This window comes from Argopecten irradians, chromosome 7 (assembly GCF_041381155.1).
Source record: "Argopecten irradians isolate NY chromosome 7, Ai_NY, whole genome shotgun sequence".
In the NCBI taxonomy this organism is placed as follows: domain Eukaryota; kingdom Metazoa; phylum Mollusca; class Bivalvia; order Pectinida; family Pectinidae; genus Argopecten; species Argopecten irradians.
In genome coordinates, this window is record NC_091140.1 from 22503917 (window position 1) to 22764773 (window position 260857).

Sequence of the window (260857 nt, forward strand, 5' to 3'; positions counted from 1 at the left end):
GCTGAACAGAGCTTGATAATAATCCAATTGTTTCATACTGTACATATCCCCTAAAAATATTTTGATGCAGCATTTCGCAGAATCAAAGTTTTTATCTCTACATATGGCAAATCTCCTTATGCTCTTTTTGATGGATAATGACAAACTGATGTATTAACATTGAGCAAAGAACCTCTAATACTGAAAAGTACTCACAAGCATAATAGGTACAGGTAAATCAAAACAGAGAACAATAAGAGGGTTGGGGTGTAGGGATGAAAAAGGTAGGTGCATGAATTCTCGTCATCTCTCACGGGACATTATTACCCCCCTCGCTTTGCTCGGGAGTAATAAATCCCTTATTACTCGAAAGCCATGCAATAACCTTTACTAGTTGCCTATTAAAGTGTCAGCAATAAAGGAGTATGTGAAAAGATCTCAAAACAGTCTTTAAATGTATGGGTTATTGTATGGTACCAAGACACCCAAGTGATTGGGCAGGAGCCAGAGTGCCTCACTTGTTCACAATGAAAAATAAAGACGATGAAAAACAAAATCGCAATTTTAGGGTTTTATTACATCATATCCTCATTTGTGATGTTTGTACAGATCGGGACGCGATGATTCCTGAAAGTAAATCATAAATGTTAATTGTGTTTTAGTTGAGGTCCCAGTAGATCGACCTGTCAGATAGACTCACCTATATAGGTGTAGTAATGTCTAACCTAGTAAAACAATAAACAGGACCTCCAATCACTTCTCTTCTCTCTTTGTTCTCTTACTGTGTCTAAACAAACTATCTAACTGATGCAGTGGAAATTAAAAACATAGTCATTAGGTGAAGAGGTCACAGTTTCCTCATGTCTATTACTTATTACTTGCCTAGACATGGTAACTTGTTGAGTTCTCCAGTTAGTTTCCGTGGTAATTCCATAGTAAGTTTTATCTATCTGCCAGCATTAGAACACTACAGATTAACTTCTCCGGCACCTGTTCTGATATGATCATTTGTAAAGGTATGTTTGCATGTTTTTAACTTTTTTTGTTGTTGAAACAATCATATTGTATACCCTCGTATTGAAATATGTACAAATGGCATGTTTTTCGTCTGTTGCAAAGAAGATTTTTATAAAGGATCTAAGGGCCGGTGAGCTTATGTCATGGCGCGGCGTCCGTCGTCCGTCCGTCCGTCCGTCTGTCGTCCGTCTCCGTCAACATTTCCTTTTAAATCGCTACAAGTCATAGAGTTCTGGATGGATTATAACCAAATTTGGCCAGAAATATCCTTGGGGGAAGGGGAACAGAACTTCTATAAATTTTGGTTCTGACCCCCAGGGGGCAGGAGGGGCGGGGCCCAATAGGGGTAATAGAGGTAAATCCTATAAATCGCTACTTGTCCTAGAGTTCTGCATGGATTGTAACCAAATTTGGCCAGAAACATCCTTGGGGAAAGGGGAACCGAACTTGTATAAATTTTGGCTCTGACCCCCTTGGGGCAGGAGGAGCGGGGCCCAATAGGGGTAATAGAGGTAAATCCTATAAATCGCTACTTGTCCTAGAGTTCTGCATGGATTGTAACCAAATTTGGCTAGAAACATCCTTGGGGGAAGGGGAACAGAACTTGTATAAATTTTGGCTCTGACCCCCAGGGGGCAGGAGGGGCGGGGCCCAATAGGGGTAATAGAGGTAAATCGTATAAATCGCTACTTGTCCTAGAGTTCTGCATGGATTGTAACCAAATTTGGCCACAAACATCCTTGAGGGAAGGGGAACAGAACTTGTATAAATTTTGGCTCTGACCCCCTGGGGGCAGGAGGGGCAGGGCCCAATAGGGGTAATAGAGGTAAATCCTATAAATCTCTACTTGTCCTAGAGTTCTGCATGGATAGTAACCAAATTTGGCCAGAAACATCCTTGGGGGAAGGGGAACAGAACTTGTATAAATTTTGGCTCTGACCCCCAGGGGGCAGGAGGGGCGGGGCCCAATAGGGGTAATAGAGGTAAATCCTATAAATCGCTACTTGTCCTAGAGTTCTGCATGGATTGTAACCAAATTTGGCCAGAAACATCCTTGGGGGAAGGGGAACAGAACTTGTATAAATTTTGGCTCTGACCCCCTGGGGGCAGGAGGGGCGGGGCCCAATAGGGGTAATAGAGGTAAATCCTATAAATTGCTACTTGTCCTAGAGTTCAGCATGGATTGTAACCAAATTTGGCCACAAACATCCTTGGGGGAAGGGGAACAGAACTTGTATAAATTTTGGCTCTGACCCCCTGGGGGCAGGAGGGGCGGGGCCCAATAGGGGTAATAGAGGTAAATCCTATAAATCGCTACTTGTCCTAGAGTTCTGCATGGATTGTAACCAAATTTGGCCAGAAACATCCTTTGGGGAAGGGGAACAGAACTTGTATAAATTTTGGCTCTGACCCCCAGGGGGCAGGAGGGGCGGGGCCTAATAGGGGTAATAGAGGTAAATCGTATAAATCGCTACTTGTCCTAGAGTTCTGCATGGATTGTAACCAAATTTGGCCAGAAACATCCTTGGGGGAAGGGGAACAGAACTTGTATAAATTTTAGCTCTGACTCCCTGGGGGCAGGAGGGGCGGGGCCCAATAGGGGTAATAGAGGTAAATCGTATAAATTGCTACTTGTCCTAGAGTTCTGCATGGATTGTAACCAAATTTGGCCAGAAAACATCCTTGGGGGAAGGGGAACAGAACTTGTATAAATTTTAGCTCTGACCCCCTGGGGGCAGGAGGGGCGGGGCCCAATAGGGGTAATAGAGGTAAATCGTATATAAATCGCTACTTGTCCTAGAGTTCTGCATGGATTTTAACCAAATTTGGCCACAAACATCCTTGAGGGAAGGGGAACAGAACTTGTATAAATTTTGGCTCTGACCCCCAGGGGCAGGAGGGGCGGGGCCCAATAGGGGAAATAGAGGTAAATCGTATAAATCGCTACTTGTCCTAGAGTTCTACATGGATTGTAACAAAATTTGGCCACAAACATCCTTGGGAGAAGGGGAAAAGTACTTGTATAAATTTTGGCTCTGACCCCCTGGGGGCAGGAGGGATGGGGCCCAATTGGGGAAATAGAGGTAAATCCTATAAATTGCTACTTGTCCTAGAGTTCTGCATGGATTGTAACCAACTTTGGCCAGAAACATCCTTGGGGTTAACAGAATTCGTATAAATTTTGGCTTTGACCCCCCTGGAGGAGAAAGAGTGGGTCCCAATAGGGGAATAAGAGGTAAATATCCAAATTTCTTCAGTAAAGAAACAATGAACTTATATTCAGAACATTTCTTGGCATTACAAACCAGGGATGTACAGCATATTGTATACCCTCGTATTGAAATATGTACAAATGGCATGTTTTTCGTCTGTTGCAAAGAAAATTTTTATAAAGGATCTATTGAGGTTGTTTAATATATAAAAATAAATTGTTTAATTTTTCATATGATCTGCACTGTTTGTCTGATCATTGTGTTTTTGTTTGTTTGAGTTTTACGGCCCATCGACAACTAAGGTCATTTAGGGCCATGATCATAGTGTAAAAGAGCTCTTGAAGTTAAAGTATCAGTGAAAATGAAATAAGAAGTAAGGACTTACCAGTATAGACAAATATTATGCAAACGCAAATTTCACTGGAGAAATGAAACTTAGAAATGATGACTTGTGTACTAAAATATAATGGAATAATCCAGTTATGCTTGTTGTATTTGTACCAATGCTGTGCAGCATGTACATGTCTAGAATTGATCAGGTAGCACTGTGTTTGATTTTAACTTTTAACACTTGATTGGTTATAATAAATTGAAAATTTGATTGGGTGTCGGTGTAATAAATAGGAATTCTGATTGGGTGAAACAGATAGAAATTCTGATTGGCTAAAATAAATAGAAATTCTGATTGTGTGTAATAAATAGAAATTCTGATTGGGTGTAACAGATAGAAATTCTGATTGGCTAAATAGAAATTCTGTTTAGGAATTGTGATTGGCTACAATAAAAAGAACTTCTGATTGGCTACAATAAATAAAAATTCTGATTGGCTGTAATGAAACTAGTATCAAATTGCTATACAGCAGGAACAGGATATGGCTTTGTTAGTATGGACAGTTAATTAGCCCTGAAATGGTTACTGCTAATGGATCTAATAGGTGAAAATCTGTCCACTTCCTTAATGATAGATACAAAGTGTCAATAAAAGAAGTTTCGATTGCCCTGACATACTTACCCTATTAGAAACCTCTGCTGTGCTAACTGGTCGGCTTTATTGGTATATATAGATTCAATGTTTACTTTCTAAAAAAGCAACTATCTGATTAGTTAATAAGTAGATACCGGTATGCCTTATTGGCTATTCAAGATATTTGATTGACTAATCAATAAACAGAATTATTTCAAATTTTTTAAACGAAACATCTGATCGGTGGATTAGTAAACACATGTCTGATTGGCTAATATAAGTATAACAATTTGATTGACGAATAATGAATTGAATAGAAGTTTTAATGATTGCTTTGTTAAAAAGGAAACATCTGATTGGTTGATGAGTAAACATGTTTTGGCTATAGAGTTCAAATGAGTCTTCAGGGATGAATGAGTTATAGTTGTGATTGAATAACAGATAGAAATACTCAAGTGGTTAATCGTTAAATTATTATATTTTATGACGGAGAGAAATATTTTTATTATTTAATTTTTGTAATGAATAGAAATGTCCAATTATTATATACCATGTCCTATTGATGATGGGACATTTCTAAAACAATTACCAAATAAATATGAAAATTGAATGAAAAGTAATAAGGTGCCTGGAGTGTAATGGTTTTTGATCATCCAGATGTTATGGGCGAAGTAAAATCCTTCATAAGGAAGTTCTTTATATTTGTGATCTTAAACAGGTCAAATGAAACACTTCATTAGAGTCCATGCTTCATACACAGCCGTCCACCTAATCTGACGATGTATCGGTCAAACAACCTAATGTTATGGTCATTTGTGGCTGTTCCCTAGTCAAGTTTGATGGATGATGGTCAGTTATGGCAGCTGAGCCTAATCTCAGAAAGCAGGGTAGATGAAATTGGCTATATATTGGGAGAATACTGCTCTAGATCATCTCAACTCTTGAAAGGTCAAAGCACATAAGATCTGGATCATTGGAGTGCTTGTTTAGAGTAGAATGTGGTACGATATTGCAGATGTCTGGCGTTACGATTGAATTAGTTTACTTTGTCAATACAATCAGTACGGATCCTTTACCATTTCGGGATCCGAGTCCTTGAGTTTCCAAAGTGTGGTAGTGTCGCAATCGGCTTAAGCTAGATTTTTTGGCCATGAGGCATGTAAATGTCACAAATAATATATGCTGACGTTAATGTATCGTATATTGACATCCATTTGATTAGAGTTCAGTTTTAGGGAATCTTTCATGATCAAATCTGAGAACTAGTAAATGTCACCAGCAGTATTACATGTATTGAATTAAAATAAAATGTCAATGACCGATTGCGAGCTGTCACCCAATGATTTGCTGCTTGTCGGCCATCTTATATACATGGTTGCTGGTGATTGGTAGTCCGTCTTCCTAAGATGAAATTCTAAAACACCTCAGAACTGACATATCGTGTGCATGAAGATGCAATTTGAACTCCTCCGATATAAATGTCTCACATTGACCTCGGATGTGACAGTCTGTGACACAATCTTTTTTCGTTGCTAGTCATTTGGACTAGTAAACCTCTAAATTTAACTTGTTCGACTATTTAATCACTAGTCCAAATTAAATATACAGCCATTTTGCTTCAGCACTTCAAATTCAGTCATGGTAAGTTTACATTTTTTTAACCAAATTGCAGTCTGGATGCTTTTATGAACACAAATTCTCACAAAATGATGCACCCGGACTGAAATAAAAATATCAAAATAAAAATAAATAAAGAATGCAATTGACCACCGCTCTTGTAAATGTAGTATTTAATAATATTAATCGAATGGGGAGCCACAAGTCCAATCGGACTAGTTCATTACAATCGTCACTAGTCCAGCTATAAAATTACTAGTCATGGGCATCGGACTAGTGCTTAAAGTCGCAGACTGATGCAAGAGCATCAATTTTGAAACTAAGGGACTACTTTCATAACCACATGTTTACCTGCAGGGTTATTATCCCTTGAAAAGATCAGTTAATCTATGCTGTATGTTGTTTATCTCGAAGGAGAAAAGGTTACATTCGATTTCTTACAATAAGGCTATATAGTAGTACAACATTTTAGTAACTGTTTATTTTCTTATGCTGACTTAGAGTGTAATGTAAGGTTTAACAGCAAAAATTTTTGTTTTAGGTCACCTGACTCTCAGGTGACCTATTCTAATCGCCTTTTGTTAGTCGTCGTGCGTCGTACGTTGTCCATCGTGCGTCGTCCGTCGTATGTCCGTAAACAATTTACATTTTTGACTTCTTCTCCAAAACTGCTGAAGCAATTTCAATTAAATTTTGCACAAACCTTCTATGGCATAAGGCCAATCAAAATTGTGAATTATATGGTCCCCACCCCCCAGGGAGCTATGGAAGGGGCCAAAAGGGGTAAAATTGATTATTTTTCATAGGAAATTAGTCAAACTGGGTTAGAATTATTAGTCTGAAATAGCATTTTAACATCATGTCCATATTGGTCATGGCCGACCCCCAGGGGCCAGATAATCTTTATAGATTGGAAGGTCTTAAGGCCCTTTACAAAAATTTGTGAATTTCATGACCCTGGGATCTAAGATTTTCCCCTGGGGAGGGGGTCAAATTTACTATAGTTTATATAGGATAAACACATTTAGGAACATTATTTGCTTAGTTTTCATAGGAAATTAGTCAATCTTGGTTAAAATTATTAGCCTGAGATAGCATTTTAACATCATATCCATATTGGTCCTGGCCGACCCCCAGGGGCCAGAGGGTTGGGGCCAAAAGGGGTCAAAATGGATAACATTTCAAAAATCTTTCTTCTGAATTCACAGATTTGATGGAACCAAATACATGTAATATTCATAGATTAAAAAGTCAAATTTATAAAATCACTGACTGACTTCAAGGGCCTGATGGGCAAATATATAGTGTTAATATGCATGTCTTTGTTTCATTCTGTATCTGAACTCAGATGACCGTTAAGGCCCATGGGCCTCTTGTTTTACATATTTTTACACCTATTGCATCCAAGGTCATGTTATACATCAGAGAAGTTCCGATTGCATGAAGAAAGAGAGAACTTTTTTGGTTGTGTCAGGATGGTTTAAACATCACTGGCATTACATGTATTTATATGTGTGAAACTGGACTTGGGGTCAAACACCAGAAACCAAGCAGCTCAATCAGTAGACCATCGGACTGTTGTTAGGAGGTCCTGGGGGTTCAAACCCCGATCTGGTGGTGTAAGGGTGGTGGTGGTGGTGGTGTAAGGGTCTTGTACGTTGGCTGATTTATGCCATTTCGTCTCAAATATCTTAATTCTTGTCTTTTCGCCCCAAAAAGACGAAAATTAACAAATTTAAACTTCGTCTTTTCGCGGCGAAAAGACGAAAAGTCAAACACGAAAAGACAAAAGTGAAGCATGCTATTTAGCACCTTTAATTTTCGTATTTTCGCCTTCAAAAATCTCATCTTTTTGGGCAGAAAAGGCCAAAAAATTAACAAACCTTAATTTCCGTCTTTTCGTCTTTTCGCCCCGAAAAGACAAAAATTAACAAACCTTAAATTTCGTCTTTTTGTTTTTTCGCCCCGAAAAATTACATATTACAGATAGACTTTGTTATCTTTCATATACGACGGAGATTATAATGTAATTTCTAATGTACAATTATGATGAAGACCATGTCATGTATGTAGTCAAAATGTCTTTTCAAATAATACACAGTACATTGTACCTACTGATTGATTGTTATAATTAACTGTATTTGAGCAATTTCTTAGTACAAGTCCTTCCTTTAAACTCAAAGTCTTCACGAGTTGTCTTTCATTAATTATTTTGTTAACAAGTTGATCTGTGGTTCAAACGCTTTCAGATATTATCCGCCGACAACTTTTTTTTTCAAGTTGTGTAGGGGAGGCAAATACGGTAATTGCTATGCTTAGCATCTTAAGTTCATTATGTGCCGAACATATACACGGCAATGTTTTGATAAGCGTCATTGCTAAATAGGGCGATTAGAACACAAAGAATAAGATATTAATGAATTTAAAAAAATGTATCAATCAAGCTAAAAGATTAGCGGAATGACGAATCTGTTAGTGGCACGTGGCACATGCCACGTGTGAGAAATCTACGTTTCTGCTGTAAACATACATGTTGACTTCTGTTTTAAAACTTCTAATCTTAGTTATTGATGAAGACACTTGTAATACTATCAATTTAATAAATCGATTGTTATAATAAACTACTTTGATGCTTCCATATGAACAATTAAGTCACTATTAAGATAAAAAGATTTCAAAATGACTTCCACACCGGACCGGAAGACGAAACGACGAAAATTAAGGTTTGTTAAATTTCGTCTTTACGGGGAGAAAAGACAAAAGATGAAATTTAAGGTTTGCTAAGACGAAAAGACAAGATTTTTGAAGGCGAAAAGACAAAAATTAAAGGTGCTAATTAACGTGCTTTACTTTTGTCTTTTCGTGCATAACTTTTTGTCTTTTCATACTATTATGCAGGTGGTATATTTTATGCGTGACACCGGGTAGTGTTGAGAGGGGTTAGGATTAAGGGAGGGGGTTGGGACAAATATAAGGCAGTGCTACTTAAACCTATCCGATCTTGTCTTAACTTCACATGAAGGTGGTTGGGGGAACTTTATTGTAGACATAACTTTTTTTTTATTATTTTTGTAGCTATAATGCTATATACAGTAAAACATGTTTATAACAAAATATAATTATAACAAACTATGCTTATAACAAAATAACTTTGTTGGTCCTTAGAGGTTCTCTTCTATAACCATGTTTTACTGTACACAACCAACATTTCTCTTAAAAAATTCGTTAAAAAAAGTTAAGCATTTCTGTGGATTACGTTGATATTTTGCTGGATGTGTCTAACAGATTAATCCAGGCTGATGGTGTCCTCATCAATATCATTAGAAGCATTATCAGCAGACATCATCTTGTGAGGTATATATTTCACCATCATGAGGATCTACTCCACCCACCTATAACCACAAACACAGGCCGAGTGTAAAAACATTAACCATACACTAACACAGGCCGAGTGTAAAAACATTTACCATACACTAACACAGGCTGCATACCACATCAGACAAATCAATCTCAACATAGTCCACATAGTGACAGTATCATTGTTATTATGAGAGATTTTTAAAATCAATGGATTTATGGGATTTTACATATGCAGTATAGATGTAATATACCAGGTATGTTCCCATACTGTAAAGATGTGAGATGTGTCCTCTACAGAAGAGATCTGAGGTTTGTCCTCTACAGTAGAGATATTTGATGTGTCCTCTACAGTAGAGATATTTGATGTGTCCTCTACAGTAGAGATATTTTATGTGTCCTCTACAGTAGAGATATTAGATGTGTTCTCTGCAGTAGAGATGTGAGATGTGTCCTCTACAATAGAGATATTAGATGTGTCCTCTACAATAGAGATATTAGATGTGTCCTCTACAATAGAGATATTAGATGTGTCCTCTACAGTAGAGATATTAGATGTGTCCTCTACAGTAGAGATATTAAATGTGTCCTCTACAGTAGACACGTTAGATGTCTTCTCTACAGTAGATATATTAGATGTCTTCTCTACAGTAGATATATTAGATGTGTTCTCTATAGTAGAGATATTAGATGTGTCCTTTACAGAAGAGATGTGAGATGTGTCCTCTACAGTAGAGATATTGGATGTTTTCTCAACAGTAGAGATATTAGATGTGTTCTCTACAGTAGAGGTGTTAGATGTGTCCTCTTCAAGAGAGATTTTAGATGTGTCCTTTACAGAAGAGATGTCAGATGTGTCCTCTACAGTAGAGATATTGGATGTGTTCTCTATAGTAGAGATGTGAGATGTGTCCTCTTCAACAGTAGAGATGTTAGATGTGTCCTCTACAGTAGAGATGTTAGATGTGTCCTCTACAATAGAGATATTAGATGTGTCCTCTACAATAGAGATATTAGATGTGTCCTCTACAGTAGAGATATTAGATGTGTCCTCTACAGTAGAGATATTAGATGTGTCCTCTACAGTAGAGATATTAGATGTGTCTCTACAGAAAGATGATAGATGTGTTCTCTATAGTAGAGATGTTAGATGTGTCCTCTACAGTAGAGATATTAGATGTTCCTCTACAGTAAAATGTTAGTGTCTTCTCTACAGTAGATATATAGATGTGTTCTCTATAAGAGATGTAGATGTGTTCTCTATAGTAGAGATATTAGATGTGTCCTTTACAGAAGAGATGTGAGATGTGTTCCTCTACAGTAGAGATATTGGATGTTTTCTCAACAGTAGAGATATTAGATGTGTTCTCTACAGTAGAGATGTTAGATGTGTCCTCTACAATAGAGATATTAGATGTGTCCTCTACAATAGAGATATTAGATGTGTCCTCTACAATAGAGATATTAGATGTGTCCTCTACAGTAGAGATATTAGATGTGTCCTCTACAGAAGAGATGTGAGATGTGTCTCTACAGTAGAGATATTAGATGTGTCCTCTACAGTAGATATATTAGATGTGTTCTCTACAGTAGAGATATTAGATGTGTTCTCTACAGAAGAGATGTGAGATGTGTTCTCTATAGTAGAGATATTAGATGTGTCCTCTACAGTAGACATGTTAGATGTCTTCTCTACAGTAGAGATATTAGATGTGTTCTCTACAGAAGAGATGTGAAATGTGTTCTCTATAGTAGAGATATTAGATGTGTTCTCTATAGTAGAGATATTAGATGTGTCCTTCACAGAAGAGATATTAGATGTGTCCTTTACAGAAGAGATGACAGATGTTTCCTCTACAGTAGAGATATTGGATGTTTTCTCAACATTAGAGATATTAGATGTGTCCTCTACAGTAACGATATTAGATGTGTCCTCTACAGTAGAGGTGTTAGATGTGTCCTCTACAGTAAAGATATTAGATGTGTCCTCTACAGTAGAGATATTAGATGTGTCCTCTACAATAAAGATATTAGGTGTGTCCTCTACAGTAAAGATATTAGATGTGTCCTCTACAGTAGAGATATTGGATGTTTTCTCAACATTAGAGATATTAGATGTGTCCTCTACAGTAAAGATGATAGATGTGTCCTCTACAGTAGAGATATTAGATATGTCCTCTACAGTAGAGATGTTAGATGTGTCCTCTACAGTAGAGATGCGAGATGTTCCAGCATGTATACAGTAGAGATGTGAGATGTGTCCTTTACAATAGAGATATTAGATGTGTTCTCTACAGTAGAGATATTAAATGTGTCCTCTACAGTAGATATGTTAGATGTGTCCTCTACAGTAGAGATGTGAGATGTGTCCTCTACAGTAGAGATGTTAGATGTGTCCTCTACAGTAGAGGTGTGAGATGTGTCCTCTACAGTAGTGATGTGAGATGTGTCCTCTACAGTAGAAATGGAAGATTTGTCCTCTACAGTAGAGATATTAGATGTGTCTTCTAAAGTAGAAATGGGAGATTTGTGAGATGTGATCTAAAATACCCAGTAGATACATCATTATGCTTGCATGCAGAAGTTAAGATGCGATATGTGGTCCTTTAAACAACACAGAGGTGATATTTTGGTTGTCTTTCTCCATGTGATAGTGATTATGTTTTAAAAATTTTGTTTTGGCTTTGCTACAATTCCAAATAAGATAAAATTAAGGTGTCTCTATTTTGATTTGATAGAGACCGAATTCCGACCATTTTTGGTTTGAGAATGACTTGATCCGACACAAGTCACTTTCGATGTGCAGCACGATTTCTTGCGAAATAGAATGCATTGATTAAGTAATATAGTTTCACAGCACCATTTTATGTGGCATTGATTCTCTTGGTTAAGTCGCCTCATTGTTTTGCCGTGTCGCGTGGCAGCACGGCCACGGCTGCACCGTGAGAGACAATGATGTTTTAGAGGTCAGCTATGCCAACATGGGTGTAAAGCCAGAATTGATCAAATTTCATAATCTGCTTCAGCAGTAAATCACACGAAAAAAAATGTGAAGAAGGAGAAAAGGCTAATAGATTTCTATTTCTCCAATAAAGTCAGGAAAATTGAGGGCTATGGATTGTGATTAGTTCACTATGACTACTAGTACAACACTCTGTTTGGAGCAAGGAGCGACAATGCATCAAACTAAATATGCTATACTCGTAGATGCATTAGAGCAAAAATTGCCAGCGAATGAAGCATATTGTGTAATATTCGTACATGTATACATTGTGTAAAAGGATCTTACATCAGTTTGAATTTATTAAGAGTTTTTATAACAGGTCTAAGAAGTAGAAGAAGGGTAGTTTTATTGGTTGGAGGGGTTCCTCAGGGTCCCTAGGTCTAAGAAGTTTTATATTTGTGGTTTATCTTAGTATCAAATCCATGGAAACTTGTGATATTTATCCCCCGCCCAACGAAGTTATATACAAATGGGTTCCGTCCGTCCGTCAGTCCGTCTGTCCGTCTGTCGTCCGTCCGTCCGAATGGTTTCCGGAGCATAACTCTAAAACCAGTAGAGATATTTCCACGAAACTTCATACACACATTGGTCTACAGATACAGATTTTGAGGCTGATCGGAAAAACAAGATGGCCGCCAGGCAGCCATCTTTGATTTTGGCAGTTGAAGTTTGTTATCGATATTTCTTGAGAACTACTAAAGGGATTTTGTTCAAACTTCACATGGAGGGTTCCCTTGGTCCCTAGTTGTGCAATACATATTTTGAGGCTGATCGGAAAAACAAGATGGCCACCAGGCAGCCATCTTTGATTTTGGCAGTTGAAGTTTGTTATCGATATTTCTTGAGAACTACTGAAGGGATTTTGTTCAAACTTCACATGGAGGGTACCCTTGGTCCCTAGTTGTCCCTTAGAGATTTTGAGGCTAATCGGAAAAACAAGATGGCCGCCAGGCAGCCATCTTTGATTTTGGCAGTTGAAGTTTGTTATCGATATTTCTTGAGAACTACTGAAGGGATTTTGTTCAAACCTCACATGGAGGTTACCCTTGGTCCCTTTTTGTGCCATACATATTTTGAGGCTGATCGGAAAAACAAGATGGCCGCCAAGCGGCCATCTTCGATTTTGATAGTTAAGGTTTGATATCCCTATTTCTCAAAATGTGCTGAAGGGATCTTTCTCAAATTTAATATGTAGGTTCCCCTAGGGCCCTTGTTGTGCATATTGCATTTTTGGACCAATCGATGAACAAGATGGCCGCCAGGCCGCCATCTTGGATTTTGATAGTTAAAGTTTGTTATGGCTATTTCTCAGATAGTACTGAAGGGATCTGTCTCAAATTCCATATGTAGGTTCCCCTAGGGACCTAGTTGTGCATATTGCATTTTGGGACCGATAGGTCAACAAGATGGCCGCCAGGCAGCCATCTTGGATTTTGTCATTCAAAGTTTGTTATCGCTATTTCTCAGAAAGTATGAATTGATCTTTCTCAAATTTCACATGTATGTTCCCCTAGGGCCCTAGTTGTGCATATTGTGATTTGGGACCGATTGATCAACAAGATGGCCGCCAAGGAGTCATCTTGGATTTTGATAGTTGAAGTTTGTTACCGCTATTTCTCAAAAGGTACTGAAGCGATCTGTCTCAAATTTTATATGTAGTGTGTTTGAAAAAGTTTAAAAAGTAGAGAAAAGATCCATCTTTCCTTTGTCAGATATAGATCATTCTTTGGTGGGTGCCAAGATCCCTCTGGGATCTCTTGTTTCTGTAACCATAGAAACATTGCTGAAAATATCATATTTTTGTAGCAGGTTCATTTCCGGAGCATAACTCTAAAACCAGCAGAAATATTTCCACTTCATAGACACATTCATTTTATGGTCTAGTAGTACCTTTTGCTATTTTTAGGTTTTTATTTTTTGCACTTTTTCCTGTTTTTATTTTCATACACAAGTCTCCACAATCTAACTTACTTCAGCTTTGATATCTCCATTGGCGGGGGATCTGAATGACTATGTCCTTGTTTATATCTGAATTAATATTTGGCCCACTATTATCAGATGATGCACTATTCAAATTGCCCATCATTCCTCTGTTTGTAAGCCATTCTTGTTACTGCTATTTCTCAAAAAGTACCCCATACTAAAGGAATCACTTTCAAATTTCATAGATAGACTTACCGTATTTGACCGCAAATAAGACCCCTCCCGCAAATAAGACCCCCCACCTATTTTGACACATTTTCAGACTTAGGGGGGATGTCTGCAAATAAGACCCCCCACCACTTTTTCAGTTTACTGGATGATGGAATTGAGCAATGAAGTAATTAAAAATATCAACAAAAAAGATTTTGTATCGGGACTTATTTTTGTTTGTTTTATCGTCATAAAAAGATCACGTAGTAAACAACTGTTTGTGTGCTTGTTATTTTTGTCATTTAATTCAAGTTAATTCACTGGTGATTTTATTTAACTACCAATAACTTCGAATTGTGGACAGTGCTAATATCTAATTTGAGGTTATTTTCAACAAAATACGCCGATATATGTTTCCATGAACACTTCATATCGGCATGGTCAACAACGTTTTATTGTTCGTACGGCTTGTCATTTTTTACATGAATCGGCAAAGATATTCGTCATTGATGCGAATCGTTTCTGCAGTCGTGGATTCTAACTCAATACAATCATTACCTTAAATATCTACTTAAGGCATTTACAGTTTCAAATATGTTTATTTGTGAACGTAACGTACCTGTAGTTCACGACCAGTTGGAGAAACCATGCTTTACTTTTCGGCCGCCATGTTTTGTTTACGCAGTCAGTATAATATGATTAGCCGCAAAGTTTCGTATTTTACTCTGGATACAAAAATACTTGCTACGATGTTTTAATGCAGTTAATACTTGGATTAAGTTCTGAAATATTATCAAACTATCGTCGTATCAATAACAATACCTATCAAATTCCCAAAACACGACCCGGTGTGAAAATGTGAAAGTATGGCTTCAACCCGGCGCCATTTTCCTACACATGTGTGTACGATGTTACAAACAACTGCATAAGTGCATGTCGGCACGTTGAAGTTAAATCACGATCGTTTGCTTATTTGGCTGAGACAAATGTACGTAAATTCTTCTGTTTATGAAAGAATTTGGTATGTAAACGTTTGCAGCGAATTTTAAGTAGACCTGAGCCTGAACGGCGATCGTCCTTCCGATTGACGGCGATTGATTCACGTGTTTACTAAGACGGAGATGTAGTTGTGATCGTAAACAATAACCGAATTTGAATATCTTAATATAACTATACGAATTCCTATACGGATTATTAAAACTTCTGGATTAAAATGACATTGCTTATGATGCTGTTTCTTCGTTTTGATTCATTGGTGAATGTCCGCGTGACTCATGCAAAATGTGCGTTTCCCTTTCAGACTTGCGTTACAACTGCCCTAGTTTAGTTTATATTTTAATTTGTCATAACATTTGATTTAATTTTACTCATACGTCTTCATAATTATTATAAATATTTGAACATCTTGCTATCACCCATCTGTCATACGACTGTTACAACAATGACAGGACATTAAAAAATCCAAGATGGCGACCTCATTGATCGATGTTATCAGGCGGGTTGTCCGCAAATAAGACCCCCAACCACTTTTGACCTTTATTTCTTCTCTGGGAGGGGGGTCTTATTTGCGGTGAAATACGGTATATTTGACATAAATATGCATATTGCATTTTGGGACGGATTCATCAAAAAAAAAATCCGAAAGGCAGCATTCTTTGATTTTGAAGAAATTACTGACGCGATCTGTCTGAATTTTCATATGTAGATTCCCCTTGGTGCCTGTTGATATTGCTGAATGGATACAAGATGGCTAACGGGCGTATAAAATTGGTCTTTTTTCATCTGTAATTCTTGTTTGCTTTGTATTTGTTTTACTTTTGTTTACCAGTGGAGGTCTTCAAAGGATATGCTAGATTTTGTTTGTACCCGGTATATCACCACAAGCCTTTCACCTTTGGGTTGCGAGTTCAAAACTGGTGTGAGGCTGTTGCCAGGTACTGCCATAGGTTGGTGGTTTTTCTCTGGGTACTCCTATTTTCCTCCACCTCCTAAGCTTGCCACATCCTTAAATTACCCTGGCTATTATTAGGAAGTAAGCAGCTGTTAATTAATCAGGCTTTGTTGATTCCTGATGAAATGTGCCATCATAATTAATTACAAATGAATTTTCAAAAATATAACACTATTGCTTGTCTATAAAACATCAATAGGTAATCCATTATTGATTAATTTTCACTAACCCGGGTGTTAATCTGAACTGTTCACCCTACTATCACAGTTGAAGGTATTGATAACAGCACTTCCGAGTGTAATAATTACTTGTTAATTAACACCTGAATGAACAGGTAGGTGTAGTGGTGGTGATGAAGTTGTCTAACAGGATTATGTCCTAGCTGCTTCAGTAACCTATAGTTGGCCTGGACTTCATTGAGAGATTATGGCTACCTATACAAGAGAGTATGACTTGATGGCAGTGTACAACTTGATGACAGAGTATGAATTTCTGGTTGAGAGTATGACTTGCTGAGAGGGTATAGCTTACTTACAAGTATCACTTAATCATGACAAAATAAAGCTCAATGACAGAATATGGCTCGTTAACAGAGTATGGCTTTATGACAGAGAATGGCTTCATGACAGAGTATGGCTTTATGACAGAGTATGAATTTCTGATTGAGAGTATGACTTGATGGCAGTGTACAACTTGATGACAGAGTATGAATTTCTGATTGAGAGTATGACTTGCTGAGAGGGTATAGCTTACTTACAAGTATCACTTAATCATGACAAAATAAAGCTCAATGACAGAATATGGCTCGTTAACAGAGTATGGCTTTATGACAGAGTATGGCTTCATGACAGAGTATGGCTTTATGACAGAGTATGAATTTCTGATTGAGAGTATGACTTGATGGCAGTGTACAACTTGATGACAGAGTATGAATTTCTGATTGAGAGTATGACTTGATGGCAGTGTACAACTTGATGACAGAGTATGAATTTCTGATTGAGAGTATGACTTGCTGAGAGGGTATAGCTTACTTACAAGTATCACTTAATCATGACAAAATAAAGCTCAATGACAGAATATGGCTCGTTAACAGAGTATGGCTTTATGACAGAGTATGGCTTCATGACAGAGTATGAATTTCTGGTTGAGAGTATGACTTGCTGAGAGGGTATAGCTTACTTACAAGTATCACTTAATCATGACAAAATAAAGCTCAATGACAGAATATGGCTCGTTAACAGAGTATGGCTTTATGACAGAGTATGGCTTCATGACAGAGTATGAATTTCTGGTTGAGAGTATGACTTGCTGAGAGGGTATAGCTTACTTACAAGTATCACTTAATCATGACAAAATAAAGCTCAATGACAGAATATGGCTCGTTAACAGAGTATGGCTTTATGACAGAGTATGGCTTCATGACAGAGTATGAATTTCTGGTTGAGAGTATGACTTGCTGAGAGGGTATAGCTTACTTACAAGTATCACTTAATCATGACAAAATAAAGCTCAATGACAGAATATGGCTCGTTAACAGAGTATGGCTTTATGACAGAGTATGGCTTCATGACAGAGTATGAATTTCTGGTTGAGAGTATGACTTGCTGAGAGGGTATAGCTTACTTACAAGTATCACTTAATCATGACAAAATAAAGCTCAATGAATATGGCTCGTTAACAGAGTATGGCTTTATGACAGAGTATGGCTTTATGACAGAGTATGAATTTCTGATTGAGAAGATGACTTGCTGTGTCGGTTTTGCTTACCGACAGGAGATGACTTACTGACAGAGTATATGGCTTGTTGATTGAGATATGACTTGCTGATACAGCATAACTAATAGTATTGCTGATAGTATGACTTGCTAACTCAGTACACCACATTCGACCCTATAAGCGCCCATGTCCCTATAAGCGCCCCTTCCCCTTTTTGATGCCTCAATTTCAATTGCCCAAGCATAAATAAAGACCAAAACTGCACAAAACAGTATAGATTTGCAGTAATAGTGTCTTATTAGCAACTTTTCATTTGTTCAAGTTTTTAAACGCACTGGGCGCTTATTGGGATTGAATACGGTATATAGTGCTTAGAGTATATAAGTAATGCTGATTGAGAGCATGTCTTACTGTCACAGAGCATGATTTATTGACATAGTTAGTATAAAATATTGCTGACAGATATATTGCTTACTGACAGGGAATGGCATCCAGACAGGTGAGTATGACTTACTGAATAGTATTGCTTGCTGTCATAAGTGTGACTTAATGCTGACAGAGTATGTCTTGTTGACAGAGTATGTCTTGTTGACAAAGTATGTCTTGTTGACAGAGTATGTCTTGTTGACAGAGTATGTCTTGTTGACAGAGTATGTCTTGTTGACAGAGTATGTCTTGTTGACAGAGTATGTCTTGTTGACAGAGTATGTCTTGTTGACAGAGTATGTCTTGTCAGCATATGGTTTACAGACATTGTATGTCTTTAACTGACAGTGTATGTCTTACTGACATTGTATGTCTTGCTGACAGCGTATTGTTTACTGACAGTGTATGACTGGTAGACAGTGTATGTCTTGCTGACAGCGTATGGCTTACTGACAGTGTATGACTGGTAGACAGTGTATGTCTTGCTGACAGCGTATGGCTTACTGACAGTGTATGACTGGTAGACAGTGTATGTCTTGTTGACAGTGTATGGCTTACTGACAGTGTATGACTGGTAGACAGTGAAATGAGTTTATATATTAGTTGGTTGATAGAGTCTGATTGATTAGGACTTGTACACTGCTCCAATCCAAAGTAATCATTAAGTATAGTTAGCTATGGCCTGAACCGCCATGATGAATGGGCTGTCAAATCTTCAATTAGTACCACACACAGATTCTCAATACTCCAATGAAAAATGTACACTTGATTCCAAATAGTCATCCATCAATTCCTATATATACAAGATACAATTTTAGTTTTTCATATCAATTAAATCTAGATGTAGGGTGTTTAGTTCTAAATATACGTGGATACCTTATGGTATCATTTGTATGTGTTGGTGAAGTTGATTTCTTCGTTATCATACCTGACAATATGTCCTCCATCTTTCACCTGTCTCTATAGTAACAGTCTGCCTTAAGTACAACTACTCAAGTTAGCTGCTCAATGCTTTGGACAGAACCTTGGAGTTGTGTGCTGTATAAAACCTCTTAGATTTTGACAATAAATTTTTACAAATATTTCTAAGAAAGTTCTGAAGGGATCTTTTTCAAGTTTCATAATTAGGTTTCATGTAGTATCAGAAAATAACATGTTAGACTAGATTTTGACAACTGATGTTTGTTACTGCTATTTCTGTGGCACTATAGTGATGTTTGTTACTGCTATTTCTGTAGCACAATAGTGATGTTTGTTACTGCTATTTCTGTAGCACTATACTAATGTTTGTTACTGCTATTTCTGTAGCACTATAGTGATGTTTGTTACTGCTATTTCTGTAGCACTATAGTGATGTATGTTACTGCTATTTCTGTGGCACTATAGTGAAGTTTGTTACTGCTATTTCTGTAGCACTATAGTGATGTTTGTTACTGCTATTTCTGTAGCACTATAGTGAAGTTTGTTACTGCTATTTCTGTAGCACTATAGTGATGTTTGTTACTGCTATTTCTGTGGCACTATAGTGATGTTTGCAGCACTATAGTGATGTTTGTTACAGCTATTTCTGTAGCACTATAGGGATGTTTGTTACTGCTATTTCTGTAGCACTATAGTGCAGTTTGTTATTGCTATTTCTGTAGCACTACAGTGATGTTTTTTACTGCTATTTCTGTAGCACTATAGTGATGTTTGTTACTGCTATTTCTGTGGCACTATAGTGATGTTTGTTACTGCTATTTTTGTAGCACTAAAGTGATGTTTGTTATTGCTATTTCTGCAGCACTATAGTGAAGTTTGTTACTGCTATTTCTGTAGCACTATAGTGATGTTTGTTAATGCTATTTCTGTGGCACTATAGTGAAGTTTGTTATTGCTATTTCTGTAGCACTACAGTGATGTTTGTTACTGCTATTTCTGTAGCACTATAGTGATGTTTGTTACTGCTATTTCTGTAGCACTATAGTGATGTTTGTTACTGCTATTTCTGTAGCACTATAGTGATGTTTGTTACTGCTATTTCTGTAGCACTATAGTGAAGTTTGTTACTGCTATTTCTGTAGCACTATAGTGATGTTTGTTACTGCTATTTCTGTGGCACTATAGTGATGTTTGTTACTGCTATTTCTGTAGCACTATAGTGATGTTTGTTACTGCTATTTCTGTAGCACTATAGTGATGTTTGTTACTGCTATTTCTGTGGCACTATAGTGATGTTTGTTACTGCTATTTTTGTAGCACTAAAGTGATGTTTGTTATTGCTATTTCTGCGGCACTATAGTGATGTTTGTTACTGCTATTTCTGTAGCACTATAGTGATGTTTGTTACTGCTATTTCTGTAGCACTATAGTGATGTTTGTTACTGCTATTTCTGTAGCACTATAGTGATGTTTGTTACTGCTATTTCTGTAGCACTATAGTGATGTTTGTTACTGCTATTTCTGTGGCACTATAGTGATGTTTGTTTCTGCTATTTCTTTAGCACTATAGTGAAGTTTGTTATTGCTATTTCTTTAGCACTATAGTGATGTTTGTTACTGCTATTTCTTTAGCACTATAGTGATGTTTGTTACTGCTATATCTGCCTCCGCTGGATATTCGGAATACATTTTGATGTGAAATTCTTTTAGTTGGGCTTTGTAGTTATGTGATAAAAAGTATCTTAAATTTGTGTTCATTTTATGAGATTTTATGAAACTCATCTCAAAGTTTTAAGTTTTGCTTGCCAAGGCTCACAAAAATAAAAACTTCCTAGACTCATTTCATAAAATCTCATATGAAATGAACACTCATGTAAGATCCTTTATATATCAATACTGTATAAGACATCAGAAAGCTGTTGGTTGTTTTGGGGAACTTAACATGGTACTTTATGTATAAAAATACAAAATAAAGTTTTGAAAAATCATATGGCCTCTGCCTATATTGGTATACAAAATGTATTCTCTTTCACTTTTACATATCATGCACACTGGAATTAAGATTTAGTAAAATTCAAAGACAACAGAAATACTGTATTCGACCTAATAGGCACCCAGCTTGCTTAAAAATTTGAAAAAAATTGTGGGGGTACCCAATGAACCATGAATCAATTTGCAAAAGAAATGAATTGAAAAAAACCCTGCATATGATATTCATATTCTAGTCAATAATTGATCAAGATTTAAATTGAAGAAGGTAAAGTTGAGACCTAAACAGGAGACTCTTATAAAGAGGCCGGGGGACTTTTGGGTAGAATATGGTAATTGTTAAGTCACTAAAAACGTGATTGATGTAAATACCCATGACCCTTTTGTATAACCAATCCATTGACATAGATGTGGGATTACCAATCTAAGGTGTTGTCATTATTAGTGTTAACTAGCTGTAGGTTGGTTATTTTATCTGAATATCAAGAGTCTGGGCTGGCAAATTTTGATCTAGTGTATTGGAAACATTTCATACAATGTCAATAGATGTCTGGTGCCAAAGTGAGACAGCCATTTTTTCTGCCAATACGAGTGCTTGATTGGTCTATAGGGCCAAGGCTATAGGGCTAGACTATAATCTGCTGTTTCTAACATTTTTTTTTTCAACTTATTATTCCATGAACTGTAGGAATCAATCAATTGTAGGAATAATTTATTGGAACTGTTCCTTGCTCATATAAATTCAAGAGAACACATTTCATTTTCAGGGTTTTATTGAATAAAGTCAATATGAATTTTCTGTAATCTTAAACAAAAAAATTGATAATTCAGTTTAAAAATTCTTGCTGTTGTAGTGAATCATAAAACAAAGTAATTTCCCTGCATAAGAAAAATTACTTCAGAGAGTGAATTGGTAATTGAAGTACTTAAAGTTTATCAAATATTCTAAAACCAACACGGTTATTTGTTTCAGCTTCATTTTAATGCATTAGCTTTCTGCAGTGTCTGCTAAAGGTGTTTGTGATATTGGAGATTCTGAAGTATTTGAATTTGTTCGGGAGAAACAACATGCCTCCTTTACACGCTTTATAATAGTTGCGACTGTTGTTACAAACAACAGGCTAGAAGTTGGCAGGAGAAAAAGATTGCATGCCTGATATTTCACTTTTCAAAAGAAGCCATTTTTAAAATGATAATAGAAAAAAAAATCATTTTCAATTATTATTGCAAATTCAATCAAGAAAAGAAATCTTTGCTATCTGCGTTTGTAGGTTTCAGAGACTAAGATAAAAATGTTGTTTTGCAGAAATGTATGAAGAATAGCATTAATTGACATTCATAGATAGGGACATATAATCAATGGAACTGAATATGTGGTGAACATGGAATTGACAAGACGGTGCCACTCTGGGGAGGCGAGTAAAGACTATAGTGCTGCCTATCAATAGAGACGATCTTGTTCCTACAGACAAACATGTAGTGGTTAAGGTATATCTTTGATTCTGTCCCTTCACTGACCCTCTCCTCTGAGATTTTGTGCTACTTTTCCTCCAGTTTGGTCAATCTGTATTAATCTGGTCCTGATCACTCCTCAGTACCTCTTTCTGGACATGGTCAGAAAAAGAGATGACCACTCGGACATTACAAAGCAGAATGAATGAATGATACTGATCCAATGGGTCTATGGTAAATATTGAGTCTATTCACACTACTAGATTATTGAATATGAGCTACACAATAAACCTTTGTTAGTAGTAGATGTACTAATGTATCCATGATAGTCTTTTTAATGTTTAGCCCATTGGATCTCTTGTTTATTATAAGAATTTGAGCAATGAAATACAAGCAAATGTGATATCAATAAGACTAGACCTGCTGTACCACAGGAAGGGAAGATAAACAATAATTGACAAAACAGATTTTAAGGAAAATTAAGCATGTTACATACAGGTCTTTGACAATGAAAAAAGTACAAGGCCTTAAACCTTTTGTAAAGAACAAAAAAATAGTTCATTTGCATAACAGTATCAAGTCAAAGATAAGCTATACAGGCCTAATAAACCTTTTGTTTGTACTGAAACTTTGAATTCAAGATATAATCAAACTACACAGGCCCAATAAGCCTTTTGTCTGGACCATAGCATTAAGTAAAGATGAACTTTGCAGGCCCAGTAGACCTTTTGTCTGTACTGTAGCATTAAGTAAAGGTGAGCTTATAGAGCATAGTTATAAACGATAACGATGTATTGATGATTCTCATCTTCTGATAGGATATTGATGCCTATTTTTCGAAATCAATACAAGGACCGAAATTGTACTTGATGACCTTCCCATGACCTAGTAAAGTTGGAATTTCAAATACAAATGAAATGTGTATTAGTTTTTACATTATACCAACTGTATATATATTGTAAGGTTCCTGATAATTTAACTCCATGAATTTTTTGTTCACCTGAGACAAAGTCTCAAGTGACCTAATCTATTCGCCTTTTGTCTGTTGTCGTGCGTCATGTGTCCATAAACAATTCACATTTCCAACTTCTTCTCCAAAACGTATGAAGCGATTTCAATGAAATTTTGCACTAACCTTTTAAGGCATAAGGCCAATCAAAATTGTGAATTATATGACCCCCCACCCCCCTAGGGCCTGTGGGAGGGGCCAAAAGGGGTAAAATTGACTAAAATTTCAAAAATATTCTACTCCACTCACAGATGTGGTAGAATCAAATACTCTTCATAGATAGAAAGGTCTCAATGCCCTCTACAAAAATTGTGAATTATATGACCCAGGGATCTCAGGTTTCCCCCTGGGGAGGGGGTTTAGTTTACTATAGTTTATATAAGGAAAACACATTTTTAAGCTTTATTTGATCATTTATAATAAAAAATTAGTCAAATGTTGTCAGAATTATCCCTATGAGATGACCATTGAATCTTATTTTCAAATTTTTCCATGAATGACCCCCAGGGGCCTTAGGGGCAGGGCCAAAAGGGGTCAAATAGGCTAAAACTTCTAAAATCTTCTTCTGAAATTCTAGAACTGATAGAATCGAATACTCTTCATAAATGGAAAGGACTTAAGGTACAAAAATTGTGAATTATATGACCCTGGGGTCTGAGTCGTGTTTCCCCTGGGGAGGGGGTTAAGTTTACTATAGTTTATATAAGGAAAACACATTTTTGAGCATTGTTTGGTCATTTATAATAGAAAACTAATCCAAATGTTTTCAGAATTATCCCTATAAAATGGCCATTGAGAATCATATTAACAAATATTCCATGACTGATCCACAGGGGCCTTGGGGGCGGGGCCAAAAGAGGTCAAAATTGTTAGAATTTCAAAAATATTCTTCTGAATTCACAGATTATATGAAACCAGATACTCTTCATAGATTGGAAGGTCTTAAGAGCCTTTACAACAATTGTGAATTTCATGGCCCTGGGATCTCAGATTTTCCCCTGGGAGGGGGTCAAATTTACTATAGTTTATATAGGAAAAACACATTTATGAACATGATTTGCTTAGTTTTCATAGGAAATTAGTCAATCTGGGTTAGAATTATTAGCCTGAGATAGCGTTTTAAGGTCATATCCATATTGGTCCTGGGCGACCCCCATGGGCCATAGGGGCAGGGCCAAAAGGGGTTAGATGGATAACATTTCAAAAATCTTTCTTCTGAATTCACAGATTTGATGGAACCAAATACTCTTCATAGATTAAAAAGTATAATTTATAAAATCACTGACTGACTTCAAGGGCCTGATGGGCAAATATATAGTGTTTATATGTCTTTGTTTCATTCTGTATCAGAACTCAGGTGACGTTAAGGCCCATGGGCCTCTTGTTCACAATTACCACAAATTATATATAAAATACTCAGCAATAGTTCTCGAGTGACATGCGTTGTTTTTGTTTATATAACCGATTATGTAGTACACAAAACGACCTTTCTGGATTTCGTCTTTTTCTCAACAACGCCTTTGTTTTGATATATATCGATACATCGTGATATTTTCCTTCTGATATATCGATACTTAACATTTATATCAATAACAGCTGTATGAGCTACAAAGCCCAATATACCTTTTTGTCTGTACTGTATAGCATTAAGTAAGGATGAGCTACACAGGCCCAATAGACCTTTTGTCTGCACTATAGTATGATACCAAGATTAGCTACACAGAACTTATGTCTGTACTATAGCATGATTACACAGGCCCAATAGAACTTCTTTCTGTACTATAGCATGACTACACAGACCCTATAGACCTTTTGTCTATATTATAGTATGACTACACAGGTCCCGTAGACATTTTGTCTGTACTATAACATGACTACACAGGCCCAATAGACCTTTTTCTGTACTATAGCATGATTACACAGGCCCAATAGACCTTATTCTGTACTATAGCATGGCTACACTGGCCCTATAGACCTTTTGTCTGTGCTATAGCATGACAACACAGGCCTTATAAACCTTTTGTCTGTACTGTAGCATGACTACACAGGCCCTATAGACCTTTTCTGTACTGTACCATGACTACACAAGCCTTATAAACCTTTTGTCTGCACTGTAGCATGACTACACAGGCCTTATAAACCTTTTGTCTGTACTGTAGCATGACTACACAGGCCCTATAGACCTTTTGTCTATATTATAGTATGACTACACAGGTCCCGTAGACATTTTGTCTGTACTATAACATGACTACACAGGCCCAATAGACCTTTTTCTGTACTATAGCATGATTACACAGGCCCAATAGACCTTATTCTGTACTATAGCATGGCTACACTGGCCCTATAGACCTTTTGTCTGTGCTATAGCATGACAACACAGGCCTTATAAACCTTTTGTCTGTACTGTAGCATGACTACACAGGCCCTATAGACCTTTTCTGTACTGTACCATGACTACACAAGCCTTATAAACCTTTTGTCTGCACTGTAGCATGACTACACAGGCCTTATAAACCTTTTGTCTGTACTGTAGCATGACTACACTGGCCCTATAGACCTTTTGTCTGTACTGTAGCATGACTACACTGGCCCTATAGACCTTTTGTCTGCACTGTAGCATGACTACACTGGCCCTATAGACCTTTTGTCTGTACTGTAGCATGACTACACTGGCCCTATAGACCTTTTGTCTGCACTGTAGCATGACTACACTGGCCCTATAGACCTTTTGTCTGTACTGTAGCATGACTACACAGGCCTTATAAACCTTTTGTCTGTACTGTAGCATGACAACACAGGCCCTATAGACCTTTTCAGTACTGTACCATGACTACACAGGCCCTATAGACCTTTTGTCTGTACTGTAGCATTAAGTAAATGATTTTAACAGATTAGTGATTAGTAGATTCCTAAGTGGTCTGTGTCTCTCGTACATCTGTTTGTGATTTCCTCTCTCTTTGAGCTCTAGTCAACAAGTTAAAGCTTCCTCAGGAAATACAATTAAGGCATCTCATTATATAATATTTACTTTACAGTAATGTCTTAAGCTGTAGTGTTACTAAGTAAAAAATATTCAATGTTAATTACAAGTTCAGTCTGCATTATTTTATGTCGAACTTCAAAGTCTTTTATTTGTTCATGTTCATCTTCAGACATTAGACTTTTTTAGACAATAAACCATATCCTCAATTATGTCTTCTCAATTATGACAGCACTACGATTGAATTAGAATGACTAGGATGTGTTGACCTTCAGTTTACTGGTACAGGCGTTCTGGCTCAATTGACTGAATGCCATGTGCACATGCAATAGCACAGTGGTAAAACTTCCAAAACCTGAAAAACTACATTTTGTTCTGCATCACTAGAAAATGGCTCATCAAATCACTTGTAATTCTATTATCTGTCATCATTCATTTGCAGACCTTTTTAAAACGTCAGATAAAAGTTAATAAAATGGCTGATAGGCTGCCTTCTTTCTAAGAATTTTCTTTGGAAATTGAAGGGCTTTTATTAGCCCACCATCATCAGATGGTGGGCTATTCAAATCGCCTTTCGTCCGTGGTCCGTCGTCCGTCCGTCCGTCCTTCCGTCCGTCCGTCCTTCCGTCCGTCCGTCCGTTAACAATTCTTGTTACCGCTATTTCTCACAAAGTACTGAAGGAATCTTTCTCAAATTTCACATGTAGGTTCCCCTAGGGCCCTAGTTGTGCATATTGCATTTTGGGACCAATCGGTCAACAAGATGGCCGACTGGCGGCCATCTTGGATTTTGATAGTTAAAGTTTGTTACCGCTATTTCTCAGAAAGTTGTGAAGGGATCTTTCTCAAATTTCACATGTAGGTTCCCCTAGGGCCCTAGTTGTGCATATTGCATTTTGGGACCAATCTGTCAACAAGATGGCCGACTGGCGGCCATCTTGGATTTTGATAGTTAAAGTTTGTTACCGCTATTTCTCAGAAAGTTGTGAAGGGATCTTTCTCAAATTTCACATGTACGTTCCCCTAGGGCCCTAGTTGTGCATATTGCATTTTGGGACCAATCGGTCAACAAGATGGCCGACTGGCGGCCATCTTGGATTTTGATAGTTAAAGATTGTTACCGCTATTTTTCAGAAAGTTGTGAAGGAATCTTTCTCAAATTTCACATGTAGGTTCCCCTAGGGCCCTAGTTGTGCATATTGCATTTTGGGACCAATCGGTCAACAAGATGGCCAACTGGCGGCCATCTTGGATTTTGATAGTTAAAGTTTGTTACCGCTATTTCTCAGAAAGTTGTGAAGGGATCTTTCTCAAATTTCACATGTAGGTTCCCCTAGGGCCCTAGTTGTGCATATTGCATTTTGGGACCAATCTGTCAACAAGATGGCCGACTGGCGGCCATCTTGGATTTTGATAGTTTAAGTTTGTTACCGCTATTTTTCAGAAAGTTGTGAAGGGATCTTTCTCAAATTTCACATGTACGTTCCCCTAGGGCCCTAGTTGTGCATATTGCATTTTGGGACCAATCAGTCAACAAGATGGCCGACTGGCGGCCATCTTGGATTTTGATAGTTAAAGTTTGTTACCGCTATTTTTCAGAAAGCTGTGAAGGGATCTTTCTCAAATTTCACATGTAGGTTCCCCTAGGGCCTTAGTTGTGCATATTGCATTTTGGGACCATTTGGCAAACAAGATGGCCGACTGGCGGCCATCTTGGATTTTGATAGTTAAAGTTTGTTACCGCTATTTCCCAGAAAGTACTGAAGGGATCTTTCTCAAATTTCACATGTAGGTTCCCCTAGGGCCCTAGTTGTGCATATTGCATTTTGGGACCAATCGGTCAACAAGATGGCCGACTGGCGGCCATCTTGGATTTTGATAGTTAAAGTTTGTTAACGCTATTTCCCAGAAAGTACTGAAGGAATTTTTCTCAAATTTCATATGTAGGTTCCCCTAGGACCCTAGTTGTGCATATTGCATTTTGGGACAGATCGGTCAACAAGATGGCCGAAGGGCGGCCATCTTGGATGTTGATAGTTAAAGTTTGTTACCGCTATTTCTCAGAAAGTAATGAAGGTTTTTTTCTCAAATTTCATGTGCAGGTTCCTGAAGGGGTCTAGTGCATTTTCGGACTTATCGGTCAGCAAGATGATCGACAGGTAGCCATCTTGGATTTTGATAATTGAAGTTTGTTTCTGCTATATATGTCAGAAAGTACTGAAAGGATCTTTCTCAAGTTTAATATATAGTATGTAGTAAAAGTTTGAAAAGCAGGGAAAAGATCCCTCTTTCTGTTGTCAGACATAGATCATTCTTTGGTGGGCGCCAAGATCCCTCTGGGATCTCTTGTTTGTTTTCGCCATGGCATGTCTAAACTGAATTTTCATACTAATTTGAAATTGAATCAGTCAGTCGCAGAATGACAGCTGGGTTATTTAATGACACCCCATGTTTAGTAGGTGGATGAAAGACTGAATACACAGAGAAAAACCATCAACCTGCAGTCAAAACCTGGTAACTACCAGTAATGTATTTTGTACTAGATATCCAGATGTGGTAATATGTCATGACACATTAACCATCCTGCCATCATGGCCTCCTGATCTAATTGGAATCCTGACATTTGAAGTTTATTATCAATTTCTTATATGGAAGGTGCAGTTCCTGATAAAAGAGTTCGTTAAATTCTTATAGGTCTTTGACCCATGGAATGTTCCCAGTGTTATCAAATGAGTAAGTCAAATGAACTAAAGGAAAAGGAGAGAAAAATCAGACTTTCATTTACATTTAGCTTAGGGATTTCATTGGGATATCTGATGTGCTTTTTCTCATATACTTAGGATAAATGTAAATGACTTTCTGTATACAACTTGCGAATCACAGAAAGTAAAGTAACAGGTGTGCTATATCTGCCAATGTTTAAACAATTATGTAGATATATATACACAAGGGTATTGTGGTAATGTTTATCAGATAATTGCATCTATAATATAATTTTAATCATTCGGATTCATGGAGGTGAACTGAATCAGATACCTGGTGCATTTGAAACAAGTGACAGATGCCAGCAGGAAACATTGTGATAATAACTATCATGGGACTTATATCAATACGTATTTATTGAACAGAGTACGCAACCAATAGTACTCTTGTTGTCTGCCCCACCTGCTCAACAAGATGTTGAACTAGTTGTCATGGTGACTGACCTAAATACATTGCCCTGTATGATCTTCTGTGTTTATTTTCGTGTCATATGAGTTATCCCCCTTGAATGGTTTTCACTTTTATCCTGATCCCTATGGTGTTTGTGTATTGTGATCTAGGTCTTTCTGATGTTTGTTCACCAGTGATCTGAATCCTAACAGTGTTTATACATGAGTGATAAAGGGATCAACACATTAAACATATGTACAGAGTTTGAACATTTAGACAGCTCGGACCAAAGGTAAATAAACGATTCCACTGTAGCAATGGCATCCCAACACAGAATCCTCGGGTAACATATCACAACCTCTCTCTATTATTGGTTAGGTGGGACAGATATCTCTGCATGGACTACCACATTAGTTACAAATAAGAGAAATAAGTAAACATCAGTCTATTAATATACTGATTGTATTTGTGTAATCACACATTATTACAAAACAAATGTTACAGAACATGTAAAGAACACATGTGGAAAACGTCCTTGTATGCCGAACCCTGACCCTTGTCTGTGTAGTAAAGAATTTTTTGTCTAGAACTACTCTTACAGTTGCGTTAACATTATAAGATGCATGTTCTTGTCTAAAAATAATTTCATCAACTCCTCAGTGGTTATGTATTGCATTTGTTTAACGTGCGTGAATTTGACTCGGGTAAGGGTACAGCCTACATGTTGTACCTGTTTAATCGTATTGATCAATGATTTGGAATTTCAATAGTATTAATCAAAATACTTAACCATGTTGTGGAATTTGTCACTATTTCTTGTCATATGTTTCATAAGGAATGTAGAACAATACATTTATGCCATATTTTGCTTCTTTGTTATGTAAAAGAATTAACCTGAGTGAATTGTCCCTTTAAGATTAACTTTTGGAAATGCCACCAATCTTTCCAAGTTTACTAAATACAAAATTATAGAGTTTTACCGTTTTGATAAATAGGTAAACTTTACTGAAGCTTTTAACGTGGTTAAGCATATACATATATTTACACTTGCTAGGCTTGGTCACTATACGCTAATACTAGCCGATTTTGTTTACCATAACTGCATGGTAACATTGAACTTTGAACTTGCGTAAGGAAATGTTCTGTGCAACGTAAAAGGACTACTTTTTTTAAAAAGAAACACATGGCTTTGTTTACATTTTGACGCAACATTACGTGTATATTGTTGTTTTTCATAGAATTTTGGGAAAATGTAAACAATATATACATGTTTTATATTTATATATGATTCAAACAATTTTTAAACTAACAATTGTATAAAGAAACGGAAAAATATCCCGACCGGGGCGACGTGCTTTCATTTTTGTTAAAAATGATGGGTGTCAAATGTAAACATTACCTCTGTGCCTATGTTCGTCCTACGATCGAGCCTTTGGGGTGGACGGGTGTGAGACACTCTGATAGAGGTCAGTTATAAACATATCCTCTTGTCTTTGTTCTTTGAGTATTTAATCATGTGTATTATAAAACATGCACCGCTAATAATCCACGTGTTGACAGTTCCGCATCACCACAAATACATTGTATCCATCGAACACAAATGATTTTGTTTCATTTATCAATGGCGATATGGATCTAAGCGTAGATTATATAATCACATGGCTCCCAAGGATGTAATACCGTCAAGTCAGACGACATCTCAAACACATTGAGCTACTTGAAAATCGGTGTTTTGCCAACTTCGGCAAACTAAAGTGTGTAAGCGTGCGTCAGCTTGGCCTCGCTGCACAATAACGGTCACCGAGTTCACACATGTGGCCGTGTACAAATTCTTTATGTTATTACACTATATATTAACTTTTAGCAAAATTGAATATATATTTAAAGTTCTGATCTGATTAAATAAAATTATCTCTGAAATTTACTTTGTTTGTCATGTTTATTTCACACTAAAATATTGAACTTTTTTGTCGTCGCGGATGAATAATTCTACCTTACGTGAAGCGTCACCATTCGCTGTTCAAATGAGTAAGCTCCTCCCACTTTTGACCGACTTTTATTGAATAATTACGTCACTTTCAAATGACGATTTTATTGCATAAAATATAAATAAAAAGTCGTGTGAGTGTAAATATAGGGATTGGATTTCGTTTTTATGTTAACCATGCTTGTATGGAGCAATTCCTCTAAGAATATATTCAATATGGGGCGCTAACGCGCCCCATAGAATATATTCTTAGAGGAATTGCTTCATACAAGCATGGTTAACACAAAAACGAAATCCAATCCCTATATAGAGGATCAGTGTACTAAGTATGTATTAACCTAAGTGTGTATCACTAACCTAAACGAAAGAAACCACAAAAATCAGGCTAAGTAATTGCACACTCAGCCTGCATTACATGCAACATTTGCATGGATGATGTCTTAAAGTATCTTAAATGTATCGGTTTAATTCCTTGTGATTGGTTATTTGCACTTGACCTGTTTCGGTGAAGGACAACTTACATCGATACTCCATGTAGCATACTTCTGACTTACAATAAAATGTTGTTACCTCAGGGTTATTAATAAAAACTTAACTCACTTCATGTATCTCATGTTTTAAAATATAAGAAAGAAGAGTTAGAATATTTTCAAGATTATAAGTTGCACCTGAGTATATTGGAAAGACCTATTTTGTGATTTTTTTCTTCAAATTTTTGTTCACATTAGCCATATTAGAAAAAAGTAGCAGCTTATAATCCAGAAAATTGGCAGCTAGGTCATTTGTTTTGAATTTTCCAGGTAATTGTCATCTAATTTGAACTTGTGCATTTGAAGAGATCCTTCTTGGTACTGTGCCAATTTGAATGTTGCTATTGTTAGTACCCAGAATGTACTGTGCAGATCCTATGAAGGCTCATTTTATTGGTTCCCTATAGCACATATATTTCATTTTTTTACCAAACAAATTAAAGTTGACAACCGCTATTTCTTAGAAAATACTAAATGAATATTGCCAAGGTTCACATTGGCCTCTTATTATACATGGTATAATTGGCCATCAAGTTCTCAGGTTTCTGAATTAAAGTGAAGAATTTTGACATTATTGCTATATCTGTTACAAAAGGAGGCTACAGGAAGCAAGGTGACCTTGACAAAGAGTACCGCTGTCTGAAATATTCAGACAGAATACCTGATGACCAGGAACATAATCACATGAGTCTGATAAAGATTGTGATGGTACCTTTTATCACAGTGTTCAGTAAGCAAGGCCAGTGACACAGGAAATATATAGTGAAAACATAACCTAGATTGGTCTTCAACCAAGTCTAGACAGTGTCAGCGTCATGTGCTGAGCTGAATATGTAGTAATAAGTATTCATCTTCAGCTTAAATTACAGGAATCAGAATTTAGAATCAGCTGGTTCTCTGTTTATTAATTGGTCACTTAAGGTGTCTCTTTTGATGAATTAATAATAAATTGTTTGATGATTTTTCTAAACTTCCTGAATTGAAACTAAATTTTGTTAGATTCTTGAATGGTGAAATGGAACTGGTATTGTGATCACTGTGAACATGTCACAACTATGGTGAACCAATATAGAAAACAAGTATTGGCTATTTTCCATGAAACATGTATAAGGACGAATTGTGAGGATCCCAAAAGGTCCAAATGGGCGAATGTTGATTTCATTTTGAGAATGTTGAAGTGATTAATCTTGACCAAAATGTAAATGTACTTCATCAGAAATCTCTTGCTAGAAATGTTTTGTTTTCGTTTTACTTTCACCAGCTTCTAGAACTTCAAGGTTGGATAGAAACAGATCCCTAATTAGGTGAAATATCAACAAGTTTGTTTTTAAACCTGTGTAAAAGGAGCGGGATGGTGTTGCTTGTACGTAATGTTAAATACGGTCTCTGTCACTCCGCTGACGGAGCATGCTTCTTTGGCTCAGTCGGTAGAGCCCTAGTTTTTTACACCGCAGACCTGGGTTCAATTTCTGGTTTGGGCACTCGACAAGAATGTGTGTTTTCCCTGTTCTTCTATACCTGTGTATGTAACGCTAAATAGCCATGACTAATGAAAACAGAGTCTGTTGAGACAGATATGTAGTAGCTCATAAATCTGATACCTTTTCAGATAAAGATTAAACATACTCCATGAACAATATCAATCTTTATTGGTGTCCAAGGTAATTAATACAACAAGGTACCCTTACAATTGATAATTGCAATTTACAGAGATTTACAAGATTCAGCATGACCTTCTTTGAATGTTTTAGCTTTATTTGTCTTTAAATGTTGTGAGCTTGCTGTTCTTCACAGCATGTTTAATTGGAGTAATTACACAGTTAAATTTAATGATATTGGCTGATGTTGTGCTAATTATACCAGCTTTACATGGTGGATGCCCTTTCCCAATACCTCTATATACAGATTGGTAGGGTGTGTTGTTTATTCAGCAGCCAGTCAAGATAAGAATCAATTCCAGACAAGGCAATGTGGAGAAAATGTATTGACTCAATCAGAAAACTAAATAGATAATTAATGCAAACTCAAATGTTTTATCAGTTTCTATACATTACTATACAGGAAATAAAGCTAGCATGGAGGAGCAAATCATTCAGTGATATATATCAATGAATCAAAGGCTTGAAGTGTTCCTCTATTTACAGCAAAAAGATGAATGATAATAGCTGTAAGGCAGACTGGCCATCAGACCTGAAGTTATTGATAAGAAGTGCTCAGCTGAATTCTGTTACTGAATTATCTCCCCTAGTTTGAAACTTTGGATCAGAAATGTCTTGAGAAGCAAAACTTCAGAGACAATTTTGATATTCTAGACACTGGTGAAGAGAGTTGGAGGGAAATATGACAAAACACTACAAGTGCTATGTGCATGATTAGCAACAGGGTACAATATATGAACTGTAGACTACATGTACAAGGTTCTGTAGACTACAAGGTTCTGTAGACTACAAGGTTTCAGAATATGTATATACATACAATAGACTAGAATTAGACAGCAGATTAAAAAGGTTACAGAACATTGGTGTATCAGACTATAGAGTTAACTTGTTAACTTTCCTCCGCCATCTAAACCTTAGGTACATCCTTAAATGACACTGGCTGTTAATAGTGTTAAATTAATCAAACAGCTTATACTAGGGTAAACATTGGGTAGACTACAGGGTTACAGGACATATACCCTCTATACAGTAGGGCTACATGGTATATACTGTAAACTAGAGGGTTACAGGGTATCTACCCTTTAGACAGTAGGATTACAGGGTATATACTGTAGACTAGAGGGTTACAGGGTATCTACCCTTTAGACAGTAGGATTACAGGGTATATATTGTAGACTAGAGGGTTAAAGGGTATCTACCCTTAAGACAGTAGGATAACAGGGTATATACTGTAAACTAGAGGGTTACAGGGTATCTACCCTCTAGACAGTTAGGGTTACAGGGTATATATTGTAGACTAGAGGGTTACAGGGTATCTACCCTTTAGACAGTTAGGGTTACAGGGTATATACTGTAGACTAGAGGGTTACAGGGTATCTACCCTTTAGACAGTAGGATTACAGGGTATATATTGTAGACTAGAGGGTTACAGGGTATCTACCCTCTAGACAGTTAGGGTTACAGGGTATATACTGTAAACTAGAGGGTTACAGGGTATCTACCCTCTAGACAGTTAGGGTTACAGGGTATATACTGTAAACTAGAGGGTTACAGGGTATCTACCCTCTAGACAGTTAGGGTTACAGGGTATATACTGTAAACTAGAGGGTTACAGGGTATCTACCCTTTAGACAGTAGGATTACAGGGTATATACTGTAGACTAGAGGGTTACAGGGTATCTACCCTTTAGACAGTAGGATTACAGGGTATATACTGTAGACTAGAGGGTTACAGGGTATCTACCCTCTAGACAGTTAGGGTTACAGGGTATATACTGTAAACTAGAGGGTTACAGGGTATCTACCCTCTAGACAGTTAGGGTTACAGGGTATATACTGTAGACTAGAGGGTTACAGGGTATCCACCCTTTAGACAGTAGGATTACAGGGTATATATTGTAGACTAGAGGGTTACAGGGTATCTACCCTTTAGACAGTAGGATAACAGGGTATATACTGTAGACTAGAGGGTTACAGGGTATCTACCCTCTAGACAGTTAGGGTTACAGGGTATATATTGTAGACTAGAGGGTTACAGGGTATCTACCCTTTAGACAGTTAGGGTTACAGGGTATATACTGTAGACTAGAGGGTTACAGGGTATCTACCCTTTAGACAGTAGGATTACAGGGTATATATTGTAGACTAGAGGGTTACAGGGTATCTACCCTCTAGACAGTTAGGGTTACAGGGTATATACTGTAAACTAGAGGGTTACAGGGTATCTACCCTCTAGACAGTTAGGGTTACAGGGTATATACTGTAAACTAGAGGGTTACAGGGTATCTACCCTTTAGACAGTAGGATTACAGGGTATATACTGTAGACTAGAGGGTTACAGGGTATCTACCCTTTAGACAGTAGGATTACAGGGTATATATTGTAGACTAGAGGGTTACAGGGTATCTACCCTTTAGTCAGTAGGATAACAGGGTATATACTGTAGACTAGAGGGTTACAGGGTATCTACCCTCTAGACAGTTAGGGTTACAGGGTATATACTGTAGACTAGAGGGTTACAGGGTATCTACCCTTTATAGACAGTAGGATTACAGGGTATATACTGTAGACTAGAGGGTTACAGGGTATCTACCCTTTAGACAGTAGGATTACAGGGTATATATTGTAGACTAGAGGGTTACAGGGTATCTACCCTTTAGACAGTAGGATAACAGGGTATATACTGTAGACTAGAGGGTTACAGGGTATCTACCCTCTAGACAGTTAGGGTTACAGGGTATATATTGTAGACTAGAGGGTTACAGGGTATCTACCCTTTAGACAGTTAGGGTTACAGGGTATATACTGTAGACTAGAGGGTTACAGGGTATCTACCCTTTAGACAGTAGGATTACAGGGTATATATTGTAGACTAGAGGGTTACAGGGTATCTACCCTTTAGACAGTAGGATTACAGGGTATATCCTGTAGAATACAGAGTATACTCTCTACACAGTAGGATTACAGGGTATATACCCTGTAGACAGAAGGGTTACAGGGTATATACCCTCTAGACAGTATGGTTACAGGGTATATACTGTAGAATACAGAGTATACCCTCTAGACAGTAGGATTACAGGGTATATACCCTGTAGACAGAAGGGTTACAGGGTATATACCCTCTAGACAGTAGGGTTACAGGGTATATACTGTAGACTAGGGTATCTACCCTCTAGACAGTAGGATAACAGGGTATATACTGTAGACTACAGGGTAATAGATAATATACTGTAGACTACATGGTAACAGAGTGTATAAACTATAGACTACATGGAAACAGAGTGTATAAACTATAGACTACATGGTAACAGAGTGTATAAACTATAGACTACATGGTAACAGAGTGTATAAACTATAGACTACAGGGCAACAGGGTATATACATTCTAGACAGTAGGGTTACAGAGTATATACTATAGATACTATAGGGTTACAGAGTATATACTATAGACATTATAGGGTTACAGAGTATATACTATAGACATTATAGGGTTACAGGGTATATACAATAGACATTATAGGGTTACAGGGTATATACAATAGACATTATAGGGTTACAGGGTATATACTATAGATATTATAGGGTTACAGGGTATATACTATAGATATTATAGGGTTACAGGGTATATACAATAGACATTATAGGGTTACAGAGAATATACTATAGACATTATAGGGTTACAGAGTATATACTATAGACATTATAGGGTTACAGGGTATATACAATAGACATTATAGGGTTACAGGGTATATACAATAGACATTATAGGGTTACAGGGTATATACTATAGATATTACAGGGTTACAGAGTATATACTGTAAACTAGAGGGTTACAGGGTATCTACCCTCTAGACAGTTAGGGTTACAGGGTATATACTGTAGACTAGAGGGTTACAGGGTATCTACCCTCTAGACAGTTAGGGTTACAGGGTATATACTGTAGACTAGAGGGTTACAGGGTATCTACCCTTTAGACAGTAGGATTACAGGGTATATACTGTAGACTAGAGGGTTACAGGGTATCTACCCTTTAGACAGTAGGATTACAGGGTATATATTGTAGACTAGAGGGTTAAAGGGTATCTACCCTTAAGACAGTAGGATAACAGGGTATATACTGTAAACTAGAGGGTTACAGGGTATCTACCCTCTAGACAGTTAGGGTTACAGGGTATATATTGTAGACTAGAGGGTTACAGGGTATCTACCCTTTAGACAGTTAGGGTTACAGGGTATATACTGTAGACTAGAGGGTTACAGGGTATCTACCCTTTAGACAGTAGGATTACAGGGTATATATTGTAGACTAGAGGGTTACAGGGTATCTACCCTCTAGACAGTTAGGGTTACAGGGTATATACTGTAAACTAGAGGGTTACAGGGTATCTACCCTCTAGACAGTTAGGGTTACAGGGTATATACTGTAAACTAGAGGGTTACAGGGTATCTACCCTTTAGACAGTAGGATTATAGGGTATATACTGTAGACTAGAGGGTTACAGGGTATCTACCCTTTAGACAGTAGGATTACAGGGTATATATTGTAGACTAGAGGGTTACAGGGTATCTACCCTTTAGACAGTAGGATAACAGGGTATATACTGTAGACTAGAGGGTTACAGGGTATCTACCCTCTAGACAGTTAGGGTTACAGGGTATATACTGTAGACTAGAGGGTTACAGGGTATCTACCCTTTAGACAGTAGGATTACAGGGTATATACTGTAGACTAGAGGGTTACAGGGTATCTACCCTTTAGACAGTAGGATTACAGGGTATATATTGTAGACTAGAGGGTTACAGGGTATCTACCCTTTAGACAGTAGGATAACAGGGTATATACTGTAGACTAGAGGGTTACAGGGTATCTACCCTCTAGACAGTTAGGGTTACAGGGTATATATTGTAGACTAGAGGGTTACAGGGTATCTACCCTTTAGACAGTTAGGGTTACAGGGTATATACTGTAGACTAGAGGGTTACAGGGTATCTACCCTTTAGACAGTAGGATTACAGGGTATATATTGTAGACTAGAGGGTTACAGGGTATCTACCCTTTAGACAGTAGGATTACAGGGTATATCCTGTAGAATACAGAGTATACTCTCTACACAGTAGGATTACAGGGTATATACCCTGTAGACAGAAGGGTTACAGGGTATATACCCTCTAGACAGTATGGTTACAGGGTATATACTGTAGAATACAGAGTATACCCTCTAGACAGTAGGATTACAGGGTATATACCCTGTAGACAGAAGGGTTACAGGGTATATACCCTCTAGACAGTAGGGTTACAGGGTATATACTGTAGACTAGGGTATCTACCCTCTAGACAGTAGGATAACAGGGTATATACTGTAGACTACAGGGTAATAGATAATATACTGTAGACTACATGGTAACAGAGTGGATAAACTATAGACTACATGGAAACAGAGTGTATAAACTATAGACTACATGGTAACAGAGTGTATAAACTATAGACTACATGGTAACAGAGTGTATAAACTATAGACTACAGGGCTACAGGGTATATACATTCTAGACAGTAAGGTTACAGAGTATATACTATAGATACTATAGGGTTACAGAGTATATACTATAGACATTATAGGGTTACAGAGTATATACTATAGACATTATAGGGTTACAGGGTATATACAATAGACATTATAGGGTTACAGAGTATATACTATAGACATTATAGGGTTACAGGGTATATACATTCTAGACAGTAGGGTTACAGAGTATATACTATAGATATTATAGGGTTACAGAGTATATACTATAGACATTATAGGGTTACAGAGTATATACTATAGACATTATAGGGTTACAGGGTATATACAATAGACATTATAGGGTTACAGGGTATATACAATAGACATTATAGGGTTACAGGGTATATACAATAGACATTATAGGGTTACAGAGTATATACTATAGATACTATAGGGTTACAGAGTATATACTATAGACATTATAGGGTTACAGGGTATATACAATAGACATTATAGGGTTACAGGGTATATACTATAGATATTATAGGGTTACAGGGTATATACAATAGACATTATAGGGTTACAGAGTATATACTATAGACATTATAGGGTTACAGAGTATATACTATAGACATTATAGGGTTACAGGGTATATACAATAGACATTATAGGGTTGTAGGTTGTAAGAAAACTGCTGTAAGTCACAGATAACAGGATACAGTTGAAGGTTATGTCTACCTTATGGCAATAATCATAAATAGTTGTTGTCCAGCAGCATTGTATTATCTTCAGACTGTAGCCCCTTATCATCAGATGGAGGTTATTTGTGGGCTGATGTACGTAGCATTACCTTGAGGATCACTAGGGTATTGGATGACGTAACTCCAATCTTAGGCTCCAGGCAATGACTTCACCAGAGGCTCTCTGCCGCAGCTACACCAACTCAGGTCTTACACTGACAAATCATATCTCTCATCAATGGAGTTTATGTGATTTCCACGAATTGCTCTTTTGACAAAATGTTATATAGGTGATATTGAATGGTTAATAAGTTTGGACATTGGATTAACTGTTGTGATAATTATAATCATTAGTCGGTGAGAATTGATTAGTTTTGTTTGAGAATGTCTGCTGGCTGTTTTAGCCTGATAAATGACCAATACAACACTGATTGGAGGGATCTATATTGTAAGGTACTGCCGGAGGAGAGATCGTGAGTACTACTGTAGTCCTGACCTGGGAGAGAGAACAGATGTGGCTGCTGGACATTACAGCACCAGCATTAGGACCGTTCTTAGACAGGTTAAGGTAAAAACTGCAGTAACCTGTACAACCTTGGAATCTTACATTTCTGGATTGTAAAAAGTTCTTCTTCTGTGCGTAACGCATACTTCAATTTTTTACATAATTGAGTTTTGTTTGACAGAGAATTTTTTTTAAGTGGGTGTTGAGCAAATTGTTTGTCTGAGGAAAGATACGATGATACTGATGATAAGATTTATGATGAAGATGTTTCCATGATCTGCATAGATGTGTGAAACAAACAGTGGTTAAGGAAAAACTCACAGGACCTTCATCACCCGTCTCCAGGTAGGTCAACCATTTTGTTGGAATCACAATTAGAAGTTACAGGTGTAAAAGACTCAGGTGTGGTACTTTGGATTCAGAGCAGGATGCTACAACCTGTTTAATCAAAGCAACAGTAAATTTGAATGTTGACAAAACTTGGAATCTCAGTGAATACTACTGATTCTTCAATGCTACAAAGTATGCCTTTTGAAAAATCTGGAATTGCAATTTTCTATTTCAACTAAAAAATCACATAAAAAGGACACTTTGAAAAGGATTTCCATTCAAAGACATTAGTGAACTAACAGTTATAAAAAATTAATTGTTGTGGATAAAGTAATAATAAAAGCATATTGCCAAGTTCATCATATTCATGAAGTACGTTTTCATTTTAAATTATTCTTTACCCTAACAAAACTTAATGTTAATATTTCCAATTAAAAAATTAAAACCATTCTTAAATTCTTAATATATTTCTTGAAACCTAATGGTTTACATATCAGTCTACAACTTGATGCTGTTTTCAACAATGAACATGTAGCATTAATTAAGATAATTAATCAGCCACTAATTCTACCAAAGTGTACTAATTAAGAAACAAAGACCGTTTTAGTATAGACCAAAGAAAAAGATTTATTAGCTTTGACTTTGTAGATGACATTTTCATAGTTTGTTTGTATTTTCGTTCATCAAAGAAACACAAAAGTACAAAATTAAAAAAAAAATATTCCTCTACGAAATATATCAAGCTAATAAAGCTTAATTTCCTTTGGTCGGTTACAAAGAGGTCCCTATGTTTTAATTAGGTGTAGAATCAGTGGCTTGTCAACTTAACGTGATAGGTTCATTGTGAACAGCGACAGGTAATCATGACATGGGATGAAATGTTCGTTAGGATGACGAATCACCTGATGTAGAATTAGCGTGCGTTATTTGTTTGTAGCCTGGCAGAATCAAATTATCAAAGGTAAGTTCCTGTCTCGGATTTCACCATGGGGTTCCTATTGTAAGCTGAATCTCAATGGTTTGGCCCCGGAGCTTTGATGTTTTATTTCTATTTCAACCTATTTACATCAAGTCTAATGATTAGATTAAATACTGCTTTGTGTAGCATAAGGAATATTGACATAATGTAATTTATTATCGAAACAAAAACCTGTTGCCCCAAAGGAATCCCTAAATCTAGCAATTACATGAAAATAATATTAAACCAATGAATATACTATATCCAATATTGTTATTATTTTGAAAGCAGAAACTTTTAGAGAAGAAAGGATGTTAGACTATTGTTACAAGGAAAGAGTTATCAAATATCAAGTAACAGTGGTCTTGTTGGATGTAATATGTGTTGAATGTAGAAGGAAGATGCCGTCATTGTAACAGGCTCGATCCTGAAGTTGAATCAGTAAGGAGCTTATAAAGACATTACAGATAAAAAGCTCTGTAACAGGTAATTAACTACCACGTGTATAATGTTAGGCAAGTTTTGCTGATCAAAATGTAGATTAGAAAAATGAATTCATATATATATATATAAAAAAAACATACATTAATTTTTGTTGAGATTTTATAAATAGAAAAGATGGAATGCCTTAATAAATAGGATACCACATTTTCTTTTCTATACCTGTAATATGTAACCAATAAGGGATGTAGGTGCATGGCTGAGGAGTTAATTATAGGTTTTTCGACATTCTACTTTTTGTCCTCTTTATATACCTCGATAATTTGAAATATTTGTGGTACCCATTCAGGTCCTGACTATGTATTATTGGTCTACTCTTAGTTCTAGTGATAAAAAACCTTAGTTGACATGTGGTTAAGATGTCCCGATATATTTTCACCACCTGGCCACCTTTGGTTCGCAAGTAAGAATCTCAGGCTCTGATTGTAGGCCAGTGGTTTTTCTCTGGGTACTCTGGCTTTTCCCCCACCTTCTAACCAAGGTTAGAACTATGTAGATGTTGAACTAATCAAACCAAACCTTATGGTTGTTAAGCTTTCTACTACCTCCACATTACCACATGTCCTTACATGACCCTTACAGGATTCTGAAAAAGACTTGAAGCAAAATAAACAAAATAAAAGTAAGTATGTATAAAAATTAAGAAATAATCTGAAATGTTGCAATTAATTTACTCAATTGTAATGTTATCTTAATCTTTTGTGTGCTATATAAATTTGCAGTAGCTTGAAATAAATAAAATGCAACTTGATATTCCTAATGTAGCATATTCAAATTGTTGTAATACTAAACTTTAAAAGCTGCAGCCTTAAAGATTAAAAGCAGAGTAACTCTACCAAAGGGAGGTAATCCAACCTACAGTTGTGATAGTGAGCAGTGTTTCAGTAATGTGTAAAAGTGCTAGGTGATTCCAACACATTCTGGAAATTATAAACAAACATTTTACATGATAACGGTAAAAGTTTGATTGTCATAGGTTTAATTATCAGAAAAAATGAATTATTGATGAAAAGAAAACAAATAAATCCATTAACTAATAGTGTTAAATTCAGAACTAGTGGTGAGTAATGATGTGTGATGAGAAACGTCACCAGAGACTTGATTATAGTTATTTTATTAAAGGGGTGATTGATTTTCTGATACTCGGTAAACTGGTAACACATGCCAGTGTGCCTGGGACATGGAAAATCACTCACACCGGGTACAGTTGTGGCATTTAGTCTTCATTAGATGACAATAATTCTCCCCCTGGGTCAGGGGGTGTCGCCCCAAAATTAGGAATCTGACTTTTTAAGATTCAAATATCTTTTGTTGATTTTTAATGATTTTTGTTTGTGAATATGAAATTTTTCCATCAGAATTAATTAAACCGTGGCCCTCAATGAGATGCTTGCACATCAAAGATGAATTATTTACATGTACAAGTACTTCAAAAATGTTGAAAAAAATAATATTGACCAATAATTTAAATGAAGTCCATTAGATCGCTTTATGATATATATATATGGGATATTTAAGGGTCCGTTTGTACGTAATCTTTTGATAAAACATAATAAGTGTAATCTTAAACTCTTTTTTATGACTTTTTCACTCAAAATGATAAATAAAGATCCTTGATGTAGTAAAACCTGTCTATAAAGGACAGCAAAGGGACAAAGTATAATGTCCTTTATATATTTAGACACATGTCCTTAATATAGAGGTGTCTGTATAACAGGTATTTACTGCATGCTGAGCAATATTGACTGTTTGACTCCACTATTAAGATTGATATAGTGACCTTGTGCAGTATGTGATGACTTTTATTATCTGTTATTCCCATCTTGTGCTGTATTACCTATCGAAACTTCTAAAAAAAAAAAAAAAGAAAAAATGGGACTTGATATTGGAGCTAGTAGCATAATAACTTCAAAAATAGTTAAAATGAAATAGTCCAGGATTAATGGCAGAATTGTTATCAAAGAGATCATTCAGTATGACAGCATATCAATAACAATGAATTCCCGACTGCCCTTGGTAATATGGTACTTAGAGGACTGTAAACTTTATTCAAAGAATTGCCTTGACCTGAGTTTACCTTATTCAATATCAAATGTGCAAAGAGTATGTTCAGATTTATTTGCATTCATTCTTCTCAATAGCTGAGGGTAATCTCATGATGCTCCAAGATAAGGAAAATGAAGTGGAGGAAAGCCAGATTACCATGAGAAAAACCATGACCTTCAATCATACCTGGCAACTGCCTATATGGTTTTTACACTTGCAACCAATTAGCGGTGAAGGATTATCAGTAAACAGACTAAAGACCAACCAGTCATTGACTATCGGTAATTTGTCGAACATCTTAACCACTTTGCCTTGGAGACTCTAATTTTACTGACTCCTCTTGATTGTGAAGAGACGTAAAGAAGGCCCATTGGGCCTGTTGTAGCAAGGATGCTACAGTTTTGAAAAGTAACTTTCGTATCGAAGACTAATATATGGTAATATACAGTAAGACAGACTGTCTACATTACTGAAACCTGTGGCCTAAATTCCATCTCTCACTGACGTTGTTTGACTCTATCCTAGTCTTGTTGGCCTCTCTAACTATAGCGACGTTTTCTAAAATGCTGTCCTAGTCTTGTCTACGTGGTGATGAATTGTGTGAGTGACTCCCTTTTCCAAGAGATAAAATCGCACACATCGTCAGAATTCTGTTCACAAGACGTGCTTTAATTCCATCTCATGGGCAGTGCCCTATATCTCTACATCCTGTCGAACGTGTCAGCTTCCCCAGTCGTGGCTCTCTACAACAGGGCTTTTAACATTACATCATATAGCTACAAGTCATCAACACTGTCTTCACAAGTTCATTACAGTCTCCGAGTGTGATTAACTGAAGAAATAATTAGACGGGCTGATGGTATTTGTTCAAGCATCGCCTTATGTTAAGCTTGTATGGTGCAATGTAGCTTTGGTCTGTATTTTAAATTGATATCGTTCACCATATTTAAATACGTTCTGTATTGAATAGAAGCCTTGTCATAAAATCAATACCTTCATGCCCATACTTGACGTCTTTGAGTTCCCAATTCTAAAAGTCTAATGCATGTTTATGGAATCTAATAGATAGGTTATGGAGTATATCTAGTCTATGGAGATAATTGTTTTATATTCTAATAAAATGCTCAAAATTTTACGACACAAATCAAACTTTATAATGAAATATAGTTAGGCCCTGACACATGAAAGCATCGTAGCGCCATTATCCACGGAGTAACTAAATACAAGTGGTAACTGTTAATGGCAGAGCCTGGTTTTCATACCACCCATGGAAGAATTTCCTGGATTTGAACTGATATATGTTTTTTTCCTTTTATCGCTTGTCACCCATACATCAATCTGCCTTTGTCTACAAAATGACGTCCCTTATCTATACTTGTATGGTGGCAAAGTTTTCTTTTTTTACTTCAGAATGACATGTTTTTTTATGTTCACATTCACCTCAGAAGGAATGTGTCATTTCATTGTGATAAAGTGGTTGATTGGTTACCATTAACCTTTAACCTCTGGGTAGCTAGCTAGTTCAAAACCCAGGTGGGGCAGTTGCCAGATACTGACTGTTTGACAGTTGGGTTTTTTTCTGGATTCTTAGTTTTCCTCCACATCTAAAACTTGGCACAGCCTTAAAGTAAGAACAATTACAAACGTTAACCTGTGGATATATGATTTTAACTCATTTACCCCTGAAAACTCGCAATGAACTGTTCCAATCTTTGAATAAGGGGAGTTCAAATGTGTCTTCAGGGGTGAATAAGTCAACTGTATATTCTCTCAACCCTCAAAGACATTTAACTCTTGGCATCTAAAGGTTGGTGCATTTCGTTATGAGAAGACTGCTTTTTTGGAGTCCAAATAAACGCATTTAAAAACAATTTGACAATACATGTATAAAGACCACTTGGCTGTAAAGACCATATTTCCTTTGTCCCTTGGGTGGTCTTTATTGACAGGTTTCCCTGTATGTATATTTTTGTAGGAGTTACTCCCCTTATATTGACACATAAAGACCATATTTCCTTTGTCCCTTGGGTGGTCTTTATTGACAGGTTTCCCTGTATGTATATTTTTGTAGGAGTTACTCCCCTTATATTGACACATAAAGACCATATTTCCTTTGTCCCTTGGGTGGTCTTTATTGACAGGTTTCCCTGTATGTATATTTTTGTAGGAGTTACTCCCCTTATATTGACACATAAAGACCATATTTCCTTTGTCCCTTGGGTGGTCTTTATTGACAGGTTTCCCTGTAGGTATATTTTTGTAGGAGTTACTCCCCTTATATTGACACATAAAGACCATATTTCCTTTGTTCCCTTGGGTGGTCTTTATTTAGGTTTTGATTTGTAGGTTACTCCCCTTGTATGTAAAGACCATATTCTTTGTCTGGGTGTCTTTATTGCAGTTCCTGTAGTTATTTTTGTAGGAGTTACTCCCCTTATATTGACACATAAAGACCATATTTCCTTTGTCCCTTGGGTGGTCTTTATTGACAGGTTTCCCTGTAGGTATATTTTTGTAGGAGTTACTCCCCTTATATTGACACATAAAGACCATATTTCCTTTGTCCCTTGGGTGGTCTTTATTGACAGGTTTCCCTGTAGGTATATTTTTGTAGGAGTTACTCCCCTTATATTGACACATAAAGACCATATTTCCTTTGTCCCTTGGGTGGTCTTTATTGACAGGTTTCCCTGTATGTATATTTTTGTAGGAGTTACTCCCCTTATATTGACACATAAAGACCATATTTCCTTTGTCCCTTGGGTGGTCTTTATTGACAGGTTTCCCTGTATGTATATTTTTGTAGGAGTTACTCCCCTTATATTGACACATAAAGACCATATTTCCTTTGTCCCTTGGGTGGTCTTTATTGGCAGGTTTCCCTGTATGTATATTTTTGTAGGAGTTACTCCCCTTATATTGACACATAAAGACCATATTTCCTTTGTCCCTTGGGTGGTCTTTATTGACAGGTTTCCCTGTATGTATATTTTTGTAGGAGTTACTCCCCTTATATTGACACATAAAGACCATATTTCCTTTGTCCCTTGGGTGGTCTTTATTGACAGGTTTCCCTGTAGGTATATTTTTTGTAGGAGTTACTCCCCTTATATTGACACATAAAGACCATATTTCCTTTGTCCCTTGGGTGGTCTTTATTGGCAGGTTTCCCTGTATGTATATTTTTGTAGGAGTTACTCCCCTTATATTGACACATAAAGACCATATTTCCTTTGTCCCTTGGGTGGTCTTTATTGGCAGGTTTCCCTGTATGTATATTTTTGTAGGAGTTACTCCCCTTATATTGACACATAAAGTTGAGGGGTGGTATGGTTTTAAGTTTACGACTGACAAGCTGGCATCACTACTCTACAGTGCGTTGATATTAGATGGCTGTGGATATCAGACCTGATGCTTTAATTAATAAACATAAGATGTATAGCTACAACCCTAAAGCACCTGTTCTTTAACTTCCATCCATGAAAATGAAATCTTTATCCTCCCTAGCTATCTCCTATGTTTAGTTGTGAGCAGGATCTGTTGATAAGCCCAGTGAAGCTTCTGTCTATCAATTTAATGTTGATGCGTTTTGAAAAGTTGTTGGTTTATTGGCAGTAAAATACGGATGTATTATGTAGAGCCACCAGCTAATTAATTTTAATCTGATATATTTTGTACATATTTAAAAAAATTGGTAGTGAAATACAGTATAGTTATGTTATGCGTCTGCAGCGATAAATTAATTTGTTAAAAAACATCAATTTGTCGCTAATTAAGGTTCCATGGATTGATGTATTATACAAATTCATCTAACGTTGCAAAGTGGTTTATGAAAGCCATATGTTTTTGATATCCTTTAACTTCTTTAAGAATATTAAAAAATATCATAGATCTATTGATTTAAATTAGCCCTATTTTCGTTTTCCACCTGTCTGTTTTTTGTCTGTCCTTCTGTCTGTTTTACCACATTTATAAACTATAATTGTGTATTTTCACATTAGTTTTGAAAAAAGTTATGCAACTTATGAAAATCACTTTAATGTGCCAAAATTCAAGTGCATGAGGGGTCTTGGAATGGGAGGAAACCAGAGTGCCTGTAGAAAATCCACATGATCGAGCAAGTGAACCGTGACATTTTCATTTCCGTTTTTGGTTTCAAACCTTGGTCTGCAGCAGGTGAAATGTAAATGACACCAACAAAGCATCCTACTTTTCTGATTCAATTGGCAATTATATGGGTTGATGTGAAATTCATTTGAAAAGGGCTGAACATTCATCAAGTCAAGTTTGTAAATTAGAATATCACCAGCTAGCTACACTTCATACTCAAAGCCCCTTGTTGAAAATCTGCGTCATGGTGGTATAAATTCTCTCCACTATTGAGTGATGTATTTGTTTTTCTTTTAAATTCAACATTGAATTCACTACCACAAATCATTTCTTTTTTAACATTCAAACTGCAACAGCTCTCCTGAAAACTTTAAGTTAGAAAGTGGCGTTGGTATAGGTTTCTGCAAGAGCTTCCCATCACGGAACTTTAATAGTATCACTGGTAGTGATCCTGTCTGTATCCACACTCTAATACTTCCCTCGATATCCCAGCGAGATCAGCTGACACTTCAGTTATCTTAACATCCAAACCCATGTAGCTTTATCCCCTGAGAAAATTAAGAAAATTACTTATTGCCAGAATCAATTTCGTGAAACTACCCAATACAAATGCACAAACTTGTTTAGTTGCTATGGCAACAATGTGGTATGTAAATTTAATTTTTCTTTCATGGAAATCTCCCTGATTGGCGTATAAGGTCTTTTTTCCTGCGAGTTGTTAGCAAGTGTGATTTTGTCACCAAACAAGCCCTTAACATACAAATGGATATTCTGTTGATTACCATAAGTTTGAAATTCAATTTCTGTAAATGCTGGGATCTTTCCAGTAGCGGGTATACGAAATGTGGTTTCCAGTCATTGCTGTTTAACATGGAATGGGATTAATTTTGCTTTTTCTTTTGGTTTAAATAATTTGGAAAAATAATCACCATTCACCACGATATAAAATATAATTGCTGTAAAAAAAATTAAAATATATTTATGTCATCTGTTCATCTACTCAAGGCAGTTAGATCTCATCTACATTGTCATCTATTCCTCTACAGGTGGCAGTCAGATCTCATTTACATTGTCATCTGTTCATCTACTCAAGGCAGTTAGATCTCATCTACATTGTCATCTATTCCTCTACAGGTGGCAGTCAGATCTCATCTACATTGTCATCTGTTCATCTATTCCTCTACAGGTGGCAGTCAGATCTCATCTACATTGTCATCTGTTCATCTACTCAAGGCAGTTAGATCTCATCTACATTGTCATCTGTTCATCTACTCAAGGCAGTTAGATCTCATCTACATTGTCACCTATTCCTCTACACATGGCAGTCAGATCTCATCTACATTGTCATCTGTTCATCTACTCATGGCAGTTAGATCTCATCTACATTGTCATCTGTTCATCTACTCATGGCAGTTATATCTCATCTACATAGTCATCTGTTCATCTTCTCAAGGCAGTCAGATCTCATCTACATTGTCATCTATTCGTCAATTGGTGGCAGTTACATTCCATCTACATTGTCATCCGTTCATCTATTGGTGGCAGTTAGATCTCATATACATTGTCATCTATTCATCTATTGGTGGCAGTTACATTCCATCTACATTGTCATCCGTTCATCTATTGGTGGCAGTTAGATCTCATCTACATTGTCATCTATTCATCTATTGGTGGCAGTCAGATCTCATCTACATTGTCACATATTCTCTCTACACATCTCTGCAGGTGGCAGTTAAATCTCATCTATATTGTCATCTATTCCTCTACAGATGGCAGTTGTATCTCATCTACATTGTCATCTATTCATCTATTGGTGGCAGTTAGATTTCATCTACATTGTCATCCGTTCATCTATTGGTGGCAGTTAGATGTCATCTACATTGTCATCTATTCATCTATTGGTGGCAGTTAGATTTCATCTACATTGTCATCCGTTCATCTATTGGTGGCAGTTAGATCTCATCTACATTGTCATCTATTCATCTATTGGTGGCAGTCAGATCTCATCTACATTGTCACATACTCCTCTGCAGGTGGCAGTTAAATCACATCTATATTGTCATCTATTCTACAGATGGCAGTTGTATCTCATCTACATTGTCATCTATTCATCTATTGGTTGCAGTAATTCATCTATGTTTTCATCTATTCTCATCTATTGGTGGCAGATACATCTCATCTAATTGTCATCTTTCTTCTACAGGTGACAGTTAGATTCCATCTACATTGTCATCTATTCCTCTACAGGTGGCAGTTAGATCTCATCTACATTGTCATCTATTTTCTATTGGTGGCAGTTAGATCTCATCTACATTGTCATCTATTCCTCTACAGGTGCAGTAATCTCATCTATATTGTCATCTATTCCTCTACAGGTGGCAGTTAGATCTCATCTACATTGTCATCTATTTTTCTATTGGTGGCAGTTAGATCTCATCTATATTGTCATCTATTCCATACAGGTGGCAGTTATATCTCATTTCTACATTGTCATCTTTTCCTCTACAGGTGGCAGTTAGATCTCATCTACATTGTCATCTATTTTCTATACAGGTGGCAGTTAGATCTCATCTATATTGTCATCTATTTTTCATACAGGTGGCAGTTAGATCTCATCTATATTGTCATCTATTCCATCTACATGGTGACAGTCAGATCTCATCTACATTGTCATCTATTCATCTACGTGGCAGTTAGATCTCATCTAATTGTCATCTTTCATCAATTGGTGGCAGTTAGATCTCATCTATATTGTCATCTATTCCCATACAGGTGTCAGTTATATCTCATTTATATTGTCATCTATTCCTCTACAGGTGGCAGTTAGATCTCATCTACATTGTCATCTATTCCTCTACAGGTGGCAGTCAGATCTCATCTATATTGTCATCTATTCCTCTACAGGTGACAGTTGTATTACATCGACATTGTCATTTATCCTCATTTATTTGGTGGCAGTTAGATGTCATCCAAATTGTCATCTATTCCTCTATTGGTGGCAGTCAGATCTCATCTACATTGTCATCTATTCCTCTACAGGTGGCAGTTAGATCTCATCTACATTGTCATCTATTCCTCTACAGGTGGCAGTCAGATCTCATCTATATTGTCATCTATTCCTCTACAGGTGACAGTTGTATTACATCGACATTGTCATTTATTCATTTATTTGGTGGCAGTTAGATGTCATCCAATTGTCATCTATTCCTCTATTGGTGGCAGTCAGATCTCATTACATTGTCATCTTATCATCTACATATAGCAGTTAGATCTCATCTATATTGTCATCTGTTCATCTATTGGTGGCAGTTAGATCTCATATCAATATTGTCATCAATTCCTATTGGTGGCAGTCAGATCTCATTTACAGGTCATCTTATCATCTACATCAGTCAGTTAGATCTCATTCTATATTGTCATCTATTCATCTACTGGTGGCAGTTAGATCTCATCTATATTGTCATCTATTCCATCTACAGGTGTCAGTCATATCTCATTTACATTGTCATCTATTCATCTACTGGTGACAGTCAGATCTCATCTACATTGTCATCTGTTCATCTATTGGTGGCAGTTAGATCCCATCTACATTGTCATCTATTCCTCTACAGGTGGCAGTTAGATCTCATCTACATTGTCATCTGTTTATCTACAGGTGGCAGTCAGGATCTCATCTACATAATCATCTGTTTACTTACAGTTAGATTAAAATCTTCATTTCATCCATTTGTCCACTGTGGGTCAATAGAAGATCTTGTATACTTTCTCATTCAGTCATCTTCAATGTGGGGTTTCATTTACATCTTATCATCCATTGTTATCTATTCTACTTTCTCATCCATTTTTCTACTTTTTGAAATAATATACTTGGGGCATTTTATCTTCCTTCTCCTTCATTTATCTTTTATTTCTCAGGAAAATTCTCATCTACTCTCATCTGCCTGTTGGAAGTCCAATCTCATTTGATATAGTAAAATATGTTAAAAATGACCATGCTTACAACGAATTCATGGTTAAAAGGTTTCTTGTAATTGTCATTCCTCGTTAGAGATCCTATCTGTAATATCTGTATAACAACCTTGCTCAACAAATTTTCGTTGGTCCCCAGAGGTTTGTTATAAACTCTTATTGATTAATCTGATTTTCGGAGCCCAAAATCCACATAAATGGTTTGGTATCGACAGTGTGGGTATACCCCTCAATCTCATCATTGTTCTCATCCACGTTATTAGACATCTATTCATCTAGTTGTCAATGGCAGAATTTAAGTGCATGCATTCTCATTTATTTTTTGTTTACAATAAAAACCTAGTTCTCATGCTATTTTACATTATCCCAAACCTCTGACACCATTATTGAAATGGTGCGTAATAGCTCTGACTCTACTAATCTATCAACAGTAATGTGAAATAAACCCATGTATTAAATGTCGTCTTTTTTGACGATGCAAGAAATTGTTGTGGTCACGGAAACTGAGAACTTGACATTTCCATCCAATGAGAAGACGGTGATCAATACAGTATTACATCCGGAATGTGGACATTCTGGTGTCGTGCGTGCTGGTGTGACGAGTAAAGATAACGATATTAGTAGGGTGATGTCTAATAGAACCAACATCTCACTAAATATGACAGTTGGCAGGTCTTTGTGAGAGGAAGATTTGCCGTCCAACACAGCACAGTGTACCCTTTATAAATTGAACAGCAACATATTTTTGTCCCGATAATTGGGGTTACATTCCCATTGGTTTATACGCAAGCTATTTTCACTAATAATTTCTCGAGTGAATATTATTGAATAAAGGGAGTCAGTGTTTAGAAGGAGTTTTAGGTACCCTGAGTTCCGGTATAACAACAAATGTATTTTCCCCTGTATAGATATGCCATAAACTTGTGTTCGAGTGTTACTGAGTGCATGAATTGAATCCTGTATTACGTGTACTGATTTGGTCTCAAATCTTTTATTGCCCTGCATCAACCAAGGTATATAAATCAAACGACCAACATCGTATTCAGTAAAAAATGACAAACGATTAGACAACAGCTAAAGCATAAAATAATAACTGCAGCCCTGGGGCTCCCAAAACGACCCTTTTCAAGGAAGACAATTAGTCGTGTTCTGTTACGGTTATTAGGATAAGTAGGAGAAAGAGCTTATACCGGAGAGACTTGAAGCCACAGTAAAGCAGTATACCTCCCCAGCCCTATAACATGTACAGCTCTAGTGCTGCTCATAAAACAGGTGGTTAAGCTGGGCTCTGATCACCAGGGACTCATTGAATACCAGAATATTTCATTTTTATGCTTTAATAAGATTGCTGTAACTAAACATTTCTATAACATTTTTCCATCTCTGTTCTTTCCCCTCTCCCCCCACCGTCATACAGACCATGAGGAAGCAATGTCAGCTTTGTACGTTTTGTTTTCGGGTCTGTTGGCAGATCTAGAAGCTTCCGGCTGACCAAGACTGTTGGAGTGATAAGAGCGTTTTAAGTTAGCCACAGTGATTAAGTTAACGTGGAGTAATGATAGGCAATCAGAGACTAACGAGGAACTTAAAAGCACTTCAATCATTAGCACGGAAAGATTTTCTCTGAGTTTTTATACAACGGTACATTGTAGAAGCTCAAAAGGATCTCACCATAATAAACCCATTACATAAACTATAATTGTTATATGTGTGACAGCTTCAATCATTCTGAGTTGCTGTTACACCAGAACTAAAGACTTGGTACAGCTGCCACATTGTAATTAAACACTGACAACAAGGGTAAACCAGTAAGAAAATTTAACATGTATGAGTCTTAGAAATCTAGTACAAGGCCTTCATGGTGAATCTTAGTTTGATTGCATCTAATTCTTCTGGATTAACTTGATTTAAAATACAAAAATTAGAAATGTGCATTGCATTTTGTTATATGAAAGTTCTGTGTTAAAATTGTGGAACATAACAGAAAAGTCTGCAAATAATCCTGAGCATACCATAGATTGCGTCCCCTATAGCCATTTTAAACATGTTCGTAAGTAAAGAAATCTTATCAATTTTGTTATATTAGTTATGTTATTTTTCAGTTTTTCTTTGTGAATTCTTTTTATCGAGCAGTGAAATTTTTTCAATTGTGATTTAATTTACCTTTCCTTGTCATCCTTAGTCCAATGTATCTTGGTTTAATCCAACTAACGATACAATTGGCATAAAAGTCCATAATTATCTCTTCTTTTCAAAACCCCTGATCCAGAACTGTAGTCACCAAATGCATGTAATTATGCATAATACATATTTTTATATACGCCAGCACATGAGGCTTGATGAATGCTGAAGCAACCATAATATTACCTTGTAAGATGTAAAGACATCTCTGTCACAGAACCATGAAATATTCTAATTAGTCGTCCTCCATAACAACTATGGAATTATGGGCCAAATCTTGAAGATCTTTATATAACAATCGTAGCAAAATAGGAGGCTTTGCTTGGGTGTAATAAATCCCTTATTACTTATTCCACATATTGTGTGTGAGTTGTACCCCTTTAAACAGTTTTGTACTTACTGCAGAACTCCTAGGAACCATGATCCTAGAAAAACAGGATGTAATCCTTTACTGTATATCCACCAGAAGGACGCTTTTCAATGGTCAAAAAGTTCAACTCCCCAGCAACTATGGAATAACCCATTCACCTACTCTTTTCATGTAAAATATGTAAATTATGTTTGGCTTTCAGCTATAAGGAATTCTCTAAGGTTGAATATCTTGAATTTACTTCATTTCAGTATGTTTTCTATTGATAGTATGCCTAAATAAAGTTTAAAAACATTTTTTAATATATTAATTTCCATTGAATTGAAACTGATGAGATGGTATTCCATGATTTAAGATGCATGTAATTAAAACACCAGAAAATTTCTGGATGAATGAATTTTCAATGAACGTCAAGCTAACAGGTCTATCCGGTAGTTCTGGTTTTATTGAATTTTCTTTCCCCTTTAAATATAGATTGGTGATTTAGACAAACAGAAGAGGAATAATGTAATTAGTGTTTATGCTCTGAGGGTCTGGCGCGGGCTATCATAGCATAGTATGGTGCCATTACATCCCGGTGGGATTTCCCCAGGAAAAGTTAGAAGGCACTTTTGATATAAACTGCAGCTTAATTTACAGTTCAACAGATTTTATGCATGCTTTTACTCCAGAAAGCTAGATCACAAACGATGTACCTAATCGGAGTAAAGAGTAAAATAAGCTCTATATCCCGACAGTGTATCATATCAATGGCCTTAAATGTGGCCACTGGGGCATATCTCTATTATACTTCTACCACATTTTGTGTCACTTTGACTTCAACTCTCTTGATATTTAAGAGATCTAGGAGAATATTTCTATCACATCTAGCTCCAGTTTGAGATGATTGGTAGATTCACCTACATTCCAATAAACTTCCCCAGAAGTCCACTGTACACATACTCACAGACATTTTGACGCCATGTTATTGTTCCTGCTATTTCTTCCCTAATCCTTCTGAGAATGCTTCATCCCAAACGTCTGATTAAAAGATCATTTGTGCCTACAACTGTATTGAATTGGTAGATAGTTTAATAGAAACCTACAAAATCATTTCAAAGTCCTTGGGATGGAACAATCATGTTTACATTACTGAAAAAATTGTAGGAGTATTGTAAATGTGGCTTGCATTTTAAGCGTCATGGATGCCACAGTGTGAGTAAAACTACAAACAGTCCATACTTTATTGATGGATCCAAATATACTTGTTGGAATCAAGTCAGAGATTATATTTAAAGGTCCTTATTCTGCGGATGGCTCTCTCAACATGTATTCGGTGTTGTGCAATAGTTTGAGTGATGTCTGACATTAGATGAAGTTAACTGACATCCTGATGAAACAAATGGAGGAATGTTAAGGTTTAAACCAAGATTATTAAGTTCCTCAGTAATAGTAAATCCCTTATCTGCCATAATGGCATCACCCTTTTCAATAAAGTTTGCATCAAGAAGTTGTTGCAGTAGTGGCATAAAATCCACTCTTTGCAGTTATTTCCTTGTCCGACATGGATCCAGTGAAAAGTTCACTTACAAAAATCAAGTTGCCCATTGGGTCACATGCTACAAGAGCTTTCAGTTGTAGTATGAAGATTTATAATCCGAATACATTTGTGACTGTAGTTTTAGAAGAAGATGGTTTCTGAGTTTTCAACTCTGTACAATCAATAATTGCAATAGACCTTGGAAATTCTTCCTTGTATTTAGACGGCATGTTCGTAACAATGTCATTCCGATGAGGCCAGATAGGAATAGAGCCAAGGCTAACATACATATGATCAATCCATGTTAGAAATAGTTCACTCACAGCCTGCACTGAGATGGAAAATCTGTATGCAAGGTCTTTTAGACCAAAATTGTGACGAAGTCTCATCAATGTTAACAGAAGTTGATTATCAAGTCCCATATTCACTATCTCTTTTCTATTATTTTGATGTTGTGGACCTTGGGTAGTTAAAAAACTGAAGCAGATTTTGAAATGTAGAATGTTTAAAGCCTGTATAGTATTCGAGTAAACCTTCAACACGAGACTCCTCATTAATAATACTGTTCACAGTTAGTGGTGTCCTACAAGAAGTTTCACAGCTATCAGGTATAGAACACGCAGTTGCAGTAGTAAAACTCTGTTGCTGTTCCACGATGGAGCGGTGTTGGCACAGGACCTCATACTGGTGTAGCTGTTCTTTAAGTCTTTTAATTTCAGCTGCGGCAGACAGAAGCTGCAAAGACGTATCTGAAATTGAGAGAAAACAAAATTAAAACAGAATTTGTAGTTATTGATTAAGACTTTTCTATGTTTGTTTTCAGTCTCAGAAGAATGTCCAATCTTTAAATACCAGTCAGTCAATGTCTTGTGGAGATCCTGTTTTCCCTAAAGCTTCCAAAGTCCCATTACCACCTTGGTATCATGATTTAAAAGAGCCATCAAGGGTAGATAACCCTCCCTACATCGAGAAAGAAACCCGTCCCCAGAGTGCCAGCTTCCTTTGGAACCGTCTTAGAGAAAAAAGAATAACAGCATCTCAAATGCACAAAATCACGCAAAGGAAAAAAGGTCCCACTGAAGCTATGCTAAAAGACTTGTTTCAGACCAAATCATTTAGTTCTGTGGCAACTGATTATGGTAGTAGTAGGGAACAAATGGCAAGGGAAAGGTATGTAAGCATGGGGTCAGCCAATAACCTGCATGTTCATGAATGTGGATTAGTCATCAACAATGAATTTCCTTATCTTGCAGCCACACCTGATGGTAAGGTTTGTGATAAAGGGGAGAGTGGCATACTGGAAATTAAATGTCCCTTTGTTGCAAGACAGATGACAATCATTGAAGCATGCAACAAAGTGAAAAAATTTGTACTTGTTCATGATAACAATGTTATAAAAATGAACAGGGAACATCAGTATTATGTACAAATACAGGGACAACTTCTTGTAACAGGTGCTCCATGGTGTGATCTTGTAGTGTATACCACCAAAGATTTGTATATTGAGAGAATTCCAGCTGATGTTCCATTCATGACATCACTCTTACTTCAACTTTCATTGTTCTACAAATATCATGCTTTACCATATCTTAGAAAATAAAGCTCACCATATTTAGACACTAGCTATATGAAGCGTTACATATACATGCAAGTTCATAGTTCAAATTTATAGGTAAATCTAATCAGTAGATCCTGTCTATATATGGATATACAGATTTATTTGTGAGATGAGTTGATTTTTTCTTGCTACACATCATTTCAAATAGTATTTTAGTAATTTGTAATGTGTCTTACTGTGGTATTATACAATGGACCTGTACATACCTGAACCTATATCTTGTTCATGAGGTTTTTGCAATGGTGATGGTAATGGAACATCCTGATCAGCAGCCATATGCATGTCGACCTCTTCATCCTTATGATCAGGGTTGTCAGGGTTGTTTCTAAAAAAGATAGGTATCATTAGCTACCAGGTAAATCATCAACCGTTTTTTTTTTATTTAAATCAGACAAACTATGTATTTAATCCAAAAGAGTATAACTGAATCACATAGATAAATAAATGATATGATTTGTTATAATAGGTTGTATATATTAAGAACTGATAAAGCTTTTTCACCTCAGTTATGACTTAAATACTTCACCTCGCACCAGTTAATTAGAATAACATTATTAACTTGCAGTCTTGCAAGGTGGTGCAAATAGAAATATGTACGTATTTTTACTCAACGACTAATCATTCATAATTTTGATGTGTATGTCAAACTATATAATTTATAAAACAAAATCACTGAGTAATAATATAAAAATCACTGATGTAATAATATAATAATTGGTGTCAATGCATGGTTCTGTATAATTTTATTGCTTCACCTGCCTCTATGGTAAAAATGTACATCGAGCTAAAAGAGAAGATTCTCTCTCCAGCTATAAATTGGTGACCAGGGTAAACAATGAAGTTTACCAGGGGGTCACAAACGATTCTTCGCAGTATCGTGATAGTATCATTCCCGAGGCAACCAATGTTCAGGGTGCCAGGATATAAATAATTAATCCTGCCTTTATATGTGTAACAGAAGTTCTCTCTAGACTGAGCGGATATATTGCGGCTAGTATGACCAGGGTTACATGTTGTAACAGTCTCTCAAAGTTCAATTAAGAATGGTCTGGGTAATTTTAAAGAAATGCTGAAATAATTATGAGAGAGATACAGAATAAATTTCTTGAAAAACCATGTTACTCCTGACTCTGTCTATCTATAATGGTGTAAAAGGAATGGGATAGTGTTAATCAAAATAATATTGGCACAATCTACCATGGCTTACATGTACTGGCGACCCTGGTTCAATTCCTAGTCTGGTCACTTCTACATATTACAGCTCTGTAAGTTAGGCTTACATTAACATTAACATTCAGTGCAAATTACTAACCTACTCTCTGCTGACGTTGTCGCCAATGTGATCTGCTTCTTTGTACAGAGCTTCCATCTGCAGACAGAGGATCAGGAAAATCCAGTGATGGACCATCACCACCTTCAAAATGCTATAATAAAAAAGACAGATTAACATTAGAGTGAAACTGGAAAATAGGTTTACATTACAGAACTCTATCTACTGTAAAGTAGCTATTTGAGTATTAAGATAGAAGCAAATTCTAGATATACTTGATATAATGTACCCGTATGTGCATATATATATATGTGTGTGTATGATGTTCACACATACATGACATACACAGTCAGACGTTTTACACAGCTTGTAATTACATATCAGGGTACAGCAATGTAAATCTTGTACATTTCTTGATGGTGTGTGTGCACATATCGTATGTGTGTGTGTGTGTGTGTGTGGGGGGGGGCATATTCAGTAAATGTGTTTCAAATGGGTACAGTATATCCCGAATATGTAGTGCACAATATAGGCCCGGCTTATCGGTATTACAGCAGTATTAATTAACCTGTTAGCATTAATATTGGGTGTAGCCTAGAACGTTTTGTCGTTCTGTCTACATTAAATTGTAAAATTGCTTTGCTGAATAGTGATCTTTTTATTACCCCCATCCACCCCTTTATCGTTTTATACACAGGGCCTAATAGACGCCTAAGACGTGACCTATCTTATATATCTCTAGTCCGCTAAACCTGCCTATATTATTAGGCTTTTTTAAAAAAATTTTGCCTATATAGACCTATTTATTAGGCAAAATAAATTTAAAAAAAAAAAAAAAAAAAAGACTAGAGATCTAATAATATAGGCAGGTTTAGCGGACTAATATATCTCATCATTAGTAACGAGGCCCTGTGGTTCTACAGGGACAGTCACAACAAATGAGTATAACGTTACTGAAATACCCATTCAGCATTCACTGGAAGTACTGTACATAACGGTATTTCCGTAGACTGACATTGAAATATAACTATTAAACAACGTTACGTGAACTGAAAACTTTCATCTTAAATAAACCATTATTGTTCTTACCTTTGAACATACAAACTTGTGACGATCAATTTTCGACACGTTTAGTTGGTTATGGGGCCGTCCACAAGCCTTAATCCATCGCAAACACTTCGCTGAATTTGTCTTTGGTTTGGGAAATGGGATAAAACGGACATTCTCCACCCTCTCCGGATACCTGGTATCGTTGTTACATGTCCCCCATGCACACGTCTTCACCATTCTTACCAATAGTCAAGATATTTCGTTATTGTTTACGTTATGCAGCGTGAAGCAGGAAGTACAGTGTACGACAAGTTGTCGGAGGTAATGGCGGACAATCGAACACGCGCTCTGATTGGCTAGATTTTCATAACAACCGCGTTGCTAGCAACGACCTGGAAGGGTGAATTGACAGGTTTCCCTGTAGGTATATATTTTGTAGGAGTTACTACCCTTATATGACAAATAAAGACATATTCATTTGTCCCTTGGGTGGTCTTTATTGTCAGGTTTCCCTGCATGTAATATTTGTTAGGAGTTACTCCACCTTATATTGACACATTAAAGACCAAATTCACTTTGTCCCTTGGGTGGTCTTTATTGGACAGGTTTTCCCTGTTATGTATATTTTTTGTAGGAGTTACTCCCCCTTATATTGACACATAAAGACCATATTTTCTTTGTCCCTTGGGTGGTCTTTATTGACAGGTTTCCCTGTAGGTATATTTTTGTAGGAGTTACTCCCCTTATATTGACACATAAAGACCATATTTCCTTTGTCCCTTGGGTGGTCTTTATTGAACAGGTTTTCCCTGTATGTATATTTTTGTAGGAGTTTACTCCCCTTATAATGACACACTATAAAGACCAAAATTCCTTTGTCCCTTGGGTGGTCTTTATTGAGCAGGTTTCCCTGTATGTATATTTTTGTAGGAGTTACTCCCCTTATATTGACACATAAAGACCATATTTCCTTTGTCCCTTGGGTGGTCTTTATTGACAGGTTTCCCTGTAGTGTATATTTTTGTAGGAGTTACTCCCCTTATATTGACACATAAAGACCATATTTCCTTTGTCCCTTGGGTGGTCTTTATTGGCAGGTTTCCCTGTATGTATATTTTTGTAGGAGTTACTCCCCTTATATTGACACATAAAGACCATATTTCCTTTGTCCCTTGGGGTGGTCTTTATTGGCAGGTTTCCCTGTATGTATAATTTTTGTAGAGTTACTCCCCTTATATTGACACATAAAGACCATATTTCCTTTGTCCCTTGGGTGGTCTTTATTGACAGGTTTCCCTGTATGTATATTTTTGTAGGAGTTACTCCCCTTATATTGACACATAAAGACCATATTTCCTTTGTCCCTTGGGTGGTCTTTATTGACAGGTTTCCCTGTATGTATATTTTTGTAGGAGTTACTCCCCTTATATTGACACAATAAAGACCATATTTCCTTTGTCCCTTGGTGGTCTTTATTGACAGGTTTCCCCTGTATGTATATTTTTGTAGGAGTTACTCCCCTTATATTGACACATAAAGACCATATTTTCCTTTGTCCCTTGGGTGGTCTTTATTGACAGGTTTCCCTGTATGTATATTTTTGTAGGAGTTACTCCCCTTATATTGACACATAAAGACCATATTTCCTTTGTCCCTTGGGTGGTCTTTATTGACAGGTTTCCCTGTATGTATATTTTTGTAGGAGTTTACTCCCCTTATATTGACACATAAAGACCATATTTCCTTTGTCCCTTGGGTGGTCTTTATTGACAGGTTTCCCTGTATGTATATTTTTGTAGGAGTTACTCCCCTTATATTGACACATAAAGACCATATTTCCTTTGTCCCTTGGGTGGTCTTTATTGACAGGTTTCCCTGTATGTATATTTTTGTAGGAGTTACTCCCCTTATATTGACACATAAAGACCATATTTCCTTTGTCCCTTGGGTGGTCTTTATTGGCAGGTTTCCCTGTATGTATATTTTTGTAGGAGTTACTCCCCTTATATTGACACATAAAGACCATATTTCCTTTGTCCCTTGGGTGGTCTTTATTGGCAGGTTTCCCTGTATGTATATTTTTGTAGGAGTTACTCCCCTTATATTGACACATAAAGACCATATTTCCTTTGTCCCTTGGGTGGTCTTTATTGGCAGGTTTCCCTGTATGTATATTTTTGTAGGAGTTACTCCCCTTATATTGACACATAAAGACCATATTTCCTTTGTCCCTTGGGTGGTCTTTATTGACAGGTTTCCCTGTAGGTATATTTTTGTAGGAGTTACTCCCCTTATATTGACACATAAAGACCATATTTCCTTTGTCCCTTGGGTGGTCTTTATTGACAGGTTTCCCTGTAGGTATATTTTTGTAGGAGTTACTCCCCTTATATTGACACATAAAGACCCATATTTCCTTTGTCCCTTGGGTGGTCTTTATTGACAGGTTTCCCTGTATGTATATTTTTGTAGGAGTTACTCCCCTTATATTGACACATAAAGACCATATTTCCTTTGTCCCTTGGGTGGTCTTTATTGACAGGTTTCCCTGTATGTATATTTTTGTAGGAGTTACTCCCCTTATATTGAACATAAAGACCATATTTCCTTTGATTTCCCTTGGGTGGTCTTTATTGACAGGTTTCCCTGTATGTATATATTTTTGTAGGAGTTACTCCCCTTATTGACACATAAAGACCATATTTCCTTTGTCCCTTGGGTGGTCTTTATTGACAGGGTTTCCCTGTATGTGTATTTTTTTGTAGGAGTTACTCCCCTTATATTGACACATAAAGACCATATTTCCTTGTCCCTTGGGTGGTGCCTTTATTGGCAGGTTTTCCCTGTATGTATATTTTTGTAGGAGTTACTCCCTTATATTGACAACATAAAGACCATAATTTCCTTTGTCCCTTGGGTGGTCTTTTATTGGCAGGTTTCCCTGTAGGATGTATATTTTTTTGTAGGAGTTACTCCCCTTATATTTGACACATAAAGACCATATTTCCTTTGTCCCTTGGGTGGTCTTTATTGACAGGTTTCCCTGTATGTATATTTTTGTAGGAGTTACTCCCCTTATATTGACTGAAACAATAAAGACCATTATTTCCTTTGTCCCTTGGGTGGTCTTTATTGAAAATATTCAACAGGTTTCCCCTTTGTATATGTATAGTAGTATTACTCTTTGTATGAGACCATCAATTACTCCTTTGTCCCATGGGTGGTCTTTATTGAGGATGTTTCTTATATTGGTTTGACCATATTTCTTTTAAATGAATTGGTCTTTTTGACAGGTTTCCCCTGTAAATTTTTGTAGGAGCTGGTTATATTGAACAGTTAAAGACATATTGCCATGTGGGTTTGGTTCACAGGTATGATATTCCTGGAAGTTTGATTTTAGAGTTATTATATTGAAAAAAATCACTATTTTTTGACTCCACTTTAATATACATGTATATGTAAAATTAATCCTTAATAACATCATTTTGTATTTGAAACCATCCAAACCCAGTAGCTTTTCCCCTTGGGTGGTCTTTAGAAAGGTTTCCTTAGGTATATTTTTTGTAGTGAGTTTCCACCTGTATTTGCAAAGACTTTTTTTTTGTCCCTATGTGGCAATTTTATATCTCCCTTTAATATTTTTTTTTAATCTGAACACATGTCCCATTTCCTGTCCCGAGTCTTTATTTGACAGGTTTCCCTTTGGTAATTTTGTCCCTTGATCTTTACAAATTTATTCCCTTATATTGACCATAAAGACAATTTCCTTTGTACCAATTGGAGTTTATCTTTCATTGACATTTTTGTTTGGTATTTTTTTAGTCATTGTTATGTTTGTCATATCATATATGACAATAAAAGACCATTAATTTTTTTTGTCCTTGGGTGGAAATTTTATTGGAAACAGGTTTCCCTGTATGTATATTTTTTACTCGAAGTTATGTAAAGTAGCTACACTTTATTTAAATTAAAATGACCATCATTGTTTTTTTCATCTGGTTAGATTCTCCATATTACTTAACAGTCATTTTTTCCTGTAGTCATCAGTACTGTTTTACTCCCCTTAATTCACATTAATTGTAACCATATTTCCTTTGTCATTATTGGTGGCAGTTAGAATTCATCTATTTGTCACATATTCCTACTGTCAGTTAGTCCCAAATCTTATCATTAACATGACCATCTATTTCCTTTTGTCCCTGGGTGGCAAGACATCTCATCTACATTGTCATCTATTACTTTTGTGGCAGAGAATTTCACATAAGGACCATATTTTTTTGATCTCATGGTCTTCATTCATATTTTTCCACTGTAATATAGGAGTTATCTTGTATTGCAAGAGTGGCAGTCATTTCAGTTCCCTTGGGTGGTCATTTAACATTGGCAATCAGATCTCATCTACATTTTCATCTATTTATCACTCATGGCAGTTATCTCATCTACATTGTCGTATAGGACTTCATATTTCAAGGGTCTCTGATCTCATCAACATTGTCATCTATTTTTTGTAGGCAGTTAATCTTACATTGATCACATGTACATGGCAGTCCATATTTCCTTTAATTCCTGGTCATCTATATTGGCAGTTAGATCTCATTTGCTGTATGTATCTATTTTTTAAGTTATTCCCCTTATATTGACTACATATTCACTTTTCCTCTGGTGTCCCTTTGGTCTATTACATTCTAGCTACAACCCTAAAGCACCTGTTCTTTAACTTCCATCCATGAAAATGAAATCTTTATCCTCCCTTGCTATCTCCTATGTTTAGTCGTGAGCAGGATCTGTTGATAAGCCCAGTGAAGCTTCTGTCTATCAATTTTATGTTGATGCGTTTTGAAAGTTGTTGGTTTATTGGCAGTAAAAATACGGATGTATTATGTAGTCGAGCCACCAGCTAATTAATTTTAACCTGATATATTTTGTACATATTTAAAAAAATTGGTAGTGAAATACAGTATAGTTATGTTATGCGTCTGCAGCGATAAATTAATTTGTTAAAAAACATCAATTTGTCGCTAATTAAGGTTCCATGGATTGATGTATTATACAAATTCATCTAACGTTGCAAAGTGGTTTATGAAAGCCATATGTTTTTGATATCCTTTAACTTCTTTAAGAATATTAAAAAATATCATAGATCTATTGATTTAAATTAGCCCTATTTTCGTTTTCCACCTGTCTGTTTTTTGTCTGTCCTTCTGTCTGTTTTACCACATTTATAAACTATAATCGTGTATTTTCACATTAGTTTTGAAAAAAGTTATGCAACTTATGAAAATCACTTTAATGTGCCAAAATTCAAGTGCATGAGGGGTCTTGGAATGGGAGGAAACCAGAGTGCCTGTAGAAAATCCACATGATCGAGCAAGTGAACCGTGACATTTTCATTTCCGTTTTTGGTTTCAAACCTTGGTCTGCAGCAGGTGAAATGTAAATGACACCAACAAAGCATCCTACTTTTCTGATTCAATTGGCAATTATATGGGTTGATGTGAAATTCATTTGAAAAGGGCTGAACATTCATCAAGTCAAGTTTGTAAATTAGAATATCACCAGCTAGCTACACTTCATACTCAAAGCCCCTTGTTGAAAATCTGCGTCATGGTGGTATAAATTCTCTCCACTATTGAGTGATGTATTTGTTTTTCTTTTAAATTCAACATTGAATTCACTACCACAAATCATTTCTTTTTTAACATTCAAACTGCAACAGCTCTCCTGAAAAGTTTAAGTTAGAAAGTGGCGTTGGTATAGGTTTCTGCAAAGAGCTTCCCATCACGGAACTTTAATTAGTATCACTGGTAGTGATCCTGTCTGTATCCACACTCTAATACTTCCCTCGATATCCCAGCGAGATCAGCTGACACTTCAGTTATCTTAACATCCAAACCCATGTAGCTTGATCCCCTGAGAAAATTAAGAAAATTTACTTATTGCCAGAATCAATTTCGTGTGAAACTACCCAATACAAATGCACAAATCTTGTTTAGTTGCTATGGCAACAATGTGGTATGTAAATTTAATTTTTCTTTCATGGAAATCTCCCTGATTGGCGTATAAGGTCTTTTTTCCTGCGAGTTGTTAGCAAGTGTGATTTTGTCACCAAACAAGCCCTTAACATACAAATGGATATTCTGTTGATTACCATAAGTTTGAAATTCAATTTCTGTAAATGCTGGGATCTTTCCAGTAGCGGGTATACGAAATGTGGTTTCCAGTCATTGCTGTTTAACATGGAATGGGTTTAATTTTGCTTTTTCTTTTGGTTTAAATAATTTGGAAAAATAATCACCATTCACCACGATATAAAAAATAATTGCTGTAAAAAAATTTAAAATATATTTATGTCATCTGTTCATCTACTCAAGGCAGTTAGATCTCATCTACATTGTCATCTATTCCTCTACAGGTGGCAGTCAGATCTCATCTACATTGTCATCATCTGTTCATCTACTCAAGGCAGTCAGATCTCATCTACATTGTCATCTGTTCCTCTACAGGTGGCAGTCAGATCTAGATCTTCATCTACTACATTGGTCATTTGATTCACTACATCTATCTATTCCAAGTGGCAGTCAGATCTCATTTACATTGTCATCTGTTCATCTACTCAAGGCAGTTAGATCTCATCTACATTGTCATCTATTCCATCTACTCAGGTGGCAGTCAGATCTCATTTACATTGTCATCTGTTCATCTACTCAAGGCAGTTAGATCTCATCTACATTGTCATCTATTCCTCTACTCAGGTGGCAGTTAGATCTCATCTACATTGTCATCTATTCCTCTACAGGTGGCAGTCAGATCTCATCTACATTGTCATCTGTTCTTCTACTCAAGGCAGTTAGATCTCATCTACATTGTCATCTGTTCCATCTACTCAAGGCAGTTAGATCTCATCTACATTGTCACCTATTCCTCTACACAAGGCAGTCAGATCTCATCTACATTGTCATCTGTTCATCTACTCAAGGCAGTTAGATCTCATCTACATTGTCACCTAGGTTCTCTACACATGGCAGTCAGATCTCATCTACATTGTCATCTGTTCATCTACTCATGGCAGTTAGATCTCATCTACATTGTCATCTGTTCATCTACTCATGGCAGTTATATCTCATCTACATAGTCATCTGTTCATCTTCTCAAAGGCAGTCAGATCTCATCTACATTGTCATCTATTCGTCAATTGGTGGCAGTTAGATATCATCTACATTATCAATTTATTCATCTACTGGTGGCAGTAAGATGTGTCATCGAAATTTTCATCTATTGATGGCAGTCAGATCTCATATACATTTGTCATCTATTCATCTATTGGTGGCAGTTACATTCTCCATCTACATTGTCATCCGTTCATCTATTGGTGGCAGTTAGATGTCATCTACATTGTCATCTATTCATCTATTGGTGGCAGTCAGATCTCATCTACATTGTCACATACGTTCCTCTGCAGGTGGCAGTTAAATCACATCTATATTGTCATCTATTCCTCTACAGATGGCAGTTGTATCTCATCTACATTGTCATCTATTCATCTATTGGTGGCAGTTAGATTTCATCTACATTGTCATCTATTTCATTTATTGGCAGATACATCTCATCTACATTGTCATTCTATTTCTTCTACAGGTGACAGTTAGATTCCATCTCATGTCATCTATTCATCTATTGATGGGCAGTTAGATCTCATATACATTGTCATCTATTTTTCTATTAGTGGCAGTTACATACATCTACATTGTCATCTATTTCCTCTACATGGTGGCAGTTAAATCTCATCTACATTGTCATCTATTCCTCTACAGGTGGCAGTCAGTATCTCATCTACATTGTCTATCTCTCTACAGGTGGCAGTTAGATTCATCTATATTTTCATCTATTCCTTCTATTAGTGGCAGTTACATCTCATCTACATTGTCATCTTTTCTTCTACAGGTGACAGTTAGATTCTCATCTACATTGTCATCTATTCCTCTACAGGTGGCAGTTAGATCTCATCTACATTGTCATCTATTCCTCTACAGGTGACAGTTAGATCTCATCTACATTGTCATCTGTTCATCTACTCAAGGCAGTCAGATCTCATCTACATTGTCATCTATTTTTCTAAGGTGGCAGTCAGATCTCATCTACATTGTCATCTATTCTCTACAGGTGACAGTGTATTACATCGACATTGTCATTTATTCATTTATTTGGTGGCAGTTAGATGTCATCCACATTGTCATCTATTCCTCTATTGGTGGACAGTCAGATCTCATTTACATTGTCATCTTATCATCTACATATAGCAGTTAGATCACATCTATATTGTCATCTGTTCATCTATTGGTGGCAGTTAGATCTCATCTATATTGTCATCAATTCCCATACAGGTGTCAGTCATATCTCATTTATATTGTCATCTATTCATCTACTGGTGGCAGTCAGATCTTATCTATATTGTCATCTATTCATCTACTGGTGACAGTCAGATCTCATCTACATTGTCATCTGTTCATCTATTGGTGGCAGTTAGATCTCATCTATATTGTCATCTATTCCTCTACAGGTGTCAGTCATATCTTATCTATATTGTCATCTATTCACCAACTGGTGGCAGTTAGATCTCATCTACATTGTCATCTATTCATCTACTGGTGACAGTCAGATCTCATCTACATAATCATCTGTTTACTTACAGTTAGATTAAAATCTTCATTTCATCCATTTGTCCACTGTGGGTCAATAGAAAGATCTTGTATACTTTCTCATTCAGTCATCTTCAATGTGGGGTTTCATTTACATCTTATCATCCATTGTTATCTATTCTACTTTCTCATCCATTTTTCTACTTTTTGAAATAATATACTTGGGGCATTTTATCTTCCTTCTCCTTCATTTATCTTTTATTGGGAGCAAGGAGATCTCAGGAAAATTCTCATCTACTCTCATCTGCCTGTTGGAAGTCCAATCTCATTTGATATAGTAAAATATGTTAAAAATGACCATGCTTACAACGAATTCATGGTTAAAAGGTTTCTGGAAGTAATTGTCATTCCTCGTTAGAGATCCTATAAAGATGTCTGTATATCTGTATAACAACCTATGCTTACAACAAATTTTCGTTGGTCCCCAGAGGTTTGTTATAAACTCTTATTGATTAATCTGATTTTCGGAGCCCAAAATCCACATAAATGGTTGGTATCGACAGTGTGGGTATACCCCTCAATCTCATCATTGTTCTCATCCACGTTATTAAACATCTATTCATCTAGTTGTCAATGGCAGAATTTAAGTGCATGCATTCTCATTTATTTTTGTTTACAATAAAAACCTAGTTCTCATGCTATTTTACATTATCCCAAACCTCTGACCCATTATTGAAATGGTGCGTAATAGCTCTGACTCTACTAATCTATCAACAGTATGTGAAATAAACCCATGTATTAAATGTCGTCTTTTTTGACGATGCAAGAAATTGTTGTGGTCACGGAAACTGAGAACTTGACATTTCCATCCAATGAGAAGACGGTGATCAATACAGTATTACATCCGGAATGTGGACATTCTGGTGTCGTGCTGGTGTGACGAGTAAAGATAACGATATTAGTAGGGTGATGTCTAATAGAACCAACATCTCACTAATATGACAGTTGGCAGGTCTTTGTGAGAGGAAGATTGCCGTCCAACACAGCACAGTGTCTTAAATGTCAGCAACAGATTTTTCTCCCGATATGGGGTTACATTCCATTGGTTATAGAAGTTATCAAGCTATTTTATGTATAAGGGAGCAGTGTCACTATAGAATTTCTCGACAATTTCTCGAATGATTTTATTGTATAAGGGAGCAGTGTTTGAAGGAGTTTAGGTACCTGAGTTCGGTATAACACAAATTTGTTCCCGTATAATATGACATAAATTTGTTCGTGTGTTACTGTGCATGAATTGATTCCTGTATGACTGTTCTGATTTGGTCTCAATCTTTTATTGCCCTGCATCACCATAGTGATAAATCACGACCAACATCGTTTCAGTAAATATGACAACGATTAGACAACGCTAAGCAAAATACGCTGCCCCTGGGGCCCCATAACGACCCTTTCAAGGAAGACAATTAGTCGTGTTCTGTTACGGTTATAGGATAAGTAGGAGAAAGAGCTTATACCGGAGAGACTTGAAGCCACAGTAAAGCAGTATACCTCCCCAGCCCTATACATGTACAGCTCTAGTGCTGCTCATAAAACAGGTGGTTAAGCTGGGCTCTGATCACCAGGGACTCATTGAATACCAGAATATTTCATTTTTATGCTTTAATAAGATTGCTGTAACTAAACATTTCTATAACATTTTTCCATCTCTGTTCTTTCCCCTCTCCCCCCCCACCGTCATACAGACCATGAGGAAGCAATGTCAGCTTTGTACGTTTTGTTTTCGGGTCTGTTGGCAGATCTAGAAGCTTCCGGCTGACCAAGACTGTTGGAGTGATAAGAGCGTTTTAAGTAGCCACAGTGATAAGTAACTGGAGTAATGATAGGCAATCAGAGACTAACGAGGAACTTAAAAGCACTTCAATCATTAGCACAGAAAGATTTTCTCTGATTTATACACGGTACATTGTAGAAGCTATAAAGGATCTCACCATATACCCATTACATAACTATAATTGTTTATGTGTGACAGCTTCATCATTCTGAGTTCTGTAACACCAGAACATAGACTTGGTACAGCTGCCACATGTAAAAACACTGACAACATGGGTTAACCAGGAGAAAATTTAACATGTAGAGCTTAGAAATCTATACAGGCTTCATGGTGAATCTGTTGATGCATCTAATTCTGGATTAACTTGATTTAAAATACAAAAAGTAGAAATGTGCATTGCATTTTGTTGATGAAAGTTCTATGTTAAAATTGTGAACATAAAGAAAATCTGCAAATAAACCTGTGAATTCCATATATGGCGCACCTATTGCCATTTTAAACATGTTAGTAAGTATGAAATCTTATCAATTTGTTATATTATTTTTGTTATTTTTCAGTTTCTTTGTGAATTCTTTCAGATGCAGTATATTTTCAGAATGGATTTATTTACTTTCCTTGCATCTTAGTCAATGTTATTGGTTAAGCATACTAATGATACTATGGCATAAAAGTCCATAATTATCCTTCTTTTCAAAACCCTGATCCAGAACAGTAGGCACCAAATGCTGTATAGCATAATACATAGTTTTATACGCCAGCATGAGGCTTGATGAATGCTGAACAACCGAAATATTTCTTGTAAGTGTAAAGACATCTCTGTCACAGAACCATGAAATATATTCTATTTAGTCGTCTCCATAACAACTATGGAATTATGGCCAAATCTTGAAGATCTTTATATAACAATCGTAGCAAAATAGGAGGCTTTGCTTGGGTGTAATAAATCCCTTATTACTTATTCCACATATTGTGTGTGAGTTGTACCCCTTTAAACAGTTTTGTACTTACTGCAGAACTCCTAGGGACCATGATCCTAGAAAAACAGGATGTAATCCTTTACTGTATATCCACCAGAAGGACGCTTTTCAATGGTCAAAAAGTTCAACTCCCCAGCAACTATGGAATAACCCATTCACCTACTCTTTTCATGTAAAATATGTAAATTATGTTTGGCTTTCAGCTATAAGGAATTCTCTAAGGTTGAATATCTTGAATTTACTTCATTTCAGTATGTTTTCTATTGATAGTATGCCTAAATAAAGTTTAAAACATTTTTTAATATATTAATTTCCATTGAATTGAAACTGATGAGATGGTATTCCATGATTTAAGATGCATGTAATTAAAACACCAGAAAATTTCTGGATGAGTGAATTTTCAATGAACGTCAAGCTAACAGGTCTATCCGGTAGTTCTGGTTTTATTGAATTTTCCTTCCCCTTTAAATATAGATTGGTGATTTAGACAAACAGAAGAGGAATAATGTAATTAGTGTTTATGCTCTGAGGGTCTGGCGCGGGCTATCATAGCATAGTATGGTGCCATTACATCCCGGTGGGATTTCCCCAGGAAAAGTTAGAAGGCACTTTTGATATAAACTGCAGCTTAATTTACAGTTCAATAGATTTTATGCATGCTTTTACTCCAGAAAGCTAGATCACAAACGATGTACCTAATCGGAGTAAAGAGTAAAATAAGCTCTATATCCCGACAGTGTATCATATCAATGGCCTTAAATGTGGCCACTGGGGCATATCTGTATTATACTTCTACCACATTTTGTGTCACTTTGACTTCAACTCTCTCGATATTTAAGAGATCTAGGAGAATATTTCTATCACATCTAGCTCCAGTTTGAGATGATTGGTAGATTCACCTACATTCCAATAAACTTCCCCAGAAGTCCACTGTACACATACTCACAGACATTTTGACGCCATGTTATTGTTCCTGCTATTTCTTCCCTAATCCTTCTGAGAATGCTTCATCCCATACGTCTGATTAAAAGATCATTTGTGCCTACAACTGTATTGAATTGGTAGATAGTTTAATAGAAACCTACAAAATCATTTCAAAGTCCTTGGGATGGAACAATCATGTTTACATTACTGAAAAAATTGTAGGAGTATTATAAATGTGGCTTGCATTTTAAGCGTCATGGATTTCAAAATTGTGTTTCAAAAAACTGTTGCAACCCTAGCAGGTTTAACATTTGTAGTAAGGGCTAGAGAATTGCTATTATTTAAAGGTCATGAGAATTACTTTCATCAAGCTTAGGAATTTGAAATGTAAAAGTGATATATTTCAGCATGAGATTTATTTCTGTGCTTTTTTTTTTTTTTGCGCTAGGAAACATTAAAAAATATTTGTGCTCAGAGGAATTTCTGTATTTAATTAACATAACAGTTGCAGAGATTGGTCCAATTTTCTTTAATGTTCAAAAAAAGTTTTTGGCTAAAATTCTATGACTGCATTCACCACAATTAGCACCCTTCCCCCGATAAGTGCCCCTCCTCTGTTCTGGAGAAGGAATTGAAGATGTATAAACACCTCCATTCCATGAATTTAACAATGTTTTACAACTGTATGATGCTTATAACATTGGCATTGTAACCAATATTACATGAACTTGCGAGTCTTTCACATGTGAAACATGATGTAATGATGCGTTTCAAAAGAAAGAAGGCATGAGCAATTTTAATGTACAGATTAATGTGCCATGAGTACTGAAAGTTAAAATATGGCTGACATTTTTTTAGAAGTTTTTCGTCCATAACCTACATTTTGGTTCCCTAATAAGCCCCATTCTTTGTTAAAATTTATCAACGCTAATTATGGCGAATACGGTGTATGTTAAACACTACCACATAGTTATGTTGATTTCTTTGAGAATCCTGCATTGAAGGCATTGTCATGCAAAATGTATATATTTCTTCAAAATATAAAAAGACTCTTTCCTATGCTATTGTCAAAAAATGGAATACTACCCAATCAGAGGTCAACATTTAGGTTTCTAAGCATGTAAAAGCCTGATTTGTCCTTTTGACTCCTGGATCAAGTGTCAGATTGTAATACTGTCATATATTAATAATGCTTAATACATTTACATTCAATCTTATTTAAGTTTGATGGTGGGGGTGGGGAGTAGGCATTTCATGTATAGGGGAGTGACCATTATTGCTACAAAGCACCAATATCTGTAGCCAATTAGCAGCTGTCACATATTGTACTTAATTATTTTAGCCAATCTAAGCTTACGAATGTATGATCGTAAAATTATACATATTACCAATCATGACCATTAGGTTGTTTGTCAAACACAATGATGTACTTCATTGTTTTGGGCAAACTAAGCTTGCCAATATAACATTATCATTATGATTGTAAAATTTTTTGCAATTGTGACCATCAGGTTCTGTGTCAAACATGATGATAACGTTTATCAAATCCTTTAATTCTGTATTCTATATGATATCGTCCCTGTAATTATATTTATACAGAATACCCTGATCCCCTTGTCTGGGGACCATTTGTTTTATTATGGTTACCTAATATGATGTAGAAATCAGGGTTGATTACAATAGATTTAATGACACAGACATGAACCTCGCCTCTTCAGAGGCTGTGTATAAAATCATTTATAACAATAGCATCTGTAACTGTAATGAGAATTTTATTGTATTTACTATTTACTAGACGCAGTATAATGGTGTTTACTTACGACAGTTCTGGTCTAGTGACCCCGGGAGTTGGTATGAGACTTGATTGGGGCGTCTGTTGTCACTGGACCTGTGTAATTAGTGACAACCTTGTAATTACTGTCATGTCTAATTAGCGTGTGGCCGTACCGCGATCAATTGTCTCCTGTCCAGTACGCTCGAAAATTCTATGGGACATTCTGGACAGTTGTATTGTAGACTGGCTGTGATTGGACGGGCTTGCAAGTGTTCTGTTATGCAGGCTGTGATTAGTCATCTCTCAGGGGAATTTTAACGAATCAGTGACAGGTACAACGTGTGATTGCTAGGTATTTCTTTGATTGTCTCTTAATTAATGTGGTCAGCTTGACATTAAGGTGTTTCATATTTATTGACTTGTTATCTTAATATGTGTGAAAAGGATTTTAGATGTTGAAATGGTCTCTGGGATATGTACTGATGTCAAGGAGATATTACTGTCGTGTCGGTCTAACCGTTGGCGATGACAGTGATGTACTCGCCGCGCAACTTGCGCAATACTATAATGCTAAACGCGCAATACTATAATGCTAAACGCGAGTTGATTGGGTGGTGGGCGTGGCTTATATCATGTGATATGTGTGACCCACATGTGATAGATCTATCCTGAACTCATTGGGTATTACCGTATTCATAAGAACTAGATCTATCCTGAACTCATCGGGCATTACCGTATTCATAAGAACTAGATCTATCCTGAACTCATCGGGCATTACCGTATTCATAAGAACTGCAGGATGTGTCCATACTTTCTATTACCCGCAGTTTTTACAACGTTTCTTCAAAGAAAGCTCTGGCATTAAATGCAATAAGCAGTTTTCATGAGCTACTGTCCATGTTTCAGCCGGGATAGACTGTATAACTTTTCGCGTCATCGCTAGCATAATTCACGGTAGGGAATGTGCGCCACAAACGTTAGGCTACTTTGAGAACAACGTAATGGCTGCCGTGAGGCCCGCCTCGCGGTAAGTTTACCTCTGTTTGTTTCTTTATCAATCTACTTCTTAAATATCAATGCCGTCTAAAGTAATTTTAATTCACTCCAGATTTATCGGCTTATAATGTTACAGAATGTGCCGTTTTTCAAACATTCACGGACAAACATCGTACGCTCATAGATCTAACGCTGTTATCGTTAGGACTAACGTGGAAATGCAGCAAATTGCCTCTAAATTCTAAAATGGCCGATGGAACCAACATTCCTCTCCAATAAACGGGTCATTATTTCATGACTGTTTATTCGATAAACTTAAGACTTCGTTGATAATTTTGCCTGGGTTCCGATGAACAGGTGACTGGGTCAAATGTCCCCCGTGCAGTCACATTCTTTATAATCTTTTGACAAACTCCTCACATAACATCAGGATTTTTTTTACTATTCTCATGAAAAAAGATAATCCTTAAGTTTATAATGAAGATCAAGTATTTCACGACAAAGTTTACCGTCCGTCAGTACTACCCCGTTAACATAAGATCTTCCACACACGTTTTTCTTATCAGGCACAGCCATGACATTGTTGGATAAACTCCGCCCACTCGTTCTATCGCCTGACGTCGGGTAGGCTATCTAAACTCCGCCCATCCAGACAATTGAAAGAACCACTCGACCAGTTGATAATACTGTTGCTCAACAAACCGAGGTATTACATCATTTATTTTGTCAACGGTTAGACCGACATGACAGTAATTTAGGTATTGATGAAGTGAATCTTCATGACAAAGCGTAATGTTGAAATTGCTATTTTAAGTCTGTAGTGTAATATCTGTCTACTCATCTTCTTTCTTTAAAGAGCCATTGCTTAGCTCTGTCTTCCTGAGTAATGAATGCATCTTTCTTCAATTTTATGATTAGAATTTGCTTGTTTCTGCAGGACTTATATTTCCAGTGATAATGGAATGTAGCTATTTGCAATCATCCCGCTGAAATGATGTTAACGCAGGAAATCTTCTTTTGACGTCATTCCATCACCAATAGCAAAACTAGTCCTGTACAAACTGTGTCGGGTATCACATGGTACATTAATGATTTCCTTTGTCCATCTGTTCTTCACTCCTTTATTCCATAAATCATTCTGGCTTCTGCTATTGTCCGGAGTGTGCTGAATGGATCTTTATGAAATTTCATATGTAAGTTTCGTTTCATCATACGTTGTTCCCTGATGGCAAATTCTTTTATTTTGATAGTTGACTGTATAAGAATTACATAAGAATTATCTTAAAACCATTCCATCACATGACCTGCGATACAAGACACCATTTCCACACCTGTACACTAGGTAGATGTCCTATTGACTGGCGGCCACTATTATACAACTTTGATGTCCCAATGATGAGGTCAGTTGCTGGTCATCAGATTGTTAATATTGTATAATTGACCACTCATTCTCTCAGGACTTGTAATCACATTCACATGGTTCATCAAACTCGGTCTTTTACCTCTGGGAGCCAATCAACTTCATGATGTGAATGTTATGCTTCCTGATCTGTGTGGCTTTAAATAGACTTAAGTCATGACCATTAATGATACATTGTCTCTCGTCATCAAAGTTTGGGTTAAGGTTTACTCATTCACCCCTGAAGACACATATAGGCTCTTCTAAATAAGAAAATAGACCAGTCCAATATTAAATTTTAGGGGTGATTGATTTAAATGGTATCATTATTGTGGGGAATATAAACAAAATTATATCTTTGTACAATCCATTATTAAATTTTAGGGGTGATTGATTTAAATGGTATCATTATTGTGGGGAATATAAACAAAATTATATCTTTGGGGAATATAAACAAAATTATATCTTTGTACAAGTTGATTATGCTACGACTCATTAAGACCATTTATCAGCAAACCGGCAAGTCAGTAGGACTATGGAAAAACTCTTAGGTAAGTTTTCTTGTATATTTGTTGTAAAGTGTGATAGGGACCATAAAAAACTTTAAATATTAATCTGGTGTTTGAGCTGTAGTTAAAAGTTCAATTGTACACGTAGTAGACGACTCGATTATGGTGATCAATAATACCATATACGTATGGAACTTCAGGGGAATGAGATAAAAAAAAACAGCTTATTTGTAGTTGCTTAAAAGGTTGTGAAATTTTTTTTTAAAAAAAGGGGGCTGAAACAGTCTTTATACCACTTTTTATCTAAAAATAAAAGTGCTGATTTTAAGACATTTAAGAAATGTTAATAGAACTTTTATTGTTAAATTCTTTTACAAGACAGATCTCTAATGTTTGTTTGGTCCCACATTATTAAACACAAACATGTTTGGCTGTAATTAACAGGTCAACTATTCCCTCGACTTTCCTAGGTTAAAACATGTGAAAAAATCTGAACTTTGTGGAACATGATCTCCACCTCATCTGTTCTGATGAACATTTCATCATTGGTCATGATCCCTGTATCCATAGCTACCAATGACCAAGTCTGACCTTTTAAAATATAACATCTTGTCTCAATATCTCATCCACATTGAGTTCGTTCTGAGGACCAAGTACTTGTTTCATCCCATCATCCACATTGAGTTCTCAGGACCAAGTACTTGTTTCATCCCATCATCCACATTGAGTTCTCAGGACCAAGTACTTGTTTCATTCCATCATCCACATTGAGTTCCAGGACCAAATACTTGTTTCATTCCATCATCCACATTGAGTTCTGAGGAACAGTAGTACTTGTTTTCATCCACATTGAGTTCTAAGGATCAAGTACTTGTTTCATTCTCATCATCCATATTAAGTTTTCAGGACCAAGTACTTGTTTCTCTCCCATAATCCACATTGAGTTTTGAGGACCAAGTACTTGTTTCATCCTCTCATCCACATTGAGTTCTCAGGACCAAGTACTTGTTTCATCCACATTGAGTTCTGAGGACCAAGTACTTTTTTCATCCACATTGAGTTCTCAGGACCAAGTACTTGTTTCATCCTCTCATCCACATTGAGTTCTCAGGACCAAGTACTTGTTTCATCCTCTCATCCGCATTGAGTTCTCAGGACCAAGTACTTTTTTCATCCATCATCCACATTGAGATCTCAGGGCCATATTCTTGTTTCATCCCATCATCCACATTGAGTTCTCAGGGACCAAGTACTTTTTTCATCCCATCATCCACATTGAGTTCTCAGGACCAAGTACTTGTTTCATCCCATCATCCACATTGAGTTCTCAGGACCAAGTACTTGTTTCATCCTATCATCCACATTGAGTTCTGAGGAACAAGTACTTGTTTCATCCTCATTAAGTTCTCAGGACCAAGTACTTGTTTTATCCTCTCATCCACATTGAGTTCTCAGGACCAAGTACTTGTTTCATCCTCTCATCCACATTGAGTTCTCAGGACCAAGTACTTGTTTCATCCTCTCATCCACATTGAGTTCTCAGGACCAAGTACTTGTTTCATCCTCTCATCCACATTGAGTTCTCAGGACCAAGTACTTGTTTCATCCCATCATCCACATTGAGTTCTCAGGACCAAGTACTTGTTTCATCCTCTCATCCACATTGAGTTCTCAGGACCAAGTACTTGTTTCATCCTCTCATCCACATTGAGTTCTCAGGACCAAGTACTTGTTTCATCCTCTCATCCACATTGAGTTCTGAGGACCAAGTACTTGTTTCGTCCTCTCATCCACATTGAGTTCTCAGGACAAGTACTTGTTTCATCCTCATCATCCACATTGAGTTCTCAGGACCAAATACTTGTTTCATTCCATCATCCACATTGAGTTCTGAGGAACAAGTAGTTTCATCCACATTGAGTTCTGAGGACCAAGTACATTTTTCATCCTCTCATCCATATTAAGTTCTCAGGACCAAGTACTTGTTTCTTTCCCATCATCCACATTGAGTTCTCAGGACCAAGTACTTTGATTGTTTCATCCTCTCATCCACATTGAGTTCTCTGAGGACCAAGTACTTGTTTCATCCTCTCATCCACATTGAGTTCTCAGGACCAAGTACTTGTTTCATCCTCTCATCATCCACATTGAGTTCTCAGGGACACATCCACATTGAGTTCTATTCTTGTTTCATCCCATCATCCACATTGAGTTCTCAGGACCATAGCAGTTGAGTTCTCGGCCATCATTCTTTTTTCTTGTTTCATCCCATCATCCACTTTTGAGTTCTCATACTTGTTTCATCCCTCTCATCCACATTGGGTTCTCAGGACCAAGTACTTGTTTTCATCCTTCTCATCCACATTGAGTTCTCAGGACCAAGTACTTGTTTCATCCTCTCATCCACATTGAGTTCTCAGGACCAAGTACTTGTTTCATCCCATCATCCACATTGAGTTCTCAGGACCAAGTACTTGTTTCATCCCATCATCCACATTGAGTTCTCAGGACCAAGTACTTGTTTCATCCTCTCATCCACATTGAGTTCTCAGGACCAAGTACTTGTTTCATCCTCTCATCCACATTGAGTTCTCAGGACCAAGTACTTGTTTCATCCTCTCATTCACATTGAGTTCTGAGGAACAAGTACTTGTTTCATTCCCATATCCATACCAAGTACTTTCTTCCATTGAGTTCTCAAGTACTTGTTTCATCCCTATCCTTACCAAGTACTTGTCTCTTCTGTTTTTGTGAACAATTGTACATTTACTTGTCTCAATCCATTCATCTGAATTGATCTAAGATCCCCAACCATGCTCTGATGACCATGACAACTACGTCTGACGTAAACAAACCTTTCATGGACTGTCAGTACAGTTAGCTGAGTACCTGTATATGTTGTAATGCTTCGTTAAGTCCCCAGGAAGCTGTACTCATTAGGTATAAGGTATTGCGTTTTTTACCTGAGCAATTGAGAAGTGATTAAGTTACATCAGTAGCTGTGTCTCGGGATAGGGAAGCCTCTTACCTTCCTCAGGTACGCTTCATTTAATACTACTTCACTTCACATCATACGCTAGTGTGAATTAGAAATTGCATCTCATCAGTAGTCTGTGCCGTTCTGACATCCTCTTAGTGAACTGGTCCCAGTAGAGGTTTTAATCACAACCGATATGACCATCATCACAACTCACCTGTGGTATGGAACAGATAAATCTGCCACAGAAAGGTGCACATACACTCCTTTCTATTTATTTTCTGCAAGGTGGTTGTTGATTTTTGACAGATAGGATATTTCCTAAGGGAAATCTTGCCTTGTTGGTAAATGGTTTCTGTGTTAAATCCTGTTATAGACAAACATATACCTCTCTCCTTTCCACCCTACACACTGGGGTTTTCATGTTGACGTTTTGTATTATTGCTAATCATTTCCTGTGATAAAAATATCCTGTTTTAATGGAACCAGTAGATAAAACAGATTTCCTTCCTTTCTGATGTATCTACATAGCAACGGGTTGTTGAGTAAATTCAGTAAATAATCATCCAGCCTTTTAAATACCAGGCATTGTTACGTTATAAATGTAATTGTTTATTTCATTTCAGACTTATTTGCCAGGACAAGGGTTAGGGAATAGTGACAGCTTAATTTTTATAATTGCTACCTGTAAAGCATGTCAGCATACTGAAAGAGTTCAACATGACATCAAAGGAGTTATATTGAATGATTTTTTTATTCACTCAAAAGGAATTTACAGTTTAATGATGTTACCTAAAATCATATATGCTGAATTGTCTCCCCTTGGTATGATATTTTCCATTTTGTTACTGTTATGTTTTTGTTTGATTTTGATGTCTGTTATAAGTAACCACTGGCTTCAGTTGTTGGTCTTTTTGGAAATTTAGTGAATCTACTTCATCCTTTAGTTATGTGTTCATTTGTTCAAATTTTATGGTTAAATACAAAGACTTTCTTTGATACCATATGCATGCATTTTAATACCTCTATTTTCTGTCATTATTTTTCTTAATAACTATGTGATCAAGCCTATTAATTCCATTTCATTATTTTTCTCAGGTTAATAAATTCTTAGATCAACCTTATCAAAAGTCTATAATTGTATAAATAAATGGTTGATATAGATTTAGTATGAGAACATGGATATTATGTTTCCTTTTATTGAAATAATAATTGACAGCGCTGCCAAGAAGGAACTGTATCATTGTAGCTCTTTCAGAGCTATAGTTTCTGATGATGGAATATATTGCTTTTTTCAAAATTAGATGAGCATGGTATTTTACTAATGACTGCATGTTTTATTGTCACCAGCTAACCCAATACCATTTACAAATACCATGGAAACCTTATCAAAGACAATAGGATTCCTGATCAATACGAGATATCGCCACAGATGAAATATATTGTTCACAATGACATGGTTTTTCTGTAACGAGATTCTCACTGATTAGTCTCAATTTCATTCAACAGCTTTGTTAAAATAAAATCCATACTTCATTAGAAATGAGAATGCTATTCATTATAGAACCCTATTGTGACCTGTATTTATACACAATTCTCATAAGCTTATCCTTCCTCTTTCGACCCACACAAAACTTCTCTGATCGATTTCCAGATAACAAACCTGGTTTTGATTTTTTTACCCAACCAAATCGTTTAAGCTTGCAGATAAATGTATAGATTGTGTTATTGGATCACAATCTAGAAAATAAACAATGAATTAGACCAGGTACATGTTTTTAGGTCCGTAGTATTAGCTATCTTTGACCACCAACTGACCAGTACATACAGCTTCCTCTGACCACTTATTGACCAGTATGTACCTATACACTATTTTCATATCTTGCTTGAAAAATAAGTAATAAAGTTCATTTCTCTGGATGACCTTGAGTTGCTTTGAAGGTCATTAGGACCAAATTTACATGGAATCTTAAGCACATTAATCACAGTTAAACCTGCCTTAGTGACCACCTTTGTATAATGACCACCTGCTTAATAAAACAAGTTTTTGGGGTCTGAAAAGGCCAGTTTCTACATGATTTCATCTATGTATTAAGACCATTTTTCTGTGTCCTTTGGTCTTCATAGGCAGGTATTGCTGTATTAGCATATCTGTTTACAGTGAAACCTGTGTTAGAGACCACTTAAATGGCCTTAGTTGTCGATTGGCTGTAAAACTCAAACAAACAAAATGACCACTTGCTTATTTAGACCACTTTCTTACAGTCCCAAATGGCTCTTTATAACACAATTTGACCTGTATATAAAGACCACTTGGCTATAGAGGCCACTTTCTCCTTGTCCATTTGATACCATAGTCTTTATAGACAGGTTTGACAGTAACTCATCTATCCCTGATAATTACATTATGAGTTCAAATGACAATAATTCAGGAATGGATGAGTAAAAGAATTGTACCATGGTCCTGAGTATAAATCTTGGGACTGTATTTACGTACAGTTCACCAATAGCTTACAAACCAATATACCAATACATGAAGTGACTGTACATAGTTATAGAATGATGTCCAGACTTGTGGGTCTATAGATATAAAGATACCTTCTACCAGTGAAGGGAAGATGTGATGTGTTTTTATCTATGAGGCAGCTGAAGGCCTTATTTTCCATTAGTATCAATAAATGTATTTCACTGGCCACTAACCCCACATAAACATAGTGGTCAGTTCTGCCCTCCAATCACTCAGCCCAGTTGACCCCCAACAGCAGGAAATTAGCTCTATATGTGTCAATCTAAATGGTGACAATTTTCAAGTTATTAGTCGTTGGCCACTGGAGGCCATTCCCCTACTCCTGGGATACATACCTACATGTGTACCAAGTTATGTAATATTTAATATATGTGTACACTAAATTCATGCATTGTACATACAATTCACATACAGTTACATATAGGGATTGAATGTATTTTTTCTAATTTTCATAGCAGCTATGAATAGCAGAAGCTATCTACATATCCCGTGGAGGGCGTTAGCACTCCTATGAAGATATATAGATAGCTTCTGCTATTCATAGCCGCTATGAAAATAAGAAAAATACATTCAATCCATACATTTACATTAGAATAATTTATGAAAATAAAAATGATTGAAAGGTTATTATATCATATTTAAGATTATGACACCAATATACGACAAGAAACGAGATTAATGGAACAGTTGGATGACGACGTCGTTCCACAATGTCGCGTTTTCAAGCGTCCGCCTTCCGGTCGACCTTTTTTTGCAAATGACAAACGATAAACAAGCAATATAGTTAAAATAAGATTTGATTGGCTTTTTACAGTACACCTTAGTTGATTCTACATCAAGAAACAACACATTAAAGATTGTACATTAAAATATTGTGGGGGACTATTTTTATTGATATGAAACTGGCGTAATGTTTGAAATCAGCTGATCGATGCACGAGAATCGTTGTATTCATAGTGTATTCATAGTGTTTTCATAGGTAAATGTTTGTTTTCGTTGGTTGATTGATTCACATAGTGACGAAACACACAGAATGTAAATATAAACTCATACAGATTTTCACTGAGTCATAAACATTGATTTTCAAGTCATGCCTAAGAACTGTAAGACATAAACATTCACACAAATTGTAAGTCATTCACTTTAAGACATGTGTATTTTTGCACTTCACTGAAAGTCATACACATATTTAAGTCATTTGATTTAAACAATTGAAAGGCAGAGGTATCTGATATTTTAACAATATTTGCCTGAGATTAGGGGAAGCAAGTTTGTTCAAATGAATAACCTTGACCTTTATTCATGGTCAAAGAAGTTAAATAGGCAGAAATCTTTTAATTACTTATTCTAATTAGTAAGGAGCCCATCAGAGATCTGATATGGGGTCAGCAGCATGCTGTTATGATTAAGGATTACTAAGTTTGTTCACTAAAGTGACCTTGACCTTTATCCAAGGTCTACATTTTACACATTTACACCAATTCAAGTCATGCACTTAAAATTATGCCATGCACTTTAAATCATATACATTTAGTAAGCATATGCAAAGAAATAACTATTTACAAAGTCAAATTTTTTTGTACACTAGTCAATTACATTATATACACCACCATATGTTAACAGAACCAGCTGACAAACAGAACATGCCTGATGGTTTTAATGAATTCCAGGGAGCCAGGTTTAACAGACTGTTGACTACCAGCTTTGGTATTTCTAAAATCCTGATATTTATTTATGTCTGTGTGTGGTATGACCTCTGTGGAATCTCTGGCTTTCTCACCAATTAAGATCTGATGCAGACAGTAAAATGGCTTCACTCTTTCCTTACTGGAAAGAAATTCTTGGTATTCATTTCGTCTTTTTACCCAAATTTGGATTAGAAATGTTTAGACTCAATAGAATGTATTGATCTGTGGTAATCAGTTAGTTTCAGCTGAATGGTAATAACACATTGAAGCATGATAATCAGGGTGTTGTCTGCTCGTGATCAGTGCAAGTCACAATAAAAGGTTTCCAATGTCTGGTTTAGCTGCTAATAGAAATGGTAAATACCACTAGGGCAGACTTGGATTTCAACATGCAAAGACATTTTTAAAGATATAGTAAGAATTTATCCAGCTTTCTCCCTTAGCCCCAACTCATATCCTTAGACTTAAACCACAACCCATCTTCAACGCTGAAAACCTTATTTGTGACCCCAACCTGGAAACCACAATCCAGACTGACATCCCTAAGTTCTGAGCTAGCAATCACACTCAAAGTTCTGAGCTCAAACTTATATGACCTTAGTCATACATCTCACCAATGCTACTAGACTGGCCACCAGACCCTATAAATTGTTGATCAGATTTTCTCAGCAGATTTCTAATACTAGATTATCTCCCCCTAGTTTGAAACTTAGAATCAGACATGTAGAAGAGACAAAATTAATCAGCCATCTTTAAGATTTAAGTGATTTTTTCAATATTTTAAAGACAGATGGCCAGTCTACAGTGTTATTACCCCTATTCTTGTTGAAACCTCAAGCCCCAATCCCATGCCCCACCTGTTGAACCACCTATAACCATTGACACCTTGTCTTAAACCACAGGTTTACGACGTGCAAAAAAATAAATACTGAAAATACTAAAAATACTGAAAGTATACTTTAAAGGTTGTTTACTTAGCCCTGTATCCCATTTCCAGAAAATGGGGTAATTAATTTCAAAATGCTCTGAACACCACAAAAATCATCCGATCTAAAACTGTTGTAGCTTACATTGAAGACAATGCCTTACTGGTCACTAAGGTATATGATATGATGGGATTATGGGCGAATTTTATTTCATATCGAAAGTTGAATTACGAGGATTCGTGTAAAAATTAGAATATAAATTTTAAATTAAAAATAGAAGGTTCAATACGATGTACTCTATTGCCCCTGCAGCCCCTTCCAACCATTCTCAATAGTATTTGTATCTATACATTGTTACTGTGTGGTAGGACAATAGAGAACACCATGATCTCTGTGTTGTTGCTTTCAGGCATACCATCTGTTAACATTAGTTTGAATTCATTAATATACAAATAATATTTCAAATTAGAATTAAGGTATGAGTAGCTGATTGCTACAGCTGTACAGAATATGTATCATTTATTTCGCGCCTGAGTTAACATCAATTTTAATGGGAATGTTTTATGATGTTTAAAGCTGTTACTTTTTGCCGTTTTGAAGTTTATTGATTTAACGTGAATAAACAGCTATTCTGAGTGTGTCACCAGTCTTCATGTTTGTTCAAAACAAATCTGCAGTATAAAAATAAGAACTGTAAATGTATTGCATTATCCTATGTAATAGATGGTTTAGTGTTCTGATGAGGGGAAAATATAGGCACATACATTGACAGATTTCGGTTAGATTTACACAGCCAGAACTTATTAAGCAGGGAAGTATGATGGCCTTGACGAGTATGGTTTAGAACAATATGTGGTGTTGTCCATGATTGAAAAAAGAAAAACCTGATACTTGCCAATAAAAGAAAGGCAAGTGAAAACAAATTCTATGTTTTACGTGATAAGTTAGTATATCCAGGTGGTAAAAAGTAAGGAAACTTTAGGAGGTATTAATTAGTATATTATTCCCAGAGGACAGTCACAGTAATAAAGACTGTGTCATTGTTGTTCCTTACCTTTTATACCTTAGACAACTTTACCAGTGATAAATAAAAAGATTCGCAATGTATAAATAGTTTGTGTCTTGCAAACATAATTATTGAATTAATTATTATCTAGCAGCAGGTGTGTATTTCTTGGGTTCTGCTAGCCATTTACCTCTGGGTCGCAGGTTTGAATCTCATGTATGGTTATTTCCAGTACTGATGTTGGTCAATGGTTTTTCTCCAAGTACTCTGCCTTTCTCCACCATCTTAAACTGGCACATCCTCAAATGACCCTAACTGTACATGATAACAAAGAATGTATTCCTAAATATTTCTAATTACAAGACATGGACGGTAAGTGGAGAGGCTCTCTAATATAAGGATTTGAGAGTTTTGGGAGGGGAATACATTCTAACACATGTATAAAATGATGGTACACTACCTACCACTGGTTGGTTACTACCTCTACACGAGACCTTTCCCTCCTCCTTTCTTAACACGGGCTTGGGACCAGCTACCCCGGGGAGTTGACTAGCTACCACTGACCTGTTACTACATATAACCAGTATAGGCTGCTAATCCTCACAGCTAGATACTCAATAGGACAGCTCCCTCAGGACTACTTAGGCCAGTATGTGATCAGTTGGTGATTTCAGCCTGATCATCAGCAGCTCTTTTAGAATCATTCCAACTGAGGCTGCCTTTCACTTTTCAGTACAGTTGTGTGATGGTGATTAATGAATTCATGAGTATAGTTAAAATCGTGTTTGATCGGAGGTAGTGACAGCCAATCACTAGGATAGTTAAAATCGTGTTTGATCGGAGGTGGTGACAGACAATCACTAGGATAGTTAAAATCGTGTTTGATAGCACAGTGGTGACAGACAATCACTAGGATAGTTAAAATCGTGTTTGATAGCACAGTAGTGACAGACAATCACTAGGATAGTTAAAATCGTGTTTGATCGGAGGTGGTGACAGACAATCACTAGGATAGTTAAAATCGTGTTTGATCGGAGGTGGTGACAGACAATCACTAGGATAGTTAAAATCGTGTTTGATAGCACAGTAGTGACAGCCAATCATAAGGATAGTTAAAATCGTGTTTGATCGGAGGTAGTGACAGCCAATCACAAGGATAATTAAAATCGTGTTTGATAGCACAGTAGTGACAGACAATCATTAGGATAGCTAAAATCGTGTTTGATAGCACAGTAGTGACAGACAATCATTAGGATAGCTAAAATTGTGTTTGATAGCACAGTAGTGACAGCCAATCATTAGGATAGTTAAAATTGTGTTTGATCGGAGGTAGTGACAGCCAATCACAAGGACAGTTAAAATCGTGTTTGATCGGAGATGACAGACATTCATTAGGATAGTAAAAGTGTTTGATAGCACAGTAGTGACAGACAATCATTAGGATAGCTAAAATTGTGTTTGATAGCACAGTAGTGACAGCCAATCATTAGGATAGTTAAAATCGTGTTTGATAGCACAGTATTGACTGACAATCATTTTGATAGTTAAAATTGTGTTTGATCGGAGGTAGTGACAGCCAATCACTAGGATAGTTAAAATCGTGTTTGATCGGAGGTGGTGACAGACATTCATTAGGATAGTTAAAATCGTGTTTGATACCACAGTAGTGACAGCCAATCACTAGGATAGTTAAAATCATGTTTGATAGCACAGTAGTGACAGACAATCATTAGGATAGTTAAAATCGTGTTTGATAGCACAGTAGTGACAGACAATCATTAGGATAGTTAAAATCGTGTTTGATAGCACAGTATTGACAGACAATCACTAGGATAGTTAAAATCATGTTTGATCAGAAGTGACAGACATTCATTAGGATAGCTAAAATTGTGTTTGATAGCACAGTAGTGACAGACAATCATTAGGATAGCTAAAATCGTGTTTGATAGCACAGTAGTGACAGACAATCATTAGGATAGTTAAAATCGTGTTTGATAGCACAGTAGTGACAGACAATCACTAGGATAGCTAAAATTGTGTTTGATAGCACAGTAGTGACAGCCAATCATTAGGATAGTTAAAATTGTGTTTGATAGCACAGTAGTGACAGACAATCATTAGGATAGCTAAAATCGTGTTTGATAGCACAGTAGTGACAGACAATCATTAGGATAGTTAAAATCGTGTTTGATAGCACAGTAGTGACAGACAATCATTAGGATAGCTAAAATTGTGTTTGATAGCACAGTAGTGACAGACAATCATTAGGATAGCTAAAATCGTGTTTGATAGCACAGTAGTGACAGACAATCATTAGGATAGCTAAAATCATGTTTGATAGCACAGTAGTGACAGACAATCATTAGGATAGTTAAAATCGTGTTTGATAGCACAGTAGTGACAGACAATCATTAGGATAGCTAAAATTGTGTTTGATAGCACAGTAGTGACAGCCAATCACTAGGATAGTTAAAATCGTGTTTGATAGCACAGTATTGACAGACAATCACTAGGATAGCTAAAATCGTGTTTGATAGCACAGTATTGACAGACAATCACTAGGATAGCTAAAATCGTGTTTGATAGCACAGTATTGACTGACAATCACTAGGATAGTTAAAATCGTGTTTGATAGCACAGTATTGACAGACAATCACTAGCATAGCTAAAATTGTGTTTGATAGCACAGTAGTGACAGACAATCACTAGGATAGCTAAAATCGTGTTTGATAGCACAGTAGTGACAGACAATCACTAGGATAGCTAAAATTGTGTTTGATAGCACAGTAGTGACAGACAATCACTAGGATAGCTAAAATTGTGTTTGATAGCACAGTAGTGACAGACAATCACTAGGATAGCTAAAATTGTGTTTGATAGCACAGTAGTGACAGACAATCACTAGGATAGCTAAAATCGTGTTTGATAGCACAGTAGTGACAGACAATCATTAGGATAGCTAAAATTGTGTTTGATAGCACAGTAGTGACAGACAATCATTAGGATAGTTAAAATCGTGTTTGATAGCACAGTATTGACTGACAATCACTAGGATAGTTAATATTGTGTTTGATAGCACAGTAGTGACAGACAATCATTAGGATAGCTAAAATTGTGTTTGATAGCACAGTAGTGACAGACAATCATTAGGATAGTTAAAATTGTGTTTGATAGCACAGTAGTGACAGACAATCACTAGGATAGTTAATATTGTGTTTGATAGCACAGTAGTGACAGACAATCACTAGGATAGCTAAAATTGTGTTTGATAGCACAGTAGTGACAGACAATCATTAGGATAGTTAAAATCGTGTTTGATAGTACAGTAGTGACAGACAATCATTAGGATAGCTAAAATCGTGTTTGATAGCACAGTAGTGACAGACAATCATTAGGATAGCTAAAATCGTGTTTGATAGCACAGTAGTGACAGACAATCATTAGGATAGCTAAAATTGTGTTTGATAGCACAGTAGTGACAGACAATCACTAGGATAGTTAATATTGTGTTTGATAGCACAGTAGTGACAGACAATCACTAGGATAGCTAAAATCGTGTTTGATACCACAGAAGTGACAGACAATCATTAGGATAGCTAAAATCGTGTTTGATAGCACAGTAGTGACAGACAATCATTAGGATATTAGTTAAAATCTTGTTTTGATAGCACAGTAGTGACAGACAATCATTAGGATAGTTAAAATCGTGTTTGATAGCACAGTAGTGACAGCCAATCACTAGGATAGTTAAAATTGTGTTTGATAGCACAGTAGTGACAGACAATCATTAGGATAGCTAAAATCGTGTTTGATAGCACAGTAGTGACAGACAATCATTAGGATAGCTAAAATCGTGTTTGATAGCACGGTAGTGACAGACAATCATTAGGATAGTTAAAATCTTGTTTTGATAGCACAGTAGTGACAGACAATTATTAGGATAGTTAAAATCGTGTTTGATAGCACAGTAGTGACAGACAATCATTAGGATAGCTAAAATTGTGTTTGATAGCACAGTAGTGACAGACAATCATTAGGATAGTTAAAATTGTGTTTGATAGCACAGTAGTGACAGACAATCATTAGGATAGCTAAAATCGTGTTTGATAGCACAGTAGTGACAGACAATCATTAGGATAGCTAAAATCGTGTTTGATAGCACGGTAGTGACAGACAATCACTAGGATAGTTAATATTTGTTTGATAGCACAGTAGTGACAGACAATCATTAGGATAGTTAAAATCGTGTTTGATAGCACAGTAGTGACAGACAATCATTAGGATAGCTAAAATTGTGTTTGATAGCACAGTAGTGACAGACAATCATTAGGATAGCTAAAATCGTGTTTGATAGCACAGTAGTGACAGACAATCATTAGGATAGTTAAAATCATGTTTTGATAGCACAGTAGTGACAGACAATCATTAGGATAGCTAAAATTGTGTTTGATAGCACAGTAGTGACAGACAATCATTAGGATAGCTAAAATCGTGTTTGATAGCACAGTAGTGACAGACAATCATTAGGATAGTTAAAATCGTGTTTGATAGCACAGTAGTGACAGACAATCATTAGGATAGCTAAAATCATGTTTGATAGTACAGTAGTGACAGACAATCATTAGGATAGCTAAAATCGTGTTTGATAGCACAGTAGTGACAGACAATCATTAGGATAGCTAAAATCATGTTTGATAGCACAGTAGTGACAGACAATCATTAGGATAGCTAAAATCGTGTTTGATAGCACAGTAGTGACAGACAATCATTAGGATAGCTAAAATCGTGTTTGATAGACAGTAGTGACAGACAATCATTAGGATAGTTAAAATCGTGTTTGATAGCACAGAAGTGACAGACAATCATTAGGATAGTTAAAATCTTGTTTGATAGCACAGTAGTGACAGACAATCATTGGGATAGCTAAAAATTGTGTTTGATAGCACAGTAGTGACAGACAATCATTAGGATAGCTAAAATCGTGTTTGATAGCACAGTAGTGACAGACAATCATTAGGATAGCTAAAATCGTGTTTTATAGTACAGTAGTGACAGACAATCAATGGGATAGCTAAAATCGTGTTTGATACCACAGAAGTGACAGACAACCATTAGGGATAGTTAAAATCTTGTTTTGATAGTACAGTATTGACTGACAATCATTGGGATAGCTAAAATCGTGTTTGTTAGCACATTAGTGACAGACAATTATTAGGATATTAGCTAAAATCATGTTTGTTAGTACAGTAGTGACAGACAATTATTAGGATAGCTAAAATCATGTTTGTTAGTACAGTAGTGACAGACAATTATTAGGATAGCTAAAATCATGTTTGGTAGTACAGTAGTGACAGACAATTATGAGGATAGCTAAAATTGTGTTTGATAGCACAGTATTGACTGACAATCACTAGGATAGTTAAAATCGTGTTTGATAGAACAGTAGTGACAGACAATCATTAGGATAGCTAAAATCGTGTTTTATAGAACAGTATTGACAGACAATCATTAGGATAGCTAAAATCGTATTTTATAGTACAGTAGTGACAGACAATCACTAGGATAGCTAAAATCGTGTTTGATAGAACAGTAGTGACAGACAATCATTAGGATAGCTAAAATCGTGTTTTATAGAACAGTAGTGACAGACAATCATTAGGATAGCTAAAATCATGTTTGATAGAACAGTAGTGACAGACAATCATTAGGATAGTTAAAATCGTGTTTGATAGAACAGTAGTGACAGACAATCATTAGGATAGCTAAAATCGTGTTTTATAGTACAGTAGTGACAGACAATCATTAGGATAGTTGAAATCGTGTTTGATAGAACAGTAGTGACAGACAATCATTAGGATAGCTAAAATCATGTTTGATAGCACAGAAGTGACAGAAATTATTAGGATAGTTAAAATCTTGTTTTGATAGCACAGTAGTAACAGACAGACATTCATTTTCAAAAAATCTTCTTCTCCACTCACAGATGTGATGGAATTAAATACTCTTCATAGATAGAAAGGTCATAAGGTCATTTACAAAAATTTGTGAATTATATGACCTGGGGTCTCGGGTTTCCCCCTGGGGAGGGGGTTAAGTTTACTATAGTTTATATAGGGAAAACACATTTTTTGAGTATTATTTGATCATTTGTAATAGGAAATGAGTCAAATATTGTCAGAATTATCAGTATGAGATTGCCATTGAAATCCTATTAACCAATTTTCCATGACTGAACCCCAGGGGCCTTAGGGGCGGGGTCAAAGGGGTCAAATAGGCTATATCTTCAAAAATCTTCTTCTGAAATTCTGGAAATGTTAGAATCACATACTCTTCATAGATTAAAAGGTCTTGAGGTCCTTTACCCAAAATTGTGAATTATATGACCCTGGGTCTCAAGTTTCCCCCTGGGCATTAGGGGATATGCTAAAATTGTGTTTGATAGCACAGTAGTGACAGACAATCATTAGGAGCTAAAATTGTGTTTGATAGCAGTAGTGACAGACAATTCATTAGGATAGCTAAAATTGTGTTTTATAGTACAGTAGTGACAGACAATCAATGGGGATAGCTTAAATAGTGTTTGATAGCACAGTAGTGACAGACAATTATTAGGATATTAGCTAAAATCATGTTTGGTAGTACAGTAGTGACTAGGACCAATTATGATGCTAGCTAAAAATCGTGTTTGATAGCACAGTAGTGACAGACAATCACTAGGATAGTTAAAAATGTGTTTTATAGTACAGTAGTGACAGACAATCTTTAGGATAGCTAAAATCGTGTTTATAGTACAGTATTGACAGACAATTATTAGGATATTAGCTTAAATCATGTTTGGTAGTACAGTAGTGACAGACAATTATGACCCTTAGCTAAAATCATGTTTGGTAGTACAGTATAAGACTGACAATTATTAAGATTTTAGCTAAAATCATGTTTGGTAGTACAGTTTGTGACTGACATTATTAGGATATTATAAAATCATGTTTTGTAGTACAGTATTGACTGACAATTATTAGGATATTAGCTAAAATCATGTTTGGTAGTAAAGTGACAGACAATCATTAGGATAGCTAAAATCATGTTTGGTAGCACAGTAGTGACAGACAATCACTAGCATAGCTAAAATTGAGTGTGATAGCACAGTAGAACTGACAGACAACCATGAGATGATAGTTAAATCATGTTTGATCGTATTGGTGGTGACAGACAATCATTAGGATAGTTAAAATCGTGTTTGATCGTAGGTGGTGACAGACAATCAAGGATAGTTAAAAATCGTGTTTGATCGTAGTTGGTGACAGACAATCATTTTGATAGTTAAAATTCACTGTTTGATCGTAGTTGGTGACAGACAATCATTTTGATAGTTAATTAAAATCGTGTTTGATCGTAGGTGGTGACAGACAATCATTTTGATAGTTAAAATCGAGTTTGATCGTAGGTGGTGACAGATGCTGTCTATATTGGGTTTATGGTACAGGAGGGATATAACACCTGTTGTTTTTTGTTTACACAATTGTCAATTGTATTTTTAACAAAGAGGTTGACACATCCATATAAGAGGACTATGTATACCACGGATGACCTAACTTCATCTGTGACTGTACATTGGTACTGAGGGCTTGTCTCAGAATGATAACTGCCATTGGTTATGAGGTCTTAGCTTTCTATGTCTGGAAGAACAAACATGATAGCTAGGCTGAACTACAAATACAGACTCATTCAGTTAGGACAGATTTTGAAGTTTGGCAAGGCAACACTTTGGAGAAAGGAGGGATTTATATCCTATAAGAAAACAAATACTGCACCCCTATACATACAACCCTGCAGAGTTGTGGTGTACTGAAGGATAGATTAATCATCTTCAGGATTCGATGACCACCAGCTGGACTGACATACCACCTGTATTATTGTAGAGCTGGCTCAGCTCACAGCAGTATCTCCATGTGTGGCCACTGCAGTCAAGTCTTGTGTAATATCTCAAATGTGTAAAATTTTAATTAGTACATGTCATGGGTCAGTGACTGGAACTATACTCCTGACATTCAGGGGATCGGTGTGGTAAAAACCCAGTACTAGAAGGGTAGTAGCACTCAGGTTTGGTGCTAACAGGTATAGTGCTCACGACTGGGGATATTTAGCTCTCTAAACAGAATCCATTGCAGTGCTGTGATATTGCTCCCAGCCTAGTATAGTGCTATACATCTTGAGGATTGGACGATTAACTAAGGATTCCGTAGAAATAATGATTATATCAATGGCTATGTGTTGATGATGATGATGGTGGTGATGATAATTATGGTTAGACAGTGAGATTGTTCTGACAGCTAGACAGTGGAATGTTTACACAGGTCTAAACACAATCCATTAGATGTCCTGTGGTGCCTGTGTAACCTGTTACATTCCCAGTTCACTGATCTGTGTGTATGGGCATTATATTGGTAAATCCTGATTCAGATGCTGAAATCCTGTGTTTGAACAGACCTATAGTGCGATTTAACATTGGTTAAAGCATCTGTTTAACTGTCCAAGTGTCGGTACTACTGGTGTGTTCCACTGGATGACAACTGCCACACAGACTGCCACCGTGGACACCACAACAGACTTGTCCTGCCACACACGAGAGCTGTAAGTCCAATGTTGATTGCTATGTAGCGATTGTCCTGTCACATTGGAAAGTCTGGATCAAGCCTACACAAAATTGTCAGGTCTACACGGCATACTAAAACATTATAGGGCAGCAGACCAGGGATGTACAACTCTCACTGTCATTATTACTCTACCATATGTCGGAATGGGGATGTAGACTACGCAATGTGATTGACGTTTGTGATGTAATATACGTCGTGTGACAATGACGTACCTAACACGCCGTGTTTATGACTGCCGTGATTATATTTGTGGTGTCCATATGAAAAGGACATGTATGCGTTACCGACATGAGGGATGAATTAATGGAAGCTCAGAATTAATGCATGCTTTGGATCAGTGATAGTTTTGTTTTATTGGTAAAATCTGCTCTATAATGAAGATGAAGCGCCAGGATACTAACTCCAGCAATGCATCTAAGGTATGTAGGGCTGTAAAAATCCTTATTAGCTTGGAGACTTTGATTTGATACCTACAATTTATATGATATCTATAATCATTAAATCCAGAAAGTGATATACCAAAGTTAGGGATCTCTGTAACAGTAGCTTGGCGACCTGTAGCTTTACTTGAGGCTATTGTGCCTCGGCATTTTACGCATACCTGTTTGTTAGTGTTGGGAATCAGTTGAAATTTTATGGTCGATCATCAGTTTTATTTAACCAATCAATGATCGATTAAAATTTATTATGTTTTTCCTTGATGTATAAACAAGTCTCATATAAAAAATTCCTTCAAAGGCTATAATTATGATCGCGAGGCCGCTCTGTGCTATCATGTTTTCATGTCACTTATTTTCTTTACAAATCATGCTCACCTGAACGTTTACATTACTAAGTATGCGCTTTCCAATTTGTCTATACGTTTAAATTTGAAATGATATGAGTTACAACCACACATAAGGGAATGATTTTAACAAGTTGGCTATGATTTTTTGCATGTTTTACTGATCAGGTAACTTTATACTTTCGTTTATCATGGTGTGGGAAAATTCTGACAAACTCGATTACAGATTTCTTACTCGATTAATTGATCAAACACCTCAAACCAACGATACTCGACGAACTCGATTAATCGAACCAACACTACTGTTTGTTTTAACACATTTAAAATTTAACCTGTGAACTAAATCAATGTTTTAACTTAATAACTACACTAGATTATGGATTAGGCCAAAAAAAAATATGCATGTTTCAGGTTACATGACTGAAAAAAATATGGTAGGTTGGTTGGGATTTTTTTTAATTTTTATTTTTTTTATTTTATTTTTTAGAAAGGGTGGGGGGAGCTGTCGAGTGGCTTTATAACTACATTAAAAAGTAATTTAATAAAACATGTAAGTTGTCTTTCAGGCTTTAGGCTGGCTTGAAGTCTTTTATTTCTCTTACCGTATCCGTATTCATAATTGAACTTTATCTGGATAAACTTAAAGCATGCGTAAAAATAATTTAAGTTGAAAACTTCGTACACAACATTTTTGTTTTGAAAAAGTGTGATAAAATAGCTAGGGTCGGAAGTAAAAACTAGGGTTGGTAGGGGTACCTGAAACATACATATTTTTACCAAAAGCTTAATCTAAGTATTTACATGTTATAATTTTACCTTAGATATTTTACATGCTTACAGCTATTTGTTGCCTTATCACAGGTACATTAAAATATATACCTGTTGGTTATTGGTTTAAGTTATTTGTAGCTTCATTAGTTATTCCTGGACATAAATATGGGTCTATTGTACTTATTATTTTATAAAGTATACCTTTTCTGTACCCTTACCTCAGTACAGGTAGATTTACCTTTTGATTGGTAGATGTACCTTTTGTTTTAGATATACATGTTGCTTTGTCCTCACCAGTGTATACAGGTAGATGTATCTGTTGTGTTATGTACCAATTGGTTTGTTCTATACCCTTGTATGAGTACAGTTAGATGTACCTGTTGCTTTGTTCTTAACCCTTGGAGTACAGATAGATGTACCTGTTGCTTTGTTCTGTACTCTTGTATAAGTACAGATAGATGTACCTGTTGCTTTGTTCTGTACTCTTGTATAAGTACAGGTAGATGTACCTGTTGCTTTGTTCGATACCTTGTATGAGTAAAGATAGATGTACCTGTTGCTTTGTTCTGTACCCTTGTCTGAGTACAGGTAGATGCACCTGTTGCTTTGTTCTGTACTCTTGTCTGAGTACAGGTAGATGTACCTGTTGCTTTGGTCAGTACCCTTGTCTGAGTACAGGTAGATGTACCTGTTGCTTTGTTCTTTGTACCCTTGTCTGAGTACAGGTAGATGCACCTGTTGCTTTGTTCTGTACTTGTCTGAGTACAGGTAGATGTACCTGTTGCTTTGGTCAGTACCCTTGTCTGAGTACAGGTAGATGTACCTGTTGCTTTGTTCAATACCTTGTATGAGTACAGTTAGATGTACCTGTTGCTTTGTTCTTAACCCTTGATGGAGTACAGTTAGATGTACTTGTTGCTTTGTTCTTAACCCTTGATGGAGTACAGTTAGATGTACCTGTTGCTTTGTTCTTAACTCTTGATTGAGTACAGTTAAATGTACCTGTTGCTTTGTTCTTAACCCTTGATGGAGTACAGTTAAATGTACCTGTTGCTTTGGTCAGTACCCTCGTATAAATACAGGTAGATGTACCTGTTGCGTTGGTCAGTACCCTTGTCTGAGTACAGGTAGATGTACCTGTTGCTTTTCAATACCCTTGTATGAGTACAGTTAGATGTACCAGTTACTTTGTTCTTAACCCTTGATGGAGTACAGTTAGATGTACTTGTTGCTTTGTTCTTAACCCTTGATGGAGTACAGTTAAATGTACCTGTTGTTTTGTTCTTAACCCTTGATGGAATACAGTTAGATGTACCTGTTGCTTTGGTCAGTACCCTTGTATTAGTACAGGTAGATGTACCTGTTGCTTTGTTCTGTACCCTTGTCTGAGTACAGGTAGATGTACCTGTTGCGTTGGTCAGTACCCTTGTCTGAGTACAGGTAGATGTACCTGTTGCTTTGTTCAATACCCTTGTATGAGTACAGTTAGATGTACCAGTTACTTTGTTCTTAACCCTTGATGGAGTACAGTTAGATGTACTTGTTGCTTTGTTCTTAACCCTTGATGGAGTACAGTTAAATGTACCTGTTGTTTTGTTCTTAACCCTTGATGGAATACAGTTAGATGTACCTGTTGCTTTGGTCAGTACCCTTGTATTAGTACAGGTAGATGTACCTGTTGCTTTGTTCTGTACCCTTGTCTGAGTACAGGTAGATGTACCTATTACGTTGGTCAGTACCCTTGTCTGAGTACAGGTAGATGTACCTGTTGCTTTGTTCAATACCCTTGTATGAGTACAGTTAGATGTACCTGTTACTTTGTTCTTAACCCTTGATGGAGTACAGATAGATGTACCTGTTGCTTTGTTCTTAACCCTTGATGGAGTACAGTTAGATGTACCTGTTGCTTTGTTCTTAACCCTTGATGGAGTACAGTTAGATGTACCTGTTGCTTTGTTCTTAACCCTTGTATAAGTACAGGTAGATGTACCTGATGCTTTGGTCATTACCTTTGTCTGAGAACAGGTAGATGTACCTGTTGCTTTGTTCAGTACACTTATCGGAGAACAGGTAGATGTTCCTGTATCTTTGTCCTCACCTGAGTTCAGGTAGATCTATATGAGTGGTTTGCTTTCCTGTGGACAGTTTATCATCTGTTGCTTCTGATGTTATCACCAGAATCAATACCTTTCCACTGTCTTTACACAGGAGACAGTTTACTGTGGGTCAAGGCAGACGTACAATTCACATCAAAATCAATACAAATAAAATTTAAAAATTCAGTTGTACTGTGGATTGCCCAGCTGTTGATGGTGCTGTAGATCTTGGTATCCGAGAGTTACGAGGCCTCTGACTTATTTAATGATGAAAGAGTCAGGTGACATTTCTCATTTCGTGGCTAACCATCCATCAGGGATCGGCCATGTTTACTCACTGAGATCCATAGCTGTAGAGTCGGGGACTGTAACACACACCTCTATCATGGTGATAGATTGACTCCATCATTTATCTACCACTGCTCTCATCACTAGTCCACATGGTCAATTTCAGAGCTGATGCAGCTAGGATCCTGTGTGTAATCACAGGGACCTGTCTCCATGTGATGCACAGGTGATGCGGTACTATTGTATTTTAGACTATTTATGGCTCAAGATGAACTTGACTACTGCTATCCTGATGGTTTTGAAATGATCATGTGTCCAGGTGAATTACTTGGTTTTTTGTCCAAGTGGCATGTGTCAAGTGACTTGAGATCTGATCATCAGTCATTTAACTCTGAAGATACTTTGAAACTCTCCTGATTCAAAGGCTGAAATAGTTCATTATTAATTTTCAGGGGGGTAATGAGATTAATAGAATCTTTCACCCCGCTTGGGGTGAGACAGGAAAATCTCAACCCGTAGGGTAAGATTCTTAAGTTGTCAAACACGAGGCTTTGAATCTTATCCCGAGGGTTGAGATCTCCTGTCTCACCCCAAAGAGGGTGAATGATTCTTTTTCTCTTACCCTGTGCACCACTTGATGTCTCTAATAAACGTGTCACTTATGCAAGCGAGGATGAGGTGACCTCAATGAAACGCTGTCTTTGTGACGTCATTTCATTGTTGTCGTGACGTTTTAGTACTATTACCACGGCGTCATGATACTGTTGTCGTGACGTCATGCCATTGTTGAGCATGTGCAAAGATCTTGTGTGATAATCTCACACCGGTGATATCCCTGTCTGGGGTAAGAGAAAAACATCTTCCTGTCACAAGGTGTCTGTCCATATGGTGTATATGTCTAGGAACTCGAGACTTGATGGGTTAAGTTGGCTTCAGACATTTTTAGCCCACCATCATCAGATGGTGGGCTATTCAAATTGCGTTTGTCTGTGGTCTGTCCATCCTTCCATACATTTCCCTGTCGATTTGTCCTTCCATCCGTTAATAATTCTTGCTACGGCTATTTCTCAGAAGTACTGAAGAGATCTGTCTCAAATTTCATATACAAGTTTCCCTAGAGCCCTTGTTGTGCATATTGCATTTTGAAACCAATTGGTGTACAAGATGGCTGACAGGCTGCCATCTTGAATTTTGATAATTGAAGATTGTTACTGATACTTCTCAGAAAGTACAGGAGGGATCCCTCTCAAATTTCATATATAGGTTCCCCTAGGAGCTTAGACATGTATGTTACATTTTGAGACCGAGTGGAGAACAAGATGGCCGACAGGTAGCCATGTTGGATTTTGATAAATGAATTTTGTTACTGCTATATCTCCAAAAGTACTGAAGGTTCATATGTATGTTCCCCTAGTTCTTTAATTGTGCATATTGCATTTTGGGATCGGTCGATGGACAAAATGGCTGACAGGTCAACATCTTGGCTTTTGATATTTGAAGTTTGTTACCATTATTTCGCAGAAGGGATCTGTTTCAGAGGACCCTCCTGTTATCATTCCAAATAACTTCAATTTCAAGGTTATTTAAGATTTGGTCATGTTTCCAAATGACTAATACTGCTTTCCATGTGGACTTTGGACTTTGTCTGCTTTCAACTAATTGGTCTGCTGCCCATGTGGACTTTAGACATGGCTGCTGCCCATGTGGACTTTGGATTTAGTCTGCTTTCCTGATATGGACTTGATCATAGAACATCAAGTGTCTTAGTGAACACAATCTAGAAGCCAGGATTACCAAGTGGTTAAGGAATCAGACTTTTTATCACTAGACTTCTGTTTTTAGGGTAGTCAGTACGAACTTTTGCTCAACTGACAGAATCTCTCATATCTTTGCATGATGAAAAGGACACTCGTCAAGTGATAAGAAATAACAAGTTTTGATTGAATATTGTTGGCGTTCTCAGAGGTGGAAGGTTATTTTAGAGCATAATTAAGTTGATGTTGAAATTTTGTTTTCTTTGTATTTTTATAAAAAGAGAAATTGTATAAAAGATTTCGCAAACAAAGGAACATAATACATATTGTCTTTTAGCCTCAGGTTGGGGTTAGTTTCCAGCTCAATAAGGCTATCATTATGACCATCAAACCAGTAATGACAAAGACTGTATCTCCCTTGTAACCAAGGCAATGAACAAAGATTTTATAAGTGATGTTATCATGCAAATTTATTTCTTTGTACTTGTAAATTGGAAGTCAAGAACTGGTAAAGTAATGAAACATCTGTTCATATTATCAAACTTTGTCTGTAATAAGCAATAAAAAAAACCTCGAGAACAGTGAAAAACAACAAACAAAAAAGAGATAACTGGGAGGAAACAGGATGGAACGAAGCAGGAAACAATAAATAGATCCGCCACAAGACAAAATACAACAAAATTTAGACTGAACACAGGTAAAGCCAGGCTATGTATTCCACTTTCTGTGGGGGGCTTTCCTCTCGTACGTGCAATTAATTTCCTTTGCTGTTGTAAATCCGGAGTAATTGTCAGCACTTTTAATCTAAAGCAGCTTCCTGATCTACGCAACAACAAAATTTATTTTCATTTCTATGGAGTGATTCCAGCTGAAAAAATGTAAGAAATCTGACTGAAAATTGGCAGGAAAATCTGTTAGGAATATGTGGCTTTAAGACTAGTCGAGATATTAAAAAAAAAATCTAATAGAGAAATTGAAGTGAAAATAAGTGTACTAAAGCAAAATAAATGTAATGATAAGAAGTGACATATTTTATTTATTTAACACCAATTGTGAAACAAGTAATTTAACTTATACAAATCACTTTTGATAGTCCTGATTAATGTGAAGGGTCTTAGAGTGGGTGGAAACTGAGTTCCCTGAGAAAACCTACACATACTGGCATTTGACCGTTGACCGTTTCACATCCATGCTGGGGATCAAACTCTTGTCGGCTAGTTGATAAGGGAGTGGTTAACCATTACACTACCTAACTACCCTATTTATTAGCTCACCTGGTCAGAAGGACCAAGGTGAGCTTATGCAATACTGTAGTGTCAAGTGGTCAATAACCAACTTCTCCATAACCACTGGTTGGAATTCAACAAAATTTGACTGGTAGCATCATTATGGGGTACTGAATGAAAATTATACAAATAATCGGGCTGACCCCTTTGGGCCTGAGGGGTAGGGTCAAAAGGGGTCAATTTGGCTATTTCCATATAAACGACTTCTTCTCTGAAACTAAGCATGAGATAGCACTCATAATGCAATGGTAGTATGCTTATGGGGCGGGGATTCAAAATTATACAAAAAATGGACTGCACCCCTAGGGATCTGAGAGGAGGGGCCAAAAGTGTCAATTTGACTATTTCCATATACATGTAAACGACTTCTCTGAAACTAAGCATGGGATATAGCACCAATAATGCAATGGTAGTATGCTTAAAGGGTGGGGATTCAAAATTATACAAAAATGGACTGAACCCCTGGGGATCTGAGAGGAGGGGCCAAAAGTGTCAATTTTACTACTTTCATACAAACGACTTCTTCTCTGAAACTGAGCATGGGATAGCACTCATTCATAATGCAGTGGTAGTATCCTTATGGGATGGGGATTCAAAATTATACAAATAATGGGACTGACCCAAAAGGCCGGGTCAATTAGGCTACTATTTCCATATAAATTACTTCCTCTCTGAAACTATTCATTGGATACCACTCATAGTTGTATGGTATCTATAGCATCGTTATATGGTTGGGAATCAAAATTTAACAAATCAAGGGGTCAATTTTACTAAACAAATTTGATTGTAAGAGAGTCTTTGTGATACAGGCCCTCTGGGCCTCATGTATATATACAGACCAAGTAGGGATAGAAAGAAAGGACAGGATAAAGAATAATAAATTACAGATAAAATGAAGTCAGAATAAAAACAATACGATGTAATAGGGATAAAAAAAAATAAAGTAGAGATAGATAGAATGAAGTACCATAAATGAAGATATACAGTAAATAAGCATAGAAAAGATGTATTTATAGACAAAATAAAGGAAGGAATGAAAGAATGGATAAGAAATATAGACAGAATGTATAGACAAAGCAGGGGGAGATAGATTAAAGTAGAAAAAGTTGAAGAAAAAAAATGCAAAATAAGGATAGACTATAGCAATGATATTTTGGTGATGTTTATAGAGAGTGACAGTTACATATGAAAGCGTCTCTGATATTAACTGATCTATGATTGATTGGGAAGATAATCAGGACATTTCCATAGACACACCAATCTAAGAGAACACCAGACTGTTGGTATTTAGGTGTGTTTTTTTGGCCATATCAGAGTCCAATGTACATATTTATCATAGTGTGTGGGTGTATTGGTGTTGGGGAGTGTGTGTTTAGGGGCAGGGGGTGGAGTGCCACCCAATGTAAATCGCATCCCATTTCATCCTGATATGTTTGGCACATATCTTGTTTTACCCTTCAATTTTGTCAAGGTCAAATACTGTACTCAAGGTCAAATATTGTAGAGTTATTACATTTTAGTCTGTTTATCATGGTATATTATTGTGCAGGCCACTTTACAGTCAAACCTGTCTATAAAGACCGCCCAAGGGACCAAGCAAAAATGGTCTTTATAGCCAGGTGGTGTTTATACACAGGTCAAATTGTATTGAATTGACTCATTTGGTGTCCTGAAAAAGTGGTGTTATTTAGCAGGTGGTCTTTATACAGAGGTGTTATGTGGCTATGGCAGGATTTAAGTACTGTAAAAAAAAATTTAATCACAGTTATGCTATGTACCATATTTACGTTATCGTGCCACGGTCAATATTGAAGGTCAAATCTTGATGGTATTGCTCCTCCACATTATGTAGATGGTCTTCATCAAAGAGGCATTATCGTGATTTCTCAAGTGTTATTGTACTGAATTCTACAATAATTGAATTATGATGGTTTCACATCAAAGTCAAGTTTCACGGCCAAGCTGCTGTAATGGGTAAATTACTCATATGATCATGTCGAACTGTTTCTGTTTTTATATGATTGACTTTGAAAATCATTTTTTCTATGGTAATGAAGCTTTACAAAATCACAAGGGCTGATTGTGTGACGTGGAAGCTTGTAAAAACAAAATGGTTCATTTTCTGAAGTGGAAGCTTTATAAAGTCATACTTGTAAATGACATGAAATCTTCACAGACTAAACATGTATATATTGCACTATAGAAACAACACATGTTTTATATATCAAAAAGCTGTGTATATCTGTGCCTGCCTCAAGATTTTTGCTGTCCCTTCTAATTACAACTTAAAATGAATCTGGAGTTGCTTGTTGATTTGTTTTGAGTGAATTGACAATGTTCCAATGGTCATTGAAACTGTCCGACATTTGCTCTGACATTTTAAGGTATCTGTACAGCAAGAATCATGGCTAGAATAGATATGGTCTAGCAATTGGTCATTATCTAGGATGACGAATTACTGGAAACTAAATTAAATTTTATAATTGGACATCATTTCACTAAATTTCTTAAATTAAAGGGAACGGTATCTTCACCTTAAGAAACCATACTTTTACCTTCATCTGAGTCTGGAATGTTGGGTCTGGAAAGGATGCATCTGAGTAACATAGCATGGTTGTCGTGGCGATAGGTCTCAGCTGCTCACTCTGGGTTTAAAAAAAGCTTGGGTTTATCTTGGTGCATTAAACCAGAAGTTATTTTCTCCTGTTATAAGATATATCATAGCCATATTGAATTCCTATATGGTGTCATTCATATAAGTATAATTTTTTTGGTATTAATCACCAGTGAGCACACATCTTTTCTACAGCCAGATTACCCACGGAAAAACCACTAACCAGTTACCACCTGACAGCTGTTCCACTTAGCTTTTGAACTGGTGATCAACGTTTAAGGATTAAAGTCTCTTTCTGGTGGTTTTATCGAAGGATAAAGTTGAGTAGGATATCCATATTTGGAATGGGCTGCGAAGCGGTCCATGAAACAAATATCGATACCCTACTCAACTTTATCCTTCGATAGAACCACCAGAAAGAGACTTTAATCCTTATATTTACAGTCTTAACTATTATTTTCATAGCTCAAAATTTACCCTTAATGGTGTTTGTGGCATTTATAAGACTAAAATTGGATTATAACGTTTGGATCAGACAGGCATTTTGAACAGCCACTCTAAGTGGCGGAAATTCCCACCAATTTATCAATGAACATACAAGTAAAATGAGTTCCGTCTGATGAAGCATATATCTGGGGGGTTTTCGGTATGAAACTATAAATCGTTTTATTTATCTGTTGTTAAAAACACCATGGTGCAAAGCAGTTTGGTTTTAATCTTTTGCTTCGTATGATTACACATGCTTACACAACATTCATAACGTGGCAGGATATTTAACGTAGTTGTGACGCGGCGTCCGTTTCAAACCGCCTGTGTCAAGGAGGTGTGACAAACAGAGAGTTTCTTCAATTTTGTGATCACTTGAGTTCTACTTAAGCAGTTCACGTTTGAAATTACTTGAATACACAGATGTTTACATAGTTCCATGTCATTATTTCCGGATTTTGAAGATTTTCAAATGTATCGGACGTCGTTTCGAGGAACATGTACAAACACAGGTAGGCCCACTACTGTAAATGTTTACCACTCTCAAAATATTAGCTTATATTTATATTGTTGTTTCAAACACTTCAATGAATATTAGAGATATCTATTACAAGTATTGTAAAGCTACAAGCTACACGTACATTGTGTATATAAGGCCTACTCTCGCCGATTCACAGTAGATAATGTACAGGACTTGTCTGTCCCCCGAGGTTAACAAAAATGCATTGTTGCGAGGTCGTTTGGTTAAACTTATCCAACTCAAAGACTGATGTTGTCCTGACATATCTTATCCATTTGCGTACAACCAAATACATATGTTAAAAATACAAATAGGATGTAGATGTACATGTTGTAGCGAACAACACAGACTCACCGACACACAACATGTAAACATTGCGACGTCATCGGAATGTGCAAAACTGTACATTGTACAACATTGTTTATTTATCATACGCACGGAAGCATTGCTCAAAGAGGTACGGTAGTAACATAAACAATGTAACTTTTCTACATTTGTATTTACAGACGTACATGTATATATGTTGAAACCTATTTTGATACCTACATGTTCATCGAACGTACGTTCGGTACTGAAAACACCAAAAGTTTCTGATTTTGACCATCATAAATTCATCCGCGCGGCTCCAAATTGAGCGTGACATACTCAATCTATCGAGAAATAAAGTTGAGTAGCCTTTGGTTGAAATCAACGGGGTTTATACTATCAATTCACCACTGACTGTAAATATTTAACTTTATTGGTATAATTTCTTTACAAAGAATTTTGTAAATATACAGCGCGATAGGGAGGACACATTATAAGACTTTTAAATATCACTTTTATAACCTTACATAAATTTCTCTAGATTTTCACATTTGCAGTATTTATTAGATTAGAAAACTTCATAACTAGAGAGATGAGGGACTAGTATCAGATTGTCAAAGGCCTCAACAACTAACTCTGCTACATACCTATTAAAACTTCTATACTCATAGAATGTTAAAGCATAATTTGAGGATTTGCTAGTTGTATTTGCAAAAAAACTTAATTTGTTGCATTAACATGTTTATTCTTTTCCTAATAGATAATATTTTATTTTCCAAGAATTTGTATTTTATTTGGTGATGAAGCCATATTGCTGACACTTTACAATGTAACAAACACATCAGATGAAACATTTAAGGTCTTTAATTGCCTCAGAAATTAATTCAGTGTCAGTGAAATCCCTATGATAATAAAACCATGAATATTCGGCAGAATTTAGTTGGGAGTTTTTGGTGTTTTAATCTTGTTAGACCGTAAATATACTAGACAACTCGACTGAAGTCTTGCTCCAGGAATTCCCTATGGAATAGGTTTATGCACACACACACATATATCTATAATTCCACATGTTAGTGGTAAAACTGCAGTGAAAAGTGACTTAATTTGTCAGCTAATCAGTTTCATAGATCCTCACCCGACTCAGAGATAATTAGAAAGAATAATTATTTGTGTTGTACATTAATTTTACAAGAATTAAACTGCATTTATCTGGCAACAATTTTACAGTAATCAGAATGAATAAATTCAAAATGCTAAACATTTAGTTGTTCTCGCTCATCTTGAAGGAGCATGACCATTTTGGGTATAAAATGGCATTTCTTTGTTTATATAACTAGCTAATTGCAAAGAAGTAGTGTTAATATATTACATTTATGAACAATTCAGAAATAATGGGTTTTTTTTCATGATGTTTTCTTTTGAAATGTTGTTAAAATCATTTCAAATGATAAGCTGCATCAGAAACACATTCAATGTCTCCAAAATGACTGTATCTTTAAAAAAAATGTCCTTTTGATTGTGGAAAAAAAATTAAAAAAAAACAAAATCTTGAATTCTGGTGTTTCTGGACTGTTTAAAAAAAGAAACAGGTAATGTAATTACATAATGTACAGAAAAAATCCAGCTCCAGCAACCATCTCTGTATTAAGACCACCTGAATATAATGACTACTTCACTCTCAATATCATTGTTAGGTTTTTATAGACAGGTTCGACAGTGTTTCTGCTTTGTAACAGGTTATGGTAGCCAAACAATAACAGTATCCTGACTTTCTACCACTATCAAAAAATCTTTCACCTCTGCACCTACTGGGACATGTGTTCAAAATCAACTTTTTTCACATTTGTCAATTACTAATCGTAGGTTGGTGGATTCATTAGGGAACTCTGGCTTTCCTACATCTCCATAAATTTGTTGTTCTTAACTCATTCACACCTAAAGACACATTTAGGCTATTCCAAATCAAAGACAAGAACAGTCTATTGTGAATATTTAGGGGTGAATGAGTAAAATGTCTATGGAGGTATTAGGACATTAAACAAATTAACCGAACACCAATTTGGTTGTTTCTCATACACATCTCCAAAACCAATTCTATATATATGTTACTATGGAAACAAATCTGAAATCTCCAACATTTCTGTTTCTTTACTATAGTACAATGTCCCAACAATAGCAACATCTACCCAGGCCTGGGGACCCATCAATCATATCTCTGTATAGATATTGTGTATATTCATTGATTAATCCTTTGTTGGAGAGAATAACTGCATTTCCATATGATATCAAGTAAACAGCAAAGAGGAAAGAAAGTGTTGGATTAGATATTGTTGCTCTTGCGCCTTTTCTGGTGGAAGCAAGGCATTTATTGGTAAGGTAATTGATTGGACGTTAACTGACAGTGAAGAGGGCTCCAGTGTGTAATCTTGTCGCTGTGGTGATTATTACATCGTAAACTTGTGTTTTATGTGGGGATTGCAGCACCATAGTTATACACATGATGATTGGGGCGAGAAGTTTATCACCATCTTTAAACGGGTCACTACCGTGGAGTAATTACCCAAATCAGAATGTAACATTGTTTTTGTGTGGGGTAATGAGAATTTTGGCTGAACCGACAATTACTAGTAATTAATTCCTACAAAACTTTGGGGTAATGGTATATGCTGGAGATGATTTGGATGGGCAGGTGTAAGACTAGATCATCAGCCAGCAATAAAACACTACACATCCTCACCTGGTACGGCCTTAAACAATCATGCCTTTTAACAGCTCCAATTAATTGGCAATATTCACTTGTTATTAGAACTCGATAATTAATTATAATTCATGATAGTGAAATTTTGTTAACTCCTTGAATGAATTACATACACTACACATGTACATGGTAATGTTATAAACTATTGCTTCTTAAAGCATTAACAAGATTACTATATAGCTGGCTATTTTCATGGGAATGATATTTCTGCATTTTTGCAGGACATTGGAGTGGTCAGGGCAAATCCATCTGCATATAAATTAGTAATATATATATTATGTGTATATACTGTTAAAGCTCTATCATGAAAATTTCATTCATTAAAATTTAATTTTTTGGATTAAAGCCAAAATCGTGAAAATGTTAACCCACAAAAACCGGCTGTACAGTATTTCTCGTGTTGGTATGGAGACCATTCACCACTTAATTGTTGTTCATTAACGAGTTTTATACCATTCATTATCTTTACCTCCACCTTTTGGCAATGCAGGATGATTTGGGCGTATAACATAGATGTTGTACTAGATAGAATCAAATGTTGATGGAGTATAACAAAAACAATATATTCTTGCACTTCTTTTTAATTGAAGAATGGCCATGAATAATCATGCATCAAAAACACAAATCAAGCTACAGTTAGCATGTACCTCTTTTAACATGCATGCTACATCACATCAATTGAAAATATAGAAACAATGGGAATTCCATCACCAGAACATTAAAGAGTTCCACATGTCAGAAACATATATGCATAGAGATTGGCAACTCCTCCATTTTTACGATCGGCAGATGTACCTCTGTATGTGCTCAGGGGTTTTTAGATAAACTCTTAAAAAGATGAATATAGAAGAATAACTTTGATATGTTGTAAAAGTTCAGTAATTTTCACATGGTTTGAGTACGATTTTAGAAAGAAAAAATAATATTTGAACTTATTTATTAAAAAAACAAATCACACTTCCGGTTTTGAATGCCTGATTTTGGAAAAACCAGGTAAAATTGCTTATTTTCATGCTTTCAAAATCATATTAAATATCATCAATCGGGAAAACTGATCACATCAAACCATGATATAATGTTTAAACCTTGTGTTTAATGCAAAAGTATTATGTTTAAAAGAATACACTTAAAAACAGTTCGCCAAGGCAAAATGCCTATAAACCGGAGGTCCCTCTACCTGTAAACAAAGACAAGGAAAGAGTTTCCAATCTCTTTGTATTTATGTTCTGCACATGTGCATTGACGAACTTGATAACATTGGGTAACTTAAAACCTTTGTTAATCATCTGGTAGGTAAATTATGACATCCAACTGTTCTAGAGAAAGTTACATCTTATGGCTTCAGTTTGTATATGCAGTTGTGGTGATTTGGTGGCTGCAATTATTAGATCAAGGGAGTAGTGTAAAACGTAGTTAAGCTACATTCTCTTTTCAAATAAAGCCATATGAGTGCACTAACTTAGACTGTCAAACCATCTCTTTGTCCATGTGTTTGTCCTTTTTTCTGTCATTGCTATCTATATCCAGACATCTCAGATTCCCAAAATCTGAGTTACACAGTGACTTATACAAGGGTTTAACAGAAGTGCCACTCATAGTTCCTATTGACCATTTCAACCCAAAGGTCTTGTTATCTTCTTTACAAACAGAGCTTGCCTGAGATTGTAGTTTTTCAGATCCAAACTTCAAAGGTCAAGGTGACTTAAGCAAAAAGTTGAAAGTCAATTTTTCATGAAATAACTTTCATTCTCTTTAAGGTACTTAAATTCTCTGATGGTAATGAAGCTCAAATTTCTTACCGATCCTCTTTACCAATACTAGTTATCAGTTATGGCTTTCCAGTTCCAAAAGTCAAAACTCGAGGTCACTCTTACTATAAATAGACCATTTTCCTTTCATATGGTAACCAAAGTTACAGGTAACACACTCGCTTCCACAGAATTCTTGTTTGTGCACTAGAAATGCTTGAGTACAAGATACAAGTTAAAAACTTCATAAGCCAAGCAATATGTATTGAGTTCTTGATAGTTTTCATATTTTTGTGTCAGAAGATATATAAACATTAGGACAGTTTGAGTGATGGACATGTCACCGCTATCTATAGTCAAGTACTGCCTATCATCACCTTGAGTAACCCTATATAATTAGCTGCCTCTGTGTGACACCCTCTTCACCACCCCAGGGTTATCCATTGATCATTATCACACTATTCTTTATCACCTTACAACTTAAGTAACCTTCCCTTAGCTGTGAACTCTATTCCACACTCTCCCTCACAACTAGTGCTGTCCATTTCTCTACTGTACTTGATGCTCAGTTCATTGGTCAAGCCGCTTCCTGCCAAATTAATTTGGGCACTGCCCTGTGACATTAAGCTGGTCATCAGGAAAAGCTGTCTTGACTAATGTGATGGCCCACTGGTGTGTATCGCTGGCTGGTTGTTATGCCTAGCTTCCTCCGGCTAATTTGTCTCTCTAAACAGACATTGATTCTCGCCCGAGACACTATGTGTCATTGTTACTCGGCTAAAGTCTTCTGTAACAAAATACTTCGAGTCTATCAGGAGGAAAAACGTGATTGTCTCCTGGCCAAACAAAAAAATCTTGTGGCAGGAGGAGCGAGGGACTATCTAAACCTCTGTGAATTAATGGGATTTATCGAGTGATGTAGTTATTATAGCAATATTTATGAGATATTGATTAAATCATAGAAATGGGAGAGGGAAAGAACATGGCTGAGGTTACATACAAATAGAAAGCAATGATGTGTGAAAAATATGAAAAATTGCATAAAGATCAAAGAGATTGGCGGGAGGGAGATAGAACGGAAACTAGAAACATGTGATAGATAGAAGGGTTCGAAGGCAAGGAAACTAGAAACATGTGAGAGATAGAAGGGTTGAAGGCAAGGAAACTAGAAACATGTGAGAGATAGAAGGGTTGAAGGCAAGGAAACTAGAAACATGTGAGAGATCAAAGGCTTAGAGCTAAGGGAACTAGAAATATGTGAGAGATAGAAGGGTTGGATGCAAGGAAGCTAGAAACATGTGAGAGATAACAGGGCTGAAGGCAAGGGAAACATGTGAGAATAGAAGGGCTGATGCATGTGAGAGATAGAAGGGTGAGGCAAGGAAACTAGAAATATGAGAGATCAAGGGTTGGAGGCAAGGAAACTAGAAAATGTGACAGATAGAAGGGTTGGATGCAAGGAAACTAGAAACATGTGAGAGATAGCAGGACTAAAGGCAAGGAAACTAGAAACATGTGAGAGATAGAAGGGTTGAAGGCAAGGAAACTAGAAACATGTGAGAGATAGAAGGGCTGATGGCAAGGAAACTAGAAACATGTGAGAGATAGAAGGGCTGATGGCAAGGAAACTAGAAACATGTGAGAGATAGAAGGGCTGATGGCAAGGAAACTAGAAACATGTGAGAGATAGAAGGGCTGATGGCAAGGAAACTAGAAATATGTGAGAGATAGAAGGGCTGATGGCAAGGAAACTAGAAATATGCGAGAGATCAAAGGGTTGGAGGCAAGGAAACTAGAAACATGTGAGAGATAGAAGGGTTGGAGGCAAGGAAACTAGAAACATGTGAGAGATAGAAGGGCTGATGGCAAGGAAACTAGAAACATGTGAGAGATAGAAGGGCTGATGGCAAGGAAACTAGAAACATGTGAGAGATAGAAGGGCTGATGGCAAGGAAACTAGAAATATGTGAGAGATAGCAGGGCTGAAGGCAAAGAAACTAGAAACATGCGAGAGATCAAAGGGTTGGAGGTAAGGAAACTAGAAACACATGAGAGATAGAAGAGTTGAAGGCAAGGAAACTAGAAACATGTGAGAAATAGAAGGGTTGAAGGCAAAGAAAGTAGAAACATATGACAGATCAAAGGGTTGGAGGCAAGGAAACTAGAAACATGTGAGAGATAGAAGGGTTGAAGGCAAGGAAACTAGAAACATGTGAGAGATAGCAGGGCTGAAGGCAAAGAAACTAGAAACATGCGAGAGATCAAAGGGTTGGAGGTAAGGAAACTAGAAACACATGAGAGATAGAAGAGTTGAAGGCAAGGAAACTAGAAACATGTGAGAAATAGAAGGGTTGAAGGCAAAGAAAGTAGAAACATATGACAGATAGAAGGGTTGAAAATATTACATTACAATCACAAAAGAATATTGAAGAATATAAAAAAATAAAATGGGATCAAGATGAGGGATATTGAAGGCTGAGAGATAGAAGGGCTGAAGGCAAGAAAATTAGAAATAGGAATAAATCAGGAAGAAAGATTTTTTTTATGTGAGCAATATAAGTTTTAAAGAACTGAGAATAAAAATTGAAAGAAACAGGGAACATATGGAAAAAATATACAAAAGGCAAATAAGTTAGAAACAAATTGTCATGTTTAAGTGGTACTAAATTGCCACAATGTTATAAGTTCTATGAATCTAATGTTACATTAGATCATTACAGTAGATGAGTGAACTCATTCACCACTGAAAATTAATAATGAACTATTTCAGTCTTTGAATCAGAGGAGTTCAAATGTATTTTCAGGGGCGAATGAGGTAAAATAAATATTGCTCTTTACCAAGGTGAATATCAATCAATTGAACAAATTGTTTGTTAGCTAAACAGAACAAATTAATTAGTAAAGAAAAATATTTGTTTTATGAATGGGAATTTAGATGTGATTTTACAGATGGATTAAAAATACACTAACAGTATCGGTGCATTTGTACTGTATCTGATTTAATTTACTGGACACTTACTGTCAAACACTTGTTATTAAACTACATTTATTTAGTATGGCCCAATCTTAGATTCCTTGTGGTATGTTGCAATTTCTTTTCTGTTATCTATATGTAAATCTGCTCTGCTGTGTGCCAGGCGTTCTAAATAGTATTGATTTAGATGTGATTTCTAATGTCTCCATGTCCATACAGGTTTATAGGAATCTCACAGCCTGGCCTACTTAGTCTCCACCGAGAACTACACACATCCATGATCAAGGCCTTAATGTGATAAAAAAGTCACCTGTTGGTATACCTTAACCACAGACATACATGATCAGGGACTTGGTACCTTCACAACAAATATATATGATCAGGGCCTACTGGTAGTCACCTTCACAGCAAACATACATGATCAGGGCTTAGTCACTTCACAACATATACTTGATCAGGGCCTAGTCACTTCACAACATATACTTGATCAGGGCCTAGTCACTTCACAACATATACTTGATCAGTCTCCGAGCTTAGTCACCTTCAAAATATATGCTTGATCAGGGCCTAGTCAACTTTGCATACTTAATTAGGGCATTAATTGTCACTACACAACATATACTTCATCAGGGCCTAGTCACTTCACAACATATACTTGATCAGAGCTTAGTCACCTTGACAACAAACATATATGATATGAACCTATGTTTAACTTCACAACAAACATTTGCTCTTAATAAACACACATGATCTAAATAAACACACAAGATCAGAGCCTGCAGTAACCTTTTAACCAAATGAGCTGAGTCTCCACTTTAAAGTAATTGCTAAATCTTTCCCAAGAAATTCCTCTTCGAAGGACATTTTCACAGTCAGCTGTACTAGAAAAAAATAAAAGTGTGTGTTGTTCAGCATTGGTTGGGGGCAATTCTTCTTGGTGACAGAATTTCTGATAACGATTTACATAAGATATTCAATTAACTTCAATCTGGAACAGTAGCTTGAATATATTTTACTGATTTCTGACAAACAGTAGAACCCCTTCCATGTAAGTGGGTCATAGAATTGTATTATTACAGCCCTTTTAAATGGAAAATTCCATTAGTTTAAAAATGATGATGCAAGGATGATTCTAACAAGATACCTCGTGGGCGGACTTAACACTGTACGACTTCAGCAAACACTTAGAAATTAAATCATTATGTAAACAGGTTGGTATTGATTCCTCATTATAGGCCATGCTGGTCTAATTTGAAGAAAGCTAGTATTTGTTTTATGAACTTTCTATTAACATGTATATGTGAAATAGTCCTGGTTTTAGGTTTGGAATGGGAGAGTTACCAGAGGTGTTGATTGATCATTAACAAATATAGGCAGCTGAATGTTCAGATTCCTTTAGAGGTCATTAACTTTTAACTTATTCATGCATCCCTGTAGACTCATTTGGAATATCTCAAGACTAAAGCTGGAACAGTTCATTATAAAATTTCAGGGGTGAATGACTGAACATTAGTTTAGCCTTGAGATCTGCTCTTCCTTTCAAAAAAATTGATTACCTTTATCTAACTGGATCTATAGTCATGATGACTGTGATGGACGAGCTAGTTAATTTCTGTTCACAATGAATAATACCTAGAAAAAAACTTTTGGACATATGTGTTGAAATGAAAGAGAGAAATTATTAAAATTAGAAAATTAATTTGAATTTGTTTCCATAACATTTATGTACAAAAAAGAAATCTGAATAGATTGAAATGTTTAAAGTAAGGTTAATTCTCATTCTCTGCTTTTTTGTTAGCTCACCTGGCCCGAAGGGCCGGTGAGCTTATGCCATGGCGCGGCGTCCGTCGTCCGTCCGTCCGTCCGTCCGTCCGTCCGTCTGTCCGTCAACATTTCCTTTAAATCGCTACTAGTCATAGAGTTCTGCATGGATTGTGACCAAATTTGGCCACAAACATCCTTGGGGGAAGGGGAACAGAACTTGTATAAATTTTGGCTCTGAGCCCCTGGGGGCAGGAGGGGCGGGGCCCAATAGGGGAAATAAAGGTAAATCCTATAAATCGCTACTAGTCATAGAGTTCTGCATGGATTGTAACCAAATTTGGCCACAAGCATCCTTGGGGAAGGGAAACAGAACTTGTATAAATTTTGGCTCTGAGCCCCCGGGGGCAGGAGGGGCGGGGCCCAATAGGGGAAATAAAGGTAAATCCTATAAATCACTACTTGTCCTAGAGTTCTGCATGGATTGTGACCAAATTTGGCCACAAACATCCTTAGGAGAAGGTGAACAGAACTTGTATAAATTTTGGCTCTGAGCCCCTGGGGGCAGGAGGGGCGGAGCCCAATAGGGGAAATAAAGGTAAATCCTATAAATCACTACTAGTCATAGAGTTCTGCATGGATTGTAACCAAATTTGACCACAAACATTCTTTGGGGAAGGGGAACAGAACCTGTATAAATTTTGACTCTGACCCCCCGGGGGCAGGAGGGGCGGGGCCCAATATGGGAAATAAAGGTAAATCCTATAAATCGCTACTTGTCCTAGAGTTCTGCATGGATTGTGACCAAATTTGGCCACAAACATCCTTTGGAGAAGGGGAACAGAACTTGTATAAATTTTGGCTCTGACCCCCCAGGGGCAGGAGGGGCGGGGCCCAATAGGGGAAATAAAGGTAAATCCTATAAATCGCTACTAGTCATAGAGTTCTGCATGGATTGTAACCAAATTTAGCCACAAACATTCTTTGGGGAAGGGGAACAGAACTTGTATAAATTTTGGCTCTGACCCCCCAGGGGCAGGAGGGGCGGGGCCCAATAGGGGAAATAAAGGTAAATCCTATAAATCGCTACTTGTCCTAGAGTTCTGCATGGATTGTGACCAAATTTGGCCACAAACATCCTTGGGAGAAGGGGAACAGAACGTGTATAAATTTTGGCTCTGACCCCCTGGGGGCAGGAGGGGCGGGGCCCAATAGGGGAAATAAAGGTAAATCCTATAAATCGCTACTAGTCATAGAGTTCTGCATGGATTATAACCAAATTTGGCCACAACTATCCTTGGGGGAAGGGGAACAGAGCTTGTATAAATTTTGGCTCTGACCCCGAGGGGGCAGGAATGGTGGGGCCCAATAGGGGAATTAGAGGTAAATATTCAAATTTCTTCAGAAAATAAACAATGAACCTGTATCCAGAATATTACTTGGCATTACAAACCAGGTGAGCGATACAGGCCCTCTGGGCCTCTTGTTTGTTTTTTATTCAATATGAATGTCTCTGCAATTTTCGGCCTCTTGGCCATACTTATAGGCACAATGGAATTTCCATCTGTGCTATTTTTCTCTTCTCTTTTTTTTTTCTTCGTTTCATGTATTAAGTATATATTTGAAAAATTGAATTCCTATGTCTATCCATACAGACACATTTGTGTGATACACTACAGACACATTTGTGTGATACACTACAGACACATTTGTGTGATACACTACAGACACATTTGTGTGATACACTACAGACACATTTGTGTGATACACTACAGACACATTTGTGTGATACACTACAGACACATTTGTGTTATACACTATACAGACACATTTGTGTGATACAGTACAGACACATTTGTGTGATACACTATACAGACACATTTGTGTGATACACTACAGACACATTTGTGTGATACAGTACACACACATTTGTGTGATACACTATACAGACACATTTGTGTGATACACTATACAATACAGACATATTTGTGTGATAAACTACAGACACATTTGTGTGATACATTACAGACACATTTTGTCTTGTCTCTGTATTTAATAATTGATAACCTGCTGTTTTTATAAAATAACCTAACTGCTTCCATGCGATATTGTATGACATTGAAACCTAGCACAATATGTCTGAATGGTAGATGCAATGATCATATTTCATAACAATTATAAGAATCATCAGTGCCTAAATTTCATACCAGTGAAATATCCGTGAAATATCCAATAAGAAATGATCATGAAGGACATTTCCATTTACTGGGCACATGCAATTACACTGTATTTCAAAAATAAAAACATCCAAGTCATTGATACATTGGCGTCTTGCAAAGACAATTCTGCTGGATTTGTGTCAAGAATTGTTTAATTGCAGAATTTAAATGACAACAAACACATGTTTTATTATTTCCTGAAAGGGACAAAAATTTTATGAAATATTTTAATTTAATCAACCCACATATTCCGATATCGACCTTTGACACCTATATATCCTGCTATCTTTTCCTGGATGATATTATAATAAAGGACTTTCAAGCTAAATTATGATTTCTTTGATATGATTTTTTTTAAAGTTTAATTTTTGGCTGTTGTATGTTTCAGGGTTCTACAACATCCCAGTCGGAGTCGTACCTGGACGGCGACGAAGACATGGACAAGGTATACCGCCGTTACCGAGAGACACTTATGAACTCGTCGCGTTTAGTCGACGAGGGAGGAACTGAAATGGATGGCGACTGTTTAGGTATGGGAGTCATACGTAAAGAAGTCGACCTGACAAATGACGAGAAGCAGTACCTTTTGGCGGTGGAGCGTGGTGACATCCCGAGTACGCGCCAGTACCTCAGTGTCGGGACACAGACTGGTCTAAACATTAACTGTGTCGACCCGCTAGGCCGCACAGCACTTCTGGTTGCTATCGAAAATGAAAATATTGAAATGATTGAATTGTTGCTAAGCTATCATGTTGATGTTGGAGATGCACTTCTTCATGCGATCAATGAGGAAAATGTGGAAGCTGTAGAATTATTACTCAACCATGAATACGCCCTCAAGGGGGAAGAGGTTAGTATAATGTTATTTTGACACAAAATTGATACTTTTTTATACACAAAAATAGTTTAAAGATATATTTTCATCACAATTTAAGTGAAGTTATGTCTGAAAAAACCTTGTAATCTTGGAAGTTAAGGTTGTTTTCAAAACACTAAAATGTTTTCCAAAAACACAACCCAACTAATTGAACTTCTAATCCTGCTAGAGAGACTTTATTTGAAATATCAAATTGGCTCCCAAACACGCAATTGCAAATCAGTTGGCTCTGAAGTACAAACATAGTTTCTAAGAGACCATAAAATGATAACTATTTTACATTTGCCAAAACGCAGCATCACTCGCTAAATAGGGTCTTGTTCTTTATCTATCTCTCGTTTGTTTTCTCTGTCTCTTTTTATATATACAGTCAAACCTGTCCATAAAGATCAGTCAAATTGCAACTGGACAAAGAAAAAAAATCTTCATGGTATATCCAAGATGATTTATTGACAGGTCAATAAATTATGTTGAAATTGGACATTTATAAGTTACCAATGTGATCTTATGAAGCAAGTGGTCTTTATACAAAGGTGGACGTTAATAAGGCAGGTTTTGGTCTTTATACAAAGGTGGACGTTAATAAGGCAGGTTCAGGTCTTTATACAAAGGTGGACGTTAATAAGGCAGGTTTTGGTCTTTATACAAAGGTGGACGTAAATAAGGCAGGTTTTGGTCTTTATACAAAGGTGGACGTAAATAAGGCAGGTTTTGGTCTTTATACAAAGGTGGACGTAATTAAGGCAGGTTTTGGTCTTTATACAAAGGTGGACGTAAATAAGGCAGGTTCAGGTCTTTATACAAAGGTGGACGTTAATAAGGCAGGTTTTGGTCTTTATACAAAGGTGGACATAAATAAGGCAGGTTTTGGTCTTTATACAAAGGTGGACGTTAATAAGGAAGGTTTTGGTCTTTATACAAAGGTGGACGTAAATAAGGCAGGTTTTGGTCTTTATACAAAGGTGGACGTTAATAAGGCAGGTTTTGGTCTTTATACAAAGGTGGACGTAAATAAGGCAGGTTTTGGTCTTTATACAAAGGTGGACGTACATAAGGCAGGTTTTGGTCTTTATACAAAGGTGGACGTAAATAAGGCAGGTTTTGGTCTTTATACAAAGGTGGACGTTAATAAGGCAGGTTTTGGTCTTTATACAAAGGTGGACGTAAATAAGGCAGGTTTTGGTCTTTATACAAAGGTGGACGTAATAAGGCAGGTTTTGGTCTTTATACAAAGGTGGACGTAATAAGGCAGGTTTTGGTCTTTATACAAAGGTGGACTAAATAAGGCAGGTTTTGGTCTTTATACAAAGGTGGACGTTAATAAGGAAGGTTTTGGTCTTTATACAAAGGTGGACGTAAATAAGGCAGGTTTTGGTCTTTATACAAAGGTGGACGTAAATAAGGCAGGTTTTGGTCTTTATACAAAGGTGGACGTAAATAAGGCAGGTTTTGGTCTTTATACAAAGGTGGACGTAAATAAGGCAGGTTTTGGTCTTTATACAAAGGTGGACGTTAATAAGGCAGGTTTTGGTCTTTATACAAAGGTGGACGTTAATAAGGCAGGTTTTGGTCTTTATACAAAGGTGGACGTTAATAAGGCAGGTTTTTGGTCTTTTATACAAAGGTGGACGTAAATAAGGCAGGTTTTGGTCTTTATACAAAGGTGGACGTTAATAAGGCAGGTTTTGGTCTTTATACAAAGGTGGACGTTAATAAGGCAGGTTTTGGTCTTTATACAAAGGTGGACGTTAATAAGGCAGGTTTTGGTCTTTATACAAAGGTGGACGTAAATAAGGCAGGTTTTGGTCTTTATACAAAGGTGGACGTTAATAAGGCAGGTTTTGGTCTTTATACAAAGGTGGACGTTAATAAGGCAGGTTTTGGTCTTTATACAAAGGTGGACGTTAATAAGGCAGGTTTTGGTCTTTATACAAAGGTGGACGTAAATAAGGCAGGTTTTGGTCTTTATACAAAGGTGGACGTTAATAAGGAAGGTTTTGGTCTTTATACAAAGGTGGACGTTAATAAGGCAGGTTTTGGTCTTTATACAAAGGTGGACGTAAATAAGGCAGGTTTTGGTCTTTATACAAAGGTGGACGTTAATAAGGCAGGTTTTGGTCTTTATACAAAGGTGGACGTAAATAAGGCAGGTTTTGGTCTTTATACAAAGGTGGTTAATAAGGAGGTTTTGGTCTTTATACAAAGGTGGACGTAAATAAGGCAGGTTTTGGTCTTTATACAAAGGTGGACGTAAATAAGGCAGGTTTTGGTCTTTATACAAAGGTGGACGTTAATAAGGCAGGTTTTGGTCTTTATACAAAAGTGGACGTTAATAAGGCAGGTTTTGGTCTTTATACAAAGGTGGACGTTAATAAGGCAGGTTTTGGTCTTTATACAAAGGTGGACGTAAATAAGGCAGGTTTTGGTCTTTATACAAAGGTGGACGTTAATAAGGCAGGTTTTGGTCTTTATACAAAGCAAAGGTGGACGTTAATAAGGCAGGTTTTGGTCTTTATACAAAGGTGGACGTTAATAAGGCAGGTTTTGGTCTTTATACAAAAGTGGACGTTAATGAAGGCAGGGTCTTTATACAAAGGTGGACGTTAATAAGGCAGGTTTTGGTCTTTATACAAAGGTGGACGTTAATAAGGCAGGTTTTGGTCTTTATACAAAAGTGGACGTTAATAAGGCAGGTTTTGGTCTTTATACAAAAGTGGACGTTAATAAGGCAGGTTTTGGTCTTTATACAAAGGTGGACGTTAATAAGGCAGGTTTTGGTCTTTATACAAAAGTGGACGTTAATAAGGCAGGTTTTGGTCTTTATACAAAAGTGGACGTTAATAAGGCAGGTTTTGGTCTTTATACAAAGGTGGACGTTAATAAGGCAGGTTTAGGTCTTTATACAAAAGTGGACGTTAATAAGGCAGGTTTTGGTCTTTATACAAAAGTGGACGTTGATAAGGCAGGTTTTGATCTTTATACAAAGGTGGACGTTAATAAGGCAGGTTTCACTGTATATTTCTGTTATATCAGATGTAATACGGGGGTTTGAGATCCAAAAACGATGTGGATAAAGTACTATTTGCCGTTGATTAGTCCTACCATCCGGTGATTGTAATGTCATCATTTGACGTTAGTTTCGTGACGTCATAATCACGGGAAGGTGGGACTAATGGACGGTAAATTGTACCTTACCCACATCTTTATGGGATCTCGAAACACTCGTATTAAGTCAGGGACTCTGTCTGAGAGTCCTTCGACTAAACCTTCACACTATCAACTAAATATTCATACTCATTATCAGGTTCACTTTTACTTTGATATTCCAAGGTTAAGTCTGTGCACTGCCAAACTACAGCTACATTTACTTGTAAATAATTTGCAGCAACTGCACATCAGACATTTTATTATCCGAGTTGTCAGTTTTAGTAGATCTTTAGATTGATAAGATCAAGACAAATAACAAAAACATGTGAGAAGTACAAATATTCAAAGCATGATCCCCGTTGTATATGTAGGACTGGTAAAGATTCTCCTTAGATCCCCGGGAGTGGGATTAGAACTACCACTGATGTTAACTCTGTAGAGCTCCAAGGTTTTAACATGTAGAATCCTATCTTGTGTGTAGAGACTTAAAGAGTGACATTTCTCTGAGGAGCTCAGCCATACAGCTGAAATAGGGAAGAGTTGATGAAGTTTCTAGCTTGATGACAGTATAATGATGCAATCCTGCTCCAATGTGTTGTTGTTTAATGATCGTCAGACACCCAAAGGTCTTCTGGGAGGATTGATCCAACTGTTACCCACGAAACACAAAACACGCCTCAGTTACCACGGCATAGGCGGCCATTTATATTGAGTTATATATGAATAGCAACAAAATCTAGAGAAATTTAAATACACTATTTTTTCACAAACTTAGGTTTATTTAAATGTAGCTTGACTGTTACTGTGATGGTACTTCTTTGTAATGGAATCAAACGTAATAAGCAGACCAATGGTAATTGGATAGAATCAGACATTATTCATCTTTATGACAAGTGATATATGCTATGGTTAATATCTAAAATGAAAATATAATAACATTACAGTGTATGGAGAATGATTCACCTAAAACATTCTTTCAGAAGCTGTGGTATATCTCTTTATAATCACAGCTTCAACTCAACTTAATGATACATAACAGTACATATCCCTCCCTAAACTGATCTTAAACAAAGCTTACGCTTCACTCTGGTCATGAATAAGCTTCTAACTGAATCATAGCAAATTGTATCATGAACAAGTTCCTGCTCAACCTGAATCATAAACAAGCTCTCGCTTAACCTGGATCATAGACAAGCTCCCACTAAACCTGGATCATAAACAAGCTCCCATATAACCTGAATCATAAACAAGCTCACGCTTAACCCGCATCATAAACAAGCTTCCTGGTAACCTGTCTGTAATCTGAATCATAAACAAGCTCCCACTTATCCTGGATCATAAACAAGCTCACACTTAACCTGAAACATAAACAAGCAGCCAACTTAACCTGGATCATAAACAAACTCCCACTTAACCTGAAACATAAACAAGCTCCCACTTCACCTGGATCATAAACAAGCTTCCTGGTAACCTGAATCATAAACAAGCTCTCACTTAACCTGGATCATAAACAAGCTCCCACTTAACATGGATCATCAAATGCTCCCATTTAACTTAAAACATAAACAAGCTCCCACTTCACCTTGATCATAATTAAACTCCCAATTAACACTGAATCAAAAACAAGCTCCCAATTAACCTGAATCATAAACAAGCTCACACTTAACCTGGATCATAAACAAGCTCTCACTTAACCTGGATCATAAACAGGCTCCCACTTAACATGGATCTTAAAACGCTCCCGTTTAACCTGAAACATAAATAAGCTCCCACTTCAGCTTTATCATAAATAAACTCCCAACTAACCTGAATCATAAATTGGCTCCCAATTAACCTGAAACATAAACAAGTTCCAAATTCACCTGGATCATAGATAAGCTCCCAATTAACCTGAATCATTAACAGGCTTCTTGGTAACCTGAATCTAAAACAAACTCTCACTTAATCTGAACCAAAACAAGCTCCAACTCTACTTTTGACCATACACATCGCTTTTAAAAAAAATTCAAATAATGATTATGGCTTTGTCTCAATTCGATATAATTATCAAGCGTGAAAAGCATATAGAGAGCCTTCATCTTACCTGTTTTTTACTCTCAGCTTAAAGAAAAAGATCATAAGAAGATAGTATATCACTTTATTCAGCTATAGATTTCAAATCATTAATTAAGTAATACATACTTTTGGTGATGAGACTTTAACAGTAACCAATTTAAGAAGAGGATTATGTTTTTGTGTTTCATCACATCAACCACTTAATGTAAATGTACCTAACACTAGTACTACAACAACTTCATTTGGAGGATTACAGTTTGTGCCCTAACACTAAATCCACTAATGTGAAGAAATACAATATGTGCCTTAATACTACATCCACTTCTTGTGGAGGAATACAGTTTGTGCCCTAATACCATATCAATTTCCTGTGGAGGAATAAAGTTTGTGCCCTGACACCATATTCAATTCCTATGGAGGAATACAATTTATCCACTTTATGTGTAGGAATACAGTTTATACCGTAACACTATATCCACTTCCTGTGGAGGAATACAATTTGTGCCCTAACACCATATCAACTTCCTGTGGAGGATTACAGTTTGTGCCCTAATGCCATATCCACTTCCTGTGGAGGAATATGATTTGTGCCCTAATTCTACATCCACTTTCTGTGGAAGAATCCAATTTGCGACCTAACACTACATCCACTTCCTGTGGAAGAATACAGTTTGTGCCCTAACATTACATCCACCTACTGTGTGCCCTTACGTCATATCCAATTCCTGTGGAGGATTACAGTTTGTGCCCAAACACAACATCCACCTACTGTGGAGGAATACAATTTGTGCCCTAACACCACACCCACTTCCTGTGGAGGATTACAGTTTGTGCCCTAACACCACACCCACTTCCTGTGGAGGATTACAGTTTGTGCCCTAACACCATATCCACTTCCTGTGGATGAATATAATCTGTGCCCTATTGTTTATCAACTTCAGCTGAAGGATTACAAATCTATACCCTAACATCATCTAAATTTCTATTGAAGCCTTAAATATATACCCTACACATATCCTACATCCACTTCCTGTGGAAGATTTGTGTCCTTAACACTTTTAATTCCTGTTCAAGAGGATTACATCTTATCAACTAACCCACCGATTATTTATTAGAAAAGTTAAAGCTTGTGTTCTAAAACTACATCTACTTTTGATGGAGGATGTTTATACCGTAACACTATATCCACTTCCTGTGGAGGAATACAATTTGTGCCCTAACACCATATCAACTTCCTGTGGAGGATTACAGTTTGTGCCCTAATGCCATATCCACTTCCTGTGGAGGAATATGATTTGTGCCCTAATTCTACATCCACTTTCTGTGGAAGAATCCAATTTGCGACCTAACACTACATCCACTTCCTGTGGAAGAATACAGTTTGTGCCCTAACATTACATCCACCTACTGTGTGCCCTTACGTCATATCCAATTCCTGTGGAGGATTACAGTTTGTGCCCAAACACAACATCCACCTACTGTGGAGGAATACAATTTGTGCCCTAACACCACACCCACTTCCTGTGGAGGATTACAGTTTGTGCCCTAACACCATATCCACTTCCTGTGGAGGATTACAGTTTGTGCCCTAACACCATATCCACTTCCTGTGGATGAATATAATTTGTGCCCTATTGTTCATCAACTTCAGCTGAAGGATTACAAATCTATACCCTAACATCATCTAAATTTCTATTGAAGCCTTAAATATACCCTACACATATCCTACATCCACTTCCTGTGGAAGATTTGTGTCCTTAACACTTTTAATTCCTGTTCAAGAGGATTACATCTTATCAACTAACCCACCGATTATTTATTAGAAAAGTTAAAGCTTGTGTTCTGAAACTACATCTACTTTTGATGGAGGATGTTTTTATGTAACATGTTTTACAAGTTCTTTTTAGTTTTTGCAGATTTTAAATTGAATGGAAATACCTTTGAATTTAATTGTACAATAATTGTAGAAGATATTTATTTGCAGAGATAAACAAATTAGATGTGAAACAATGTTGATTTAAAGATATCTATACTAGGAGTATAACGTAACTAAATGACTGTTTTGACCTTTGACCTACATCCAGTAACAAACTTATCCAAGGTCTATATCTCTAACATTCTTTTTCATTTCAACTTCTAGATTGGCAAGATAGTGTATTGTAGATCAATGTACAGAACACACAATAGGTAACCTTACTCATTGGCCAGGATTGAAGGTTGTCTAGTTTCTGTAATTTTTCATCCAGTGGGGCACAATTATTTTCTTGTTCACCGTTAAAACATTTGTATCTGTATAATTTGGGTGTTCTATGTCATAAAAGTCCTGCCCTCTCTTTAGGCGATGAAAAATGTCTTCCATTCTACATTTTCACAGATCTGTGAATGGATCCAATATGTCCTCATTCACTAGAACTGAAGTTGATGGCTGAAGATAAGATTCCAATTTCATAAAAAAAATTTAATCAAAACGGGGGAAATAGAGTAACAGGAGCAAGAATAGTTTACAGAACTAGGGCTTAAACTGAACTAGGGCTTACTTGTCTACCGCTGTACCAACCAAGGCATTGGGAATTACCCTTGATGTAAAGCTACAAGCCAACTGTAAAACAATTTCAATTAAAACCTACCACAATAGCTAGGTTAGCTAGAAGGCGAACTATGATCAACATCTGATCGATATGATATGCAGTGTGTATCTTCCATCTTGATTGACCGCGATGATAAACAAACCCGTGAACAGATAATATTTCACCTGCCAATACCAGCTGTTACCAGTGTTTCAAATGTAGAAATTTTACACATAACCATGCATTAATTTTATTAATAACGTATGTAGGTTATCTACCTGGTTTATGTGAACAAATAATGGTTGTCTCCCCTTCCTTGCCATCTTTTTGAACATGTGGGTACTGTGTTCCAGCTTAATACACATTTATTTCATTTTATGTCTAGTCATCAATTCGAATTTATTCGCAAAAGCATGTATCAATGATAAATAGTTATCTTTTTTTGTGTTTAACTTAAAATAAAGCTTGCAAAATAGGAAGTATACCTAGCTTAAATATAATGTATACATATATATTAAAAGCCTTATAGAAAAAATACAGTTGTTTGCATACTTTTAGTAAGTCATTTCTGTCGTTGCATCTGTTGGTGTATGTAGATACTCTCGACTTGTTATTTTGGTTGTCTCCCCTAGTTATGGTTTACATCATGCTGATTGTCTCCCCTGGTTATCTTTTAGTTAATGTTGATTGTCTCCCCTGGTTATCTTTTTGTAATTGTTGATTTTCTCCCCTGGTTATCTTTTAGTAAATGTTGAATGTCTCCCCTGGTTATCTTTTAGTAAATGTTGATTGTCTCCCCTGGTTATCTTTTAGTAAATGTTGATTGTCACTCCCCTGGTTATCTTTTAGTTAATGTTGATTGTCTCCCCTGGTTATCTTTTTGTAATTGTTGATTTTCTCCCCTGGTTATCTTTTAGTAAATGTTGAATGTCTCCCCTGGTTATCTTTTAGTAAATGTTGATTGTCTCCCCTGGTTATCTTTTAGTAAATGTTGATTGTCTCCCCTGGTTATCTTTTAGTAAATGTTATCACATAGTACTCATTGTTCCCAAAACCTGAAATGTCCCTAATCATCCTGACTGCTAATAGAGTCTAAAAACTAATCAAAAGTGAATAAATAGATATACTATCCCCCTGGTGATCTTTTAGTGCCATTTTGCTAGATTTCTGGAGTCTAAATGGCACTGTGAGACTCAACAATACTCGTCCTGCTAACAGAATGGCTATGGGCTAAATACTTCAAATACAGTTAAGGATGATGCTGATGGAGAAAAAAGCAGTATAATTGAATGTTAATGGCTGTACTGAGAATATTCTTTTACAAGTTCAAAGGTTTCAAGTCTGGAATTTAGTCGCTGTTACAATTAAAGATACATTATACAATAGTACAGATGGGCTACGAACTCTATCAATTTTGTTGTTATATAAACAGGCCGTTGCTCTGCCATAAAGAGCATTTAATCTCTTCTCAAAGCAGGTTGCAATATCATTCTTCAATAATATACTTTTTAGAATCTATAAAATTGTGATAGATGGTTTAAGCTTGTTACGTCTAAAAGTCTGTGTTTATGCGTGCATGTCTGTATGCATGCATGCATATAAAACTTTCAAAGTATTTGATTCCTTATCTTTCGGGCTCTAGGAGTTCTTAAAAAAGTAGTTTTAACAATTAGTGAGTTTTTAGTAGTGTACTATACAATCACAAGGGTGTTCGATAACAAACTTTCTATTTCATCTGATATCAAATAATTATCTAGTTGTAGCAGATACATGCAATTCTATACAGACGCTGTGACATGCAATGAGTACTGTGTACTGAACCTGATGAGGACAGGACAATGAACCAAATCTTTGAAGAACTTAATGTAGGGGTTAGTTCTGTTAAATAACATTGATATCATCAATAGAAGCCTACATGAAGTTACAATTTTCTGGTGGTCTTTTATAGCGTTCCCTTTTACCGATTAAAAGCAATATATGGAGTTTCTCTCCTCTCTCCTTTCCAGCAAACTTTTGATATTAACAAAATGAAACGGCTCCAGTAGAGTATTAGCCCATAGGTCTCCTTATGTGGTTAATCCATACTCGGACCAGGATCCTCATCAAGAATGTGACTCCCGGCCTGGACCTCAGAGGGTTACCGGGTAATAAATGCAGTTACAGCTTAATTTGATTTCCATGGTGATTAAGCAGACAATGATCAGCAGCCTATCGCTAATTTATTTATGATATCAAGGTCAGGGAATGTGTACTTAGAATTACTCTAACATGTCACAGGGCATGTGTAACCCCAGCGGGAGACTTCTATGTCTTTCTTCTAAAGGGAAGAGGACTGGTGTGTCTGAAAGATATCTCCCCAAAGGGGAGACGACTGGTATGTCTAAAAGATACCTTCCCAAAAGGGAGGACAACTGGTATGTTTAAAATATATCTCCGCCAAAGGGAAGACAACTGGTATGTTTAAAAGATATCTCCCCAAAGGAAAGACAACTGGTATGTTTAAAAGATAGCCCCCCCCCCCCCCCAGGAAAGACAACTGTTATATCTAAAAGATAGCCCCCAAGGGGAGACAACTGGTATGTATAAAAGGTAACTCCTTAAAGGGACACAACTGATATGTCTACAGGTAGCTCCACAAAGAGACAACTTGTATGTCTTCCAAACAGCTAAGGGAGATAATTTGAACTTGACTACATCTGAAATAAAATAAGAATGAATCAACTCCAAATTACGAAAAGAATGTTATGTTTGCTTTACGTGAAAGCTGTGGTATTGGGATTTTATTTGATTGGCACAAACAAGTACAATTGTAACATGTACAAACCAACAATTGAGTTTCTATCTGTTTACTTGTTGTATGTCACCATGTGTTGTGAATCTACAGAATGTTTTAAGCTTCAAGGTAATCATAATATGGAGTTTGCCAAACTTCTGTTACAGATTGAGATATAGATTGTGTTGGGGTCAGTCAAAGTTGGAGTTCAGTCTAATGGTTTCTCAGGCTAAAAGTGCAGGAAAGTAACCTAGCTAATCGTGGCTCATTAGATAGTCTGATGGATGTAGGTGTGATTTGATCCCCAGAAATCACTCAACAGTTTATAGGTGTTCTTTACCTGTCCTCATTAGGGGGCTCATTTAGTACAAGGTGATGGAGGGGGGGGGGGGGGGGCAGAGGGGTGTGTGTGTGTCAAACCCAGGTCACACAAAGTGATGGGGAAGGGGGTGGAAGGTAATAGAAAACCATTAGGAGGCAAGGTTATAGTGGTGGTAACAGGAATGGGAGTTGGGATGGAAGGGTGGTCAAACTATTGTTTAAACAGTGTGTCTGAAAGAGTGTTTTAAGGAAATTACTTGTAGAGGGGTATATTATAAAATGTGATGGTGGTAGTTGAAACAGAAAGTTTAGATGAAGCTATAAATGTGATAATGGTGATAATAGATTTGTGGAAAGGTAGGAAGGGATGAGGATTGGATATGGGGAGTGGTTACCGCCATGTGGAGTCTATAGTCACACACCCTTCCATTTACATGTTTACACTAAGGAATGTTATTTCTGCTTTATCTGACATTTGTATCCCTCCTGAACATCTGCACCATCCCCAGATCCTATAGTAAACCATGGACAGTAGGCCATCTTCTATCCCTAAACCATCTTAATTATTCCATGTGCTTGTCTAAGTTACTTTGTGGTGATATACAAAGTATAAATAAACAAAGAAAAGATGGGATCAGTAAAGCTGCCAGACAGGGTGTGGATGTGTTGGGGAGGAGGGACATCGAGAGGGGGCGGTTAGAGGAGGAGGGACGGGTGGGGGTAGAGGAGGAGGGATTACAAGTGGGGGGGGGAGGGGGGGGGGGGGTAGAGGAGGAGGGACAACGGGTGGGGGTAGAAGAGGAGAGTGAGTGAAAGCTTCCTGGTTCATCTTTCAGCACTACCCTGGATCAATTAGATAAATCATTTACACTTTATACATTTTGTAATACAAATTGTTTAAATTTTGAATTAATGTCTTATTTCTAGTCAGACTTGCTATCACACAATGTAATTATGCAATTAATGGATGTTAGCTCCTGTGTGGAAGACTCTTGGTTCTGTCCTCTTACACAGACAGCTCCTGTTTGGAAGACTCTTGGTTCTGTCCTCTTACACAGACAGCTCCTGTTTGGAAGACTCTTGGTTCTGTCCTCTTACACAGACAGCTCCTGTTGGAAGACTCTTGGTTCTGTCCTCTTACACAGACAGCTCCTGTGTGGAAGACTCTTGGTTCTGTCCTCTTACACAGACAGCTCCTGTGTGACGACTCTTGGTTCTGTCCTCTTACACAGACAGCTCCTGTGTGGACGACTCTTGGGTTCTGTCCTCTTACACAGACAGCTCCTGTGTGGACGACTCTTGGTTCTGTCCTCTTACACAGACAGCTCCTGTGTGGACGACTCTTGGTTCTGTCCTCTTACACAGACAGCTCCTGTGTGGACGACTCTTGGTTCTGTCCTCTTACACAGACAGCTCCTGTGTGGAAGACTCTGGGTTCTGTCCTCTTACACAGACAGCTCCTGTGTGGACGACTCTTGGTTCTGTCCTCTTACACAGACAGCTCCTGTGTGGAAGACTCTGGGTTCTGTCCTCTTACACAGACAGCTCCTGTGTGGACGACTCTTGGTTCTGTCCTCTTACACAGACAGCTCCTGTGTGGACGACTCTTGGTTCTGTCCTCTTACACAGACAGCTCCTGTGTGGAAGACTCTTGGTTCTGTCCTCTACACAGACAGCTCCTGTGTGGAAGACTCTTGGTTCTGTCCTCTTACACAGACAGCTCCTGTGTGGACGACTCTGGGTTCTGTCCTCTTACACAGACAGCTCCTGTGTGGAAGACTCTTGGTTCTGTCCTCTTACACAGACAGCTCCTGTGTGGACGACTCTTGGTTCTGTCCTCTTACACAGACAGCTCCTGTGTGGACGACTCTTGGTTCTGTCCTCTTACACAGACAGCTCCTGTGTGGACGACTCTTGGTTCTGTCCTCTTACACAGACAGCTCCTGTGTGGAAGACTCTGGGTTCTGTCCTCTTACACAGACAGCTCCTGTGTGGAAGACTCTTGGTTCTGTCCTCTTACACAGACAGCTCCTGTGTGGAAGACTCTGGGTTCTGTCCTCTTACACAGACAACTCCTGTGTGGAAGACTCTTGGTTCTGTCCTCTTACACAGACAACTCCTGTGTGGAAGACTCTGGGTTCTGTCCTCTTACACAGACAGCTCCTGTTGTGGAAGACTCTTGGTTCTGTCCTCTTACACAGACAGCTCCTGTTTGGAAGACTCTGGGTTCTGTCCTCTTACACAGACAGCTCCTGTGTGGACGACTCTGGGTTCTGTCCTCTTACACAGACAGCTCCTGTGTGGAAGACTCTTGGTTCTGTCCTCTTACACAGACAGCTCCTGTGTGGACGACTCTTGGTTCTGTCCTCTTACACAGACAGCTCCTGTGTGGACGACTCTGGGTTCTGTCCTCTTACACAGACAGCTCCTGTGTGGACGACTCTGGGTTCTGTCCTCTTACACAGACAGCTCCTGTGTGGACGACTCTGGGTTCTGTCCTCTTACACAGACAGCTCCTGTGTGGACGACTCTTGGTTCTGCCTCTTACACAGACAGCTCCTGTGTGGACGACTCTTGGTTCTGTCCTCTTACACAGACAGCTCCTGTGTGGACGACTCTTGGTTCTGTCCTCTTACACAGACAGCTCCTGTGTGGACGACTCTTGGTTCTGTCCTCTTACACAGACAGCTCCTGTGTGGAAGACTCTGGGTTCTGTCCTCTTACACAGACAGCTCCTGTGTGGACGACTCTTGGTTCTGTCCTCTTACACAGACAGCTCCTGTGTGGAAGACTCTGGGTTCTGTCCTCTTACACAGACACTCCTGTGTGGAAGACTCTTGGTTCTGTCCTCTTACACAGACAGCTCCTGTGTGGAAGACTCTTGGTTCTGTCCTCTTACACAGACAGCTCCTGTGTGGAAGACTCTTGGTTCTGTCCTCTTACACAGACAACTCCTGTGTGGAAGATTCTGGGTTCTGTCCTCTTACACAGACAGCTCCTGTGTGGAAGACTCTGGGGTTCTGTCCTCTTACACAGACAGCTCCTGTGTGGAGACTCTTGGTTCTGTCCTCTTACACAGACAGCTCCTGTGTGGACGACTCTGGGTTCTGTCCTCTTACACAGACAGCTCCTCTTACACAGACGCTCCTGTGTGGACGACTCTGGGTTCTGTCCTCTTACACAGACAGCTCCTGTGTGGACGACTCTTGGTTCTGTCCTCTTACACAGACAGCTCCTGTGTGGACGACTCTTGGTTCTGTCCTCTTACACAGACAGCTCCTGTGTGGACGACTCTTGGTTCTGTCCTCTTACACAGACAGCTCCTGTGTGGAAGACTCTGGGTTCTGTCCTCTTACACAGACAGCTCCTGTGTGGAAGACTCTGGGTTCTGTCCTCTTACACAGACAGCTCCTGTGTGGACGACTCTTGGTTCTGTCCTCTTACACAGACAGCTCCTGTGTGGAAGACTCTTGGTTCTGTCCTCTTACACAGACAGCTCCTGTGTGGACGACTCTGGTTCTGTCCTCTTACACAGACAGCTCCTGTGTGGACGACTCTTGGTTCTGTCCTCTTACACAGACAGCTCCTGTGTGGACGACTCTGGGTTCTGTCCTCTTACACAGACAGCTCCTGTGTGGAGACTCTTGGTTCTGTCCTCTTACACAGACAACTCCTGTGTGGACGACTCTTGGTTCTGTCCTCTTACACAGACAACTCCTGTGTGGAAGACTCTTGGTTCTGTCCTCTTACACAGACAGCTCCTGTGTGGACGACTCTGGGTTCTGTCCTCTTACACAGACAGCTCCTGTGTGGACGACTCTGGTTCTGTCCTCTTACACAGACAGCTCCTGTGTGGAAGACTCTTGGTTCTGTCCTCTTACACAGACAGCTCCTGTGTGGACGACTCTTGGTTCTGTCCTCTTACACAGACAACTCCTGTGTGGACGACTCTTGGTTCTGTCCTCTTACACAGACAGCTCCTGTGTGGACGACTCTTGGTTCTGTCCTCTTACACAGACAGCTCCTGTGTGGAAGACTCTGGGTTCTGTCCTCTTACACAGACAGCTCCTGTGTGGAAGACTCTTGGTTCTGTCCTCTTACACAGACAGCTCCTGTGTGGACAACTCTGGTTCTGTCCTCTTACACAGACAGCTCCTGTGTGGACGACTCTTGGTTCTGTCCTCTTACACAGACAGCTCCTGTGTGGAAGACTCTTGGTTCTGTCCTCTTACACAGACAGCTCCTGTGTGGAAGACTCTGGGTTCTGTCCTCTTACACAGACAGCTCCTGTGTGGAAGACTCTGGGTTCTGTCCTCTTACACAGACAGCTCCTGTGTGGACGACTCTTGGTTCTGTCCTCTTACACAGACAGCTCCTGTGTGGAAGACTCTTGGTTCTGTCCTCTTACACAGACAGCTCCTGTGTGGAAGACTCTGGGTTCTGTCCTCTTACACAGACAGCTCCTGTGTGGAAGACTCTTGGTTCTGTCCTCTTACACAGACAGCTCCTGTGTGGAAGACTCTTGGTTCTGTCCTCTTACACAGACAGCTCCTGTGTGGACGACTCTGGGTTCTGTCCTCTTACACAGACAGCTCCTGTGTGGACGACTCTGGGTTCTGTCCTCTTACACAGACAGCTCCTGTGTGGACGACTCTGGGTTCTGTCCTCTTACACAGACAGCTCCTGTGTGGACGACTCTGGGTTCTGTCCTCTTACACAGACAGCTCCTGTGTGGAAGACTCTGGGTTCTGTCCTCTTACACAGACAGCTCCTGTGTGGACGACTCTGGGTTCTGTCCTCTTACACAGACAGCTCCTGTGTGGAACGACTCTGGGTTCTGTCCTCTTACAACAGACAGCTCCTGTGTGGAAGACTCTTGGTTCTGTCCTCTTACACAGACAGCTCCTGTGTGGACGACTCTGGGTTCTGTCCTCTTACACAGACAGCTCCTGTGTGGAAGACTCTGGGTTCTGTCCTCTTACACAGACAGCTCCTGTGTGGAAGACTCTTGGTTCTGTCCTCTTACACAGACAGCTCCTGTGTGGAAGACTCTGGGTTCTGTCCTCTTACACAGACAGCTCCTGTGTGGAAGACTCTTGGTTCTGTCCTCTTACACAGACAGCTCCTGTGTGGACGACTCTGGGTTCTGTCCTCTTACACAGACAGCTCCTGTGTGGACGACTCTTGGTTCTGTCCTCTTACACAGACAGCTCCTGTGTGGAAGACTCTTGGTTCTGTCCTCTTACACAGACAGCTCCTGTGTGGAAGACTCTGGGTTCTGTCCTCTTACACAGACAGCTCCTGTGTGGACGACTCTTGGTTCTGTCCTCTTACACAGACAGCTCCTGTGTGGAAGACTCTTGGTTCTGTCCTCTTACACAGACAACTCCTGTGTGGAAGACTCTTGGTTCTGTCCTCTTACACAGACAACTCCTGTGTGGACAACTCTTGGTTCTGTCCTCTTACACAGACAGCTCCTGTGTGGACGACTCTTGGTTCTGTCCTCTTACACAGACAACTCCTGTGTGGACGACTCTTGGTTCTGTCCTCTTACACAGACAGCTCCTGTGTGGACAACTCTGGGTTCTGTCCTCTTACACAGACAACTCCTGTGTGGAGACTCTTGGTTCTGTCCTCTTACACAGACAGCTCCTGTGTGAGACTTTTTGTCCTCCCAAGTGGATCTGTGTCCTCTTACACAGACAGCTCCTGTGTGGAAGACTCTTGGTTCTGTCCTCTTACACAGACACTCCTGTGTGGAAGACTCTTGGTTCTGTCCTCTTACACAGACAGCTCCTGTGTGGAAGACTCTTGGTTCTGTCCTCTTACACAGACACTCCTGTGTGGAAGACTCTTGGTTCTGTCCTCTTACACAGACAAGCTCCTGTGTGGAAGACTCTTGGTTCTGTCCTCTTACACAGACAGCTCCTGTGTGGAAGACTCTTGGTTCTGTCCTCTTACACAGACAGCTCCTGTGTGGAAGACTCTTGGTTCTGTCCTCTTACACAGACAGCTCCTGTGTGGAAGACTCTTGGTTCTGTCCTCTTACACAGACAGCTCCTGTGTGGAAGACTCTTGGGTTCTGTCCTCTTACACAGACAGCTCCTGTGTGGAAGACTCTTGGTTCTGTCCTCTTACACAGACAGCTCCTGTGTGGAAGACTGTGTGGAGACCTGACTCTTGGTTCTGTCCTCTTACACAGACAGCTCCTGTGTGTCTGTGTGGACCTCTTGGTTCTGTCCTCTTACACAGACAACTCCTGTGTGGAAGACTCTTGGTTCTGTCCTCTTACACAGACAGCTCCTGTGGTGGACAGCTCCTGTGTGGACGACTCTGGGTTCTGTCCTCTTACACAGACAGCTCCTGTGTGGAAGACTCTGGGTTCTGTCCTCTTACACAGACAGCTCCTGTGTGGACGACTCTGGGTTCTGTCCTCTTACACAGACAGCTCCTGTGTGGAAGACTCTGGGTTCTGTCCTCTTACACAGACAACTCCTGTGTGGACGACTCTTGGTTCTGTCCTCTTACACAGACAACTCCTGTGTGAAGACTCTTGGTTCTGTCCTCTTACACAGACAACATTGTCTCGACAAGTGACAGTTTGTGCTGCATATATAGTGCTCAGCATTAAGGGAGTGAGACAATTACTTCACTGTTGTCAGTATAATGTGACTGGTTTGGTTATATTTAGTGTGTTTGACAGTATATTTCAGTAAGTTAGCACTATAAAAAGGGTAAGAGTTCCACAGTCTCCCAAAACACTCAAAACAACACCAAGCACAACAGATTTCATACAGGAAAGACCATCGTTAATTATCTTAGGAAGTAATAAGAAGTCATTAACCAGACAATTTAAAGGTCTGTCCTTTTATGGGAAAATAAAGAAAGAAAGAAAAAACAATATTTGTATGAAAATCCAAGAGACAAATTTAAGCATGTAAATTATTTCTGCTGTATCATTTATGTATCTTTTTATTCCAGATTCCTAATTGAACGTGTACAAATCCTTTGTTAATGTTTTTGATGTTGTTTTTCCAGGCTCTCCACCAAAGTGTACCCTCCAGTTCATTCACACCGGATATTACACCAATCATACTCGCGGCCCACAGAGACAATTACGAGATTATCAAACTATTATTGGACCGAGGCTATCGGATTCCCAAACCTCACGATGTGCGTTGTATATGTAAAAACTGTTTACAAGGCAGTAAAGAGGATAGTCTTCGTCACTCACGGTCGCGCATCAATGCTTACCGTGCTTTAGCAAGTCCGTCCCTCATTGCACTGTCAAGTAAAGACCCAATCCTCACCTCATTCCAGTTAAGTCGTGAATTAAAAAGACTAAGCAAGCTTGAAAATGAATTCAAACTGGACTACGAAAAGTTAGCTAAAAAGTGTAAAGAATTTGCTGTGGATTTATTAGAGCAAACACGGGGGTCAAAGGAACTGGAGATTATATTGAATCATGACATTGGTAACCATGGAGTTTCTCCCCCTGAACAGACAGAACCGCCCGTAGAGGAAAAAGTGAGGCTGTCCAGATTAAAACTAGCTATCAAGTTTAACCAGAAAAAGGTAAAATATACAAGAATACTTACCTAGTTTCCAAGAAAAAGCACGAGACTGTACTTTATGATCAGACTGTACACCAACCTATGTTTGCAGCGACATGCACGCGCTTTTATACCCAAAGACATTTTCGTGCAGATTTATTTTCACGATCTAGATTTCTGGAGGTTCACTTTATCCATATTTTAAAGGGACAATTCAGTCTTAGAGAACATTAAAATTTGTACATATATCGGAAAAAACAGTTCTAATGGAAATTAGATCAGTCGATTTTACTGCGATATGCCTGAAAAGCCCATGGTTGTGACATGTGTGTAGATGTTCAAACTCGCTTGCTGTCTGCCATTACACATTGTGGTCAAACTTCTTGTATGCCAAACTCTATCCCTTGCTCGTAGAGTAATGCAACTTTTGTCTAGAACTGTTCAAATCGCTCTGACAGTAGTGTGTTTACCTTATTAGTTGAATTGTCTTGCTTAAAAATCATTTTATCAATACAACAATACATTTATGCCATATTTTGCTTCCTGTTTATGTAAAAGAATTAGCCTGTGTGAATTGTCCCTTTAAATATTTTCAAAGCAGTTTTTTTCTCGATTTCTTATCAACCACGAAATTCGACAATTTAATCAAATGTAGAAATAATTAGTTTAAAGTATTGGAAATATACAGTTGAACAACATGATCATTTGAGAATTCCTGATTATTTGAGATAACCAGCTCAGCTCAAGGATCATTAAACTTGAATATGTACCAATCACCAGGCAGAACACATAATGCAAATTGCAAAAGTGACATGTTGTATGATTGACAGCAGACGAACATCAATGACCAATTAAGTTCATGGAATTTTAAACATTGAACTTAGATGCTTATTTACTGTTAGCCAGGTCATAGCAGATAAGAGTTTGACTATATATTGACATAACAAAATCCATCTTGAATCTTTTTTAATTTCTCGCTTTTGCAGTTTGTTGCTCACCCGAACTGCCAGCAGTTACTAGCCTCTATCTGGTATGAGGGTTTGCCAGGATTCCGTCGTCACAGTATCATCCGCCGTCTTTTTGTTACCTCGCTCATTGGAATTATGTTCCCCTTCCTGTCTGTGTTCTACCTTATCGCACCAAAGAGCGGGCCAGGAAAGCTGCTCCGTAAACCTTTTATAAAGTTTATATGCCATAGTGCTTCGTACCTGACATTTCTAGGTTTGTATAAGTGGTAAAGTTATCTTGATTGTTCCACTTTCTATTGATTCAGAGACGATAAAGAATTCTATCTTATAACAAAATAGAGCTCGTTGCCATACAGAAGACACCCTAGGCCAGTATGGTAGACCTTGACCTAGTTACAGGGAAGATTTATAGAATTAGCTGATGTATATCCCAATATTTGATTAACTTATTGCAATCATCTGCTCAAATGTTTCACATAAATGGTCCAAATAAATGAATTCCTGTCTGCTTAGAATATTAAATAAGGAATTACATTTGTTCGTCATAATCTCTCCGACTTTAAGAAAATTAAAAAAAAATTAAATAGATTATTGCTGATTTCATACACTATTTACTACTCTTTCAACCATCCATTTACATAGAGACAGAACGGGTGATGATATCACTTAATTAAGCCAGTTATAACATCTAGGGTGACCTTGACCTTTGATTGGTTTTCAGTGTTGCTTATATTAGTATCCCAGCGAGTAGAGATCCCGTTCCCCTGGTCAGCCAAAGCCAGCTCTATAGCAGACATCGATAAGATAAGCCAAGAAGTGCGAGGGGCACCAGCCACAAATGTCGAGTGGATGATCCTTGCTTATGTTGCAGGTAAAAACAGGGCGATCTTGTGAGGGAAAATCTTCAGGTAAGGGCAGATAACTTTTATGAGAGGAAATATTCAGTTAAGGGTAGGTAATTCATGTAGGGGGAAATCTCTTAGGGTAAGGGCAGGAAACTCTTGTTGGGAGTAGATATTTTAAGGTAAGGAAAGGTAACTCTTTCCTGAAGAAAATATTCATATAAGGGCAGGTAACTCTTAGGCCAAAAAAAATATGTCTGTTTAGGGTTACATTGGTAGGTAGGGATTTTTATTTTTTTTTACATTTTTTTGTCAAGTTCAGATGCAAGAGGGAGCTGTTTTCAATAAAATGATTAAACATAAGTGTCTTTCACTCTTGACCTAAAGTAAAATTATTAATAGGAGTATCCTTTTAGGTACAGAAAAAAAATTAGGATTGGGTAAAAAATAAGGGTTGGTCGGGTAACCCTAAACAGAATATGTTTCTCTTGTTGGGAAAAATCTATAAAAAGACACCAAATTTAACTCTTACAGGGTGAAAATTGATTTCTATAGTTTGCCACTTTGTATTCATATGTACTGCATGATGTTTGGGTCAATTGCAAGCCAGCTAGAATTCATATGGATCAACTTATATAAAGAGTGAAGGACCAGCTGGAATACATGTGGATCAACTTGGAATCATCTAGAATAACATTGTTTCTAATTATAATGTACAATCAGTGTCACCTGAAAGTCAGCTTAAATTGATATTGTACATTTTAGATAAGCTTATTTACTGAAATAGAGCTGGCATCACCATTACATTATTGGTCAACCTAAAGCCAGTCAGCATGAACAAACATTGTACAGTATGGGTCACAGTAACTTTTGTAATACTACAGTCTGGGTCACAGTAACACTTGTAATACAAGAAGATCTAGGCGTATTCTGTGATGTATATAATGCTAATTAAGACTTATTGTTATTGACAGGTTTGGTGTGGGCAGAGGTGAAACAGTTGTGGGATGAAGGTGCCCATGAATACGTCCATGACATGTGGAACATTCTGGACTTTGTCACCAATTCTCTATATATAGCTACGTTGACCCTGCGTGTGATAGCTTACCTGCAGGTAAAAGTCATACAGTTTTTTTTCTGTAGGTCAAGTAGTGTCATTAAGACTCATGATAAATTTATTACAGAAATTTTTGCAAGTTGATAAAATTAACTAAACCGATGTGTGCAATATACCAACAAGTTCAAAAACCTCAAATTTCACATTCATCTATAGCTCATATAGAAGTTTTTAGAATCTAGCTGTCATTTTTAATTGACTCCACCCTCAATATTTCAGGAGTTACTATCACTGTCATTATACATTCACCTCTGAAAAATGGCAAAACTGAAGGCTCTGTGTGTGACAATAGATGAACGGGTCATTTAAGATACAGCAAAAGAATCAAATAACTGTACAGTGTAATTGACTGGTTTGGTTTTGAAGTTTGACGTCTCTGTCTCTGTAATCTTCAAAGAAAGTCTATGCAGACCTGTGATTGGTCACTTTTTTTCTCCAACTGAACTGCCTTCAATTTCACTATGACATAAAACGACAGTGATAGTAACCACTGGAGTATCGAGGATGCTCCAACTCATATCCATTCCATCATGGTATGTCACAGCTTAGCCTGTCCCATTTCACTTTGGTATAAGGAGACATTGTTTATTTATTTCCTACAAATTTTTACTGTAAAAATTGGAGTTTATAGATCTGAAAGAAATGTTGATAAACTTACACTGATGAATGCCTTTTTAATATTCAATCTCGTCTACTGATTAAGAAACCTTTCTTCTCTTCAGGTTCAGCAAGAAAAATTAGAGGGAAAAGCATCAGCAAATCTCCAGCGGAAAGACTGGAATGCATACGATCCTAACCTGATCGCTGAGGCCTTGTTTGCAGCAGCCAATATATTTAGTTCTTTAAAACTGATTTACATGTTTACAGTGAACCCCCACCTGGGGCCCCTTCAGATCTCCCTTGGTCGGATGATCGTGGACATTATGAAGTTTGCTATAGTGTATATGATGGTCCTCTTTTCCTTCTCATGTGGTCTTAATCACCTTTACTGGTACTATGCAACACTCCGTGACAAGGAATGCAAGATTAACAATATAAAATCATCATGTGACAGGCGATACAAAAGCTTTGCTAAGTAAGTACTACCAAACCAGTTATATCTAACTCTTTCCACACGTTGTATTCTGTGTTATTACATACTTGATTCTCCCAATTGTTTTACAGTTTGTTTGAGATCATCCAGAGTCTATACTGGTCTATATATGGCCTGGTAGATTTGGAACATGCTGAGCTGGAGGAGCCCCACGAGTTCACAGAGTTCATTGGCAAGCTGATGTTTGGTAGCTACAGTTGGATTGCTCTTGTTGTCCTTCTCAATCTCCTTATAGCCATGATGAGCAACTCTTACCAAAATATTTCAGTGAGTACCTTGTTTCTCGTAAATCATATTAATCTTTTTGTATTTTTAGCCTCATTTACATGTTTCTTTTACCAAAATCTCCTTCTGCTTTTATAAAATAACATATTTCATTCTATTACAAATATGTTTCACCTTATCTCTATCTATAGGTATTTACCTTTGAACTTTGTTTAGTATTTAGAAGTTTCAATCTTTCACTGCCTACTTGCCTGTGCTTTCCTTCACCTACATGCTTATCTCCCTTTACCTGTTTTTCCTCTTTATCTTTCTACCCATCTTCCTTTATCTACATGCTTATCTCTCTTAACCTACTTTTTTCTCTTGATCTTTCTACTTATCTCCCTTTACCAACATACTTTTCTCTCTTCACCTACATGCTTATCTTCCTTTGCCTATTTTAACCTCTTTATCTTTCTACTTATCTCCCCTTACCTACATACTTATCTCCCTTTTCCTACATGTTTATCTCCCTTAACCTACTTTTTTCTCTTAATCTTTCTACTTATCTCTCTTTACTTACACTCTCATCTCCCTTTACCTACTTGTTTTAACTCCCATTACCTTTTGAATGTTTATGTAAATATTTGTTCCTCCATGCATATCCTCCCTTTCCCTATTGAACATCCCCTTAGATCAAACATTAGTACCCTAAATTCTTAAAGCCATGTATCAATAACATGGACATATTTATATTACAGTCTGTACCATAATTGTTCAGATGTCTTTATGGCTTAATAAGGCATCCCTAAACTTTCTTTTCTTCTAGAGACATGGAGCTAAATACATTGGATTTTATGTCTATTTCATTTTTGAGAATAATGTATCTTTGTTTGAATTTGACATTCACTAACTGTATTTTACTGCGTATAATTCATCCATTGTACTTAAATCATATGATATTGTTTTATATTTTGCGAGTAGAGTCAAGCAGATGAAGAGTGGAAATTTGCGCGGTCTAAGCTGTGGATCAGCTATTTTGAAGACAGTGGCACATTACCTCCTCCATTTAACATCATTCCTTCCCCAAAAACTTTCTACTACCTTCTCATGTGGTTCAAGTCTAAACTATGTGCCTGTTCTAAACACCAGAAAAGGAGTCGATGGCAGAGTATACGAGTATGTACATCCTCGCCCCAATTTCACTGATGTTCCATAACTTCGAGGAATTCCTTAAATAAAAATTCATTATAGTAGCACATTACAGAAATTAAGGAAAATGTCTTAACTTTGATTTTCCTTAATTTCTGCAATTCTTTCCTATGGAATATATTTAGTTTAAAAGTTTCCTGAAGTGAAGGAATATTGCTGAAACTAGGGCACTAATCATTTCAATTGATCTAAATGATTATGTATAATGAAGCAATTTAATTGATGTTAATGACATAACATTTTCTTTTTAATTTTAAAGTCAGTGAAAATACCATTATTTATGTTACCCTTACATGCTTGACAAACATCTGTCATGATAATAATTCAAATGTGGTAAGGTAATGGAATGTTTAGTAACAGAATTATTTATTTGATTTATGTTGTAATGTTTGAAAACATTGGGTTTTTTTTTTTTTTTAAATTCAAATTAAATCACATGTTTAGTCATATCTCCAGAATGCAAGATTTTTACTGAATATTTTTGTTCCAGAAAATTGTTAAAAAGATAAACGAGAGAGAAATAAGATATCAGGTGAGTGAATATTGAGGAAGGGGAGGTAACTCAAACAGCACATAGAGATTACCTGGATGTGGCCAATTTGAACACACATTTTTTCCAAGCACTCAGTTTTCATCCAAAAATTAATGCCCATGCATATCACCTAAACCTTCCTTAGTTGGTATGAAATGCTTAACAAATAATTAGTTTCTCAATAATTGTAAATCAAAGTATCCTGTATTTGTTGTGGGGAAATGAGATTTTAGTACCAAATTGATTTTGATTAAGCTATCACATTAATACACAATTACACATACTTATTTACAATTGCTAGAGCAATTTTCTTTTAGGGCAAATTTTCTTCAAGTCATTTTTGGTTTTCAATTGCTCTTCAATTTTGTAAATTTATTTTAGAAATGAAATGATGATGATGATGAATAAACTGGGGATGAATACCATGTCTTTCCTCCATTATCTACTACAGGCTGTGATGAGAGACTTAATCAAACGTTACATCATGCAAAAACAGCGAGGTCCTGAGCGGGGAGAAGGTGTCACAGAGGACGATGTCAGTGAAATTAAGCAAGACATTTCTTCATTTCGTTATGAGCTACTAGAAATTCTCCGCAGCAATGGAATGAAAACTCCAAACCCCAACCAGCCAAAGCCTACGAGTAAGAAACTGCGATACTGGAAACAGCTCGTTGGCAGTTTATCCGATAGTTTTGACTCGCAACAGAATTTAACACCAGACTGAGCATGTGCAAACCCTTCGGCCGCACAGCTTTTAAACTGGGTTTACCTCAGCACTCCCTTACTGTTGTGTTAAGGGTTTAGGGGTCATGGATGTTGTCTTTGTGCTATTTCTGGTATTTTCAATTAATGTTTGATACTTTTAGAGTAGAAGTCATTATTTTTTTCTCAGTTTTATAATCAATTTAATATTATTTTGTTTTATCATTCATTTTGTAGTTTTATTTAAAACATTTTTAGGATTATTTTCTTACATATTGATGTTGTGTGATTTAATTTATTAAAGCTTCAATTTATTTTGATTTTTATCAAAATCATTGTATAAAAGAGCTTTTTATAAAAAGTGCATCTTCTGTAGAATTTAGATGTGTGAGCTCCATGATCTTTTAGATCTGTGAATCTTTGTATAACATTATGCACTGCCTTATCCTCCTCTGTTAAGTCACCTTAGGTATTTTTCTATATTTTGATGATGATAATTGCTCTATAGTATAGATATACGGGTCTTAAATTCAGAATTTCTAGTCATAATCACAGATCTTATTGGAACTATGAAACCGTTTTCATGCTTAAGATAAAACTCGAGAATTTCTTGGTGTCTGTTGTGAATTGCCAAACTTTGTGACCATGTTGTAAATAATTGATATAGACACTTTCAGCAGATAGTAATTCCTCTAGATTGCACTTCAACCTAGAATATCATATGTCACATTTTTAAACAGAAATCCCCGCTAGATGGCTTTATGGAATTTATGGATGGAAACTCTCCCTAGATACCACAATTAATGTAGTTTTGGTAACAGGAAACTATCATGATTTGGCTACAGATAAGCATCTCTCTCTAGAACAGGGTTGTAAAATTAGCTTTGGTAACTAGAAATTTCCACTAGATGGGGCTACAGGATATTACCAATATAAAGCGCTTCCAAATTAGCACTGGTAACAGGAAATTCCCACTGGGAGGCAGTGCAGTGACAGGAAACAAGACTTTGGCTATTTGTGGAGATTTGGTTTAATAGGTGGCACTGCCCTGGACTCTGTGGTTGCCGTGGAAACACAATCAGGTGATTTAGAATGCTGTGTACACTTGCAATGCCAGATAGATTAGATAATTGCACTATCATCTCTCACTGTCTGACTAAGGTCTGCCTTTTTCTAATGTGCTATCACTGCTTCTTGTTTGTATCATACATCTGACCCCATATGACCTTGACTTCTGACCTCTTAAACTCCCTCAATGCCATGATCTACTAGACAGGTCATCAGCATCCTGTTAACTTCCAAACAATGGCAAAATCATTTTTAGGCTTCAATTTTAGATACAAGATATCTCTATTTTCAGATACAATTATTACAAGTGCTCTGATTACATGTATGCATCATTATCCATTTGTGATTTTGATGACCTTGACACCACATATGTTTCAATAACCTTGACACCTCAATGTCGTGTTTAAAAGACAGAGACATTTATTCCTTATCGTTAAATGACATTGACATATTAGTCTTCATTCGTGATGTTTAAATCAAATATTTATTACAAAAAATGACACTGACATCTCATTCTTCATTTGTAATGCTAGATGACCTTGACACATTATCCTTTATTTATGATGTTTGAATGACCTTGACATGTTATCCTTTATTTATGATGTTTGAATGACCTTGACACATCCTTATTTATGATGTTTGAATGACCTTGACACCTCATTCTTCGTGTGTGATGTTTCAATGACCTTGACACATCATTCTTCATGTGTGATTTTTGAATGACCTTGATCTCCCATTCTTCATGTATGATGTTTAAATGACCGTGATTGACACTTTACTTTTAAATTGTGATGTTTTAATGACCTTGACACTTCATTCATCATTTGTGATGTTTGAATGACCTTGACACCTTATTCTTCATTTGTGATACTTCAATGACCTTGACACCTCACTCTATATGTCTGTTGTTTGAATGACCTTGACCTTTCACTCTCCATCTGTGAAAGTTAACACATATAATCATGATAAAAAATCTTTTGATGTTTTCTAATGATATTGATATTTTTAGTAATCATTTCTGAAATTTAAAAAAGTTAACATTGACATTTCTCTTACATATGAAAACTCTAATCTGACCTTGGGTTTAATAGCTGATGAACGAGTCGGTTCCTTTGATTTGAAGATGAATAACATACTTTGCTAAAAACATGGTAAAATTGATCTTTTTTACAGTAAAATTCTATTTTTAGCTAATAGTGATTATAGCCATTATAATTTTCTCCAGTTTCCTCACCTGGGCCTTACAATTCCGTCCATTCTCATTTGCTTGCCTCATCCTTTGCATGCTGCCATTTGTACTTATTATAGATTGCTGCCTTTTGTAAAGAATGTTGCTACTACATGTAGTTGGGAACCAACTCCACACTTTGGGGAGTTAAAATGGAATTACTGATAACTGCCTTTAGTGTTTGATTTCAATAGAAGATACTGAAAATAACATAAAATTCTCATTAAAAACCATAGTTTCCTGCATGAGATCGCCAGAATTAAGAAATAATATGAACCTGACGCATGGTTTAATTGATGTTGGGCGTTTCAAATTGCCTTTCATTTGTGATCCATCAGTCCTTCCGTCAGATAACCGTTCTTGTTATCACTATTTCTCAGAAAGTATTGAGGGATCATTCTCAAATTTTATATGTAGGTTCCCCTAGGACCCTAGTTATGCATATTGCATATTGGGAAAAATCATTCAACGAGATGGCCGCCAGGCAGCAATCTTGGCTTTTGATAGTTAAAAGTTTGTTATCGCTATTTCTCAGAAATTACTGAAAGGATCATTCTCAAATTTCATATGTAGGTTTCACTAGAGCCATTATTTTGCATTTTGCGACCAATCGGTCAACGAGATTGGCAGCCATCTTGGATTTTGGTAGTCAAATTTTGTTTTAGCCATTTCTCAGAAAGTACTGAAGGAAACATTCTTAAATTTCATATGTAGGTTCCCCTAGGGTCCTAGTTGTGCATATTGCATTTTGGAACCAATCCTTCAACAAGATGGTCGCCATCTTGGATTTTGATAGTTGAAGTTTGAAAAGTAGAAAAAGAATCCATCTGACAAATCAATCTTTGGTGGGCGCCGCAATCTCTCGGGGATCTCTTGTTAGCTTTTAGCTTATGTCATGGCGTGGCGTCCTTCCGTCAATATCTCCTTTAGATCGCTATTAGTCATAGAGTTCTACATGGATTGTTACCAATTTTGGCCACTCATATCCTTGGGGGAAACTGAACAGAATTTGTATAAAGTTTGGTTCTGATCACCCGAGGGCAGGAGGGGTGGGGCCCATCAGAGGAAATAGAGGTAAATGCTTTAAATCGCTACTAGTCATAGAGTTGTGCATAGATTGTAATGAAATTTGATCAGAAACATCCTCTGGGGAAGGGGAACAGAATTGTTTCATAAAATACCAATTACAGTCTGATAGTTTTCAAAGGTCATGCCAAGGCTATTCATTGAACCTAATCTTATCCAGAGATTCATTAATTTTAGTGTTCAATTAAAAAATAAACTATTGTTTATCCAGATCAACATAATATTTAGGCTTTAGTTTACAAAAAAAGGTATTGCACCTAATTTAATTGACCGTATGCTTTTAGCACTAATACATACTTGTTGATCATAATTAATGAGGCCTAAGAGAGGAATTCACAAATAGCGACCACATTTTTTCTTGTAGTAGGAGTTTGAAACAGAAGGAATTGTATGCATATGAAATAGTCTGCCTCAAAAAATGTTTAATACTAAGGTGGTTATCTGAAAGTTGTCTCCCTTTGTACACATATTCCTGAGGATATTCTAAAAATGAATGAACCAAGATTACACACAGGCTTGCATGAGTGATGATCAACTTCAGTTTTGTTTTGTTTAAATATTACTGTATAGATGCTTCTATTTGCATAGAATTAAATTTCGCTGCATCTGCATGCAGTCAAGTGAATTTCGGCAAATTTTAATAATGGTGAATACCAATGGAAAGATTAAGAAAAATGATAATTTGCTACCAATGTATGGCTAATTACCTTTAAAACTAAACAATGGATGAACATTTATTTTCAAAAATGAGTATAAAAGACAAAATTGCAAAAAAAAAAAAAAAAAATTCTGGCAAAATAAAACAACTATTATTATATATATATATATATATATATAGAGTAATTGTATATCAGATACACATCAACAGCATGAACACTATCTGTATCTATTATTGTATGTATGATACTTGTTGTACCTCATACCTGTAATGTTGATCTTAATTAACATTATCACCTGTGTATGCACCCAGTATTACGCTTTTTGCTTAGGATCCACCTGCTTCAACACCACATGTTTGATACGTTGTGAATGCCGTTAAATTTCAGTCTGTTACATTGCCTTGTAAGGGATATCATCTTAAATATTTCTAATTAACATGGTTTTAATTGATATGTAAAATGAACAAACACAATTCTGTTCTCTCATCAATATATTGATATTACCTTTATCATGAAATGTTGTGATATATTACATTTTAACTATTATGTATTGAACATGATGTTAAGGGTTACCATTCACCAATATTGTTACCATTTAATTAAAAAAACATTTCAATATCTTCATATTATATCTCAATTGATAATTTGTTTTTCAAAGAAATTCTTTTATAGAAATAGGTTCAATATGATCATAATCCAATTCTGTTAATCCACAGATCGGCGACGACTGAGTTCTCGTAAACGTAGCCAGATGTTGAACAGATCGTTTGGGAAGGGCATGTCCAGCGGTTTTCCCAGTAATGGTTGTCTTGACCTCGGATCTAAGCCTACGACACCCACTTTTGGAAATGGAAGTACGATTCCGGACACTATAGTGGAGGAAAGTGTTGGGGACACAAATAGTTCCCCAGGGGAGAGACTCCTAGGGGTGGGGTCAATTTCCCCCTCCCCCAGTACCTCAAACCTCATTGACTTTTCCCCTGAGGCATCGGGGCAGAGTGGGTCTGTTTTACAACGTAAGCAGAAGGCTTCACTACATTTACAGGCTCTGCGTACTGACGAAGGACTCGGAGAATCAATCGACCTCAACTCAGAACACAGTAACTATAGCCCCAAGTTGAGCGAGAGGTTAGAGATGGAGGCTCAGCGTCCATCTAAACATGAGCGCAGTTCAGGGCCATATCTCGATCCTGACTTTGCCATGTTATCTAACTATAGTCCTGGGGAAGGTCATACGGACAGGTCCGGGAAGCGCGTCACGTTCTTATGATTATGGCTACAATAATATGTTGTTAATTTTAAATATTTTATTGATCATTACAAGTCCTTAATGTTTTTCTATAAACAATCATTCAGAGACTGTTGTGTTCCACAAGTATACTCAATGAATCAAGAGTTTTTATCAGCCAGGAGGCAGGAGGCGCCTGTAATTTAATATAATATGTTGCAGCATCCACCATCATTCTTTTTGCCAATCATGCAGTTTGATGTTTGGTCTAATAAAAGTTTACATGGGTTTGTCATTTGGACAGGTATATCTAAACCAGCCAGAAAATTTTAGCTGCAGGTATCCTTGTCCACCTTGCAGATTCATGTTGCATTATATTTGAAACATTTTCATAGCGCCATCATTATACAGGGTGTTATAATTGTGTCAAAATTTATTGCATCGATAATGGACATTGCATCTATTGATCATCATGTCATTTTCTAGCATGTGTGAGCCATGTAAAAGACAATTGTCTTTTCCCTAGCAAGTGCAGGATAAATTTTATTATATATAATAAGTAATAGTTTATGGTAACGGTATTTTTTATTTCTGATCGATCAACAGTCAAAATTATTTTCAGGTTGTGTCAGTGTTGATATACTGACCAGGGGAACTGCGTTTCCTGAAGCAGCGGGAAATAGTTGATTTGGTCAGTACTAATATTGAGACAACAGATTTTGATTGGTGATTGATCAGATGTGAAACCACTGTTATCTGATTACTGGTACACAAATTAACAAAAACAGGAACAAGCTTTGTTTGTAAATCAAAGTCTTTGGTCATTTTGGGTCCACTTATATAAACCATCTCAATGATAAGGAAACCCTAGGCAATGTATTGTCTATCAATTCAATTCAATTTATTTTATTCCATGGGCCTTATTGGAAATATAATGCTTAGGGGTACCTCAGTCCTATAAAAATGTTCTGAATTTGCATATTACAGAGTTATCTGCCCTTGCAGGAAGGTATAATGACATCCTGTGTTTGCAAGCTCTTCGTCATGTTTTCAGATGTTTGTACACAAAATAATGATGTCACATTTGATACATAGGTAGATAATATACAAAGACTTGTTTCTCTCATATCACACTATGTCATAAAGAGTTTGCCCATGGAAGATAGCAAGGATGTAAGATAAATCTATCTTACATGGCATTTCACGCGCGCGGATTAATTTGTGTTACATGGAGACAACTGTTGAAATATGCCATCTAGGCCTACCTGTTGCACAGGGGGCACATAAATGCTGTTAATGTATATTATATTTTGATCATGTGTCATTACCATGCATTGTATCCTTTTAGAATATGATGTACATGTATATCTACTAGGCATAATTATTAATGAATATGTTGCGTGCCCCTGTGCCTGTTGTGAACGTAATACCTGTAAACCCTACGGTTAGTCCAATAGTGACTGACTATCATGTCGAACATGAAAACCACATACAGTTCATGTACGGTAGCATACCATCTGAGCGAGAACAGTCCTCCGCTTCAATTCTAAGCAAGAATCATATTTAAATACACACAATCCTGTATCACAACAAAGGTCAGACATTTGTATCAAAATCTTGTTCGTTGGACCCCATATGAAAATCTGTTAAAAAATGTTGATATAACAAAACAAGCTCCAAAACCAAAACATCGTCTGATCATGGTGATCTAGAGCGACTCAGAGTAGCCTTGACTGCCAATATATGAATGGAATTCCGACGAAAGTCATGATATCACGTAAGACGCAGTGCTTTGACAAAGCAGTAAAATTTACCGCTACATTTCTTCAAAATGTCAACAATGTTGTAGTTAGAACTGAAATAAATGTTATACACAAAATCCATCTTTTCTTATTGATAGTTATTTGTTTTGGGTAATTGGCACTATATATTTCGCGGGTGTATGCATACATCTACAATGTGATTGGGTACAGGAAAAAAGTCAGTCAGATCACGAATTATTTTTCACAGAATTATACATTCACCAAGATAAAATACAGCATGATGATCTTATTTTGTCTGCAAACTTTCTGTTTGCCAAAATCAGGTATGCTCTATAAGAATATCCTATTGTTTTAGCATAAAATAATGTAATTAAAAATCTGAAAAAAATGAAGTAAAATGAAGGACTGGACGGTAATTTAACAAAAATTTGGTAATGATATCAGAGAAAAAGACACTTTCATTATGTATATATGGAGGATAGGAGATATTCCACCCTCTGGGTCACAAAATGTGGTAAACCCCCAGCAAACCTCGGGTTTTAACACATTTTATGACCCCTCAGGTTGAATACCTCTATCTTCCATGTACGAGTATACATATGAAATAGTCTTATAATATCACATGCCTCAAAGCTCTCTATAGATCTTTGGATTTTTTGAAGTCAAGGAGAATATTAATGGTCTATTGAAAAGAATTATTGGGTGTATAGTTCCTAATTTTTATTTGCTGTGATAAGTTTTCATCAATTTCTCAGAATCTTGATTCCATTCTGAAAGACAAATTGTAAACAAAATAAATTCACTATTACATGAACGTTTGTAAATGAGCAAGTTTAATTCCAAAGGCTATGGATATAAATTGTAGAAATCAGAGTAAATTACATTCTGCAGTAGTAATATTTTTGCTATATCCTTCTTTGAAAAAAAAACCAAATCAAAGTTAGTTAACATGTCTGTTTATATAGGAAATCAAATCACAAAGTACTCTTTTGGTAACATTAGCTCACCTGCTCCAAAGCGCCAGTGAGCTTATGCCATGGCACAGCGTCTGTCGTCTGTTAAATTTTCCTTTAAATTGTTACTTTAAGTCATAGAGTTCAGCATGGATTGTAACCAAATTTGGCCAAAAAAAATGCTCAGGCAAAGGGAAACTGAGCTTTTTTAATCTTAGTTCACATGGATATTTTTGTTCTCGGGACATTGTTATGTTTGAGAAGAATTGACCATGCAACAAAATACTGCAAACATACAGATTTTAGTGCTTATCATATTTTACCGCATTTCAGATTGGAAACTTTTTGCTAGAATATAAAACATGGTTGTGCTAATTACATTTTCAACATGTGATTGATAGAGCAATTATTGTAAATGTGCTATATATTTATCAATTTCGTGCTAAAATTTGATTTCACCAAAGTCACTATGTTTACAGTACTAAAGGATATATCATACTAGTTTGTGAACTTTTCCAATCTGAAGTTTTTCAGCTTCAATCGAAATTGAGATTTTTTACCCTCGAAAATAACCGCCTGCCTATATATTATGTAATTGTTTGTATTTATTAAGTGTACATATTTAAATGTATGTAACAGGACAGGTGCTGGTCCTTGATTCATCAGACATGTTTTATTTTCATTGTTCAAGTCTGATACAAATCAGCATAATATTGTTCACCATGCTCAATCCTAACCCCTTTATAATAAATCATAGTTCTACAGTCATTGTGTACATTGTTCATTTTGCTAGGAGGATTACAAATATGACAGTACAATGTTGCTTTTTATTTTCTACAAAATTTTATTTCAATAAAATTGAAATTTGATATTTACTTTCATTTTGTATATAGATCACATTATTACTTTGATTATGTTATGACTTTAACATGTTGCAGATCATTTACATTGTACTATATTGGTGTCATAATGATCAAAGATTATATCTGTCCATCCATCCAACAACTTTAACATTGAAAGATTTCTTAACAAACGTTTGTTCCTGATTTCATCTTCACTATTTCAACAGTCTAATGTAATTGTTCAGTGTTTAATTGATAATCATGAATTAGCCTGTATTATGTGAATGTATTTTTCTGTGACTTTTTCACCATTGAAAACATGGTAAGTGAATACAGTTTATCGTTATTCAATGTAGGCCGTGCAACTCAGCCTTTGTTAATCAACTTCATGATGTTATGCCAAATGAACTGTTTTATAGGAATTGTTCACCATTTTATCTGTTAGATAAATATGTTTACATTGTTGTGTTCTTCATATGTGATGAAAACTTATTAATTGATTAATTGATGTAATACAATCATGTGATCTTTGTTTTATTGTCATGTGACCGCATTGTAAATATCAAACCAAAATTTGAAGGTCATATAATGAATATATAAAGCAATCGACTATCATGTGACTAAATATTACTGTCATGTGACCAACATTTGACTCATGTGATTTTCCTGTCAATTTTGTTACTTTTGTTTAATTTCACTATAAATCACCAATGGTGACTGCCATGCAATGGACAGCCAATATATGATGCCTAACTTGTTGGTCCATTTGCCTAGTTGACCTGGCTCCAATTTTGTAAAACAAAAGTGCAGATTTATGTTTATGTAACACACATATGTATATGGAAAAAAACTGACTTACCATATTCCACCCAATAAGCACCCTATTCCTTTAAGTGCCCCTACCCCCTGTATGAAGCCTCAATTTTTACTTGCATTAAAAATTGACCCTAAATGACCTTAGTTGTCGATGGGTCGTAAAACTCCAAACTCAAAACAAACAAACTTACATTAACATAAACTGAGACTGAATCAATAAGAATCATGAAGATTTCTCTATTTTGGTTTCTTTTGTAAATTGAATTGACTTACAACAGACTTAAATAATTTTGTGAAATGTTAGTCCAAATTTGGTCCTATTAAGCGCCCCATCATATTTTTTTACACCCTGGGCCCTATTGGGTTGAATATATATAATAAGTCAGTTTTTGACTTCAGTTTGTTTTAAGAAGTATTGACCTGGAGATTCATCATTGGCAAAAGGTATCATAAGTGACAGTTCTGGGTATAGATTAGGACTAAGGAAGGATTTTGTCATGAGGGGTTGACAGTTAGTCATCTAAATTGTTTACTGACTATGGCGTCTTTTGAAATGGAAATTATCAGGTACTTTTGGTTTTATTGACATGTTTTGTTAAACAGATCTTTTAAAAAAACTCAAATTTAATCATGTTGAAATTTCTTTTTGATTATCATTATTCGGTGCAGTAAAGTAATATTCAAATGTTCATATTATTGCAATTATGCAATGATACAAACACAAAATAATACAATACAAACACAGTTTGTACAGATCACTGTATACACAGTTTTTACAGATCACTGTACACAGTTTGTACAGATCACTGTATACACAGTTTGTACAGATCACTGTATACACAGTTTGTACAGATCACTGTATACACAGTTTTTACAGATTACTGTATACACTGTTTGTACAGGTCACTGTATACACAGTTTGTACAGATCACTGTATACACAGTTTTAGACTGGCTACCAGTCTCTAGAATATTAAACAAATCACTAAAAATGGCTTGATTATTTTTGTCTCTACTACATGCCTGATTCTAAAGTTTTAAACTAGGGAGAGATAATCTAGTAAAGAACTCTGCTGAGAAAGTCTTATCAGCAACTTAGGGTCTGGTGGCCAGTCTAACACAGTTTGTACAGATCACTGTATACACAGTTTGTACAGATTACTGTATACACAGTTTGTACACATCACTGTATACACAGTTTGTACAGATCATTGTATACACAGTTTGTACTGATCACTGTATACACAGTTTGTACAGATTACTGTATACACAGTTTGTACACATCACTGATTACACAGTTTGTACAGATCACTGTATACACAGTTTGTACTTATCACTGTATACACAGTTTGTACAGATTACTGTATACACTGTATATCACTGTATACACAGTTTGTACTATCACTGATACACAGTTTGTACAGATTACTGTATACACAGTTTGTACACATCAGATTACACAGTTTGTACAGGTCACTGTATACACAGTTTGTACAGATCACTGTATACACAGTTTGTACGATCACTGTATACACAGTTTGTACTGATCACTCTATACACAGTTTGTACACATCACTGTATACACAGTTTGTAAAAAATGGTCTTTGTCATATTGGTCTGTCCATTGTTTGTACAAGTGACTACATCAACCGTTTGTACAGATAATTTTACTGTAACTACAGTTTGTAAAATCCTGGTATATACAGTTTGTAGAGATTGATGTGTCTACAGATAATTAAGATTGTTGTACATGGATTCCTCATCATTTCATGTAATAAACTCATGGTTGAATTTTACCTGTAGTTTGTTGTTTTGGTTATAGCCTATTAACCTTTTTTAAAAGTTCTATTCTATCCATGTAAGGTTCTGCTGCCTGGCGACAGATGTCATCAAGTACCCATTCTTGACAATAATATGCCTGTGCATTTGTATGATTACAAACAATTTTGGCAGAAAATAGTCTTTCCAATGATATGTTTGCATATTTACATTTTCACTACAGTCCCACTACCTATGTAGACTTACCAAGTGCAGTTGGCAGTCATATAGACAATGAACTTCAAGCACTTATTATGACGTCATTATCATTGTGATGTCAAAATTGTCGTGCCAGATGTCATCCCGGAAAAGCTGCTGTTCAAATGGCTGTTCCATCCATGACGAATGATTATTTCATTAAATATGCAAAATCCCTTGGGATTTCATTATAAAATTGTAACCAAATGAAAATATAAGCATTGAATGTCTTTCACTAATCAGTTGGCATTCATACCTTAAATGAATGCCAACTGAACAGAGGCAAATTCAACATGAAGCGCTAGCTAGAGAATACATGGTTAGTATCTTACAATACAAGGTTTATGTTGTGTATTTGTAATTATTGTATTCCGGATTTATAGTCCTTTCCGGTCTGAATACTAGTCACGCCTAAATTGTAACTCTCCTATGTGAAGGTAATAAAAATCAGTTATGCATTGAAAACGAAACAGACTCATGGTTGTCTCTGCCAGGCCGGTACACAACAAATTGGCGACGAGGACATTTGGAGAAATTCGATGTTACAATGTCGGGGAGAATCGGACGTATCGATCCATTCAACGAAGGTCTGGAAAGCTGGGATGCGTACAGCGAGAGACTAGGACAATACTTCATATGTAATGAAGTGAAGGCCGAGAAAAAAGTTCCCGCCCTTCTGAGCCTCGTGGGCGGAAGCACATATGCATTATTGCGAGGACTCACCGCACCGAAAAAGCCCTCGGAGGAAACATTCGACAGGTTAGTGGCCTTGTTAAAAGAACATTACAATCCAAAGCCCCTGGTAATCGCGGAAAGATTTAGATTCCACAAAAGGGAGCAGCGCGAGGGAGAAACAATACGAGAGTACATAGCAGAAATCAGAAAGTTGTCTGAATACTGTGAATTTGGAGCCACGCTGGCCGATGCGTTACGTGACAGACTAGTATGTGGTTTGAAAAATGAAAACATACAAAGAAAGCTTTTATCAGAGGCAGATCTCACATATGACAGAGCTGTGGAACTTTCGGTTGCCATGGAGACTGCTGCAAAGGATGCTATAGAGCTTCGAGGAAACACAGGTAACGTGAACAAGATTTACAAAGGTACAGACAGACCAAAGACCAGGAAAAACACGTTCAAGACTAACACAAACAGTTACTCAAACAACAGGAAATCATGTTATCGATGTACAGGAAATCATGATCAGAAAGACTGTAAACTTAGAAATGAAACATGTTACAAGTGTGGTAAACGTGGACACATTAAGAAAGCTTGTAGAAGTAAAGTGCAGAAGACACACTCATTAGAAACTGAACATGAAGGTGAGGATGAGTATGATGACTATATTGCTCACATTGAGTTGGTGAATGTAAACTCTACAAAAGCTGCTGGTCAAGATTCGATTTGGGTCATGCCGAAAATAAATGGACAAGAACTTAAGATGGAATTAGATACAGGTTCCAGTGTGTTTCAGTTATTACAGAGGATGTGTACAAGAAAAACCTAAATGGTAAGATGAAACACTTGTCAAATACAGACATACGGTTGAAAACATACTCCGGTGAACAGCTTAACACACTGGGAGTAGCAAAGGTCAAGGTCGACTACAATGGACAGACCAAAATGTTGGACCTGTATGTTGTCGCAGATGGAGGAAGACCTCTATTTGGACGCGAATGGCTGCGGTACATCACGCTAGACTGGCCGAACATCCACAGTATTTGTGCTGTAAAGAAAGATTCAAAGTCTGGGGTGCATGTACAACAGAAAATTGAGGAGATTATGTGTGCCCATTCCTCAGTATTCCAGGACGACTGGGGAACATTGAAAGACATTAAGGCCAGACTTAACATCAAACCAGGTTCTCATCCGAAATTCTGCAAAGCTAGGCCTGTGCCCTATGCCATTAAGCCAAAGGTTGACGAGGAATTAGATCGACTGGTAAATGTCGGGGTCCTGTCTAAGGTCAACTATAGCGAGTGGGGAACACACCAATTGTCCCTGTCATCAAACGTGATGGTTCAGTACGGCTATGTGGTGACTTCAAGGTGACACTAAATCCAGTATTAGAGGTTGATCAATACCCCTTCCCCGTACTGCTGACATTTTTGCTTCGCTAGCTGGTGGTCAAAGATTTTCAAAACTTGATCTACAACATGCATACCTTCAAATGGAGGTGGAGGAAGACTCCAGAGACTTGCTCACCATAAACACTGAGAAGGGTCTATATCGATTCAATCGACTCGTTTACGGGGTAGCCTCAGCCCCAGCAATTTGGCAGAGAGCCATGGATACAGTTCTCCAAGGATTAGAGGGAGTTCAATGCATTATTGACGATATGTTGATCACGGGAAAGACCGATGAAGAGCATCTCAAGAATTTAAAGGCAGTCTTGGAACGCTTAGACCAGTATAATTTGAGATTGCGAAAGGACAAATGTGAATTTTTCAAAACAAAAGTGTCGTTCTGTGGACATGAAATAGATGCAGAGGGTCTACACAAAGCTGACAGCAAGGTTGAGGCCGTACTACAGGCCCCTACGCCTACAGACGTCACACAATTACGGGCATTCCTAGGCTTAGTAAATTACTACGCGAGGTTTCTGCCAAACCTCTCGACCGTGCTCCATCCCCTACATCGACTTCTAGAGAAAAACCGGAAGTGGGAGTGGAATGGAGAATGCGCAAGAGCATTTGATGAGGTCAAACAGCTAGTCACATCACAAGAGGTGTTGACACATTATGATCATGCCAAACCAATAAGATTAGCATGTGATGCATCACCAGTAGGTCTGGGAGCTGTCCTATCACACGAAATGGAAAATGGAACGGAGCGTCCCATTGCGTATGCCTCAAGAACTCTAAATGCAGCTGAGAGGAATTATTCTCAGATTGATAAGGAGGCACTGGCATTAGTGTGGGGAGTCAAACACTTTTATAACTATGTTTTCGGACGCGAGTTCACCATGATCACAGATCATAAGCCGCTAGTGTCAATTTTCCATCCAGAGAAGGGCATTCCATCGACGACAGCAGCAAGGATGCAGAGATATGCATTATTCCTATCTGGGCTGACTTACAGAATAGAATATAAGTCTACAACAGCTCATGGTAATGCGGACAGTCTATCAAGGTTGCCTATGAAAGTAGTGAACACAGTAGTAACAGAGTGTGATGACGATGAAGCTATCAATGCTTTACATGTGAATCAGCTTGAGAAACTACCAGTAACACAGGCACAGATTCGAAGGGAGACAACTCATGATCCCCTTATGGCTACAGTATTACAGCACATTATGAATGGCTGGGATGAAGAAATATCAGATTCAAATCTGAAGGCATATTTTGTTAGGAAAACAGAGCTCATTGAACATCAGGGATGTCTGATGTGGGGAACTAGAGTAATAGTTCCCCCAAAACTACAAGCCAGAGTCCTTGAGGAGCTACACAGAGGTCACATTGGGGTCGTGAAAATGAAAGCGATGGCCCGTAGTTATATTTGGTGGCCTAACATAGACTATGACATAGAACAATTGTGTAAGGCTTGTGCAGGGTGTCAGAGCGTTAAAGTGGCACCACCTGCGGCTCCACTCCACCCATGGGAGTGGCCCACAAAACCATGGAAACGAATTCACCTAGACTTTGCTGGTCCTTTTCTGGACACAATGTTCTTGATAGTGGTTGATGCGTACTCAAAGTGGCCGGAAGTGGTACCTATGAGGACCACCACATCAGAGAAAACCATCGACGTTCTCCGTACCATATTTGCTAGAAATGGTATACCTACCGAAATTGTGAGCGACAATGGACCACAATTTGTATCGGAAAGTTTCAAGAATTTTGTCAAGTCAAATGGCATCAAACATATAACTTCTGCCCCATATCATCCAAGCACCAACGGACTGGCAGAAAGGTTTGTTCAATCCTTTAAGGCAGCAATGAAGGCTAGTAGGAAGGATAGTGGTTCAGGGGTCAAATAACAAAGAAACAATGGCCAATTTCCTGTTAGCATATAGGAACGCGCTGCCATTCTCAAGCAACAACGAATGAACCTCCTGCAAAGCTATTTGTAGGACGAAAACTACCATCAAGATTAGATTCCCTAATTCCAAACGTTAGGAGTCGTGTGGAAAGTCAACAGAGTCAAATGACTTTCAAACGAAATTCAACTCTGAGGACCTTTGAGCCAGGTCAAAATGTCACGACTCGTGACTATCGTCGGGGAAGCGAGGATAAGTGGGTTTCTGGTAAAATCCATGAACAGACAGGTCCTGTGTCGTACCGTGTGGAAGTCTCACCAGGAGTGTACTGGAGGCGACATGTGGATCAAATGAGGAACGCTCATGCTCACATTCCGCTGAATGTTAGTTTACCAGCACCTACCATACCATCCAGTGTTCAGAAATCGTCCGAACCGGAAGTGGTTCCTCCAAATAATTCTGACGGATCCATGGAAATTCGCGATGCAGTAATTACACCACCTTTGAAGCCATTACCAAGGTCTAAACCTACTATGACAGATTCGAACTTGGGTTCGCGATACCCCAGCCGGTCTACTCGGATGTGCCCACCAGTCAAGTACAAAGACTTTGTAAATAGTTAATTCTATGTGGACACACTGTGTTCAGGGCATAATAATCCCTGTGTGTACCACTGAACCACATAGGTTCATTTTCATTATATGATCAATGAGTTTATCATTTTGTTAAGGGTTTAATTTGTTATTCTCATCTTTTGTGTTGAACAATCGGTTATATACATGTTCTAGTCAAGAAAACAAAATAAGCCAAAGACAGTTTCAAATTTCTGACATTGAAAATTTTAATGATCATGAATATTAGGAATTGAGGACTATGTAATAATTGTCATACGTTCAGTATTTCACAATTTAGAGGGGAGGAGTGTTGTGTATTTGTAATTATTGTATTCCGGATTTATAGTCCTTTCCGGTCTGAATACTAGTCACGCCTAAATTGTAACTCTCCTATGTGAAGGTAATAAAAATCAGTTATGCATTGAAAACGAAACAGACTCATGGTTGTCTCTGCCAGGCCGGTACACAACAGTTTATTTTGGTGCAAGACTTAGGAAAGCTGAGATGACGAGGCTTTGCCGATTCGCAAGTCATCTCGACTTTCCGTGTCAAGCACCAAAATAAAACTTGTATTGTAAGATACTAACCGTGTATTCTGTTTATCCTGCAACTATTGTGACATTCAAAAGGCAGAAATTTGCCAGTTATTTACTTGGTTTCGCCCAAAGCGAGACGCATCTTTGATGCGGAGGAAAAGATTCATTCACTAAACCGAATGAGTGTGCACTTTTTTTTACTGTCGTGGGAAATATATAAGCGCATTCGCAAACAGTACTAGTTATTCTATTCAGTGTGAAATATTACTGAAACAACTATGAAAATACTCAAAAATCAAGGATTACCCATCAAAGAATTACTTTACTATACATGCCTTTACCCTGCCTATATTGTTACCGTGAGGGAAGAAAAAGACAACACCGCCATGCGAAATTTAATTTTAAGTTAAAAAGTTAAAAAACAGGAGCAAACAATTTAAAATATTTCTTCAGTTACAAAAGTAACTTACTTTACACCATTACCAACATTGAAAAGTTTGAGCTAATTTTACTTCAAGTTAAATATATATAAAAAAAAATAATTAAATGCATCCCGAAAAAATTTCGTAGCACTATATCCTATATGGAATGAAGCACAAGGATCTGAGAATTTGTTACAGATTATATAATCATGGACCCACCAGAGTGGCCCTAAGACCATTTTGAGACGTTTTAGAGGTCCTTTTTTAATCTATGACCTCTAAAACGTCTATAAATGGTTGGTGCGCCGTCCGCCGTGCGGTCCATGATTCACATTTTGAACTTCTTCTCAAGTTTGACCTGTGGGATTGAGCTGAAAACTGAAATGATCCTGATAGGGTCCCCCGACAAAGTGTGTTATTTTTCGGGTCTAATCCAAGATGGCCGCCACAGCCGCCATCTTGAAAAAACATTTTTAAAACTTTCTTCTCAAGGTCCGGTGCGATTTGGCTGAAACTTGCATGAAATCCTGACCATAACTGACAAAGTGTTGTTTGTTTTTTTCGATCCGAAAACCAAGATGTCATGGCGATCTTAATTTTGAACTTCTTCCAAAGATGGAAACTTGCATGAAATGATCCATGCCACAGCCGTCCCACAAACAAAGTGTTGTTATTTTTTCGGGTCGAATCCGAAATCCAAGATGGCCTGCCACAGCCGCGCATCTTGAAAACACATTTTAAACTTCTTCTCAAGTTCTACGCGTGCGATTGTAGGGCTGGAAACTTGCTTGAAATTATCCTGTCATGGTCCCGACAAAGTGTTGTTATTTTTCGGGTCGATCCGAAAATCCAAGATGGCCGCCACAGGCGCCATCTTGAAAAACACATTTTGAACTTCTTCTCCAAGTTACTACCGGTGCGATTTTGGCTGAAACTTTGCATGAAATGATCCTGACATTGGTTCCCCAGAACAAAGATGTTGGTTATGTTTTCGGGTCGATCCGAAAACTCCAAGATGGCGGCGCCACAGCCCGCCATCTTGAAAAACACATTTTAAAACTTCTTCTCTTCAAGTTCTACCGGTTGCGATTTTGGCTGAAACTTGCATGAAATATCCTGACATGGACCCTGACAAAGTGTTGTTATTATTCAGGGGACGATCCGAAATCCAAGATGGCGCCACAGGCGCCCATCTTTGGAACACATTTTGAACTTTCTCAAGTTCCTACCAGTGCGATTTCGCTGAACACTTGCATGAAATGATCCTGGACATGTAGTCCCGACATAAGTCCTTGTTATTTTTCGGGTCGATCCGAAATCCCATAGATGGCCGCAACAGCCGCAACTTGAAACACAGATTTTGAACTTCATTTCAAGTTCTACCAGAGCATTTTGGCTGAAACTTGCATGAAATATTATTGGTCCGCGACAGTGTTTAATCTGGAAATGATGGCCTGCCACAGTATCCATTTACATTTTACTTCTTCCTCTTTATAGTTCAAAGTAAAACAAATAATTTAGAAATCCAAGATGCAGCCGTCCAAGAAAACACATTTTGAACATTTAGGCTGATTAAATGAACCTGACATTGTCCAGACAAATATTTGTTCCATCTCCGCTTCAACCATTTAACCAGATTAAGTATCAACGAATGGCCCTTGGTGCCATGCAATTGAAAAGTTCATCCTGACAAATGACACCATATATAATAAAAAATATGATCCCTATTAGACATATATATTATAAAATTTACATTTTTTAAAGTTTCAAATAACATGCGAGTGAACATTTGGATTTTCCGCTTCAACCATTTAACATCAATGTCAATGTAATTTCCCTAAAAAAAATTTAAAAGATCAAAATAATCCCTATAAAAAATAAAAGATAACAAAATTTCAATGTTTTTCAATAGCTTTTTCAGTTTTACTTTCAATTATAAAGACATCTGAAAGATATAAAGTCAATTTTACTGCGCCGACTAAACATGGTGTCGGTAAACAAGACGCTCATTTATGTAGATATGTACAACACCAAGTCTAGCTAGTCGCCTGCATTTATTGGCTCATAATTCAGATCGGTGGAGGCATTATCATTAGACTGTAATGGGAGTCGCAATGGCAAAATAAATGTAACGTAGTATACACACGATTCAAAAAAACCCCCCCCCAAAACTGATTATTGTTCAACATGATATCAGATTTAGCTCTGTTCGGCGGCGAGTGGTGGAAGCATCGAAGTTAATTTTTGACTGAATTCCTTAAAATTAAGGACTGCTCACTTAATTTCTAATTTACATGGTAATTTGAGCCAACTTTTATTTTTTACAGTATATTTAACGCAAAAAAAGTAAGCACACGGAAGCCATTTTTCACCTTAGAAAGAACAAACTTTTTTGGACAAAATTGACAAAAGTTTAATACCTCGTTCTAACAGTAACATGGCTAAAAATGGGAGCTCAAAAATAAGGGGTTAGGGTCGACTCTATTAATCATAACTGGTATATTTAATTGTTTATGAAGACCTACTTTGAAAAAATTCTACATCCATACAAAAAATGAAAAATTCATGCAAATTCTCACAATAAAATTTATCCTGAACAATTGACATAAGTGTTTTTGTTAAATGGTATGAGAACCTATAATGAGAAAAAAAAAGTTTTAAATTTTGTGAACTTAAAGTGAACATGTTGGTCAAATAAAATGAAAAAAGATAATCAATTTGTGTACATAGAGGCTATCAGCCTACGTCCATAATTTCTCATACTTTTCATGAACAAATTAACATTAAAACTTAATATTGGTCCGATTTTGTAGCTGAAATTCTATTGTTATTTTGTTTACCAATTTTCTCAAAGATATAGAACTTTCAGTACTTTGATTCCGCTGAGAAATGAAAAGGGAGTGTTCTCCACCAATCAACGAAGCGCAAGTGAACACACCTCCCTGTGCAGCCTCGTTGTGATGCGTGACTTGTTGTTTTTGGGACAGACAGCCTTGAACAGCCGAACGATAACAGTATACATTTGTAAAAAGAGAACGCGGAAGCCACCGGCTATGGAATTGGATTGTTTCTCATCTGAAGAAGGTTAATTACAGCCTACAGAATCATTTACCATTCATCGAAAGTGAGTTTCAACTTCACTTTTATACCATATCGTTTATTTCATCATAATCAGTCGCACGTGTTTAGTCGACCTTGTCGACCTGAATCAACGTAAGCTTATATATTATCCTTATAGCAGGCTTATAAAAAGTAAATACATAATTACTGTCTATGTCTTTGTAGGTGGAACAGCCTGCGGGCAACATGAATTATTAAAGATTAATTTTAAAGAGTTTGATTAAGATTGGGATAGGCTAGTAAACAAGTGATTCACATCAGAGCAGCGTGACGTCAAGATCTAAATATAAGTGCATTGTTAGCTTAACGTGTTAATTTACACAACGTATGCCCATAAATTGTATCCAGTGTTTTGGAATATGTTACTGACCACATAATATAACCTATTTGCATAACTTGACGTTTTGAAACATATAATTGTAACTTAAAAAGCGCATATGCATGGAATGCCAAAATGACGAAACTCTAAATCAGAATATGTTGTTTACATGTACATGTACAGGTGTGTTGGCCATTCAAAAGTTTTTTTTCAAATATTGCATGTCTTGCTAGTGAGTGATATCACATCCGATGATTCAAATTTACTCAATCATCTCTTTATTGTTAATTACAATAAAAATACTATAGTGAGAATTTATTTTTTTAGAGTGTCACACAATTGTTGAAAAATACCAATATACATTTTGAATTAATATATCCTATTCCAGCTTAAAAGACTTAATATATGAGATTCTTGCTAATGAGAAAACATAGATATTACTATAAATATACTGAATTACTGTATATTACACAATATAAATTTCAAAATATGTACATTAATGTATGTAGAAGAACAAGGGAAAATTATACACAGGCTCGTCGAGGGTCCTGACCAGAAATTTAACCTGAGTATTGTGTAAAAAACTACAGCTATACCGACTGAGCCAAAGAAATTAAATAGTTGACAATGTTATGTACATTTATTAATCGTTAAGTCTGTCGTAATCTCATTTAGGAATTGCTTCTTCTAGTGTATTATATAATTATGTTGTAATGATTATGAGATGATATTTCATCAGCTTATGATGTGCTTATTGGTGGTTATCCTATACATTTTCATTGGTTGGTACAGCCATACTTATATTATAGGTACAAGGTCCATCATTCTCAATGACCATCAACAACCCATGCAACACCGTCGCACATTAATCTAGATCTAAGATCCTCTTTTCTCCCATACTTCACAGTGATATCCGGTGGTTTCTAGGGAAATGATAACTCTATCTTACACAGGGGGGTGTAAGACAGCTCGCACGCGCGAGACAAAATCCTGATGTCATCAATACATGGAGTGCATTAAATTGTTGATCACGTCATCAATTTTGACACATAACGACGTTCCTGTGATAATGGCGCGATGAAAAGCCTGGAAAGCAACGAGAATTTCGGATTTTTTCTACTAAGTATGGGAGAAAAAGTATCAAACATGGATCTTACATTGATCTGTCAAGTGGACAGGGATATCTCAACTCTCGTGAAAGATTTTGGCTGCCAACCTGAGGCTTGCTGAGGGTTGATGGCCGAATTCTTTCACGAGGGTTAAGATATCCCTGTTCACTTGACAGACCAATGTAAGATTCTATTAGTCAACCAAAAGCTGCTCCAGATCTAGACATGCAGCTGTTCTCTGCTTAGTATACAGAACAGTAGTCCCGTACTAGTGAAACTTTTAAGATATTGGCATGTGAAGAGAACATATATATATACAGGCACTGTGTAATATTCCATATACTCCATAAATCAGTGGTTTTGGTCACTAAACGCCCCAGTCCACAATAGATCAAATTCTTTTTATGTGACATTATCAGAATTACAGAAGGTAACCACCAGCACCAGATAACATTATCCTTTTTGTCAATATGAGATTAGGAAATAAAAATAAATCTTCGACGTTAAGGTCGTTTTTGTGTCTTTAGTGAAAATCATTGCTAAGATTACCTAGATATTTTTGTTAATCTGTTTTTATTCATAATATGAAATTAATTATTGCAGACTTTTTGTAAATGAAATCCTGATGCTTTACGTTGTGTATTTGATTAAATATTGAACTTTTAAATTGTAACATACTTTATGAGATACCCTACATACTTAATTTGATAGCTCATTTAAAACATATATATTTCTTTTTATCTTCTTTTTGTTGAAATAAAAGTTTTATAAAAACTTTTTTCATCAATGATAAATTCAGATAAAATGTAGTCTTCAATTTAAATGGACCCAATGCTATCATTGTTTCTTTAACAATTGAAGTTACAGTTTTATACAGTAAATAGAAATAGTCTATACACATGTTTATATTTATCTCATGTTCGGTATGTAATCACATATAGAACGAAGAAAGTAAACACCTGAAAATTACACGTAACTACATTTGTATTACATGATATATCGGCTCTGTACATTGTTTGTAAACACGGCCGGGTAGAAATGTGACGTCAATGCATAGGCACAAAAGACATGACCCTTGACCTTGATCAATTTGCCCATCCTCAGTTTTTTTTGGATTGTAGTATATACTGCACCAGTCTAGATGTTGCCCTGTGCTATTGATAGACACTGTGTAACAAAAAAATATTATTAGGAAGTGGTTTTCAGTTGTTATGGTGACTTAACACTGAAGACTACAAAAAAATACTTCTGGTTATTTAGATAAATTAGGAAGCAGTAGTCTGACAAGAGGTACTAATTGTAAATACTGGTTACTGGCAATTAATATTTGTTCTTGCATATATTATAGTGACAAATTACCAATTCAAGATGTACATGTACATTAACCAGGTATATATTATATATAAGGATGTAGATCCAAAGGTGTTTATTAATTGTGAACATGGAGTGTTTTGTTCATGGGACAAAAATACCTGAGTGTTGACATTAGATATTTTGGTTTGAGAACTTTATCATTGAGACTTTGCGTTGACAGATGAGGACATTGCCGATGATATGTCAGTGTCCCTTTCCCAAGTTCGTGGTCCTGATGCTGATGCTACCGTCCATAGGGTACTGTGGCAGGGCAATATACTGCAATAAAGGTAGACAGATGTATCAGGATGGGATGTGTGTGGATTGTCCCGAATGTGTCCCAGGACAGCAACTCAACAGAACTAAGGTATAATATTTGTATCAATTTTGATTGGGCTATATTTTTTAACAGTGAAGTTTTTAAATTAATCATTGTTCTTACATTTCGTTTCACCTCAGAATCCAAAATTAAGGAATTGTACTGACTGGTATAATTTCAATCATCATTCTGTGTTTTACAGCATTAGGATAAGGAAAAAGTTACTTAAACAAATTTTAAGTTTGAAAAAAAAAATATGGTAAATGTATTCATTTTATCATTTATTTGTCAACTAATTGTGTATATCATTCTGATTCCTTTTTTAACATTAATCTTTAATGTTCCGATATCAATTAAGATGAGTTTAATAATATAGAGGATCAGATAGTCAAAATGTTAAATCTTCAGATTTAGAATGGGAGGGGGGGGGGGGAGGAGAAAAAAGGGATAATTAACAAAAGATAATTTCTTAGATTCACACTAACATCATAAATGTTCTATCAAAATGATGTTACCATTGATACATGCAGTGTTATATCACACAAAATTGACTGTATCAAAATGGTAGTTCATCATGTTGTAAACAATCTGTAAATATAGCCAATTAATGGATTATCTTTATATTTTTGTTATACATCTGTGTGCATTATTAATTTTGTATATATGTATATATTATAACTGACCCATGTTATTAATACCATTGTTCATTTCTGATTTGGAAAACATTAACATTTTCCTTAAGTACTGTGAGAGGCTGTATTGTATTGTTAATATACGATATTGTTGTTGATCAAGTACAGTTGCTTGTATGATTATTTTATCACTATCCACAATGCTGTCTATCGGTACTTTGAAATTTCTATTGTTGAATCTGTTGTGTCAACTTTATGAAGTGCTGTTATTTTCCACAACGTAATTTTTTAACAGGAGTGGTACATACCTCCAAAACATGTGTCATTATCCCGTGATGTTTTTGTTTACATTAATCTGATTGGTTGAGCTTAAGCTAGCTATCTGCTATATATATACATGGTGTTTTCTGATTGGTTGATCATTTGGACATGGGAATATTCCATTCAATCTTTTTTATTTATAATTCTGTATACCAGGGTATATTTATGTACATTTCTGAGTACATATACATGTATACATAGCTTAAGTTAGGCACAAATGTAATTGATGAAATCATATACAATAAGAGATTTAAAGAAACCAGTATCAAAATCGCTTGTACTATGTATTTCAGCTTTCACAAAGAAATTAAATTAAAATATTTTCTAAATATTACATAAATCCCAATGCAAGAAGATATTTCAATGATGTATTTGTGAAATTAAAAGGAGTTGATTAATGTATGGGATGTATGCATGAATATATATAATCAATTCATACATTAAGTCATATAGTTTTCATTTGTACAAGTTCATTTTTCACAAATTTTATATGTTGATCATTTAATATCAAGTTATGAAATCAAATTAAGCTTAAATTGTAAACTATTGGTGTGTTAAATGACTAATTATATACAGCTTAACAGGCCTAGGTACAATGGTACAGTGACATTATACAAGTGTATATGTTTGTCTGTAGAATGCAGAAGGGATTGGTCACTGTAGAAGATATCACTGGTATATTTGATGTTAATTCTTAACAGGTATCATATGACAGTAGAAGATAAACAATCATATCATTATTATGGTTAAGTAAGCAAACACATGAATACATGTGCACATGTATAAAATCTATGAACTTAAACAATAAACATTTATACCTAATGCCTGATTTAACATCCATCTTTGTATAATAATAACCTGCTAAGAACACATTATTTGTGTATGATTTGTATTTAAAGACTATTTGTCATGTGTGTGGTCTTTATAGACAGGCCCTGTTTGTGGTCTTTATAGACAGGCCCTGTGTGTGGTCTTTATAGACAGGTTCTGTGTGTGGTCTTTATAGACAGGTCATGGGTGTGGTCTTTATAGACAGGTCATGTGTGTGGTCTTTATAGACAGGTCATGTGTGTGGTCTTTATAGACAGGTCATGTGTGTGGTCTTTATAGACAGGTCATGTGTGTGGTCTTTATAGACAGGTCATGTGTGTGGTCTTTATAGACAGGTCATGTGTGTGGTCTTTATAGACAGGTCCTGTGTGTGGTCTTTATAGACAGGTCCTGTGTGTGGTCTTTATAGACAAGTCCTGTGGGTGGTCTTTATAAACAGAGTTCTTTTTGTGGTCTTTATAGACAGGTCCTGTATGTGATCTTTATAGACAGGTCCTGTATGTGGTTTTTATAGACATGTCATGTGGGTGGTCTTTATAGACAGGGTCATGTTGTGGTCTTTATAGGCAGGTCATGTGTGTGGTCTTTATAGACAGGTCCTGTGTGTGGTCTTTACAGACAGGGTCATGTTGTGGTCTTTATAGACAGGGTCTGTGTGTGGTCTTTATAGACAGGGTCTGTGTGTGGTCTTTATAGACAGGTCCTGTGTGTGGTCTTTATAGACAGGTCCTGTGTGTGGTCTTTATAGACATGTCCTTTGGGTGGTCTTTATAGACAGGGTCATGCTGTGGTCTTTATAGACAGGTCATGTGTGTGGTCTTTATAGACAGGCCCTGTGTGTGGTCTTTATAGACAGGTCCTGTGTGTGGTCTTTATAGACAGGTCATGTTGTGGTCTTTATACAGTCCTGTATGTGGTCTTTATAGACAGGTCCTGTGTGTGGTCTTTATAGACAGGCCCTGTGTGTGGTCTTTATAGACAGGGTCATGTTGTGGTCTTTATAGACAGGTCCTGTGTGTGGTCTTTATAGACAGGTCCTGTGTGTGGTCTTTAGACAGGTCCTGTTGTGGTCTTTATAGACAGGTCTGTGTGTGGTCTTTATAGACAGGTCTGTGTGTGGTCTTTATAGACACTGTGTGTGGTCTTTATAGACAGTCCTTTGGTGGTCTTTATAGACAGGGTCATGTGTGGTCTTTATAGACAGGGTCATGTGTGTGGTCTTTATAGACAGGTCCTGTGTGTGGTCTTTATAGACAGGTCCTGTGTGTGGTCTTTATAGACAGGCCCGATAGGTGGTCTTTGTAGACAGGGTCCTTTTGTGGCCTTTATAGACAGGCCCGATGTGGTGGTCTTTAGAGACAGGCCTGTGTGTGGTCTTTTTAAAGACATATCATGTGGATGATCTTTATAGACAGGGTCATGTTGTGGTCTTTGTAGACGGGGTCATGTTGTGGTCTTTGTAGACAGGGTCCTTTTGTGGTCTTTATAGACAGGGTCATGTTGTGGTCTTTATAGACAGGTCCTGTGGATGGTCTTTAAAGATATGTCCTGTGTATGGTCTTTATAGACAGGCCCTGTGGATGGTCTTTATAGACAGGCCCTGGTCTTTATGGATGACAGGGTCTTTATAGACTTAATGGCTTTATAGCTTTTGACTGATGAAACATTGGTTGGATATCAGGTAGGCTATATATTTAATTATTATACCTCACTTTTATTTAGAATGTTCTGATTGGATTAAACTTGATCACATGACATTGAATAAGTTAGACCGGAATTGGAAGGCGAGGGAAATAACTGTTAACCCCCGAGGGAAATGGAAATAACCCCAGGGAAATGGAAATAACCCATTGGAAGCTCCGCACGTGACCGGAAGTTGACGTCATCTGCAACGTCAACCAACAATGGCAACGCTGTATATATTTTGTAGCCCAACGAATTTAACAACGTTGTTGTTGGGAAATATCTTCATGGATTCTTTTAACAGAGATTTTTTTCTTTTGATTTTGTTCGGTATAATAAAATAATTATGTCCCTATGTGTCGGGATACATCTAGAATTGTCTCCCTGGGAAAGAGTTATTTTCTCTCGGGCTTCGCCCTCGACAAAATTACTCTTTCCAGGGAGACAATTCTAGATGTATCCTCCACAGAGGGCCATAATTGTATAGAGTAAAACTTGCCTGAATAGTAATCACCTCTGCATAAAGGCCACTTGCTTAAGAAGACCACTTTCTCAGGGTCTTAAATGGTGAAATTCAACACAATTGAACCTGTGTATGAAGACTTGGCTTGACTATTTTATCTTGGTCCATTGGATGGTCTTTATAGACAGGTTTGACTCATGTATGCATAATTTAATCATGCACAGAAATTACTATAATCATACTTATTTATCAAATTTTAGCGTAAATGGGGAAAACTGTAAATTAGGATTTATTAGCATGGATATCAATTAGCACAATGAGGTGGTTCAATACCACAAAACACCCTTTTACAAAACTTAGTGCTGTACATGATTTAGCGCATCAAAGACAACGCAAAAACCGCTAAAATAAAACTACTGCTAATTAAATAAACATGTTTACAGTATCTTGCTGTTCGTTTACTTTAATCTAAATATTGGTGATATATTATAAAAAAACCTGAATCAACTTTATCTATCTCTCATTATACTGTACGTAGCTCACACAATAAATTAGACAATGATTTAATATCCTATCTTTTTTTCTTTCAGGAACTCAACACAAACGTGTTTGGGGCCTTAGAGTGTTACCCCTGTATGGAATGTCCTGTCGGCACCTACAGTGACGATCACAAGAAAGACTTCATCAATGGTTACAAGTGCTATATCCATAAGGACTGTAGCCGTCGTGGTCGTGTGGTGGATATACCAGGGACTAATCGCACCAATAATGTCTGTGGCAAATGTATTGAGGGGTAGGTAACAAAATTAAAGCCTTAGTTATGTTTTCTAATACACAAATGTTCATTACCATAAACTCCTAAGTTGGTTATAATTAATTATAAGTTGTATGTTTAGTCAGGGACATTGAAATCAACCCATATACAGAAGACCCCATCTATTCGCATACCATTTATTTGAACAATTATTTATTTGCATAAAATTGACTGATCCCAATATCTTTATTTGCATTAGTTTTTACTCTCTCTCGATCTTGCTTAGTTGAATACCGTACAAAATCTTTATTTTTCTCCGCAACCTATAATTCACATATCAAATTCTATTTGTATACTCTACTCCACCCATAAATAGATTTTTAGATGTACAGTTGCTTCATTGCTAAAAAAAATACTTCAGCATGGTCATCGACATTACATAATATCAACTCACTCTGCATGAGGAGGATTCTTGCAAGTGATAGTATGACTGCGGCGATGAGTCTTATACTCTCATCAGTCTAGTTGACTGACAACAGTTCAATCTCTTTCTCTCTCGTCCTACTTTATCTAGTCTAACATAGTCCTTGCATTGTGACTAGTGCACTCCGCGCACCTGATATAAATAATATCTGGTAATCTCTAATACGCAGCAATTGTATAGCGAAATATGGTGAAACATATCCGTCTTGCCATTTTTAGTGCTTCATCCTGCTCCGTGACGGGCCGGTGAGAAGCTTACATGTTCTTCTGTATCGCTAGGCTATCTCCGTTCCGAGCCGCGTCCCGTGGCGGCCGCCGTCTGTCCGTGCACATTTCCTTACAAAACGCTACATTGTGCATAGAGCTGCATAGGATTGATAACCAACATTTTTAGAGGCAACAAACAAGCCTTGAGGGGGAAAGTGTAACAGGAACTTTGGATATTCTCATCTCTTGGACTCTTATACTCTCCCCGGGGAGTCAGGTCGGGGTCTGGTGGCCCAATAGGGACGAATTTCATGAGTCTAAATCCTAAACGAATCGGCCTACTTGTCCCTAGAGTGTGCGTGCATGGGAATGTGACCTAAATACTTGGGAGTCGCAACAAGCAGCCTTGGGGAAGGGAGGGAACAGACGCTTTGAGATATAATCGAGTGGGGGCCTCAAGGAGACCCGCACGGGGACGAGTGAGGTGGCATAGGGATCTCTAATAGGTGTGCGAATGATGAAGTCGAATCCGTTATATCGAGCGTTCTTCTGTCCGTAGTGTTCTGCATGGATTGTTAACCAAATTTTGCCACTAACATCCTTGGGGGAAGGGAACAGAACTTGTATAAATTTTGGCTCTGACCCCTCGGGGACAGGAGGGGCGGGCCGCGAATAAGTGGAAATTTAGATAAATCCTATAAATTCCTTCATCTTTTGTCGCAGAGGAGCTCATCTGCACTAATACTTTGCTATCACCAAAATAGTGCCAGACATTATGTCAAGTGAGGGAAGGAAGTACAGGCACTTGGTCGAGACATTTTAGCTAGCTCATACCCCCCGAGGTCACAGTAGAGGGGCGGTGATCCAATAGGGGAACTATTATACTCTATGTAAATATTCCAATTAAATCTGTCTTACTATCTGTCTCTAGAGTCTTCAGGCATATGGATTGTTACACTACCTTAAACACTCTCTTGCCTGCTCACTAACATCCTGTGTGCGGGTATAGATAGTGTCAGACTCTTTCTGTATTCTAATTTCTTGTGCTCTACTGAAGCTCCCTCTGGTGGACTCAAGGATGGGATGCTGGTGTATGCGTCCAACCAAATAGGGAAAGGATAATAGACGGGACAATAGTAAATCCACATCTAATGCTACATTCGAGTCTCCGTTTGTAGTGTTGACGCTTTGGAATTGGGTGAACCTATATATGTCCTCTAAAAAGTCCATGAGAGAATGTGGGAACAATGAACCTTTGTCTCTTAATCATTTTATCTTATATAGCTATCTTGACTCTCACCCAGGGGCAAGGAAAGCATCCAAAGGTGGCGAGTGTAGCCCAATTAGGGGGTATAAGCGTTTAGAACTGTACATTCTCTATAATACTCCCGCACTTACATATGCTCCATGGTCTAGAGTCTGTCATGAGATATTATTGTGTATCTCTACTCAATCATTTATCTGAGCGACACAAATTCTTTCATTTGTGGAGCGAGGGAGAACCATGTTACTTGTATATAATCTTCTGAGGCTCTTGACCCCTCAGGGGGGCAGGTCAGGGCGGGAGGTGCCCGTGGGGATCCCACAACCCCCCCAATAGGGAGGGAAACTCTCTCTAGTTAAGATCCTATACAAAACTATCGCTCTGATTTACCTTTATATCCTATGAGTTTCAGAATGAAAATTGTCAATCCAAATATTAGGATAGATACATACTTAACATATATACTCTTCGGGGACTCAGAAAGGCCCGTAGTACTATGTTAATCTTTTATAATTTGTTGGGCTACGACTCCCCCCCCGAGGGCTAGTGGTCGTAGAGTATGTCGCAGGTGTGCCCCCCAGTAGGGGAAACTATAGAGATGGTAAATTATCCTTCTCAAGTAGACTTTAACTTAATCTCTACTATTGTTCACATGCATGGATTTCTGTGTGACGACCAAATAGTTTTGTATCACATAAATAATCTATCCCTGAGGGGAAAGGGGGAATCTAGAACATTTTATAAATTCTTGGCTATCTGACCCTCCACGGGGGGCATTGCTGGCCCAGGGGAGCGGGCGGGGACTCCCCCCCCCCACATGGGGATATAGAAGGGTGTTTAGGTAACATCCTATAAGTAGCTACTTGTCTCCGATGAGTTTCTGATCATGCGATTTCTGTAAATAAAACAAATTTGGCTTCCAAATCTACATCCCTCGATAGAGATGAAGAGGAGGAGAACAGATACTTTGTAATAATCATTATTGGCTTCTGTACCCCCCCAGGGGCACCCATCTGAGGAGTCGGATGCCCCAATAATATGAACTCACTCTAGAGGTAAACATTCCTATAACGAGCGCCTAACTTTTATCCCTAGAGATCTTGCAGTAGTATTTGTTTGTAATCCTCATTTTGTACAGTAACAGCCTTGTTGGGGAAGGGTATAATTAGAATCTTGTATAAATATTTGGTCTTCTGACCCCCGGTGGACAGAGGGCGGTGGCCCAATAAGGGAAATTGACTTGTCTAATCCCTATAAATTGGCTACTTGTTCTAGAGTTCTGCATGGATTGTAACCAAATTTTACCAGGACCATCCTAGGGGGAAGGGGAACAGAACTTGTTTAAAATTTTTGCTCTGACCCCTGGGGACAGGAGGGGCGGGGCCCCAATAGGAAATAGAGGTAATAATCCTATAAATCGCTACTTGTCCTAGAGTTCTACTTCACATGGATTGTAACCAAATTTGGCCAGAAACTTTCTTAGGGGAATAGGAACAGAACTTATATAAAATTTTGGCTCTGACCCCCCGGGGGCAGGAGGCGGGCCCAATAGGGGAAATAGAGGTAAATCCTATAAATCGCTACATGTCCTAGAGTTCAGCATGATTGTAAGACCAAATATGGCCCAGAAACATCCTTGGGGGGCAAGCAGGGAAAATAGAAACTTGTAAAAATTTTTGTGGATCTGGACCCCCTGGAGGTAGGCAAGGAGGTGGCGGGGCCGCAATAAAGTGGAAATTTTAGTAAAATCCTAATAAATCGCTACTATTCCTTATAGTATCTGCTTTGTTATTTTTACGAAACCAAATTTCTTGCAGCCCGAGAAACATCCTTGGTGTTAACACGAATTCCTATAATTATTGGCTCTAACCCTCTTGAAGCAGAAAGAGTGGGGCCCGAGGGCATAGGGGAATTAGAGGTAAATATTCAATTCCTCATAAAAGAATCAATGTGAACCTTTACTAGGCATTGAACAAACCAGGTGATCGATACAGCATGCCCTCTGGGCCTCTTTTGTTCAACAGATTTTGAGTGCATTATAATATATGCAATTATTTCAGTCCAGATGCATCATTTTGTGAGATTTTGGGTTTGTAATTTAATTGGGTCAAAAATCTTAAACTGATCATGACAGAAGTGCTGAAGCAAAACGGCTTTATATTTAATTTGGACAAGTGATTAAATAGTCCGACGAGTAAAATTTTGGGGTTTACTAGTCCAATATGACTAACAGAGAAAAAAAAATTTAACGTCACAGACTGTACAATGTACATTTTGTATATCTGTAGTGGTAGACTATTTCAGCATCATAATTAACTCAGTCATTAAGTATTTTTATGTGTGAACGTAACATGTATATTTATGTAAAAGTGTTTAAAGCATGTCCTTAATTTGAGTATTTAGGGAACTACACATTGGCTATACATTACTTTATATTCCGTCGGTGTATATTATAGAGTTACCTCCCTTGTTGTTAGGTATTGTTTGTGACATCATTATTTTGTGAGTGAAATTCACATGTTTTTTTTCTTTTTATGGACAATTCATCCTAGGGGAACATTAGAATTTGCTCAGATATTGGAAACAAACCAGTTCTAATGGATGTTAGTTTACTTGGTTTTACTGTGATATGCCAAATAAACCCATGGTGGTGAAATGTATGTGAAATACTCCTCGCTGTCTGCCATTAGGTACATATTTTGGTCGGTTGTCTTGTATGCTACATCCTGTCCCTTGCTCGTGGAGTAATGCAAGTTTTGTCTAGAACTACTCAAATCGCTCTTACATTAGTGTGTTTACCTTATTAAATGCATGTTCTTGTCTAACAATAATTTCATCAACTCCTCTGTGGTTATGTATATTGCATTTGTTTAACATGCCTGACTTTGGCCCGGGGTATGGGTACAGCGTACATGTTGAACCTGCTTAATCATATTAATCAATGATTTGGAATTTATCTAACAGAATAAACCTGACTGAATTGTTCCTTTAATATTTAAATGTAATATTGGAGTTCAAAGAAATGAGAAAAGTTTTGAAAAAATATTGGTTAAATTTTACTTGTATATTAATGATATAGCTGTTACACATATATTTTTTATATATATATATATATTATATATTTAAAGGTATGTTTCGGAAGACTGGCCGAGTCTGGACAAAAACTCCTACTGCTATCCATGCTCACTGAAAGACAGAGATAAGTCAGAATGCAGGGGTTCTATCCCCACCGCAGCTCTGACTAAAGCCCGAACAACTCTATCACGTCCTTCAACCCCAGCAGCCAAAGCGGTGAAGGGAAATCAAGGTATGAATGTGAAAAGGAGAGAATAATTAAAACCACTACATGTATAATAGTGTAAACCACCTGTCTATCCCATGCGATTTACTTTAATGAATTTTACTCTCAAATATTAACTGGTATATCTGCTGATGCTCCACTGCCAACAGAGCACAAATAATACCCATCATTTAAACAATAATTGGGTGTTTAATCATGTAGATATATGTCTAATTAACACAAATATTAATTTGAAATAATTTATTTTGCTTTCCATTGTGAATAATGGAGTCTTCAGGAGCAAAGACATTGGGAAGGGAGGGAGAAGTATAGCAGGAAAAAACTTGAGTCGATCATGATTATTAGGTTGAACATTCAGCTATAGTGTTGGGAGCTTTAGATTGAAACTACATTTTTAGGCCCACCATCATCATAATTGTTGTGCTATTCATAATCGCCCTGCGTCCGTGGTCCGTCGTCCATCCCGAAAACAATGGCTTTGTTATCACCAATTTCTTAAAAACTGCTGCCAGGTATTAATGTTGTTCACATGGATTGTGTCCCCTTTGGTTTCCATATTATTGATGCCTATACATGATTTTGAGGCGGGTGGTCGGAAAAACAATATGGCCGGTCACTATCACATACCCCTTGTCCCTTTTTTGTGCCATACAGATTTTGAGGCTGATAGGAAAAACAAGATGGCCGCTAGGCGCCATCTTGAATTTTAATAGTTAAGGTTTGATATTCCTATTTCTCAAAAAGTGCTGAAGGGATCTTTCTCAAATTTAATATGAAGGTTCCCCTAGGGCCCTTGTTGTGCATATTGCATTTTTGGACCAATCGGTGAACAAGATGGCCGCCAGGCAGCCATCTTGGATTTTGTTATTCAAAGTTTTGTTATCGCTATTTCTCAGAAAGTACTGAAGGGATCTGTCTCAAAATTCATATGTAGGTTCCCCTAGGGACCTAGTTGTGCATATTGCATTTTGGGACCGATTGATCAACAAGATGGCCGCCAAGGAGTCATCTGGGATTTTGATAGTTGAAGTTTGTTACCGCTATTTCTCAAAAGGTACTGAAGCGATCTGTCCTCAAATTTTATATGTAGTATGTTTTGAAAAAGAATTGAAAAAGTAGAGAAAAGATTCATCTTTCCTTTGTCAGATAAAGATCATTCTTGGTGGGCGCCAAGATCCCTCTGGGATCTCTTGTGTATTTCTCCTTTCAAGTTACAGTTTATGGAAGTTTATTTTAGTTCATTTGTTACATCTCTAACAGTGTTTATCGTTTTGGTATGTTGTAGAGTCTGATAAACGTTATACCAGCTTCATAATTCCTGGTGGGGTGGTTATTGCGATTCTTATCATAGTGATTTCTTTGTTGGGCATCTACACTTTTCTCCAACAAAGAAACAAAGATAAAGAAAAGGAAAACACCGATTCTGGAGAAGGATTGTGTATGTATGATAACCAATATATCATTTTGATAATTATCTCACTGATTACATTGAAGCTTATGTAAATACAAACATGTTTAATATATCTCCATATGTTGTTTTGTACTACACCACATATCATAGTGTATTCTATATATGTATATAAGATCTAAGAAAACTTAAGATATACCAAATATCCAGGTAAATAATTTGTAAAAATACTGAACCAGTGAAAATGGGGATAAGGCTTAAGATTATGGGTGGTTTACTTGTTACTTACTATTTTACACCTTATTTTACAGTATGTGTGGCAGTAAGTACATCAGTTTCAGTAAGGTTGCTGACTATAGAAATACTGCCCTTTGCTACAAAACTAAGCGATGCTCTTTAATTCTGTTTTTCAGTGAGCAGTATTGAAACTGATGGTGTTCCAAATACAAGTACTAGCCCATTCAGCAGTGTCTCTACTGGCGCTAGCACAGGGACAACCACAACAGGTAATTACAAATGAAATCTCCATAACAACCTGCATGTGTTATTGAGATAAGTATCCCCCATTATAGGTAATTTCTGCGTTCTATTAAATTTTGTGTGCAAGTTGCAAAAATTAATTGTTGGCCAAAAAGTTTTGGGTAGGCCTATATGTCCATCAACAATCAACTTCTTCTTTATAACCACTTATCAGGATTTTTAAAATCAAACTTGGCTGGTAGCATCCCTATGAGATGGCTTATCTCGTTTATTTTAACGAATTTATCTGAAATTAGGCAATGGATTTGACTGTTAGGCCCCATAGAATGGCGATTCAAATTTGTACAAATGGTTGGGGTTACCCCAGAGAGTCTAAGGCGTGGAGAACAAAAATAGTTATATCGATGAGTAAGCTAGGATATCATTCATTTTTGACTAGTAGTATCTATGGCGAGACTCAGAATTGTACCAATTGTTAGCCTGAGTTTTTCTGATGTTTACTAATTAACCAGATTATCAATACTGGGCCACTCGTTGTTTTAGGAAATGTAAGACAGTAACTTAGAATTCTTTTTTATAACGTATACCTTTCTTACCTTATTAGACACCTCTAATGATGAAGGTGCTGCTGATGAGAGAAATCGCCTAACTGATGACGGTAAGTTTGACCTCTGAAGTACTGACATTTTTAGCCCACCATCATCAGATGGTGGGCTATTCAAATCGCCTTTCGTCCGTGGTCCGTCGTCCGTCCGTCTTTCCGTCCTTCCGTCCGTCCGTCCGTTAACAATTCTTGTTACCGCTAATTCTCAGAAAGTGCTGAAGGGATCTTTCTCAAATTTCATATGTAGGTTCCCCTAGGACTCTAGTTGTGCATATTGCATTTTGTGACTGATCGGTCAATAAGATGGCCGACAGGCAGCCATCTTGGATTTTGATAGTTAAAGTTTGTTACCGCTATTTCTCAAAAAGTGCTGAAGGGATCTTTCTCAAATTTTATGTACAGGTTTCCCTAGGACTCTAGTTGTGCATATTGCATTTTGGGGACCGATCGGTCAACAAGATGGCCGACAAGCAGCCATCTTGGATTTTGATAGTTAATGTTTGTTACCGCTATTTCTCAAAAAGTACTGCAGGGATCTTTCTCAAATTTCATATATAGGTTCCCCTAGGGCCCTAGTTGTGCATATTGCATTTTGGGACCGATCGGTCAACAAGATGGCCGACAGGCGGCCATCTTGGATTTTGATAGTTAAAGTTTGTTACCGCTATTTCTCAAAAAGTGCTGAAGGGATCTTTCTCAAATTTCATATACAGGTTCCCCTAGGACCCTAGTTGTGCATATTACGTTTTGGGACCGATCGGTGAACAAGATGGCCGACAGGTGGCCATCTTGGATTTTGACAGTTAAAGTTTGTTACCGCTATTACTCAAAAAGTACTGAAGGGATCTTTCTCAAATTTTATGTACAGGTTTCCCTAGGACTCTAGTTGTGCATATTGCATTTTGGAACCGATCGGTCAACAAGATGGCTTGGATTTTGATAGTTAAAGTTTGTTACCGCTATTTCTCAAAAAGTACTGAAGGTATCGTTTACAAATTTCATATGAAGGTTCCCCAAGGACCCTAGTTGTGCATATTGTTAATTGGGACCGATCAGTAAACAAGATGGCCGACCGACGGCCATATTGGATTTTGATTGTTAAAGTTTGTTACCGCTATTTCTCAGAAAGTACTGAAGGGACCTTTCTCAAATTTTATGTGTAGGTTCCCCCTTGTACCCTAGTTGTGCATAGTACCTTTTAGGACTGATGCATAATGCCTTTCGGGACTGATCGGTAAACAAGATGGCCAACCGGCCGCCATCTTAGATTTCATTGTTGAAGTTTGTTACCACTATTTCTTAGAAAGTACTATAGCGATCTGTCTCAAATTTTATATGTCATGTGTTTGAAAAAGTTTGAAAAGCAGGGAAAAGATCCCTCTTTCCATTGTCAGACATAGATCTTTCTTTGGTGGGCGCCAAGATCCCTCTGGTTACTTAGTATGTTTTGTCTCCTGTTGGTGATATAAAAAGTAAAATACAATTCATACCAATTGTTAGTATCCAGGTGATTTTCTCTCTAGTAAATAACCAATATATATGTCTGCCGTAAGGCTGTCATGATTTAAAAGAATTTTGAGAATTTTTTTGTTGAAAATTACCTGGTATGCAGTCATAAAATTAAATCCAAGTCAAGAAGGATAGTATATTCGGTAATGATTCTGAAATTTTATTTAAAATCTCCTGATTTAATAGCTTATCAGTACAAACCCTGCTTCATTTTTTTTTTTTTTTAAGAGATTGATACTGCCTCCACCATACGCCTACTGACTGACGACTGTTATGTACATGGTGTGGGAAATAAAGCCAGCATACTGCCTGATCAAAAAAATGTAAAGAATTGGGCACACTCAATGGGACTTGACCAGCCTACAATAGATGAATTGATAGAGAACCAAGATGGCCACCCCATTGCTTTCCTCAACAAATACATTCAGAAGAAAGGGAAAAGGGCAACTTTGTTGGTTCTTTATAATGCTTTGGTAAAGCATAAAGAAGAACCAGAGCTTAAGGTTTTAGTACAAATATTTCGGGATAATGTCAGGAAGGATTGATTTCAAAGAGTATGGCTAGTAGTGGGGAATCAAAATCTGAACAAGTCACAATAGATCTGGAACCTTTGTCAACACGAGGTGGTGGTGAAATATCCTATCACGTTCCAACACACTAACACAAACAAATTTTAGTTTGAGAGTTTACAGTAAAACATGTTTATATCGAACACACTTACAACAAATTTATGGTTACAACGTATATCTTGTAATTTTCATTCTTTTCAGTGTTCCTAATAGATATTTGTATTTTTGTATTTAGCAAATCTTGCTTATAACTTATGTTGAGTCCTGGAGGTTCGTTTTAAACGTGTTTTATTGTAATTTTTATTTAAAGTTAGATCTTCCCTCGGGAGTAAGTCCTTAATGTTATGCAATTTTTGCAAATATTGAAGATGGGTACCTAAGCATTTGTACTCAATTTTCATCTTCTGCAAACGCATTTAATTGTTTTCTCTGGGTTGTCATAGTAATGAAGTATGTGTTGATACCAAAGTATTACAGAAATACATTGTATTTATCACAGATGTGATATGACTCTAAGAAAGAGATACCTGGTATATCTTTTAAAAACTTATACTTTGAGCTACATGATCAGTTTGGTACATGTGTACATTAATAATGAGCTCATAACGGAAAATGAAAATTGAGCCCAAATGTTACGCTCTCAAACAAAGACGTAACAATGATTACAAGTGTTCAGGAGCAGATCACCTTGGGTAACTGACATTAATGGTGCTATATATGTATATACATCCTCGATACTCCAGGGGTTACTATCACTGACATCATATCCACCTCTGGAATATGTCATAGCAAAACTGAAGGCAACCAAAAACCCAAGTAATTTGGTCCTCTGATGTACCTGAAAAGGATGGAATAACGGTACACTGTGGTTGACTGTGTGACTTTGAAGTTGGGCATAATTCTCTCTACATATAGTCTTCAACGGAAGTGTTTGCCTGTGCATGGTCAGTGGTTTTTTCCTGAACTGCCTCCAGTTTACTACGAGATAGTCCAGGGGTGGATATAACGACAGCAGTAGTAACACCTTGAGTATCCAGGATGATGCATATAGAATCTCTAAACCACTCACTAGTTACTAGATAAAAGATTGTCACACATTTATCTAAGTATATCATGAGATTTTATGAAACAAGTGTTAGAAGGTTTTTTTTTTTGGGTGGGGGGGGATTTGCAAGCCTTGGGGAACAAAAATCAAAGCTTCAAGATGAGTTTAAGATACTTTTTATCACGTAAATACAACAAGCTACATTTTGGAGATTTTCACTCTCATAATATGCTGCAAAAATCCACCAGAGGCAGCCATTTTGCCACATATATCAGGCAGAGTATGTGATACTTTCACCTTGAACCAAGTCCGTTTTCAATTTTATGGTTCGACACTGATTGGACCTAGATGTTCGTTTTAATTAATGACAGACCCGGTGATTATATATTTGTTTTCTGACGAGCCTTGACAAAGTAGGCCCGTACCAAAATTCTGCAGGTCTGTCAGTATTTACGGTCAAACCAGTTAAACCTTTTGAATGAAAACGGCCCAACTCAGGTAATACTGTACCTCATATAGAGAAGACACCTTGGCTATATCTGTGATACTGTAAGCCTATAGCAATAGTCTGTGATCTAAGTATATTAAATAATGATAATCATGTCTGTTACAACTCTAAGTTATTTGGATGAGACTGGTGTGAACAGGAATACAAAAGTAAAGCTTCAATGTGGATTTGAGAAAATGATTTTAATCTAGTAAATATGATTTCATGTAATTTTGATTTGGAATGTACCCCAGTAATGGAATTCTTTATTATGTAAGTTTACATGAAGAATGTAAGGTATGAAAGGATGAGAGTTATAAGAGGTTATAAAATCCACCGGTATGTTGTATTTTTTATCTTTTTACTTGAGCAACATAACAATGCAATATATTGTAAACATAATAGGTTACTTTTAGCTCTAAGTATGATAAATCTGTAATTTTTTGGTTTTGTAGGCAGGTACATCAGTAATTTGTGAGAAACAATTTGTTTATTTAATGAAAATTTCTTGCAAAAGCAAATTCCATACATGTTTACAAGACCAGAAAACCCAGTATGATATGGAATGACAGAATGCTAATATACCATTGTATACATCACCATAGATCTGCCATGATGACCTTAATTTCCCGGAGAACATGTTTTCAGGATGCTGCAGACAAACAAAAAATATGCAAAATATTGATAAACAATTGCATCATTATATAATATACATATCTCATATACTTTATTTTCTGGCAACTTATATCCGTAATAGCCATATTACCAAAGTTTAAAACAAAACAAAAAACTTGACCTGCGAAAATAAACACCCATGCAGCATTTGGTATAGTATACGTATATGTGACTACACCTATTAGAGCTGGTCATCTTTACTTGTTTGGACAGTATTACTGTTATGTTATCCTCTACCAAATATAAGATGTTTTTAATAAATGAGTATGACTTATCTATTTGATGAATGATATTTTCATAAACTGGTTGCAATATGTGTGTATGATATATTTTTGTGAGGTTTTGTCACTTTAAATAATTAATGACAAAAATTTTTCATTCTCATGATCCTCATCACCACTCATTGATGGATTGTTTGTTTGATAAACTGGCTGCAATATGTATGTATGTATAATGATCTTGAATGATTTGTATGAGGAATATTCTGGAATAAAAGAATATGAGGAACATAATTCTCAGTGTATTATATAGGCCCTGTGACTATGGCGATGACCTTGGTGATGACCTTTGGGATGACCTTGGAGTATATCATGGCAATGTTAAATTATATGATAGTCTTCCAGTCCAATTCAGTGTTTAGACTAGTCTGAATTAATGATAAAGAATTTGTCTCTGAAACTAAGGAATGTATATCACTCATATTTGACTGGTAGCATCCCTATACAATGGGATGGAGGCTTCAAATTGTAAGCGTGAGTTTTGTTTTCACTCTAAAATTAACTTGGTGAGTGGTACAGGCCCTCTGGGCCTCACATCATACACGCCTTGCGTCATTCATCACCTCAAGTTCTATATAAAAAGCCAATAAAATGGCATAATAATTCAAACTCCTTTTATACAACTTCTCCAAAAGTAGTACACTTAAGAGTCCTGAAATGCATGCTGGGATGCATGAAGGGCTACCAAGTTCAATTGAGTGACCGGGGCCTTCATTCAAGGTCACAGGGGTCAAATAGGATAAAAAAATGTCATGACGTCAATAACCAAATGCCATTAGACCTCTTATTGCGCCTGTGACATGCTGGGATGAAGGGCTACCAAGTTTCTTCGAATGAATTACCTTGACCTTCATTCAAGGTCACAGGTGTCAAATATGCTAAAATCTTTTCACAACGTCTTGTTAATAACCAGAGTCCTAGAGACCTGATATTGGGCCTGTAATGTGGTGAGATGAATGACCTTAACCTTTATTCAAGGTCACAGGGGTCAAATCTGTAAAACAACTTCTTATTCTTGTGTATAGCTATATAATAGGCCTAGAGACTTGAGATAGGGCATGTAGCATACTGGTATGAAGGGTTATCAAATGTATTCAAAAGAATGACCTTGACCATGATTCGAAGTCATAGAGGTATACTAATAAATAGGCTAAATTAAACCTTTAAACAACAGCTTTGTCAATAACTACATGTACATATATGTAAGAGACCTAGAGAGACTCATATTGGAGTATAGGGCTATTATGATTATGCTTGTTCGGATAAATTACCTTAGTCTTCAGTAAGGGTCACGGTGTCAAAAAGATCGAAATCTTTAAAAGAATTTATTAAAACTAGTCTATTAAACACTTATTCTAGCTATATATAGTGTTAAATTTAAAAAAAAAACTGGTCTATATGATTTGCAGGCGTTACATAAGTGTAGATCTAGACTCCTAGAACGTTTCAATATGATATAATTTTTTTGTGAAATTGTGACAGATTATGACCAGGGGACAATAGGAGATTTGTGACGTCACACAAAGGTACACATCCGGGCGCTCAAAAGGTCTGTACACATTAATATGGTGGGAACATCAGCACGCCGCATGCGATGTTTGGTTTACATTTTATTGTAATAAATAGTACGGCAAACCGAGAACTATTGCGATTTTAATTTCAAAAAGTGTAAATAAAAATATTTTACAATAATATAACAAATTACTATTACATATGGTATCTCATATATTTTACTCTTTGTTAAACTCCATTTCGGACCGCTACGGACGAGAAACACGGTCGCCATTACCAGAGACTTAGTTAAGTAGATTACACCCAACCCCACGGCAGACAGTTTATAACATACAAATGAGTCAGTTTGTTGGTTTCATTTTATCACATTTTAAAACAAACTAGAGTATTTAATGATTCTCGAAGCCTGCGCAATGTATCCTGGTCGGCATTTACAGTACTACGATCATTAATTTATATAAATTTAAATGAAGTCTAACTAATATGTATTCAAATTTTCTAAAAGTAATACCACTTCAATTTGAGACTAAACATAGCAGTCTATGGGATAAAAGCGGCTGAAAAATAAAATCTGCAGCATTAAAACTGAACGATTTCACCATTTTATTTTTCGAGATCTAGCAGCCATACGTGTACGTGTAATACAGTAGTTTCATTACTATTCGTCATTTTGTTACGATACAAGAGCATTCCATTAAAACAACAAGTACATATTAAATAACAAAATATATATCTTAAACAAGTCCTTATTGAGATAAAAGCGTTGGTAAATATTAATATGATTTATTTTCCAAACAATGCTGTGGCCTGCGGTGATCTACCAGCGACGAAGCCATGCACGAGCGGCCGTGGTCTGGTCAGATATGGTCCACCTTTCGTTATGTTATATAGTGTTGTGAGCAGCTTTTTCATGTACAACAGAAACATGACACAATAAAATCAATTATCTTTTCATAACTTTTTTCACAACATGGATTTCTACGTGTGAACAAAAAACGGGTACGTGTGATGTGACGACCCGGCACGCTTCGCAAGCTGGCTTCAAACACTAAATCTACAGAACTATATTTAGCAATAAACAATTGTAAATATCAAAATATAAATGTCTGTAGCCTCTTAAACAATAAGAAACGATTTTAAAATCAGAATTTGCAAGTATGAAAGTGTATACTTTTGCCACAGTATCGATTGTGTATCAGGGCTGTACGTATCTGTTATTGTTTCCTTTGAGGACCGGATGTAAATTTCCTGTGACGTCACGCCATCTTTTCTGAAATCTCCTATAAACATGACTATAAATAGATATTGGGAATTCCAATCTATATCTATATATATGTGTGTGTGTATTACGAAACAAACGGACTTTATCGATCATTAAAAATATATTGTTAATGAGCTGTTATAACCTCAACTACTCCTAAATAAAAAAAAAATCATGAGGCATGCTTTATATTAGTCTAGTCTCGCATTCCACAGACTTTCTAATTCACATTTGCTATATTGTTGTGGTCGATATTGTGACACAGTGTAGGAGCGTATACTATATACTACCGTTTTAACGAGCGGTCTCCGGTTTACAACACTGTTTGACACATTATTCCCCATGAATGTTAAGTTCAAACATTTTAAAAAGCTTTATTTTGTCATTTTTCTTACTTAATGTTTTAACATGATCTAAGCAATAGACATAATGAATCTGTTTAACTTTCAAAAAACATCAGAAAAAAAATCAGCGGATCCACACGGAAATGCGTGTTCTTCAAGAATCATTAATGTACATGTACAATGTAATTTGTAAGCCAATACATTGTATATGTTTCCAATCATTGGAGATTTAGATACAATTTATACTATCTAAATCTCTGATATCAATTATCTAAGATCCATCTTCCTGTACACGTTTTTAGAGAAAAAGAGAGAGAAAAAGAGAAGAAAGAAAACAAATGCGTACACAACTATACAAGGTCGTTTTAGTAATGGTTCTTTGCATGTATACATGTATATACATGATCTGCTATAAGCTTATAAAAACTGACTATAGCCGCCATATATCATTTTTTGACGTGAGTTTGGGGAAGTCATCATGGAGATGCCAGTTTTTCATATGGACGATCTAAAATGTAAGAAGTTCAAAGTTTTTCTATAAAATAGACAAGTATCAACGATAACGTCATTATTTAGACAAATTAGGCCTACGTTGTTTTCTCAGATTCTACATGGTACTTAATACGAGTACCATGTAGAGTATGTTTTTATCGTTTAATTTTTATCTAGACCTCTGAAACGTCTCAAAGTGGTCTTAGACCACTCTTGTGGGTCCATGGTTTTATAATCTGTAACCAATTTTCTCAGATCCCTGTGATACATTTACATATAAATATAGTTTATACATTTTCTTGTACATAAATCTAATGAATATTAAAGAATTTATGCATTTGTTAGTGAGATTATAGGCTAGTATATACATACAATATGTACTCATATACACCATGTATATAGTGTGGACTAAGTCTTCATCAGTACTAGTCCGCTAAACCTGCCTATATTAGGCATTTTTAATTAAATATCAAAGAAACACAATTTAACAATGCATGATAATTTATTGACTAGTGCCCTATCCGGACCTCGAACTCACGATCTACGGCACCCAATCGCCTAGCCAAACATACATGCGCCTTCTACCACTGCACCACATCCACATCCCCAAAAAAGGATGTTTCTATGACGAAGCAAGGACGTATATGAGAAGGATAAGTCACACTGGGTTTTGGCGAATGTGTACAAGGCATGAGCTTTTGTGTTTGGGCACTGACCGTGACGTTGGGCGACGACTGATTTTCCTTTGATATCCGCCGTCTCACTTATAAATCCTTGGACGAAGTGATTGTCGGATTGATATGCTGACATCATCACTGTGGAAATTGTCAAATTAAATCTTTGGACCAACAACACATAGTGCATATGATACACTGTGTTTAGTAAATATTAAATATCAAAGAAACACTATCCGAGCCTCGAACTCACGATCTAGGCCTTTTGAATTTATATAGGCCTATTAGGGGAAAAAAAGTTAATAACATAGGCAGGTTTAGCAGACTAAAGACTATGCCTACAAGCACAGGGACCTGGCGCGATTTTTTTAAACTAACAGTATACATATACATATTATAGTATCAAGGGTTTGAACTCGGCGGTCGAGAAAACGGACCTATTTTTTTTTAAAAACCGTGATTATTTTTAATAAATGGATTCTATACAACATTGACGGATATCTTACCTTAAAGGGAAATAATTTATCTTTCCATCGAGTGCTTGATGAACAAAATTGGCCAAGTATTTGACGAAGTTATGGCTTGATGAATTGAGGAAATTTACGAAAAATATGCTAGTAGACATTTCCCTGTCCGGTCGAAATGACGTCTCGCCTCTAATGGGTACCTCAAAAACCAAGCCAAAATCACAAAATCTACGCTTGTAAGGTAAGATAAGGTAAGATAAGATAAGATATCCGTCAATGTTGTATAGAACCTATTTATTAAAATAATCACGGTTTTAAAAAAATAGGTCCGTTTTTCTCGACCGCCGAGTTCATACTGTAATATAATATATATGTATACTATTGGTTAAAAATTTTCGTGCCAGGGTCCTGTGCCTACAAGGTCTGCTTTCAAGTTCAAGACGTATGACTCTGGACAACAACAAAATATATACTCACATATAAGCTCCAATACAGTGAACATGGCTAAAGTCGATTGATCACGAGTGAAGCGGTGTACGCATGGATGTTCAAAGACTCTTTTTCGCTGGAATTTCAAGTCTGATACAAATCTACAACTGACCAGACGTTGGACAAGATTGAAGGATAATAGAAAATACATTTAATCGGTAAGTTGGCGTAAGTTAGCCTTATATTTGTGGTATATTACGAAAGAGTCTAAAAGGTGATCACGTGATCGTGAATCAATGTTTACAAACATTTCAGTAGCGCTAGTACGTCTGGGGAAAATACTAAATTACGCTTGAATTAACCTTTGACCTAGGTATGTGCCAGACTTATTTTGCAACAATTTATGTATATATTGAGAATATTAGAAATACTTGAGGTAATGTGCTTATTTAGAACTGAACTTTAATGAAACATGTACCATGTACCAAACAGTAGGTTAGTGGGTCATGACGTCACATATTCTAGTAGTCAATGGAAAGCGTAAGCTCAATAATAAGTTAAACATTTTACAATAACTAGGTAAATATTATCGAATAGATGATATTTAAAATATAAGTATAATACATGTATATGTTTTTTTTATCTTAAAACATGTAGAAAATGAGTCCCTGACAGATGTTAATTATATGAATACAGCTCTCCTGAAAACACTTACCTTGAAAATCAGCCAGTTACCATGACAACCCTCACCTTGACAATTGTCCTAGCTGTTACCCTGACAGCCCTCACCTTGACAATTGTCCTGTTACCCTTAAAACCCCCACCTTGACAATTGTCATGTTATCCTGAAAACCCTTACCTTGACAATTGTCCTGTAACCCTGGCCACCTTCACCTTGACATTTGTCCTGTTACACTGACAGCCCTCATCTTGCAATTGACAATTGGCCTGTTACCCTGACAGCCCTCACCTTGACATTTGACCTGTTACACTGACAGCCCTCATCTTGACAATTGGCCTGTTACCCTGACAGCCCTCACCTTGACATTTGTCCTGTTACCCTGACAACCATCACCTTGACAATGTCCTTTTACCCTGACAATCATCACCTTGACAATGGTCCTGTTACTCTGACAACCATTACCTTGACAATTGTCCTGTTTCCCTGACAACCCCACCTTGACAATTGTCCTGTTACCCTGACATCCCTCATATTGACAATTGTCCTTTTACCCTGACAACTCTCACATTGACAGTTGTCCTGTTACCCTGACATCCCTCACATTGACAATTGTCCTTTTACCCTGACAACATTCACATTGACAGTTGTCCTGTTACCCTGACAACCACCACCTTGACAATTGTCTTGTTACCCTGACATCCCTCACATTGACAATTGTCCTTTTACTCTGACATCCCTCACATTGACAATTGTCCTGTTACCCTGACATCCCTCACATTGACAATTGTCCTTTTACTCTGACATCCCTCACATTGACAATTGTCCTTTTACCCTGACAACTCTCACATTGACAGTTGTCCTGTTACCCTGACAACCCTCACATTGGCAATTGTCCTTTTACCCTGACAACTCTCACATTGACAGTTGTCCTGTCACTCTGACAACTCTCACCTTGACGATTGACAAATATTTGGGTTAATATGGTACAATTGTAGTTTTGGAACCACTAGCTAGTATATCTAACATTTTGTTTCAGAATACAGTAGACACAGTAAATATGTGAAAATGGGACAGTGAAGGCCAGCTACTGAAGGACCTTCACTGAACTGAGAACACAACAGATCTAGATATAAACTATATTGGACAGGTGAGTCTGGGTATTCTGTTTTTGGATAGTACAGAGTTATTTGCCCTTGGGAATACATTATGTTAATATTTACAGTTTGCACTGCCATGGACTCAATAACCATGCTTTCTAGTATTATCATTATCAGTGTATAATGATAGCACAACAGGCGCAGTGATTCTATTGTTACGGGAATAGTCGATGGCGTAGTAACGTGGGGTCATGACCCCTCTTTTGGTGGGAACATATGAATGACTCGATTCCAATCAGCTGTTCATTCAAATCCGTTGACGATGAGGGAGAGAAAAAAATATGGGTATTTCAATAAAAAATATGCAGCTGCCACGAGAACAAATAATATTCATTCATGTGAAAAACTGTAAATATAAGGAATATATTTTGATTTTGTTGAGGTTATGAGGGTATAATGATAATAGAGCCCGTGTAAATTTTATATAACCCGGTTTCGTCGGGGTTACATAATTTACACATGCTCCATTATCATTATTTAAAGTGTACACGGAACGGAAAATAATATTTTGATATGTTACTCTGTTTGATCTCCTGAGAAGAATGTTGAAAACCGCATCAAAATCGGCTGCTTCAGTACCGAGTATCCGAAGTGCCCGATTTTTAGCTCACCTGGCCCGAAGGGCCGGTGAGCTTATGTCATGGCACGGCATCCGTCGTCCGTCTGTCCGTCAACATTTCCTTTAAATCGCTACTAGTCATAGAGTTCTGCATGGATTGTAACCATTTTTGGCCACAAACATCCTTGGGGGAAGGGGAACAGAACTTGTATAAATTTTGGCTCTGACCCCCCCCGGGGCAGGAGGGGCGGGGCCCAATAGTGGAAATAGAGGTAAATCCTATAAATCGCTACTTGTCCTAGAGTTCTGCATGGATTGTAACCAAAATTAGCCACAAACATCCTTTGGGGAAGGGGAACAGAACTTGTATAAATTTTGGCTCTGGTCCCCCGGGGGCAGGAGGGGCGGGACCCAATAGGGGAAACAGAGGTAAATCCTTTAAATCGCTACTAGTCATAGAGTTCTGAATGGATTGTAACCAAATTTGGCCACAAACATCCTTGGGGGAAGGGGAACAGATTTTGTTGTAAATTTTGGCTCTGGCCCCCGGGGCGGAGGGGGGGGCCCAATAGGGAAATAGAGGTAAATCCTTTAAATCGCACTTGTCTAGAGTTCTGAATGGATTGTAACCAAATTTGGCCACAAACATCCTTGGGGGAAGGGGAACAGAACTTGTATAAATTTTGGCTCTGGTCCCCTGGGGGCAGGAGGGGCGGGGCCCAATAGGGGAAATAGAGGTAAATCCTTTAAATCGCTACTTGTCATAGAGTTCTGCATGGATTGTAACCAAATTTGGCCACAAACATCCTTGGGGGAAGGGGAACAGAACTTGTATAAATTTTGGCTCTGGTCCCCCAGGGGCAGGAGGGGCGGGGCCCAATAGGGGAAACAGAGGTAAATCCTTTAAATCGCTACTAGTCATAGAGTTCTACATGGATTGTAACCAAATTTGGCCACAAACATCCTTGGGGGAAGAGGAACAGAAATTGTATAAATTTTGGCTCTGGTCCTTCGGGGGCTGGAGGGGTGGGGCCCAATAGGGGAAATGAGGTAAATCCTTTAAATCGCTATTAGTCATAGAGTTCTGCATGGAATGTAACCAAATTTGGCCAGAAATATCTTTGGGAGAAGAAGAACTGAGTTTGTATAAATTTTGGCTCTGGTCCCGGGGGGGGCAGGAGGGATGGGGCCCAATAGGGGAAACAGAGGTAAATCCTTTAAATCGATACTAGTCATAGAGTTCTGAATGGATTGTAACCAAATTTGGCCATGAACATCCTTGAGGGAAGGGGAACAGAACACGTATAAATTTTGGCTCTGATACCCCGGGGGCAGGAGAGAATGGGGCCCAATAGAGGAAATAGAGCCAAATCCTTTAAATCGCTACTAGTCATAGAGTTCTACATGAATTGTAACCAAATTTGGCCACAAACATCCTTGGGGGAAGGGGAACAGAACTTGTATAAATTTTGGCTCTGACCCCCCGGGGGCGGGAGGGGCGGGGCCCAATAGGGGAAATAGAGGTAAATCCTTTAAATCACTACTAGTCATAGAGTTCTGCATGGATTGTAACCAAATTTGGCCACAAACATCCTTGGGGGAAGAGGAACAGAACTTGTATAAATTTTGTCTCTGGCCCCCCTGGGGCTGGAGGGGTGGGGCCCAATAGGGGAAATAGAGGTAAATCCTTTAAATCGCCACTTGTCCTAGAGTTCTGAATGGATTGTAACCAAATTTGGCCACAAACATCCTTGGGGGAAGGGGAACAGAACTTGTATAAATTTTGGCTCTGGTCCCCCAGGGGCAGGAGGGGCGGGCCCAATAGTTGAAATAGAGATAAATCCTTTAAATCGCTACTAGTCATAGAGTTCTGCATGGAATATAACCAAATTTGGCCACAAAAATCCTTGGGGGAAGGGGAACAGAACTTTTATAAATTTTGGCTCTGGTCTCCCAGGGGCAGAAGGGGTGGGGCCCAATAGGGGAAATAGAGGTAAATCATTTAAATCACTACTAGTCATAGAATTTCTCAATGGATTGTAACCAAATTTGGCCAAAAACATCCTTGGGGAAGGGGGAACAGAACTTGCATAAATTTTGGCTCTGACCCCCCCGGGGGCGGGAGGGGCGGGGCCCAATAGGGGAAATAGAGGTAAATCCTTTAAATCACTACTAGTCATAGAGTTCTACATGGATTGTAACCAAATTTGGCCACAAACATCCTTGGGGGAAGAGGAACAGAACTTTTATAAATTTTGGCTCTGGCCCCCCGGGGGCTGGAAGGGTGGGGCCCAATAGGGGAAATAGAGGTAAATCCTTTAAATCGCTACTAGTCATAGAGTTCTGCATGGAATTTAACCAAATTTGGCCAGAAATATCTTTGGGAGAATAAGAACTGAGTTTGTATAAATTTTGGCTCTGGTCCCGGGGGGCAGGAGGGGTGGGGCCCAATAGGGGAATTATAGGTAAATCCTATAAATCGGTACTTGTCCTAGAGTTCTGCATGGATTGTAACCAAATTTGGCCATGAACATCCTTGAGGGAAGGGGAACAGAACATGTATAAATTTTGGCTCTGATACCCCGGGGGCAGGAGAGGTGGGGCCCAATAGAGGAAATAGAGGTAAACCCTTTTAATCGCTACTTGTCATAGAGTTCTGCATGGAATGTAACCAAATTTGGCAACAAACATCCTTTTTGGAAGGAGAACAGATCTTGAGTAAATTTTGGCTCTGGCCCCCCCGGGGGCAGGACGGGTGGGGCCCAATAGGGGAAATAGAGGTAAATCCTATTAATCGCTACTTGTCCTAGAATTTTGCTTGGATTGTGACCAAATTTGGCCATAAACATCATTTGGGGAAGGGGAACAGAACTTGTATAAATTTTGGCTCTGACCCCTTGGGGGCAGGAGGGGTGGGGCCCAATAGGGGATTTAGAAATTAATATTAAAATTCCTTCAGAAAAGAAACAATGAACCTGTATTCAGAACATTACTTGGCATTACAAACCAGGTGAGCGATACAGGCCCTCTGGGCCTCTTGTTACCTGTATATCGACTGCTAATCATGGAATCGGCCACTCATGCTGATTTGGGGAATAGCCGGATGTGACGTCATGAGGACAACGGCAGTGAGTTATTTGGTAGTGTGGTTATTGCACAAAGGTGGACATATATGAATTCCTGAAATGGGCTTGTATAACTTGTATAAATTTTGGCTCTGACCCCCTGGGGGCAGGAGGGGCGGGGCCCAATAGGGGAAATAGAGGTAAATCCTATAAATCGCTACTTGTCCTAGAGTTTTGCATGGATTGTAACCAAATTTGGCCAAAGACATCCTTGGGTGAAGGGGGACAGAACTTGTATAAATTTTGGCTCTGACCCCCCGGGGGGCAGGAGGGGCGGGCCCAATAGGGGAAATAGAGGTAAATCCTATAAATCGCTAATAGTCATATAGTTCTGCTTGGATTTTAACCAAATTTGGCCCAGAAACATCCTAGGGGTTAACAGAATTTGTATAAATTTTGGCTCTGACCCCCTGGAGCAGAAAGAGTGGGGCCCAATAGGGGAATTAGAGGTAAATATTCAAATTCCTTCAGAAAAGAAACAATGAACTTGTATTCAGAACATTCCTAGGCATTACAAACCAGGTGAGCGATACAGGCCCTCTGGGCCTCTTGTTTATTGTCTGACCCGTGCATGATTTATTTTGCAAGTAAAGACACTAATGAAAGACCTTCAGCGAAATATCAGCAAGTCGTCGGATGCACTGTAGAAGATTCTATATGAAAGCTGAATGTATTTCGTAAAAAAAAATTGATCGAAAAATATCACGTCTGCTAAATAATGAATATTTGTGATGTGACCGGTCTCAAAACTTGGTATATAAAATTAAATCCGCCAAATCACAGTAGAATTAAATGACAAACATATACATACTGTTAATTAAGCAATAGTATCAATATATATGTATGGTATAAATCTCTATTTCCAAGCGTATTCCAATCTCTATCTTTGATTGAGAATAAAATCAAACATGTATAGGACATGTACACAGGTATTTGAGTCTTCAAAATCTATATTTACAAACTGGTAGTTTATATTAGACGGCAGTCACCGAAAATTGTCACTCTAACTTATGCGAGTAGATTCGATCCCGTTGTCCTCGTGACGTCACTGGTCAGGGGTCCCGAATCGGGGTCAATGGCTTGGGGCTCCAGGTGTGTTCTAGAGAAACGGCGTGTTATCTCTAATACCGTATTCGCTATGAAACTCGTACTTTCGCCACTCTAAATTTCATCCAATGACGCATTTATCAAGCCTTATATACCAAACCATTCCGTGTACACTTTAAGGAATAGATTTTGATTTTGTTGAGGTTATGATATGAGGGTATAATGATAATGGAGCACGTGTATGGAAAATAATTAGTTGCATCCCGAAAAAATTCTGTGGCACTAAATCCTATATGGAATGAAGTACTCATTGCGCATGCATCTAATGCAGAATAGATTATTTCATATTATTTTTGGCGAGGGTCACCTCGCCATTGTGATCGTGGTTGCAAAATTCTCTTAAAGTCAATTTCCTCAATATGATTGGCTTAGAAATTGCTCGCAGATACTAGCGCTCTTAGCGGCAGTGTATTCAACAACTTTGATTTTACCGGGAATTTTAAATAGCAAATTTTGAATATGAAAGTTACTGAAATAAGCGTATCTGTAACGTTGAAATAGGAATAGTATATTACGGCTTTCATATCCTTACTATATACACTATCCAAAAGATCTTCTGTTTGAAAATTTTCACCTGATTGTTTACAAAGTATCTAGACTTTTCGTCCCCAAAATGGTGTTTACAATGAATGAAGACGTTTCGTCCCAAAAATGCTTCGCTCCGAAGCTGGTTCCCCCCAGACGTTTACTCCCTATTAGAGACGGTTATTCCGCAACGGAAAAAAATGAAATCAATATTTCACCTCGAACATCAAAATTGATACCATAATGAATTTTGTAATTTGAATCAAATTTGTCTCGGAGCAAATACATTCCATGGCGAAATGGAGATGCATTTATCACGGCTGTGTTATGGCACATGGCCTTACTACAATGGAAGAAAGACAACTCTAACAAAATTTTGGACAAACTTGGTCTACTGATAAAATAGCACGTGACAGACGGTGAACATTTTGTAAATGTCCAAGGTGGCGTAATCTTAAAACTAACGGCAGTTAATAAGGTATGAATATTTACCACATCCATAATTATCGATAATTTCATAAGCACATGTAAAAGCACGTTCAGAGATTACCACTAAACCATACTTATAAAACATTTTAGTTATTTTCACCACAGGAGCTTGACGTTCTGATCATATACATACAGCATATTCATTAAACTAGGTAATACGAAGTAAATTTTTGGCCGAATGACATAAATCATATATGGAATGTTCATATAACTCGAAGTGATATTTTTTGAACTACTAGATCGACGAAAATGTCGATTTCTTTTTCATAATTCTTCCGTAAAACCTCCGTAAAACGGCACTTAAAAAGATGTTTCAATTTGTAAAAATGTACAGTAGAGAAAACTGTTAATTGTTTAGCAATTATCCTGAGTTATATTTTACCAACAAGCATCAGAGATTAGCAATTAAAACTTACATAAACATATTCCCGACTCTCACTTGCATTGTGTGATCACTCGAGCGGAACTAATCTCTACCACCTGGCACAGTCTTACAAATGCAATCGTACAAAAGCCCACATGATCACTGTTTTTAGTGCGATTACATTTTAGGGTGTGAACAATGTAATTTCAGTAATTACTCTGTTTTTAGTGCGATTACATCTTAGGGTGTGAACAATGTAATTTCAGTAATTACTCTGTTAATACATTTATTGTTTCCTTATGTTTTACTGAATGTCAGCATGCATGTATCATTTCAACTGGAAACAGTCTAGGAGAAGAATTGTGTGAACAAAAAGAAGTAATTTTCAACTGTGGAAGCTTAATATTGTAATCATTTTCAATCCGAAAATAATTACTATCATCATCTTCAAATTCCTTATTGTGAATTTAACTGTAATATGATTTAAACATATACCTGATATTTGTTTATATTCTTTGACATGTACATGCTTGAAATGAAATGAATAAATAAAAGATTATTTAAATTTAGAACACAATATGACATTAGCTGTTCATATTTTTTGTCAAAAACATATTAAGCTTAATTATCGTTCATAACACACTAATCATCACCTTCGAGACAATTTAATGAAAATCAATTAAACATTAATTTGTATAACACAGGTCGCCTTATGTTTTCCCCGCCTTGACTATCAATGTTCCCTGATCACTCTGAAAGTATTGATTTTACCTTTTTTTTCGGTCACCACATGAACTGCCTTTAAATCAATCACACCAATGAGACATACATTTACTACATTCATTATAACACTGTAAGGCAATTCTGCAAGATCAGCGAACATTGTTGATTTACCTTGAATATCTACATGCACAGTATGGTACCATATGTAACAGGAGAGGAGAAAATGTAGCGGCAAGACCGGGATTCGATCCCGGGACTCTCCGAACACTAGCTGAGTGCTCTACCGACTGAACTTTATAGTTACCTGGTCATCGATAATCGACCCAGTCCAGTCCCGCTACACTCCTCCCTCCTTTTTTGAATACATACGAGACCCTTTCAAACACCACAGCCGTTGGTTACGAGGAGAGAAGAAAATGTAGCTCTTCCGACTGAGCTACCTGATCACCGATAATCAACCCAGTCTGATCCCGCTACAAATATTTATCTGGTTATTTTATCTCCCTTCCTATTTTCAATCTACCTTTATGACTTAGAATCTTACCTGGTGGAAAAGAATATTTTGTCTTACAAATCTTGACAAATTATGCCCACTGTGATTGTTGCAAGCTAAACTACGTATCCGCTAGCTGATTGCTGTTGATTGTTAATGATCTCAAACACACTAATTACTTATTGTGCCAATTTAAGTAAATATATTCTACTCTTTTCAAATATTCCTGATTACTGTTCATGTGTAATATCTTAAAACATTGACATGTGCACGGAGTACGGCGGACCAGACCGCCGATGTTTTGGACATCTGCTAGATATTTCAGTTTCAGGTTACGGTGGCCAATAAAAGAAAACAAACAAAAGTACCTGCGCAAATTATACCAGTTTTTATGGTATATGACATTGGAATATATCCCAAACTTTTTATCATATTATTTGCCAATAACACTGTTATGATATCAGAAATATCTGATGGTCTACAACAAATGTTACATGAATTTTAACAATATTGCATAACATGGAAATTAGAACTTAAAGGGACAATTCAGTCTAAGAGAACATTAAAATTTGTACATATATCGGAAAAAACCCAGTTCTAATGGAAATTATATCAGTCGGTTTTACTGTGATATGCCTGAAAAGCCCATGGTGGTGACTTGTGTGTGAAATGTTCAAACTCGCTCGCTATCCGCCATTACACACTGAGGTCGAACTTCTTGTATGCCGAACCCTGTCCCTTGCTCGTAGAGTAATGCAACTTTTGTCCAGAACTGCTCAAATCGCTCTGACAGTAGTGTGTTTACCTTATTAGGTGAATTGTCTTGCCTAAAAAATCATTTTATCACCTCCTCAGTGGTTATGCAGTTCATTTGTTTAACGTGCGTGACTTTGGCTCGGTATGGGTACAGCGTCCATATTGTACCTGCTAAATCGTATTGATCAACGATTTGATATTTCAGCGATATTAATTAAAATACTTAACAATGTCATGGAATTGGTCAATGTTTTACGTTAAATGTTTCATAAGAAATGTAGAACAATACATTTATGCTATATTTTGCTTCTTGGTTATGTAAAAGAATTAGCCTGAGTGAATTGTCTCTTTAAATATCAGAAAGAAAAAAATTGTGATATTCTCAAGACGTAAATCGGTACAACAACACCAGTTGATGTTATGGAATACAGAATTAGAGGTATGGGGATTTGAAAATAAAAAATGTAGAAAAATTCATTTGTAATTTTGTAAAACAATCCTGAAGTTAAGAAAGTGTACAAACAATTTCATGGTCTATGGTGAGCTAACAAGTTATCCGGTTTGAATTGTAGTTTGGATTTTACAAAAGAATAATTACAAAACTTGTTAAGAGTAGACCAATTGACCAATTTATTCAAAAATCACATGGTGATATTGATAAGTCTTCAAGAGGACAGACATATTCTATATTTAAGACATTTTGACATAGAAAAGTTTGCCTCGTCTTTCTCTGCTGCAAAACAATACTTGTTAACTGATACTGTGGTCCCAGGAACTTGATGACAATAGTCATTAAGAATGGATATTTTCATTAACATCAAATTAACAAGGAAAATGCTAAAGGTGTTATAAAATCATTTGACATATAACATCATAGGAAATATTAGAATGGGCTTCCAAGATTTTAGTATGTGTCTCTTATTTTACACCTTGGTGTCCAAGGAATCCTCAAAAGCCCAAACTGGAAGGAACACCAGCCAAATTTATTTCTTATTGTACAAAACTACAGTAGTATTGACCTTAGAAATATATTCCTCCTATCCTCGATACCGAGCCATTTAGTACTTTCAGTACTTTGATTTGTGTTTATTAGACATATTTATGCACAATTAAACACCAATTATTGTTCAAGTGATGAATATTATTTATGCTTTGTCGGCGGTGGAGCATCTTTAAGTCCTTAATAAAGAAAAAGAAATCAGATAGAAAAGTATTCATAGTTTAAGTCTGCATCTAATTCCAGATTCATGTATATGATATTGAAGCCTTAAAAAGGAGAGGTGTCTTTAAAGGGACAGGGGCCCTTATATGATGAAATACGGTATATCTATATATATAAGCACAAAAAAGTGTCTTAGGCTTGGACTTATGAGCAGAATAGGACCGTTATATAACCTATCCATCAGTTAATCAAAAATATAAAAATAGAACTACCGGTATTTCCACTAAATTCGTTATGCAGCATGACTAGAAAAAATGCCTACAACCATTCCACTTGAATATGTATGTGCCCAACTCTATTTTAGGGAAAGATAAGTTTTACATGTTGGGAACGTGCCTTGCTGCTGTGGGCATTTTGGTGCTTACAATTGTGACTGCTGAAACAACAGGCCAGACTGAAACCAATGTCACCTACAAGTACTGCAAACCTTGGAAGTGGAAAAGTGTTGGTCCAGGGACCTGTCAAAGGTGTCCTGGATGTAAACGAGGCTATTACCATGACAACTCCACTCTGGTAAGTTATACATTGGGAATATTTGAATATTTGCATAATATCAATTTTGATTTTGGTTTTATGTCTTGCTAAATAACTGCAAAGGTTATTGATGAACAGTATATGCAGTGTGTTTTGTGTGTGTGTTTTGAGAGAGTGTATAGTGTTGTCTCTTAGTGTTGTTCAAGTAAAAAAACTTGTGCCCATGTCACTATCAAAGTCAGTGTTATCACTGACAAAAACTGTACACAACACATCACATCTCACTCTGATGATCATTTAGCTGAAACAATATTAGATACAAATTATAATTGAAATATTACTCAACATAAGTAATATCACAAAAGGTTCATCATATCTCCCTCATCATCTACGTCAGAGATCTATGGTTGATCGCACACTATGCACTGCAACACTTAAAATACTTATATGCAGCAGGTGTAGTAATCCAGAGCATAGTGCGATCAACCATGAATGACTAAATATATATAAGTAGTGGAGTGTGGTTTAGTGATGATAAGCTCCCTAGGCCACTAGATGATATGGATTGTCTAATTATGCCCCACACAATGAAGTTAAGGAGGTATACTGGAATCGGGTTGTCTGTCTGTAGACACATGTACAACTTTGTATGTCAAACTCCTTCTAAACTACTCGACAGATTTTGATAAAATTTGATACACAGAACCCTGACATAAAGTTAAGTGAACTAGATAGTACGATGGCCGACAAGAGCCTGGCAAAAAGATATGAAAAAACTGTAACGCTTTTTATCATGGTACAGTTTTTTCACATGTTTGTGTACCATAAATGGTACAAAAACATATGAAAGCATGGTACACAAAGATGTGAAAGCAGTATTTATGTGAGCAGTCACTTTTATATCTTTCTGTAACAAAACAGCGGCCGAAAACAGCCATGGTACAGAAACATGTAAAAGGCGAGAGACTCAAAGGTTACTGAGTTTGACAAATGACTTCCTGATAAAGTTGTCAACAGTTAGATTGTATACAGCTTCACAAGGAAAATACCATAAAACAATTAAACAAATACTATAATGTTGGAAACCATGTTTCATTTATTTATCTATATAATAAGAATGACCACATCATACTGGTTTTATTTAACAATCGTAGGCCCTAAGTTACACACGTAAAATATCAAAATAGTTGTGTTTCTGTTTGCCCTCAGAAGTGTTAACGACATATTACGCTTGTTGTGATGTCTTAATCAAACTGCTGCTATTCGGGGTCAGCTCTAGTCATGGTGTTTGATAACAACATTCCAATGCTCCTTTCACATCTTTGTGTACCACAGTTTCACGTGTTTTTGTACCACTGATGGTACAAAAAGATGTGAAAGCTCAGACCCTTTCATATGTTTTTGTACCACGCTTTCACATGTTTTTGTACCACCGATGGTACAGAAAGATGTGAAAGGTTTGTCGTTTCACATGTTTATGTACCATACTTTCACATCTTTTTGTACCATCAGTGGTACACAAACATGTGAAAAGAAATTAGCTTTCACACCTTTTTGCCGGCTCATTTCGGATAATCTTTCTGTACCGCACTTTCACATGTTTTTGTACCATATCGTGGTACAAAAAGATGTGAAAAAACTGTACCATGATAAAAAGCGTTAAAGTTTTTTCATATCTTTTTGTCAGGCTCTTGTCGGCCATCGTAAGATAGGGTCCTGCAATGTAAATATGTCCCCTATTAATGGAGTAGCTGGGGGGGGGGGGGGTTATTAGGCTGCCAGCAAGCACACATCACTGGTTCACCGACTGGCTCACTGCTGCTGATGAAACAGTCATGAATAGAGCTAAACGCCTAAACTTACAGTTATATCTTATCCTGTGTTTCACATGAAATAATTACAGGATGTCATTATAAATTCAGTGTGGTGCAATGTGCTGCTTATGGCTGCTATAACAATCACAGAAATAAAATATATTAAAATAAATTAAATTTTTTAAAACAAGTTCTTTCACTTTCCAAAGAAGAAGAGTAATTATTCAAAATACAAGGTTGCATTACATAAGTATCAAGTTTGAGCTGACAGAAAATCATCATTTGTGTGAATGGGGTTTTATATGGAGGCATTAAATTACTTCAGGGTCAATTTAATTCATGTTTGGAAAGTTGACCTATTATCTCTGACCTGATAATGGTATTTGTTGTACATCTATGTTATAATTACTCAGCCCTGTTTATTAGTAAACATTATACATCACATGTATGTTTGCTTGTGACAACTGAAGGACAATTTATCATATTGCCTGCTACTTAATTACTCATACGATTGCTACAGTACACATTATTAAATAGATAATTGCATAATATCAGTAATAGTATCTGGTTGTATAGTCGTATAAATACATGATATCGATAAGAGGATTGATGAAATGTATAAATATCGCAACAAAAGTAACATTTCTTTAATAATAAATATATCAATAGGTAACATTAATAACACTATAAACAATTTACAGAGATATTTTTATTGAAAACTATAGAATTGATATCATTTATCATTCGACATCAGAACGTAGATTCCGAGCCCGTAACCATTGGATCACAGAAACCACATGAACACATGTTGAAAATAAAAAATACTGGTATAACTAAATATGTATCCACAACATAAAATGGAAAAATTGACTTTTGGTAATTGAACCATGTAATTACCTTTGTCTCACAGTAGTAACCAATGTCATTATACATTCATCTGTTGTTAAGAATACAATCCTCATTTACTGAATTCTTCAATTGTTTATTGACATAGTAATAAAGTGTATTACACATTGTTGTCAATGATGTTAATTAAGAAAAAAAAAGAGATTTTATTGAGATACATGTATATTTGTTATATGTAGGTATGTAAAATTAGTGTAATAATTATGTAAGTCGTAAGTCACTGATATAAATCAAATGCATTTAGGTTAATGCATTTATAATGTAATAAAAGGAGAAATTAATGGTTCTCAATGGATGATTTTAATGTAAAAAAAATATGTGAGATATATTACAGATTATATTCACTTAATATTAAAAAGAAATTATCTGATGAATACCCATGACGGCATCCACATCTATATTTAATGCCAATAAGTTAAAATAATAATAGGTGTATTACAAACCAAATATGCTGTGTTTGTCAACCGATCCTCTTGATTACCTTCTTGGTTTTCTTGATCAGCATCTGAAACATCTGGCGATGTTCATCAAAGGGTCAAACTGGTATGGGATAATGTCCGGAACAAATCCCAAAGCAGGGATATCACTGTCATTGTTTTTCACTGCAGATATTTAAAAAAAATACTAGAATATACAGTATCTACAGCACACAGCAGAGCATGGTGAAACAGATGACACGTTGGTATCACGTGACTGGCTAGCTCATTAAAGTTTTCTCAGCCGCAGCAATTTACCCTTACTGCCCTTAAAGTAGATAACAGCTTTGCGGAGTTGTCAGCCAACATTGATGGGGTCAAACTATCAGAAAATTTATAAAAAGTTTTTTGTGTCACAAACCCTTTAATAATCAGACCATAATATAGAAATATAGGGGTTTTTATTATGGATCAGTACGAGTGATATTGTTTTAGTGAGACTCTAAAATTGAGTTTTTAAAATTGTTTTACTATTTCACTGAGAATTTTGAAAAACTGATTGATTTAATTTTTAGGAAAGTTTTTAATCTTCTGTGAGATTTTTTCCTATTCACCAAAATTCACACAAAGATATTTTACTTTAATCATGAATACAAAAAAAGCATTTGAAAATAATGAAAACATATTTCAAACAAATATTCAATTTTGTAGATACATTGGAAAATTTCAGGTGGAATGATGCAAAATGATCATGTATTTTATAATATGAGTCGATCATCAGATAGATAGCAAATTATCAATTTCAATCCAATTAATTAGTCAAGCTGTGAATTTTATTTAGATAGATTATATTTGTTAGTTTTGTCACCTTACAATTATTCCATCATTATTTTGATACCAAGTCAATCCCTATAGAACTCTTGCATTGTTATACGTAATTAATCTGTACTTTAATAAGGATCTTGATTTGTTTCGAACTTTGAAACCTGTTGCACAATAGCTTATTGTCTTTGGAGTAAAATCATCCATATCAATACACGTGTGCGTAAGTTTCCATATTCTTCAACCCATTCAGTCTGATTTCACAATATACCTGTGAATGGATATATAACATTTCCACTGATTATTGATTTACATATACATAATTGTGTCATTGAGCATGCCTACTGGGGTCCGTAGTATTTTGCCAGGTTATCTCATTACCTGGATATATATAGTTGGTTTGTATACAAACAATATAATCTGTATATATATAAATTCTGGGGTATTATAAATCTAATTTTAGAGAGATATTCCACTCTGGTTCACACAGGTACGTTGACCCAGTGATTGAGTTCTGTATACCTGTATTGATTTGTCTACACAGGTGTGTAATCAACAATCACAGTTAATCGGGTGGCAGTAATTTTCCGTTATCTGCTACCTGAACTTTCTTTTTGCTAGGAGATATATTTATTGATTTGTTAGAACTACTAATACAAATGAAGTATCTGACAGAGACATCAATTCTTATTGTTATGAATTAACATATGGGGGGATGGGCATGGGAGTATCCTTTTATAGATAACTTGATTAGGTTACATAAGAGAATATATATAGTATCTGCTGGAGACAAATCATTCTGAGCTCATCTAATACAAGGACTTGAGAGTTTGGGTACATCTGATACTTATATGTTACCTTCCATGGGGAGGCCCAGGGATGGATCACTCATTGGATAGGGAGGGGAACATTTAATAAATTTCTCGGGAAATAATAGGGACATTTTAGTTTCTCTTAACAGGGAGAGGTCCAACTGGTATTTGGATTGGGATATCTTAATAGGGAGAGGTCCAACTGGTATTTGGATTGGGATATCTTAATAGGGAGAGGTCCAACTGGTATTTGGATTGGGATAACATATCTTGATGGTGAACCTATTTACTCACTAATGGATAGGGAGGGGGACCACCTTTATCAACTTTATAGAGATGTAAAATGAGGGGACGGTGTAGTTTGTAAATAGTGTTACTGTAAACACAGTCTCTGTCACTAAGCTGACTGAATGCTTCTTTGTCTCAATCATAGAGTAGTAGATTTCCACACCTACGACCCACACCGGGTTTGATTCCTGGTCATGGCACTCGACAGAAATCACATGGGTATTTTCCCTGTTCTTCTACATTAACATAGAGATTAGAGACAGCTTATTTTGTGTACAAATGTATAGGAAAAAGACATATAATCTCAAATTAGTTTATAATGCAGGACTATTAGTGATGTTAAGAAAGCAATAATTAATCATGTCCAAACTACCCTGAAGTATAGGCTTGAAAGATTAAAGAAATGCACATTTCATGTGAGATTTTATGACTCATGTGACAATTTTATTTGTGTGTGTGTGTGTGTATGTGTATTCTGAAAAAGTCAGGAATCAAAAAGAATTTGATTCTTCCACAGGGTCCATTAGATGAGAAGAGAGGGGCTCTGACCTGTCATGGATGTACAAAATGTCCAGAGGGCAAGTACAGTGACCAGCATACACGTGATTGGGAGGGTTTTCGGTACTGTCGCCTGGACCGTAATTGTACAAAGAAGAATCGTGTGTACAACAAAAAACCAAGAAAAAGCCGAAAGTCAGAGTGTGGAGCCTGCTTAGATGGGTAAATAAATGTTATTGTGTACATCAGGTATTTGCTGTATGTGCAAATTAAGTTGAAAGACAATCTATTGAAATTTGATCAGAATTTATCAGAATGTCTGTTCTCTACAGAAATAGATTTTTTGAATGTGAAAAATAAATGAGAAGACAGACAAAAACTGGTTGATTGTGTCATTTTCATACAGACAAAAACTGGTTGGTTGTGCCATTTTTAAAAGGTTTAATGTATTATGAAGAGCTTAGTTGGCAATTATTGGGTCTCAAACCATATATGTATGTAGCTGTCATATAAATTATTATTTACATGTATTACGTTTTGAACAACATTGATAAAATCATACAGTGAGTCCTTGTGTTGCTTTTACAGGTACGTACGCGAGCGGAATTGGGATGACAAAGACGGTAACTGTTATAAACCTGAGAATTCCACTAGTAAAGGAGACGATGATGGTGTGCTTACTCCTACAGGGGAACAAAGTGATGAAAGCGATGAAGTAAACGATGAAGAAAACTTAGGTTTGTCTTCTTATACAGCAATTTGGAGAAGTTAACTAGTACAAAGTATGATTTACCATCGATTAGGTCAACCGTGCAATGACTGTGACACCATATTTTTACTTGATTTTTGTGACGTTGCAATTCATTGTTCTTTTTACTTAGTGTTATTGTTTAAATGTTTTACTGATTTCCAATGATATATTGATCTATTCTATAAGTATGTATACCACTGCTTCACACAGTTTAAACTCATACTGATGTCCATTAGTTGTCAGCTTCGTGTCTAGGACAGCCATGGTTTATAGTGGTCATACTATAAAGTCAACATTGATTAATACAGTACAGGTGTCCGGTTTATAGAGGATAGAACCATATGACAATATGTTCACATGAAAATTATCATAAGAATTTTTTTTATTACAGCACAAACATTTATTCTCACATAAGTACAGAATTCCATCCTACGTTTTCTTGGTTTCTGAGGTGTACATGTACGATCCATTTCTCTCAGTGTGCTACATTCAAATTAACTCTCCGAATTTATGTGTATGTTTTATTGTCAGAATTGACTGTGAAAAGTATTCACAAATAAAATGTACATGTAACAAAACCGTCGAATGAAAAGTGAAAAGTTGTCACTATCTAGGCCTTAGTATACCGGTACAGGTAAATCCCCTTAGACGCCTCATGATCAGTCCCATATTGTGAAAACATTGCGTCCGGTTTGCCCAAGTTAATTTTACAACGAAAGGTAAAGTAACATTACCTAGACCATTCCGGTTTTCAGAGTAGACAGGTTCCGGATTATGCAGGTATTGGATACTATATATATTGTTTTATTAAGAAATTTGCCGGGACCAAACAAATTAATCAGTATAGACATGTTTCCGGTTTATACAGGGTTCGGTTAAGACAAGTTATACTGTATCATTTACTGCACTGTATGTTAAGTATAATATTCAGAATTTGTTGAATACAAATATAATTTTTTCTGTTTTATAAATTTATTTTGACATTCATAGGTGCCCTGAAGGAAACAGTACAATCCGAGGCAGAAAAGAACCGGAGTCACCAGGAGAAATACAACATTGTTGTCATTACAGCATGTGCCTTCCTCATCTTCGTAGTTCCGGTCGTCTTGTTCCTGATGTTGAAGAAGAAGGTTTGCTCCTCTAGAGAACCACATCAGCGCACAAGAACAAATGTGACGTTGAATGAAAATATGAGTTCATCTAGTCCCCTAATGGGTAGGTATAATGTGTAGAGCTAACAACTGATGGTATTACGATTGAGAAGTCATGATATATGAGACATATTATGATATAATTGAGGACTTGTCATTCTCTATGAACCGATATCATGATTGTTAGGGGCTGCAGTAGCTGAATGGTGTTGCGACATATTACCACACGCTTTCAATCTTTGGGTTTTGAGTTTGAGTGGCAGTTTTTAGCTCACCTGGCCCAAAGGGCCGGTGAGCTTATGTCATGGTGTGGCGTCCGTCGTCCGTCAGCTGTCCGTCTGTCCGTCCGTCTGTCCGTCCGTCCGTCAACATTTACTTTAAAACGCTACTAGTCATAGAGTTCTGCATGAATAACTATTTTACAGGATCATACAATAAATGCTGTTTTTCGAATTCCCCAAATAGTTGTGATGTTGTATACCTGCATATGTACATTACATAGATCAAGGGAGGTAATTCCTGTTACTCTAGCTTTTCTTCACCTCCAAGATCAATTTTGAACTTGCATTTATTTCCTTTCTCTGCTTACTCAGAGGATGGAGATACTTCTCAGACAACTAGTCCTATCCATTCCACTGAAAGTGTAGATACACCTCCAACAGTTACTCCTATACAAGCCACTGAAGACATAGGTAAGTATTCAATTACAAATAAAACTGATATTTCTTTTTCAAAATTGTTAGAAAGGCATCAAAAGTAGTAGTTTCCAGATTGTTAGAAAGGCATCAAAAGTAGTAGTTTCCAGATGATGATCCAAATTCAGAGCCTCGAAAATCTACAAAGTTTCTCAGAGTCTCGGCATATTGTCAAGCAATGCTCCATCCCTTCCATCATTTTAGGATAAGGGAAAATCTTAAAGTGAACAGTCGGGGAAGGATGGCTAAAGTTGGTAAAAATGGTGTGAATGTATCCAGTATAATTTCTTATGAAATAGTAAAATAAAATCTCTCGCCAAAATCTGTCTGCGTACGAAGAAATTAATTTAAAGTATGGAAATTCTAAAACGTCCTCCCGGCTCACTATGTCCGTGGTTACATTTCCACGCAGCCTCGTTTTCAATGCTTTCAACTTTTCTTTACTTTAATGGTCAGAACTGGGAAACTAAGCATAACTTGACCGTCGTATTAATAAGTGAAAACTTTTGGAAGGCCAATGAACGCATTAAGACTGGTTTTCTTTACCGGACTATTCACTTTAAAAGTTTGTATTTGTTGAAACATGCAAGAATCTGAAAATACTGTCTGCAGTGTACATGTTTTCACCCCTTTTACCTCATTTTGGGTCAGATATGTAAAGTTTGTATGTGTATATGCTCAATTGAGGCTTCTTTTAATTTTTCAAGTTTTCAATTAGTTGTTTTGTGCTCTAGGTGTGCCTAAAGTGACTATCAAATCATCTGAAATTTCTGTCAAAATGGGATCAAAAGTCACTCTACAGTCATCTGTTAATGTGGATGTCAACTTGGTAGCCTGGAAACGAATCTGCGAGGACCAGACCACTGACATTGATGTGAAAGACCAGAAATACTCTGGGTCAAGTGCTAGTGAGCCTTCTCTCACTATCAATGGTGTGTCACATGAGGACGCGGGGGTGTACCAGTGTACAGCAGTCAATAGTGTAGGAACTGGTTGTAGTCTGCTCTGTCACCTAAAGATCAATGGTACGTATAAACTGTTAGGTAGGTACAGTATGATTTTATTAAACCCTCGACAACAACGTTTGGAGGAGAAGTGGAGAGTAGTGATTGTCCTGGAATCCCCATGTCTGGATGTCTGTCCAGTGTCCACAAATCTTGTCTTGACAACTCTTCTGAAACTACTTTTAAACCGATTTCAATGCTACTTCACAGTATAATGTTGGGGACCATGTGCAGATGTGTAAAAAAGGTTAAATTTTCCCCAAATTTTGGGTGTCATGGTAACCAGTTCACTATACACAGACTTTGTTAAATGGTCTTGTACGTCTTGATTTTAATTTTCTACAAACTTGCTAAGATGAATTTCATACATATAAATGATTAATAATGGTTACTATAGAAACTTAAAAGAAGCTTCTGACAAGTCAAAATTTATTTATTGTCCAATTAGGGTTGAAATATGCTATATAGGGGTTTTAATTAAAGGATGACAAACACCAATGGCTAGTTATTTTAAGCTCACCTTCCAAAGGGCCAGTGAGCTTATGTCATGGCGCAGCGTCTGTCGTCCGTCCGTCTGGCCGTCCGTCAACATTTAATTTAAATCGCTACTAGTCATAGAGTTATGCATGGATTGTGACCAAATTTGGCCATAACATCCTTGGGGGAAGGAGAACAAAACTTGTATAAATTTTGGCTCTGACCCCCTGGGGGCAGGAGGGTCGGGGCACAATAGGGGAAATAAAGGTAAATCATATAAATCGCTACTTGTCCTAGAGTTCTGAATGGAATGTAACCAAATTTAAACCACAAAAATCCTTGGGGGAAGGGGAACAGAACTTGTATAAATTTTGGCTCTGACCCCCTGGGGGCAGGAGGGGCGGGGCACAATAGGGGAAATAGAGGTAAATCATATAAATCGCTACTTGTCCTAGAGTTCTGCATGGATTGTAACCAAATTTGGCCACAAACATCTTTGGGGGAAGGGGAACAGAACTTGTATAAATTTTGGCTCTGACCCCCCGGGGGCAGGAGGGGCGGGGCCCAATAGGGGAAATAAAGGTAAATCCTATAAATCGCTACTTGTCCTAGAGTTCTGCATGGATTGTAACCAAATTTGGCCACAAACATCCTTGGGGGAAGGGGAACAGAACTTGTATAAATTTTGGCTCTGACCCCCCGGGGGCAGGAGGGGCAGAGCCCAATAGGGGAAATAGAGGTAAATCCTATAAATCACTACTTGTCCTAGAGTTCTGCATGGATTGTAACCAAATTTGGCCACAAGCATCCTTGGGGGAAGGGGAACAGAACTTGTATAAATTTTGGCTCTGAATCACCGGGGGCAAGAGGGGTGGGGCCCAATAGGGGTAATAGAGGTAAATCCTATAAATTGCTAGTTGTCCTAGAGTTCTACATGGATTGTAACCAAATTTGGCCACAAACATTCTTTGGGGAACGGGAACAGAACTTGTATAAATTTTGGCTCTGACCCCCCGGGGGTAGGAGGGGCGGGGCCCAATAGGGGAAATAGAGGTAAATCCTATAAATCGCTACTTGTCCTAGAGTTCTGCATGGATTGTAACCAAATTTGGCCACAAACAACCTTGAGGGAAGGGGAACAGAACTTGTTTAAATTTTGGCTCTGACCCCCCGGGAGCAGGAGAGGGGGAGCCCAATAGGGGAAATAGAGGTAAGTCCTATAAATCGTTGCTTGTCCTAGAGTTCTGCATGGATTGTAACCAAATTTGGCCACAAATATCCTTGGGTGAAGGAGAAAAGGACTTGTATTAATTTTGGCTCAGACCCCCCGGGGGCAGGACGGGCAGGGCCCAATAGGAGAAATAAGAGGTTAATATTCAAATTCCTTCATAAAGAAACAATGAACCTGTATTCAGAACATGACTTGACATTTCAAACCAGGTGAGCAATACAGGCCCTCTGGGCCTCTTGTACTGATACATAAGATGTCATTTGGTTTCCATGGTTACCAAATTATATGCCATTATATGCCATAATAAATAAAATGTATGGATCATTAGTGAGCATATTTGGTGCTATTTTCACAAATAATTAACATGTTGCCATGGCCACAAATACTTGGTAGTGGGAGTATTATTCAGCCATATATACTAACAGTTCTCGTTATTTTGGTTTATTTCATTATACTTATATATTCTCTGGTGGTATACTTATATATTCTCTGGTGGTGTTCTTGTATTACATCTTAAGAAGTTTTAGATATGAATGACTGTAAATTTTTAATATTGAATTGACAAATAATCGGCCTTTGAACCCTGTGCATCAAACTTTTGTGACTTATCTATGTTTCACTGTACAATTGTTATAGAAACTATTATAGACTCTACCTCTGTCTTCATTTATCATCCTAAGTTTTCTTCTGGTCTTGTTTGAAAAGATGATGACTTATTTATGTCTGTTTTACATTACAGTTAATCCTGACCTTGAATTGACCTCGGAAGGTGAGGATGCTACCAAAATTATTGCTAACTCATAAGAACGTGAATTACAGAATTTATAGAAATAATGTTCATGTCCAAACAAGAAAATTATTATGTTTCTGTGAGTTGGGTTTTTAAAAATATTTTTTCATCTTGAAAGAAACACCTGCATTGCAGTGACTTATAATAAGGTCGTAAGTAGTGCAAAAATTACGGAAAAAAACCAAACACAAACTCACTCAAATGATATTTCAATGTAAGCTCAAAGATAAATAATGACCTTTTGACCTTGCAGAGAAAGATAGAGCTGGTAAGATCAAGCTGGAAGTCCCAAATAAGATGATAAAGTACCTAGCAAGTGTGGCAAATGATGACCAGTCAGAGGAAGTCTGTATGATGCACAGACTCTACAAACACCTGAACATCCCTCCTCACCGTGTCAGGCAGATTTACGAAGATTTCCGGCACATGGGAGTGACGGAATGTGTGCACCAGACTCTGAACTACTACATCCAGCTCAAAGGTAGGGATGCTACAATCTACAACTTGTATGAAGCACTCAAAGATTGCAGGTATTTCTATGAGCTTAAGTTTTATGTTCAAGAATTCCGGAAACTGATGTCTACTGAAGGACATGACACTGTTATTGAAGTGGACAATGTTGGTATGGAAACTGAAGATGTCGAGGATAATTGTCTTAGAGTAAAAGGCAGTTTAGGTAACCCAGCTGAGGGGCAGCGTATCTCTGGGGAGATTATCATGAAAATTGATCAAGATGAAGTAATATTTGAGGGTTCTGAATTGGATCACTAACGTAGCTTTCATCAAGTTATTTGCTCAACTTATGACTACTGTGTACATCTATTTCAAATAAAAATTGATATAAACATGTACATCAGTATTTAAGTTGTTTTATTCCTTCAATGATACATAGGATAAAACATCATAAAACAATTTTGAACTTCCATTCCTTACTTATAATCTGTTCTGGTGCTGTAGACAAAGTGAATTTTAAAAGTTTATGAAAAATATGATTACCAATGAAAAGCACTAGTTATAAAAATTGATGTAGACTGTCCCGTCCTATCACATCCCATCTCAACCCAAACCAACATAATCAGCTTGGTTATGAAACAATCTAACACTCAATAAAGTCTCTGTGTCTAGTTGATTCTTTCTACTGTTATAACAAATTGAACCCAAAGTTGGCTTCCTTGACCTTTGCTGTGTCAAAATAATGATCATTGTTCTAGATCTGATGATAACTGAAGAACTTGGTTTGGTCACTGTATGCATCCATTGTCTTTGTCAATAAGAAGACAATTAATGTCAAGTCTGTTAATTTTGTATGTTATTTTTGATCATTGATTCATAAAACAAATTAAGTACTGTCTAATTTTGATGGCATTGGTAAAATTTGTTTTACATGGAGGCATATATATATGCCAGCAATTTTATTATTTCTTGTACTGTTAATCTTTGTAATAACATATAACTGTTTCAGAACTCATGTGTCTTCAGTTTTATCATCCTTTTAGAAGTTTTAGTTTGCATACACAATCAGAGGGACCTGGCACATTTTTTTACCATCAGTATATATATAAAATATGTATACATGTATATTATAGTATATACATATACTGTTGGTAAAAAAATCGTGACAGGTCACTGTGTACACAATATACTGAAAAAAGGTTTGGATGGATTCTGATAAAAAAATGTCTTTCACATAATTGCATGTACAATGAAGTACTTTTAACACTTAGTTATTTGTATATATTTTGTATATTTTTCAACAGACTTGACATGTGGTCACACATGCTTGTTGAATTTGTGTTGTGTTTTTTTTTGTCATCAGAATAGCTGTATAATGTGGCATATTTATTGGCAGTAATTATGGCCATACAATGATTTGAATGGCATACTGTTTAAGTTTCATAAAGAATATGATTCTGAATCAGAAAAACTGCTTTTGTTGAAGAGAGGGAACTCTTTAAATAAATTAAACAATTGATTATTTCTTATTATAAAGTCCCTAGGTTTGCTTTATCTGTGATATTTTTGTTACACAGTGCTGTATCAGTATACACAATGTCTGTAGTATATTAGATATATTTCTGTAGTTGATAATTAAGTGCCAACCAAATCACAGAGTACACAGTGATATGACAGAGATTGTTGACATCACTGTACGTGTGTTCACATAGTATTTATTGTCTCATGAGGTAATTATATTCTAAGCATATATAATTGGCAAATTTGATGCATATAAAAGAGTATAAAATAGTATTAGGCCAAAGTGAAAAGTTTACTGGCGCATGGTGCATTCTATAATCATAAAAGAGTAAAAAATAGTATTAGGCCAAAATGAAAAGTATACTGGTGCCATCACAATCAAATAAATAATAGATATAATATACAGTTATATAGATTTACACTTTTCAAGTATACATATAAGTGCTGATTTCCCCCAAATATTATTGTAAATATTAGTTGTGTTTGTTGAAAATTATAGAAAATATTGACATATTATAATTATGAAATGATATAACCATTAGGGATGATCTTAGAATAATATATTCATCATTTAAAAATGTGCTTTTATTTAGATTTTATATGTACTTTCTCTTAGTGTACTTTCTCAATAACACTTTTACAAAAGCTTTTATATATTAATATTCATATTTTTGTATATACCAGTAGCTGTATTCAGTATCATATGGATCTGATAGGAGATTGTAATGATCCAGATTTTACTGATGAAAAAAACAAAACAATTACAATACTCGTATTCTATATTTTTATCCTATTTTTTCTACCCCTGACATTCAGAGGTATATCATATCCTGTATACATTGATATATCCATCCATGTAATTTGTCTAAATCTACTCTTAAAATGAGTTATCGATCAATATAATTGAATTTTAAAAATATTTTTTCCAATATGTCTGCCCCTGTGTGCAGATATTGATTATTACATTATTACAATGTCACATTCATAAACAGAAGATGTAATATACATAGCTAACTTTGCTCATAAAGGTAGATAACTCTGCTCACAAGGTCAAATAACTCTGATCACAAACGTAGTTAACTCTACTCACAAGGGCAGATAAGTCTGCATCATTAAATGGTGTGTGATTAGAAATACAAAACAATTTGTGTAGGTCATTTATAACTCATTCCTTTTTGGGATCTCAAATATTAGCATAATAACATTTTATTTATCACATTCTAATAATGAAAAATAGAAAAAGCATGCCTCTGTTGTATAAAGAAATTTATATTATTTGATTTATCACATTCTAACAATGAAAAATAGAAAAAGCATGCCTCTGTTGTATAAAGAAATTTATATTATTTGATTTATCACATTCTAACAATGAAAAATAGAAAAAGCATGCCTCTGTTGTATAAAAAAATTATATTATTTGTGTTGAAATTCTTTAAAATGTAGATTGTTGTAGTTATGTAATTAAAAGTATCAAAAATTTATGTTACTTTCATATGAGATTTTATGAAACTCATCTCAAAGTTTTAATTTTGCTTGCCAAGGCTCACAATAATAATAACTTTTTAGACTTGTTTCATAAAATCCATCATAAAATGAACACTTATTTAAGATCCTACTTGTATATAATAAACAAAAGTCTTTGTTGATGTAAATGCTTTACTAACATTTTAATGCAATATTTGTTGTTAATTATTGTTCTGATATATATGTCTTATGCAATAGACAATGCAACATGATGTAGAATGATAGGTATGTCTGGTTATACAGAGCATACCATGTAATACAGAAGTTAAGTTTATTTTTGTACATAATTTATGTTAAGTAGTGCTCAAATGTAGACATTACCTGTTACCATGGTAACTAAACATATTACAAAAATACCATATATATGGTAATCCATATCTATGTTAATTAGCACAAAGTGTGCCTACACACTCCCATTGCTAATTGAAACATATAAATATGATAGATTGATAACTGACAGCATCCATATTCTTTTGTCAAATTTAAAAAATTAAATGATTTTGTTAGTAAGTACAATGTCAAACTTGATTATCTGCTTGAAATATAAGTACCGGTATAAGTTACCATCATATACTATAGATATGTTAATTTGATGGTATCCCAGTTACTGGTGACAAATTTTGATGTTAATATCCAAACACAAAGAGAAAGAATAAGGGTCCGGTGCTTACGTGAGAACAGGTGCTTATTCAAGTAAATATGGTAGGCATGTTATTTTTATCTCAGAGCTTCTATGACAGTTTTTAGGTAAAAAGATGTTGTTTGAGTATGATGAGTACAACATTCCAGTTTTTATGACATCATCTCAATTACCTTTGATCTTTTAAACATTAAAGATGCTCCACTGCTGACAAGGCATAAACGATACTCATCATTTGAACAATAAATGGTGTTTACTCATGTAAATGTGTGTCTAAATAACACAAAAATTCATATGAAATAACTTGATTTGCTTTCAATGGAAGTGCAATTAGTACTTCATTTCATATGGGGCATTGCTATTGACATTTTTCATGACGCAATTAATTATTTTTAATATATTTATCTTGAAGTAAAATAAGAAGCTCAAACTTTCCAATGATTGTAACAGTGTAAAGTAATTAACTTTTATGACCAAAGAAAGATACTTATTCGTCTGCTCTTGTTTGTGATAGAGAGAAAATACCATTCATCAGTGGTGGGGCATTTTTAAGGAAGTTCTTTTGGTGTCACTGATAAATTGTATGGGTTTTTTAAGGTGTTTATCACTCTAATATGTTTTAGAAACTGGTAATCTAAGTAATTATGAAATGACCAAAAATGGCTAAAAGAAATGGCCTGATATTTATACCATATGTTATCTGAAGATTGAAACTGTTACGTTAGTTATTTTTTTATATGATTTGGGTGAGAGAGAAAAAGTGAGTTAAATAAATGAAGAAATCATTGCTTCAATAGGTTGCTTTAATTTTCTTGTAAGTAATTTCATGGAGGGAGAATCTTAATTGTTTCTAGATTTTTGTATAAAAGGCTGTCTTGAGACCACCCTTCAGGCTGCATAGAGAGATCACCTGTATTAGAAAACACTATTTCTTGAGAGTATTTTAGGTAAAAGTCTGTATGAAAACTGTATTTAATAAAGATTAATCTGTGTTAAATTTGCTCATTTTGAGAGAATTTTGTGAACTTGAAGATGTATGTACTAAAAGACCAGCTTTGTTAAGAGCTAGACTACATGTAGATGGTAGAATCTGTTGAATACCTAAATGATAAAATTGTCACTGCCTGAAATGCTGAAATATTGCAATGTCATCTCCCTTTTCCTAGTATTGAACTTCTGTATAACATGAAATATTTGTTGTTTAGAAACTTTGGTTGTTTTTTTGGTTATTGTTAAACAACAAATATAAAAACAAATTTTGTTTATATACATAATATCTATCCACGAAATTATATGATAGCCCTAAACCACGAAAGAATGTATATAAAAATATTTCATGTTACACAGTTTTTGGTCTTGTTTCCATACTTGCATGCTGCATCATGAAAGAGTGGTGGCAATATTACCATCAGTGATAGCAACAACAAGGGTAGATAACTCTAATACTAGGTGTTTTTACATGTTCAACTCTCTGAAATTACATCATTAGATAAACAGCATGTTAATAATACTTGGTCAGACTTATTGATTTTTAAAAGTCTATCTGGCTACTCTTTGTAACGTTTATTACAGAATTGTGTTCATTAAACTCCTCTCAAATTGATATCAAGCATGTCATTTGAAAAAAAAAGTTCTCCCAAGATTTCAACAGGAATTCGAAAATTGGTGAAATTTATAACAATCCACTGGGGCTAAAGGTTTGAATCAATAATTGAATAAATGTCAATCATGAAAGTTAGTATTGGCTTACTTTGAAATCTAGAATCTGACAGACAAAATTATACTGCCAAAATTTATCTGCTCCTTTGGATTAATCATTTCAGCAGATGAAAATCAGACTGTTCACATTCTTTCCTCAAAGTCCATTACTATGATCCGTCCAAGGAGAACACTTTTAATAATAGCTTTGATATCCAATTGATTTGAGATTAAAAAAAGTTTTTTATTAGAAAATGTAGCATTAGCAAACCTAATGCCAAACCAATAAGTGTAATCTGCTGTTGAAGATTGTATGATGAAATATATTTTGTTGCTAAGAATAAACTTATATAAAGCGATCTATTGAGTTTGTTATGATTACTTACTGAGAACCAACTTACTACCGCATGATAGTAAAATTGTTTGAATCTCAAGAATGATAGAACATTAGGAATGTAAGTTTTAAAATCAAACCAACACCAAAATGCTTCATTACGAAAATAAGTTGGTCAATAGTATCTCTTATCAAGGCATCAATTAATTAATTGTATCATTCTACTCTATGCTAAGGACTACGGTCGTAGCAAAACCAGTCGTTACAATATACTATAGATACAGTTACAAAACCAATCAAAATTCAAAGTCTGAATATTAAGGAAGCATCTTCTTCCGACAAGGTACGAAAACCACTTGTTATTGAAACGAGCTGGTGCCCTCGATACTCCAAGTTACCCCAGGAGTTCCGATCGCTTACGATCTCTACACCCCTGGACTATATGAATATTAAGGAAGTATCTTCTTCCGACAAGGTACGAAAACCACTTGTTATTGAAACGAGCTGGTGCCCTCGATACTCCAGGTTACCCCAGGAGTTCCGATCGCTTACGATCTCTACACCCCTGGACTATATATGGCTCAAAGGACTAAATTACCTGTTCTGTTGCCTCTAGTTTTACTCGTTAACTCGTAATGTGGACCACGAAGTCGTGACAGACACTTAGTTCCGAAAGCCTACCTGAATACATTACTGCCGAAATATATACTCCGTCAGTCGACCGTGGTGTTATAATCATGATAATGGGGTGTATCAATGGAAATCATTGTAGCAGTTCGTAGGTTTCAACATAGGTTTCTTGTCACGTTTGGATTCATCACACCATATTGTACAAAAAAAGGGTTTTCTTTTTTAAAATGTATCGACTAGCATTCTAGAAAGAAATCGTCTTCGCTTGACCTAGCCATGACTAGAGATAAAGTTACAGTCGATGTTCACGGATTTTAACATAATCAAAACCTATTTCCTTAGCGAAGAGTTTGGTTGGTTGAGTATGCCCAACGCTTATCAAAAGAGTTGCCGGGTCGTGTTGCGTAGGTAATGTCTGTATGTTTTGAGAGGCTGCGGTATATTCGTATTATGTCTCCTTGTTATAGTAGGGCTGTTGGTTTAAAGTGTTATTTCACTGAGACATAACGTCAAAGACACCTCAGGTCTGGTGGCTCTCTGGTGTAAAGACCTGCTCGATGGCAATTCGATTTTCGAATTTTGGGAGTCGACAACTGAATACATGTATATGATTGACATTCAACAGGGATATCTCACCATGGGTACCTATGTTTGTAGTCGTTGCATAAGCATATGAAATGAGAGACGTAAGGTGCGATAACAGAGTTATCGTTCCTTCGGAACGAATGTTAACACGACAACTTTTACCTATCAACACGCTTATAACCGCAAGTTGAGTAATAAGGAAACTGACAGATACTTTTTAACGATATTTTAAAGTTAAGTAAATCCTGGCGTGATCTATCGACTGAGATAGATATTGACTGTACGGAAATTCATTTGAGTGAGAAATCTTGGGTCAAACTGACATAAATCGACATTTTCACCGCTAGTTTCTGTTTAATTCGACCTAGCGAACAAACGCTAAAAGTTGACAAACTGAAATTCTACACATTAAAAATTTAAGTAATTCTGAACAAAACGGTATCTTTGGTTTTTGCAAAATATTATGAAGAACGACCACAAGACGGTCTTGGAAATTGGTTGTATTTCGCAGATTTCCAGTAAATTTCCACGGCAGAGGAAATTTCGGGACTTGTGGGCCGCCTTCCTTCAAAGCTATTCTGACCGATTGGATCGAAGAGTGGACCATTCACATATTGATCGTATTTATGAAAATTCTGTTTATTTTTTTATATTACTTAAATTTACAAAACATTCTATACGTCTTGTAATGATATCCAAATTTTTGTTGGGGATTGCATGTATTGTGGAAATGGATGCTGTTTGGGGCGTTCAACCGCACAAAAAATGCCATACGACAACCTGGTAGGAGGAATGTGTTGTGTCACTTGAGTATCCGGTTTGAACCGGTTTGCGTTGATGATGTTGAAAGCCGCCGTTACACTCGGCAATGTCGTATAAGTAGGCCTAGATTCGCTCAAGATTCGCTCAAGGTACATCGTTGAAAGTGTTTAATGTCACTTGTTTAGATGTGTTAATAGTTATTTCCTTTACTTATGCATAGCGTACAACGCGTTCTTCGAAATTGACTTCCGGTTGAAGAAAAAAAGAAAAACACTGTAAGGTACTTCTTCACTTTTTTTGCAGGCTTATTCCATGCTTGTTCATTGATGGGTATAGTGATATCATCCAAGGAAAAGATGTAACATATTTAAGTCTATAGTCCATACATATGTTACTATATATAAATGTCAACAGCTAGTCAGCATTCATATGTGAAAGAGGGTTTAAATTTAACTTGGTGCTTATGCCTTGTTTAGATTAGTTTTGAAGCTGTTAGCGGATGTAGAGGTGACTGTCTTTTCTGGCAAGGAATTCCAAGTGTTCACAATTCTATTACTGAAAAAGTGACCAGTTCGTTGTAATCGGCGTTGTTTTTTTAATAATTTCCTGGAGTGCCCCCTTGTTATTCTTTGACCTGTTTCCTGGAAGAGCTTGTCAACATCTAGGTTATCTATTCCCTTCAGAATTTTGAATGTTTGGATAATATCCGCTCTCATCCTGCGATATTCCAGAGCAGTAAGTCCAAGTCTTTTTTTAATTTTTCTTCATATGAGAGATCACGTGTATTCTTTTTGTGGCTCTTCTTTGAACATTTTCGATGGTAATTTTGTCCTTCTGAAGTATAGGAGATGTTACTGGCGTGGCATACTGAAGGTGTGGTCTAATGAGCGTTTTATATAAGGTCAGGAAAATTTCAGGGCTCATATAGCAAAATGTTCTGAAAACAAGTCCTATCATCCTATTTGCTTTGGTGCTGGCTTGGTAAACATGGACTGAAAATTGAAGGGATTGGTCCATGTAGACTCCCAGATCTTTCTCTGACGACACTTTTGTATCTGAGAGGTGGTCACGTCCTGTTGGGGCTGGTATTGATGGTTTCCCTGATTGGTACCTACTTCCAGATATTTGCATTTTGATGTATTCAGCTTCATCAACCAAGTTTGTGTCCATTCACACATTTTATTGATGTTATCTTGGAGATCAAGTCTGTCAAGGTCAGAGTGGATTCCTTTGGACAGTTTTGTGTTATCTGCGAATAGTTTGATGGTACAGTTGATCATGTCTGGCATGTCATTCACACATAGACAAGACAAAGTGTCGGTCCGAGGACACCTCCCTGGGGTACCCCGCTAGTCACCGGTAGGGAGTCAGATAAGCGTCCATTAATATTTACTCTCTGTTTCGTGTCCTCCAAAAAGGCTTTAATCCAGGCTAGTAGGTTTCCTCCAATCCCATATTGTTGTAGTTTGTGCAGTAGTAGTTTGTGTGACACCTTGTCAAAAGCCTTGCTGAAATCTAAATATATAATGTCTACATTGCGTCCCGAGCCAATTCACTGATCCAGCCCTCCATAGATTCTAAGAGCCGAGTAAGACACTATCTGCCTGATCTAAAGCCGTGTTGGTGATTTGACAGGAGATCTAGGTCATTCATGTACTTCATTATCTCATTCCGAACAAGTCTGCATAATTTTTGATGGGACCGACGTCATACTAATGGGCCTATAGTTGTTGGTGTTTCTTGAGCCTTTTTTGAAGATTGGATTAACAATAGCTTTCCAGGATGTTGGTAACTTACTTTGATTAAGGGACTTTTTGAAGATTATCTGGAGAGGTTTTTTCATTACATCGGCTATTTCGTAGATAAAATTCGGATGTAAATTGTCTGGTCCAGGTGACTTGTTGGGATTTATTTGAAGAATTGCTCTGTTGACTTTATCTTCAGTTATATTAATAGTGTCAATTTGTTGATGATGGTGTCTACGTGGAAATGGAGTTACAAAGGCCAAATTTTCGTTTACAAAGACACTTGCAGAGAAGTTGTTTAGGACGTTTGCAATTTTTAAAGGGTCAGTTGTCGGCTCTCCATCAGTATTGTCCATGGTCGTTGATCGTTGATTAGTTTTGGATTTTACACGAGTCCAGAAGAGTTTTGGATTTGTCTTTATTTTTGTCGCCAAATCTTTTTCAAAGAGATATTTTGCTTTCCGACATTGCTTGCTAGCCTCGTTTCTGATTTTTTTGGTATTGTCGGAAGTTTTCAGGTGTTTTACAGTGAAGATACCGTTTCTAGTGCTGATGCTTTTTAATGATGGTTGATCTGGCCTCTTGATCAATTCTTGATTACGGAATTTGCTGTTCTTTGCTCACTGGTACATGTTTTTCAATAATTTTCTCAAGGATAACAGCAAAGTATTGCAAAGCTTTGTCCACATCTAGAGTTGAATCAAGTATTTCCTAGTCTATGTCTTGCAAGCCTCTCTTTATTTCTTTATGATTTCCTTTAAAGACGTTGCGACATGTTGTCTTGTTACTGGTCTTCACGGATGCAGTGTTACAAATAATTTTAAATTGAATTCTTTTCCTAATCCTGGAGAATATTTCAGGTCCTCAATCTGCTCTTCAACTGTAGTGAAAACTAAATCTAGTGCCGATGAAAGTTGATTTTCTCTGTGTCTTGTAGGAACTGTGATTTGTTGAAATAGTAATTTGTTCCTTGTTGTTTCTAGAAATAGGGTTGCTGGGTTGTTTGGTCCTACGAGTGACATTTGAGTCTCCCAGTTAATTTCCCTGAAGTTGAAATCCCCCAGCAATAGGACACTGGTTGAATTAGATGACTCTAAGCTTTCGATGAGCTGGTTCAATCTAGTGTTGTTCTCACGAGAGCTATTTGGGCTTCTGTAGACACAATAGATGAGTGCTTTGTCCTTCTTGTTTAATGTTATGAGACAGGATATATATTCTTGGAAACTAATAGTGTAGTCATGAGCTTCACTGATAATAGTCTGCTTGACGTAGATTACTACTCCCCTGTGACTGTCCTTTGGGAAATGTGAATTGTAATTCTTCAGTTGATAAAATTTCTCGTCTATAGCTAAATTTGTGAACTTAGGGAATATTTCAGTGAGACAGATGATGACAGGTTGTTCTTGCTCAATGTAATTTTCTAGTTCCAATCTTGTCTGACGAGAGTACATCTAAATTTGTATAGTAAACTTTAAGAAATTTAGTTGAGTCTTCTGATCTTTCATGTGTTGATCTTCTGTATTTTTTGTACTAAAACTGGTAAAACTTGCATCCTATGTACGTTCTACTTCGGGTGACGTTGGAACATTGGTGTAATGTTCTTCCCTCTGTGGAGTTGAATAGATGAGGGTAGTTTCATTATTACCGGTTGCATCCAGTTATGTGTTGTAATGGTTGGGACTATCCTCCTCAGTTTCAAAGTGACTTAGTATAGGGCTAGGTGGCTTAGATGTGCTAACTTCTTGCCTTTCAATCCTTATCGATCTGACCTCTTTAGTAAGGTTGCCTTGTGTGTTCTGCTTTACACAACCTGTCTTAGGTAAGTTCTTCTGAGATACTACCGCAGCCTCGAGTCGGAGCAATCCCCATACATCGAATTACCACCTGGCCTCAGCATGGGAGTTATCTCTGTAAATTGTTCTTCAGCTGTAGGCACTTTTGGCGATGTTTTGTCTGATCTTTCTCTTTTCTCTTTTCTTTCCCTCCTTTGTTCCTGAGTTAGATCTTTTGCGTGAATGGTACGTTTTAGGCTATCAGGGACTAAATTTGTGATGAGACTTGCTTTTTCAAGCAATGTTTTTCGCCGTTTTTTGTTGTTTAGGACAGCAACAAGTGGTCTGATTACTCCCTGTATCCTTTTCCCCATTCTGAAATGGGCAAGTAACTCCAGTTCTTGTATTTCTAGCCTTCTGGAAATAAGCCTGATCGTTTTCTCATATTTTTCTTTATTTTCTTAGGGTGTTTCATAAGTCTGCTCTGGCACATTGGCTCTTTTGTTTCCTTTCTTCCATCTCTTTGTATCTTGCGTCTTCTTTAGAATTGAATAGTTTGCTCACCTCTTTTTCTATTTAGTGGTGTCTGTTTTTCTATGTGATTGTTCTCGACACTCGCTTTCATTAGATATTAATTTCCTCATGGAGTTATCAATGTCTTGTAGTGTGGGTTGAATCTTACTCAGGGTTTGCAGTGAAAAGAAGTGCCTACCATGTTATTGCTTGTCAGGAGATTATACGCTTCTTCTGGAAATCCTGTACATTGTTGACAGAACTGAAGTCCACAGCATTCGCATGTTACATATCTTGAGTTAGGTATCAATTGTTTGTCAAATTTGCCACAACATTCAGGTCCTGATCTTGCGTCTACTTTAGAATTGATGCTGCATGTTTCTGCTTTCTCTATATCTTCTTTCAGTTTGCTCACCTCTTTTTCTATTTGTAGTGGTGTCTGTTTTTCTATTACAGTGATTCGCGTCTCGACATCACTTAGTCGCTTCTCATTAGATATAAATAATTTCCTCATGGAGTTATCAATGTCTTGTAGTGTGGGTTGAATCTTACTACAGGGTTTGCAGTGAAAAGAAGTGCCTACCATGTTATTGCTTGTCAGGAGATTATACGCTTCTTCTGGAAATCCTGTACATTGTTGACAGAACTGAAGTCCACAGCATTCGCATGTTACATATCTTGAGTTAGGTATCAATTGTTTGTCAAATTTGCCACAACATTCAGGTCCTGATCTTGCGTCTACTTTAGAATTGAAGCTGCATGTTTCTGCTTTCTCTATATCTTCTTTCAGTTTGCTCACCTCTTTTTCTATTTGTAGTGGTGTCTGTTTTTCATTACAGTGACTCGCGTCTCGACATCACTTAGTCGCTTCTCATTAGATATAAATAATTTCCTCATGGAGTTATCAATGTCTTGTAGTGTGGGTTGAATCTTACTACAGGGTTGGCAGTGAAAAGATGTGCCTACCATGTTATTGCTTGCCAGGAGATTATACGCTTCTTCTGGAAATCCTGTACATTGTTGACAGAACTGAAGTCCACAGCATTCGCATGTAACATATCTGGAGTTAGGTATCAATTGTTTGTCACATTTGCCACAACATTCAGGTCCTGATGGGTCCCCTCCTCCTTTATTCACTTGGTGTGATTGTGAAGGAAAATTCTCATCAAGGTCATCGCTATCCCATCATGGTTGAGGAAACACAATGAATGTTCAAGATATATGAAGCAGGGGTGAGAAGGTCACGAAACAGTATTCCTTGACTAGCACTACTATTATTCCTTCTCAGCCAATATTCCAATAAAGTTTTTCCTGGGGTGGACGCCGTCCCTCAGTAGGTTATAATGAAACTTTTAGTGTTGATTTTTGATTTGTTATGTTTTCTAGAAGTGCGCATGTCCTCCTGCGAATTTTGGGGCCGGAATTCCAGATGATTCATTAAGGGATCGAATACCGTGAGATTTAACTTTTCGATTCGTTCTTCAAGATTTTGTTTGTGTCCTTTGAATATATCACTATTGTGGTGGCCTTTACTATGGTTCCAAACCTCAATTGAGTAGAAGGGGCACTCCAGAATGACTAGTTTTAGCCAGTCACCGTGACGGTTAAGTAGAGGTCTCAGTCTCTCGAAGGAGTCCAGTAAAGTTTGGGGATCATTGTTGTCATTTAAGTCTATGAATTTGTTCACTTTGCGAGTGAGGTCACAAGTCCCAGTCCATATAGCTAATAATATGGTTCCATATGTTGTGATAAGGGAATCAATATTTTCTAGCACAAAATTTACTAGATAATTCGTCCCTTTTCTAGGTTTCACGAACCATTTGATATTTTTCTCCACTGTGTTTTTACACTGTTGCTGTAGTTATCTCCCTTCGCTGTCAGACACAATGACAATTTTGCGGCGGACATATGATCTAGATTAGCTATCTCATCCTCAGTTCTTTGTAGATACTTAGCTAGTCTATTAGCACTCATGGGGTGATAAAGGTTTGGTAAAGTCTCAACAAATATCGAAATGCACATCCATACTCACAGTTTGTGTCTAAGTTTAGAAATCATGGAACGCCATTACATAACATCGATCACTCATCTCCGTCTCCTAAAGTTTAAGACCTCAATTACATCTTAACAACACACTATCACTTTCTGAGTTATATAGTTGAAAGACTATATAAACAGTTATTATTTACTGCCATTTTAGGGATGTTACCCAATGGAAAACGTGGAAATTCCTCATAAACTTGTCCGATAATTGTCGCTGAATTTTTTTTCATTCCTCCATTGATGTGCGCGCAACCGGAAGCCTAGTCGTGTACATACTTGTTATATCACTATCGGTGGATGTTAGTATTGTTCGTTAACTAATATTTGAGGTTGTTGTCTAATATGATTGTTTTTCGTATGCCTACTGCAGTACCGAGTCTGATCATGACAGCGACTGAATCAAAACTCGTAAACTGACAATGAGTTAGATTGTAAAAATCTACTGACTCTGAGCAAGGACGTACATGAGAAGGATAAGTCACACTGGGTTTTGGGGAAGTCCAAGGCAGGCGCTTTTGTGTTTGTGCACTGACCGTGACGTTGGGCGACGACTGATTTTCCTTTGATATCCGCCGGCGCAGCCTTTGATGTAGCTTGCGGGTGCGAGGGTTACCGTCTTACTTTCTGAAGCGGGGCCGTCATTTCATGAGCTGTCGATCTTTTTTAACGAAAATTTAAGACATATCCTCTAAATATTCCGTCTTTAAAGCAAGTAATATACGTCATGAAATTTAATAAACTTTACAATGGTGTTTCGTTTGACTCGATAAGACAAGTATTTGTTGAGAAAAACGGTTTTTATTCCCGGTTCATAGGCGTCTCGCGTGGTGTTTAGTAATGGAAAGAGACAGTCACGAATCCTTCTCACTTATAAATCCTTGCTCTGAGAAAGATGCTGTTTGAATAGATTTTTCCTAATAATATTGCTTGATTATATTATTAAATTGCTACATACTCGGGTAAAACACAATAATGGGCTCACGTATGTTGCACTTGGGGGTCAAAATTGAACATTTCAGAAATCAAATGAAAACTATTTCATATTAATGACTAATATTCAAATATTCAAAAACAGCGATGGTTTTGAAATGACTTATGGAGAAGTAATTTTTTCAGTGTTTCATCGGCGTACCCAATACCAGGTTAAGGACACTATACTAATGTAATATAACAGATAACATCTCATAGCATCATGCATTTTAACAATTTTATTTCTACTAAATATGTGAAGCCATATTAAAATAAGGTTATAAAACTTATTTGGTCTGTTGAAAATGGACAATCTCCTAGCAAAAACAAACTTTGTGGTATATCCAAAATTCGCTATTCAAAATGTTTAAAAAAAAATACAAACAATATCCTTACAAGCATAATTATGGCCATATAAAAACTTACAGCAATAAAAGAAACACCAGCCCTAATAACAAATCACAAATATTCAATTCAAATTGGTAAAATTAACGGTAAAAATAATCTACATTGAAATATTGGTAGGGTAACGGACACTACAGAAAAAATAAACATGTAGAGAGAGCTTTTGTTTATTATTTCTAATGATAAATTATACATAATTATACATTTCTATATGAATTTGTTAATACATTATTTTATCAATAGTCATTGATATTTGTCTTTAACATGCAGATTGATTACTAATATAATAAAATCTCAAAGATAAAGTTTAATTATGTATTATTTCATACAAGATTGAATTACTAGTATATCATTCAGTTCTACATTTTTATTTGAATCTCAAAACAGAAAATCTGTTAAACTACAATAAAAGAGGCATTTCACTTAAAGGACTTGTTGCATTTCAGTAATTTACTAAAATCTATATGATACATATATAGTGTATATACATGGACTTTAACTTGAAATATGAGATTTTATGAATAATCAACATCTAATTACTAGTTTTTTTTCTAAAAATGAATTATGTAGATATCTCATAACATTAAATTACTTAAATTAATTTGAATTACTCTTGTGTTTTTATGCTCCCTTCTTGCAAATGGAGTCGGAATCTGAACAATTCAATTGTTTGGTGTTTTTGCTGGAGCCAAGTATAATAAGAACCATTTCTTTTCATCATACTAATCAGGACTTGCTACTCACTATCAACTTAACTCAAAAATAGTCAAAGAAGCACATTTCTTAATCATCATTTAATGATATTTAGTTTTTTTTTCAATTTTGGAATTTTCTTATGTTTTCAAGTTGATACTGTGATGTTTCAGCTGTCTTAATTTTTTTCAAATTTTGCAGGCTAATCCACTTTCTTTCATGATCTTTTTAGAACATCATATACATGCATACTCTTCATAGTCATATGATTTGGTTATTTCAAAGTCTTGCAGATCATTTTTTCATTCACTTAATTCCTGCATAGTCTGTTCTTGTATGGTGGCTGATTACGGCCATCTCGTGTTGTTGTGTTGTCGCCTTGTCGTGTTGTCGCCTTGTCGAGTTGTCGCGGTCTCAAACTGCGACAACCCGAGATTTAACAGTTAAAATGTCGACTTGTCGCGTTTTCGAACCGCGACAAGTCGACAACACGACAAGTCGACATTTCAAACACGCTAATTAGCGCGTACAGAATATCGTGTTGTCGCGGTAAAATGTCGACTTGTCGTGTTGTCGAGTTGTCGTGTTGTCGACTAGTCGTGTTGTCGAGTTGTCGACTTGTCGCCTTCCTGTTACTCATGCGCAAATCATATGAAATAGCCACTATCTTTGAATATAGAAAACTGAAGTCAGTGCTTGTACCATAGACCATATTGGTGGCATATTTCTGCCATCGAGTTGCCGACTTACGACTTAATGATGTCGACATAATTAAGGCATTAAGTCGACATCATATCGGAAGATGTCGACAGAAACAGAAGAATATGTCGACTTACCACATGAACCTGCCCACATAATGATTCCAAGATAATTATGTAGAAAGTCGGTAACTCTGCGATTAATCGTGTTTATGCTCGGGTGTGACACCGACTTGTCAGTTATTGATGTCGACATCTGGTCATGAAAGTGGAATTCAAAGGCCATCCTTTCATAGGGCACTGTGTATATGCAGCAAGGCGCCATACAGCAGAGTTCGACGTTGATTTTGTTAATTCAGAAAAGTTTTTATATATTTGATTACAAAATTAAAAATTGTGATCCTGCATATCCCGGCCATGCAGCTGTAGCCTGCGTGTACGTAGCTGTTAGTCCGAGCTGAGGAAGTTAGAGTGCAAAAGGACTCTGCTTTGTACAACGAATTTCCATCCTCTTGGCCATAATCATTTATTAATATATATAACCGTGGGTTGAAAATTCGTTTAAAAGCTGTGTGTGTGCTTTGTGGATTAGCATTCGTACTAAGTCCATGTGGTACATACCGTACTATACTATATTACAATTATTTTTTCAAGATTTCATTTTTTTGAATCACGAAAAATACCAGTTACGTAATTTAAAAGCCAAAAAGGTCACAGTACAGATACGCAATACCCATTTGGAAACCAGCTTTACTTGTTAGCTTGCCCTGTCCATATATATACACATAAATATTTACATCCCTTCGATAACTTACATCCCTCGATACACTTATATAAAGGCACAACGAATTTTTGTTACGGTCTTAATGGCCAGATTCAACCTTTGGGCTAAAAATCCTCCCGCGGGACGCGGTTTTAGCTCCAAACTCGGGATATATCTGCATCTATTTTTTGTAGTAAAAACGTAGTAAAAAATGTCACGTGCTTATACCTCATTCATGCCATTGGCCGGAATATACAATTGTATTATGGGTAACTAGTGATCACGTGATTGTGTGTTTACTTCCAAATATGGTGATAGTTTGCTTGCCATTTCTTCGGAGAAATTGATTTATTTGAAAATATTTAGACTCCAAAATGTTATTAATATTGCATGCATATCATTTTGACTTGCACATATGTATTATTTTACTATAAATAATGATCTGAAATGAGTTATAAAACTGTCATTTTCACGTTTTGTAAATAAATGATATAATGCGAATTGACCAATTCAATAGGTCTAACCGTCTAATCTAGGATCAGCGAAGATCGGCTACTCCCGGCTAAATTCGTAGAATTCTAAATTTATATTTATATATATTATTACCTGCTTTAGGTTTCAGAACATATACATGTACATATAACACAGAGAAAATAAGATCTTCTTCAAAAGGCCTAATTATGTAAAAATACCAGGTAAGAGAAATCGCTCTATTTGGAAGTAAACACACACTCATGTGATCACTAGTTACCCACTAATACAATTCCATATTTATTTCGGCCAATGGCATGAATGAGGTATAATCACGTGACTTGTTTTACTACGTTTGACTACAAAGAACGCGTGTTTTGTGCCATTATTGGGGAAAATCCCCCGCGGATCGTGGTTTCATTTCCACCATTTGAAACAGAAGGCTTAGAGTAGACTTTGATTGTGAAACATTGATAAATTGAAGATTACATGTTGTCCATGGCAGATGACAAAGTTCATGTATATATACTCGACAATTACTTGAAACATCATCTAATAAATTTGTGTTGAAATTATAATTGATGTTGACCAGGAAATGTACCTGTCTAAATTTTGGTTGAATAATGCATGGAAAGTGAATTATTCAAACACTCTGGATATTCTTCCAAGATGGCGGACATGAGTGGTCCGCTTCAACAACGGCAGAGCGAACTTTTGAATGTATGTGAGACAGGAGCTACCTGTTACACAGATCTTAGATCTCCACACGAAGAGGATGATTTACTTGCAAAAAGTGATGATTTTGTGGAAGAAACATTCCACAAACAAGTAGTAAGTGCGAATGAAATGTTGAGTGATGATCACCACATTGACGGTCAAACTCCCTCGGCTCTAGATCTCGATTTGTGCTCCTCCCAACCCCAAATCCAGACATACAACCAAGAATACATTGAGAAGCTTGATGGGGAACTTATCCACCTTCCTCGTGATTTGTATATTGCAAAAATTACTGAGATATGTAAAGATTCTTTGGGTACCGTTATGTGGTACAGAAGCGTACTGTTAGGTCGTGCCAGAGGCATCTCTGGCTGTCCTAAAGGCAAACTTGTCGTAAGAAAAAACAACTACAAACAGTCCAAGTCATATAAAATACGCAAAAGACTGCTTTATTATCCAGGCATTCATACTCGGTGATCCTTCTGAAATTGACTCTGTGTTTAGTAAAGGCAAATGTGCATCGGAGGCCCACGAAGGGACACCTGCGAGCACTCTGCTATCCGGTACCCCCTTGGGTAATCGCGTCTCTTCGACATCTTTGAGTTCGAGACAATTGCAAGGAGAGAGACAGAATGCAGTGTACAATAAAAACGTTGACACAGATAACAACAGCGTTCTTCATTCAGTTTGTGAAAGGTTGAAACACGTTGAACAATCGTTGAAAGACAGTCTACAAAAAGAGGATAAGATGTTTAAGTTGATGAAAGAAATGAGAGAGGAGAACACTCGTCTTACTAAGATCGTTCTCGAGCTACAAAGTGTAATGTCTAGTGCTTATAAGAATCCTGAACAATCTCAAAAACTATTTTCACATGTAGTTTCGTCCAATATCTACCCCTCTGGTAGCCCCAACCAAATTATTGATGTTGTGAATGACATTCCTAACGGTAACTCCTCGCCGGGTACGCGCTCAGTGAATATGTGCGATACGGGTGAGCGCCCGCAAGGAACATGTACACACATCAGTACGGAAGCCTCTAACTCACAGCAAAATAGTGAACCATTAGATACGCCCAGAGACAATCATATCGCATTTGAGCAGGCTCGTACTAGTTCAAACGTTGAACAGACATTTAATGGAAAGAGACGAGCAATCGCAACACGTAGTGACAGTATACAAAATTACGAGGCCCGTGATAGACAACTTTATAACGGGAAAACTAAGGAAAAGCAACGGCGCGATAGAAGCAACAGCGATGAACGTACACAAGCTAGTTCTGACAATAAAGACATATTTATTGGCGTGAAACGTAAACGCACGGCGCGATACTATCTTAGTGGGATTGGACCAACAACAACTAGATCCGGAATCATAAACTACATACAAGCAAAAAGAGTCAAAGTAACGGATCTTCGTCTGTTCACACAAAGGAATGGGTCATACACCGCCAAACTAAATGTCGCTGCGGATCATGCCGAAATAGTAGATTGTGATGATTTTTGGCCAGACAGCGTTTCGTGTAGACCGTGGCTCAATAACAGGGAATGGCAGGAAAGGTTCGAGATAAGGAAAAATTCTGATCGCGAATCATCTGGAAGACCACGTGACGGTTTCGGTAGAAATCCGTATGAAATCAACTCTGAATGGGATGATGATAACAGAGACTACTACAGCGATTACAACCGCGACGATGAAGGGTATTGGCGCTACAACGACCGCCGTTAAGTATCCATCAGCTGTTTATAATTAAAACATTATGGTACAAGCTGTGCTATACTTTTACATTATGGCTTTTTCCATACTAACATGGAATGTCAGAGGAGCTTTCTCATCGGCAAAATGCTTGTCGCGATTATTTAAAAGAATCAAACTACGACCTAGCTGTCATAACTGAACACCAGTTACCGCAGAAGTCATTAGCCTTCTTAGACTCTATAGACTCTAACTACTACGCGATTCATGCATGCAATGCATACCCGTCAAATACTAATACCGGTGTCGCATTTATTGTAAAGAAATCACTTCAATATAGTATTTCTCATGTAGAAGAAGTTGTCAACAACCGTATTGCTGCCGTCAAAATCACAACAGCGTCTGAACAGTCCATATATGTTTTTGGAGTCTATATGCAAAGTGATAATGACGTCAATGGATATAAAGACACTATGCAGTATCTATCTGACCTACTTGCCTTCTACGCACTCAGAGGCAAAATTGTAGTAGCTGGTGACTTTAATGCGCGCATCCTAGAAGACCCGCGGTATTACGTACCTAAACAGAAGGCCAAGGCATTGAACGACGTCATAAACGATTTGAACATGTGTGTAGTAAAACAAAATGGCGAGATGTGAAGGAGCAAAATATACATTTAGACCATGTCAAACTACATTAGATTACATCCTTATTGATGAAACCACGATTAGCAACATATCTCGATGTAATATTATAGATAGTGCCGATATTGAGGTTGCCTCAGACCACCTTCCAATCACCTGTGTATTCAATTTCACTGTCTCATCTCTGACAAAAGTCGGCGGAAAGACAACGTGGAGCATACTGCATGGAACAAAGCAACTGTTGATCATCTAATTTCATATCAACTAGCATGTGAAAACAAACTACGTACCATACATGAATTTGACACCTCGACACAATTCGGCATTGACGCGTTATACGAGCAATTAACGTTATGCCTTACCTTAGCATCTGACGAAACAATACCCAAACGGCGTTTCAAGGAATACCTAAAACCATACTGGACATCGGAGCTGGAAACAGCACATAACATGGCTCTGAATTATAGACAGATTTGGATTAACGAGAACAGACCTCGCGGTTTACATCATGCATCATACAGAGCTTACAAGAAAGCGAAGAATGCATTTCGAAACCTTCATAAATTAGCTCATGATAAGTACTTAGATGACGTGAATAATGAGTTAGATAAAACGGCGGATGTAGACACTCGATGATTATTCTGGAGAATTGTACGAAAACGGAAGAACAAAACACCGGACACATGTACTGAACTAATATTCGACGGAAAATGTGCACGTGACCGACAATGCGTTGTTGAAACTTTTGCAGACTTTTATGAAAACCTATATAAAGATGATTCGACAATGGATGACACCAATCTCTATTTGCAAAAACAAGAAGAACTTGATCGTATGTTTACTTTTGACGAGATTGAGACAACAATCAGGCAAATGAAACTTAAAAAAGCTCCAGGAGCCGATATGGTAACGAGCGAACACATTCGATTTGGAGGGAAAGCCGTTATTGAAATTATCCAAAAATTAATGAACGCTATCAGGACTACCGGATTTATTCCCAAAACGTGGAAACGAGGAATTATTATTCCGATTTATAAAGGTGGTTTTAAGAAGAAAAATGACCCGAACAACTACAGGCCTATCTCGTTGCTACCAGTGCTATATAAACTTATGGAAAGTGTGATTTTAAAAAGAATATCGCGTTGGATGGATACCATGCATATCAATTTTCCTGCTATTCAACAACAAGGATTCCAGAAAGGTCTTAGTTGCACAACCGCGTCGTTAAGTCTTCGTGAATGTATATTTGAAAATATCGAACAAAACAGCAAAGTCTATGTTGCTTTCTTAGATACATATAAGGCTTTTGACACTGTTCAACATAATGGTATATTTAACAAACTGTATAACATTGGAGTGACGGGACACTTATTTAGAATATTGTTCAACGCATACCGTGACATCTATAGTGCTGTAATCCATAATGGTGCTCAATCACGCTGGCTTAAAGTTCAAAGGTCAGTTAGACAAGGTGGGATAATTTCAACAGCCGATTTCCTGTTACTTACTGCATACTTTAACGAGTCAAATGCTTGTTGAATCTGGATGAGCGACCACAGTCCAAAGGGCAATACAAACTTTACTAGACGTTGGCGCTAAAGTCAAATCCATCCTGTGTGGGAATCCGTGTTTAGCCGAAGATGTCGCGCTTGTTACCACAAGTCCAAAGACACTACAAACTTTACTAGACGTTGCACAAAGATATGCTAATAAATGGAAATTCCAATATAATGCATCGAAATGTAACATACTAACATTCGGCTGTTCATGCCTAAATTATGAGTGGACAATTAACAACAATTCAATTCGTATTGCGAGCAAAGAGACACACTTAGGAATCATTCTCTCCTCTGACTTGAAAAACACCGATGCCGTTGACAACGCTTGCAAGAAAGGACGTAACATGCTACATTCTATCACTGCATGGGAACTGACTGTATACACACTAAACCTCTTACACTTGTTAGTATTTACAAGAAAGTTATACTTCCGTCGATACTATTTGGATGCGAACTATGGAATAACTTAACTAAATGTGATATCCGCAAGCTTGAAACATTCCAGCACTATGCTATTAAGCTCATTTTAAATCTGAGACGATCTACGCGATCCGACATGTGCGAAAGTATAGTTGGAGTACGCAGAATCCAGAGCGAAATCGAAAAGAGGAAATTGTACTTCTTACGTAATATTATCGAATGCACACCCACTAGTGTTCCGAAAAGCATCTTTATACGCAGACTATTCAAGTATAAAGACACACCAAAAGCAAAGCAAATGGGTTTTTATCCCCGATATTGTGTCTATTTTAGCCAAGTACAATCTATTAGACTTCATACGGTGCTTTATCCAGTCCGCAAATTTTCCGTCAAAGATCCAATGGAAGCTTTTTGTAAAAGGAGCTATAGCTATACATGAAGATCGGTCGTTTCATGAGAGAATGGACAACGATAGTGATTTCGTGAGATTTAAATATGTTCACTCCACATATGATAAACCATATCACATACTGCAAACAGCGGATATCGACAATAAAACAGTGCTGTATATTTGCAAAATGATTACCTGTGTTCCTGGAGAACAACGCATCATATGTAATTTATGTGATAGGCCACTATACGACATTATAAGACATTTTGTAACAAGCTGTCCAAGAACATTTCTACTGAGAGATACTTTTATGACGAAAGTGATTGATTATTATGGTATCCAGCCATATGTAATTATGTCTAACCTTTCTGAAGAACTTTTGCTTCAGACAATATTCAAAGCAAAAATTCCTAATTTCGAATTTGAAGATGATGAACTGTCAGATGAATTTACAAAGGATTGCTCGTATCTCCTCAAAAAGTCAGCAGAAATCTACTTTCACGATGTTGTGACATGAGCTGTATTAAACTAGCATGTAAAGTAATATGCATGTAGTCGCGCGATTTTATCGTTAACAGAACTTTGATCTGAACTTTCAATGTAAATAGATCTGTTCCAATATATCTACAATGCATAACTTTTTTTTTTCATTTCCCTGTACTCTCAACTTTTGAGGAATAAAGAATGATGATGATGATGACGTAGTAAAAAAAGTCACGTGCTTATACCTCATTCATGCCATTGGCCGGAATATACAATTGTATTATGGGTAACTAGTGATCACGTGATTGTGTGTTTACTTCCAAATATGGTGATAGTTTGCTTGCCATTTCTTCGGAGAAATTGATTTATTTGAAAATATTTAGACTCCAAAATGTTATTAATATTGCATGCATATCATTTTGACTTGCACATATGTATTATTTTACTATAAATAATGATCTGAAATGAGTTATAAAACTGTCATTTTCACGTTTTGTAAATAAATGATATAATGCGAATTGACCAATTCAATAGGTCTAACCGTCTAATCTAGGATCAGCGAAGATCGGCTACTCCCGGCTAAATTCGTAGAATTCTAAATTTATATTTATATATATTATTACCTGCTTTAGGTTTCAGAACATATACATGTACATATAACACAGAGAAAATAAGATCTTCTTCAAAAGGCCTAATTATGTAAAAATACCAGGTAAGAGAAATCGCTCTATTTGGAAGTAAACACACACTCATGTGATCACTAGTTACCCACTAATACAATTCCATATTTATTTCGGCCAATGGCATGAATGAGGTATAATCACGTGACTTGTTTTACTACGTTTGACTACAAAGAACGCGTGTTTTGTGCCATTATTGGGGAAAATCCCCCGCGGATCGTGGTTTCATTTCCACCATTTGAAACAGAAGGCTTAGAGTAGACTTTGATTGTGAAACATTGATAAATTGAAGATTACATGTTGTGCCATGGCAGATGACAAAGTTCATGTATATATACTCGACAATTACTTGAAACATCATCTAATAAATTTGTGTTGAAATTATAATTGATGTTGACCAGGAAATGTACCTGTCTAAATTTTGGTTGAATAATGCATGGAAAGTGAATTATTCAAACACTCTGGATATCGAATTTTTAATCATTAATTTCTTTTGAACTCGGGACTTTTTGGGTGTGTAATTAGGGGAAAGTTGATAACTTTTTATAACATATGTACCCTAATTTTCTTTTGTTGATTTACGGACCCTGAAAGATACGGATTATGCGGCTTTAACTTTTCCACTTTGTGGAAAATCCTTCAAATCGGATTTATCTCCCTTGATTAAGATGACAAACTATGCTATGCTATGTTATAAAGATTTTTTTCATTTTTTTTTTAAATTCAATAATGAATGCAGATCAAATATATTAATCAAATATGTGTATTAATTTAATTTGAAACATGTTTGTTTTGCTGAAAATTTGCAAAAAAAAAAATAATAATAATATCAATACAAAATATTCATGATTGTAATTTGATTGTTGTTGTTTTTGTACTTGCTGTAAAATGAGAAAAACCGTGTTATGGAGAAGAAGTTTGTTAAAATTTGAATTTTTTACAAATGGATGAGAGTTGAGAGAATGTCTAACAGTCACCTGAATTCCGATATGCACAGTTATGAATAATGTTTTGCTTTTAAACAAACAAATACATATGTCTCCTATATAAACTATGGTAAAGACCCGTTCCCCTGGGGAAAATTCCGAGACCCCAGGGCCATGAAATTCACAATATTGGTAGAGGGCCTTGAGACCTGCCATGTAAGCACATAAGCCCGTGTTTCTTAGTATATGTGTACATATGTATTAGATTCCCAAAAAGCTAAGTGGGCTATGCGGAAGCTTATAACTATTTGTTTGGAAATAATATGGAAAATAAACTATGATATGATAGTATTGCTAACAATTTCAAATGGTGGAAATGAAACCACGATCCGCGGAGGATTTTCCCCATAATTGTACAAAACACGCGTTCTTTGTAGTAAAACGTAGTAAAACAAGTCACGTGATTATACCTCATTCATGCCATTGGCCGAAATAAATATGGAATTGTATTAGTGGGTAACTAGTGATCACATGAGTGTGTGTTTTACTTCCAAATAGAGTGATTTCTCTGACCTGGTATTTATACATACTTTGGCCTTATTTTCTCTGTGTTATATGTATATGTTCTGAGCACTAAAGCAGGTAATAATAAATATAAATATAAATTTAGAATTCTACGAATTTAGCCGGGAGTAGCCGATCTTCGCTGATTTTAGATTAGACGGTTAGACCTACAATGTATTGAATTGGTCAATTCGTATAAATATCATTTATTTACAAAACGTGAAAATGGCAGTTTTTACAACTCATTTCAGTTCATTATTTATAGTAAAACAGTGCATATGTGCAAGTCAAAATGATATGCATGCAATATTAATAACATTTTGGAGTCTAAATATTTTCAAATAAATCAATTTCTCCGAAGAAATGGCAAGCAAACTATCACCATATTTGGAAGTAAACACACAATCACGTGATCACTAGTTACCCATAATACAATTGTATATTCCGGCCAATGGCATGAATGAGGTATAAGCACGTGACTTTTTTTACTACGTTTTTACTACAAAAAATAGATGCAGATATATCCCGAGTTTGGAGCTAAAACCGCGTCCCGCGGGAGGATTTTTAGCCCAAAGGTTGAATCTGGCCATTAAGACCGTAACAAAAATTCGTTGTGTGCCTTTATGTAAGTGTATCGAGGGATGTAAATATTTATGTATATATATGAACAGGGCAAGCTAACAAGTAAAGCTGGTTTCCAAATGGGTATTGCGTATCTGTACTGTGACCTTTATGGCTTTTAAATTACGTAACTGGTTTTTTTTTCGGGATTCACAAGAAAATACAATATAAAAAAATCTTTTTTTTTATTTTATTTTTTTATTTTTATTTTCATTCATTCTTTTAATATAGTATAGTACGGTATGTACTACATGGACTTGGTACGAATGCCAATCAACAAAACACACACACAGCTTTGAAACGAATTTTCAACCCACGGTTATATATATTAATAATTCGTTGTACACTTCCTTAGCTCGGGCTAACAGCTACGTACACGCAGGCTACAGTTTCATGGCCGGGATGTGCAGGATCACATTTTTTTTTTTTTTAAATCAAATGAATAAAAATTTGAATTAACAAAATCAACGTCGATCTCTGCTGTATGGCTTTTGCTGCATATACACAGTGCTCTATGAAAGGGTGGCCTTTGATTTCCACTTTCAAGACCAGATGTCGACATCTTTTAGTTTAGATGTCGACATCAATAACTGACAAGTCGGTGTCACACCCGAGCATAAACACATTAATCGCCGAGTTACCGACTGTCTACATAAATATCTTGGATTCATTATGTGGGCATGTACATGTGGTAAGTCGACATATTCTTCTGTTTATGTCGACATATTCCGATATGATGTCGACTTAATGCCTTAACGATGTCGACATTATTAAGTCGTAAGTCGGGAAAATTGCAATATTTTCTAATTTTCGGATTAACGGGCCTTCGAACTATTAGGCCTTAGCGGTTCAAGTGACCTTAAAAGTAACAGATGACGATTACTGCGTAATAATCAGACGGCACGACCAGACCATTATTACACGATTATCATATAATAAACAAATTATTGAAATTTCATAGTTCAGAGAAAAATACTTTGACAACTCTCGGTAAAGAAATTGCTATCAAATTTCTTCATCTAGGTACAAACACATGCACACAATTATTTTCATTAGCAATCCAATATGGCGAGTGTTATCCATTGTTTGCGCATGTGTAACAGGAAGGCGACAAGTCGACACAACTCGACAACACGACAAGTCGACAACACGACAAGGCGACAACACGACAAGTCGACAACTCGACAACACGACAAGCCGACATTTTTACCGCGACAACACGAGATTCTGTACGCGCTAATTAGCGTGTTTGAAATGTCGACTTGTCGTGTTGTCGACTTGTCGTCTTGTCGTGTTGTCGACTTGTCGCGGTTCGAAAACGCGACTAGTCGACATTTTAACTGTTAAATCTCGGGTTGTCGCAGTTTGAGACCGCGACAACTCGACAAGGCGACAACACGACAAGGCGACAACACAACAACACGAGATGGCCGTAATCAGCCACCATAGTTCTTGAGTACTTGCAGTCTTCCACCTCTCGATCTTAGTTCAAACTTGGTCTAAATTAAAGAAGAGAAAAAATTTTATATCAATTACACTTATAAGATTGAAATAACATAAGGTATACTTTTAGCATATGGATTAACATAAATATTCAGAATCTTAAAAGATAATGAGAACAAATTTTAAAACACTACTTGTTTGGAAGCTCTGACATTTTTGTAGTGTCCGTAACCAGTGACATATTGATCAAATGTAGGTATCTTGTAAGTAAAATCTGAAATGATTAATGTTAAATGTATTTTTTCATATATCTTGTGATGAGAAGAGTGATTCTAAAAATCATTTATAGTAAAATTGTCAAAATTTTCTTATTCATATTTCAACTAAACTTAATTTTCATACCAAAAAATCCATAACCAGACAGAAAATCTGTTCACAAAAAGTATTTGGAAAAGATAGATTGAGGTTAAAGGCCCACTACCTTTCCGAAACGGCTTTTATTTTTTTAAAATGGGAATGTAAAACAAGATCGATAAATGTGTGTAGTGTCTTAAAAATTATTAACTTACCGTTAATACTACATTTATCATCACCTTCTGAACGATTTGATTAAAATAAATAAAATGGTTATTTTCATAACGCGGGTCGTATTATGTTTCCCCGCCGTCGTCCTAAATACCGCGCGGTAGTTGACTATCACTGCGCCAGACGGCAAAAAAGGGAATTGACTCTCCACTGATTTCATATATTACGCAGGAAATCTTGTATATGTTTGGTGTCGTAACCTTATTTTAGGTCATCGGTATGCATTTTCTGATGTTATTAATGTTTTTTAAGAAACCTTTATATTTGCTCCGGAAAGGTTAATGGGCCTTTAAAAACAGATTTTGCTATTATTCAATAAATAATTGATGATGTGTTTGTACTAAAACCTCATAAAAAATCTTCATATCAGAGCTCTTATAAATAGTCAACAATATGGTTTACGGACACTTCATTCGTTCCATGTGACAAGTGTTAACTTACCTTCAAGCAAAATATCCGCAAAAATTCTACAGTGTATGTCTCCAGGATCTCCTTCAGATGTCTTCAGAAAACCATATGCAGGCTTCAATGCCTCACTAACTTGGCAATGTGTGTGTTTGAAAAACAGGAATTTTCAGGATTCACTACGCAAGTTGTCTTCGACGTTGTTTGCTTGTTAGCTTATTTAGTCAAAACAATATATAAAGTGACATACACTTTCAAAAGTTTAAAATTTGTAATGTCATTGTTTAATTTTTAGATATTCTAACAATAAAATGTGTTCAGGTTTGTGATACACTATCTGAAAACATGCAGTTAGAAATCAGATACGGACACTACAGCAGCAAAATTGTAGTGTCCGTAACCTTCACGACCCAGTAGTTCTAAAGCAATACTCATAAGGAAATTATTTTTTACATTTTATGGGATATTAAACCAGTAGTTACTACACACAAAAAAGAAATAGATCTTTAAAATATTATTGAATATTTACAAATAAATTTACAAAATTTTTAGGCTATAACATGGGGCAAGTTTTGAAAGGTGAAAAACATAACGAAGCAGGTAGCTGTAACAAATTACATTTTCATCGCCATTTTTTTATTGTACTGTTCTAAATGATACATCATTTGATTCGTAAAGGAATATTCTATTTGGTTTGTTTTAATTTTTGCATTTTTATCTTTTCTCTAATGTGTTTATTTGGATCTGGCAAAACGCATGTTTTTTTAAGTGCAACAGCATAACGTCGAAAAATGGGTCCTTTTCAGCATTTCCTTTTTGTATAACTCAAAAACAATCAAAGCTATTCTCATGAAATTTGTGAACACAGTCACAGTACTACTATACACATTTGTTTGAAAATGGTTAAGACATTGAATTATCTTAATAATTGAAGTTGGTATGGCTGTATAACATTGGAATGGATAGTTTTAAAATGTGTTTTACCCGACTAGTATACTAACATAGTAAACCATACCCATTATCAGATGACACACGTTTTGTTGACCAGCTGCAGTCTAAAAATAGCACCGAGCAAACTGTAACTTGGTGACGGGAAAGTGACACGTCCATGCAATATGCGACAATGGCAGGCATGATGTAACCGTAAACTAATTATAAGTGACAACTAAAGAAGACAAACCTGAAAAATCAAGTAGCTTGACAATGGATATGATCAATATTATTAGAAAGGGACAGCAGTTTCCTACATGACAGGGACGTACCCTCTTTCAGCACATCAGCTGTTGCCTCGGGCGTTTTTATCCACTTTTCCATTGATCTTCCAGGTTCAGGAAAGGGTTTTAATAAAGCATTTCCAACTTATTTACCAGGATGTCGATTGCTGCTGTTATATTTGTCCCATCGTGTCCACGCAAGCCCCGTAATTTTTTTAGCCCACCAGTCTGTCTTCAAATCGACCTCTTTCGTCCAGTGGGTCCGTTCCAAAAAATAAAATTGTCGTCGGTCCGTTAACAATTCTTGTTAACCGTTGCAATTTCGTCAGTAATGTACTAAAAGGATCATTCTCAAAATTTTTATATGTTAGGTTCCCCTAGGACCCTTGTTTGTTGCATATTTGCAGTATTTAGGAAACGCTCAGTTTCGACAAGATGGCTGACCAGCGGCGGCCATCTTGTGCTGTTTGATGAGATTATGATTGTTTACCTCTATTTCTCTGAAAGTACTGAAGGGATCTTCACTATCTTTTTATTATGTAGGTTCCCCTATGACCGCAAGTTGTAGCAAATCACATATATTGGACCGATCGGTCTGCAAGATGGCCGACCGGCGGCCATCTTGGATTTTGGTAGTTACAGTTTGTTACCGCTATTTTCTCGGAGTGCACTGAAGTGATGTTTCTCAAATTTCATATGTAAATTCCCCTAGGACCCTAGTTGTGCATTATACATTTTGGGTCTGATCGATCAACAAGATGGCCGACTGGCGGCCATCTTGGATTTTGATAGTTAAATTTTGTTACCGCTATTTCTCAGAAAGTACTGAAGGGATGTTTCTCAAATGTCATATGTAGATTCCCCTAGGACCCTAGCTGTGCATATTGCATTTTGGGACCGATCGGTCAACAAGATGGCTGCCAGGCAACCATCTTGGATTTTGATAGTTATCGCTATTTGTCTGCAATTACTGAATGGATATCTCTCATATTTCATGCGTAGTTTCCCTTGGGCTAGTATCTTTGGGACTGACTGATGGTCAACAAGATGGCCAACCCTGTCGCCTATTTGGACTTCCACCGCTGAATCACAGAAAGCTAATAAAGGCGATCTGGCTTAAATGTCATATGATTGTTATATTTGAAAACTGTTTGGAAAGCAGGGAAAAGATCCTTCTTCCCATTGTCAGACATAGATTCATTCTATGGTGGGCGCCAAGATTTCCACTGGGATCTCTTGTCAAATTACACACGACGTACAAGTCTACCGTACATTTATGACCGGAAAAACAAATGGCTGTCATTTCCTAATAGGAAAGATAGAAAGACAAAAGTAACCAGGGGATTATCAAAATATTTAATTTCCCATTCTTCTTATGAACTCTGGAAAACGCTTGGATTTAACTAGTGATGACAATGTGATGAAGAAAATTTAAATTCCCATATAATTCCCATAGTTGTACCCTATTACCAGGAGCAAGTGTGAGCTTGTTTGTACTACACGTACTCTAAGTAAGGACCGTATTGTTCGGTTTATGCAATCAAGCCACATTTTCACGTTATCTAGATTACTAGAGAAAGTATTTATCTAGGCTTTTAAAATGGAAATACATAGGACTCTAACCAAACAAAGAGGGTGAATTCTATAGAATTTGTATGTTGACACTATTACATTCGGGATAAAATGATGTCGTTCATCATGAGTCATAACATCTGATAATAAAATCTATTGAAGAATTACCGCAATTTTTTAGGTCCTGCTTAATGTACTCATTAAGATTCATGACATGTATACTTATAAACGATTGCGTCCATTTTTCTGTTTACTCAATCTGTGTCCATTGTACTATTAAAAACACTGTATTACATATCAGTAAGAATCAGGATAGTATGCCGTAACGTTAAAACCATTTTCCATTGAGTAATGGGTATTTTTTAAAGATCTGGCTTGCTTTGCCACCTTGGGTTAATCACCTATTCTAAGCCTGTATTGTCATCCCCTCAACGCGATGATAGGGGCTGCCATTTACGTACAATATGTTACAAAATAACGTTTGTGCGGGTCACTTCAAGTTTCTCCCAGTGGTGATTGATACGTTAAAATCCTTTGTACTACTTCTTGTGTAAATAATAAGATTGATATTGGGCCCGTGGCATGCTAGTGATAAAAGGCTAATCACGTTTGCGTGTTCCAAATGATAACCTTGACCTTTATTCAAGGTACACAGTGGGACAAAAAGGCTAAAAACTAACAACGACTTCTTACCGAAAAACAGAAGGCATCATACAGCATTACCAGGATCCAGTTTGAGGAGGTTACCATAATGAAAATTTGAGAGTAGCATTCAATTTCCAAAGAAATGATAAATAGGATTGGACATCGGGCATGACCTATCTTTGTTCTCTCTACTTATCATTGAGATACATGTTTAGGACATCATTTGAGATTAAAGAACAATTAACAGATCAAGTGTTATATACCACTGATGAACCAAATGGCTCAAAGTAATACAGAACTGAACTAGGTGCATAATTAGAGTTCCAATTTGAGGAATTCAAGTCACATACTGTAAATATTAATCAAACATTATATCAAACAATAAACAAAAATATGCTCATAATTATGAAATGGGGAGAAAAAACAATCCTAAGAATACTTTACCAGTGAAATAGATCCAGGCTTGAGTACATTTGGATCATCTTGTGGCTCAAATGTATTATGTGGGGCATGGACAGTAGAAGTCTTAGGTTTGGCCATATCCCGTGGGGCTGTGAATGTTTTCTTATATCCTGACTGATGCTTCGATAAGTTCATCACCACCTGTTTCATGACTGACATTTCCTTAAAATGAAAAAGCATCATAATACAAACCTCTGTTCCTGGCTTCAAATAAATATTTCCATTTCATTAAATGTAGTAGGATTTGAGAACAAAAAGAAAACAAAACTGATCTTAAAATTGATGACAGGTCATTTTAGCACCTTAGTAAAAATAAATTCTTTAAGGTTACTTATCGTGGCATATCCAAGAATTATTGAACTCTGTTTTTTGATAAATTCCATATCACATAGTCACTCATGTAACATCCTCTATATATACTTCTTCAAATGTCAAGGAATAATTACAACCTAAACATTTCTTTGGCCATAATTTTCCCCATGAAGATAATTTAAAAGCTTGTTTTTAAAAATACAAACCTCTTTCTGGTTGAGAAGTCGCTCTAAATCCAGTGACATCTGGTTCTTTGTCCTGACAATATCTTCTCTTTCTTTCTCCAAAGCCCTATAAAACACCACATATTTTTACATCTTGTATATGACTTTGTAAACCTATCTTCACATAAATCATTTTCACCTCTGAAATATAATAGTGAACTGTTCTATCTTTAGTTTTAGGAGATTTCAAATAAGTCTTCAGGGGTGAATGAGTTATATTTGATTAGATGAAACATGACAATACTAAACCCAATTTCTCTTACCCTGAAACCAGATTAAGAAAATCTAAATGCTTAAGACAATGATTCAGGATATTCAACAATGTTTGATACCTGGTATTTCCATATTAATGTGGCCTAGTCCTACGTCAGACATTAAAGTTCAAAAATTATACAAGTCTGATGACAGGACAAGGAGAAACCACTTACTCTTTGTCATGTAAACACTTACTCTTTGTCATGTTCCAGTAACCCTCTCATAAAACACTTACTCTTTGTCATGTTCCAGTAACCTCTCCCTATCATTTCAGTAAACCCTCATAAAAACACATGTTTACTCTAAAACACTTACTCTTATCATGTTCCAGACTAAGGATGTACTCCTTCTGTTTCTGTAGACTAGCATCCCTCTGCCTTATACTCTCAATCAAATAGTTGTATGGCTGCTGGGCTTGGTCCAGTAGGGAATTACTGCTCTTCAGCTGAAAACATACATTACATAATTATTAACAAATTGATCAAACCATAAATTAATATATGTACATGTTAGTGTTGGGAATCGGTTGAAATTTCATGGTCGATCATCAGTTTTATTTAAGCAATCAATGATCATTTAAAATTGATTATTTTTTTCCTTGATGTATAAACAAATTTCATATAAAAATGTCCTTCAAAGGCTTACAATTGAGAGGCCTCTCTTGTGCTGTCATGTTTTCATGTCGCTTATTTTCTTCACAAATCATGCTCATCTGAACTTTTACATTACTACGTAGTGCTTATGCGCTCTTCAATTTGTCTAGACGCTTAAAATTTGAAATGTTATGAGTGACAACCACACAAGGGAATGATTTTAACAAGTTGGCTATGATTTTTTGCATGTTTTAGTTATCAGCTAACTTTATACTTTTGTTTATCATGGTGTCAGATTCGACAAACTCTGTTACAGATTTCTTACTCGATTAATTGATCAAACACCTCAAACCAAAGATACTCGACGAAATCGCTAAATCGGACAACCACTAGTATATGTATATTTTTTTTCTTAACATACTAAAGTTCATTTTAAAGATGGACCAAAATCAAAACGATAAATGAAATGATGACTAATTGTTTAACACAGAATTGAAAGTCTATTACCATATAGATTTTTGCGATTTTGAGAGATATTGCAATGGTTGTGAACATTTGATCCACAAAATATTGAGAAATTGATATAGTGTCATATTCTCTTCTAACTTTGATTTTCCTATTTTTATTCAAAATTGCCAAAATTGTTACCCCCAAAACAACCAGCTATGTCAGTATGTATACAGGGCACGGTAAGTACAGTGTTAAATCATTTATCATCCAAATTAATGAAAGATTACCTCCTCAGCCAACTGCTTTATCTTGCTTTTCTCCCTATCCACATCTTTTTTTAGGTTGGTGTTGATTTTCTCCAGCTGTAGGACCCGCCTTGCTAGATGTACACTGAAATAAAGTCAAAATTGGTTCTAGATGTACATAGAAATTAAGTCATAATTGGTCCTAGATGTACACTGAAATAAATTCATAATAAGTTCTAGAATAAGGACGATACAAATATCTAGCGACACACCTACCTCTCCTAACATTATCTATAGGACCTTAACACCTCAAATTTCTCCTGCTATAAAGAATAGCTAAAAGCTACCCACCTCTGCTGCAGCCTCCTCTTGGCTGTGCTGGGCATATTAGCTCCATACCCATAGGAAAACAACACCTTCTCCGCCTCCTGTTCATTATCCACTGTAATACAATATGACAATAGATTAACGAGGCAATAGATTAGCTTACACCTACTGGTACAGGACTAGGAATAGCAGTTACAATATAACAGATATCAATATTCATCTAAACTTTAATTATTACATAGTGAACTTGTTACATGTATTTATAAATCTTTAGATAAATCCACAATATACATGTCTTGTATTTCATAACGTAAAATGAAACCATTCATATTGAATTACAGGACCACGGTTCACACATGACGATTAACATGACCTTGAAAATCTATAACCTTGGTATTTTACTCTCTTTGATCACAATTCATATCATTATGATAGTTTATATGGCATTGACAATTAAATGACCTTCACGTTACCTTCAGCAGCCTGCATGACCACATCATCCAGCTCTTTCTCGATTTTTTCGTAGGCCACAAGTTTCGATTGTTTGTCGGAGATTTCAGACTCTAGTTCTAGTATTCGTTTGTCCATAGCTCCCTGTAAGCTGTAGTATTCCTTGGTCAACACCTGTTTACAAAATGATGAACTATATGACTCAAAGTTATCAAGAACTGAAATCAATATTGCTTCTAAAAAAAATTTCAAGTCACTTGAAACAGAAAGTCTGGACAATAATAAAAATTGAATTTTTTTTTTTTTATATACCAAAAACAAGATCTGCAATACTCATGGATTTCTATACAGGAATAAGACCTTAATGTTGTATGTGCTGTATTTGGGAAAACATTTTGACATGTTATTCTTTCTTTGTTAATCTATTGAAAACCATTAGATTTGGTGACTGAATTAAGTTGTAAAAATCATTCAAATAGCTTCAGATGCCTTATAAACGTTAGCTACAACACAGAAATTATGTACTGTTAAATTGTTGTTTTTTATGCCTGAAGTATTTTTAGATGGAAACACTCTTGCAAAAATCACTTTACAATTACTAATAACTTGTAAAAATGTATAATGAAATTGTAGACCACTATTTGGCTTCATGGTCTGACAGTATGTACCTATTTCACTTCACTATGAATGTAAATATTTTGATTTTTGGCAGTACTGCCAAAATTCATTTTCAGCTTTTATTTGTATATGTAAAGTTAAAACCTATGCATTGAAAATACTGTAAATCCCTAAATGTTGGTAAATTTTGGTGATGAATAAGATATTAAAAGCTCATCTTGATTTGTGAGTATGAAAAATATGACACATATAACTTTAAAAGATCATGTGTATTATATTTTTTTTTATAAATAATGAATTTATTTAGCAATGTTATTAACCAATCAGATTTCTATACAAGAACAGGATTTTAAAATAGATTTGTATAATCTATAATATTTTATTTTCTAAATATAATTTCATATACAGTTATCATAAACCAAACAATTACATATATATATATATAATTACCTCATTTTTCTTCTGAAGTTTCTCCACTTCTAACTGACTCTCAGTCAGGTTACGTACAGCCTGTTCGTGGACCATCTGTGTTCTCTCAGCCTCAAAACCCTTCAGTTTCACCTCGTTCTTCAGCTCAGACAGACGTGAGTCTCCACTCATCTGGAGCTGCCGGAATCTGAAAAACGTACACAATATATCATAAATTACTAATGGCCAGCTTATAACAGTATGTTTTGATGATTTAAGGTGGAGAAGATTTTTGCACCATAGAATTTCCTTCATCCATATCCTCCTATGTTATTTCCTCGTCACTAAATATATAGGTGGACTTTCTCTCAGTGTATTTTTTTGAAACACTGACATAGCATGTTTCATACTCTTATAACTAAAAGAAAGTTTATATTTCATTAAGAAAATACTTTGGGTGTAATTATCACGAATCTCAGTACATGATTGATTGCAGTTCACAATTCCTGTCAAGAACATAAAATACTGTTGGTTTTAGCCACCTGCTGGTAACTTACTCAGTTAAAAGTTGGTCATATTTTGTTGATGTTTCTCTCTCGGCGGCCTGAGCACGATCACGCTCTGAGATGGACATTTCTCTGGCCTCTCGTAAGTTCCTGAAAATTGAATTCTCCATTGATCAGCTAAGACAGCCACAGTTATCAGGAAACAAAGGAAATAATGTATTTATTACAAATGCATTGTCATACATAATAGAATAAAACACAATGTAGTTCTATAACACACAGCTATTATGGAATAATATGTCCTGTTAATGTTTAGCCAGGGAAAGATATGATACATGTAGCTGATTTGAGAGCATTCAATTTTTCTTATAAGCGGAATAATATTTAAGTTATAAGAAATGCTTTCCTATGATTTAAAAATCTTTCCACAAGGGATAAGAAAGGAAGAATTAACAATAAGTTGTTTAACAATGAAGAGATGATTGAACGTTAGATACTTAAAGAAAATTTTGTGAAATACAATTTATCAGCTAGAATATATCATGTAAAACTACCTCAAAATTGAAATATAGACTCTCTGTTCTAATAAGAGCAACAAGCTTAAGATTCATCACAGGGTCTCTGACCTAGTTTGTAAGGTTGATGCAATCTTTACTTACCTATTCTCTCGTTCATACATCTCTCGTGTACTTGTCCTAAGTCTGTCTATCTCGGCATTTGTCCGTGTCCTAATCTGCTCCAGTTCATCCTTTAGTTTGTTTTCATATTCTGTCTTGTATTGATCTCTGATACAGACAACATCAACTTTGTATACAGTAATTATGATGGTTGACAAAAATAATTCATTGACAAAACACAATGATTGTTGTTAGTCCACTACTTACATTAGTTTTATAAACATAAAATGTTTTTTTTGCTGCTTTGATCTCAAGTCAACTTCGCTAGCCAAGGGTATACAGTAGTCTGCGATACTGAAACCCTTGACAGATGTCATGTCAAATCTGAAGTTCCCATTTCCGTAATAAGCAACCAATGAAAAAGCGGCTATCATTGTTGTATTGATTGAAAAATGGCCGCACCCTTTGAAATAAAGATGTTGCTTGCGACAGATTCAAAATACCAAAGGTTAATATGTTAATGAGACATTTGTTTGTTAGTTCCAACACCAGTTCTTGTGTTTCATGTTTCTGTGTCCAATTTTGACAGGAGATTGCAGTTTATCTTTGCATAATTTGTTTTAATTTTGTGAAATAGAAACCATGCATGTATTTAATTTCCCAATCTATTTGGAGAGCAATGTATCAATGTATTTCATTTAGCTGGTCTAAAATATTTAATAGTAAATATTAAATATGATTCCACTAAAAATTGTTGACAAGCATGACACACCTCAATATACAAATCAAGGTCCCTACAATCACTTCGGTTCAGTTTTGTTGACATATAAAAACCATGTTTTCATTGGTCGCCTGAACCTAGCAGTATTCCATCAGAATTTTAAAGCAGAAATTTCTGTTTTGACACAAGATCCAGCAAGGATTCTGTATCGTAGACTACTGAATATCCTTGGCTATTGAACTTGACCTCAATCATTAATTGTATTAATTAAAATTGAAGTTAAAAAGGATACAAAGCTATGTTCAAACTTGACAACTCTGTAATACAATATATTATTCAATGATTTTCTGAACAGAAATTCCCAAAGGTTTAGTGAATAACCATGAAACCACCTTAGGATCACTTGTAAATACCAGGACTAAATATTAGGTGAGCAAAGTGAGGATGGCTTTACCTGGAGGCGACATATTTTTCATACATCTCCTCGCGAGATCTCTTGGCATCCTCTAGGTTGAGAGCGCTCTGTTGAGCCTTCTCCTCGGCGAAGCTAATGCGATTAGACAGATCAGACACCTGTTTGGTAAGGTAGTCTTTGTCCTGTTTGAGGAGTGACAGGGACTGTTTGGCTGCTGTACACTGATAAAACACAAATATAATATACAAAATCAATATGATAGTCACCAATAAAGGAGGTCATAATGCAGCTTCTATAAGTTATCTCAAATTTAATATCAGGTTGTAATTTCTTGTTCAAATTCCAATGTATACTACTATCAAAATTAATGTAAAATGAATTGTTTTTAAACTTGATATGAAAAATAAACTTGATATAAAAAATTACTGAGGAGTATGTAAAGTGAATATAATAAATCACATATATAGAACAACATGCCGCAGGTCAATAATTCACTTTAAAACCGTACTTAACATGGAAGGATTAGGGTCTAGGGATAATATTTACCGGGTATAGGGTAAATGAAACAGAATCACTGTTGTACAAGTAATAAATTTCTAATTTGATATATTATTCTCATAGTTATATATATGTTAGTGATTGTGATATAGTATAACCTAGACAGATAAAAGGTCACTACACCTTAATGCTGTCTTCTTTCAGAAGTGGAGGAATAACAGATTCGGTATACATAGAATATCACTTACATCACTATACAGATCATCTCTCTCCTTCTGCAAACTTTTATGAGCCCCATCCAGGACAGATAACTGGCGCTGTAAATCTAAGATGTCTGACTCAAGGTTGTCTCTATCCCTAAACATAAAAACACAATATATTACATTATGCAGTGGCCAGATTTTTTCACATATTACAAGGTTAGATATGGAATCATGTTACAAATGTGACATTTTTCTTGCATTTCTGACAATAAGCATTGCAATCGGAATTCATAAAGCCTCAAAGTACACAGATTTAAGCATCTTTTGAAAGTATGGATTTACATATGTTAATAGACTGGCCACCAGTCTCTAGAATATTAAAAAAAATCATTAAAATTTGGCTTGATTATTTTTGTCTCTATTAATACTACATGCCTGATTCTAAGTTTTAAACTAGGGGGAGATAATCTAGTAAAGAACTCTGCTTAGAAAGCTTATCAGCAACTTAGGGTTTGGTGGCCAATCTAATATGTTGAAGATATAATAAATTCCATCTAATAGGATAAATATATCCTTTCATCTTAAAGGACAGTGGATGTAGATTTTTTTTTACTTTTACTTCAATTCAGATGTAGGCTAAATTTACCAATCACTCCACCTCAAACTCACCAGTATTAAAACCAGAACCAGAAGATTTTTTCTAAGATTATTATACGAAGGTAAAGATATCAACTGAATAACAGAACAAAATACTGATGTTTTACCACTAATAATTATACAGGTACTTTACACTTACCCTTTCACTCGATCATAATTCTCTACACGGTAATTGTCTGATTTAACTTGTGATTTCGTGTCTGCAAACTCCAAGGATATTTTCTGATATTTTACACGCAATTCACCATGACTCTGACGTTCTTCATCCAGTTTCTGAAAAAGATACAAGTCATTCTATTGTAACATAGCTTACATGTACAATGTAACGAGTACATTAATTGATCAGCTTTCAATCTTGATGATTCTGCTGTTTTTTGGCTTTGTGAGTGTTTATGTACTTCAATTTCTCAAAGCGAAAGCTTCTTAATCACTCCCTTTTTACTTAAAATTCAAAATGTGTTTATGACAATTAATTCCAGTGTTATTGATTGTTTTTCTGTAACTACCATCGTTCGAAATAAACGTCTGTCCGTCTGCCCATGACCGGCAACTTAATAGTAGGGCCGACAATTTTTGCCATGCAACTGGTCCTTTGACCGACAACTTTTTGGTCCAATTCTGATAGACTTCTTAAAATACACAAAACTAAAATAGCAGTTGCACAGTAGAAAGGTTGAAGATCAAATTGTACACAACAGATTTTCGTAATATTCTAGTTTTCAGTCAACTTAGTTGAGAGCGCAAGATACTAAAACAGATATATGGATATTTTTGTTAGTAAAACTATTACTTTGCTAGCATATAAACTACAAGGATGAATTGTAACTTTGTAAGGACCAGTAACTTTCAGTCAGGACCAAAAACTTTTAGGGTCAGTCAGTCCTTAAGACCAGCTGGAAAATGTCCTTACTATTAAGGGATCCGGAGAACACTGGTATCTACATATATCATATAAGTCCTTTATCACATAGGATAAGCTGGCCAATTTGTTAAAGTGTTCTAAAATCACTATAGTCTTTGATCCATTTTTGGGTTGCAAGTTTGAAACCCACAATGAGTAGATGCGCATGCCAGGTTTTTGGTCTTATTTTTGGTACAGGTGTTCAGTTTTCTTTCACCTCCTGAACTTGGCACATTATTATATGACACAAGTCTATCTACTTCCATACTAGTAATTACATCCTACTTTACTATGGAACTACCACATCATTTTACACTAACACCATACCATTACCACATCACTATAGATATCTTACCTCGCGTAGCTCTACTATGTCTTTTGAATATGAGTTGGTTTCCTCCTCCAGAGTCTTGTTTCTCAGTCGCAGCTGGTCAATTTCTGTGTTCAGAGGACGAACTGCTTCATACAAACGCATCTATAAATAAACATGTAAGAAAAAATATTATTTATAGCAAGGCAATATTTAATATTATGCCGGAATGTATATATTGTCACCACTTGCAATGTAATTTTTTGTTTACATTAATTATTCATATGAAACATAAACAACTAGCAGATTGCATTTATATCATGCAGTTGATTATTTCCCTTGATACATCAACATGCACTTACAGAAATAATGCAAATCAATCAATCAGTATAATATTATGTATATGATTATGCTTATTTGACACAATAATCATTTATCCTGCCTTCAATCCTTCACTTCATACATCCACCAGATGTACATAGCTATTATATATTATTGCAGCTAATTTGATTTCAGTGATGCAGATGCAACATTACATACCTTGTACAGCATCAGTTTGATGCCATCATATGAGAGAAAAATAGCTACAATTTACAAAATGTAGCTCTTGACAATGGAAACATTATTTCAGATGTACAGAAAGCAGGAAACAAAGTGAAAACATCAACTAGGTATGAATTTTTGTTCTACAAGATAATTGGGATTTGAAGAGCACAAAATTAAAGATGATCCACCGCCGACTGAGCATAAATGATATATTCATCGATTGAACAATAATTTGTTTTTAATCGTGCACATATATGTCTAATTAGCACATAAAATGATATAATATGATTGATTTTGCCTTTGATGTATGCGCAATTAGTACTTCATTCCATAAAGCATATAGTGCCACAGAATTTTATCAGGATGCAATTAATTATTAATCCTATTTTTAACTTGAAGTAAAATTAGAAGCTCAAACATTTTAATGGTGGCAACGCTGTAAAGTCAGTAACTTTTGTAACTGAAGAAAAATACTAAATCATCTGCTGCTGCTTTTAATAGTGAAAAAATTCCATTTGTCAGCGGTGGAGCATCTTACACCCGGTCCACCCCAACTGCGAACGATGCGTGTATATAAACCCCTACCGCTCTACCGCTGACTTGTATCGATGTATTGAATGAGTGTAGTTATTTATAGACTCCAGTTCTGTCGCCAAATCCACAGGTAAACTGGTACTGGATGCTACGCTCGGGCCTCTCATCCAGCTTAACGAAACTGAATGGCTAGTTAGCTTAACCGATCTATATATCATCAACAATGCGTCTGTATCTACTTACTGTCGTGTCGGTCTAAGCGTTGACAAAATGAATGATGTAATACCTCGGTATGTTGAGCGACAGTATTATCAACTGGTCGAGTGGTTCTGTCAATTGTCTGAGGGGCGGAGTTTAGACAGCCTACCCGACGTCAGGCGATAGAACGAATGGGCGGAGTTTATCTAACAATGTTCTAGAGTTTGAAAGGCAATATGGCTGCACCTGATAAAAAAACGTGTGTGGAAGATCTTATGCTAACGGGGTACTGACGGACGGTAAACTTCGTCGTGAATTACTTGATCTTCATTATAAACTAAAGGATTATCTTTTTCATGAGATTAGTAAAAAAAAAACCTGATGTTACGAGAGGAGGTTGTCACAAGATTATAAAGAATGTGACTGCACGCGGGACATTTGACCCATTTACCTGTTTATCGGAACCCAAGCAAAATTACCAACGAAGTCTTAAGTTAATAGAATATAAACAGAAATAAAATAATGCCCCGTTTATTGGAGAGGAATGTTCGTACGCCGCAAACGGTTCCATCGGCCATTTGAGAATTTAGAGCAATTTGCTGCATTTCCACGTACATAGATGTAAGGCTTACAGTAACGATAACAGTGTTAGATATATCTACGAATGTACGATGTTTGTCCTTGAATGTTTGAAAAACGACACATTCTGTAAGAAATCCATTAACAGCCGATAAATCCGTAGTGAATTAAAAGTACTTTGATATTTAAGAAGTTGATTGATAAAGAAACAAACAGAGGTAAACTTACCGCGAGGCGGGCCTCACGGCAGCCATTACATGTACGTTGTTCTCGAAGTAGCCTAGCTAACGTTTGTGATGCACAATCCCTACCGTGAATTATGCTAGCGATGACGCAAAAAGTTATCCAGTCTATCCCGGCTGAAACACGGACAGCAGCTCATGAAAACCGCGTTATCGCATTTAATACCAGAGCTTTTTTTAGAAGAAACGTCTGTTGTATGCGGGTAATAGAAAGTATGGACACATCCTGCAGTTCTTATGAATACGGTAATACCCGATGAGTTCAGGATAGATCTAGTTCTTATGAGTACGGTAATACCCGATGAGTTCAGGATAGATCTATCACACGTGGGTCACACATATCACACGATATAAGCCACGCCCACCAACCAATCAACTCGCGTTTAGCATTATATTGTAACCCAGTATGCAATGGTATTGTGCAAGTTGCGCGGCGAGTACATCACTGTCGTCGTCAACGGTTAGACCGACACGACAGTAAAAACAAAACAAATATTCTTCAAATTGCATAAAAATTCACTTGACTAGTATTTCTTTATTTTAGATATTTTAACAAATCTTCATATTTCTAGTAAAACTGCATATGAAACTCCTTATAGATCTAGCTATGCTCATTACGTAGGGAACCGCCATAACATGTCCCGGCTGCAGGCCGTGTGCAAAAAGTCAAAACACACGTGGGATTTATAAGACGAGTCCTAAACTGTCCTATATTTAGGATTTTCAATAAGTGGTTTGTAATATTATTACAGCAAAACTGACAAGCTAGAAGGTTAGTGGCATTTTAACCGTACTGTTATATATAATTAGCCATCAGCTTGGATCTGGTGCCGTACAGATAGTGAGTTCACTCACGATGTGATTATTGCAAGCCAACGTAAATGCTATCGGAATGCTCTTTAAAGTTTGTTAATGATCTCAAACACACTTAAAACTTATTGTGGCAATATTAAAGTAACTAAATTATAATATTTTCAAATAGTTCTGATAACTATTCATGTGTAATATCTCCAGACATTGACATGTGTACGGATCGAATACGGCGGACTGCCAATGTTTTTGACATGTTCTGCAAGATATATTTCACTGTTTCAGTTACGGTGGCCAATAAAAGAAAACAAGCACAGTGCAATTATATTATGTTATTTCTTCTAAATACAACACTTTTTGTGCAAGTTGTCAAGCATTTATTGTGAATGTTTTGCAATGAAATTACCACCTTTATAACACTGAATTTGTGGTTCCCCAGACATCGTTTTCCCCAAAATTTGAATGCGCAAAATATACCGATAGTAGATTTTTTTCAGTATTTAAAGCCATAAGAAAAAATACATGTGCAAAGTACACTGGTGTGTAAGTAAACACAAGATTTTACGGTATTTGTAACATTTACGATTGTGTTTGGTATAGCTGATGTAGCCAGAGCGCCCCGCGATTTACCTGTGGATTTGGCGACAGTACTCGAGTCTAAAAATAGCCACGTTGTGTCGGTAGAGTGTTAGCGTTTATCGCTACACGGTACAGAATTTCTCGCTGTGTTACAAATCAATCGATTGACGGTAAGGAACTTCATAATATTTATCATTCGCAGTTGGGGTGGACCGGGTGTAAGTCATTAATGATTATGTATATTGGATAAGTATATGAAAATAAGCTGGATTTTTAATGATATTACCGCAACAAAATCTCTCAGTGATATATCTTCTTCACTCTGACTCCGCAACTCATAGTATCTATCTTCAGACAAGTCTAAATCTTTCAGCGTTCTTCTGACATTTCCAGCCTTTTCTTGCAACCTATCATTCGTTGATTCTAAATGCTTCTGTCTTTGCCGAACATCTTCCAGTTCACTTTTAATTAATTCCTGTCTCCTTCTCGCATCCTGTTCCTGAATAGTCAATTGAGATTCTAAACGTGCGGTCAATATTTGCTTTTCATGCAAGGCATCGTGTAATTTCTCTTCAAGTTCTTCCACTTTTTGTAACGACTGTGCTTTCATGTTCTCCATATTTAAATTCTTTTGGGAAAGCTCTATTCGAAGTAACTGAAGATCATGTGCTAACTGTTTCTTTTCAATCAATTGTCGAGTTATTTTTGATTTTCTCTCTCGTCTGTCAACATCTCTATCAGGCGATAGTGTCAAATCAGTTGGAGCGGTTGTTTCCAATCCACTCAACTCGTCCGATTCGATCTCATCGAACGTTTTAGACAAATCGTTGGCAGCCATTTCTGTTTGTTCTACCTAGACTATCTTACGAAATGAATAACAACTGTTGATCACTTGAAATTCACGGTTGATGTTTAAAATCGAGCTCCATCTTTCATTTGCAGATTTCTTGTTTATCGTCTAGGTCACTGAAAGTCTTGTACGACGCCTACACTACCAATGATCAAAACAAACGCACAAAGGATCAGGATTTTTCATGTTCAAACTTGTCAAACTTCCGCGGAAAAACCTAGTAAAGGGAAGTAACTCGGACTTTGAAATAAGCTTCTGCCTATTAGTCTACACACTCTCACATATATATACATATTCACTTAGGTTATATCATATTGATATCTTTATTTTTTTTTTTTAAATTTCGAAATAAATGATTAGATATTCCACAAATTATCTCTGAACAGTTCTGCTTTGAAACATATTGTTTCAACTACAGAGGCCAAATAAGATCCTACTTTTCTGTAAGGAAAATGATGTCTTAAAAAGGTATCAAGCAAAACTTCAAAAACTTATATGTTTTTCCATGTAGTGAACTCGGTCCTATTCCACTATAAGGTGCATACTAATTATCACAGAAGGTCATACAAATGTATACCAGAAGATCAAATTATCATTCATTTGTTTCTACAGGACAATGTACACGAATCCAACAAGATGTGTATCTCTATTATTGTGGGTATTTCTTGTAAAATATGTTTTGGAACAAAGTAAAATTTCTTATGTAAATGTAAGCTAACATGTATTGTGTATTTTCCTATAAATTGTGAAAATACCTCTGATGTCCAGATTATTTAAACTCACTTTTTTAACAAGAGGTCCAGAGGGCCTGTATCGCTCACCTGGTTTGTAATGCCAAGTACCGGTAATGTTCTGAATACAGGTTCATTGTTTATTTTCTGAAGGAATTTGAATATTTACATGTACCTCTAATTCCCCTATTGGGCCCCACCTCTCCTACCCCCAGGGGGTCAGAGCCAAAATCTATACAAGTTCTGTTCCCCTTAACTCTAGGACAAGCAGTGATTTATAGGATTTACCTCTAATTCCTCTATTGGGCCTTGCCCCTCCTGCTGCCGTGTGTCAGGGCCAAAATTTATACAAGTTCTATTCCCCTTCCCCCAAGGATGATTATGGCTAAATTTGGTTACAATCCATGCAGAACTCTTGGACAAGTAGCGATTTATAGGTTTTACCTCAAATTCCCTTATTGGGCCCTGCCCCTCCTGCCCACGGGGGTCAGAGCCAAAAGTAATACAAGTTCTGTTCCCCTCCCCCCAAGGATGATTGTTGCCAAATTTGGTCAGAATCCATGCAGAACTCTGGGACAAGTAGCGATTTATAGGATTTACCTCTAATTCCCCTATTGGGCCCCGCCCCTCTTGCCCCCAGGGGGCCAGAGCCAAAATTTATACAGTTCTGTTCCCTTTCTCCCAAAGATGTTTGTGGCAAAATATGGTTACAATCCAGGCAGAACTCTAGGACAAGTAGCGATTTATAGAATTTACCTCTAATTCCCTTATTGGGCCCTGCCCCTCTTGCCCCCGGGGGGCCAGAGCCAAAATTTATACAAGTTCTATTCCCCTTCCCCCAAGGATGATTCTGGCTAAATTTGGTTACAATCCATGCAGAACTCTAGGACAAGTAGCGATTTATAGGACTAACCTCAAATTCCCCTATTGGGCCCTGCCCCTCCTGCCCCCGGGGGCTCAGAGCCAAAATTTATACAAGTTCTTTTCCACTTCCCCCAAGGATGTTTGTGGCCAAATTTG

At 36.7% G+C, this 260857-nt stretch overlaps 6 protein-coding genes and 2 pseudogenes across 9 annotated transcripts; 5 read left to right on the forward strand and 3 right to left on the reverse strand.

Annotated features, from left to right (window-relative positions):
* Nucleotides 1-9538: 9538 nt before the first annotated feature.
* LOC138327086 (uncharacterized) lies at nucleotides 9539-55321 on the reverse strand. Its single transcript, XM_069273073.1, has 4 exons — nucleotides 55301-55321; nucleotides 18738-18948; nucleotides 10656-11409; nucleotides 9539-10253 (listed from the first exon to the last, which is right to left on the reverse strand). The coding sequence occupies exons 1-4, from the start codon at nucleotides 55319-55321 to the stop codon at nucleotides 9539-9541; spliced, it is 1701 nt and encodes a 566-aa protein (XP_069129174.1).
* On the forward strand, nucleotides 40733-151034 carry LOC138327873 (transient receptor potential-gamma protein-like). 2 transcript variants are annotated; one of them, XM_069274313.1, is made up of 12 exons: nucleotides 40733-41150; nucleotides 118308-118769; nucleotides 136698-137234; nucleotides 138199-138433; nucleotides 138902-139051; nucleotides 139997-140136; nucleotides 140862-141214; nucleotides 141304-141499; nucleotides 142421-142615; nucleotides 143139-143180; nucleotides 143632-143821; nucleotides 148640-151034. In XM_069274313.1, exons 2-12 carry the CDS (start codon nucleotides 118356-118358, stop codon nucleotides 149191-149193), a joined length of 3006 nt encoding a protein of 1001 aa, XP_069130414.1. In that variant the 5' UTR covers nucleotides 40733-41150; nucleotides 118308-118355; the 3' UTR covers nucleotides 149194-151034. The 2 variants fall into 2 exon arrangements, with proteins under 2 accessions (XP_069130414.1, XP_069130413.1); XM_069274312.1 differs by lacking the exon at nucleotides 40733-41150 and adding an exon at nucleotides 94518-95973.
* On the reverse strand, nucleotides 56449-58811 carry LOC138327087 (uncharacterized; annotated as a pseudogene).
* Nucleotides 150307-155320, forward strand: LOC138327088 (uncharacterized; annotated as a pseudogene).
* Nucleotides 155321-156087: 767 nt separating this feature from the next.
* On the forward strand, nucleotides 156088-157047 carry LOC138327089 (uncharacterized). The gene has a single exon (XM_069273074.1). The coding sequence runs from the start codon at nucleotides 156088-156090 to the stop codon at nucleotides 157045-157047; it is 960 nt and encodes a 319-aa protein (XP_069129175.1).
* A 7000-nt stretch (nucleotides 157048-164047) lies between these two features.
* LOC138327874 (tumor necrosis factor receptor superfamily member 21-like) lies at nucleotides 164048-184539 on the forward strand. 3 transcript variants are annotated; one of them, XM_069274314.1, is made up of 8 exons: nucleotides 164048-164215; nucleotides 167174-167359; nucleotides 171832-172034; nucleotides 177078-177256; nucleotides 178536-178688; nucleotides 179072-179164; nucleotides 179743-179796; nucleotides 181480-184539. In XM_069274314.1, the coding sequence occupies exons 2-8, from the start codon at nucleotides 167174-167176 to the stop codon at nucleotides 181794-181796; spliced, it is 1185 nt and encodes a 394-aa protein (XP_069130415.1). In that variant the 5' UTR covers nucleotides 164048-164215; the 3' UTR covers nucleotides 181797-184539. The 3 variants fall into 3 exon arrangements, with proteins under 3 accessions (XP_069130415.1, XP_069130417.1, XP_069130416.1); XM_069274315.1 differs by lacking the exon at nucleotides 164048-164215 and adding an exon at nucleotides 166793-166929; XM_069274316.1 differs by lacking the exon at nucleotides 178536-178688 and having other exon boundaries at nucleotides 164049-164215.
* A 4980-nt stretch (nucleotides 184540-189519) lies between these two features.
* On the forward strand, nucleotides 189520-219010 carry LOC138327875 (uncharacterized). The gene is made up of 10 exons (XM_069274317.1): nucleotides 189520-189702; nucleotides 191203-191313; nucleotides 200991-201199; nucleotides 206736-206938; nucleotides 207305-207453; nucleotides 208458-208682; nucleotides 209212-209310; nucleotides 210048-210338; nucleotides 212765-212794; nucleotides 213069-219010. Exons 3-10 carry the CDS (start codon nucleotides 201008-201010, stop codon nucleotides 213584-213586), a joined length of 1707 nt encoding a protein of 568 aa, XP_069130418.1. The 5' UTR covers nucleotides 189520-189702; nucleotides 191203-191313; nucleotides 200991-201007; the 3' UTR covers nucleotides 213587-219010.
* A 27000-nt stretch (nucleotides 219011-246010) lies between these two features.
* LOC138327876 (progesterone-induced-blocking factor 1-like) lies at nucleotides 246011-259230 on the reverse strand. The gene is made up of 14 exons (XM_069274318.1): nucleotides 258543-259230; nucleotides 254814-254933; nucleotides 253697-253830; nucleotides 252946-253054; nucleotides 252239-252420; nucleotides 251106-251231; nucleotides 250498-250596; nucleotides 249983-250148; nucleotides 248938-249088; nucleotides 248489-248579; nucleotides 248180-248282; nucleotides 247161-247294; nucleotides 246577-246661; nucleotides 246011-246220 (listed from the first exon to the last, which is right to left on the reverse strand). Exons 1-14 carry the CDS (start codon nucleotides 259092-259094, stop codon nucleotides 246026-246028), a joined length of 2247 nt encoding a protein of 748 aa, XP_069130419.1. The 5' UTR covers nucleotides 259095-259230; the 3' UTR covers nucleotides 246011-246025.
* Between the last annotated feature and the right edge of the window lie 1627 nt (nucleotides 259231-260857).

Bases quoted from the DNA above. Each gene is read 5' to 3' on its own strand.
- LOC138327873 (XM_069274312.1), top strand. From the start codon at position 95,929: ATGAAGATGAAGCGCCAGGATACTAACTCCAGCAATGCATCTAAG. The intron at 137,235-138,198 runs GTAAAATATACA...TCGCTTTTGCAG, and splicing joins TCAAGTTTAACCAGAAAAAG to TTTGTTGCTCACCCGAACTG. The intron at 139,052-139,996 runs GTAAAAACAGGG...TGTTATTGACAG, and splicing joins GATCCTTGCTTATGTTGCAG to GTTTGGTGTGGGCAGAGGTG.
- LOC138327874 (XM_069274314.1), top strand. From the start codon at position 167,174: ATGAGGACATTGCCGATGATATGTCAGTGTCCCTTTCCCAAGTTCGTG. The intron at 177,257-178,535 runs GTATGAATGTGA...GGTATGTTGTAG, and splicing joins AGCGGTGAAGGGAAATCAAG to AGTCTGATAAACGTTATACC. The intron at 179,797-181,479 runs GTAAGTTTGACC...TTTTTTTTTAAG, and splicing joins AAATCGCCTAACTGATGACG to AGATTGATACTGCCTCCACC.
- LOC138327089 (XM_069273074.1), top strand. From the start codon at position 156,088: ATGTCGGGGAGAATCGGACGTATCGATCCATTCAACGAAGGTCTGGAA.
- LOC138327876 (XM_069274318.1), bottom strand. From the start codon at position 259,094: ATGGCTGCCAACGATTTGTCTAAAACGTTCGATGAGATCGAATCGGAC. The intron at 250,597-251,105 runs GTAAGTAAAGAT...TTCAATTTTCAG, and splicing joins ATGTATGAACGAGAGAATAG to GAACTTACGAGAGGCCAGAG. The intron at 246,662-247,160 runs GTGTTTTAGAGT...GGTGTTTTATAG, and splicing joins CTGGAACATGATAAGAGTAA to GGCTTTGGAGAAAGAAAGAG.
- LOC138327086 (XM_069273073.1), bottom strand. From the start codon at position 55,321: ATGGTTCCTAGGAGTTCTGCA. The intron at 18,949-55,300 runs GTAAGTACAAAA...ACTGTCTACCAG, and splicing joins TGGTTCCTAGGAGTTCTGCA to TCATACACTGTCAGTAAGCC. The intron at 10,254-10,655 runs GTAGAGGACACA...ATCTTTCTGTAG, and splicing joins ACACATCTCACATCTCTTCT to AGACACATCTAATATCTCTA.
- LOC138327875 (XM_069274317.1), top strand. From the start codon at position 201,008: ATGTTGGGAACGTGCCTTGCTGCTGTGGGCATTTTGGTGCTTACAATT. The intron at 201,200-206,735 runs GTAAGTTATACA...ATTCTTCCACAG, and splicing joins ACCATGACAACTCCACTCTG to GGTCCATTAGATGAGAAGAG. The intron at 210,339-212,764 runs GTACGTATAAAC...TTTACATTACAG, and splicing joins CTGTCACCTAAAGATCAATG to TTAATCCTGACCTTGAATTG.